Source organism: Anas platyrhynchos, chromosome W (assembly GCF_047663525.1).
Source record: "Anas platyrhynchos isolate ZD024472 breed Pekin duck chromosome W, IASCAAS_PekinDuck_T2T, whole genome shotgun sequence".
Lineage (NCBI taxonomy): Eukaryota > Metazoa > Chordata > Aves > Anseriformes > Anatidae > Anas > Anas platyrhynchos.
Window position 1 is genome coordinate 2,841,533 of NC_092620.1, and position 288,358 is coordinate 3,129,890.

General features: G+C 40.5%; 1 protein-coding gene and 1 long non-coding RNA gene across 9 annotated transcripts; one reads left to right on the forward strand and one right to left on the reverse strand.

Moving 5' to 3' along the window:
• Positions 1–29,571: 29,571 nt before the first annotated feature.
• LOC119714293 (uncharacterized) lies at positions 29,572–31,261 on the reverse strand. Its single transcript, XR_005261362.2, has 2 exons — positions 31,172–31,261; positions 29,572–31,027 (listed from the first exon to the last, which is right to left on the reverse strand). It is a non-coding gene; the product is annotated as an uncharacterized lncRNA (long non-coding RNA).
• A 37-nt stretch (positions 31,262–31,298) lies between these two features.
• On the forward strand, positions 31,299–232,172 carry LOC101793805 (nipped-B-like protein). 8 transcript variants are annotated; one of them, XM_038169444.2, is made up of 49 exons: positions 31,299–31,608; positions 31,764–31,989; positions 34,388–34,565; positions 111,087–111,230; positions 112,571–112,736; positions 113,816–113,946; positions 128,600–128,702; positions 129,616–129,767; positions 130,785–130,945; positions 141,080–141,173; positions 149,696–150,325; positions 167,003–168,490; positions 180,605–180,787; positions 182,999–183,196; positions 183,387–183,458; positions 183,547–183,636; positions 184,645–184,748; positions 186,209–186,295; positions 187,948–188,179; positions 189,584–189,735; positions 190,139–190,219; positions 191,221–191,321; positions 196,410–196,548; positions 196,753–196,835; positions 197,883–198,015; positions 199,597–199,740; positions 203,570–203,659; positions 203,906–204,120; positions 204,216–204,318; positions 206,730–206,828; positions 206,923–207,069; positions 208,797–208,931; positions 210,387–210,485; positions 211,607–211,660; positions 214,353–214,461; positions 215,067–215,203; positions 218,939–219,079; positions 219,404–219,497; positions 219,608–219,762; positions 220,022–220,112; positions 224,593–224,766; positions 225,319–225,509; positions 226,151–226,258; positions 227,187–227,387; positions 227,786–227,932; positions 228,993–229,288; positions 229,614–229,788; positions 230,103–230,288; positions 230,845–232,172. In XM_038169444.2, the coding sequence occupies exons 4-49, from the start codon at positions 111,167–111,169 to the stop codon at positions 231,208–231,210; spliced, it is 8,301 nt and encodes a 2,766-aa protein (XP_038025372.1). In that variant the 5' UTR covers positions 31,299–31,608; positions 31,764–31,989; positions 34,388–34,565; positions 111,087–111,166; the 3' UTR covers positions 231,211–232,172. The 8 variants fall into 8 exon arrangements, with proteins under 8 accessions (XP_038025372.1, XP_038025373.1, XP_038025374.1 ...); XM_038169445.2 differs by lacking the exon at positions 34,388–34,565; XM_038169446.2 differs by lacking the exon at positions 31,764–31,989.
• Positions 232,173–288,358: the final 56,186 nt, after the last annotated feature.

Sequence of the window (288,358 nt, forward strand, 5' to 3'; positions counted from 1 at the left end):
CTAATAATTATTTTCCTTTAATTAAATTATCCTTATCTAAACCTGTGAGTTGTTTCTTTCCTTTTCTTCTTCCCCTCCTCTTCTGAGGAGGGGGAGTGAAAGAGCAGTTGTGGTGGAGTTCAGCTGCCCAGCAAAGTAAAGCAGCCACAGCTTATTAGCACACTGCCTGTTGCCTTTGAAGGACTCCTGTGTTAGGCACAGCAGGTGCACAGCCCTGCTGGGAGCAGGAGGGAAGGAAAAGAGTGGTACCACATGGTAACTGTCTGATACACAGGTAAGAGCAGGAGGAGAAGAGGTGGGAGCCACTGAAATGCATCTCTACAGCCAAAGCATAAGCTTGACAGGCTTAGCTGCCTCTTCCTGGGAGAATCTTTACACAGTTGCCTATGGCAATTTTCCCTTTTGGTATCATAAGTAAGAAAGAAACAATGTGTGCAAAATATGGCCCATTGCTACTAAGTATCTATACCTATTTAAAAAAATAACACAGTAGCTATTATAGATGAACCCCACTCACACACAGTCATGATTTGCATGCAGGGACTGAATGTGTGAGTGGGAAGAGGGAGAAAGGCTGTGCAGCAGTTATCCTGAAATGTAATGAGAAAGCATAGCTCACACTGGAATTTTTGTCTGTACACCATGAAATCTCTGCTTCTGAAAGAGAGAGGCAAAGTAATTTGAAGAATGATATAAAATTTTACAGATTGAAGAACTTTAAATTTTAGAAGGAAATTCCACTTTGTTTTCTCACAGAAAGCAATATAGGTAAGGCAGGGATGCATGTTCCTAGACATTTGTGCAGAACCTTGCATATTTGGAAGGCTTAATGGCATGATAAGAAACTGTGATTTTAGTAAGGAATGTGGCAGGTTATTGTAGTTTGCTCATTATTTCTTTCTGTTTATACATTCTAGAATGGTTCATGTGGGCAAAAAGGATTCTGCTTAAAATAAAAGGGCTTAAAATATGGTCCTGTAGTAATAATCTATAGTGATTTCTTCATGAGAATGGAAATCTATCTGCAACAGGTAGATTTCTACACCTTCAAGTTCTTTACACAAATAGCGTGAGACTCTTCTCAATGTGTTTAGTTTTGCCGGCAGTGTACCCAGGTGGCCAAGAAGGCCAATGGCATCCTGGCTTAAATCAGGAACAGTGTAACAAGCAGGACCAGGGAGGTGACCATCCCCCTGTACTCTGCTCTGGTGAGACCACACCTCAAGCACTGTGTTCAGTTTTGGGCACCTCACTACAATAAGGACAACGTGGCCCTGGAACATGTCCAGAGAAGGGCTATGAAGCTGGTGAAGGGCCTGGAACACAAGTCCTATGAGGAGCATCTGAGGGACCTGGGGTTTTTGAATCTGGAGAAGAGGAGGCTCAGGGGAGACCTTACTGTTCTCTCCAACTACCTAAAAGGAAGTTGTGGTGAGCTGGGGGTCAGCCTCTTCTCACAGATAACCAGTGATAGGACTAGAGGGAATGGCCTCAAGTTGCACCAGGGGAGGTTTAGGTTGGATATTAGGAGACATTTCTTCTCAGAAAGAGTAGTCAGGCACTGGACAGTTTGCCCAGGGAGGTGGTGGAGTCACTGTCCCTGGGGGTGTTTAAGGAAAGTTTGGACGTGGTGCTTAGGAACATGTTTTCGTGGGTGACATTGGTGGTAGGGGGATGGCTGGACTAGATGACCTTGGAGGTCTTTTCCAAACTTAACCATTCTATAATTCAATGTTGTCCTGGTTTCGGCTGGGATATGGTTAATTTTCCTCTTGTAACTCATGTGGTTGTGGTGGTTTCACTCACGTGGGCAGCCGAGTTCCACCACAGCCGCTCTCTCACTCCCCCCTCCTCAAAGAGGAAGGGGGAGAAAATATGACACAAAGAGTTCGAGGTTTGAGATCAGAAAGATTTAATTAAAGGGAAAGGGAATGGAAAAAAAAATATATATATATATAAAAAGCAGAAGCACAGAGAGAAAGGAAAAAAAAAAGTTATTCTCTACTTCCCATCAATGAGCGATGTTTGGCCATGTCCTGGGAAGCAGGGCCTCAAAATGCATAGCGGTTGTTCAGGAGGAACAGCCCCCTCCCTCACAAGAGCCCCCCTTTTATTACTGAGTCTGGCATCATTATGGAATATCCCTTTGGTTGGTTTAGGTCAGATGCCCTGGCGATGTCCCCTCCCCATCACTTGCCCACCCCCAGCCTGCTGGCTCTTGGGGGCTTCAAGGGAGTCCTGATGCTATGCCAGTACTATGCAGCAACAGACACAACACTGGAATGATACCAGTACTGTTCCAGCTATGAGTGCAGAGCACAGCAAGGTGTGAGCACAGCAACACTCCGTAGCCAATAACTTAGGCTCAGGCAAGGATCTCAGTAACGTAGCAATTTATTTGCAATTGCAATAGCGGGCGTCCCACAAGCAGGAGAGCACTCAAAGAATGTTGCAGGAAGGATGGCCGAAAACATGACAGACACCAGTATGGTCAGATCAGGCTCTCCCCTTTATTACCCGAATAGCCTGACTTTTATAGCAAACTTAACAGGGGCAGATAGTGTCTCACACAAGATTATTGGCCAAAAGCACTCAGACAAACAACTGCAAGAAAACAACCCCACCTGCAAGAAAACATCCCCCTTGTGATTAGCAGTCATGTAGATCTTGTCCTTGAAGCCAGCTGCTGGCAGCAATATTTTTTAATTCCTCAATCGGGCAATATGGGAACACTGTCATGGGAACTTCTCATAGTCGATCTGGCAGCTTGGTTTGCTCAGCTGCAGCAAGTCATGGCCTCCTTGCTGTTTCAAAAATCCCTCAAGAAAAGTAGAAAGTCGCTGGAAATTGGCGAACCGGAGCTGGAAAAAAGCTCAAGCTGAGAGGAGCAGACCCGCGCACACAACTGCCCCTCGCTGGCCAAAGGTAAGCAGTTACACATTATGGGGAATCATATGTCCATAGAAACAAAGACAACAAAGACAGTCCTGGTAACCTTACAGTTTATTCCCTTTATTAACAAACAGACTATTTATGTTCGTGAAATAAACAAAGCCCAGCTCCCTCAGCCGCTCCTCGTAAGACTTGTTCTTCAGACCCCTTACCAGCTTCATCACCCTTCTCTGGACTCGCTCGAGCACCTTGATGTCCTTCTTGTAGCGAGGGGCCCAAAACTGAACACAGAGCTGAGTACAGGGGGACAATCACTTCCCTAGACCTGCTGGCCACACTGCTGCTTATACAGGCCAGGATGCTGTTGGCCTTCTTGGCCACCTGAGCACACTGCTGGCTCATATTCAGCCGACTATCCACCAATACTCCCAGGTCCTTCTCTGCCTGGCAGCTTTCCAACCACTCATCTCCCAGCCTGTAGCACTGCTTGGGGTTATTGCGCCCCAGGTGCAGGACCCGGCACTTGGCCTTGTTGAACTTCATACAGAAAAAAGCCATGTGCGACCACAATCAGAAATGTGTGGTTTGTCAGATAGTGAGGGAGCTGTGGGTTCGTCCACCGATCCTTCTGCTACACCATCGGCCCCAGCAACACTACTGCCATCGCAGGCCTTTGCTGTTACGCCCCCTGGTGACCTGAACGTGCCTTTTGACCCAGGCCCTATTGGCCTTGAAATGGAGACAGAAATGTTTCCCTTTGGTCCGGGAAGAATAGGATACTTAAGGCCCAAAGGCCGACTTGCTTAACAACTTAAATCGAGATATATTGTTCCCATGACTAGCCCTGGAATTCTCCGGTGTTTGTAATCAAGAAAAGGAATGGAAAATGGTGACTGTTATATGATCTGAGAAAAATTAATGAAGTCATGGAAGATATGGGAACACTTCAACCAGGATTACCAACTCCAACTATGCTCCCCCAGTCATGGACGTTAATAGTAATAGAATTAAATGATTGTTTGTTAAACACTTGCCCTTTAAATCTTTGCCATGTTTATGTTTCAATTGATACCTTTTCTGATTGTACATATGTATAGGCGTACTCGGGTTTAATATGTAACAGCAATGTTCTGTATATTTAGAAAGTTCGATGTTCGTGTGTGCGTGTTGGTGACTCCCCGCACACCCAGCGCTGTTTACTTGGCTTTTATAAATATTATTAAATTCAGATTGAGTTGTATCTTAATTTATAACACTCCCCCTGAAGATTTTCTTCCTCTTTCTCCAACTCTCTGCCTCACTACCTGCTACACTGTCAATACCATTAGTTTCGCTCTCTGCTTTTCCTTCTCATCTCCTCTCCTGACACACACCTTCAGGGTCTCCCACAGGAGGGCCCCCCAGTGACTGTTCACTACAACCCCCCATCTTCTGGAGCATTTTCTGTGCATCTTGCCAGGGTTTAATAACAAAACAAACTTTCAAGAGCCCTTGGGATACCAGGTCCTCAGGATTCATCCTCAAGTACTTTCTCATTCTGATCCTATAGTAATAAAAATGTTGTTGTTGAGTTACATTGTTTAAAGGTAAGTAATGTAGTATTGAGATATGCTTGCAGTGATAAGAAAGCTTATCAGGTGACCTTGTAAAATGCAGACAACCAGACTCCTTAGGACAATTAGGTGAAAATCATGGTGTCAAGTCAAATCAGATAAGTGAAAAAACATTACCACTCCAAACAGTAAAAAAGTCAGAAGAAATTTGAAATTTAACAGGCTGACAACTGAAGGCCATGCATTGTCTGTGAAGCATCAGATAGATTGTGAACCTAGATTACCCACTCAGTGGGGAAACAGGGGAGGGTCCTGTCATCAAAAAGTATATAAGCTGTGTTTTGGAAGTAGTAGGTGCGCTCTCCTGCTTGTGGGGCGCCCGCCATTGCAATCACGAATAAATTACTACTTCACTGAGATCCTCGCCTTAGCCTAAGTTATTGGCTACGGAGTGTTTCTCACAATTTCGGGGCTCGTCCGGTATCCGGTCACCTACCCGGGAGACCCACCCCTGCAGCAGCAGGAAGGCATACACCGCTGATTTCAGTGGTCCTGTGCATGGACAGTGGCGGTTCTGCGGAGAGCTGACAGAAGGCCCAAGACTGATTAAAGAGGCAGGATCCGTGAAGTACTAGGGAAAGGAAGAAGGTAGGCACTCCGGGTTTTAAGAACTGATCTGGTAACTCTGTGCACAGACCAAGTTAACAAATATTAAGTATTGCCTTGGGGGTCGGGTGAGACTCTGTGTGTTGTGATTGAGGTGTAGTTTTGTACGAAGCACAAGGCCGAGTTCCTTAACAATTTAAAGCAAGACATATTGTTCCCACGACTAGCCCTGGAATTCTCTGGTGTTTGTAATCAAGAAAAGGAATGGAAAATGGAGACTGTTATAAGTCATGGAAGATATGGGAGCACTTCAACCAGGCCAACTATGCTCCCCCAGTCATGGACACTGATAGTAATAGACTTAAAAGATTTTTTACCTTTCCTGATTGTGCATATGTATAGGCATACTCGGGTTTAGTATGTAAAAGCAATGTTCTGTATATTTAGAATGTCTGATGTTCATGTGTGCGTGTTGGTAGAGAGCAGACTACCCGTGCACCCAGCGCTGTTTACTTGCCTTTTATAAATATTCCTTTTATAAATACTACTAAATTCAGATTGAGTTGAGACTTCATTTATAACATATAGCTCTGCGAGGAGCTCCAGAGTCCCATACCTTGACCTCAATTTGGTCCCATATTTCACAAACATAAACTGTCTGATTGTTAATAAAGGGAATAAGCTGTAAGGTTATGTGGGAATAGAAATGTTGTTTTTGCAGAGTTACATTGTTTAGAAGGAGGGAATGTGGTACTGAGATATGCTTACAGTGATAAGAAAGTTTAGCAGGCGACCTTGTAAAATGCAGACAACCAGACTCCTTAGGACAATTAGGTGAAAATCACGGTGTCAAATCAAGTCAGATAAGTGAAGGACATTACCACTTCAAATGGTAAAAAAGTCAAATGAAATTTGAAATTTAACAGGCCGAAAACTGAAGGCCATGTATTGTCTGTGAAGCATCGGATAGGTTGTGAACCTGGATTACCCAGTCGATGGGGAAACAGGGGAGGGTACCTGTCATCGAGAAATGAAGTATATAAACCGTACTGTGTGACTAGTAGGTGCGCTCTCCTGTTTGTGGGACGCCCGCCATTGCAATCACGAATAAAATTGCTGCTTCACTGAGATCCTCGCCTGAGCCTAGGTTATTCGCTACAGAGTGTTTCTTACAGAATGTTACAGTGAGAACAGAAACAAAAAGCACATATTTTGCAATAAAATTGAATAAAGGTTGTTTTGTTGGATAGTATTTTGAGGATTGGCATTTGTGAGAAAAAATATGTTAAATGCCATAGAAAGAGATGCAGAGAAGACACAGAACCCCATACACAGGCCTGAACAAGCACTGGGAGCATAGCTCTAAGAAAAATGGTGCAAGATAGATTCAAGATGACTGTCAACCAAAAAGGACTTGAGACTTGATGAGTGAAATTATCCCTTGGTTTCAGAGGAAAGGAGCATACACACAATCTTTGTAAATAGAATGCATCAAAATGTATGATGCCATTTTATACTTTTTCTGACAGAGACAATCCACTAGTCAAAGCATGTAACAATACATGTCCAATTTTAAAGACAGTTGCCCTCTGAATAGATCCATAAATTATAATAACCTGGCAGCATTTAAAATATGAATTTTCCTGACAGGAAAATATATACATATGTCCCATAAAACACTTTTTATACTTTCATCCACTAGATAGTTACCTGAAGTTATTCAGTATTTTTGTACTTTATGTGGTTCCATTGCTATTTCTCTTCATTTCTATAGGTAAGTCAGACTTGTGCTTTACTTCAGACTACACTAGTGATCACTCTCTTCTGGTCAAAGTGCTTGTTTCTCTTGCATTTCCTTGGGCAACATTTATATTTTCTCTGCCATTAGACTGTGTTTTCCCTAATGTATTGGACTGTTTCCTTCTCATTTGCTCCCAAGGATAGAGGCAGCATATGAAAGCACTATTTGCCTTCTTTTCCTATTTTGACTTTTCCCATTGTCAAAAATAATCAAAATTCTGAATCTCTACTTGTTTTTTAAAGAATCCACTGATTTAAAAGAGACTCTCTCTATAAGCAATGATCTTATTGTTTTTATTTTTTACGTTGGTCATTTTTACTGCCCATAGAGGCAAAAGAAGAATATACTGTGTCTTTGAGTAGGAAGTGAATGTAAAATTCACTTTGGTGGGTATGCCATTTTAATTCTATTTTGCCCTGCAGAGTTTATACAGAAAATGTATTTATGTTTGAATAATCTTTGGATAAAAAAGTAAGTTAAATCTGTTGGCTAAGAGATTATTTGTAAAAAGCAGATTATAAAAATTTTAAAGTATAGTATAGGAATGCAATTTCATGAAAAATTGGTCATCTAAACAAATACTAATAGAAGTATAGAAGTTTGTTTTTTATCGTTGTTGTTTTCTTTTTTTAGAATCTAGATTAATAAAGGTAAATGCAGCTTTTTCTACTCCATCTGAATCTTGAATAAGAAATATCAGGTTTTATTTTGCAGTTAGTCATGTGATATTCTTTTGGTCACCTTATTTCCTAAATCTTCTCATTAATACAAGCTAAAACTTGAAAAGAGAAAAATGCTTAATATTCCTGTATTGTTGATGATTAACCCAAAAATATAACATGACCTGTGGGATAAGGAGTTTTGTATAGGTATTTTAGGGCCTGTCTCTAAGGCTTTTCTTTTATTATTGTAATAAATAGCTCAGTCTTCAAAATAGGACTATAATCAAAGTTTACAATTTATTAAAGGAATAGAGGTAAGCAAACAGCGCTGGGTGTGCCGGGAGTCTCTGCTCCACCAAGATGCACACCCGTTACATCAAGCAGCTGATTTTTATGCTCCTAGGCTAATACATATTCATTACTACTTCTAAAAAAAACTAGGGCTATTATAATTAGTTTCCAGAATCCAAACCCTCCCACTGGAGCATGCGTATCAGTCTCTGGTGGTCCCTCTGGGGGTCTCTCGTGCTGATGGTCTTCCTCCCTCTTGTCTTTCTCCTTTGTCCAACTTGGCTGTATGTCAGAGGCTTGTGCAGCATCCTCTGCAAGCTTTGTCTTTTAGTTGTTCTTCAGCTTTCCCCTTCTTCTTAATCTCCTGGCCAGATATCAGAGACTTGCATAGTGTCCCATGCAATAGTCATAATAGTTAGCAGGTATTCTGAAACCCCCCAGATATCAGAGACTTCAAGGAAAAGCCTACAAATACATTCCCCTTCAAGCTCTCTATTGACACGAGTTGCTAAAACATTCCTTTGCAAGATACAAGAACTATATACATTAACCACTCTGTTTTTCTTAGCCTTGTGCTTATACAAGGGTATGTAAGAGAGAAGGTCACATTCATCATACCATGCGGCCCTAGCATTGTTCCATATTGACACAAATCAGATGAACACATTTCACATTATCATGAATACTGTGTTACACAGAACTCTGATGACCTTCAACAGTGTTGTGAAGTTAGTATAAAACTGCAAAACTCTCTAATGTTCAAGATCTATTAATCTGATTATCTTTAGCAGTTGCTTAAATCTTTTTTTTCTTATCTTTCTCACTCCTTTAATAATCTTCCCTTCTCGAATTAAAAACATAGGCATAGAGACGTCTATGTGAGACTTCTTTATGGATGGCACACTTCATATGTAATGGATATATTGATGCCAAAATGCCTGAAATAGAAAATATAGCATGTAATTTCAGAGAAGTTATAGAGCTCTAATAATCTGGTAATAGAAATAAAACTTGCCTAAGTAGCTGTAGAATAATAGCTAATTCTTGGCTTTAGGAATGTTTTCTTCTTATCAGCTGTACTGGGTTTACATGGCAAGGTTTTGGTAGCGGGGGGCTGCAGGAGTGGCCTCTGTCAGAAAAATCCAGAAGTTGCCCCATGTTAGATAAGGGGCAGTTTCAGCCGGCTCCAAAGGCACCCGCCGCAGCCCAGAGCCAAGCCAATAAGTGATGTTGGTTGCACCTCTGTGAGAGCAGATTTAAGAAGGGGAAAAAAAATGCTGTGCAACAGTAGCTGGGAGAGTGAGGAGTGAGAAACAGCCCTGCAGGGAATGAGAAACAGCCCTTCAGACACCAAGGTTAGTGAAGAAGGAGGGGAAGAGGTGCTCCAGGTGCCGGAGCTGAAGTTCCTCTGCAGCCTGCGGAAAGGCCCATGGTAGAGCAGGCTGTCCCCCTGCAGTCCATGGTGTACCATGGTGGAACAGGTTTTGACACTGCAGCCTACGGTGGAGCAGGTGGATGTGGCATGAAGGAGGCTATGGTCATGGAGAGCCCCCGCCAGAGCAGACTCTGGGCCGGACCTGTAGCCTGTGGAAAAGAGTCCTCACAGGAGCAGGGGATCTGGTGGGAGCTAACGCCCATGGGGAACCCCACAAAAGTGGCTCCTCACTTAGATGGTAGGGTGGACCGTAAGATCTTCCATCCACCAGAGATCTGCCCTGGGGATCTCAAGTCTTGAGCAGTTTCCCATCAAGTCCTTGGTAGCATTCAAGGTCCTCGTGCACAAGGTAATGTTGAGGGATTTTTGAAACAGCAAGGAGGCCATGACTTGCTGCAGCTGAGCAAACCAAGCTACCAGGATGAATATGAGAAGTTTCCATGACAATGTTCCCACATCGCCCAATTGAGGAATTTAAAAAAATATTGTTGCCAGCAGCTGGCTTCAAGGACGGGATCTACATGACTGCTAATCACTAGGGGGGTTGTTTTCTTGCAGGTGGGGTTGTTTTCGTGCAGTTGTTTGTCTGAGTGCTTTTGACTAATAATCTTGTGTGAGACACTATCCACCCCTGTTAAGTTTGCTATAAAAGTCAGGCTATTCGGGTAATAAAGGGGAGAGCCTGATCTGACCATACTGGTGTCTGTCGTGTTTTCGGCCGTACTTCCTGCAACAAGGTAAGTTCTCCCAGATGCCGGGTAGCACTCACACCCTGCCATGAGAGGCAAGCTGTATGGTTACCTATAGCTGTAGAGAATGCAGGGGGAACCATGATATTGCTATCATGCAAGGAAGGGAACAGCAAAGAGAGAGACTTACAGGCCTCATTTCCCCAGGCAGTCTTTTCTTGGTACAATGCAATCATACATCGCATCCCTTGGGAGTTCTTGGTCCACCCCCATGGGAAGGGCACTATCTGGGCAATCGGTCATCCTGAGGCACAAGCATAGCAATCGCTATGGTTGAGACTCTGGACAGTATATTTGACCCATTCTATCCAGGCATTCACATCCCCATACCCTGTTTCAATCTCAAATGTTTGTCTAAGATCTTTTATTTCTTTAACTGTGACAACTGTCGCATTTCGAAGATGGTCTCCTGTTTTGTCCTTGAGTTTCTCCCTTTCTCTGAAGGCAATAAAGGATCGTTTCCATACAGATATTCTCAGTCTGGCTGTTGGGTCTCTCCCAGTTACATCTACTCTGAGACCCTAAGTACGGTTAGTAATGTAATCAGCCTGACTAATTGTTAGAGTTATAGGATTGCATTGTAGATGATGACAATTGGGCTGAACAGTTCCTTCAAATAAGTGTTGTTTTTTTGTTGTTTTGTTTTTAACCTCATGAAGTCAACAGTTGAGGTGGATGTATGTGACTACCCTTTATGGTTGGTCGTCCACAATACATTAGTCCATGTTGGGCAAGGGGGTCCTTCAAACATCCCATTAGTCTTAGGTTCAGGACAGAGATATTTGTTCTCTCTGCTCAATTGTCGTTGGGCATTTAAATCTCCACAAGCTAACACCTCACAAGCATCAAACGTGATGGATTGTGGTACATAACCCTCTGTCACAGTCACCCATATTTTGACGGGGTATCCCATCTTTGCTATTATCTGGTCATGCCTTTTGCAAGTTGCCAATTGACCAAGGCCTTCTCTGAGGCCTACAATCACTAGAAACAAAATTAATAGTTGATTTTTCCCTGTCATTATTTTTAACACTTAGGTTTCCAAATAATTATCAATACAAAGAATAAGATATACACTACTACTAGAACAAAAACAGCTTGGGAGCACTTCAATTCGCTATAGGCCAGTCCTTTCTCTCAATCACAAGTCACATGTATTAGTTACCTGTGAAAATAAAAGGTTAGTTTACAATTGTAAGCTTTTATCTTGCTCAGAATCTATGAGATTTTCCTTTTTGATTTTAACTTTCAACCAGTCTTCTGTAGGAACAGCTTCCCAGGTACTAGGGTCAACGGATGCCTTCACTCGAGTATAGTGAGTCCAACCTTTTTCCGCAGTTCTTCTGGATGTTTCAGTAGTTAGTAGTACTTGGAATGGTCCTTCCCATTCAGGCCAGAGTTTTGACTCTTTCCAGGTCCGAATCAGGACCCAATTTCCTGGGTGATGGTGGTGAATGGGGAATTCCAAAGGTGGGGTTTGAGCCAACAACCCGTGGGTCCTGAGAGATGACAAAGAAGAGGACAATCCCAGAATACAGTTCTTAAGAAAACTCTCTCTTGTTTTGAATTGTGGTATCTCATCCCTTCTGCCCAGATAGGGTAATCCGAACAGCATCTCATATGGTGAAATTCCTATATCCTTTCTTGGTGCTGTTTGAACCTGGAGGAGTACTAAAGTGTCCTGTTTTCAGTTAGGACAGAGTTAATTTTCCTCCTAGTAGCTGGCAGGGTGCTATGTTTTGCCTTAGGATGAGAAGAGTGCTGATAACATGCTGATGTTTTAATTGTTGCAGAGCAGTGCTTACACCAAGACAAGGACTTTTCAGCTTCTTGCTCTGTCCTGCCAATGGTCAGGCTAGTGGTGCAGCAAGAGCTGGGAGGGGACAGACCCAGGACAGCTGACCCAAACTGGCCAAAGGGGTATTCCATCCCATCTGATGTCATGCTAAACAATATACAGGGGTGGCTAGCCAGGATGGGGGGGGCGGCTGCTCAGGGTTAGGCTGGGCATCAGTCAACGGGTGGGAAACAATTGCATTGTGCATCACTTGTTTCGTACACATTATTATCGGTAGTACTATTATCATCATTATGGTTATTAGTATAACTATAACTCAGTCTCTAAGGCCTGCATTAACCCTTGCAGTACTTGTGAAGTGAAATGGCTTCCTTGATCTGAATCAATGTTTTCAACTGTCCCATCTCTAGGGACTATTTGCTCCAGTGATACCTTAGCCACTGTGTTCGCAGTGGCAGATACTGAGGGGAAAGCTTATACCCATCCAGTTAGATGGTCAATTAGGACCAACAAGTACTTAGTCTCCCTAATTTAGGTAACTCAGTAAAGTATACCTGTGTACTTTGGAAAGGTCGAATCCCTGGCTCCCATCCCCCTCTAGGTGGGTTACGGATGACCTTTTTATTTACCCTTTGACATGTGGTACATCCTCAGCGTATTTGCTTCACTAAAGTGTATACTCCTACACAGACATACTTTCTTGGCACAACATCACACATTGCTTGCACCTCCCAATGACTCTTGATGTGAAACAATTAACATTTTCCTCATTGATGTTTTATTCAGCATTTCTCTCCCACCAGGGAGTATCCATTTTCCTTCAGACTTCGTGACTCCTGATTCCTTAAAAGAAACCTTTCTCTTAAAAACATTTTAGTTCTTTTTTAGTTTTTTAACAGTTCCCTGAATACTCTCTGGATTTATTCTTCATTTTCCCTCAGAGATTAGATGCTTTAAATACTTGACTTCTCTTTCTAGATATTGTAATTTATTTTTCAATACTCCCAAGTCCTGCTTTCCCAGAAAGTTGAATAGATTGTTAGTAGCTTCCTTCACAACTGTTTTCTCCTGTCCTGAAAAGATCATCCACGTATTTGCAAGAGTAATACCTCCTCGGGAGGTTGTAATTGCTCCAAAATCTGTTCTAGAACTTGCCTAAATTAATTGGTGGACCTGTAAACCCCTGAGTAAAATTGTCCACCTGTATTGTTGCTTCAGCCTACATTTCAGGGTCTTCCAGTCAGAGGTGAGTATATCTTTGCTCTCAAGGCCTGAGAGGACTCCATTAGTAACACTGTTATTCCAGCCTAACAATTTACTAGTTGAATACCAAATTTCATCATCAAATCCTTTCCCAACAATTTAGTCCCTGCCTTGGATACATACAATAATTGCCCAGTGATCATTCTATCCCTAGTCTCAGCTTGGTATCCCCCCAAATTGGCACTGTCATCCCAGCCCCTTCTACCCCATCATTTTTAGGGTTTCATTAGTTAATTTAATCCCTGATACCTTACAGGCCAGTCATGATCTAGCTGCCCCAGTGTACTGGATTCACATGGCAAGGTTCTGGGGGGGCTGCAGTGGGTAGCCCCTGTAAGAAGAATCCAGCAGTTGCCCCATGGCAGATAAGGGAAAATTTCAGCCTATCAAACGCTGTTTAACATCATCCAGCACCTTGAAGAGAGGGAGGAAGTCTCTGAATCTGATGACCAGATAACACATGCTGTGGCTGACCCAGAGGACCAACCAACTATGGTAACAGTCGCCAGTCAAGTCAAAACAATGGAAACAGAAGTCAGCTCATTTAGTAAGGGAAGAAGGCTCTCCTAAGAAGGAGGGAGAAGGGGAAAAGGCAGGCACCTCTAAAGCAGAGCCATCACAAAAACAGCAGGAAGAAGAGATGGAAATCATAAAGGAATCAGAAACCACTCAATCCCTATCCCTTGAGTGAGTTGAGAGAAATACGAAAGGATTATAGTCGACGCCCAGGTGAACACATCCTCACCTGGCTGCTTTGATGCTGGGATTCTGGGGCCAATAGCCAACAATTAGAAGGCAATGAAGCCAAGCAGCTGGGATCCCTCTCTAGAGAAAGGGTAATTGACAAAGGAATTGGGAGAGGGACACAGGTTCTCAGCCTCCGGAGGTGAAAAAAAGGTATCTCCATAAGGAAGATATTGTATATCACATAGGCAAGTGGGCCACTATGGATAAAGGTCTCCAGCATCTGCGGGAATTAGCTGTGCTGGAGATGATTTATAGTGATTTGGACAATGCCCAGACACCTCAAGATCCCGATGAAGTCCAGTGCACAACATCCATGTGGTGTAAATTGATGCAGAGTGCACCATCATCACATGCCAGTATGCTGGCAGTAATTCAGTGGGATGAAGGGATGGGACCAACAGTGTATAATCTGTCCTGCCAGCTTCAAAAATATGAAGACAATCTCTCTGCTCTGCTACAGGCCTGTGTCTCAGTTTTGGAGAAACTGTCCGAAAGACTTGACCACCTCGTAGAATGAGCATATCCCTCCTCATCCAGATGGAGTGATATTTCAGCCACTAAGAATCAGTATTTTGCTGCTCAGGAGATAAAGTACCCATGATGCACACCACGCGGCATCTTGTGGTTTTTATCTGCGTGACCATGGGGAAGATATGAGGAAATGGGATGGTGTACCTACTTCAACCCTAGCTGCTCGGGTACGTGAACTGAAAGGAAATACAGCAGCAAGAGGGGCTCCTAACAAAAACGCTGCTCCAGTTTCTGTTGGGCAGTTCCCCAGAGGCATCAGAAGAGCTGATGTTATTCTTGACCCTGATGAAGGGACCTCTGCTTCTCATTTGCAAGAATTAAGTGGCAGACGCTCCAGCCAGGACTAGAGGGGCCCTGCCTCTGGACAGGTAGAGGAGAGGGATAACTGGATTTATTGGACTGTGTGGATTCGATGGCCTGGCACATCGGAACCACAAGAATACAAAGCTCTAGTGGACATTGGCGCACAATGTACCTTAATGCCATCAGGCTACCAAGGGACAGAACTCATCTGTATCTCTGAAGTGACAGGGTGTTGTGGTTTAACCCGGCCAGCAGCTAAACACCACACAGACGTTTGCTCACCATCCCCCCTCCCTCTCTGGGATGGGGGAGAGAAATGGGAAACCAAAGCCTGTGAGTTGAGATAAAGACAGTTTATTAAGACAAGAAAATAATAATAACAATAATAATAATAATAACCATAATGATGATAATAGTACTACTACTAATAATGTGTACGAAACAAGTGATGCACAGTGCAATTGCTCACCACCCCCTGACCAATGCCCAGTCTAACCCCAAGCAGCCAGCCCCCCCCCAGCTAGCCACCCCTATATATTGTTTAGCATGACATCAGATGGGATGGAATACCCCTTTGGCCAGTTTGGGTCAGCTGTCCTGGGTCTGTCCCCTCCCAGCTCTTGCTGCACCCCCAGCCTAGCCCATTGGCAGGACAGAGTGAGAAGCTGAAAAGTCCTTGTCTTGGTGTAAGCACTGCTCTGCAACAATTAAAACATCGGGGTGTTATCAGCACTTATCTCATCCTAAGCCAAAATACAGCACCCTGCCAGCTACTAGGAGGAAAATTAACTCTGTCCTAACTGAAACCAGAACATATATCCATCCCTTATTACATGCCCTACAGGAACTTTATCCCCTTCTACAGTATGTAACAGGTTTGATTGGGCAGGTCCAGCTTGGTTGGCAGATCCCTAGGATCTAAGGGATCCCTAACCAGGTGGCCTTTGCCAAATGTGTATCCCAATTTTTGAATGTCCCAGCACCTGGACTGTTAAAGACAGGACTGTCTTTAACAGTCCATTGTATCGTTCAACTTTCCTGGAGGCTGGTGCATGATAGGGGATGTGATACACCCACTCAATACCATGCTCTTTGGCCCAAGTGTCTATAAGGTTGTTTTGGAAATGAGTCCCATTGTCTGATTCAATTCTTTCTGGGGTGCCATGTCGCCATAGGGCTTGCTTTTCAAACCTCAGGATAGTGTTCCGGGCGGTGGCATGGGACACAGGATATGTTTCCAGCCATCCGGTGGTTGCTTCCACCATTGGAAGTATGTGGCACTTGCTGTTGCGGGTTTGAGTGAGTGTGATGTAATCAATCTGCCAGGCCTCTCCATATTTATATTTCAGCCATCATCCTCCATACCAAAGAGGCTTTGACCGTTTGGCTTGCACATGTTCCACAATCATGAATAACCTGTGCTACAGTGCCCATGGTCAGGTCCTTCCCTCGATCACGAGAGCATCTATATATTGCGTCTATACCTTGATGGCCTGAGGTGTCATGGGCCCATCGGGCTATAAATAATTCACCTTTATGCTGCCAGTCCAGGTCCACCTGAGCTACTTCAATCTTAGCAGCCTGATCCACCTGCTGGTTGTTTTGATGTTCTTCAGTAGCCCGATTCTTGGGCACATGAGCATCTACGTGGTGTACTTTCACAGCCAGGTTCTCTACCCGAGCAGCAATATCTTGCCACAATGCAGCAGCCCAGATGGGTTTGCCCCTGCGCTGCCAGTTGTTTTGCTTCCATTGCTGTAACCATCCCCACAGGGCATTTGTTACCATCCATGAATCGGTGTAGAGATAGAGAACTGGCCACTTCTCTCTTTCAGCAATATCTAAAGCCAGCTGAATGGCCTTCACTTCTGCAAACTGACTCGATTCACCTTCTCCCTCAGCAGCTTCTGCAACTCGTCGCGTAGGACTCCATACAGCAGCCTTCCATCTCTGATGCTTTCCCACAATACGACAGGACCCTTCAGTGGACAGGGCACATTGTGTCTTATTTTCTGGTAGCTTGTTATACAGCGGGGCCTCTGCAGAACGTGTCACCTCCTCCTCTGGTGATATCCCAAAGTATTTGCCTTCTGGCCAGTCCATGATCACTTCCAAGATTCCTGGGCGACTGGGGTTTCCTATTCGAGCCCGCTGAGTAATCAGTGCAACCCACTTGCTCCATGTAGCATCAGTTGTGTGATGTGTAGAGGGGACCCTTCCTTTGAACATCCAGCCCAGTACCGGCAATCGGGGTGCCAGGAGGAGCTGTGCTTCAGTACTGACCACCTTAGAAGCAGATCGAACTCCTTCATATGCTGCCAATATCTCCTTTTTGGTTGGAGTGTAGCGGGTCTCGGATCCTTCGTATCCCCGACTTCAAAACCCCAGGGGCCGACCTCGAGTTTCCCCAGGTTCTTTCTGCCAGAGGCTCCAGGTGGGGTCATTCTCCCCGGCTGTGGTGTAGAGCACATCTTTTATGTCTGGTCCTGTTCGGACTGGCCCAAGGGCTACTGCATGAACTATTTCCTGCTTGATTTGTTCAAAGGCTTGTCGTTGCTCAGGGCCCCAAATCATTCTTATGGGTTACTTGGTAGAGCGCGTTTACAATCAGACTGTAATTTGGAATGTGCATTCTCCAAAACCCCACAACACCTAGGAAAGTCTGTGTTTCCTTTTTGCTAGTTGGTGGAGACATAGCTGTTATTTTGTTGATCACATCCATTGGGATTTGACGACGTCCATCTTGCCATTTTATTCCTAAAAACTGGATCTCTCATGAAGGTCCTTTGACTTTATTTTGTTTTATGGCAAAACCGGCTTTCAGAAGGATTTGGACTATTTTCTTCCCTTTCTCGAAAACTTCCTCTGCTGTGTCACCCCACACAATAATGTCATCGATGTACTGCAGGTGTTCAGGAGCTCCCCCTTGTTCCAGTGCAGACTGGATCAGTCCATGGCAAATGGTAGTGCTATGTTTCCACCCCTGGGGCAGCCGATTCCAAGTATATTGGACTCCCCTCCAAGTGAAAGCAAACTGTGGCCTGCATTCTGCTGCTAGAGGGATGGAGAAAAATTCATTAGCGATATCAGTTGTTGCGTTCCACTTGGCTGCCTTCGATTCCAGTTCATACTGGAGTTCTAGCATATCCGGCACTGCAGCACTAGGTGGCGTGACTTCGTTCAGGCCACGATAGTCCACTGTTAATATCCACTCACCATTAGACTTTCGCACTGGCCATATGGGACTATTGAAAGGTGAATGAGTCTTGCTGATCACTCCTTGGCTCTCCAATTGACAAATTAGCTTATGGATGGGAATCAGGGAGTCTCGGTTGGTGCGACATTGCCGCCGATGAACAGTTGTGGTAGCGATTGGCACTTGCTGTTCTTCAACCCTCGGCAACCCCACAACAGAAGGGTCCTCTGAGAGACCGGGCAAGGTAGACAATTGTTTAATGCCCTCTGTCTCTAAGGCAGCTATGCCAAAAGCCCACTGGAACCCTTTTGGGTCCTTGAAATATTCTCTTCTGAGATAGTCTATGCCAAGGATGCACGGAGCATCCAGGCCAGTCACAATACGGTGCTTTTGCCACTCATTCCCAGTCAGACTCACTTCAGCTTCCAATACAGTTAACTGCTGGGATCCCCCTGTCACTCCATAAATATAGATGGGCTCTGGCCCTTTATAGCTTGATGGCATTGTGCACCAGTGTCTACTAAAGCCTTATACTTCTGTGCATCTGACGTGCCAGGCCATCGAATCCACACAGTCCAATAAACTCGATTGTCCCTTTCCTCCCCCTGGCTGGAGGCAGGGCCTTTCTAGTCCTGGTCAGAATCTTCTTAGTTTCTGTGTTTGAAGGACTGTCTGCTGGAAGTTGGAGCAGCAACTTTTCAGAGAATCCCTTTTTCCTGATTGTTTTCTTTTGCAACTCACGTACCTGTGCCTCTGGGGTCGCGGTAGATTTTCCATCCCATTTTCTCATGTCCTCTCCATGGTCTTGTAGGTAAAACCACAGGGTGGCACGGGGTGTGTACCCACCATATCGTCTTCCTTGTGTGGATGAACGCTTACCCCTAACAGCTGAGACACTGGTTTGTACAGGTGGGGAGGAAAATAAACTCTCTTTAAGTTGGTGGACCTTGTCATAAAGTTTCTCCACAGCCGAGACACAGGCCTGTAAGGAAGAGGAGAGACTTTCTACGTACTGCCAGAGTTGTTTAGCCACTTCATCCACTGTGGGTTCCTCATCCTCTTTCCAGGCCATTATTGCCAATGAGCTGGCATATGATGAAGGACACCTGACCTTTCAGAAGACCCTTCCGTTGTAGGATTGATGAAGGTTGAAGGTACTAAGCGCTACCACAACGGTGCACCGACGGCAATATCGCACCAACCAAGACTCCATGATTACCATCCATGAGTTGGTTCATCGACTGGAGAGTCAAGGAGTGATCAGCAAGACTCGCTCACCCTTTAATAGTCCTATATGGCCAGTGCAAAAGTCTAATCGTGAGTGCAGGCTAACAGTAGACTATTGTGGCCTAAACGAAGTCACACCACTGCTGAGTGCTGCAGTGCTTGACATGCTAGAACTTCAGTATGAATTCGAGTCAAAGGCAGCCAAGTGGTACGCCACAGTTGATATTGCTAATGCATTTTTCTCCATCCCTCTAGCTTTTCTCCTGAAAGCTGGTTTTGCCATTAAACAGAGTAAGGTCAAGGGGCCTGCACAGGAAATCCAGTTCTTGCGGGTAAAATGGCAGGATGGAAGTTGCCATATTCTGATGGATGTGATCAACAAAATAATGGCAATGTCTCTGCCAACTAGCAAAAAAGAAACGCAAGCTTTCCTAGACCTTGTGGGATTCTGGAGAATGCATGTTCCAGGCTACAGTCAGCTTGTGAGTCCTCTATATCAAGTGACTCGAAAGAGAAACTGTTTCGAGTGGGGCCCTGAGCAACAACAGGCCTTTGAACAACTCAAACAAGAAATAGCTCGTGCAGTAGCCCTTGGTCCTGTCTGTACTGGACCAGCTGTGCAAAACATACTTTACACTGCAGCTGGGGAGCATGGCCTCACCTGGAGCCTCTGGCAGAAAATTCCAGAAGAAACTCTGGGTCAACTGATGTTTTATGATGGGCGATAGCTCTTCGTGAGGAAAGGGTAATGATAGGTGATTCATTACGTGAAGTGCCTTTCCCAACCTGTTCTGAGCTCTTTCCTGGGTGTCTCCTCCTTTTTGTTTATCTAGCAGTGTTTTCAAGGTGCCATGTGTGCGCTCTACAATGGCTTGACCCATGGGGGAATGAGGAATGCCTGTGATGTGTTGGATAACCCAAGTTTGAAAAAAAGTTTAAAGGGAGTGACTACCATAGGTGGGGCCATTTTCGGTTTTTATTTCCTTTGGGATGCCTAGCGCTGCAAAAGCGACACAGAAGTGAGCCTGGACATGGCGACTAGTTTCACCTGCCGCAGCTGTCACCCAAATAGCATGAGAGAAAGTATCTACTGATACGTGAACATATTTCAAGCGACAAAATTATGGAATATGCGTTACATCGGTCTGCCATAACTGTAAGGACCATAGACCTCTATGGTTTACCATTAAAGACGGGGTCGAAACATGTTGTTGACAGTCAGGACGTGTTTGGACAATCAATTTGGCGTCAGTGATCGATATAGTGAATTGTTTCGCCAAGACTTTGGCGGATTGATGGAAAAAGGCATGGGATAACTGTGCTTGCTCCATCACCTTAAGCACCAGGGCAGTCAGGGTCATATTAGTTAGCTGGTCAGCATGTGCGTTACCCTCTGCAAAAATACCAGGTAACATGGTGTGGCTCCACATATGAATAATACAATACAGGTGCACTCGCTGCTCTACCAAAAATAACAGCTCTTTAAATTTTAGAAACAAGTTTTCCTTTGGGATATATCTCAAATGTGCCCTCTCAATGCACTGAGCAACACCTACAGCATACTGCAAGTCTGATACAATATCGAAAGGTACTAGTTTTTCTTTTTTCTTTTTTTTTTTCTTTTTTTTCTCTTTTTTTTTTTCTTTTTTTTTTTTTCCTTTTTTGTTTTGTTTGTTTTCTGGCTGCAAGGAGCCCATGTCCTCGATCACTGCATTGATTCATCGCAAATCATGCAGTAATCTCCATTTCCCGCTCTTCTTCTTGATGACAAACACTGGTGAATTCCATGGCTGTTTGTCGGAAAAATATGTCCTCGTTGGAGTTGTTCTTGAACAAAGTCCTGCAGACTACTGCTCGGAAAAGAATTCATTGAGCAATTCTAGTTCCCTTTGGTATTGACAATGGTGGAGACTGTGTCCAAGCCATAGCTTGGATTTTTCCATTATAATCAGCATCAATTATCCCTGGCAAAACAAACAATCTGGTCAAAGTTGTACTTGATTGTCCTAACAGCAATACACTACAGTCATTCCCAATTGGTTCTTTGATGTTCAATGGAATTTTATGAATGTGAGTACCCCACAAAGTGGCATCTGTTACTGTGGAGACATCCACTCTGGCACTCCCTCTGGTTCTTGCTGAGAGGGTATCCACGGTGGTAACCATGGCAGTGGGGCTGCAGCGCAGAACCCTGCTCCACCATGGTACTCCATGGGCTGCAGGGGGACAGCCTGCTTCACCATGGTCCTCATCACAGGCCGCAGGGGACTTCTGCTCCGGTGCCTGGAGCACCTCTCCCCCTCCTTCTTCACTGACCTTGGCACCTGCAAGGCTGTTCCTCACTCCTCTCACTCTCCCAGCAGCTGTGAAGTGCAGTGTTTTTTTTTTTTTTTTTTCTTTTTTTTTTTTTTCTCTTTCCTACATCTGTTCTCACAGAGGCTCAAACAATATTGCTTATTGGCTCGGCTCTGGTCAGTACCGGGGCCCTTACCTAACATGGGGCAGCTTCTAGATTCTTCTCACAGAAGCCACACCTATGGCCCCCTGCTACCAAAAGCTTGCCATGTAAATCCACTACATTCCACCCCTCGCCTTTCTGAAAAGCATATTTAAGAATAATCACAATATACTCTTTACAACTACCACAATCTTCACAAACTTCGCTTACACCAAAAAGAAAAAGAATTCCCCACACCAAAATAAACATAACATCATCACGACACCAACGAGGTGGACAATTTACTCACACACCACCCCTCATCCCTTCACCACACTAATATGAAACACATTCCTTCACAATTACAACTTTATTGAATTCTTCACAACTTTTATGTTCATAAAAATGTCCAGTCCATGTTTTGATCGTTACTTCTCTCAACTGTCATCCTTATCTCAAATTCCTTGAGCCCCACATTGGGCGATTAAAAAACAAGAAGTTATCACGGATTTGGGGTAGGAGGTTTAAAGAAACCAATCTTCCGGCAGTATCGGACAATAAATGGCACAGAAACTATTGTAATGCTGATTCGTACTGGAGCAAACAATTTGTGAATAGCATATGCCAACACAAATGTGCTTGTACCAGCAGCCCTTTTAGATTGCAGCGATGATTCACTGAAACCAAGTTTGAAGAGAACTGCAGTCATATCCACACCAGTTGACACAGCCAGGTAGAAGATTCCTAGAGATACTGATGAAATTCCAACGTGGAAGATAACCCCTACAGCACCACATTCTTTGAAAACTTTTTTCAGCTGCTGGGATTTATTGAGTTTCTTGTTTTCCCTGCTGAGATCTGTGGCTGCCTTTTCAGGGGATCCACCCGCATCCTTGGCCGAGCTGCCGGCGGCGGCCCGCAGCGCCAGCAGAGGGGCTGGCGAGCCGGGGGGAGGCCGGCCCGGGGGTGGGGGGTAGGGGGGATGGCGTGGGGGGCAGCAGCGGCAGCGGCGGCGGCAGGCGGAGGGCGGGGGCCCGCGGGGCGGCGGGCCCGTGTGCAGCAGCAGGCGAAACATGGCAGCGCCCGTTTCTCAAACCGGAGAAACGCAGCAGCCGGCGGCGGGTGTCCAGAAACTGACAGCGGGGCGGGCGGCGGCGATGGCGGCGCTGATGGCCGCAATGGCATCGAGTACAGAGTGGCTGCCATGGGTTGGGATATTGTCTCTGCCTCTATTCCCAAGTCTATCAGGTTTGCTTTCTCTGGTGGTATGCAGTCACCGCTTTTTATTTCACCTGCCTGCATAGCCTGAGCGGCCGCTGTCGGTTCCCTTTTTTCTGCTTGCCATGATCTCAGTGTCTTAGTTGCTAAGCGCAAATATCGTCATCACCTCAGCAGCTGTAGTATCTCCCCCCGAGGCATCGTCCCGTATAGTTGTCCCAGAATTTTCCCATGTTTTTAAGTCAAACACCGCCGAAACTGTGGACGGGGCCCCATTCTTTTGCAAAAATTTCAACAATAGTTTTATCTTAAACAGATCATATTTCACTCCCCTTTTTGTTAGCAGTTGCATTAATAGTTTTACTATAACCTCTTCTGCCACAAGGTTAGCTCCCATGATCAATGCCCAGCTGCTAATATGTCCTTCAGGTGATGTCCAGGGGCTGAAGCTGCAGTCCAGCTGCGAGCTTGACTCGTTCAGCTGGGTTCCCTTCGGACGCTCGTGCAGCGCTGCTACTCCCCATCGGGGTCACCATTTGAAGGGATGCAAGACACGGACTCCTGATGGCTCTTGAACAGTAGTCCTTTAGTGCCCTTTTTCACTACTACATATACTTTCCCTGTAGCCCCATGTGCTGTCCACGTGCCTGAATCTGTCATACAATTGGTTAGAGACCCTCAGACACGCGCCTCGAGCCAGCCAGCAATTGGTCATTGCCCCAAAGCTCATCTTTAACACAGTAGCCAATTTACTTTATCTCAACCTTGCTCAAATGTTTGTTTCTACCGCTTGTTTCCTCATTATCTCTAATTCAGGGACATGTGAAACAGCGCAAAGCCACCTGCAAATTCATTTCCCACAGTCGACCTCTGGGTTTCTGGAGCTGGGACTATTGAGGATCAGAAGCCAATTACACCCCAACTGAAAAAGAGATACTCATGGCATATGAGGGTGTTCGAGCTGCTTCAGAAGTTGTGGGCGCAGAAGCACAGATCCTCTTGGCACCATGGCTACCTGTGTTACATTGGATGTTCAAAGGGAAAATTCCAACTACACACCATGCGACTGATACTACGTGGAGTAAGTGGATAGCGTTAATTACACAGCGGTCTCGAATGGGAAAACCTAATCGCCCAGGAACTCTGGAAGAGATCATGGACTGGCCGGAAGACAGACATTTCAGAGTGCCGACGAGGTAACCCATGCTGAAGAGGCACCACCATACAATGAGTTGCCAGAAGACAGAAAGCAGTATGTGTTGTTTACTGACGGATCCTGCCGTGTGATACGGAGCCATTGGAAATGGAAAGCTGCTGTGTGGAGTCCCATACGACGAGTTGTGGAGGCCATGGAAGGGGAAGGCGAGTTGAGTCAGTATGCAGAAGTAAAAGACATACAACTAGCCCTAGAGACTGCCGAAAGAGAAAAATGGCCAGTACTGTATCTCTACACTGACTCATGGATGGTGGCAAATGAGCTGTGGGGGTGGCTGCGGCAATGGAAACAGAGCAACTGGCAGCACAGAGGTAAACCTATTTGGGCTGCTACCCTGTGGCAAGATATTGCGTTCCGTGTAGAAAACCTGGATGTAAAAGTATGTAATGTAGATGCCCACATGCCCAAGAGTCGCGTTACTGAAGAACATCAGAACAACGAAGAAGTGGATAGAGCTTCGAAAATTGAAGTGGCTCAGGTGGACCTGGACTGGGGACATAAGGGTGAGCTGCTTGTAGCTTGATGGGCCCATGAAACATCAGGACATCTGGGGAGGGATGCCACTTACAGATGGGCTTGTGATCGAGGGGTAGACCTGACCACTGAGGCCATTACACAGGTTACCCATGAGTGTGAGACCTGTGCTGCAATCAAGAAAGCCATGAAGGTAAAATCTCCCTGGAACAGGGGGAGGTGGCTAGGGTTTCAATATGGTGGGGCCTGGCAAATTGACTATATTGGACCACTCCCACAAACCCACCAAGGCAAACGATACATACTCAGCATGGTAGAAGCAACTACTGGGTGCTCAACACCTTTTGCACCTAAGCCTGGGCAAGAACCTCAGAGTAAGAAAAGTCCAGTTACACACACACACACTTCCAACATGCCTAACATAGAACTGAGTACTTCACACCACATACTAGCCATCACCTTGTAGTGTGTTTACATGGCAAGGTTCTGGTAGCAGGGGGCCATAGGGGTGACTTCTGTGAGGAGGACCTAGAAGCTGCCTCATGTTTGGTAAGGGCCTCACTGCTGACCAGAGCTGAGCCAATAAGTGATATTGTTTTGCGCCTCTACAAGAGAATATTTAAGACAAGAAAAAAAAAAAGCTGCGCCACACAGCAGCTGGGAGAGTGAGAGGAGTGAGGAACAGCCTTGCAGGCGCCAAGGTCAGTGAAGAAGGAGGGGGAGAGGTGCTCCAGGCGCCAGAGCAGAAGTCCCCTGCGGCCTGTGGTAAGGACCATGGTGACGTGAAGCAGGATGTCCCCCTGCAGCCCATGGAGTACCACGGTGGAGCAGGGTTCCACGCTGCAGCCCGTGGAGGAGACCATGGTGGAGCAGGTGGCCCTGCACCGACGGAGGCTGCCGCCTGTGGAAGACCCCTGCCGGAGCAGATTCCGGGCCGGACCTGTAGCTCGTGGAGAGGAGACCATACAGGAGCAGGTGACCTGGCAGGAGCTGCTGCCCGTAGGGGAGCCAGGTTGGAGCAGTTTTCTCCTGAGGGATGGACCCCGTGGTACGGACCCATATCTGGAGCAGTTCTGGAAGAGCTGCTGCCTGTGGGAAGCCCACGCCGGATCATTTCAGCAAGGACTGCATCCCGTGGGAGGGACCCCACAGCACAGGGGACGAGAGTGACCGAGAAGGAGCAGCGGAGAAGAAGTGCTATAGACTGGACATAAACCCCCTTTCCCCCGTTCCCCTGCGCCACTCGGGGGGGGAGGAGGTGGAAGAAGGCGGATGGGGGGGGGAAGGTGCTTTTGGTTTCTTTCATTTGTTTCTCACTTCTCTAGTTTGTTACTAATAGGTAATAAATCTTACTGTCTCCCTATGCTGAGTCTGTTTTGCCCATCACGCTAATTACTGTGCAATCTCCTCATCCTTATCTCAACCCCTGAGCCCTTTTCATCATATTTTCTCCCCGTTCCTCTTCGAGGAGGGGGAGTGAGAGAGCAGTTGTGGTGGAGCTCGGTCACCCACCCGAGTAAAACCACCACACACCTTCACCTCTTCACTTAAAATCTCAGCAAGAGAAGAAGAGCACTTGTTCGGGATACCAATGTGAGAAACGAAGTTGTCTTTTTGCAATAGAACGTGTTTTTGCAGTGGAAAATTCTACTAACCTTACATATTCAAAAGCAATTGTGCGGCATAGCAGTGGGGAGTATGTTAAGCAGATAAAGGGAAGGTCCCACTGTCCCAAACAAGGAGGATAGCTGAGAAAAACAGGATGAGTGGTACATACTCAGCATGGTAGAAGCAACTACTGGGTGGCTGGAAACATACCCCGTAAAGCATGCCACGGCCCAAAACACCATCTTGGGCCTAGAAAGGCAAGTGCTGTGGCATAATGGTACGCCAGAGAGAATCGAGTCTGACAATGGGAGTCATTTCCGAAACAATCTTGTCACCTCCTGGGCCAAGAGGCATGGTATTGAGCGGGTGTACCGCATCCCTTATCACCCACAAGCCTCTGGGAAGGTTGAGAGGTACAATGGACTACGTTACGAGCATTGGGTGCTGGGACATGGAAACAATGGGATATAAATCTACCAGAAGCCACTTGGCTTGTTAACAACAGGGGGGGTCTGACAGCCATGCTGGTCCTGCCGAAACAAAACCCCTACACACAGCGAAAGGAGCTAAAGTCCCCGTAGTGCATGTAGGAAAGTGGATGGGGAAGGCGGTGTGGGTTGCTCCTGCCTCAGGAAAAGGCAAACCCACTCGTGGGATTGTCTTCGCCCAAGGACCAGGGTATACCTGGTGGGTCATGCAAAAGAATGGGGATATCAAGTGCGTGCCTCAAGGAGATTTAACCTTGAGAGAAAACTAATCTGTAATCTAAGTTATACGTTGTAGGAAGACACTGCAGGATCAATGACAGGTCAACTTTGCAAAGAACCGGGCGAGTGCAACAAGGACTTGAGCTAAGCTGGTGCTGGCGTCCAGACATCCAACTTTGCCTGCCCTGAGTGACCACTTTGGCAGATGAAGACCAAATCGCCAACAGTTCTTATGAACATTTTCCGAGAAAGACCTACAGAATGAAAAGATATACCTACCTATCAATCTGTTAAAGAACAAGGAACAATGGTGATGAGAATACTTATATGCTAAAGCATGGGGGACCTGAGAGTGACACAAATGGTATGGAATAAGGGGTGGAGGTTGTACTGGGTTTGGCTGGGTTGTTAACTTTCCCTGCAGCAACCCATACAGTGCTGTACTCTGTACTTGTAGCTAGAACAGCAGTGGTATCACACCAGTGTTGTGTCTGCTGCTGAGCAGTGCTGGCACAGCATCAGGACTCTCTCTAACCCTCCTAGGGGGTGGGCAAAAAAAATGAGAAAGAAACATCACCAGGGCAGCTGACCTAAACCAACCAAAGGGATATTCCATACCATATGATGTCACACTCGGCAATAAAAGGTGGAAACAGGAAGAGGGGAGGGGTGGGCTCTCGTTGCAAAAACATCGGTCCTCCTCCCAAACACCGCCTACGTGCATTGAGGCCCTGCTTCAAGGACGTGGTCAAGCATCGCTCATTTGTGGGAGGTAGAGAGTAATTTCCTTCCTCTGCACTTCCACATAGCCTTTACTTGTTTTGTTTTTTTCCTGTTTTTTTTTTTTCCTTTCCCCCTCCCTTTCCCCTTTCCCTTTTTTCCCTTTAGTTAAATTGATTAATAATAATCTTTCCTTAATAATTATTCTTTTTTTTTTCCTTTAAATTATCCTTATCTCAACCCGTGAATTGTTCTTTCCTTTACTTCATCCCCTCCTCATCTAAGGAGGGGAAGGGAGAGAACGGTTGTGGCATTTAGCTGCCTAGCTTGGTAAAACCACCACAGCTATGTAACTAGTAGGTGTGCTGTCCTGCTTGTGGGATGCCCACCACTGCAATTGCGAATAAAAAAAATGCTACTTCTCTGAGATCATTGGCTGAGCCTATGTTATTGGCTACAGAGTGTTTCTCACAACACGCAAAACTGACTCCGCGTAGGGAGATTAATAAAATTTATTGTCTATCACTAGCAAGCTAGAACATTTAAAAACTAAAAGCAAACAGGATACCTCCCCCCCCCACCCTCTTCTATGCCCTCCCTGAGCAACAATGGGGAATGGCAAATCGGGGGTTGTGGTCAGTCTATAGCACTTTGTCTCTGCCGCTCTTTCACAGTCATTCTCTTCCCCTGCTCCAGCATGAGGTCCCTCCCACGGGATGCAGTCCTTCCCAAAATGATCCTGTGTGGGTTTCCCACAGGCAGCAGGTCTTCAAGAACTGCTCCCACATGGGTCCGTACCATGGGTTCCATCCGTCAGGAGCATCTGAATCTTTAATTCCTGCCTTTTAAAATTACATTAAAAATACTGAATTATTTGTTCCCTTTGAAGAACAAGAAATTAGTCGCAAAATAAATGACTGTGAAAACAGTTTAGATTTATGGGAGCTCAGTCATTTATTTAGAGCAAAAGACACATTCTCCTTTGACTTCAAAGGCATCGGGATTAGGTTCTAAAGCTTTACCCTGAAATTTGCAGTTCATTTTCATAACCAGGTGTGGATTTATCCGGGGATTTTAGATAGCTTTGCCCTCTTCCGTACTGCCAGCAGCTTTGTTTAGTTCAGTGTACACTCCTTAGTGTGCCACAGTCACGGTTGACTGCATACCTCCTCCCATACAGATTAGAACTACCTCTGCCCTATGACTAAGGCCTGGAACAGAAATAAGGTTTAAAGTCTCTTTTGATATGTTTTCTGATAATATTCCGAAATACTAATTTTTATCCATTTTTTTTGGCTATTTCACATATAATGAGATACACCCCATGCATACTAAAATATTTTTAGTAATGTGAGCTTTCATTCTGCAATCATTTTTTGTGAGTAAACCTTTGAAGACAAAAGGAATACAGGGAACCACTTGTATAAACACAATTGAAGAATTTGAACTTTCATTTTAAAAAATGGATTAAAATAATATCTAAAGGAATAATAATAATAAAAAAAACCAATAAATTAATTTCCCTTAAGGAAATAAAATTCCTCATTTGCTCAAACATGTTACAATAACATCTTCTAAATCAACTAATAAATTAGTTGCTTTCTCATGCAGGTAGTAACATCATAGTATTCAAACAAAATAGCCATTTCTACAAATTCCTTCAGTTAAACAAGATTTTAAAAGCATAAAATGGGCTAGTGACATTCTCACTGGAAAATTCTGACTAAAACGGAATAGCCAAATAGGTGTGTCTTACCACGATGATTGCACTGGCTAAACCATATTTGATATGGAAAACACCTGGCATTTAAAAAATAAAATTGCAGTATCTAAATCACCAATTAAGAAAAAAAAAATCTTTATATAAATTAATGAAATCACATAAAGATTCCAACAACATGAATCGGTAACAATATGTTAGAAGTAGATTGAAATAGTATTCCTAGGCCAACTTTGTCATGTTAGAATAACATTTTCCTTTGAATTCATAGGTGCGTAAGTCCTGTATGTCCATACATGCGTGTGGACTCTAAAGAGACAGTTTATTAAACTTTAGTTTATTATGAAAAAAAAAAAATCCCCCTTGATTTACAGAGTTGCACTGTATTAAATTAAGCACAAAGATTTATGAACATGCTTCATCTACTTCACCAATTATTCTCCTTTATTTCAAATGGATAACTTGAAATTTTAAATGTATAAACAAATATAGGATTAGGACCTTTTATATTAAGTTGCAACAAAGGTATATAATACATATTTTCAGAGCCTGGTTTACACCATCTCCATTAAATTTACATGAGCATATATACACATTAGATATAAGTATTTCCAGTACTGAATTACCATATTCTCCAGTGCCATTTTCATTTCTGTACTTTCAAACACACTTGTAAATTGAACTTTGATTCATCCAACATTACAAATTTAATAGTTAGGCTTGAGAGATGCATTTAAAATCTGCCTTAAAGACAGACCATTATACAGAAAATTATAAGACTGAAAAATTCAAGTGCATTGGTGTAAGATACCTCTTTATCCATCCAGAACTTAAAGGATCTGTTTATGTCACAGGATATTTACAGCTAGTTGTGTCCAATTGCATGGCTGAATCCTGAAGTCCACAGTCGAGCAAGGCTTCCTTTAAACATCAAAGGATTTTTGTCGAAGTATTGAGGAGCACACACTCACAGCAGAAGTGAGTATGAGAAGACAGTTAAATCATTAAATGTAAATGCTTCTTCACTATTATCCTGTGGTATGATTATTCAGTTTTGCCTGTATAGAGGATAAACAAAATCTTTCATACTAGGACATTCTCTTTCTCCAAACAGTCCTTCACAACCCAGATTTAAAATATTTCCAGTAAATCTCGTGGTGGTGGTGAGCATCAACCTCCAGCATAGGACCCTTCACCTCAAGATCTGCATTTTTCCCCGTGCTCGTCCAAAAAGGTTGTTTTTAAAAGCCACTCCAATTCGATATGTCCACCTGGAAATTCCTCACCCCATCACTTTCAGCATCGGGTGTTTCCTCACTCGCTGGGCCGGAGGGGGACTGCCACCTTTGTGGTTTTATTATAAGGCGCGTTTTTAAGTATGCCTCCTGCGAGGCGGCTTTTTGCAGTCATTTGCGGTCCTCCTTCCCACCATCCTCAAGGCAGACAAAAATAAACTCAAAACATTTTGTTTGTTTGTTTGTTTTTTCAACGGTCACTTCTTCACGAATCGCTGACTGCCTTCGTCTCAGCGCAGGTCTGAGCGTAAACTCCGATCACGTTTCGTACACCAGAAAGGAAAATAAAAGAAAGAGAAACTCAGGCGGCAGTTGCAGAGGTGGAGATAGGGAGAGACAACCGCGCAGCGGAAATTCAGTTGTGCCCGCCGCCGACAAGCGCGGCGAGACAGAGGGAGTCTCTCCAGCTGCGGCAAAGCCGGGAGGGGAACGACGTGGAGCAGCGCAGTGGCGACAGCGGAAGCGGCGCTCGCTGAGCGAGCGAGAAGGAGGCGGTAAAGGAAAGGGGGAGGCTGTTAGTGTTTGGCGCCGGTGGAGGGAGTCATTCCTGCAACTGCACTTCCGGTCGGCATTTTGTTCTGAGAGGGAGCGAGAAAGACATACACACAGGATTCGATCTTTTCCTTTTCCCTCTTCCTTCTCCTTCCTTCTCCTTCTCCCTCCTTCTCCACCCCCACTTCTTCTCCCTATCCCCCCCCGCTTCTCGCTCGGTACCGACTCACCGTGCCTAGGCTGTCCCCTCCCCCGTCTTCCTGCACTCGCACGCAGAGGAAGCGGCGGCCTCTTGGCAGCGCTGCCCTGCCCCCCCCGCCCCCCCCCCCCCCGCCCTCCCCCCCGCCCTCGCTCCCTTGCGGCTCGGACTGTGTCTCGGAACAGGTTCGGCCCAGCGCGGCCCAGCCCGCGTTGATGTTGTGAAGTAGATTTGGGGGAAGGGATTTGTCTCGGTCGCTCACCCCCCAGCTCTACATGTTCGCTGCACTGAGGAGACGGAAGAGGAACCAGCCCCCCTCCCGGCCCGGATTATTGTTGTTATATTATCTCCTCTCCTCCCGCTCCGCGGTGGCGGCCTAGTAGCGACAGCTCCTCTGAGGAGGGAGGGGGGTGGAATTCTCTCTCCCTTTCTCGGATTCTCGTTGGATTCAGACGCCGATTTGCTCAGGTAATCCCCCTCCTTGTCTCCCCTTCTCCCTGCCCTCTCCAGCAACGGGCCGGGCCTTACAGCCCAGGCGGCCCAACGCTGCAGGTAGCAGAGGGGATTAGATGTTATCCGGGGTAGAGGGGAATAAGTGGCAACCGGAGGTGTTTATTTCGTAGCTCCCCTTTCTGCTCGCTCGGGTTTAGCGGAGGAGATTGTTTTTTTCCGGGCTGCCGGGAGGCCTAGGCCCGGTAGAGAGCGCAGGCCTGCCTGCCGACGCTCGGGGATTGGAAAGATGAAGCGGCTTCTCAGTGACAGGCCTCAACCCGGAGCTGAGAAGGAGGAGGAAATAATAGTTACACGCAAACGTGCACCGATCCTGTTCCATATTTACAGCTATGGCAAGTAAGTTCCCTGGTGTAAGGTCCCAGCACAGACAGCCCTTTGAACTGAGGAAGGAGTAAGTGGAGAAATGGGGCAAGAGAGACAATGTAAATACCTAGAAACAAAAATGTCTATCTTTACCATTCTCTTCTAACAAACTCAATTCTGAACATTCAAAAGTTTGAATGCATATGGATTTATAATGTGCAAATGTTTGATCTCTAAGATAATGATTGCTTAGTGTGTTAATCACTTCATTTCATATATTTTTAGAGTAAAACTAGACCTTGTGGGGAGATTGACAAGACACAGGCACCTGCAGATCCACGAAATACAGATAGACAAGCATATGTACTAAAATCAAAATAAATACTATCTTGTTTTCTAACAAACAGAAAATGGGAAAGGGATTGTGTGTAAAGTGGTACATTTATGGCATTTCAGGGGCCAAGATGAAGATGAGATCTTACCCTAAGTACTTGAGAATCAAATTTAATTAAGTGAAAAGTGAGGAACGTTTAAGAAGTGTCATCCTTTCTTGTCAGGCCATATCACTTTGAGATCCTGAGGTTGTTATTGGCTGTTTGTGTCCACGATGTTTGAATACGTAATTAGGTGTCATTTTAACAGGTCAAATGTGTTTTGTAATTGACTGTTGATTAAGTGTCAGGTCTTTATAAATAAATGGTAGCTAATTTTTCAGTAAAGTAAATCTTGGACTTACGGTGTGTTGGAGTTGAGAGTTATTAAAAATTGAGGTAGGTTTAAAAACACCCTATGAACTAATAAAAATACTCATCCAGAAATTATGTAATTGAGGGAAATCTTAAGATACCAAGTTTCATCTTTCATACAGAAAGGAAACTTATAAATGACAAACAAGTATCAACATTTCATAGTTTGTCTTTTTAAGTAAGCTTTTGAGTTGTTCAGGCAGATCTATTATAATCACGGTTGGTTATTGCATGTAATAAAGTAACTTTCTGGGATCTTGTGTTTAGAGTTTTAAAACTGCATTATGCCTCTGAGTGCTCTGATACATGTTTAAAGGGGTGAAGTTAATATAGCTGTCGCATAGAAGGCGTGTTTTTAATGCTGTAAATCCGTGTAGTAGTCAGTAGCATGTCCATGATTTGTATTGGTCAGGGAGCAGTTTGAATTTTAAAAAGCCTGACGATCCTGTTGAGCCCCAATCCCGGCCTCCCTCCCTCCACTAATCTTCCATTCCTGTCTTTGTGCTGCTTGGTCCTGTTAGACACTGTTTGCAACAGGGCCTTAGGCCTATGTACATGTAGAAGAATCGAACCGTTTATGCTTAGATAAAGCAACTTTTTATTTTAAACCTCGTGAGTTGCTGAGGGAGCCATTAGTTGTCTCAATCTGTCCCTATTTCTGTGTGTAGCTGAGTTGTTGTTTTCTTTTGGCATGTAGTGTGCATGGGGGTCGGGTGTAATTCTGCTTTGCAGGAAAGAAAGGACAGTGCTGAAGTAATTGTAGTTCTTGGTTAGTTTTCATCATCAGGAAGCAATGTTAGCTGTAGCATTTTGTTGTTTAAAACAACTCTTATTTTAACAAAAATGAGTTTGTTAAGCTAACAGTGGTGAACTTCTCTGACTTATATTTAAATACAGTCTCCTTAAATGAAAAATGAGATATGAGCAGGAAATGAGCTACTGCAGTTATTTAGTTCCTGTCAAGTTGTTTTATGGCTTTTTTTTTTTTTAAAATCAGAAATCATACACTTTTTTGATATCAAAAATAGGCGTATTTACAGAGGGAAACTTAAGATGCTGGCTATTTGTGATTTATAATGAGGTGGGTTATTTTGAGCCATATATGGTTAATCCTGAATTAGTTACATTATCACAGTTTATGTAGTTGTAAATTTCTTTATATCGGACAAATATGTAATGGAGAAATGTAAGGTGGCTTTTTTTTTTTTTTTTTTAGATTGTATTTATAGTACATTTAAGTGTGTGCATGGGGGAAGCTCGACTTATTTCACTTTAATACCTCTCTTACCCTAGCATTAGGAGTTAAAATTGATCCACTGTCACAACAGCTAGTTGGTTAGGTTGTAGTTATTTTATTCATGTTATAGAATTACATAATTAATTATTCTTGAGGTGTTAGCTGTAACAATTATTTTAACTGAGAGAGGAAAAAAGGAAAATGTTTTCTTCTGTTTATCTTTTGTGCTTTTGACTACCTTGTATGCAAGAAACAAGTTCAAAACATACAAGTTTTTTTTCTTCTTTTCTTCTCAACTACTTAAATGTTTTACATGAAGTTATTCTAATAAAAAAACATTTCACTGAAGCTTTTGCTATCTTGTAAAGCTGATTTTTATGTTTTAAAAAATATTTTTAATAAAGAGAGAAACAGGCATACCACTAAAAATTATTTTTTACATTTAAAGTGTTTTCATTTGGATTTAAGAGAAATACAGAGAAGGATCAGAGAAGCAATATTATACTGCTAAAACAATTTGCGGATCTCTGTTCTACATAAGACTACATGTACCCCAGTGCAAGCTCATTACATGTTTGGGACTCCATGGACAATAATGTTCATATGTCTCTTCTTGCCAAATCAAGGTAATATGTAGTAATGTCTTTAGGTTAGAAAGGTTAGGTTGTTTTTTGTATGATGATAATTATAATGCTGCTTTAATCCTGAATCATGTATATATTCCTCTATAATATAAATAAACTGTATTTTGAAGGATACTAGATGAAAAAACAGTGTGAATTGATTTGAGCCAGTTTCCTATTGCAATTTTCTGTGTGTTCAGTGGTAAATGTGTGGTATTTTTTGTGTGTGTATTATATTACAAAGTGTTAAAATCATTCTTTAAATTCATTTTAATATTAACTTCATAAATATTATACAATACATGTAAAATTAGTGGATAAGTGCTAGTAACTAGAAGGAGAAATTATACTCCTATTCTGAATATCTAGACCTAAGAAATAAATTGTTTTCAAAATCAGAACTTTATGCTCTCTAGAAATTATTCCAGAGACAGAATTGGAAAAATATGAGCTGTGATAATTTTAGAGTTTAGTGTCTGGTAGGTGTGAATTGGATCATCCAGTGTTAGAATAGCTATTCACTGTCACAAGATATGTTATTAGAAATATTTAACAATTGAAAAAATGGCTGTTTTAATGATACAACTTATTTTCAGTCTTCCTTTACATATGCCTTTATTAACGTACAAGTTATGTTAGCTGTTGATTTTTAATCATCAGCAGTAAGGAGTACTCAGTTGCACAGAGAAACTTACAAGGAAATGTTTGAAGTTGGTGATATCTATATGGTATTGGTAATAACCCTGTATAATAATGATGCTTTTTAGAAATCAAAAAAGGAAGTACTTCTAAAATTACAGTATTATAAAACCTTTCAATACAATTCATCTGTACTTGTTTTTATTTTATTAGTGTTACAAACATACTTAGTAGACGATCCTGATGTGTGAAGTATTTGGAAGAGAAGTGCTTTATGTTGATGTCTATTGCACCCAAGGAGTGAGGAAATTGTGTTTGAGGAGATTGTGCAGGACCTATGATTTGTGTCTCACTTCCTGTCCTGACTGTTCACTATAGAAAATCTCACTAGCAAAAGGGAGGGGATGACATTTCTACACGCAGCTGGGCCAAAAATTCTAAAAGGAAATCAAGTCAAATTGAATGTAGTTGTTGGTACTGTACTTGGAGGTGACTACTTGGTTTACACAAATAACTTTAAAAAAAATGTATATATATGCATTGAAGAACATTTCTCATGTTAAAGTCTTTCAGTTAGAACAAATTCTAGAAGACTATTTTTTAGTGCTTTTTTAGTATTTATGTCAGTTGGTTCTAAATTTTTTCAATCAGAGATCTCAATTCTTTATATGATTAGATATTCCCATTTCAAATTATTGCTATGGTTTGATATGAAGCATTTTGTTTTTTTGCAGCAGTGTATATGTGTAGACATGCATTTTACAGGAACAGTGTTAAAAAACATTAGGCTGCAAAGTCAGGGACTCAGGTAAGGTACGAACAGACTTCAGAAAAAAACATAATCCAGTCTCCTTCTCCATGCACTGGGCATTTAGCTACATTATTGTATTCCCTCTTACCCTTATGTCCCCAATTCAGTGCCTCATATGGTGCATGGGAAATGTCAGCTGACTAGTATACTGTTATAACCTAGTATATTTTTTTTATATTTTATTTTTTATATTTTTAAAACCTAGCTTTATTTTTTTATATTATAACCTAATATATATTTGTTTTTCTTTGTCATTCAGTGTGCAGCCTGTTGCCTTATTACCTGCTGTATAGTATTCAAGTTTTTTAATGAACGCTGAAGTGTTTTTAACTACGTAGGAGTTATCATCAAAGTATATATCTGTGCTTCACAAACATTAGAGAACATTTGTTTAGTATATCTATAAAATTTTATTTTCATTTTACATATGGAGGACTGAAATTGAGTCAAAATTGTGAGTTTTAAAACTGCTTATAAATCTTGAGTGCGTAATTTGACATGCTTTATTACTGAGATTTTTAGAGTTACTTTACAACACATAATCAATTTATAACATAGTTTTCTTTGATTTATTTGAGGTTGTGAGCGTCTCACACTTCAACATATCAGGCCCATTGTTTCTCATGCTGCATCCCTAAGAAATATAGAATGAGATTTCACTGGCCTTAAGCATCTTTTCAGTTTCAAATGTCTTGATCATGCCAAGAGCTGGACAAAAATAGATTTTTAAAAAGATACTTTTTTAAAAAGATACTTTGAAAAGTATCTCCCTCTGTGACATGAAGAAACCAAAATCTCAGAAGAGATTCTCATCAGCAACTAGAGAATAACCAACAGGATTCAAGTGGCTAAATGGCTTGCATGCAATAGTGGAGGCATTCAAAATGCTACTTCCAGCAGGAGCTAGCAACCATGGAGAATGTCCTAAGCAGTGGTTATTGGCTGTTAAGGATGAAACTCTGCGTCTTAAAGTGGTAATTTTGTAGTTCATGTAAATTGGTTGAATGGAAACCTCTGTAGCCTAGTGGTCAGTCCATTTCATTACAATGTCAGTCTGTTGTAAGATTAATATTAATGTTAAATTGTATGGCTGTGATAGGAAAGCAGGACTGTTCTGAGGTATAACTATGGGTGGGTGTGTTCCTAGTCAGAACATTGCCTTTGGGTTGTAGGAAGCCCAAGTTCAGTCTGTATGAGGCAGAGTTGCTCCTGGGATTTACCCCCCCCCCCCCCCCCCCATGGCTTTTTATGTTCTAATCATCTGATCTAATTGTGTCACAGAGGCTCTGGGCATATTAGGGAACAGGCAGAAGAAGTAGTTCTAAAGTATAGAAGTTTTTTTTTTTTTTAACTATTTTTTCTTTCTTTCCTTGTGATGGAAGTTTTCTGTAGAAAATACATTTTTTTTTTTTGTTTGTTGTGTTGGTAATAACAGTTGTTTTTGACAAACTGGCAGTCTTCCAGTATATGATCTCTTGGATGAGATTTTTTTTTAATTGATTCTTTTTACTAACTGTACGTTATTAAGATTTCTAAGTAAAAGTGTAACATCCCACAGAAAGAAGCTTCTTATGTGATCTAAGTCATTGGTTTCATGACCATCATCTGTCATGTACCATGTATAAAGCAGGGATTCTGTGGGTAACAAAACAAGTATATGATAATCTAACAAATGACTTATAATGCACAGTGGACTGAATTGGAGGAGTAAGCAAACATAATTCTGATGTTTCTTAATACTTTAATGCCTGGCTTTATAGTTCTAACCTTCTCTCTTTTTATTTTTTCAATATAATGTAATTTATTAAACTCCTTGAATGTAAGCATGTGTCTGTGACAGTGCAACCCCTATCTCTGATGTCTTGAGCAAATAATCTCTCCTGTGTTGACCAGATACTCAAAAAGAGTAATGTTACAAATGCTTTGTCTTTGAAATTTTATTTTCAGGTCTTAGGTTTCAGTAGAGACTGTCACACTTCTTGCATGTTGTCTTCATTCAGATATGCTGCTTTCTCTTGAGGTGCTTATTGGATATTAATTATTGTGTGTGTTTGTGTGTGTGTGTGTAAAATTCAGAGAGCTCTCATCAGTTGCTATGTACAGCAACTACCTTAGTATCTATGGGATAAATAAGCTGGAACGTTTTTTGTAGTTTAAGAGTTGGGAAAACTTTGGTAAGATTAATAGAACTGTAGTAAGAACACAGGGAAAGTGCTTTATGTAGGTCTAAAATCAGTTTCACTTTTATTTTGTCTGAATGGATAAATAAAAATCTGTACAATTATTTGTTGAATTTCTCATTCAAAGTAAGGAGACGTGAATGCTTTTTACTACAGTGGATGTTAGGTTTGCTTGTGTTTTTATTATTAATGTTTTTAATAATGGGAACTTAATTATTTTCTACTAGCATGCTCAGCAATGATTTTCTTTCTGGCCATTTTCTTAAGAAGTCATGTTGAGGAACAACCAGAATAGCTTCTTATTAAAATTTGGCAATTATAAGCAATTGAAACATTAAGTGTTCCTAGTTAACTTCTTAAAATGTATGTTGCTCCCTGCTTAGTTTTTATAGGTGAGTGCCTTACCAGTAAGTTACTGGTGTCTGAAAAATTAGCTGGCTTTTCTGATTATAGGTGTTAAAAGTTGAAAAATGTATGCACAATAAGACTTTAAGTACAAGTTGTTCTGAGTAGTGAGATGTAGTACAGACTTAGTTTTCCAGTGGCCATTCACTGCTTATCCACAGTGTTGATCTTTTCAAATGTGGAAAAGACAACTGAAGTTGCAGGTGTTTGGAAGGTTGAACACATGGAGAATAAGACTGGTGGATTGGAACTGAATTTACACAGATACAGAGGGAATGGGAGTTTGAAAGGCAATAACCTGGGAGGAAGGTAGTTAGCTTTCCTTCCTAAGGAAGTGGTGGATGAACGGATGGGACTGGATAAAGGAACTGGTGGCGCAGATACAAGTGTCCTTAGTGAAGATGCAAAAAGAGCTGTGAAATAACTTTAGCAAGAAACCAAGACAAAAAGGCACTCTGGAATTGGGCATACAGTCAACAGTTTAGGGACAAGAATGGCGGGAAAGTATGTACTGAGAGGCCAGAGAGGGGAGGAAGAACAAACTGCTTGAGAAGCCAGAACTACAAAACAAGGATTGGCTGGGCAAAGAAGTAGTATTTCACACATGGGAATTTGTTGTTTGAATTGCTTGATTTATTTCTTTCTTTTTTTCCTTTAAACTGAGTAAATCATATATTGTAGGAAAAAAAAAGTTCAGAAACGTGGAGTAACTCTTGCAAGAGCAAACAGTAGGGAATTTTGTAGTTCAGATTCTGTGTAGTCTGCATTTGGCATCTGTGAATGCACTGTGGTAGTCTTTAAGTCTGTTGTCACTATTCATTTCCTACAACAAGATGCCTATTTGACTGACTGTGTGGAATTAAAATAGCCTCCTTAATAGAGATTTAAAACTCCCTTCCCCCCCGGTTAGATGAATGTCTTCAAGACTTCAGATATTGTTGATATTGGGGAAAGGGATAGGTTCCTGAGATTGCTTCTAGTCCTATTTTTTATGTTTGAACACCAAAGAGAAATCAAAAATATTTAATGTATAGTCCTTTGCCTCAATCAATTCACATCATTAAACCTTGCTCCAAAGACAGAATTCTTAATTTCTTCACAGGCTTTTCTGTAGTATGTATTGTAATATTGGAATGCTTTACAAATACTTCTAAAAATGTTTTTGAAGAAAGTGTCATTTTGCAAGTTAGAAACTTAGATGCAAAAGTTCTGGTAGAAATCTAGAAAGCTTTGAGTTGATGCTGTGTTGAATGTTCTGTTTTAGAGGGGTTTATAAAATTAATCTTCAACATTTTAAACGGTATGAGTTTTAACATACAGAAATGCATTTCATATACCTTTTTAAGCATTGTCTTGTAAAACAGCTGTCACAGTGTAGTAAGTAAAATTGTAATCTTGATTTTTGCATTATAATAAGGAATTGGAATGAGATCAAAAAGGGTTTTTGCTGTTGTGATACTGTTGTTGGACAAGTCAGCCCCTCAGTGTCAATCACAAGTTGGAGATGTGTGAGCATACAAAGTAGAACTCAACTCCTGTGGTGCTGAGCAAGGGATTCATATAGGTTAGTCAATAGAAAATATTGAAGAGATTTTTTACCTCCTAAAAGAGAGTTTGAATCAGTTTATTTGATATTCATATTCTCTCTTTAAGGCTCTTTCCCTGTTCTAATGAATTTTCCTTACATTGTGATGTATTTCTCCTTCAACAATAGGAGAAGGGAATGCTTGATACCCCATAAAATCTTGGAGCCAATGGAAAACTCTAGTAGATAGTGCCAAATGTATGTTTGAACCTCCTGTTACTGAGGAGGATGTTAGAATGTGAGTGTGAGAAAAATTGTAATAATTTTCTTCAGACGGGATCTTCTGTGAAGCTATTTTATTCATGATTGCAGTGGCAGGCATCCTGCCAATAGGAGCGCATTACAGTAAACAAATCATAACCTTTTATTCCCTATTACCCAACACCTTGATTACCTCCCGTTTCCTCATTGGCTGAGTACTACAGGTTCACAAGCTACTCGACACTCCTCTATACCATATATGTACAGTTTATTAAATCAACCCTTTAATTTCTCCTTTTTCCTTTTCCTCCTTTCTTATGTTTAGAGAACTTGTGATCTTTTTTTTTTTTTTTTAACTGTACTCACACTGCTCATCCTGTTTGTCTCAGCTATCCAGCTATCCTCCTTATTTTGGGACAGTGGGACCTTCCCCTTATCTGCTTAACATTCCCCACTGCTATGCCGCACAATCGCTTTTGAATATGCAAGGTTAGTGGAATTTTCCACTGCAAAAACACCTTCTATTGCAAAAAGACAACTTCGTTTCTCACAATTCCTCCCTCTTCTTTTCTTACTCCTATTGTTGTTTTTGCACCTCTTTGCATACCCCACTTTTTACTTTTTTCAAAATTAAGGCACAATATTCTTCTTTGGATGTCACAGGGGATGACAGATACACAGTGCCATTATTATAACAATACCAACAAATAGTTGTTTGAGCCAATTCCATTCAGGTAACCACAAAGTTAGTTTCTCCTGAATGTTTCTAAATCCCCAGGAAGTGTCATCTTGAGCCACTCTATGTAGGATCTTGTATCTTTTTTCCCCAAATATTTTTGAGATCAGTCAAATTCATCCAATTTGATCTACATATATATAGCAACTAGCATTAATTACAGTGCACGCTCCTCCTTCTGAGGTTAGCAATAAATCTAATACCATTCGATTCCAGAGTACTATTTTTGCAAACTTGTTAACTTCACTTATAACGCCTGGACTGCATCCAGAGTGTTGTTTTCTAGTTCATCAATTGTAGCTGGGGTATTTACAATAGCTTTTTCTAATTCATTCACCCCTTACCGTGGTAGAAACCACTTTGCAAAACAGTGGAATCCCTTGTTTCTTTTTACCAGAGGATTTTCTGGAGTTGTTTTAACTCCGTGTGTGATGTCAAGAGGGCTTTGGCTCTGTGAATCTTCAACAGTAGTTATATTTGGAATTATTGCCCCCAGGGTGCAAGCTCCCTTCCACCACAGGGATAAAACCTTCCTAGATTTATTGCCATATGGCCAGTACCGCCCCTTGCCATTTGCAGCAGGCCATCCGGTTACAGGATTCTCATGATATAACTGGTGTGCATTATAAAGGTTATCATCCCTGTAGCTACCATATTCAGTACAGTATGGATGATTCCCTACTTCTTGGATAATACCTCTACATCCAGGGTTAGTACTATTGCCCCCTGAGTTTATATCAGTGTTGTCTAAGAAGCATCTTTGATAACACGTCATATTGTAGCCAGGATTATGTGCAAGGGAGTTCAACTTCGAAATCTATTCCTTCCTGGGACTGAGTATGATCTGTCATTTTTAGAAATCTAGAGAATCCAGCCGGAGTTGCTGCTGGAAATAGCAATCAGGGACAAGGCCTTTTCAGTCTTTCTAGGCATCTCCGTGCAAATCCAACAATTATTTTGAGGTAGAACTCGAGAGATGTTCTGGATTAATTGGAAATGCTGATTTTTCCCTCCATCCTATCGCTAATCCATTGAGAATAGGTATTACTAAGATAAACTTAAAATACATCATTTCTCTCTCTATATACACCCCTAAAATAATTAAGAAATAATAATTAAGAAAGACAATATAAATCACAAACTAATAAGAATTCTTCTGGTGGGGATTAAATACACCCCCCCTTTCTTTTTCTCCCACTTCCAGGGAGTGTTATCTAGAAACACTCCAATTCTGTGTAATTCAATCCCTTGTACTCATTAAATCATTAAGAATTCTTCAAAGGAGAAGTTAAAGGTTTACAATAGATAGTTTCATCAGTTTTAACCTTAAAAGTCTTTGTTAATGCAGTCTCTCAGGTATCAGGGTTAACTGATGCTTTTACCCAGGTATGAGTCCACCCTTTCTCAGCCATTCTTCCTGTCGTCTCAGTGGTCAGGAGCACTTGGAACTGTCCGTCCCACTCGGGTTGCAGGTTCGATTCTCTCCGTGTTCACATCAAAACACAGTCTCCTGCCCGGAATGGATGGATCAGGGCTTCCAAGTGTGGGGTTTGAGCTAATGATCCACGGGTCCTGAGAGATGACAAAGAGGATGACAGCCCAAGTATATAGTTCTTAACAAAAACATCTTTTGTCTCAAATTGAGGGAATTCATTCCCTTTGTCCACGTACAGCAATCCAAATAATATTTCATATGGTGAAACTCCCACATCTTTTCTTGGTGCAGTTTGAATTCGGAGAAGTGCCAAAGGTAAGTACTTTGTTTGGGGAAGATGAGTTTCCAGAACTTAATTGCTTCTTTACTGTCTGATCCGCTCTACCTTTTCAGAAGAGGAAGGATGCCAAGGAGCGTGAAATTTCCATTTGACTCCTAGAGTCCACATTATCCCTTGCAATATTTCTGATATAAAGTGATTTCCTTGATCAGAGTCAATATTTCCAACAATTCCATACCTGGGAGTTATTTATTCTAGAATTACCTTAGTAACTACGTTCACAGTAGCAGATACTGAAGGGAAAGCTTCCACCCACCCTTGACAAATGATCTACTGAGACTAACAAGTATTTAAATCTACCTACTCTAAGGAGTTCTGTAAAATCTGTACATTTTGGAAGGGTTGAATTCCTGTTTCTTGTCCCCCTTTGGGCTGACTGCGGATAATTTTCCAATTTACCTTTTGACATACTACACAGCTCCTGCATACTTATTTAGCCAGAGTATATGTATTCCTACACATACATATTTCCATAGCACAGCGTCATACATTGCCTGGACTCTCCAGTGACCCTCTTGATGCAAAACAGTTAATATTTGCCTCATTATCACTTTATTCAGCATTTTTCTCCCATCAGGGAGTATCCATTTTCCTTCAGACTTCATGGCTCCTGATTCCTTAAAAAAATCTTTATTTTAAAACTTTTTAGTTCTTTCTTAATTTTCAACAATTCCCTGAATCCTCTCTGCATTTATTCTTTGTTTTCCTTCAGACATTAGGTACCTTAAATACCTGACTTCTCTTTCTCCATATTGTAATTTATTTTTCAATACTCTGCTTTCCCAGAAATACCCTGCTTTCCCAGAAAGTTGGATAGCTTGTTAGTAGCTTCTTTCACAACTGTTTTCTCCTGTCCTGACAATAAAAGATCATCCACATATTTGTAACAGTAACACCTCCTCAGGAGGTTGGAGTTGCTCCAAAATCTGTTCTAGAACGTGCCCAAATAAATAGGTGGCCCTGTAAACCCCTGAGGTAAAACTGTCCACCTGTATTGTTGCTTCCGCCCCCATTTCAGGGTCTTCCAGTCAGAGGTGAGTATATCTTTGCTCTCAGGGCCTGAGAGGACTCCATTAATAACACTGTTATTCCAGCCTAACAATTTACTAGTTGAATGCCAAATTTCATCATCAAATCCTTTCCCAACAAATTAGTCCCTGCCTCAGGTACATACAATAATTGCCCAGTGATCGTTCTATCCCTAGTCTCAGCTTGGTGTCCCCAAAAAGTGTCACTGTTATCCCAGCCCCTTCTACCCCCATCACATTTAGGGTTTCATTAGTTAATTTAAGCTCTGATGCTTTAAAGGCCAGTCATGACCTAGCTGCCTCATTGTACTGGGTTCACATGGCAATGTTCTGCTAGTGGGGGGCTGCAGTGGGTAGCCCCTGTAAGAAGAATCCAGCAGTTGCCCCATGTTAGATAAGGGCCAGTTTCAGCCAGCTCCAAAGGGGCCCACCGCTGCCCAGAGCCAAGCCATGAGCAATGTAATTTGTGCCTCTGTGAGAGCACATCCAAGAAAGCAAGGAAAAAACAAAACAAAAAAAAAACAGTGAGGAGTGAGAAACCTCCCTGTAGATACCAAGGTCAGTGCAGAGGAGGGGGAGGAGGCTTTCCAGGTGCTGGAGCCGAAGCCCCCCTGCGGCATGTGGAGAGGCCACTGCTGGAGCAATCTGACTCCCCTTCCCCACAGCCCATGGTGTACTTCAGCGGAGGAGATTTCTACGCTGCAGCCTGTGGAGAGGAGCCCATGCAGGAGCAGGAGATCGGGGCGGGGGGGGGGTGTCCCAGGGGGTCCCAAAGCCAGACCAACCCACTCCTGATGAATAGACCCTGTAGCACAGACCCACACATGGAGCAGCTCCCAAAGAGCCCATTTTTCACTGCCCATGGAGAAACCCACACAGGACTAGCCCAGGAAGGTCGGCACTCCGTGAGAGGCCCTGCACCAGAGCAGGGGGAAGAGCGACCGTGAAGGAGCGGTAGAAATAAAGCACCATGGACTGACTGCAGCCCCCACTGCCAGCCTACCCGCACCGCTCAGGGCAGGAAAGAGGTGGAAGACAGTGGATGGAGGAAGGTGACCCCAGCTTGTTTCCCTGTTTCTCACTGCTCCAGCCTGTCAGCAGTAGGTAATAAATTTTATTAATTTTCCTATGCTAAGTCTGTTTTGCCCGCAACAATAACTGTAGAGTGATCCCCATTGAGGTACACTTGAGGAACCCTTTTTCATTTATCAGGGAACTAGATTTCTGAGAATCCTCGACTCCCCTATTCTGAATTTATAACAGCAATCTCTCTTCCTTCTTCCACTCTGGATACTCCTATTTGAAGTGGCCAGCCTGGCCACACTTAAAACATCTTCTCAAAGCCTGTCCCTGCTGGGATTTAGGCTGTAACACGGGTAGCTTTCCTTGCCTGCCATTCCTTCATCTCTCTTCTTCTCCTTTCTGTACTGGGCCTAACTCCTCCTGAAAGCCCTTCTGTTTCCAGCCCTCTGCCTCACTACCCAGTATGCATTTGTTCGGCGCTCTACTTTTCCTTCTCATCTCCCCTCCTGGCATACACCTTCATACTACCTACACTGTTAACTCCATCCTCCCAATTTCTGGAGCTTTTTCTGCGTATCTGGCCAGGCTTTAATCACAAAATAAACTTTCAAGAGCTCTTGGGCTACAGGGTCCTCAAGATTCATCCCTGAGTACTTTCTCGTTCTGGCCAAAAGTCTCTTGTATGATTTCTGTGTTTGTGGTGGTTTTACCAAGCTAGGCAGCTAAATGCCACAACCGTTCTCTCCATTCCCCTCCTTAGATGAGGAGGGGATGAAGTAAAGGAAAGAACAATTCACAGGTTGAGATAAGGATAATTTAAAGGAAAAAAAAAAAAGAATAATTATTAAGGAAAGATTATTATTAATCAATTTAACTAAAGGGAAAAAAGGGAAAGGGGAAAGGGAGGGGGAAAGGAAAAAAAAAAAAAAACAGGAAAAAAACAAAACAAGTAAAGGCTATGTGGAAGTGCAGAGGAAGGAAATTACTCTCTACCTCCCACAAATGAGCGATGCTTGACCACGTCCTTGAAGCAGGGCCTCAACGCACGTAGCCGGTGTTTGGGAGGAGGACCGATGTTTTTGCAACGAGAGCCCACCCCTCCCCTCTTCCTGTTTCCACCTTTTATTGCTGAGTGTGACATCATATGGTATGGAATATCCCTTTGGTTGGTTTAGGTCAGCTGCCCTGGTGATGTTTCTTTCTCATTTTTTTTGCCCACCCCCTAGGAGGGTTAGAGAGAGTCCTGATGCTGTGCCAGCACTGCTCAGCAGCAGACACAACACTGGTGTGATACCACTGCTGTTCTAGCTACAAGTACAGAGTACAGCACTGTATGGGTTGCTGCAGGGAAAGTTAACAACCCAGCCAGACCCAGTACAACCTCCACCCCTTATTCCATACCATTTGTGTCACTCTCAGGTCCCCCATGCTTTAGCATATAAGTATTCTCATCACCATTGTTCCTTGTTCTTTAACAGATTGATAGGTAGGTATATCTTTTCATTCTGTAGGTCTTTCTCAAGGTTAAATCTCCTTGAGGCACGCACTTGATATCCCCATTCTTTTGCATGACCCACCAGGTATACCCTGGTCCTTGGGCGAAGACAATCCCACGAGTGGGTTTGCCTTTTCCTGAGGCAGGAGCAACCCACACCGCCTTCCCCATCCACTTTCCTACATGCACTACGGGGACTTTAGCTCCTTTCGCTGTGTGTAGGGGTTTTGTTTCGGCAGGACCAGCATGGCTGTCAGACCCCCCCTGTTGTTAACAAGCCAAGTGGCTTCTGGTAGATTTATATCCCATTGTTTCCATGTCCCAGCACCCAATGCTCGTAACGTAGTCCATTGTACCTCTCAACCTTCCCAGAGGCTTGTGGGTGATAAGGGATGCGGTACACCCGCTCAATACCATGCCTCTTGGCCCAGGAGGTGACAAGATTGTTTCGGAAATGACTCCCATTGTCAGACTCGATTCTCTCTGGCGTACCATTATGCCACAGCACTTGCCTTTCTAGGCCCAAGATGGTGTTTTGGGCCGTGGCATGCTTTACGGGGTATGTTTCCAGCCACCCAGTAGTTGCTTCTACCATGCTGAGTATGTACCACTCATCCTGTTTTTCTCAGCTATCCTCCTTGTTTGGGACAGTGGGACCTTCCCTTTATCTGCTTAACATACTCCCCACTGCTATGCCGCACAATTGCTTTTGAATATGTAAGGTTAGTAGAATTTTCCACTGCAAAAACACGTTCTATTGCAAAAAGACAACTTCGTTTCTCACATTGGTATCCCGAACAAGTGCTCTTCTTCTCTTGCTGAGATTTTAAGTGAAGAGGTGAAGGTGTGTGGTGGTTTTACTCGGGTGGGTGACCGAGCTCCACCACAACTGCTCTCTCACTCCCCCTCCTCGAAGAGGAACGGGGAGAAAATATGATGAAAAGGGCTCAGGGGTTGAGATAAGGATGAGGAGATTGCACAGTAATTAGCGTGATGGGCAAAACAGACTCAGCATAGGGAGACAGTAAGATTTATTACCTATTAGTAACAAACTAGAGAAGTGAGAAACAAATGAAAGAAACCAAAAGCACCTTCCCCCCCCCATCCGCCTTCTTCCACCTCCTCCCCCCCCGAGTGGCGCAGGGGAACGGGGGAAAGGGGGTTTATGTCCAGTCTATAGCACTTCTTCTCCGCTGCTCCTTCTCGGTCACTCTCGTCCCCTGTGCTGTGGGGTCCCTCCCACGGGATGCAGTCCTTGCTGAAATGATCCGGCGTGGGCTTCCCACAGGCAGCAGCTCTTCCAGAACTGCTCCAGATATGGGTCCGTACCACGGGGTCCATCCCTCAGGAGAAAACTGCTCCAACCTGGCTCCCCTACGGGCAGCAGCTCCTGCCAGGTCACCTGCTCCTGTATGGTCTCCTCTCCACGAGCTACAGGTCCGGCCCGGAATCTGCTCCGGCAGGGGTCTTCCACAGGCGGCAGCCTCCGTCGGTGCAGGGCCACCTGCTCCACCATGGTCTCCTCCACGGGCTGCAGCGTGGAACCCTGCTCCACCGTGGTACTCCATGGGCTGCAGGGGGACATCCTGCTTCACGTCACCATGGTCCTTACCACAGGCCGCAGGGGACTTCTGCTCTGGCGCCTGGAGCACCTCTCCCCCTCCTTCTTCACTGACCTTGGCGCCTGCAAGGCTGTTCCTCACTCCTCTCACTCTCCCAGCTGCTGTGTGGCGCAGCTTTTTTTTTTTCTTGTCTTAAATATTCTCTTGTAGAGGCGCAAAACAATATCACTTATTGGCTCAGCTCTGGTCAGCAGTGAGGCCCTTACCAAACATGAGGCAGCTTCTAGGTCCTCCTCACAGAAGTCACCCCTATGGCCCCCTGCTACCAGAACCTTGCCATGTAAACACACTACAAGGTGATGGCTAGTATGTGGTGTGAAGTACTCAGTTCTATGTTAGGCATGTTGGAAGTGTGTGTGTGTGTAACTGGACTTTTCTTACTCTGAGGTTCTTGCCCAGGCTTAGGTGCAAAAGGTGTTGAGCACCCAGTAGTTGCTTCTACCATGCTGAGTATGTATCGTTTGCCTTGGTGGGTTTGTGGGAGTGGTCCAATATAGTCAATTTGCCAGGCCCCACCATATTGAAACCCTAGCCACCTCCCCCTGTTCCAGGGAGATTTTACCTTCATGGCTTTCTTGATTGCAGCACAGGTCTCACACTCATGGGTAACCTGTGTAATGGCCTCAGTGGTCAGGTCTACCCCTCGATCACAAGCCCATCTGTAAGTGGCATCCCTCCCCAGATGTCCTGATGTTTCATGGGCCCATCAAGCTACAAGCAGCTCACCCTTATGTCCCCAGTCCAGGTCCACCTGAGCCACTTCAATTTTCGAAGCTCTATCCACTTCTTCGTTGTTCTGATGTTCTTCAGTAACGCGACTCTTGGGCATGTGGGCATCTACATTACATACTTTTACATCCAGGTTTTCTACACGGAACGCAATATCTTGCCACAGGGTAGCAGCCCAAATAGGTTTACCTCTGTGCTGCCAGTTGCTCTGTTTCCATTGCCGCAGCCACCCCCACAGCTCATTTGCCACCATCCATGAGTCAGTGTAGAGATACAGTACTGGCCATTTTTCTCTTTCGGCAGTCTCTAGGGCTAGTTGTATGTCTTTTACTTCTGCATACTGACTCAACTCGCCTTCCCCTTCCATGGCCTCCACAACTCGTCGTATGGGACTCCACACAGCAGCTTTCCATTTCCAATGGCTCCGTATCACACGGCAGGATCCGTCAGTAAACAACACATACTGCTTTCTGTCTTCTGGCAACTCATTGTATGGTGGTGCCTCTTCAGCATGGGTTACCTCGTCGGCACTCTGAAATGTCTGTCTTCCGGCCAGTCCATGATCTCTTCCAGAGTTCCTGGGCGATTAGGTTTTCCCATTCGAGACCGCTGTGTAATTAACGCTATCCACTTACTCCACGTAGTATCAGTCGCATGGTGTGTAGTTGGAATTTTCCCTTTGAACATCCAATGTAACACAGGTAGCCATGGTGCCAAGAGGATCTGTGCTTCTGCGCCCACAACTTCTGAAGCAGCTCGAACACCCTCATATGCCATGAGTATCTCTTTTTCAGTTGGGGTGTAATTGGCTTCTGATCCTCAATAGTCCCAGCTCCAGAAACCCAGAGGTCGACTGTGGGAAATGAATTTGCAGGTGGCTTTGCGCTGTTTCACATGTCCCTGAATTAGAGATAATGAGGAAACAAGCGGTAGAAACAAACATTTGAGCAAGGTTGAGATAAAGTAAATTGGCTACTGTGTTAAAGATGAGCTTTGGGGCAATGGCCAATTGCTGGCTGGCTCGAGGCGCGTGTCTGAGGGTCTCTAACCAATTGTATGACAGATTCAGGCGCGTGGACAGCACATGGGGCTACAGGGAAAGTATATGTAGTAGTGAAAAAGGGCACTGTTCCTCACTCCTCTCACTCTCCCAGCTGCTGTGTGGCGCAGCTTTTTTTTTTTCTTGTCTTAAATATTCTCTTGTAGAGGCGCAAAACAACATCACTTATTGGCTCAGCTCTGGTCAGCAGTGAGGCCCTTACCAAACATGAGGCAGCTTCTAGGTCCTCCTCACAGAAGTCACCCCTATGGCCCCCTGCTACCAGAACCTTGCCATGTAAACACACTACAAGGTGATGGCTAGTATGTGGTGTGAAGTACTCAGTTCTATGTTAGGCATGTTGGAAGTGTGTGTGTGTGTAACTGGACTTTTCTTACTCTGAGGTTCTTGCCCAGGCTTAGGTGCAAAAGGTGTTGAGCTGTTTAGCCCTGCAAAATATAGGGTGGTTCTGGAATACACTGAAGCAAAGCTGTAGGTGAACAGGTGAACTTTATTGGTGATAATTTAGGTGACTAATGGCTTAGATGGAGAGTTGTAGGAACGCACTGTGTACTCTAGGGTTGCTATTATAAAAGGAGAGCAATGTTTGTCTCAGTCAAAACTGTTGAAGGTCTCCTACCTACACCTAATTACTGATACAGATGTGAATTTGAACAAGTATATTGTGGTTTAACCTGGCAGGCAGCTAAGTACCACATAGCCATTCACCACCACCACCACTCCCTGCAGCGGGATGAGGGAGAGAATGGGGGGGAAGGGGATGGACAGACGGACTAAAAGCTCATGGCTTGAGATAAAGACAGTTTAATAGGACAGAAAAGGAAGGGAAAATAATAATAGTAATAATAAAAGAATATACAAAGCAAGTGATGCACAGTGCAATTGCTCACTACTCACTGACTGATGAGGGGCTAGTCAGCCCCCAAGCAGCAGTCCCTTGACCCTGGCCAGCCTCCCCATATTAATTATTCAGCATGATGTCATATGGTATGGAATATCCCTTTGGACAGTTTGGGTCAGCTGTCCTGGTTCTGTCCCCTCCCAGCTCCTTGTGTACCCCCAGCCTCTTCACTGGCAGGTCAGCATGAGAAGCTGAAAAATCCTTGACTTAGGATAAGCATAGCTCTGCAACAACTACAACATCAGTGTGTTATCAGCATTATTCTCATCCTAAATCCAAAACATAGCACCATTACCAGCTACTAGGAAGAAAATTAACTCTATCCCAGCTGAAATCAGGTCAAAATTTTTTGAGGACAGTAAAAATGGATGAAATAACTAATTCTATGATGTATTTATTTTGAAATCCAGTTAGAAGTTATTATAAAGCTCGTTTTAGATATATGCAGATAACTCTTTTAAGCAAGAACAGAAAAACATCATCTGTTTTATGATCATCAAACTTACATGCTTATGGTGTTTTATAATGAAAAACAGTTGGATGTACTTTAAAAATTATATACATTAAAACTTTTTTACTAAAATGACATTCATCTCAATAGAATTCAGCTTAGTTTCATGCACGTGATTGTGATGAATATATATTTTGTAAATCAAGTTGTGTACAGGCTCATTAGTGGGTTTGCATGTCTCCTTTAGGTTTACTTCTGCAAATGCTTCCCCTTCAGTGGGTTTATGCAGGTACAATTACTTGAAACCGATGCATAATCAATATATTTTCTTCCTGAAGTAATTTAGAATTCTCAGTTGGAATTTAGGTTAGTCCCTAAATCTTAGGGTATTCAAATATAGTAAAATACTTAGTCACTGAACTCAATGATTATAAATTGGCACACAGAAGCCTAACAACCACTTTTATTTTTCTGTAAATAATATATAATCATTTTATAGATTAGATTTATCCAATTAAGACTAACAGTAACTTCAGTGATTGTCATAGTTGCTTGGTATTATTCTTATTAATTTGGGTTTTGTCATGATTCTTGTTAAGCATGTTATTAATCTTTATAAGATAAAGATTTTTTTTTTTGGGGGGGGGGTTGTGATCTGGAGTGCTGATTGCTAAGATGTAGTAGTAGGCTTTCACTTGTCTTCTATTTGCAATAACTTTCTGAATTCTGAACATAGTTTAATAAATTCAACACTTGTGTAGCTTACTAGCATACTCATCAGTGGTTTATTACTGTAACGTTAACTAACTTCAGGTAACTTGAAGGAATTTTTATAATCACTTGCGTAAAAGGCTTATATATATAATTGGATAATAATCCAGATCACAGAATCACAGAATGTTAGGGATTGGAAGGGACCTTGAAAGATCATCTAGTCCAATCCCCCTGCCGGAGCAGGAACACCTAAATCATGTCACACAGGAACATGTCCAGGCAGGTTTTGAATGTCTCCAGAGAAGGAGACTCTACAACCCCCCTGGGCAGCCTGTTCCAGTGTTCTGTCACCCTCAGCGTGAAAAAGTTTTGTCTCATATTTAAGCAGAACCTCCTATGTTCCAGCTTGCACCCATTGCCCCTTGTCCTATCATTGGATGTCACTGAGAAGAGCCTGGCTCCATCTTCTTGACACTCGCCCTTTACATATTTATAAATGTTAATAAGGTCACCTCTCAGTCTCCTCTTCTCCAAGCTGAAGAGACCCATCTCCCTCCGTCTTTCCTTGTAAGGGAGGTGCTCCACTCCCTTAATCATCCTCGTGGCTCTGCACTGGACTTTCTCAAGCAGTTCCCTGTCCTTCTTGAACTGAGGGGCCCAGAACTGGACACAATATTCTAGATATGGTCTCACCAGGGCAGAGTACAAGGGGAGGAGAACCTCTCTCAACCTATTAACCACACCCCTTCTAATACACCCCAGGATGCCATTGGCCTTCTTGGCCACAAGAGCACAGGATAACGTCAAGGATAAGTTGTTCCATCACCTTACCAGGGATGGAGGTGAGGCTGAACGGTCTATTGTTACCTGGGTCCTCCTTCTTGCCCTTTTTGAAGACTGGAGTGACATTTGCTTTCCTCCAGTCCTCAGGCACCTCTCCTGATGCCCGTGACTTAGCGAAGATGATGGAGGGTGGCCTAGTAATGACTCGTGCCAGCTCCCTCAGCACCCGTCGATGCATCCCATCAGGACCCATGGACTTATTGATGTCCAGCTTGCTTAATCGGTCCTTAACCCAGCCCTCATCAACCAAGGCAAACCCCTCCTTTATTCTGACTTCCTCTGGGGCCTCAGAGGTACAAGGCTCCTCAGGAGAGCCTCCGGCATTATAGACAGAGACAAAGAAGGCATAACTCCACCTTCTCTCTATCTTCTGTCACCAGGGCACCCACCTCATTCATTAGTGGGCCTATATTACCTCTAGTGTTAGTTTTATCTGCAACGTATTTGAAGAAGCCCTTTCTGTTGTCCCTGACCCCTCTCACAAGGTTTAATTCTAAGGAGGCCTTAGCTTTCCTAGTTGCCTCCCTACATCCTCTGACAACAGTCTTATATTCCTCCCAAGTGGCCAGCCCCTTGTTCCATGATCCGTAAACTCTCCTCTTCCACTTGAGTTTGCCCAGCAGTTCCCTGTTTATCCATGCAGGTCTCCTGGCTCTCTTTCAAGCAGTCCTTGAACGCTAACCAGCTATCTTGGGCCCCTTTTCCTTCAAGTACCTTGTCCCATGGGGTTTCCCCTAGCAAATGCTTGAAAAGGCCAAAGTTGGCCCTAATGAAGTCCAGGGTTGCAATTCTGCTCAGTATTCTGTTCCTGACACATGAGATCCTGAACTCCACCCGTCTCATGGTCACTGCAACCAAGGCTGCCCTCAACCTTTACCACTTCAACCAGACCTTCCTTGTTAGTGAGGACAAGATCCAGCAGCAATCCTCTCCTAGTTGGCTCATCCACCATTTGCATCAGGAAGTTATCATCAATACACTGAAGGAACCTCCTGGACTGCGGCTGGCTGGCTGAGTAGGCCTTGCAGCAAATGTCAGGGTAGTTAAAATCCCCCACAATAACCAGGGCCTGTGATCGTGAGGCTGCTATCAGCTGCCTGTAGAAGGCCTTGGCAACTTCCTCATCCTGATCTGGTGGCCTGTAATAGACACCCACAACAGTATCCCCCATGCCAGCCTTAATTCTCACCCACAGACTCTCAACTCGTTCCTCATCTGCCCCTGGACAGTACTCAATACAGTGCAGATGCTCTCTTGTGTAAAAAGCAACTCTGCCATCTCGCCTTGCTGGCCTGTCTTTCCTGAGCAGGACATACCCATCCATGACCACATTCCAGTCGTGAACTGTCCCACCATGTCTCTGTAATTGCCACCAGATCAAAACCTCTGGATCAAACATGGATTTCTAACTCCTTCTGTTTATTCCCCATGCTGTGTGCACTGGTGTACAGACACTTCAGGGAGTGAGCTGAGCATGCTGATTTCACCCTAGGGGGGTGGGAGGTCTCCCTGTCTTCATCACTGCTAGAGCGCTGCACCAACAGTGCAAGCCCAGCTACAACCCCCTCCCCCTTCGGATCTAGTTTAAACGTTTCAAAATGAGCCCTGCTAATTCCTGTCCAAGAACCCTTTTGCCCCTCTGAGATAAACCTTTCCTGCGTTATTACTGTCAGGCCTGGTGTCTTATAAAACCAGACATTATCAAAGAACCCAAAGCCCTGCCTGTAGCACCAGTCACGTAGCCAGTCATTTATGGACTCTCCGTCTGGGTTGCCACGGTCTTTTTGGAGTGAGCTTTCTGCCTAGTGGACGCCATGGTAGGTGGGTGATCTTGCAGACTGCCAAGAGTTGGTGCAGAGGTCCTGTGCCTTGCCACACTAGCTGCACACTGCCAGCATAAACTTGTGTTGCAATTATAAATATCATGTGCGGCTAATGAGTACGGACTTGGAGAAGAGCTCATTGAGAGCAGCCCTGCAGAGAAGGACTTGGAGCTTCTGATGGATGAAAAACTCAACATGAGACAGCAGTGCACGCTTGCAGCCCAGAAGGCCAACTGTATCCTGGCTGCATCAACAGAGGAGTGGCCAGCAGGTCAAGGGAGGTGACTGTCCCCCTATACTCTGCCCTTGTGAGGCCCTACTTGGAGTCCTGCATCCAGGTCTGGGATCCCTGGCACAAGAAGGATGTGGAGCTGTTAGAACAGGTCCAGAGGAGGGCCACAAATAGGATCAAGGGGCTGGAGCACCTCTCCTACGAAGAGGGGATGAGAGAGCTGGGGATGTTCAGCCTACAGATGAGAAGGCTCCAGGGGGACCTCATTGAGGATTTTCAGTACTTGAAGGGAACTTATAAAAAAAGATGGAGTGCAACTCTACTCTATCAGGTATTGACAGGATGAAGGGGAATAGTTTTAAACTAAAAGAGGGGAGATTTAGATTAGAGGTTAGGAGAAAATTTTTTACTCAGAGGGTAGTGAGGCAGTGGAACGGGTTGCCCAGAGAGGTTGTAGATGCCCCATTCCTGGAGGTGGTCAAGATCAGGTTAGATGAGGCCCTGGGCAACCTGATCTAGTGGGTGTCGTCCCTGCCTATGGCAGGGGAGATTGGAACTAGATGATCTTTGAGGTCCCATCCAATCCAAGCCGTTCTATGATTCTATGCATACCAAAGCATTCAGGCAGTCATGTTAAATGTGTTCTGGGAAGGTTGCTAGTGGTTCTCCAAGCCCTAATTTATGATCTCCCATGGCAACTGTTAAAGAGGAAGAAAGAATTATGAATTGAGATGCATCCCTGGATCATGTTCCACCAGCTTAATTTTTTATTTTTATTTTTTTAGGAGATTAAACAGCAGTATCTCTATGTTGCCACAGGAACCGATCTTTTTCCTTGTTGCTTCTTCGTAGCTGCTTTCCTCTCAGTTTTGTTTTATCACAGAAGTTGGTGGTAGGTTCGACATTATGCTACTAGGAAACAGGACAAGAACTTGGTAATTTGAAACTATGGATAAATGGCTAGCAAAGCATAGTGTCCCTATCTGTATAGGTACCTCAGCATCTGATGTAAAAAGACAAACTGAGAAATAGCTACTCCGTATTGTTACTTGAGTATATGTGTCAGTCTTGATGATGGTTTAAAGTAGTTGAGGCCTGATCCATTTCACCTGCTTCTGGTCTCTTTAAATTACACGTGAATAAAACTAGAAGGGTATCATGCTTCATTTTTAATGCTTCTGTATTGCCAGAGTTTTCCCATAAAGATTTGTAGCTTCTGGAGATCTTCTTTGTGCTAAAGTAATTTCCAGTTTGGAAAAAAAGCAAATTGATTCTATTACTTCTACAATAGCAAAGCTACAGAGGACTGAGAATCTTCTCCAAATTTTCTCTCTTACTCTTGTGACACAATGTTAATGTCTCACACTAAAAAGATCATAGAATCATAGAATATCCCGAGTTGGAAGGGACCCACAAGGATCATCGAGCCCAACTCCTGGCTCCACACAGGTCTACCCAAAAATTCAGACCATATGACTGAGAGCATACTCCAAACGCTTCTTAAACTCCGACAGGCTTGGTGCCGTGACTACGTCCCTGTTCCCCAGATTAAGGTACCTTTCTAAAAGGAGGGTGTATATCACCTGTAACTCAGGGAAGACTGCAAAGATCATTGAGGGGAGTCTCAGTCCATCTTGCTCCTCCCAGTTTGATGTCAGTGATAGATGCCCAGAGCCTGGAGAAAAGGGTTGCACACAGGTCAGCAGGAGAGCACCCAAAGTGCAGCACAAAGGAAGTCCAGCCAGTAAGTCAGCTTCATTGGGGGCCCAAATCAAATGTCTCTATGCTAAAACACATAGCATGGGGAATAAACACGTGGAGTTAGAGATGAATGAACGTCTGCTATAACCTCATTGGCATTATGGAGATGTGGTGGGATGGCTCCCATGATTGGAGTGTTAGGATGGAAGGATACAGGCTCTTTAGGAAGGACAGGCAGGGATGGTGAGGAGGGGGCATCGCCTTCTATGTCAATGAGCAGCTGGAGTGCATGGAGCTCTGCCTGGGGATAGGTGAGGAGCTGACAGAGAGCTTATGGGTCAGGATTACAGGGAGGGCAGGGACAGGGGACATTATAGTGGGAGTATGCTACAGGCTGCCTGATCAGGAAGACCAAGCAGATGAGGCCCTCTATAGACAGATAGAATCAGTCTCACATTTGCAAGCCCTGGTTCTCATGGGGGACTTCAACCACCCTGATGTCTGATGGAGGGACAGCCCAGCAGGGCATAGGCAATCCAGGAGGTTCCTGGAATGCATTGATGATAACTTCCTTCTCCAAGTGATAGAAGAACCAATGAGGAGAGGTGCTATGCTGAACCTCATTCTCACCAACAAGGAGGTGCTGGTGGGGAATGTGAAGCACAAGGACAGCCTTGGCTGCAGTGATCATGAAATGGTGCAGACCTGAGAGCAGCAAGGAGGGAATACAGCAAGCTTGCTACCCTGGACTTTGGGAGAGCAGATTTTTGCCTCTTCAGGGATCTGCTTGGTAGAGTACCATGGGACAAAGCCCTGGAGGGAAGAGGGGCTGAAGTAAGCTGGTTAATATTCAAGGATCACCTTCTCCAAGCTTAGGAGCGATGCATCCCAACAAAGAGAAGTCAGGCAAAAATGCCTGGATGGATGAACGAGGAGCTCCTGACCAATCTCAAGCAGAAAAAGGAGGCCTACAGAGGGTGGAAGCAAGGACAGGTAGCCTGGGAGTGATACACAGAAATTGTCCAAGCAGTCAGGGATCAGGTTAGGAAAGCTAAAGCCAAGACAGAATTAAATCTGGCCAGGGACATCAAGGACAACAAGTAAGGCTTCTATAGGTATGTCAGTCATAAAAGGAAGACTACAGAATCGGTCTGTTCCCTCTCTGGAAGGGAATGGGAGACCTGGTCACCTGGAATATGGGGAAGGCTGAGGTACTCAATGACTTTTTTGCCTCGGTCTTCACTGACAAGAGCTCCAGCCGTGTAGCCCGGGCCCCAGAAGGCAAAGACAGGGACTGGGAGAATGATGAACTGCCCACTGTAGGAGAAGATCATGTTTGAGACCGTCTAAGGAACCTGAAGGTGCACAAGTCCATGGGACCTAATGAGGTGCATCTGCAGGTCTTGAGGGAACTGGTGGATGAAGTTGCTAAGCCACTATCCATCATATTTGAGAAGTCGTGGCAGTCCGGCAAAGTTCCCACTAACTGGAGGAGAAGAAACATAACCCCCATTTTTAAAAAGGGAAAAAAAGGAAGACCCCAGGGAACTACAGGCCAGTCCGTCTCACCTCTGTGCCTGGCAAGATCATGGAGCAGATCCTCCTGGAAACTATGCTAAGGCAGATGGAAAATAAGGAGGTGATTGGTGACAGCCAATATGGCTTCACTAAGGGCAGATTGTGCCTGACAAATCTGGTGGCCTTCTACGATGGGGTTACAGCATTGGTGGATAGGGGAAGAGCAACTGACATCATCTACCTGGATTTGTGCAAAGCATTTGACCCCAACGATATCCTCGTCTCTGAATTGGAGAGACATGGATTTGACGTATGGACCGCTTGGTGGGTAAGGAATTGGCTGGATGGTTGCACTCAAAGAGTTGGGATCCATGGCTCAATGTCCACAGGTGGAGACCAGTGACAAGTGGTGTTCCTCAGGGATCGGTACTGGGACCGTCGCTGATTAACATCTTTGTTAATGACATGGCCAGTGAGATTGAGTGCACCCTCAGGAAGTTTGCAGATGACACCAAGCTCTGTGGTGCGGTTGACACACCGTGGGAAGGGATGCCATCCAGAGGGACCTGGACAGGCTTGAGAGGTGTGCCTGTGTGAACCTCATGAAGTTCAGCAAGGCCAAGTGCAATGCCCTGCACCTGGGCCAGGGCAATCCCAAGCACAAATACAGGCTGGGTGGAGAATGCATTGAGAGCAGCCCTGAGGAGAAGGTCCTGGGGGTGTTGGTGGACTAGATGCTCAACATGAGCCGGCTTGACGGGGGAAGGGAGGGGAGTTAGAAGTGACAGAGAAGGGCTTGGGAATGTTGCCACTGCTGAAGATAGTAGGGAAAAAATTCCTAGTTGTCCCATAGGATCATCCAAGGGCTCCTCAGAGAAGGTAATGATCCTGATACTCTGTCCGGAATCTTATTCTTGCATCCCTCTAGGGGTAACCGCACCTGCTGCTTCCCTATAGTGCCTGTATACCAGCGCATGGAGCAAGGGAAAGAAACAGGATGAGCTTGAGATCTGTGTATGGTCACAGGGCCACAATCTCATTGTTATCAAAGAGACATGGTGGGACAGCTCACATGACTGGAACATTGTCATGGAGGGCTATGTCCTTTTTAGGAAAGACAGGCTGGGGAAGCAAGGGGGAGGAGTTGCCCTTTATGTGATGGAGTAATTAGAGTGTACCCAGCTCCACCTGGGTGAAGAGGCAGCAGAGCACTTGTGGGTGAGAATTAAGGGGTGGGCTGGTATGGGTGATACTGTAGTGGGGGTGTACTGTAGGTCACCAGAGGTGGTGGTGGTGAATTTTCTGATGCAGGTGGTAGAGGAGCCGACAAGGCAGGGGGTGCTCTTGGACCTTGTCCTTACCAACAGGGATGGGCTTGTTAGGGATGTGAAGGTTGGGGGCAGCTTGGGATGCAGCAACCATGAGGTGGTGGAGTTCAAGATGGAACTTGGTGGAAGAAGTAAGGCTAAAAGCAGGATTGCAACCCTGGACTTTCGGAGAGACAACTTCGACCTCTTTCGGGACCTACTTGGAGGTATCTCATGGGCTAGGTTGCTAGAAGGCAAGGGTGCTTGTGAGAGCTGGGCAACATTTAAACAGCACTTCTTCCAAGCTCAGGATCGCTGCATCCCTAAGAGTGGGATCCTGGCGTGCATTAAAAGGAGCATGGCCAGCAGGTCAAGGGAGGTGATCCTCCGCCTTTACTCTGCTCTGGTCAGGTCTCACCTGGAGTACTGTGTCCAGTTCTGGGCTCCCTGGTACAAAAACGACAGGGATCTCCTGGAAAGAGTCCAACGGAGGGCCACAAAGATGATACGGGGCCTGGAGCACCTTCCTTAGGAGGAAAGGCTGAGAGACCTGTGTCTGTTCAGCCTGGAGAAGAGAAGACTGAGAGGGGATCTCATCAATGTGTATAAATACCTGAGGTGTGGGAGACAGCCTCTTTTCAGTGGTTTGTGGGGACAAGACAAGGGGCAATGGCCAAAAAATGGATCACAGGAAGTTCCGCACCAACATGCAAAAGAACTTCTTCACGGTGAGAGTGACGGAGCACTGGAACAGGCTGCCTAGGGGGGTTGTGGAGTCTCCTTCTCTGGAGATATTTAAGGCCCGTCTGGACACCTACCTGGACAACCTGCTCTAGGGAACCTGCTTTGGCAGGGGGGTTGGACCTGATGATTTCTTGAGGTCCCTTCCAACCCCTACAATTCTGTGAATGTACACTTGCAGCCTAGAAAGCCAGCTGTATTCTGGGCTGCATCAGAAGCAGTGTGGCCAGCAGGTCAAGTGAGGTGGTTGTCCCCCTCTACTGTGTTCTTGTAAGACCCCACCTGGAGTGCTGCATTCAGCTCTGGGACCCCCAGCACAAGAAGGACATGGATCTATTAGTATGAATCCAGAGGAGGGCCACAAAGATTATCTGAGAGCTTGAGTACCTCTTATGAAGTGAGGCTGAGGGAGCTGGGGTTGTTCAGCCTGAAGAAGAGAAGGCTCCAGGGAGACTTCATTGTGGCCTTATAGTACCTAAAGGGGGCCTACAGGAAAGCTGGGGAGGGATTCTTTGTCAGGGAATATAGTGATAGGACAAGGAAGAATGGCTTTAAACTAAAAGAAGGGTGACTTAGATTGGAGGTTAGTTGGAAATTCTTCACTCAGGGGATGGCATGGCTGCATCTCTGGAAGTGTTCAAGGCAAGCTGAGATGGGGCCTTGGCCATCCTGATCTAGTGGAAAGCATCGTTGCCTATGGCAGAGGGGTTGGATTTAGATGATCTTTATATCCCTTCAAACCTGAACAGTTCTATGATTCTATTATAATTTTTAGCTTTCTCTTATGTGTAATGCCATACATTTATATAAAACAGTGCATCTCACCTTGCACGCATTTGTTTTCATTCATCAGTGCATCGTGGTAGGCAAATAACAAACTGCGTCTTTCTCATAACAGGATAACCTGAAATACATAACATGCATTTTTTTAGTGTCTTTTGAAATGTTTAATTTTTAAGTAATTGAAGGAGGATGATACCATTTCAGTGGTACTTTTGTTTTTTAAATGTTTTTTTTTGGTATGTGTAAAACTTCACGGCATTTCAAATGTAATCTACCTGTATTTTAAAATTCATTTCCTTCCTAGATGAAAGGGATCCTTTTTGGAAATTGTTGCAGTTGAGCAGGTTGCAAAAGCAAAGTGTTCAGTACAGAATTTTGTACATACTATTAAAATTAGAAAATTAGGAATGACTGACTCATCTAGTCTTCATTTTATTTACTGATTTATCTAATTTATCAATTACGGCTGTTCACATCTGTAGTATATGGGCCCCAGGTTACCCTTTGCCTTAGGAACAGCAGGGACAAGAGTGCTGTCTGAATTCTGTAGTGGAAAGCTTTGTTTTGAAGCCTTAGGTAAATTAAGGGCTATAATTAGTCCTATATTCTACTGTAGTGCGTTTTAGATCCTTAAGAGAAGAAGCATGTGGAAGATGTTTGTGAAGTGCCTGAAGAATAAAATACATAGATGATGAAGGATGGTTACAGGCAGGGATGGAAGGATTCAGTGTACATCGTCTTGGCTTGATCCTGTGGACTGAACTGACCTTTGTGGAGCAGTTCCTGGGCCTTTTCCATCTGCCCATATCATAGATATTTTGGCAATTCAGTTAGCGTGTTAGAACTGTGTCCCTGGCCTAAGACTTGTTTCTCTACCAGTTCAGTTCTCTCTTGGTATCAGTTCAGAATTTAGAGATGTATTTGTGGAATGCGCTTTTTTTTTTGTTTGTTTGTTTTGTTTTTAATTTAATCAGTAAACTGATATCTGCAACCCATAGAAATAAAGAAAATTCACAAATGGTAAAAGGCAACAGGTGTGTTTAATGGTTGTAGTGCAAGTAAATTTTAGCTGTTTCAGTCATTAATCAATGACCAACATTCTCACATTGGAAAGTTTGACTTGTTCATCTAAATCATTAAAATATATTTGTCATATTAATGATTAGAATCATAGAATATCCTGAGTTGGAAGGGACCCATAAAGATCATCAAGTCCAATTCCTGGCACCACACAGGTCTACCCAAAAGTTTAGACCATGTGACAAAGTGCACAGTCCAATCGCTTTTTAAATTCAGACAGGCTTGGTGAAGGGACTACTTCCCTGGGGAGCCTGTTCCAGTGTGCAAACACCCTCATTGCAACTACCTTAGAGAAGTAGTAGCATTGCATTTGTCTTCTCTGAGATTTTACCAGTCATTTCTATGAAGAAATAATTTTAAGAGCACTTTTTTTTTTTCCCTGCTATGTAGCTTTTTGCAGTGTTTTTATTTGTCAGCCTCATTGTCTCTTTGCTTTCCTAAGTGAGAGCTATAATATGTGATACAACTTGAACATACTTCCTAGAAAAGGCAACATGAATACTTCAGTAACTGAAATTGGAAACAGGTTTAACTAAAAAAAAAGCATGCTGCTCTTACACTGAGGTTTAGATTTCTGCATTTCTTTGGTTTTTGTTTTAATATCGTAGAATCATAGAATGGTTTTGGTTGGAAGGGACCTTAAAAATCATCTAGTTCCAACCCCCTCCCACTTGATCAGGTTGCTCAAAGCCCCATCCAACCTGGCCTTGAACACTTCCAGGGATGAGGCATCCACAGCTTCTCTGGGCAACCTCTTCCGGTGCCTCACCACCCTCTGAGTGAAGAATTTCCTCCTAACCTCTATTCTAAATCTCCCTTCTTTTAGTTTAAAACCGTTCCCCATTGTCCTTTCACTATCTGCCTATGTAAAAAGTCATTCTCTATCTTTATAAGACCCCTTTAAGTAATCTAAGTCTGCAATGAGGTCTCCCCGGAGCCTTCTCTTCTCCAGGCTGAATATCCCCAGCTCTCCAGCACTCTCTGTCTGTCTTCATAGGAGAGGTGCTCCAGTATCCTACCCACCCCTCCTTACTCTTCTCTCCCCTTTCCCATTCTCCCCTCAATTTTTAAATTGGCTGTTTAATCACTTACTTATATGAGGCAGTAAGTAAAGAAGCTGAATCATGATAAACCTCCAGGGGGGACAACGACAACACGTTGCAACATTCATGGGGATGGTCACCTTACAAACAAGGACATAGGCAAAGCAGAGATGTTTAATGCCTTCTTTGCTTCTGTTTTCAACACCGATGATGGGCTTTGGGACCCCGAGTGCCCTGAGCTGGAGGACTGTGATGGTGGGAATGATAAACTCCTAGCCATGGAATTTGCTGCTCCACCTGGATCCATACAAGTACATGGGTCCGGATGGGATTCATCTCAGGGTGCTGAGATAGCTGACTGGCGTCATTGCAGGACCTCTCTCAATTATTTGTCAACGGTCTTGGGAATCTGGAGAGGTCCCAGTAGACTGGAAGCTGTCAAATATTGTGCCAACTTTCAAGAAGGGCAAGAAAAAAGACCCTGGTAACTGCAGGCCTGTCAGTCTCACGTCAGTGCCTGGTAAAATTATGGAGAAGATTATCCTGGGAGTCATTGAAGTGCACCTGGGGGACAATGCAGTCATAGGTCACAGCTAACATGGGTTCACGAGGAGTAGGTCCTGTTTGACTAACTTGATTTCCTTTTATGATAAGATCACCCATCTAGTTGATCAAGGGAAGTAAGCTGATGTAATCTTTTTGAATTTCAGTAAAGCTTTCGATACAGTTTCTTTTTGGATTTGTAAAGCTTTCAATATAGTTTTTCATAGGATCCTACTGGACAAAATGTCCAGCATACAGCTAGATAAAACCATCACACGATGGGTGAACAGTTGGATGACAGGTAGGGCTCAAAGATTTATAGTAAACGGGGTTACAACAGGCTGGCGGCCAGTCACCAGTGGGGACCACAAGGCTCCATTTTAGGGCCAGTTCTTTTCAATGTTTTCATAAATGATTTAGATGTAGGACTAGAAGGTGTTTTGAGTAAGTTTGCTGATGATACTAAACTGGGAGGAGTTGTTGACTCTGTTGAGGGTGGAAAGGCCTTGCAGAGAGACCTGGACAGACTGGAGAGCTGGGCAATCACTAACCACATGAAGTTTAACAAGAGCAAGTGCTGGGTCCTGATGGGGCAACCCTGGCTATATGTACAGACTGGGGGATGACATGCTGGAGAGCAGCCCTGCAGAGAGGGATCTGGGGGTTTTGGTTGATAACAAGCTGAATATGAGCCAGCAGTGTGCCCTGGCAGCCAGGACGGCCAACCGCATCCTGGGGTGCATCAAGCACAGCATTCCTAGTCGGTCGAGGGAAGTGATTGTCCCGCTCTACTCTGCACTTGTGTGGCCTCACCTCGAGTACTGTGTGCAGTTTTGGGCACCACAGTACAAAAAGGATGTTAAACTGTTGGAGAGTGTCCAGAGGAGGTCAACGAAGATGGTGAAGGGCCTAGAGGGGAAGACGTATGAGGAGCGGCTGAGGGCACTTGGTCTGTTCAGCCTGGAGAAGAGGAGGCTGAGGGGAGACCTCATTGCGGTCTACAACCTTCTCATGAGGGAGGGGAAGGTGCTGAACTCTTTTCACTGGTGAGCAGCAATAGGACCTGAGGGAATGGAGTCAAGCTGCAACAGGGGAGGTTCAGGCTGGACTTCAGGAAGAGATTCTTCACTGAGAGGGTTGTTGCGCACTGGAACAGGCTCCCCAGGGAAGTAGTCACCGCACCAAGCCTGTCAGAGTTTAAGAAGCATTTGGACTATGCTCTCAGACACGATCTAAATTTTTGGGTAGACCTGTGTGGAGCCAGGAGTTGGGCTCGATGATCCTTGTGGGTCCCTTCCAACTTGGGATATTCTATGGTTCTATGATTTTTGTCCTGTTTTATTCTGGAGTATTGACATAAGAGGTTGGTTTGGTGAAGTATGAGTGGAACTGTCTTCCTCTGGTTCATGCGTTATGATAGATGAGCATATGAGAGATTTGTCAGTGTGTGAGGTGATCAAGATGGAAGGGCTATAGTGCCTTTCTCAGTTTGCAAAATATGAACAGACATTTTGGCTTGGGTCAGGGTTGTGGGAGAAAAAGACAGCAGAAATCAAGTTCTGAGGGGGCATGTTTCTTTATTTTTTATTTACAGTAATTTCACCCTTTGCTTTACACTATTACAGTGTTTGATCAAATTATTTAGGCATACATGCCCCCTGGCTTTCCTGGTGTGTTACTTAAATAAGTCATAGGGAATGTTTTATTTGATTGCAAGGTGTTACTGGGCTTGAAACAATTCACAAATTTTGGTATAATAGAACAGATAACTCTGCATGGTTCATTTTGTTTCAATATACCTCTTATTTCCTTGGCTTTTGGGGAAATATGGATTAGTATATATGAATTTGTTGTCTTATTTGGTTACTTGTATTTAGTTGTAGGAATAACATGAACTAGTGTGGGATCTATGTTCTTTTTTTTGGTGGTGCCCAGTGACAGGACAAGAAGCAATAGGCACAGACTGGAATAAAGGAAGTTCAATTTGAATATCAGGAAGCACTTCTTTACTGTGTGGGTGAGGGAACACTGGCACAGGTTGCCCAGAGAAGCTGTGGAGTCTCCTCCTTGGAGATCTTCAAAAGCTGTCTGGATGTGGGCCTGAGCAACTTGCTCTGGGTGACCCTGCTTGAGCAGGGGGGTTGGACCAGGTGACATCCAGAGGTCCTTTCTAACCTAAACTGTTCTGTGATTCTGTGAACTAATGTGAACTTATGTTCTGTATGCTATGTTGTATAGTTTTCAATGATACTCTAGTCCAAAACAAATTAAAAACAATGTATGGCATCTGATCAAATTTCTAGAAAAGTTATGTCAGTAAAAAAAAATATTTAGATTAACATTTGAAAACAGCATAGTGATATTTGTGGGGGAAAAAAAAACACAAAGTATGCTAGACCTTGAATTCAAAATTTGTTTCTAAACACAAATTAATGTTTTGGTTTAGAAATATTTTAATGGTATATTGCTGAAACACCTTTTTTTATTATTATTATTTTGAAATAAAGCCTGTTTAAATGGAAGAATTTTCTAAGTTATGTCTGCTTTGACAATTGACAGTTTTCAGTGAAATATTCTAGCTTTAATTTTTTTCATTCAGTTTAATGGACAACTTTGGGAGAAAGGATCAACGTAAATCTTGTCTGTTTAGCTGTTAATGGTGAGGGAAGTAGGATTTTTACTAGTGTTTCTTCTCTGTACTTTATTTACATGTCATTATATGTTGTAATGTAATCTGAGTAATATTCATAAACTTTTGGCTATTAATTGATTTCTCTTTCATGCACGTATAAGGTAGTAGCTGTAAGATCTCTTACAGATCTAGCAAAACCAGACCTTAATGTTAACAGTAATCAGATAACTCACTCATCTCTATACGTCAGGTTACCTGTACAGTATAATTTCTTAGTTTCTCAAGTTCCTAGCTTGTAAAACAAGCAGATAAAACACTGTAAAATGGTATAGAAGGTGGTATTATTATAAAAGAAAAAAAAATCTAAAACCTTGCAGCTTTTAAAGTTTCTAGCACCTTATCAGTAGAGAACACTTCTGCACCCTTTGTCTAGTCAGTTATCACACGCAGCTTGTGTCTTGTGACTTGAAATTGGATGACTGATTATTTTAAGTTAACCTCTAGAATTGCAACATGCTGGGGAATATTTGGGGAAATAGCATACAAACTGATATTTTTAAAGAATGTGTTCCTATAGTGTGTTGGACAAGCTTTGCTGTAACCATCTAATTTCAATTTAGGTTTGGATTTGCCATTTCCTAGTAGGTGTAACTGAATTCCTGTGTGAGGTTATACATTAGACAAATTATACCTTGATCTCAAACTGTCAGAGAATCATAGAATGGTTTGGGTTTGAAGGGACTTAAAAGATCACAGAATCACAGAATTTCTAGGTTGGAAGAGACCTCAAGATCATCGAGTCCAACCTCTAACCTAACACTAACAGTCCCCACTAAACCATATCCCTAAGCTCTACATCTAAACGTCTTTTGAAGACTTCCAGGGATGGTGACTCCACCACCTCCCTGGGCAGCCTGTTCCAATGCCTCACAACCCTTTCAGTAAAGAAGCTCTTCCTAACATCTAACCTAAAACTCCCCTGGCGCAACTTTAGCCCATTCCCCCTCGTCCTGTCACCAGGCACGTGGGAGAACAGGCCAACCCCCACCTCTCTACAGCCTCCTTTAAGGTATCTGTAAAGAGCGATAAGGTCGCCCCTGAGCCTCCTCTTCTCCGGGCTGAACAAGCCCAGCTCCTTCAGCCGCTCCTCGTAGGACTTGTTCTCCAGGCCCCTCACCAGCTTTGTCGCCCTTCTTTGGACCCGCTCAAGCACCTCGATGTCCTTCTTGTAGCGAGGGGCCCAAAACTGAACACAGTACTCGAGGTGCGGCCTCACCAGAGCCGAGTACAGGGGGACGATCACCTCCCTAGCCCTGCTGGTCACGCTGTTTCTGATACAAGCCAGGATGCTGTTGGCCTTCTTGGCCACCTGAGCACACTGCTGGCTCATATTCAGCTGACTGTCCACCATCACTCCCAGGTCCTTCTCCGCCTGGCAGCTCTCCAACCACTCATCTCCCAGCCTGTAGCTCTGCTTGGGGTTATTGCGCCCCAGGTGCAGGACCCGGCACTTGGCCTTGTTGAACTTCATGCAGTTGACCTCAGCCCATCGGTGCAGCCTATCCAGTCTAATCTATCATCTAATTCCAACCTCCCTGTTAGTAGTACTTGATCTAGGCTGTCTCAAAGATTCTCTTTGTTTCTACAAAGACTTATGTGTAATGCTTGCTTATAATTTTTCAGAAGCACCAGGTGCTGGAGCATGCAGACTGAAACTGATATAAGTGAGAGAAATCTTTCTTAGCTGACCTAGGCAATGAAATTGCTTTTTGGAGTGATTGAAAGCACAAATTGTTTTAATACATAAGTGTTATAAGTTTATTTTTAAACTGAAAAAATATTTTAATGAAAAACTTTTGGATGTGTGTTTTCCTTTCTGTTGTGCATTACCTAACTTATGGGATCTATTCTGTATTGAACTCTGCTACTGCAGCTGTATCTGATTGTGAATAGTATAAAAACTGACATAGCCTATGATTAAATGATTTGCTGGACTCACACAATTTTGTAAAGCAATCATAATTCTGAACCTAAATGCCATATATGCCTGGACAGGTTTGAGGTTTGTTGGTCCTAATTCTTACTGTTCATGCATAGGCAGGTGCTTTAAGGTATAAAGTTTTGCTCTATAATGTTCACAACTTACAGTTTTTAAGCATTTGGTACAGTCTTCTTTCTCACGTGCCCTGTGTTAAATGAATGTAAAAAGATAAGAATTATGCACTCTAAATTTACTGTTGTAGCTTCATTTTTGTTTGTCAGTCGTGTGCTGAGGTGCTTTTGCTATTTGGAACGTGAGCCTATTTTAAGTGGAGACTGCTCATGGTGTTTAATTATACAGTAATTTTTAGTTTAGTGATGTGGGCAGGCTGTGATCCTTCAGATTAGGAAAAGAACTCAATTTAGTTTGTTCTCTGTCACTTGTTAAAAGTGAAATCACACTTAGCTATTTAGGTGGAGTGGAAAACTTAGGAATAAATTATTTACATTGAATTGGTGATTCTTACCTCATGACTTACAGCTTTGGCATTTTTTAGACAAAGAATATGAGGAGAATTCTGTTAAGAAAAAAAGTACAAATGTTAAAAAAACAAAACAAAAAAAAAAACAACACCACACTGAAAAAAAAAAACACAACTAAAACTGCCAAACGTTGATACATTACGTTTTCCTTTATTAGTGTATTAATTCTTTGGAATTTTTCCCTGACTTTGTCCTGCCATTGTTATGTTTAAATTTGCATTTCTTTGTTTTTTGTTTTCTCTTTTACTGTCCTGATAGAGATAGTGCTGACTTTTTTCCTAAGGTTTCCCCATGAATAGAGAGGAAAGCTAAAGAAAATTGTTGGCCTGTTTGATGCATTTATCGCACTTTGTGCTAATGTAGGTATTCATGGTGTTTCTGTGGTGCTGTTAAGAAGACAGAACATAAGGAAAAGAGAGGCTGTTTTTTAAAAACAAAACAAAAAGAGTCCAGGAGTGTACCACTGGTATATCATCACTATAGTATGATGGAGGAAGCATACTTCAGACTTTGGTATGGGATGGAAGTTGCCGAGGTATTAATTGATATGCAGAAACTCACTTAAACCACTGAAAGTTATGTACTGCCTATGTAAGAGAATTGTTCTGAAATTCCTTGGTCACATGGAAATCTTTGTAGGAGTGAACTTGAAAAGGATTTTAAAGACAAGGGTAGCAGAGATAAGAAGTGAAAATATTGGCTCAGGAGAACCTTGCTTTAAGAATTATTTGCCAGTATATTGCTCTTTCGGAATGCACTTTGAATTTTTAACACTGTAACGTTTTAATGTGCAGTGTTTTTCTCTACCATTTTTTTTCTTTCCTGAACAGTAAGAAGCTGAGTTTTTTCCCCACTTTTTTCCTACTTTCTGAGATGAGTTATGTGGTACCTCTCATGGATTTGACGAAATTAAATATTACGGATTGATTCAGATGCTTGTCTAAAAGGTAGCTTTTAAAATGTATTTTCAAATTTCTGTATCTAATTTACTGTATTTACATATCCAGTTTTTGAAATTCTGTGTTCAAATGATGAAAGAGTAGGAATAGTTGCACTGTAGTATTTTTGCAGAGATTTTTTTTGCAGACTGTTACTTAAAGCAATCATAATTACAAGTTCAGTTACTACATAAAATTTTTATTTTATGTCCTCTGTTCTTGTAGATGGACGTTTCTGGTAGATAGAGGCTGTTATGTAGCATTAACTTAGTGTTCTTTCATGGTAGTGAAATTTAAGAAATACAATTTGATATTTTCTAAAGAACATATTTTATTCTCTTCACTACTAGAAAGTTGTATGCTGTTACATGATCTTATTTTGTAGGGAAGTGCTACAAGGAAAGCAGTGTTAAACATTAAAGATTATTAATAAATAAAAGTTCTGAAATTGGATCTACAAGCTGTTTAAAATTTTGGCTTTCTTAATGTCAGTAATAATAATAATAAAGTTATTTGTATCACTTGTCGATTTTAAATTGGTAGCTATCCAACAAATCTGCATAAAATAAGTTGTTTTTATTTCTTTCATTTTGTATTAAATTCTTCGTCATGTGTGTATTAAAATGATAAATATCCATTCTCCTTTACATTTATGGAAGTGACTACTATCAGTTTTCATTGGTGGCAAAGAGTAATTTATAAGGTAAAATGACTTGCCTCTTTTTCTCCTACTCTATGTATTTAGTGTTTGTTGCAAAAAAGCAAGTGGTTCAGGTTCTCATAGTGTTTTAAATACTTCCCAGCACTTGGCTTGAGCAAGAATGAGTTTTGTGGCACTTGCAAGGTGAAGGTTGAGAGATGTGTTGACTGTGCAACGTACAACAGCTGATTTTGAGGAGGAGCAGATGACTTTAAAAACCTGTGGATTTACCAACAGTGGCTTCCCTCACTTCCAAAATATTCAAGAATCATTGGTAGATACTTACCACTGCACCACTGTCATTATCATCTGTGCCACCTGTAGTTTGAATCTAGATTACCTGTTGTGTAATGTCAAATTGGAAGTGCTGCATTGCATTTGCATTTCCAACGTGAGAATGCTGTATTGTATATTTGAAATCTTTCTTTAGTTATGTTAGAATATTAAAATTGTAACAAGATGTTTTTTATTTAGTCCTCAGTAATCTGGTAAAGAGAAAAAACAAAATTGTCAGTCTGTGCTGATTACTGGTCAGTCTTATAGTTTCTTATAAATCATACAAAGTATTGCTGAATAATGCAATGCAAAATAATTTGTAAAATATTCACTTGTGTTCACAGGTAAAAGAAAATCTTATTATCTGCACTGGTAGAATAAAGCAGCAATCCAGCAATTGACAGTGTAATTTTTTGCATTCAGAAACTCTGTAGCTAACATTTGAAATTGAATTTTGGATTATTTAGTTGTTAGTTCTGCGTTAAACATTTTTTTAAATCTGTCATATGCTTCAGTTTTGCAAGGGCCAGCATTTGTTTAGCTTTCTGAGGCAGCATTCCAACAGAAACGAGTAGGAAGTGTGTAAAATAAGTGTTAAAGGATTATGCGTAGTTTTTATCTTGACTACATGATAGATACAGACTTTGCATGTAATGCTGTCCTAAGTGTTTATCTTAATTTACCTATTTAAAATATATCTGGAGGCTTTAACCATACCCAGAATAAGCCAATGTTGTGATTTTTAGGATAGACATTTATTAATACAAGATTCCTGGGGATTATCTCTTCAGAAGATGAAAGGGTTTAACATTTTTGTTAATCCTTAGATATTTGATACCTGAAAGATATAGAATGAAGCTTACTATAAGATGATCAGCATTAAACCTGAGGAGACACTTGATTTCCCTCTTATAAGATATTCTTTATAAGGAGAGGAATTTTGGTGCTTTGGTGGGAAATTGAACTTAAGTAGATAATTTAAAAAAAAAGACCTGTCATTAATTTCATAGAGGTTTTGAAAGACAAGATTTTAGTTGCATGGAAAAGCTATGATAAAAGGTTCAACAGTTCAGAAGAAATCTTACATTGAGATCCTGGCTGTTGATGATCATTACTAATTCTGTTTCACTTTTCAGAAGGGTAGTAATATTACCCCCAAACTTTTAAATGCTTTATGTCCAATCAGAATCACTGGAGAAGTTGCAATTATCTGCATTTAGAAATTGTGTATTTCTTATGTAAGAGCGGATATGGAGCGTGAGACAAAATTTTGTATTGTAATTTCTAAAATGGAATAAGCTCTGAGAGAGACTTCTTTTTGAAAGGCTTATTATTATATAGTCAATAGCACTTCAATGAGATTCTTTATATCTTTACCAATGTTTCTGTGTATTAGAAGTCTGCTTTTATTTCACAGTGGTTTGTTGTCTAATTTTTGGTGTATTAAAGCCTAAGCTCAGAGGTCTGTCTTGGAACTGGTGCTTTTCAATATCTTCATCAATGGCATAGACAAAGGGATTGAGTGAACCCTCAGCAAGTTCGCAGATGACAACAAGCTGAGTGGAACAACAGAAGGAAGGGATGCCATCCAAAGGGACCTGGACATACTGGAGAAGTGAGCCCACGTGAACCTAATGAGGTTCAGCAAGGCCAAGTGCAAGGTGCTGCACCTGGGATGGGGCAATCCTGGACAGGAGCACAGACTGGGAGAAGAACTCATTGAGAGCAGCCCTGCAGAGAAGGACTTGGGGGTTCTGGTGGACAAAAGGATTGACATGAGCCAGCAGTGCATGCTTACAGCCCAGAATGCGAACTGCATCCTGGGCTGCATCAACAGAGGAGTGGTCAGCAGGTCAAGGGAAGCGATTGTCCCCCTGTACTCTGCCCTCATGAGGCCCCACTTAGAGTACTGTGTTCAGGTCTGGGGCCCCCATAGAATCACAGAATGCATTGGGTTGGAAGGGACCTCAAAGATCATCTAGTTCCAATCCCCCCTGCCATAGGCAGGGACGACACCCACTAGATCAGGTTGCCCAGGACCTCATTTAACCTGGTCTTGAACACCTCCAGGGATGGGACATCCACAACCTCTCTGTGAAACCTGTTCCAGTGCCTCCTCACCTTAGGAGTGAAGAATTTCCTCTTAACCTCTATTCTAAATCTCCCTTCTTTTAGTTTAAAACCATTCCCCCTTGTCTTGTCATTATCTGATTGAGCAAAGAGTTGCTCTCCATCTTTTTTTATAAGTCCCCTTCAAGTACTGAAAATCCTCAATGAGGTCCCCCCGGAGCCTTCTCATCTGTAGGCTGAACATCCCCAGCTCTCTCATTCCCTCTTTGTAGGAGAGGTGCTCCAGCCCCTTGATCACCTTCATGGCCCTCGTCTGGACTCGCTCTAACAGACCCATGTCCTTGTGCACAACATCCTTCCCCAGCACAAGAAGGTGGTCAGTGTTTATCAAATGGCATTTTGTTGTGGCAAAATATTTTAGTGGATGTTTTGAAGTTTTTTTTTGTAAATGATCTTTAAAGGATTACTGTTACCTCTTTATTTCAGATTACCCATTAAATTTTGTTGAACAGTTAAGAAATTGAAGTAGTTTAACACCTAAATATCAATTCTATTTAAGCCAAAATCCCTATTTTAGATAGAGTAAGGATGTTAAAATTGAAAGTAGTGGCTTTGATTCCTTTGTTGCTTTACACATTCCTCCCTCTCTTCCATATGGCAAGCCTTTGTAGGTAGTTTTTCTGCTTGCTGTATCTTCTTTTTATATGGTTTCTTTGTCTTCAAGCTTGAATTGTTGCTTCCCTGCATATAACACTGAGGCTGGGTACCTCAGGATCATGGCCAGTAATTAATATGTACAATAATCATGATGTCATCGTTTAACAAAAAAATAGATTGTGAGATCTTTGAAGTCAGGTAGAACTTTGTGGACTTACATAAGTTGAAGGCTAAACCTTATGATGGATTATCTTCTTCTGAAAGACTTGCGTGCGTTTGAGGATACCTTAGACTATATTTAGGAGACTGATTTCTTTATTACATAATAACCACTCTAAACTTTTTGTTCACTTTGCATAAAGTCTTACTTTACAAATGATTTTTTTTGTTTTAGTCAGCAAACTTTCTGAATCAGCACTGTTAGTGTATGTGAATATTTTCACTCAGTCTTATGCTGACGTTTTGAAGAGCTGTAATGTACATTGTATTGGTACAATGAAGGAAGAATGGCTACTGGAGGATATTTTATTGTATACGTGTAGACACCTTTTTAATAGGCTTACTTGGACCTACGCAAGTGTTTTGGATGACATGGTAGCCATGTCTGGAAAGGAGTTCCTTGTTTGTTTGTTTTCTCCTGTCCTTCTTGCCCAGAAGAAGCTTCAGTTGAGTATAGTTTAGGTAATGCATGTTTTGTTGTGGCCCACACCTACAGTTTATTCTCATTCAGTTTTATCTAACATGAGGTTAGATAAATCCTATTAACTTAAGGTAAAGAAAAAAAATAAAATGAAAATTGATAGTGGATGCTCATCTTCCTCTATAGAATCATCACTATCTCCTTATACCCCTTTCTATTTCTGAAATCAGTTCCCAAAGCCCCTGAAACCCATCTTCTTGGTCAGTGAAGAGGAGGCAATTTGAGGCTCTTCACTAGTTGCTGGTTTAGAAACCATGATCTTACCTCATAACAGTATTTAAAACTGTATCTTTCCAGTATTTTCTAAGAAACAGTCATTTGGTTGCAGAGAGTTTCTTTTTTCTGGGCACTGTTCACACTTTTTTTTTTTTTTGTTACAGATTTGTTTTGACTGTTTAAAATATTACCTATTTTAAAAGTTTAGGTTCTTAATTTAAATGTGGTATCTAATCCTTTGGTTGGAAATTTAGACATGTAAACCTCCATTCAGGTGATATTGGGTCAGTTATTTAGTATGAGGAGTCACAGCACTTTCAGGTCACTAGAAAGGAACTGAGTGGTTTTTTTTGTTTGTTTGTTTTTTTTTAATTTCTAAATATAACCTCAAGATAATGCAATAGGCTTGTATTCTCCAATAGTCAGTGCACAGATACAGTGGGCCACATATTCTGGTTTAAATGCTGCTCTAGAGTTAATGTAGAGGCAAAGCCTTCCACTTCTCCATCAAAAATAATCTTGTGCTGGAAGGTGGAGAATGTCTAAAGCTTTCAATGTCTGCATGTACAGATGTTCATGATTAACAGATATTCATGTTCTAGCTATATACGTAACATTTTGTAATGCATGCCATTTAAATGCAGGTTGAAAACCTTTTATTTTTGGGGAAAAAATGCTGAATTTATTATTGCTGCCCTGTAGTGTGCACCTAACAAAGCTCCACAGCACCCTGTAGTTTTCTGGACATACCCTGGTACCTGGTGTAGCAGTTTCCCATAATCTTTTGCAGCGCATAGTCTTTCTAGACTGTTGTCATTGTTTGTGATCATTTTCCTATCCATCATGGGTTTTTGGAAAACCCTTATTATACAGTGCACAAGTAAATGTCATGTTTTCACCTTGCTCAATACGTGTACCATATAATAATTTCAGCAGGACTGGGTACGCAGTGTTTCTGGTTGTATGAACTGATGATGATTTTTTTCTTGCCAAGTGAGTGGTAAATTTCTCAAATAAGTAATACTTTGTGAAATTTTCAATCAAAAAAAGTCTTAGCACAGCACATGAATCACTGACTTAGGAGTAAGACACCAGAGAGGAGCATGTTTCAGAAAAAAAAAAAACAACTTTGGTGGAGAACAAGAAAGGCTTCAATTATTTAACCCTTCTACTTAAAGCAAGGTACTTTGAAAGGTAAATCATTTTAATTGCTTGGAGCTATGCAATATATGCTCACACTTTTATGCCTCTTGGAAGCAACTTGTAAAACACGAACAGCAAATCAGCAATATCTGATTTTAAAACATAGTTTTAAAGTACATTGATACTTTCTAGAAAGCATGGCCATACAAAGCTTGAACTCTTTAAATATTATGTACTTTAAAGAAATTGTACTGAAGCAAACAGGATTTTTTGTATGTTGTATTGTTAAGCAGGGGACGTTATAATGCCTTTCTATCATTTTAACCAGAATTTTGGAGTAAACAAACTATTTTCTTTCTCTTGTTAACCTCTTAACTGTAAGGCTAGTAATACGCATTATTAATTGAACTAAGGACTATTTTCTGTGTGGTGGGTATGCTGCATTTTCTCTACTGCAGGCATATCCTGCTATCTGTTGAGGATCATAGAATCATAGAATGGCTTGGGTTGGAAGGGACCTTAAAGATCATCTAGTTCCAACCTCTTACCATTGGCAGGGACACCTCCCCCCACCAGATCAAGTCGCCCAAAGCCCCATCCAATCTGGCCTTGAACACCTCCAGGGATGGGGCATCTACAGCTTCTCTGGGCAACCTGTTCCAGTGCCTCCCCACCTTCATAGTTGGTATTTTGGAGTTCACATTATGTGTCATTGGCCAACTGAAAAATGAAAGTCATTCATTTGCAGCTGATTTGCTCAAGAGGCATTTTCATTGCTATTTTTTTGGGGGGTGGAAGTTTCTGTTTTGGGGACAGAATATTTCAGTCTGTTTTTCCTTCACGTTTTAAAAATCTATTGCAGTACACTGTTGTACCCCCAACAGTCATTTAATCAATTTATGGTCTGGTAATTCTTAAATTTACAGTATATGAAATAACACTAAAAATTGCAAATTTTAATGCAACTATAGGAGCATTTCATTCTTAACGCCTTCACTTATGTGTAATATTTGCTTTTCTAGTTTAATAATGATTTCAAGCAATGCTATTTGTTGTTAACCCTTTTAATTAATCATCTTATCATAGAGTAAGCATATTGCAATTCCCAGCTGCATTTCACTTTCTACATAAGTGGCTACCTCTGCAAAGGCTTATCTACAAACACCCTCTATGTAAACTAATTTTCTCCTCATGGTTATAACTGTTTATTTTGGCCTTTTTCTTTCTTTCCATTGTAAAATTAGATTTTTCAAATGGAAGATAGTATTTCAGATAAAGAGACTATTAATTTGTCATATAGTTTACTAAGATGGAGTATGCACTAGAAACTTGCACATTTGTTATGAATTTATATATTTTTGATGGTTTCTTGGTGATCCTAATAGACATATAGCTTTTGCTGATGGGTAATTTCTGTCAGTGAGTTGATATGAAATATATTAATAAATGTGATCTAAACAGAAGGTGTTGAACTAGAGAATTGTGCCTTTTTTTGTCTTAAATGCAGACTGAAGCAGAAATCAGAAGAAAACTGACTACTTGTTGACTGCCTGTTTTTCTTTTAAATATTTCATAACAATGTCTCTTTCCTTAGTTTGTAGTTATTTATACTAGTTAAAGACAAACTGTGAAGTTCTGTGCTTTTCAACACTGGACTGTGAAAGAGTCTTTGTATGTTTTTAACAGTGAAGGATAGGCTATCTCCTCCTCGCTTTAGCCCCCTAATCATTAGTTGATGTCCTCCTGACTTACTATTTTTCTTTTCTATTCATCTCCAGCTGTCATTTTGCCAGTTTTCTAGTTTGGGGAAGACATTTAATATTAAATGGTGTAATTGAAGCAAGATAAGCAATTTGTGGCAGATTTTAATAATGCCTTTGAAAACACTGTTGAGTACCTGATAAGTGTCTATGCTAAGCTCTGATCATTTACTCCTCTTTTTTTTTTTTTCATTTTTTGTGCCTTAATCAACTTTTATTTGCCTCCTTCTGCTTGGTCACCAATTTCTGTTACTAAATATCTTACAGATAATTCTAGAAACAACTTGAAACTGGTTGTATGTAAATTATATATTCACAAGAACCATCTATAGTCATGCTTCTCATGTTTAGTTTATTGGATTTTAAGTAAGATTTTTAAATTTTCATGAGTTGTGAAGTTTCTGAGTTTCATATCTGCATATTTATTAGTTTTAAACTAATATTTAAACTACTTTTTCAGATACTGAAAGTAGGACTTGGTGGTATATAAAGCACAAGATAATTTAGTGCCTTTTTGAAAGAAGTGTGTAGTTTTGACCATTATGCATCCTTTGAGGAACTTGTTCTTGATTATTTGCATTTTTCAGTTTATAGTTTGATCTTCAGTACCTTCAAAACTGTTGGATCAATGCTATCAAATCCTTGTCATTTATTGTAAATAAAATGTAAAATAATTTAAATATAATTACCCTTTATATGTTCATTATCTAAAAGTTTGAGGTACTATTTTGCTTACTTCTCTTTTTGTATAGACAGATGCTATCATGTGATTCTTTTTGTGTCTGCATAAATTACACTTATTCAGCACTTTCTACCTTTGTTATACTCGAAGAACTTATGTATATTTGGCTAGTTGTTTTTCAGATCTTATAATCACCACTTTCAAATTTAGCCAAACAAATCCTGGCATTTGATATCAGCTGTATATTGGTTTCTATGTGTATAAACAGCACAATCAGTGTGTGTGTGCGTATACACACATACAAATATGTGTATATTCCTTTAATAATTTTTTCTTTTATATGAAGGTTTTATGTAATTATTCTGTAGCAGAAATCAATGGGTATTAATTTTCTTTAGCATTTTTTGCAGCCTCAGTATTAAAAACACATAATCTTTTTTCACGTTAAATTTTAAAAAATAATTGCTGTTCTTTCCATACCTGCAATATAGTTTTGTCTTGTCACAGATTTTGAATTTATGCTGTAGCTACTTTAGCTTAGTAGCTTAATCATGCTGCTTGAAGCAGCTCCTGTATTTTGGATAGTCTCCTGTATTTGACAATAAAACGTGCTAAGAAGTGGAAAGTTCTTGTCAAGACTCTAGCAATTGTGTAAAATTCAGATAGTCATCTGAATTCTCCTGTAACTGGAAATCTTTCTGACTTTTTGATATTTCTGTAGAGGATTCAGTGCTGCTTTTACCTAAAGGCTAAATGTATTTAGATGTTTTATATTCATATACTTGAAGATTTAATTTAATTGCCTTTCTGTTCTTCATTGTTGATTTCTATTATAAAGTCTCCCACAGGTCATTCTAGATACACTTTGAAATCTGTTGTATATAAATTATATACTCACAAGCACCATCTGTAATAATCTTTTTGTATTTATTTAATTCTTGGTGTTTAAAAAAAAAAAAAGGAAAAAAAAAAAAGAAAAAAGAATTAGTAGTAGATAAAGCCTTCTTTAGACAACTGGAAAAATCCTCAAGTTTACGGGCTCTAGTCCTCAGGGTGACTTTAACTCCCTGCTGAATGGGAATAGGGACCTGTTAACAAGGGACGTAGACAAGGGTGAAGTATGCAATGTCGTCTTCACCTTGGTCTTTACTGGTAAGACCAGCCTGCAGGAATCCCAAGCACTAGGAATGTCAGTGGGAAGGCCTGAAGCAATGAAGACTTACCCTTGGTGGAGAATGAACGCACTAGGGAACAAACTGGACATGCACAACTCTGTGGGACCTTATGGGATGCATCCATGAATGCTGTGGGAACTGGCCAATGTCATTGCAAGACCACTGTCAATAATCTGTGAAAGATCAAGGTGACTGGGGGAAGCACCTGAGGACTGAAAGAAAGCAAACATCATCTCTATCTTCAGGAAGGGCAAAAAAGAGGATCTGGGAAATTAAGGGCCAGTCAACCTTACCTCAATTCCTGTCCTGCGAAGATGATGCGACAACTCATCCTGCAAACTATTTGCAAATGCATGAAGGACAGAAGGTGATCAGGAGTAATCAGCATGGATTTATGGAGGGGAGATCACGCTTAATAAGCTTGATAGCCTTTTCTGATGACTGGCAGTATGGATGAGGGTCTGTTCATTTTTGATTTTAGTAAGGCTTTTGACACTGTTCCACAACATCCTCATAAACAAACCAACGAAGTACAGACTAGACAAGCAGACAGTGAGGTGGATCAAAAATGGGCTGAACTCATGGGCTTCGTCAACAAGGGCATGAATTGTAGCTGGAAGCCAGTCACTAATGGTGTACCATAGGGGTTGATAGTGGGTCCAGTACTGTTTAGCATCTTTGTTAATGACCTGGATGATGGGACAGAGTGCACTTTCAGAAAGTTTGCAGAGTGGGGAGAAGTAGTTGATATACCAGATTGGTGTGCTGCCATTCAGAGGGACCTTGATATGCTAGTGAAATGAGCAGACAGGAGCATCAGTCACTTCAACAAAGGGAAATGCCAAGTTCTGCACATGGGAATAGTTAACCCCATGCAGACTAGGGGCTAACTAGGTGTGAAGCAGGTTGACAAAAAAAAAAAAAAAAAAGGGTCCTGGCTTTGAGAAGAGTGTTGCCAGGAGGTCAAGGGAGGTGATTCTTCCTCTTTACTCATTAGTGGTGAGACACATTTGGAATGTGCAGTTCAGTTTAACACTCCCCAACACATAAAGATATGGAAGTGAGTCTATCAAACGGCCATGAGTATTGTTAAGGGACTGAAACATCTAGTGTTTGAGGAGAGGCTGAAAGAGCTGGGACAGTTCAGCCTGAGGTAGAAAACGTTCAGGGGGATGTTATCAATGTGTTGATAAGATACCTGATGGGAAGGCAGTAAAGAAGACGGAGCCAAACTCTTCTCAGTGATATCCAGCGGCAAGATAAGACAGTGGGCACAAACTGCAATAATTTTCATTTAGACATGGAAAGAAACCTTTTGACTCTAAGGGTGGTCAAACGTTGCAACAGGTTGCCTAGAGGGGATTGTGGAATCTCCATCCTTGGAGTTATTCAAAACCTGAAAGGATGCAGCACTGGGCAAGCTGCTGTAGCTAACCCTGCTCTGAGCAGGGGGATTGGCCTAGATGGCCTCCAGAGGTCCCTTCCAATCTTACCCATTCTATGATTTTTTCCATACATAATTCCCTTAAGACAGAAAAAACTTGTGCAAAACATCACAGCTGTTAAGTGCCAGCTATCTATCATAGATTTCTTTTATAGCATTACTTCCTGACTTCAGTAACTTATTGTTCATGTATATTTTATTGCCAGGAAATGCAACATTTGCTTCTTGTCCCACATACATGTATACTTCAGAAATTACAATTTATTGCCTAGATACTTTACCACCTCTTTACTTTTAATGCTTTTGCATTAGCATAAATAGGAAGCAGTATAACACGTGGCAATTTTAAAAAATGTTTTTTTCACGTGCTAATTTTATTAAAATGTCTTAAAAAATATCTTTAAAATATCTTTTTCACCCCTCTTATTTTACCTTTGAAAGCCATTACGTATTTAGTAAATTATTGGGGGCTTGGTTTTGTCAGTGTTTCTGCTTTAAAGTTGATTGTGCATATAAACCATTTTGTAATAAATAATACTCTTTCCATAACCAAATTGTTGCTGACCATCTCTTTCCATCAGAATCTTCTGAGTCAGTAGCATCTAGAACACATTTCTTCAATGGAATTTTGATTTAAAGCATCAGCTTTAAAGTTCTTCAGTGTGTTACTGGAAATTGTGATGACAACTATATCCTCTAAAGGAAGAACAGTGTTTTAAAGGCTATATCCTACCATCCTTATGTACCCAGTCTGCACTGATACCTCATTCTAAGAAATAAACATGGTAAGAAGAGACTGGATTTAGATTAGTGCTGAATTTCACTATAACAGAACTTGTATTAATTCTAAAAGGAGAAGACAGTTATAAAAGTGGTACTGATATCCCATGGAAACAGAGGAAAGTTGCAAAGTGGTTTTCATAAACAATACTGGAAAATAAGTAAATAAATCGCTATTGAACTGTTGAAAATTCTTTGGTTTTGTTATATTTCATTGCAGCTTAATATTTCATAAAAATTCTGCTTCATAAGGGGCTATGCTCTCTAATTTTTGTACTCGTATAGAATCATAGAATTGCTTGGATTGGATGGGACCTCAAAGATCATCTAGTTCCAACCCCCCCTGCCATAGGCAGGGACGACACCCACTAGATCAGGTTGCCCAGGGCCTCATCTAACCTGATCTTGACCACCTCCAGGAATGGGGCATCTACAACCTCTCTGGGCAACCCGTTCTACTGCCTCACTACCCTCTGAGTAAAAAATTTTCTCCTAACCTCTAATCTAAATCTCCCCTCTTTTAGTTTAAAACTATTCCCCTTCATCCTGTCAATACCTGATAGAGTAGAGTTGCACTCCATCTTTTTTTATAAGTTCCCTTCAAGTACTGAAAATCCTCAATGAGGTCCCCCTGGAGCCTTCTCATCTGTAGGCTGAACATCCCCAGCTCTCTCATCCCCTCTTCGTAGGAGAGGTGCTCCAGCCCCTTGATCCTATTTGTGGCCCTCCTCTGGACCTGTTCTAACAGCTCCACATCCTTCTTGTGCCAGGGATCCCAGACCTGGATGCAGGACTCCAAGTAGGGCCTCACAAGGGCAGAGTATAGGGGGACAGTCACCTCCCTTGACCTGCTGGCCACTCCTCTGTTGATGCAGCCAGGATACAGTTGGCCTTCTGGGCTGCAAGCGTGCACTGCTGTCTCATGTTGAGTTTTTCATCCATCAGAAGCTCCAAGTCCTTCTCTGCAGGGCTGCTCTCAATGAGTTCTTCTCCCAGTCTGTGCTCCTGTCCAGGATTGCCCCATCCCAGGTGCAGCACCTTGCACTTGGCCTTGCTGAACCTCATTAGGTTCACGTGGGCCCACTTCTCCAGCTTGTCCAGGTCCTTTTGGATGGCATCCCTTCCTTCTGTTGTATCTACTGCACCACTCAGCTTGTCATCTGCAAACTTGCTGAGAGTGCACTTGATCCCATTGTCTGTCGTTGATGAAGATATTAATCAGTATCGGTCCCAGGACAGACCCCTGAGGGAAACCACTTGTCACCGGCTTCTAATTGGACATAGAGCCATTGACCACCATTCTCTGGGTGTGGCCATCAAGACAACTCCTTATCCACTGAATGGTTCACCCTTCAAATCCATCTCTCTCCAGTTTGGAGATCAGGATGTCATGTGGGACCATTCCAAAGGCCTTGCAGAATTCCTGGTAGGTGACATGGCTCAGTCTTCCCTTGTCAAGTGATGCAGTCACTCCATCATAGAAGGCCACCAGATTGGTCAGGCACGATTTGCCCATGGTGAAGCCATGCTGGCTGTCCTGGATCACTTCCTTGTCCTGCATGTGCCTTGACATTTCTTCCAGGAGGATCTGTTCCATGATCTTTCCAGGCACAGAGCTGAGGCTCACCGGTCTGTAGTTCCCTGGGTCCTCCTTTCCACACTTTTTAAAAAACAGTCGTGATGTTTCCCTTTTTCCAGTCACCAGGGACTTCTCCTGACTTCCAGGACTTTTCAAATATGATGAAGAGGGGCTTGGCAACTCCATCAGCCAGTTCCCTCAGGACCCTGGAATGCATGTCATCAGGCCCCATAGACTTGTACCTTTTCAGTTTATCAGGTGGTATTGAACCTGGTCTTCACTTACAGTGGGTGGGACTTTGCTTCCCCAGCCTCCATCTACAGGTTCAGGGAAATGAATGACTTGGGAAGCCTGGCTGTCAGTGAAGACTGAGGCAAAGAAGTTATTGAGTACCTCAGCCTTCTCCATGTCTGTCGTTACCAGTTCTTCCTTCTCATCCATCAGAGGGAGTACTCTCTCCTCAGCCTTTATTTTCTGGCCAAATGTACCTATAGAATCCCTCCTTGTTATTCTTTGCATCCCTTGCCAAGCTCAGTTCCATCTTTGCCTTGGCTTTCACGGAATCACAGAATATTAGAGATTGGAAGGGACCTTGAAAGATCATATAGTCCAATCCCCCTGCTGAAGCAGGAACACCCAAATCATGTCACACCGGAACACGTTCAGGTGGGTTTTGAAAGTCTCCAGAGAAGGAGACTCCACAACTCGAGCCCTTGCCTAGAGGTTTGTTCAGTACCTTATCCTTCTCTATGTCTGTTGCTACCAGTTCTCCGTTTACATTTATCAGCAAGGGAAAACTCAATTTGCCCTTTTCTGGCCAATGTGGCTATAGAATTCCTTCTTGTTATTCTTTGCATCTTCTGCCAAGCTTAGTTCCGCCTTTGCCTTGGCTTTTTTGATTCCATCCCTGCACATCCAGACTGCATCCCTGTACTCTTCCCAGGCCACGTGTCCCTGCTTCCACTGCCTGTGCATTTCATTCTTGCACCTCAGTTTGACCAGCAGGTTCTTGCACAGCCATCCTGGTTGTGTGCCCTCCCTGCCCCCTTTTTTATACAGCAGGATGGAGAGTTCTTACACTCTAAGGAAAACATCCTTAAAGAGCTGCTAGCTCTGTTCATCTCCTTTGTCCCTAAGGACAGTGTTCCAGGGGATTTCAGTTACAAGGTCTTTAAATAACTTGAAGTTTACTCTTTGGAAGTTCAGGGTCTTGACTTTGCTTTTGCCAGGCCCATATTCCTCAAGATCACAAACTCAACCAGGGTGTGGTAACTGCAGTCCAGCCTGTCTCCAATCTTGACCTCTTTAATGAGCTCTTCCATGTTGGTGAGTACCAGGAAGATGCTTCTCCTCTGGTTGGTTTGTCTAATACCTGGGCTGGGAAGTTATCCTCAACGCACTCTAAGAATTTCCTGAATTGCTTACAGCCTCCTGTGTAGTTTTCTCAGCAGATATCCAGGTGGTTGAAGTTCCCCATCAGGATGAGAGCGTGTGAGCACGACGCTTCTTGTAGTTGAAGAATGCCTCATCCACAGGCTTCCCTTGATTGGGTGGCCTGTAGTAGACCCCAACCACAAGCTGTCCTTTATTGGTGCGGTCTTTATTGGTATGGTCCTTAAGTCTCACCCACAAGCTTTCAGCCTGTCCATGGCTGTTTCTCAGAGTCAACTCTTCACAATCAATCTCTTCCCTAATGTAGAGGGCAACACCCCATCCCTTCCTTCCTTGTCTATCCCTTCTGAAGAGCTTGTAGCCCTCTATTCCAGTGTTGCAGTTGTGTGATCCATCCCACCAGGTTTCTGTGATAGCAATCAGGTCTTAGTTGTTTAATTGCACCATGGTTTCCAATTCTTCTTTCTTGTTTCCCATGCTGTGTGCATTGGTGTAGAGGCACCTCAGCTGGGCAATCTCGTACAGCGTTTCTAGAACCCTTTCTAATTGCATTGGGGCAGTTCAGAAGTATTTCCCTGCCGTTACTTAGAGTGATAATGTTCTCAGGTATGCTTTCTCCACTCAGAGGTGCATCCCCTTCCCCCATTGCATCTAGTTTAAAGCACTCCTGATAAGCCCAGACAGCTTACCACCCAGAACACTCTTGCCCCACCTGGTCAGCTGTGCCCCATCTGGCATGCCCAGTCCCTCAAAAGTGCGTCCAAGGTCACAGAACCCCAAACCTTGGGCATGGCACCAGCCTTTCAGCGAATCATTCACTTGGCTCATTTGTCTCCTTCTTCCTTGGGTCCCAGTCACCAACTGGGAGGACAGAGGAGAACACTACTTGCGCTCCCCATCCCCCCGATCCCTTCAATATCTTTCCAAGAGACATAAAATCCTTTTTGATATTTTGGAGTTTCCTTGTCGCAGCATCATTTGATCCTACTTGAACAAGTAGGAAGGGGGGTAGTCTTTGGGACGCACCAGACTTGGTAGCCTTTTCGTAATATCATTAACTGATAAAGTTAATATGTAGGTATAAAATAATCTGTAAATATACCTGTTACATATTGTCTTCAGTTTTCAATCTTGATTTGGGGAAAACAAACAAAAAAACCCCACAAGACAATAAGCTAAGTCTCCTAAATGCTTTTCAAAGTTGAGCTATGCCCTAAGTGACTACAGAGGGAATTGTCACTTTGGAGACTGTTAGTGTGAACCTTTCCAGTTACCTCAAATTATCATCTTGAATTGGTTTCCAGCTAGAGTTTATTCTTGTATGCTATTCAGTGGAATTTAACTTTCCTTTAATATTAGGAACCCTTTTTTTCCATTATGTATTAATAAGCAGTGAGGTCTTTCTAAAAGAAGAAACTTCTAAAAACTTCTAGTTTTTAGAAACTTCTAGTTTTTAGAAGTTTTTAGAAATTTCTAGAAACTTCTAGTTACTTCTAAAAAGCTAGAAAAACATAATGGAAATTTTTATGGAAGTGATTTTTTATAGCTTTTCAAGAGTGCTTGTCTCACATAATAACCTGGACATTCAAATAGCACTTGTATAAGAAGTTTTGCATGCTTTGTGAAGGCTAGATATCAAAATTGTCTTCTGAAGTGAGAGAACTTGGGATCAGCTCAAGGAATATGGCAAGTCCCAGTTCTTTTTTCATCTAGTTTTAAAATCTGTGGTAAGGAGCGATTTTGAAGGACTTTCATTCTTCTAAGAAGTACTGAGGGGTGTGGTGTGATAAAGGCATTTCTAAGAACCAGTATCTTAAGAAGTTGTTTTTGTGTTTGTGTTTTTCTTTTTTTAAGCCCAGGATGCGCTTTTCAGCATCACTTGAGTTTTGGATGGTGAACTGTCACGTTTTGTGTGACATAACAATAATTTCCCTTACGGAGAAGGTGCTTGCTTGCAAAGTCCTCGTGGAAGACTGAACTGAACTGAGGCAAGGCAGATGGTCATTACAAGCAGCTATATACATTTCTAAAACAGTTTCAAGGGTTGTGACCATTGCTTTGAATCAAACAAGTTTCAGGTGTGTCACATGCAGTAAAAGTTACTTGGGAAGAATTGAACAGCTGACAAAAATTCATTGTTTCCTTTAGACTTGAGAAGCAAGCACTTTGCGTGGCAATTTATATGCTCTCTGTTAATAATGGTTACTTCAGCAGGTCAAAGGCATCATATTTTGTGATCTTAGAGAAGGGTTACCGGAAAAGAGGAAATCTTAGGAATGGGCAGATTTTTATCTGTATCCAACTGTGTACCTTATTGGAAATGGTTCAATCTTACTGGAACTCTTCATCTTACTATTCATAACAAAGTTCAGGGCATTCTAGTTCAGATTTTGTCCTAATTATTACAATTCCATGTTTGCAAACTGTATTGCATATTCTCAAAAGGAAGAGGAACAGGAGGAAATTTAAAATGTATAGCAGATGAAGTAGTTAGCTTTGATTATACAGTGATTGATAATGGAATGTAATGGGAATGTCATGTTATGCTTAAGCTTAAGCCTCAGTTTGTAGTACATTGTATTATTCAGGGTAGTTGTGGTTTTACTCAGCTGGGGAGCTAAACTCTTCCACAAATGCTCTCTTGCTCCCACTCCTCAAAAGAAGAGGGGGGGAAAGAAGAAAGTATAATAGAAAGAAAAAAAAAAAAGCTCATGGGTTGAGATAAGGATAATTTAATTAAAGGGAAAAGAAACGGAAAAAAAAAATCAAAACCAAGCAAAGGCCGCATGGAAGTACAGAGAGAAGAAAAAAAACTTATTTTCTTATTAGACAAAACACTGGTGTGATACCAATGCTGTTCCAGCTACAAGTGCAGAGCACAGCACTGTATGGGCTTGTGGTGGTTTTACTGTGCTAGGCAGCTAAACACCACAACTGCTGCTGCAGGGAAAGTTAATATCCCAGCCAGACCCAGTACAGGGCTGCTGCAGGGAAAGCTAAGTACATCTCAGCCAGACACGGTACAGTAGTTTATCATCAGTAAAAACTCTGCAAGTATATTAAATGAAAGTTCAACAAAATAGAAGTTTTATATTTAAACTATTGTAATGCAGATGGACAATTTAGTATAGTGCACAAGTATTTTACTACTTTTTTTTTTATATTTTTAATTTTTTCCCCTGCAATTAGAAAGGGCATGGCTTTGCTGGTTGGTGATGCATTCTTCGGGGATGAGCATACCTGTTTTTTATTTTTATTTTTTTGGTCCCAGTTGAATAACTGTAGTGGTTGTTCTAAACTGTAGCTACAGTCTGATTGGGGGCATAGAAAAGTTGGATCCATGTGTTTTCAGTTAATCTGCTTAATTTGCTTGCAGAGGTTTTTTATTATTATTATTATTATTATTATTATTATTATTATTATTATTATTATTATTATTATTATTATTATTATTATTATTTATACAAAGGTCTTCATATTTGTCAAAGTAAGAATAGGAAGTCTATGACTCATATTGAGTGCTAGCAGTTATAGTTAAATATGGAAGCTGAATCTCCTCCAGTTCCATGGCTCTGTGAATAGAATAATGATGACTGTTGCTTCCACTGATTGTATAGGAATAAATGCTTCTGTCATTATGGATACTTCTAACTTTGTTTAAAAAGACCATTCTGGATGGAGATGTTGTTACCCATTTCTTTTTTGCAAGATGCATTTAAAAAGGCTCAGTTTTTTATAAAAAAACCTATTCATTGTACATGTCAACTCTCTTCACAAAAGAAACTTTGTTTCTGACTTCAAAGTAATATATGAACAGGTTTAAAAGCCAAAGTAAAAACTGCAATGTGGAATAGCTTTGGAAAACTGGTAAACTTAAGTGTAGGCTTAATTCTTAGAAGATTTTAGTACAATTTCTGGGTTGATGATGCTCTTTTACTTTATGATGACTTTTATAGCTGTATATACTCTTGCTGTGTGGTTGTATGCATGGTAACTTGTTTTCCACATGGGTTTACTCATTCTAAAGAGGTTAGTGTGGCAAGTTTTGACAGTAACAGAGCAAAAACTTTTCCTAATGTCAAGATTAGAAATGTTAGATGCAACTTTCTTTGGAGCCTTTGTAATCTAAAAGTCTGCCAACTTTTTATTTAAAATTAAAATGAAGAAAATGTTTTCTTTTAGAGGAGGAGTTAAAAAAATAGTGTTCTGTAATTTCTGAAAATATTAAATTATGTGGCTCAGTGTCTTGTTTACACTTTTCATCTATGGAATAGGTAACCTCAGATTTTGGGAAATACTTTATTATTTGGTTTAATAAAATGTGTTTTATGTCAGTCTTACTTCAGTGCCTGGTAAAATTATGAAGAAGATTATTCTGGGAGTTACTGAAAAGCACCTAAAGGACAATGCAGTCATTGGTCAGAGCCAACGTGGGTTCACTAGGGGAAGGTCATGTCTAACAAACAATTTCCTTCTATGACAAGATCACCCAGCTAGTTGACCAAAGGAAGCCAGTCGATGTAATCTTTCTGGATTTCAGTAAAGCTTTTGGTACTGCCTCTCACAATATCCTTCCAGACAAAATGACCAGAATACAGTCAAAGCATAATAAGATAGGTGAACAGTTGGCTGATGGGTCATGCCCAAAGGGTTCTTGTAAATGGGGTTACATCAGGATGGTGACCTATCACTAGTGGGGTTTCCCAGGGCTCCATTTTAGGACCAGTCCTCTTCAATGTTTTCATAAACAATTTGGATGTAGGAGTTGAAGGTTTTTTGACTGAGTTAGTGGACGATACCAAATTGGGTGGAGCTGTTGACTCCACTGAGGGTAGTGAGACCTTGCAGAGAGATCTGGACAAATTAGAGATCTGGTCAATCACCAGCAATATGAAGCTTAACAAGAGCAAGTGTCAGATTCTGCGCCTGGGATGGGGCAACCCTGGCTATATGTTCAGACTGGGGGACAAGATGCTGGAGGTCAGCCCTGCAGAAAAGTATCTGGGGGTTTTGGTTGACAGCAAGCTGAACACGAGCCAGCGGTGTGCCTTGGCAGCCAGGAGGGCCAACCATATCCTTGGGTGCATCAAGCATGTCATTACTAGCCGGTTGAGGGAAGTGATTGTCCCACTCTACCCTGAGCTGGTGTGGCCTCACCTTGAGTACTCTGCACTTTTGGGTGCCACTGTATAAGAAAGATAAAAAACTGTTAGAGAGTGTCCAAAGGAGTTCTATGAAGATGGTGAAGGGTCTGGAGGGCAAGACGCATGAGGAGTGTCTGAAGTCACTTGGGTTGTTCAGCTTGAAGAAGACTGAGGGTAGACCTCATCGTGGTCTACAGCTTCCTCGCAAGGGAGGGGCAGGCGCTGATCTCTTCTCTCTGGTGACCAGTGATAGGACCCGAGGAAAGTGCTTGAAGCTGTGACAGGGGCAGTTCAGGCTGGATATCAGGAAAAGGTTTTTCACCAAGAGGGTGGTTGGGCACTGGAATAAACTCCCCAGGGAAATGGTCACGGCACCGAACCTGTCAGAATTCAAGAAGCATTTGGACAACAGTTTCAGACACATGGTATGATTTTTTGGGCGGTCCTTTGGGGACCCAAGAGTTGGACTCGATGATCCTTGTGGGTCCCTTCCAACTCAGATATTCTATGATTCTGTGTTGTGAAGTGGCTGAATTGTCTTTGGATTTATTTTGTTGTAGACAAAGTCAGGTTGTTTTGCCATATATAATGAAGATTACTGATAAAGAAAATAAAATATGTAGTCAGTTTGAGTACAATGACTTTTTTTTAACCTTTATTTTTACTTTTTGCTCAGTTCCTAGGCAATATGCTTTTGATGTCCTTGAGTGAGCAGAGGGTTGGACGTGATTACCTTGAGAGGGTCCCTTCCAACATCAACAGTTCTGTGATTTTTGGAGAAAAATAGTGATTTATGCAAAATTGTGGATCCACGAACATGCTAGTAGCCCTTTTATTCCTTCTTCCTCAAAGAGGTGTGGGTGGGGGGGAAGAGAGAGAAGGAAAAACAAGTATATGCAATGTCTCTGGTATATGATTTCCTGTATTTGTTGCTATGGATTATGTACCTATGTAGCGGAGAGTAGTTGCAGTGGCAACTTGATAGTAATATTTTTGTCCTGTCAAATTTAAGTAACTCGATTTCTGCTGTTCCTTGTGTTGCATACTGAAAAGGAAAGCTCTGCAGAAATATCTGCATGGCTGCAGACCAGATTTTATGGAGGAACAGGAATAATATATAAATCATGGATGCAAGGAAAATAATAAGCAGTTGGGGCAGGAGAGAGGCAGGTCAGAAAACAATAAGATGTTGTTTCCTCAGTTGCCTAAAAGCTGTGTTCATAAAAGTTTGGGGAAGTGTAACTGTCTTCCTTCTGGCTTGTCTTTGTGCTGTCCTCTGACTCAGCAGAAGTCCCATTCTATAAGACCATGGGCATACCAACTGTAGTTACTGATTGTATGTATTTAAGCTTATTCTTCATTCCAGTTTCTTCTCCTGTCTCTGTATATGTGTATGCATGTACACGTGTGCACTTGTCTGAGAAGCTAAGTTTCAGCTTTCCAGCCCTGTGACTCTGTCACACCCTTGGGTATTGTGAAAGATGGCTGGAGAAGCATAGACCTAAAAGAGCAGAACATAACCAGGCTAGAAGTAAGTAAGTTTCTTAGACTGTAAGAAACTTACTTCACACTAAGTTTCATAGACTGAAGTAAGCACTTTGGCCTTCTTTTCTCTTTGTGCATTCTGGAATTGCTATGGAAGTAGGAGGTAGCTGTTACAGAAGTGTTGTGTTCAGTGTTTTTCAAAATAGTCTGCAAATGAAATGAAAAAAATGTGTTTGTCACTGAAAACAGACAAAAGCTTCAGTTGATGCAAATTTTACTGATAAGGGACATGAAAGCAAGTAATGTATTCAGTTCAGGAGTTTTCTTATAATATGCTTGGTATCACTGTTTATCAATATATACATTTAGCACAGTTCCTCAGAGGAAAAGTTTCTCAGTTATTTTGTGTGTTATGAATTAAGGTTCCACTTTGCTCTTTTAAGTAGGAAAAAAAAACGCTATTGATCACCCACAATCAAATCTCTTTATATGACCTACAGTGTTTAACTTGGTCTCACCTTGATTTTTGACATTGTTCTCCCTCAAGATGTCCTTCTTGTAGCGAGGCTGTAGTGAGGTGGGGGTTGGCCTGTTCTCCCACGTGCCTGGTGACAGGACGAGGGGGAATGGGCTAAAGTTGCGCCAGGGGAGTTTTAGGTTAGATGTTAGGAAGAGCTTCTTTACTGAAAGGGTTGTGAGGCATTGGAACAGGCTGCCCAGGGAGGTGGTGGAGTCACCATCCCTGGAAATCTTTAAAAGACATTTAGATGTAGAGCTTAGGGATATGGTTTAGTGGGGACTGTTAGTGTTAGGTCAGAGGTTGGACTCGATGATCTTGAGGTTTCCTCCAACCTAGAAATTCTGTGAAATTCTGTGAAAGATCAACAGTGGTTCAATCTTGAAATATCATTGTGAATCTTCTATTTTATTTGTTCTACTCACTTCTATTCTATTTAAGTTTATACCAGAAGTTATGAAAGAAATTTACAATGTGAAACTTAAGATTTTTCCTTATTCTCCTTATTATTTCCTTATTTCCTTATTATTGAAAAAGGAATACAGAGAAATCGTCCAAGCAGTCAGGGATCAGGTTAGGAAAGCTAAAGCCAAGATAGAATTAAATTTGTCCAGGGACATCAAGGGCAACAAGTAAGGCTTCTTTGGATATGTCAGTCATAAAAGGAAGGCTACGGGAATTGTGGACCCACAATTCTGGGAAACCTGGTCACCTGGGATATAGAGAAGGCTGAGGTACTCAATGACTTTTTTGCCTCAGTCTTCAATAACAAGAGCTCCAGCCACATAGCCTGGGCCCCAGAAGGCAAAGGCAGGGACTGGGAGAATGATGAACTGCCCACTGTAGGAGAAGATCATGTTCGAGACCGTCTAAGGAACCTGAAGTGCTGGCCTACTTATCCCTTTTAATTGCTCTTGCTCTTACACTGTTCACTTACCTCTATATAATATCAGCTTTTGCTTGTGTGTCTGAGCAAGCAAAACTGCTGTGCTCACTAAAACCAGCATAATTACAGATGTACTTTGTTAGCTGCAATAAAAATTGCATATGGAATATGTAGTGTGGATGGGAGATAAAATGTATGAACTACTGAAGTATTTGGGGGTTTTCCCTTTGTGAATTTCTCAGCTGTGCTTAATATCATGACTGCTTCCAAGCAAAGTTAGGATTTTACAGTTTAATTCTATGTTTGCTTCTAAAGGACAAAAAGAATTCAGGAGCTCTCAGTAGGGTCTGAATCTTTGACATGAAGGGAGAGTCTCATAAAGGGGATATTTATGGTTTAAGTATAAAAAGATGCAAAAGGAGCAGTAATAAACTCCCCAAATATATGAATTCTCCATGACAGAAGTTCCATCTGCTTTATTTTGCAGAGGTGATGAACATAACTAGCCTAAGGTATTTCATGTCTAATAGCTCTTAAAGTTATTGTGCATGCAGAAATAATGTGTGTTTTTTACGAATCAACTATTTAAAACATCAGTTCTTTGGTTTAGGTTGTTGATTATGAAGTAAGACTTGATCTTGTATGGCTTCTTAAATGAGGAGGATCCAGTAGTATCTTTTTTTTGGAACCAGATGCGAGATTTCTGTTCCATTCACTTAATTTTTTAATTCCCATGTGTTAAGATAACTGATTTGCCTAATAGTAAGGCTCTTCAAACAGACTGTTTTGCCTTACTTCTCTAATGAAATAGCAGGAAATGCACTTTCCTAGGGAACAGTATTGGTTATTTACATAGCTCTGCTGGTATACTGGGTATTTTCCATGAAAATCAATATTTGTGGGATTTACATTTTCCTCTTTGGCTGCAGTAAGCTACACTTGTTGATCATTAAACACTTCATAAATATAATTTGGTTTTCTGCAATTTTTTTGGGACAGGTTTTATTGCCTGAATGAATAGACTTTTAATTGGTGCTTAAATATTTGTTTGGACTTGATATTGGCTCCTTTTAAAGAGTTCTTAGTTTGAAAGCACCTGAATTATTTAAGATGTTATTTTTAAGTGCAGAACGCTGCTATATAAGTGCTTTTTAGTTTTTATATAAATTAAAAAGAACAAATGGGAAAAGTTTCCTATGTTTAAAAGAAGGAAATGGCTGTAACAGAAAAAGTTCCTAATGCTGTTAGGGACCTATTCCTTCTTTTCAGGAAAGTGTTCTAATGAATTTTCAACATTTCCTGCTGGACATTTATGTAATATAGATCAGGGAAGCTGCATACTACCCATAGGTATTTGTTGCATATGGCTTTGGGCTTTGTCTGTTTGTTTGTGAGTGTGTTTTTTTCTTGTTTTTTCTTTCCTTTTTTTTTCCTTTTTTTTTTTTTTTGTTTTTTTTGAGGGGGTGGGGTGTTGTGTGTGTTTGTGTCAGTTCCCCTATCCTGCCAGGAGGAGTTATTACAGGTGTAAAGCACAATTATATTTTGTTAGTTTACTCTGGTAGAAACTGTGCTCTTGCATTGATGGCCATCTTTCCTTGAATTCACAGATCTCTTACACTCCGGATGCTTCTGCCACGTTTACTAGTGTTTGTTGCCATTTACTTCGGTGTCACTGCCACTAGCAGCATGTGGGCAGTACAGGCTTAAGTGTTGTTGTTATTTATTAGGGTGGTGGCAGTAGCCACAGAGGAAGAAAGCTGGTTACTACATATATATATATATATGATATATATATATATTTCTATTGTAAGTTGCTTTTGGATGCGGAACAACCTTTAATCTTTCACTTGCTTTGTCAGCATCACTTAGATTCTATCGGTTGTTCGCTTTATGAACCAAAGATGGATTTCAGTAGTATACTGAATTTCATCTGGTTTTGTGCTTCTGGGATTCCTGTATCTGTATCTTTCAAGTTTTATTTTATTTTATTTGTAGCTAATATTGTAGAAGGTGAAAGTATTCTGTATGTAATGTGAATGTCTTGGTTTTATACATGCTACTGTGTTTGTGTGGGCTTTTATCATTAATAATGAGTCTTCTGGATTCCTCCTCCGCACCGATCCCCCATTTGGTTGTAAAAATTAGGTTCATATCAGGTGGCTGTATAGCTTCTTGCATTACTATTTTAACCTTAAGACAGCTCCATCAGTGATTAATTGCTGTTCACTTCTAATGCTGACTTTGCTAAGACTTAGTTAATGCTAAGAAAATTTATAATGTGAATGTATGTGCTTTTTTTTTCTCATGTAATGTGTTAAACTACATTTTGTCAACCATATCTCCTTCCTTAGTATATTTTAAAACCATTTAGATGTGGAAACTTTTAAAAGAATTGCTGTTATTGTATTAAACTATAGCTCTGGTTTGGAAACCAGAAATGTACCCTCTTGTGGGTGTATATGTATTATTTACTCTGTTGCAGTATCTTATTTGCATGAGAACTAGAGGATATGCATTCATGCTATTTCTGCCTCTCCCCTCATTTCTGAAGTGATTTTTTTTTCTTAGGGTCTAGCTTATAGACTGATAACTAGGAAGGATTCATATATACATAGTAATTAACGAGAAAAGTAGGTTATTGCAAAATGTGGAAGTTTAAAACTACCTATGACACAAGCATTGTTAAATTTATAATAGTATACTTGATGATTTAAGAGAAAATCTCCACTGTTCATTTAAATTATAAAATAGTTAATAGATTAGTTGTAATGGTTTTGTTCTGAGTGTGCAGCTGCAGAAATTAGCTTTAATCATGGTGCTTTAGTTAAATCAATATGATGCTGCCCCAGTTTTTCAGACCTGTTCACCCGGGATATGGGGAAAGCTGAGGTACTCAATGACTTTTTTGCCTCAGTCTTCACTAACGTGAAGACATTAAAACATCTTCTCAAAGCCTGTCCCTGCTGGGATTTAGGCTGTAACACGGGTAGCTTTCCTTGCCTGCCATTCCTTCATCTCTCTTCTTCTCCTTTCTGTACTGGGCCTAACTCCTCCTGAAAGCCCTTCTGTTTCCAGCCCTCTGCCTCACTACCCAGTATGCATTTGTTCGGCGCTCTACTTTTCCTTCTCATCTCCCCTCCTGGCATACACCTTCATACTACCTACACTGTTAACTCCATCCTCCCAATTTCTGGAGCTTTTTCTGCGTATCTGGCCAGGCTTTAATCACAAAATAAACTTTCAAGAGCTCTTGGGCTACAGGGTCCTCAAGATTCATCCCTGAGTACTTTCTCGTTCTGGCCAAAAGTCTCTTGTATGATTTCTGTGTTTGTGGTGGTTTTACCAAGCTAGGCAGCTAAATGCCACAACCGTTCTCTCCCTTCCCCTCCTTAGATGAGGAGGGGATGAAGTAAAGGAAAGAACAATTCACGGGTTGAGATAAGGATAATTTAAAGGAAAAAAAAAAAAGAATAATTATTAAGGAAAGATTATTATTAATCAATTTAACTAAAGGGAAAAAAGGGAAAGGGGAAAGGGAGGGGGAAAGGAAAAAAAAAAAAAACCAGGAAAAAAACAAAACAAGTAAAGGCTATGTGGAAGTGCAGAGGAAGGAAATTACTCTCTACCTCCCACAAATGAGCGATGCTTGACCACGTCCTTGAAGCAGGGCCTCAACACACGTAGCCGGTGTTTGGGAGGAGGACCGATGTTTTTGCAACGAGAGCCCACCCCTCCCCTCTTCCTGTTTCCACCTTTTATTGCCGAGTGTGACATCATATGGTATGGAATATCCCTTTGGTTGGTTTAGGTCAGCTGCCCTGGTGATGTTTCTTTCTCATTTTTTTTGCCCACCCCCTAGGAGGGTTAGAGAGAGTCCTGATGCTGTGCCAGCACTGCTCAGCAGCAGACACAACACTGGTGTGATACCACTGCTGTTCTAGCTACAAGTACAGAGTACAGCACTGTATGGGTTGCTGCAGGGAAAGTTAACAACCCAGCCAGACCCAGTACAACCTCCACCCCTTATTCCATACCATTTGTGTCACTCTCAGGTCCCCCATGCTTTAGCATATAAGTATTCTCATCACCATTGTTCCTTGTTCTTTAACAGATTGATAGGTAGGTATATCTTTTCATTCTGTAGGTCTTTCTCGGAAAATGTTCATAAGAACTGTTGGCGATTTGGTCTTCATCTGCCAAAGTGGTCACTCAGGGCAGGCAAAGTTGGATGTCTGGACGCCAGCACCAGCTTAGCTCAAGTCCTTGTTGCACTCGCCTGGTTCTTTGCAAAGTTGACCTGTCATTGATCCTGCAGTGTCTTCCTACAACGTATAACTTAGATTACAGATTAGTTTTCTCTCAAGGTTAAAACTCCTTGAGGCACGCACTTGATATCCCCATTCTTTTGCATGACCCACCAGGTATACCCTGGTCCTTGGGCGAAGACAATCCCACGAGTGGGTTTGCCTTTTCCTGAGGCAGGAGCAACCCACACCGCCTTCCCCATCCACTTTCCTACATGCACTACGGGGACTTTAGCTCCTTTCGCTGTGTGTAGGGGTTTTGTTTCGGCAGGACCAGTATGGCTGTCAGACCCCCCCTGTTGTTAACAAGCCAAGTGGCTTCTGGTAGATTTATATCCCATTGTTTCCATGTCCCAGCACCCAATGCTCGTAACGTAGTCCATTGTACCTCTCAACCTTCCCAGAGGCTTGTGGGTGATAAGGGATGCGGTACACCCGCTCAATACCATGCCTCTTGGCCCAGGAGGTGACAAGATTGTTTCGGAAATGACTCCCATTGTCAGACTCGATTCTCTCTGGCGTACCATTATGCCACAGCACTTGCCTTTCTAGGCCCAAGATGGTGTTTTGGGCCGTGGCATGCTTTACGGGGTATGTTTCCAGCCACCCAGTAGTTGCTTCTACCATGCTGAGTATGTACCACTCATCCTGTTTTTCTCAGCTATCCTCCTTGTTTGGGACAGTGGGACCTTCCCTTTATCTGCTTAACATACTCCCCACTGCTATGCCGCACAATTGCTTTTGAATATGTAAGGTTAGTAGAATTTTCCACTGCAAAAACACGTTCTATTGCAAAAAGACAACTTCGTTTCTCACATTGGTATCCCGAACAAGTGCTCTTCTTCTCTTGCTGAGATTTTAAGTGAAGAGGTGAAGGTGTGTGGTGGTTTTACTCGGGTGGGTGACCGAGCTCCACCACAACTGCTCTCTCACTCCCCCTCCTCGAAGAGGAACGGGGAGAAAATATGATGAAAAGGGCTCAGGGGTTGAGATAAGGATGAGGAGATTGCACAGTAATTAGCGTGATGGGCAAAACAGACTCAGCATAGGGAGACAGTAAGATTTATTACCTATTAGTAACAAACTAGAGAAGTGAGAAACAAATGAAAGAAACCAAAAGCACCTTCCCCCCCCCATCCGCCTTCTTCCACCTCCTCCCCCCCCGAGTGGCGCAGGGGAACGGGGGAAAGGGGGTTTATGTCCAGTCTATAGCACTTCTTCTCCGCTGCTCCTTCTCGGTCACTCTCGTCCCCTGTGCTGTGGGGTCCCTCCCACGGGATGCAGTCCTTGCTGAAATGATCCGGCGTGGGCTTCCCACAGGCAGCAGCTCTTCCAGAACTGCTCCAGATATGGGTCCGTACCACGGGGTCCATCCCTCAGGAGAAAACTGCTCCAACCTGGCTCCCCTACGGGCAGCAGCTCCTGCCAGGTCACCTGCTCCTGTATGGTCTCCTCTCCACGAGCTACAGGTCCGGCCCGGAATCTGCTCCGGCAGGGGTCTTCCACAGGCGGCAGCCTCCGTCGGTGCAGGGCCACCTGCTCCACCATGGTCTCCTCCACGGGCTGCAGCGTGGAACCCTGCTCCACCGTGGTACTCCATGGGCTGCAGGGGGACATCCTGCTTCACGTCACCATGGTCCTTACCACAGGCCGCAGGGGACTTCTGCTCTGGCGCCTGGAGCACCTCTCCCCCTCCTTCTTCACTGACCTTGGCGCCTGCAAGGCTGTTCCTCGCTCCTCTCACTCTCCCAGCTGCTGTGTGGCGCAGCTTTTTTTTTTTCTTGTCTTAAATATTCTCTTGTAGAGGCGCAAAACAACATCACTTATTGGCTCAGCTCTGGTCAGCAGTGAGGCCCTTACCAAACATGAGGCAGCTTCTAGGTCCTCCTCACAGAAGTCACCCCTATGGCCCCCTGCTACCAGAACCTTGCCATGTAAACACACTACAAGGTGATGGCTAGTATGTGGTGTGAAGTACTCAGTTCTATGTTAGGCATGTTGGAAGTGTGTGTGTGTGTAACTGGACTTTTCTTACTCTGAGGTTCTTGCCCAGGCTTAGGTGCAAAAGGTGTTGAGCTGTTTAGCCCTGCAAAATATAGGGTGGTTCTGGAATACACTGAAGCAAAGCTGTAGGTGAACAGGTGAACTTTATTGGTGATAATTTAGGTGACTAATGGCTTAGATGGAGAGTTGTAGGAACGCACTGTGTACTCTAGGGTTGCTATTATAAAAGGAGAGCAATGTTTGTCTCAGTCAAAACTGTTGAAGGTCTCCTACCTACACCTAATTACTGATACAGATGTGAATTTGAACAAGTATATTGTGGTTTAACCTGGCAGGCAGCTAAGTACCACATAGCCATTCACCACCACCACCACTCCCTGCAGCGGGATGAGGGAGAGAATGGGGGGGGAAGGGGATGGACAGACGGACTAAAAGCTCATGGCTTGAGATAAAGACAGTTTAATAGGACAGAAAAGGAAGGGAAAATAATAATAGTAATAATAAAAGAATATACAAAGCAAGTGATGCACAGTGCAATTGCTCACTACTCACTGACTGATGAGGGGCTAGTCAGCCCCCAAGCAGCAGTCCCTTGACCCTGGCCAGCCTCCCCATATTAATTATTCAGCATGATGTCATATGGTATGGAATATCCCTTTGGCCAGTTTGGGTCAGCTGTCCTGGTTCTGTCCCCTCCCAGCTCCTTGTGTACCCCCAGCCTCTTCACTGGCAGGTCAGCATGAGAAGCTGAAAAATCCTTGACTTAGGATAAGCATAGCTCTGCAACAACTACAACATCAGTGTGTTATCAGCATTATTCTCATCCTAAATCCAAAACATAGCACCATTACCAGCTACTAGGAAGAAAATTAACTCTATCCCAGCTGAAATCAGGTCAAAATTTTTTGAGGACAGTAAAAATGGATGAAATAACTAATTCTATGATGTATTTATTTTGAAATCCAGTTAGAAGTTATTATAAAGCTCGTTTTAGATATATGCAGATAACTCTTTTAAGCAAGAACAGAAAAACATCATCTGTTTTATGATCATCAAACTTACATGCTTATGGTGTTTTATAATGAAAAACAGTTGGATGTACTTTAAAAATTATATACATTAAAACTTTTTTACTAAAATGACATTCATCTCAATAGAATTCAGCTTAGTTTCATGCACGTGATTGTGATGAATATATATTTTGTAAATCAAGTTGTGTACAGGCTCATTAGTGGGTTTGCATGTCTCCTTTAGGTTTACTTCTGCAAATGCTTCCCCTTCAGTGGGTTTATGCAGGTACAATTACTTGAAACCGATGCATAATCAATATATTTTCTTCCTGAAGTAATTTAGAATTCTCAGTTGGAATTTAGGTTAGTCCCTAAATCTTAGGGTATTCAAATATAGTAAAATACTTAGTCACTGAACTCAATGATTATAAATTGGCACACAGAAGCCTAACAACCACTTTTATTTTTCTGTAAATAATATATAATCATTTTATAGATTAGATTTATCCAATTAAGACTAACAGTAACTTCAGTGATTGTCATAGTTGCTTGGTATTATTCTTATTAATTTGGGTTTTGTCATGATTCTTGTTAAGCATGTTATTAATCTTTATAAGATAAAGATTTTTTTTTTTGGGGGGGGGGTTGTGATCTGGAGTGCTGATTGCTAAGATGTAGTAGTAGGCTTTCACTTGTCTTCTATTTGCAATAACTTTCTGAATTCTGAACATAGTTTAATAAATTCAACACTTGTGTAGCTTACTAGCATACTCATCAGTGGTTTATTACTGTAACGTTAACTAACTTCAGGTAACTTGAAGGAATTTTTATAATCACTTGCGTAAAAGGCTTATATATATAATTGGATAATAATCCAGATCACAGAATCACAGAATGTTAGGGATTGGAAGGGACCTTGAAAGATCATCTAGTCCAATCCCCCTGCCGGAGCAGGAACACCTAAATCATGTCACACAGGAACATGTCCAGGCAGGTTTTGAATGTCTCCAGAGAAGGAGACTCTACAACCCCCCTGGGCAGCCTGTTCCAGTGTTCTGTCACCCTCAGCGTGAAAAAGTTTTGTCTCATATTTAAGCAGAACCTCCTATGTTCCAGCTTGCACCCATTGCCCCTTGTCCTATCATTGGATGTCACTGAGAAGAGCCTGGCTCCATCTTCTTGACACTCGCCCTTTACATATTTATAAATGTTAATAAGGTCACCTCTCAGTCTCCTCTTCTCCAAGCTGAAGAGACCCATCTCCCTCCGTCTTTCCTTGTAAGGGAGGTGCTCCACTCCCTTAATCATCCTCGTGGCTCTGCACTGGACTTTCTCAAGCAGTTCCCTGTCCTTCTTGAACTGAGGGGCCCAGAACTGGACACAATATTCTAGATATGGTCTCACCAGGGCAGAGTACAAGGGGAGGAGAACCTCTCTCAACCTATTAACCACACCCCTTCTAATACACCCCAGGATGCCATTGGCCTTCTTGGCCACAAGAGCACAGGATAACGTCAAGGATAAGTTGTTCCATCACCTTACCAGGGATGGAGGTGAGGCTGAACGGTCTATTGTTACCTGGGTCCTCCTTCTTGCCCTTTTTGAAGACTGGAGTGACATTTGCTTTCCTCCAGTCCTCAGGCACCTCTCCTGATGCCCGTGACTTAGCGAAGATGATGGAGGGTGGCCTAGTAATGACTCGTGCCAGCTCCCTCAGCACCCGTCGATGCATCCCATCAGGACCCATGGACTTATTGATGTCCAGCTTGCTTAATCGGTCCTTAACCCAGCCCTCATCAACCAAGGCAAACCCCTCCTTTATTCTGACTTCCTCTGGGGCCTCAGAGGTACAAGGCTCCTCAGGAGAGCCTCCGGCATTATAGACAGAGACAAAGAAGGCATAACTCCACCTTCTCTCTATCTTCTGTCACCAGGGCACCCACCTCATTCATTAGTGGGCCTATATTACCTCTAGTGTTAGTTTTATCTGCAACGTATTTGAAGAAGCCCTTTCTGTTGTCCCTGACCCCTCTCACAAGGTTTAATTCTAAGGAGGCCTTAGCTTTCCTAGTTGCCTCCCTACATCCTCTGACAACAGTCTTATATTCCTCCCAAGTGGCCAGCCCCTTGTTCCATGATCCATAAACTCTCCTCTTCCACTTGAGTTTGCCCAGCAGTTCCCTGTTTATCCATGCAGGTCTCCTGGCTCTCTTTCAAGCAGTCCTTGAACGCTAACCAGCTATCTTGGGCCCCTTTTCCTTCAAGTACCTTGTCCCATGGGGTTTCCCCTAGCAAATGCTTGAAAAGGCCAAAGTTGGCCCTAATGAAGTCCAGGGTTGCAATTCTGCTCAGTATTCTGTTCCTGACACATGAGATCCTGAACTCCACCCGTCTCATGGTCACTGCAACCAAGGCTGCCCTCAACCTTTACCACTTCAACCAGACCTTCCTTGTTAGTGAGGACAAGATCCAGCAGCAATCCTCTCCTAGTTGGCTCATCCACCATTTGCATCAGGAAGTTATCATCAATACACTGAAGGAACCTCCTGGACTGCGGCTGGCTGGCTGAGTAGGCCTTGCAGCAAATGTCAGGGTAGTTAAAATCCCCCACAATAACCAGGGCCTGTGATCGTGAGGCTGCTATCAGCTGCCTGTAGAAGGCCTTGGCAACTTCCTCATCCTGATCTGGTGGCCTGTAATAGACACCCACAACAGTATCCCCCATGCCAGCCTTAATTCTCACCCACAGACTCTCAACTCGTTCCTCATCTGCCCCTGGACAGTACTCAATACAGTGCAGATGCTCTCTTGTGTAAAAAGCAACTCTGCCATCTCGCCTTGCTGGCCTGTCTTTCCTGAGCAGGACATACCCATCCATGACCACATTCCAGTCGTGAACTGTCCCACCATGTCTCTGTAATTGCCACCAGATCAAAACCTCTGGATCAAACATGGATTTCTAACTCCTTCTGTTTATTCCCCATGCTGTGTGCACTGGTGTACAGACACTTCAGGGAGTGAGCTGAGCATGCTGATTTCACCCTAGGGGGGTGGGAGGTCTCCCTGTCTTCATCACTGCTAGAGCGCTGCACCAACAGTGCAAGCCCAGCTACAACCCCCTCCCCCTTCGGATCTAGTTTAAACGTTTCAAAATGAGCCCTGCTAATTCCTGTCCAAGAACCCTTTTGCCCCTCTGAGATAAACCTTTCCTGCGTTATTACTGTCAGGCCTGGTGTCTTATAAAACCAGACATTATCAAAGAACCCAAAGCCCTGCCTGTAGCACCAGTCACGTAGCCAGTCATTTATGGACTCTCCGTCTGGGTTGCCACGGTCTTTTTGGAGTGAGCTTTCTGCCTAGTGGACGCCATGGTAGGTGGGTGATCTTGCAGACTGCCAAGAGTTGGTGCAGAGGTCCTGTGCCTTGCCACACTAGCTGCACACTGCCAGCATAAACTTGTGTTGCAATTATAAATATCATGTGCGGCTAATGAGTATGGACTTGGAGAAGAGCTCATTGAGAGCAGCCCTGCAGAGAAGGACTTGGAGCTTCTGATGGATGAAAAACTCAACATGAGACAGCAGTGCACGCTTGCAGCCCAGAAGGCCAACTGTATCCTGGCTGCATCAACAGAGGAGTGGCCAGCAGGTCAAGGGAGGTGACTGTCCCCCTATACTCTGCCCTTGTGAGGCCCTACTTGGAGTCCTGCATCCAGGTCTGGGATCCCTGGCACAAGAAGGATGTGGAGCTGTTAGAACAGGTCCAGAGGAGGGCCACAAATAGGATCAAGGGGCTGGAGCACCTCTCCTACGAAGAGGGGATGAGAGAGCTGGGGATGTTCAGCCTACAGATGAGAAGGCTCCAGGGGGACCTCATTGAGGATTTTCAGTACTTGAAGGGAACTTATAAAAAAAGATGGAGTGCAACTCTACTCTATCAGGTATTGACAGGATGAAGGGGAATAGTTTTAAACTAAAAGAGGGGAGATTTAGATTAGAGGTTAGGAGAAAATTTTTTACTCAGAGGGTAGTGAGGCAGTGGAACGGGTTGCCCAGAGAGGTTGTAGATGCCCCATTCCTGGAGGTGGTCAAGATCAGGTTAGATGAGGCCCTGGGCAACCTGATCTAGTGGGTGTCGTCCCTGCCTATGGCAGGGGAGATTGGAACTAGATGATCTTTGAGGTCCCATCCAATCCAAGCCGTTCTATGATTCTATGCATACCAAAGCATTCAGGCAGTCATGTTAAATGTGTTCTGGGAAGGTTGCTAGTGGTTCTCCAAGCCCTAATTTATGATCTCCCATGGCAACTGTTAAAGAGGAAGAAAGAATTATGAATTGAGATGCATCCCTGGATCATGTTCCACCAGCTTAATTTTTTATTTTTATTTTTTTAGGAGATTAAACAGCAGTATCTCTCTATGTTGCCACAGGAACCGATCTTTTTCCTTGTTGCTTCTTCGTAGCTGCTTTCCTCTCAGTTTTGTTTTATCACAGAAGTTGGTGGTAGGTTCGACATTATGCTACTAGGAAACAGGACAAGAACTTGGTAATTTGAAACTATGGATAAATGGCTAGCAAAGCATAGTGTCCCTATCTGTATAGGTACCTCAGCATCTGATGTAAAAAGACAAACTGAGAAATAGCTACTCCGTATTGTTACTTGAGTATATGTGTCAGTCTTGATGATGGTTTAAAGTAGTTGAGGCCTGATCCATTTCACCTGCTTCTGGTCTCTTTAAATTACACGTGAATAAAACTAGAAGGGTATCATGCTTCATTTTTAATGCTTCTGTATTGCCAGAGTTTTCCCATAAAGATTTGTAGCTTCTGGAGATCTTCTTTGTGCTAAAGTAATTTCCAGTTTGGAAAAAAAGCAAATTGATTCTATTACTTCTACAATAGCAAAGCTACAGAGGACTGAGAATCTTCTCCAAATTTTCTCTCTTACTCTTGTGACACAATGTTAATGTCTCACACTAAAAAGATCATAGAATCATAGAATATCCCGAGTTGGAAGGGACCCACAAGGATCATCGAGCCCAACTCCTGGCTCCACACAGGTCTACCCAAAAATTCAGACCATATGACTGAGAGCATACTCCAAACGCTTCTTAAACTCCGACAGGCTTGGTGCCGTGACTACGTCCCTGTTCCCCAGATTAAGGTACCTTTCTAAAAGGAGGGTGTATATCACCTGTAACTCAGGGAAGACTGCAAAGATCATTGAGGGGAGTCTCAGTCCATCTTGCTCCTCCCAGTTTGATGTCAGTGATAGATGCCCAGAGCCTGGAGAAAAGGGTTGCACACAGGTCAGCAGGAGAGCACCCAAAGTGCAGCACAAAGGAAGTCCAGCCAGTAAGTCAGCTTCATTGGGGGCCCAAATCAAATGTCTCTATGCTAAAACACATAGCATGGGGAATAAACACGTGGAGTTAGAGATGAATGAACGTCTGCTATAACCTCATTGGCATTATGGAGATGTGGTGGGATGGCTCCCATGATTGGAGTGTTAGGATGGAAGGATACAGGCTCTTTAGGAAGGACAGGCAGGGATGGTGAGGAGGGGGCATCGCCTTCTATGTCAATGAGCAGCTGGAGTGCATGGAGCTCTGCCTGGGGATAGGTGAGGAGCTGACAGAGAGCTTATGGGTCAGGATTACAGGGAGGGCAGGGACAGGGGACATTATAGTGGGAGTATGCTACAGGCTGCCTGATCAGGAAGACCAAGCAGATGAGGCCCTCTATAGACAGATAGAATCAGTCTCACATTTGCAAGCCCTGGTTCTCATGGGGGACTTCAACCACCCTGATGTCTGATGGAGGGACAGCCCAGCAGGGCATAGGCAATCCAGGAGGTTCCTGGAATGCATTGATGATAACTTCCTTCTCCAAGTGATAGAAGAACCAATGAGGAGAGGTGCTATGCTGAACCTCATTCTCACCAACAAGGAGGTGCTGGTGGGGAATGTGAAGCACAAGGACAGCCTTGGCTGCAGTGATCATGAAATGGTGCAGACCTGAGAGCAGCAAGGAGGGAATACAGCAAGCTTGCTACCCTGGACTTTGGGAGAGCAGATTTTTGCCTCTTCAGGGATCTGCTTGGTAGAGTACCATGGGACAAAGCCCTGGAGGGAAGAGGGGCTGAAGTAAGCTGGTTAATATTCAAGGATCACCTTCTCCAAGCTTAGGAGCGATGCATCCCAACAAAGAGAAGTCAGGCAAAAATGCCTGGATGGATGAACGAGGAGCTCCTGACCAATCTCAAGCAGAAAAAGGAGGCCTACAGAGGGTGGAAGCAAGGACAGGTAGCCTGGGAGTGATACACAGAAATTGTCCAAGCAGTCAGGGATCAGGTTAGGAAAGCTAAAGCCAAGACAGAATTAAATCTGGCCAGGGACATCAAGGACAACAAGTAAGGCTTCTATAGGTATGTCAGTCATAAAAGGAAGACTACAGAATCGGTCTGTTCCCTCTCTGGAAGGGAATGGGAGACCTGGTCACCTGGAATATGGGGAAGGCTGAGGTACTCAATGACTTTTTTGCCTCGGTCTTCACTGACAAGAGCTCCAGCCGTGTAGCCCGGGCCCCAGAAGGCAAAGACAGGGACTGGGAGAATGATGAACTGCCCACTGTAGGAGAAGATCATGTTTGAGACCGTCTAAGGAACCTGAAGGTGCACAAGTCCATGGGACCTAATGAGGTGCATCTGCAGGTCTTGAGGGAACTGGTGGATGAAGTTGCTAAGCCACTATCCATCATATTTGAGAAGTCGTGGCAGTCCGGCAAAGTTCCCACTAACTGGAGGAGAAGAAACATAACCCCCATTTTTAAAAAGGGAAAAAAAGGAAGACCCCAGGGAACTACAGGCCAGTCCGTCTCACCTCTGTGCCTGGCAAGATCATGGAGCAGATCCTCCTGGAAACTATGCTAAGGCAGATGGAAAATAAGGAGGTGATTGGTGACAGCCAATATGGCTTCACTAAGGGCAGATTGTGCCTGACAAATCTGGTGGCCTTCTACGATGGGGTTACAGCATTGGTGGATAGGGGAAGAGCAACTGACATCATCTACCTGGATTTGTGCAAAGCATTTGACCCCAACGATATCCTCGTCTCTGAATTGGAGAGACATGGATTTGACGTATGGACCGCTTGGTGGGTAAGGAATTGGCTGGATGGTTGCACTCAAAGAGTTGGGATCCATGGCTCAATGTCCACAGGTGGAGACCAGTGACAAGTGGTGTTCCTCAGGGATCGGTACTGGGACCGTCGCTGATTAACATCTTTGTTAATGACATGGCCAGTGAGATTGAGTGCACCCTCAGGAAGTTTGCAGATGACACCAAGCTCTGTGGTGCGGTTGACACACCGTGGGAAGGGATGCCATCCAGAGGGACCTGGACAGGCTTGAGAGGTGTGCCTGTGTGAACCTCATGAAGTTCAGCAAGGCCAAGTGCAATGCCCTGCACCTGGGCCAGGGCAATCCCAAGCACAAATACAGGCTGGGTGGAGAATGCATTGAGAGCAGCCCTGAGGAGAAGGTCCTGGGGGTGTTGGTGGACTAGATGCTCAACATGCATCTTTTTCTATTACCAGGTAACCCATCTGGTAGATGAGGGAAAGCCTGCTGATGTAGTCTACCTAGACTTCTACAAGGCCTTTGACACGGTTTCCCCCAGTATTCTCCTGGAGAAGCTGGCATCCCATGGCTTGGACAGCTACACCCTTAGCTGGGTTAAAAACTGGCTGGATAGCCAGGCCCAGAGAGTGGTGGTGAAAGGAGTGAAATCCAGCTGGCGAACGGTCACAAATGGTTTTCCTCAGGGGTTGGCATTGGGGCCCATTCTTTTTAATATCTTTATTGATGATTTTGATGAGGGAATTGAGTGCACCCTCAGTACGTTTCCAGACGACACCAAGTTGGGGGGAAGTGTCTATCTGTCGGAGGGTAGGAAGAACCTGTAAAGGGACCTGGACAGGTTGGGTCAATGGGCAGAGGCCAATGGGATGAGGTTCAACATGGCTCAGTACTGGGTCCTGCACTTTGGCCACCACAACCCCATTCAGCACTACAGGCTTGGGGCAGAGTAGCTGGAAAGCTTTGCAGAGGAAAAGGATCTGGGGGTGCTGATTGATGCTTGCCTGAACATGAGCCAGCAGTGTGCCCAGGTGGCCAAGAAGGCCAACAGCATCCTGGCTTGTATCAGGAATAGTGTAGCTAGCAGGACCAGGGAGGTGATTGTCCCCCTGTACTCTGCTCTGGTGAGACCACACCTCAAGCACTGTGTTCAGTTTTGGGCCCTCACTATAATAAGGACATCGCGGCCCTGGAACATGTCTGTCCAGAGAAGGGCTATGTAGCCGGTGAAGGGCCTGGAACACAGGTCCTATGAGGAGCGGCTGAGGGAACTGGGGTTGTTTAGTCTGGAGAAGAGGAGGCTCAGGAGAGACCTTATTGCTCTCTCCAACTACCTCAAAGGAAGTTGTGGGGAGCTGGTGTTCAGCCTCTTCTCACAGATAACCAGTGATAGGACTAGAGGGAATAGCTTCAGCTTGTGCTGGGTAGGTTTAGGTTGAAAATTAGGAGAAAATTCTTCTCAGAAAGAGTAGTCAGGCATTGGAATGGATTTCCCAGGGGGGTGGTGGAGTCACCATCCCTGGGGGTGTTTAAGTAGTGGTTGGACGTGGTGCTTAGGGACATGGTTTAGTGGGTGACATCGGGGTAGTAGGGTGATGGTTGGACCAGATGATCTTGGAGGTCTTTTCCAACCTTGATGATTCTAGGATTCTACTACTACTCTTAGTAGAAGGCTGTTTCAGAAAGTGGCTACTACAGAAAGTGATGGTGAGATTCTGTTTCATTTTCCTTCTTGTTTGCATTCATGCATTCATTTATTTTTTGTGTTAGCATTGGCCTTTAGCATTCCTTCCTTTCAGCCTTCTTTGATTGCCATATAGAAAGGAATCACATTCTGTCTTGACCTTGGTTTTGTTAGCTAAACAAACTAACCTGTTCTTCTCTCCTCGTATAAAGAATGCTCTTCCCCTGACCATCCTAGCTTGATACATTCTCAGTTCTGTACCTTGCCATTTTGGGTTTGTTATCATGTGTCTGTGGAGAAGGTTTCTGATTTGAGTGTCTGGTTTTGGAGGAATTTTTCCCATTGAATATCTATATAATTTAATTATTGCAGCAGTAATACTGGAAAAGAACTTGTGTTAATATTGACTACATCTGATGGTTATACCTTCCTCAGGCTATTAAGAATTGAAAATACTAAGATTTTTTTTTCTTGCCTCAGTGCTGCATACAGGATTTCCAATGATGCTGTCTACTGACATGGCTTTAGTCAGTTTTGATGCAGTTTCAGTTGGGATAAGTGGATTATCAGACATGGCCTTTCTATTGTATATATAATTTAAGTGTTAGTAGCTCTTTTGTGTTTACTGTTGCAGACTCATCATGGGAAAAGTTAAGTTATGGGTTTGTAGGATTCTTTTTGGTTTGTTTTTTAAAGAATTGCTTATTTAGGCAACTAAGAAACTACTAAAATCCTGTGTATATTTGAAGGGATGCAAGACAGACTCCTGATGGCTCTTGAACAGGAGACCTTTAGTGCCCTTTGTCACTACTACATATACTTTCCCCATAGACCCATGCGCTGTCCACACTCCCGAATCTGTCATACAATTTGTTAGAGACCCTCAGACACACGCCTTGAGCCAGCCAGCTCAAGGGCCACTGCCCAAAGCTCATCTTTAACACTGTAGCCAATTTACTTTATCTCAGCCTTGCTCAAGTTTTTGTTTCTACTGCTTGTTTCCTCATTATCTCTAATTCAGGGATGTGTGAAACAGCACAGAGCCACCTGCAAATTACTTTCCCACATATGTCTGTGTTTGTTTCAGGTAAAGAACCTTGACTATTATTTGAAACTGCTCTGGGTATATGAAGTCTGTTTTCTCCTGGTTAAAAAAAAAAAAAAAAAAAAAGAGAAAAACAAAACAAAACACCACAAAACACACAGTTAAGAAACACACAGGTTAAGAAAACTGTCTGCAGCAGTTTTCTTAGCTAAGTTTCTACACCTGTAATGTACTATATTTTTAATAAACAAATGTAATTTAGAGGTAAGAATGAGACCATGGCAGGTGTAGCAAAAGAAGTCCACTCACTGTCCTATTTAACCTCAGCATTGGTATTTTTTTCTTCAAATAATTCAGTTATGTGTAGATAAGGAAACTGAAAAGTTAACTTCAGTGGTTCATGAAAACTTTAAATAGGAAGACTGATAACATTCAGTTTCCTTGTCTTGCTTGGAACAGTATGTATTTATTAGCAGTGGTGTCCTATATAAGAAAGAATGAGATAAAAATTAGTAAGGAAATGACAGTGTTTTTTTGGTTCATATGTATTGTGAATGTAATTCTCAAAAATATTGATTTGTAAAGTAAGTGTAAGCAAATCACGATTTCAGCATCTTCAGCAGGCAACATAAATGCTTACGGAAGAATTCTTACTCTTTCACAAACTGTTAGCACAGGTGCCTATCTATAGTAGGCAGATGTATACAAAATCAAGTTCCTTTCCTTTATTTTGTTTGTCTTTAGACAATATCATGCTCAATTTTTGTCATTTCATTAGTATAACAATAGTGGATTGTAATGTGCGATCTTTGTAAATTTTGTTTTCTTGCAACTGCAGTTGAAATTATTGTGACAACTTTTTTTTTTAAACTATATCTTTAGTAGATATCTTTACATTTAGTGAAAACTGAATGAATGCATACTTATTAATTAGTTGAATATAAAATGTACCATTTTACAGGAAATAAACAAGCTAGTTTAGTGGGACTAAAACTTTTCTTTTTGTGGAATGGGGGATACAGTTCCTAGCAGTAGTTTTACCAGAGAGTGTTTAATATTAAATAGAGATCTTCAGATTAATTTTGAAATAGATACTTATTTTAAAATACATGAAGATTTTGTATTTGTCACATTGTTTCCTTGATTTTTACATCTGTATATTATTCCTTTTATTTTTGCTAGCCACCTCTTGTATGAAAAATACTTCCTTCTCCAAACTTGGCAGGTGAACATAGCTAATTACTTAAACTGGTTATGGATTAAGTGCTCTCCACAGCAGTATAAATCAACAGAAGTTCTGCTACCAATTTTTTAGTTTTTATTTTTTCTTTCAAAATAAGGTATAAAATTCATTAACTTGTTTTAATTGTCTTTGTACCTTTAATATCCAGACACTGACTATTGGTTTAGTACTGTATAACCCAAGAAAATTTCTTGTTTGCCTTATCTTGCATCATTTTTGATGAAGGACTCTGCTTCTTAGACCAGAAGTTTGCCTTTTGATTTCTTAATGCCATTTGATATTTAAATTCTACATTGTTCTACCTACTCTTGACAAAATGTACTTAGTATGCAGCTGAGCTAATGTCCTGCATTTCATTTATCATTTATATTACTGAATTTAAAAGTCTTTTAAATAGACAATGTTGTCATTTGTTTTTGTTCTTTATAGTGCTTGGGAGATGGGAAGTAATGATAGCTGGCACCTGAACTAAAATATCTGTGAAGGCACTACCATCCCAGAACTTCAGGATGAATGGGGATATGCCTCATGTTCCCATCACTACTCTTGCAGGCATTGCTAGTCTTACAGACCGTAAGTACTCTTCTTCTTTTGATCTTTGTTATGTTGCTTTCTACTTTTTTTTTTTTTCTTTCCTGAAGCTATTTCTAATGGTTTAGTTAAAACCTTTATCTTGGAGCTGTAATCAGCCTGGGAAGTCAGTCATCTTGTTTTCTTGGACCCATGAAAGTGATTTATCTGTATAGATAACTTTTTGGCCTCTTCTGGCTTATACTTCTCTTGTCTATATAACCCTGCCAATCATATGGTCAAGACTTCTTATTTTATATACTTCCTTCTTATGCATGTAGACCTAAGAATGCCCTCTGTAAGTATAGTATGCTCATTTATAATCTGATTGAAATATTGTTATGGATGTTTTTAATTAAGCAATTAAATGTTTTTACCAAGTGTAAAGTACATAAAGGATTTATAAAAAAGATGGAGAGCAGCTCTTTGCTCAATCAGATAATGACAAGACAAGGGGGAATGGTTTTAAACTAAAAGAAGGGAGATTTAGAATAGAGGTTAAGAGGAAATTCTTCACTCCTAAGGTGAGGAGGCACTGGAACAGGTTTCACAGAGAGGTTGTGGATGTCCCATTCCTGGAGGTGTTCAAGACCAGGTTAGATGAGGCTCTGGGCAACCTGATCTAGTGGGTGGCATCCTTGCCTATGACAGGGGGGTTGGAACTAGATGATCTTTGAGGTCCCTTCCAACCCAAGCCATTTTATGATTCTTTGATTTGTGAATAGGTATTCTGAGTGAATTAACATTGTAATTATCATACCAATCAAAAACACTAGCCTTTTATTGAGAAGATGACTTGCATAGAAATGAATACAGTACAAGAGGAACAATCTGAGAATGTAATTAGTGGCTTGAATTAATTATTTTGTTTTGTTTTTCCATCTACCCTGACCATACAAAGTGGAAACTTGAAGATCAGAGTAGAAAATTATGCTCAATGCACTTAGACTACTGCATGCAACTATAGGGGTTTTACATTCCCTTCCTTCCCATTATCAGTGCTTTCAATTCTAAGAGAAAACTGTCTTAACATTTTAAATAACTTTATGTTTTGGAATGTTTAAAAGTGTTTTTTTATCCATATAACTTGCCTTAACACATTTAAATATTTACAATAATAATATAATTAGTGGACTTGAATACATTGTTTTGTTTAAAGCAGTGTAGCCTCTGTATGTGTTTAAAAAAAAAAATCCAGAAATTTTCCCTATATTTCAAATGTAGTTGTCTTTTGTTTTTGTTTTTGTTTTTTCTTAATCATGTGAGAGTAAGAAGGCTGCCCATCTTTGTATGATTGTGTTCTGAGAAATGATTCTGAACTTCTTTCTGTCTTCTGATAACAGTTTTGAACCAGCTGCCTCTTCCATCACCTTTACCTGCTACAACAACAAAAAGCCTACTCTTCAATGGACGGATAGCTGAAGAGGTGAACTGCCTTCTGGCTTGCAGGGATGAAAATTTAGTTTCACAGCTCGTCCACAGTCTCAATCAGGTGTCAACAGATCACATGTATGTATTTTGAACTTCAGCTATATCACATCACTGTCCTTATTCCTTGAGATTAAAATGAAATGGATTGAGAGGGATGTTTGTGAGAATCTGAAAATCTGAATGTGCAGGTTGTTTGTTAGGCTTGTAGCAGATTATCAGTGTATAAGAGCCAATTATTTCAGTCAAGTAACACTTAAGCATAACTGTGGTTTTTCTGTTTTTTTTTTTTTAAATAGAGCTAATGTTTGTTCAAGTTACAAGTGCAAACATCGCGATGTTGATTGTACAACACCTATTTGTGTTCCAGTTTGTTTAATAATACCTATAGACAAACTATATATCCAGCATTATACGAAAATAAACTTTTTGGTGAGACCCATGTAAGACCCATGTCAATTCTGATTAGGTATTGAACTTTAATATTAAAGAATTGAATCAGCAAGTATCCTCTTTTTGTTTAATATATATTTTGTTTTGTTCATTTTTGTATGATGTCCTTTGAATTGTCTTATGTTGACAGCACTTTTTCCTACATATTCCAATAAATTGCTTTGATCAAATGGACGTAGCTTTTGAAAAGTCCTCAAAACAAACAATAGATGAAAGCATGCATGCATTTATAGAAAATTCAATACATTTTTGATAGTTCAGAGGGAATCCTGTGATGTCAATGACATGCCAATTTCCCATTTTATAATAAAATATGTCACCTGAATATTATACATTCATGGATATCTTATTTTTAATCCTACAATGCTTTCTTGATGCTATACAAGCGTTGTTCTTCTGTGGAGAAGATCAAAAGTGGGTATAAGGAACTTATGTAATAGCCAGAATCTGACAGCCGTGGATATATATGTGCTTAATAACAGAGAATAATTTTGAGGACTGGTAGGAAATTTTCCTTCCATTCCTTAAAGAAGAGAGGGGAAAAATAGAGGTAGGGAACAGTGCTTTGCATACTTTTTTTTTTTCTCTTTATTTTAGCAGTAAATTGTTTTATTTCTTTTTTTTTTTTTTTCTTTTTAACTTGATCATTGTTTCTTACAATTTGAAAATACATTTGTTTCTTTATTTGTTTACTTCCACAACTGCAGAGAATTGAAAGATAACCTTGGCAGTGATGATCCAGAAGGAGATATACCGGTCTTGCTGCAGGCTATCCTGGCAAGGAATCCTAATGTTTTCAGGGAGAAAAGCATGCAAAACAGATATGGGGTACAAAGTGGTAAGGATTTTCAATTATTTATTGTTTGTGTTTTACGTTATTCTGTAAGTTTAGGGGACTGATACTAACAACAAATATATATGGACTACATCTGTGATGTTTATGCCTTACCTTGTGTCTGATAGTGATACAAAGCTATGTATCTTGACATCTTCTAAGAGTGTGTATTAAAATAAACATTCCATGAATTTCTCTGAGCATTTTTGTTTAAAAAAAATGTTTAATTTCCCTACAGAAGTTTATTTTCCAGGAGGATTGATTGAATTTTATTTTAAAAAATATATAATTAAGTTCATTCACCTAGACCTAGTGAGTAAAAAGCCATATAATATTTGAAAAGAGCAACTTGCTTAGGACAGAACATGTAATGTCCCTTGAAAGAATGCAGAATTTTTCCCGAATGAAAAAGTTAAGGGCAGTGCTAAATATTTAGAAGTTAACTGATTGTGAAATTTAAGCTCTAATAACAATCTCCAGATTCTGTGTTTGGTGGCAGCCATAGCAGAATATAATTTTTCCAGCTGTGGGAAGAGTTGTAACTGTCCTGCCAGTTTGCAGTGGTACCACAAAGAACATATGCTTGAATCAGAGTTTCACACCAGTTTTGTAGAGTAAAATATTTTTTTGCCAAAAAGTGAGACATAGTTTTTGGAATTATTTGTTCCAGCAGAGGATTTTGAAAGAAAGAAGAAAAAGCTTGTTATTTTTTTTTTCTAAATTTTGATAATACTGTGATTCAAAGGGGGAAACACTTTTGTAGCTTGATTCAATAGTTTAAGAGTAACCCTTAATGAAATAAAACAATATCTTCAGTAAATGTGCTTTGACCTATGCTTGAAGGAAGGTATTGGTGCAGAATTAAAAATAATTCAACATGAAACTTAAAAGAATAATTGATGTTATTTTAATGTTATAAATGAAGTCTCAACTCAATCTGAATTTAGTAATATTTATAAAAGGCAAGTAAACAGCGCTGGGTGCACGGGGAGTCTATGCTCTACCAACACACGCACACGAACATCGAACATTCGAACTATACAGAACATTACTTTTACATACTAAACCCGAGTATGCCTATACATATGTACAATCAGAAAAGGTGACAAACAATGCTTTAAGTTCCATGACTTAACAGTCTTCATTTTCCATTCCTTTTCTTGATTACAAACAAGTCTCCATTTTCCATTCCTTTTGAACAATATGTCTCACTTTAAGTTGTCAAGCAACTCAGTCTTCAGGCCTTATGTATCCCATTCTTCCCGGATCGAAGAAAAGCATATCCATCTCCTTTTCAAGGCCAATAGGGCCTGGGTCAAAAGGCACGTCCAGGTCAGCAGGGGGCAGAACAGCAAAAGCCTTCGATGGCTGTAGCAGCAGAGGGGCCGATGGCGTAGCAGTCGGATCAGTAAACGAGCCTGCAGCTCCCTCACTGTCTGGCAAGCCACACGTTTCTGACTGTGGTCCCACATGGCTCTTTAAGGCCTCAGAGACTGTTTGCCAGTTGCCGAGCAATCCCACTGCAACCTTGTCATTTTTAGTTGCAGAGTCCCACACCTTGACCTCAGTTTGGTCCCATGTTTCAGGCTCATAAACTGTCCAATTGTTAATAAGGAGAATAAGCTGTAAGGTTACCGGGACAGTCTTTGTTTCTAAGGACGTATGATTCCCCATAATGTGCAACTGCTTACCAGCGAGGGGCAGTTGTGTGCGTGGGTCCTCTTCTCTCAGCTTGAGCTTCTTCCCAGCTCTGGTGCGCCCATTTCCAGTGACTTTCTGTATGAGCTTCTCTGAGCAGTTTGCTGAGTTTGGCCGAACCTATCTTCATGAGGCAATCAATGTGCCTGTTCCCGTCCTGGTCTCCGTTCTGCTAGCCTGTTCCTTTTCATTCCTTTCTGCTTCTTTATTGATGACATAACTTCATCACATAGCGTTGCCTTTTTTTTTTTTTTTTTATCTTGAGGGCAGGCTCCCCTCTTATACCCTTCTCTCCACAGCAGTTCTTTTCAAAACAACTTTTCATTGGTCAAACAAACTCATCCTGGAAATCATTTTCAGGCACAATGAAGGGCAAGAAAATCAGGAGTAGTCAGCATGGATTCAACAAGGGGAAGTCATGCCTGACCAACCTGATAAGCTTCTATAATGAAATCACCAGCCTGATAGATGAGGGGGAACCAGTGGATATTGTTTTCTTGGACTCCTTGAAGGCCTTTGATGCTATCCTCCATAAGATCCTTATAGAGAAGCTGTTGAAGTATGGGCTGGATGAGCAGACAGTGAGGTGGACTGGAAACCAGCAGAACAGCCAGACCCAGAGGGCAGCGGTCAGTGGTGCTGTTATCCATTGTTTTGTGCCTGTTGTGCCTTGCCAATAAGCACAGAGTCGGAATCCACATGAAGGTATTTAATTATATGACTCTGCAGAGTCAGGTGCTTAGCAATCTTTTTCAAAGCAAGCACACCTCTGGCTTGAATCACTATTATTTATGCACAGCAAATTTGTGAAACTATCTCTCTGGCTACTTTTGATTGGCAGATTGGCTGTTTTAGCTTGACTAACTTATCTCTATTGAGCATGGGCATTACAGACAAGGGGAGGGATGCGCGGAGAGGACACCAAATCCCTCATTTCCATACATTAGCATTTTGATGGGTGTGATTTCAAGAGTAGGAAGGCTCTGCAGGAGGATTTGAATAGGCTGGACCGATGGGCTGAGGTCAACTGTATGAAGTTCAACAAGGCCAGATGCTGGGTCCTGCACCTGGGGCGCAATAACCCCAAGCAGAGCTACAGGCTGAGAGATGAGTGGCTGGAAAGCTGCCTGGTGGAGAAGGACCTGGGAGTATTGGTGGATAGTCGGCTGAATATGAGCCAGCAGTGTGCTCAGGTGGCCAAGAAGGCCAAGAGCATCCTGGCCTGTATAAGCAGCAGTGTGGCCAGCAGGGCTAGGGAAGTGATTGTCCCCCTGTACTCGGCTCTGGTGAGGCCGCACCTTGAGTACTGTGTTCAGTTTTGGGCCCCTCGCTACAAGAAGGACATCGAGGTGCTTGAGCGAGTCCAGAGAAGGGCGACGAAGCTGGTGAGGGGTCTGGAGAACAAGTCCTACGAGGAGTGTCTGAGGGAGCTGGGTTTGTTCAGCCTGGAGAAAAGGAGGCTCAGGGGCAACCTTATTGCTCTCTATAGGTACCTTAAAGGAGGCTGTAGCGAGGTGGGGGTTGATCTATTCTCCCATGTGCCTGGTGACAGGACAAGGGGGAACAGGCTAAAGTTGCGCCAGGGATGTTTTAGAGGGTTGTGAGGCATTGGAACGGGCTGCCCAGGGAAGTGGTGGAGTCACCATCCCTGGAGGTCTTTAAAAGACATTTAGATGTTGAACTTAGCAATATGGTTTAGTGGAGGACTTGTTAGTGTTAGGTCAGAGGTTGAACTCGATGATCTTGAGGTCTCTTCCTACCTAGACAATTCTGTGATTCTGTGATTTTAATATGTTAATGACCCTTAACAAGCAAGAGGCTACCATAGGGCAGTCTGGAATCTTCCTACAGTTGTGTTTCTTTGTTTTTTATCTTTCATCCCTTATCTCCCTTGCTTCTGCTAGCTCAAGGCTACTAGTCTCCCTGTTTTCTTCAAGGTTTTCTTGTTTTCCTGTTTAAGACTACAGTTTCCCCCCTTGACTATGAACCTCACCTTTGGGCTTCATAGTTCTCACTTCATAGTTCTTGTCTATTTCTGCCAATTTGAGGAAGCACTCTACTGTTAGGAAGACAAGATATGGATAATATACTCTGTGAGGTTTGCTGAATAACGCATTACATGAATTTAGACAACTAGGCATGCATTGCAGAACACAGCTAGATATCGCTATCATAGCTACAGCTACTATGATAATTAAAAACTGTTGTTTTAATCATCCAAAGTCTGGCAACCATGACCAAAACCAGGAAAAATCTGGTCCACTACTAATGGTTGCATCCTGAGACACTTGGTGAAACAAATGGGATGCTTGCCAGATTTGTTTAATACTTGTTTGAATTTGCTTTTTCTCATTTACATAGGAGATTTCTCATTTACATAGGATTTACATCTTATTAGGAGACATAGATTTAATAGACTTTAGGAATTGGACTTGATGATCCGTATGGGTCCCTTTCAACTCAGGGTATTCTATGATTCTATGATTCTATGACTCAGCAGCTGCAGTTTTTCACAGCACAAACATTTCCCTGGGCTGTGAATAGCCCATCTAAGGCAAGACAGTTTTCTAAGGCAATTTGGAATACTTGTTCTATTTCTGTTTGTATTCGACCAAGAGCATCAGTAGTGTCATTTCTTATGATTTCTAGTGTTGCAGAAATGTTTACCATTGGCCTTTCAAGTTATATTGTTACCATAAAAGAAACTCTTAAGACTCAGTTTGGAGTTTTAGAAAGCAGGCATTCTTTAATTGCGGCACTGGATGCACAGGGGATCACTCCACCTAGTGTGCATGCCGAATTGTTCAAGCTACAGGGGTTATATACAATCAAAACATACTTATTAATTATATTTCCAATAAACAGTTAACATATTCATATTATTCCAGTAACTCATTCAAATATGAAAATGTTCCTGACACTAGTCTTCCTCACTGTGTTCACTGGTTGAACCCAGTTCTTGCATGTGCTCAGGCCATCTCTTTCTTACCTTATTGTTTCAATTTAGGCATGCATACTAAGCTTAGTCATTTTTGTATCTAAGGGCCTATGCATACCATGAGTACCACACCTATTCTTTTCAGACACATCCTCCAGGCCTGAGTTCATAGGATAATAGATTCATAGAATCATTAAGTTTGGAAAAGACCTCCAAGATTATCTGGTCCATCCACCCCCCTACCACCAGTATCACCCACTAAACCGTGTCCCTAAGAACCACATTCAACTTTTCCTTAAACACCCCCAGAGATGGTGACTCCACCACACCCCTAGGTAACCCCTTGCAATGCCTGAATACACTTTCTGAGAAAAAAATGTCTTATTTCTCCTAATTTCTCCTAATATCCACCTAAACCTCCCCTGGCACAACGTGAGGCCATTCCCTCTATTCCTATCACTGCTTATCTGCAAGAAGAAGCTGACCCTCAGCTCCCCACAACTTTCTTTCAGGTAGTTGTAGAGAGCAATAAGTTCTCCCCTGAGCCTCCTCTTCTCCAGACTCAACAACCCCAGGTCCCTCAGATGCTTCTCATAGGACTTGTGTTCCAGATCCTTCACCAGCTTTGTAGCCCTTCTCTGGACACACTCCAGGGTTATCTTGCCCCCTTACCCTTTCCTGGGATACAATTCTGTATGGTTTTACACATAAGGCTGACTAATTATTGAGTAAGGTAGCACCAGAGATGCAATGTTTAGTCTTTCCACATTCAGATCAGCACCTGATGTCCAGGTCAGAATAGATGTACCGGAACATCCAGTGGAATTGGTAATTGCTCCTGTACATCTCTATGTAGAGAGGACAACATGTCAAAGACAGCAAATATTGCCTTACCCAGCCTTCCCCTCTAACATGCATTTGACTACCTTCTGTCACTAATTCATTTACTTTCTGGTTTTCTGCTAGTTGGATCTCTTTAGTGGAATATTCTGGTGGATTGAGTGAAGCCTTTGTACGGGAGACTAACATGCCTTGTAGGTCTTCTGGTACTCTTCTAGCTGCTTCTTTGGCTGCTAAGTCAGCTTTCCTGTTCTCTATTATGTTGTGATCACCATTGTGGTGGGCCTTACAGTGCATTACTGCTACAGTTTTGAGCCTTGCACTGCCTGCAACAACTGTAAAAAAATTCTGGACCATGCTTGATTGGTCCTCCAGCTGTTGTCAGTAATCCTCGCTCTTTCCAGATGGCTCCATGGGTGTGCAAAACTCCAAAGGCATATTTAGAGTCTGTATAGACATTGAGTGTCTTCCCTTCTGCTAATTCCAAGGCCCTAGTCAAGGCAATTAATTTATCTTTTTTGTGCTGAGGTGCTATGTAGATGTGAGAAACACTCTGTAGCCAATAACAGTCTCAGGCGAGGATCTCGGTGAAGTAGCATTTTTATTCACAACTGCAATGGTGGGCATCCCGCAAGCAGGAGCGCGCCTACTAGTTTAAAGCACAGTTTATATACTTTATCTCTTGACAACTGGGACCCTTCCCTGTTTCCCCATTGACTGGGTAGTCCAGGTTCACAACCTATCCGATGCTTCACAGACAATACATGGCTTTCAGTTGCCAGCCTGTTATTTTTCAAGTTTCTCATGACTTTTTTTTTACTCTGTGAGGTGGTAATGTTTCTTCCCTTATCTGACTTGACTTGACACCGTGATTTTCGCCTAATTGCACTAAGGAGTCTGGTTATTGTTTGCATTTTACAAGGTTGTCTGGTAAGCTTTCTTATCATTGCAAGAATATCTCAACACCACATTCGTTCCTCCTAAACAACCTAACATCTCTTTGCAAAAAACACAAAAACACTCTTTCTTACACCTGGCCACATACATCCTAATCAATGCTTTCCTGTTGAATATCAATATCAATCTAGTACTTGTTTTCTCCCCCCCCCCCGTTATGCAAATCCAGGAAGCAGCTTATCTTTATACTGTGCATTCCCACGAAACAGCATACATAGTATACCTGGTACTTCCTGTGCTTATGTTACCAATTCTCATGCAAAAACAACATTTTTGTTTCCACAATTCCCCCCTTTCCTTCTTTTACAAGTTGTTGATTTTTGCAAAACTTTCTCTAAGGTGTAATTTGGTAGATATCTTGGAGTTCAAGATGGAATTTGGTGGAAGAAGTAAGGCAAAATGTAGGATTGCTACCCTGGACTTTTGAAGAGATGACTTCAACCTCTTCCGGGACCTACTTGGGGGTATCTCATGGCCTAGATTGCTAGAAGGCAAGGGTGCTTGTGAGAGCTGGGCAACATTTAAACAGCACTCCTTCCAAGCTCAGGATCACTGCATCCCTAAGAGTAGGAAACTCAGGATCACTGCATCCCTAAGAGTAGGAAATTGGGGAAGGGGGGCAGGAAACTTGCGTGGATGAGCAAGGAGCTCATCGATAAGATCAGAAGGAAGAGGAAGGTCTATGAAATGTGGAAAAAGGGCCTGTCCTCTTGGGAGGAGTATAGGAGTGTTGTCAGGGCCTGCAGCGATGCAACAAGGAAGGCTAAAGCCCACCTAGAGATGAAGCTGGAAAAGGAAATAAAGGATGATAAGAAGTGTTGTTTGTTTGTTTTTGTTTTTGTTTTTTTTAAAGTATGTAAACAGTAAAAGGAAGACTAGAGATAATGTGAGTCCCCTGATGAATGAGGGGGGTGTCCTGGTAACGGGGGACGCTGAGAAGGCAGAGATACCGAATGCCTTCTTTGCTTCGGTCTTTGCTTAAGGGACTCCCCCCTTGGGACTCCTGGAGGGAGGAGAAAGAGTCTGGGAAATGGAGACCTCCCTGCTGGTTGACGAGGGAGTGGTTCGGGAGTGTCTGAGTGGGGATCAACGCACACAAATCCTGGAGTTCTGTGTCCAGTTCTGGATCCCTGCTACAAAAACAGGCATCTGTTTTTGTAGCAGGTGTCCAGCAGAGGGCTACGATGATAATACGGGGCCTGGAGCATCTTCCCTATGAGGAAAGGCTGAGAGACCTGGGTCTGTTCAGCCTGGAGAAGACTGAGAGGGGATTTCATCAATGTGTATAAATACCTGAGGTGTGGGGGACAGAGGGATTTGGCCAACCTCTTTTCAGTGGTTTGTGGGGACAGGACAAGGGGCAATGGCCAAAAAATGTATCACAGGAAGTTCCACACCAACATGCAAAAGAACTTCTTCATGGTGAGGGTGACGGAGCACTGGAACAGGCTGCCCAGGGAGGTTGTGGAGTCTCCTTCTCTGGAGATATTCAAGGCCTGTCTGGACACCTACCTGGGTAACCTGCTCTAAGGAACTTGCTTTGGCAGGGGGGTTGGACCTGATGATCTCTTGAGGTCCCTTCCAACCCCTATAACTCTGTGACACTGTGATTCTGTGAAATATTGCACAAACTTACATTAACTGCTTTTTTTTTTTTTACTGTCAGTATTGGGGTGTTGAAACTAGATTGGCATTCATGGATTAGTCCATAAGACAGGAAATTGTCTATCAGAGGCTCCACCCCCCTCCTTGCTGTAAGGCTAATTGGATATTGTGGCACTTGTATAGGTATAGCTCCTGGTTTTAGCTCAGTCCAAATTGGAAGTGCATTTTTTTGTTCTCCCAGGCTGTTTTCCTGCTCATACAAAAGGAGTCACTGCATTCAACACCTCTTCAGGTTTCTGTTGCCTTTCCTCTGCCTTTGGTTCTGTCAATAAACAAATTTGGGCCTTCCATGCATTTTCAGATAGAATTTTAACTGTTATCTCGTTTGTAGAGAAGGTTACCTGTGCATGTAGTTTGCCCAGCAAATCTCTTCCCAACAAAGAGAGAGGGCATTCAGGCATATATAAAAATCAGTGCGTCGAAGCCTCCCCTCCAATCTCCCAATCCGTAGGTTGCAAAAAGGATATTAAAGTCAATTTGCCAGTTGCTCTAACAGTTGAGACTTGTGCTTTTACTTAAGGATCCTTTGCAATCTGTTACTTCTAAACAGCTGTGAAATTGACAATCCCCTGTCCCCATCTATCTTTTGCATTTTTTTCTAATGTCTAGGGCAGACTGCCCCATAAACGGCATGGCAAACAGTCTACTCTTCACCTCCTTATCGCGGTCTAAATCCATCCACTTTCTGGCCATTTGATGAAAGTGTTCAAAAAAAAAAACAGTGTGTTGGGTCTGTCTGAGCTGGAGTCACCTTTTCCCTGCAGCAGCCCACACAGTGCTGTGCTCTGCACTCGTAGCTGGAACAGCACTGATATCACTCCAGTGTTGTGTCTATTGCTGCATAGTACTGGCATAGCGTCAGGACTCCTTCCAAGACCCCAAGAGCCAGCAGGCTGGGGGTGGGCAAGTGATGGGGAGGGGACATCGCCAGGGCATCTGACCTAAACCAACCAAAGGGATACTCCATAACACCTGATGTCACACTCAGCAATAAAAAGGGGGGCTCTCATGGGGGAGGGGGCTGTTCCTCCTGAACAACCACTACGTGTTTGAGGCCCTGCTTCCCAGGACGTGGCCGAACATCGCTTGTTGATGGGAAGTAGAGAATAATTTTTTCCCTTCTCTCTGTGCTTCCGCGCAGACTTACTGTTTCTGTGGTTTCTTTTTCTCCCCATTCCCTTTCCCTTTAATTAAACCCTTCTCATCTCAAACCTCAAGTTCCCTGTGTTGTATTTTCTCCCCCTTCCTCTTTGAGGAGAGGGGGAGTGAGAGAGCGGTTGTGGTGGAGCTCAGCTGCCCACCTGAGTAAAACCACCACAAACAGGCTCTCATCTGGGCCCTGGTGGACCTCATATAATTTAGAGATTTTTTTTTGGTTTTGGTACCCCGTTTTAAATCCCATAAAGGATTAATTGCCAATATTTTTTTTTTTATTAATTGCTGACCCCTGCTAGTATTTGGGTTCTACTTAGGATCTTTCTTAATTAGTACTAATTCCTCTACCTCCTCTCTTGGGTACCTCTTCTTTGTTTCTGCCTGAGCTTTTTCTAAAACCATTCTTCTTTCCTCTGCAGTCAAAAAAGCGTTCAATAGGGCTTGCATATCCCCTCAGTTAGGGTTATGGGAAATCATAATAGTTTCTAACAACTGATGCATTGCTGCTCATTTATCCCTATAAGGTCCAACAGGGTGTCTCCAGTTTAACAAATCTGATGTTGTAAATGGAACATGAACAAAAAAGGTTTCTTCCTCTGGTCCCACTGCCTGCCTTAGTGGAGCCTAGATAACTGGCCCCATCTTCTGTTAGGTGCAAAGTGCTATTGGGCTAAAATTAGAATCATCCTGGGTCTCAGGAGAGGTCTGAGACGTCCCTGCAGAAACCTCTGCAGCCTGAGCTTCAGGAGAGATCTCTGATGTTCCAGCAGAAACCTCATAAATCCAACCCCCGGGAGAAGCCTCTGATGTCCCCACAGAAGCCTCAGAAATAGGGGAAACCTCGATTATACAGCAGTGTTGTTGAGGGTGCCAGTAACTGAACCTCTTCTTGTTCTAGACTCAGATAAATTTTAGAGGGTTTATCATTCTTTTCCTTCCCTTTCTTTTCAGCACATAGCATAATACAGTCTTCCCGTAATCCATACTCTGTCTGAGTTGTCAGGTCCCGATACAATGACATGAAAGCACTAACATGCATCACAGTGTCTCATTTTCCTTCCCCATGGCAAAATAACATCAATTGCAATATATGGTATCATAATTAAAGGATCCATTTTCTGGTCATTGTTCTCCAGTTCATACTGAGTCCGCTCCTGATTACAGTATTGCCTCATTTTACCCTTTTTCCTATATTCACCACCAAATTTAGACCATTTTTTGAGGATGCATCCAAGGGGGGAGGAAGGGGGGATTCTGGACTGACTGCTTCCTATTTTCCATTTGACAGCTGCTCACACTCGGCTTTAACTTTAACCCTAGGTTCGTGACCTGCCAATAAGCATACAGAGTTGGAATCCACATGAAGGTCTTTTAATTAAAGAATTAATTATATAACTCTCAGGTGCTCATTGAGCTTTTGCAAAGCAAGCACACCTCTGGCTTGAATCACCATTATTTATACACAGCAAACTTGGGAAACTATCTCTCTGGCTACTTTTGATCTTTTGATTGGCTATCTTAGCTTGCCTAACTTATCTCTATTGAACATAGGCATTACAGACAAGGGCGGGGGCATGGACATAACACCAAATAATACATTTCCATATATTAACATTTTGATGTGTGTGATTTGTAATGTTAATGACCCTTAATGAGAAAGAGGTTACCATAGGTCAGTCTGGAATCTTCCTGCAGATGTTTTTCTCCTTGTTTTCATCCCTTATCTCCCTTGCTTTCTGCTAGCTCAAGGCTACCAGTCTCCCTGTTTTCTTCAAGGTTTCCCTGTTTTCTTCAGCTTAAGCCTACAGTGCAAAGTCTAGTTGGAGGTCAGTAACACATGGACTACCTTACCACAGTGATCAATATTGGGTCCAGTCCTTTTGTAACATTTTCACTAAGAATCTGGACAATGGCGTAGAGCGCACCCTCAGTAAATTTGTGGAAGACACTAAACTGGGGGGAGTGGCTGACACACCAGAGGGCTGCACAGCCATCCAGTGAGACCTTGATGGGCTGGAAAGGTAGGCTGACAAGAATCTCATGAAGTTGAACTAGGAGAAGTGCAGAGTCCTGCAACTGGGGAGGAACAACCCCAGGCACCAGTACATGCTGGGGGCCACCCAGCTGGAAAGCAGCCTAGGAGTCCTGGCGGACAGCAGGCTGACCATGAGTCAGCAATGTGCCCTTGCCACTAAGAAGGCTAATGGTATTTTTGGCTTAATTAGGCAAAGTATTGATTGCCAGTGTTAAAAGTCATTCAAAGAAACTCTCTAAGACTCAATTTGGAGTTTTAGAAATCAGGCATTCTTTAATTGGGGTGCTGGACGCACAGGGGATTGCTCTACCTAGTGTGCGTGCCAAATTGTTCAAGCTACTGGGGTTATATACAATCAACACATACATATTCATTGGGTTTTCCAAGGAATAATTATAACATATTCACACTATTTCCTGTAGCTCATTAAAATATGTAAACATCCCTGATGCATGCACATTTGTTTCTACTTGTAGTCTTTTGGGGTCTTCTGGTGATCATTGATAGTCATACTAAGCTAAGTCATTTACACATCCAAGGACATGCGTACCACAATTTCCTCACCTAATCTTTTTAGACACATCCTCCAGGCCTGGTTCATCTTGCCTCCTCCCCCTTCCCGAGATACAGTTCTGTATGGTCTTACAGATAATGCTGACTAATTGGTGAGTAAAGTAGCACCAGAGATACAAAGTTTCTAAACTTCCTTCTATCTAACTAAACATAGTAAAGGTTTGGCCTATCTGTTCATAAAACATCTCAGATTTGGTTCTATTATTCTGTCAGAGAGAGAACCATATGTCCTTCTGACTTAGTATCACCTGTAGGTCAAGATAGGTAATCCTTCCCCTCTACTCAGCGTTGGTGAGGCTGCACTTGGAATACTGTGTCCAGTTCTGGGTCCACCAGTACAAGAGAGACATTGACATACTAGAAAGAGCCCAATGTAGGGCCACCAAGATGATGAAGGTACTGGAGCACCTCTCTTATGAGGAGAGGATGAGAGAGTTGGGACTGTTCAGCCTGGAGAAAAGGAGGCTCAGGGGGGAAATCTCATCAATGTTTATAAATACCTGAAGTGAGGATGCAAAGAGGACAGAGCCAGGTTCTTTTCATTGGTGCCTGATGACAGGAGAAGAGGCAGTGGACACAAACTGGAACACAAGATGTTCTGTCGGAACTTTAGGAAGCGCTTCTTTACTTTGCAGGTGATAGAGCACTGGAATAGGTTGCCTAGAGAGGTTGTGGAGTCTCCCTTCTTAGAGATGTTCAAAAGCTGCCTAGATGTGGTCCTGGGTAACCACCTCTGGGTGTCCCTGCTTGTGCAGGAGGATGAACCAGATAACGTCCAGAGGGTCCCTTCTAGCAGCAACCATTCTGTGATTATGTGTATAATACAAGAATGACGTAGTATGTGGACATGTGTTTGTTTGCTTTGGTTTCCTTTACCCTTTTTCCTTCTCAACACTTCAGTGCTGTCTTTCAGGATATATGTGTTGGAAGGTAAGCTAAAACAATGTTTTGCCAAGACTTATTGTTCATAGCATAGCTTACATTTCAGGAAGGACTTAAAATTCACTTAAAGCTATTTACCACAACTCGCACTTGTGGTTTTTTTTATTTATTAGAATTGTATGCATCTTTCCAAAGGTGTCAATTACTTAGATATTTTTTCAAGAAAAGAATACAAGAATGCAAGTGTACCTGTTCCTGTTAAAGGGATAAACATTGCAGATGTACACTTCCAATAAGAGTGTCTGTCTAACTGAAAAATCACCAGTAGGTCATCAGTCCTAGTTTAAACATGCATGATGCTATAATACAGTTTAGTCATAGATCACAGACCCTTTCTGTGATCTTGAGATGCATGTTTATGTAGTACACTCTGGCGTTTAGTAGGAATGCTAAGATGGACTTATGTGTATTGCTTTTCTCCAAGCAAAAAAAAATAAAATATATATATATATATATATATGCTAAGGTAACTTATTATAGGAATATTTATTACTTGGATGATGTTTTCTCAGAACTAAGCATTCAAAATTGAAGTAGCAGTTAAAAGAAATTCTTAAATATTAATATATGGAAATACACAAGTAGAATCGTAAATCTGTTGCTTAGTGATAGGACAACAGTGTAAAAAACATACAAGATATTTTAGTGTTAATGGCCACAGTCTAATTTCAGCTCCTTTTTAGACTAATTTTTTGTGCCTTATTTATATGCCTTCCCCATTTTCCTCATTGCTTCATTACTTCATTATTTATCTTGAAACTTTGGAGATGCTTTGTTTTTGTTGCTGTTATCTCTTTTGTGCCCCCCCCCCCCCATGCCACCTCCCTCTTCTTTCTCTGCCTCAGCCCCCAATAGAGATAGAGGAGTGACAGTTGTCTGCCACAGAATAAACTGTAGATTTTTTTTTTTTCATTTAAATTGCTTATTTAAAAAATCAATAACAATTAAAAAACACTTTTAAACCAAAACCTACCACATCTGTGGTTCAAAACGTGTTTTAAATTTAGGGAGAAGAAAACAAATATGTTTTAAAAGTATTTTAAAAGTATTATCTCTGCTTAAGCATAAAATTAAACCTCATCTATATATTTTATATAAAATTACATGGCATTTGTGTAGTTTTAATATGGTCATGTTCTGTCAGCTTTCTGTATGTTTCTGTATGTTAGGAGTTAGCTGTTTGACAAAAATTTTGTAACTAGTATCCTATGCTCTGGTTAGAGTGTCTGCAACACATGAACCAGCGTGCAGTGAGCACTCAGGGAACTTCTAGCAGAAAACCTCTGTACAGGAAATGTCCAGGGGACGACTTGCAAATGTGTGTCTGTGATTTGTACCTGTGTACAGTAGTTCCCTTGTCACATACCTCTGTGCAAGAGTATCTTGCACCACTCTGCATGAGATGATTGTTAGCTATACTTGCTCAAAAAACAGGAGATAAGTTTTCTGTGTGCTTCTGTTTTGTTGTAAAGTTCCCGAATCTTTTAATCATTGGCACAATCAGTACTGTACGCACTAGTCTGGGGTGTGAGTATATGTCCTGTTATAAGATGTTTCTATTTACTAACAGGTTTTGACTTGGGAAGTTTAAAGAAGTTAAGAGGAAGGAAGTCCTCTTGAAATTTCAAAACTTCAGGGAGTGCTTTTCCATATCATAGTGTAAAACAGACATCTTACATAGAATCAATCTTTTAAATGTTACAGACATTAACATCTTAAATAGTTATAGACATTAACATCATCTACCCACAAAGTTGATAATCTCTTTGTATGTAATCATTCCTGAAATGAGAGACTTTTTTGATTAAAAAGGAAATGCGTGTAAGCTAATGTTGCTGTCTTCTTTTTAATAGGGATGATGATGTCATCGCAGTTTAATATTTCTCAGAATTCCATGCGTGGTAGTCCTGCATCTTCCAATTATCAACAAACCACTATCTCACATAGCCCTTCCAGGTAATGCTATGTTTTAAATGGAGGTAGAGAGTGGGAAGTGAACTTTACATGCTTCCTACAGTGACAGTCAATTCTTGCTGCAAGTATGTGAGTGGAAGTAAGATCAGTGTTAAGATAAATCTTGCATTTGTCTGACAGCAGGGTGAGTTTCTGCAGCTGGAAAAAAAAAACAAAAAAACAAATATAGTGCTTATTCATTTTTTGCCAGTAAATTAGTCTTTGTACTATAAGGACTAGTCATGATTCCCGTCTCTCTCTCCCTTCCATGATTTTGGCAGATTTTCTTTCCTGCGTAAAGAATCTCCCTGCCTCCTCCCACCCCTCCAGTTGTTCTCTCTCTGTTGCAGAGGCTGACAGTGGTGGCAGGAGGATAGGAGAGAAGAGGTGTTCTGGCATGTATAGCAGTGCCAGCGTGACAGGAGGATGAGAAAAAAGGCTTGTTAAAGCATGGAGTACTGTTTTAACAGTAGACAAAAGGCCATCTATAGGAGGATAGGCCTAGTAGTTTGGCCAGCAGCTTACTCTTCAACTTTCTAGTTCTTTTTCAAGCTTTGAATGTTAGCAAATAGGGTGTACCTATAATCTAGGTCTTTATTGATATAATAAAGTACTCTGGATTAGAGGAAAGATATCTGCATGCAGTTTCAACCCAGTTACTTTATGAACACTTTCTATTCTCTTCTTTAGTTTTACTAATACAGTTCCTAAGCTGTGGCTTTTAAGTAGTAATTAAAGTTGGGAAGACATTGTTAGCTTTAAATACTGCTTTTGAAGGGGTTTCTTGATTGCTTTGGAATTTCATGTCTTTCCCAGAAGTTATAATGTTCTAGAGGTACAGTATTTCAAAAGGAATAATAAAATTGTCTAAATTTGCTTTTACAACTTCTGAAAACTTTTACAATTTTATTTTTAGCCGGTTTGTGCCACCACAGACAAGCTCCAGTAACAGATTTTTGGCACAACAGAACAGTCCAGTGCCTAGTCCATATGCACCTCAAAGCCCTGCAGGGTACATGCCATATTCACATCCTCCGAGTTACACACCACATCCTCAGTTGCAGCAAGGTAAGTCTGTGATGTTTGTTATGTTCTCTTATCTCATGTCAGCTTTGCCTTCATGTGCATGTTTCATGGCTCTTGATTTCTTCGAAGGAGTCACATGCTTTTTTTTTTTTTTGGTAAGCTTTGTTTACCTAACTGTACAGAGTAATAATATATTAAACAAACAAATAAACAAAAGTAAAACATCTTCATTTGACATTGCTCCCCTATGTACACCTATTTTACATAATTATAATGTTGTCATATATATGACAACAGAAATATCAAAACAAACCGGAACACTTTTATTTGATAGCTATGGCCATCATTTATCTCTATTGGCAAAAACATTATTTTTGCCAATGTAACTAAGTTTTGCTGCCATCTTATTTAGCCTTACCAAACTTTTGTAGTGTAGACTAGACTAATGCTAAGTTGGCTAGAATTAGACTCAAGTTATGCAGTAACTAGCAAAGATGACCTTCAGAATGAATGGATTTCTTTCTTTTTCCCTTTTCTAAATACAATCTTAAACAATGTGAACACTGTTAAAATATCTAGGTATTTTTTGTTGGTAAGTAGAATTCTCATTGGATTCTTCTAAATAATCTGTTTTAAAGTTTAGCAGTGTGCTTGAATATGTATATAGCTGTTCTGTATGCAATGTTGCATGTCTCATGAATGCCTTGAAAACTTCATATACTGAAGGGAGTGAATAAAAATTATGTAAAAGAAAATCGTTTTCTATAATCTGTAAGAAAATGATACTGACAGTAATTAGGATAGATGCGGAGATAGCTTGGCTAGCTTGTATGTGGAATTTGGATTTTTGAATCCTCTTGAAAATTATATCTTAGATATCTGATTTTATTCAAAGTATTTGTAGCAGAAGGATTCAATCAAGAAAAAAGAATTTTTGTTCAGATTCCAGACCTTTTGTATCTAACTCACTATTATCCATTATTATGATGCTTTCTGTGGAACCTTAACAGGGTTAACGAGTGTCTGTATATATCAGTATAATTATTGTTTGTATTTCAGCTTCAGTGTCCAGTCCCATTGTCACAGCTGGGATGAGGAATCTCCATGAAAATAAAATTTCAAGTCAGTTGTCTGGAAATTCAGCTAATCATCATGCTGATAATTCTAGACATAGCTCAAATGAAGACTACCTACAGATGGTGCACAGACTAAGTAGTGATGTATGTAACCTATATCAATTTATTATGTCAAATTTGTGTTTAGCTGCCTTAAAAGTCAGATACTTTACTATGTTGTTGATATATAAAACCACTGAAAATATAATTAAGTTTCAGACGTACTGTGCAACTTGAACATGTGAGGTTTTATTTTTTCTAAAAGATCTCTCTCCTTTGGAACAGTTTATAACATTGTGTTGAAATTATGAAAAGTAAAAAATCTTACTCATAACTTTATTTTAAAGAAATGATAGTGTCGCTATACTTATTTCCTCAATATATTGATGCAGACAATACTGGATTCTAAATAGGTGTATAGTTAGTTTGTCTAGTTGCAGATCCCTGCAATTCTTGATTAGACCTGACATATTTGAATAACGTATTGGGTAGTATTATGATGTTCATATAGACATTTTTTCCGTATAGACATTTTTTCTTTCTGATTTGTATGTGCTTTATGGGCTGTTTTTTTTTATTTTATTTTTTTTTAAAGAAATTTTCCCTTAGTGGCAGAAATGCTTCTTTCAAATCTTTTGTTTGTTTTTGTTTGTTTCTTTTTGTTTTTCTGTTTGTTTTTGTTTTTTTTTTCCAACCACCCTGCCATGGGCAGGGACACCTCCCACTAGACCTGGTGGCTCAAAGCCCCATCCAACCTGGCTGTAAACACCTCCAGGGATGGAGCATCCACAACTTCTCTGGGCAACCTGTTCCAATGCCTCACTACCCTGACAGAAAAGTATGTCTTCCTAATGTCTAATCTAAATCAACCCTTTTCTAGTTTAAAGCCATTCCTCCTTGTCCCATCACTATATTCCCTGACAAAGATTCCTTCCCCAGCTTTCCTGTAGGCCCCCTTTTATAAGGCCACAATGAGGTCTCCCTGGAGCCTTCTCTTCTCCAGACTGAACAACCCCAGCTCCCTCAGCCTTTCTTCATAGGAGAAGTGCTCCGGCCCTCTGATCATCTTCGTGGCCCTCCTCTGGACTCATTCTAATATGCCCACATCCTTTTTGTTCTGGGGGCCCCAGAGCTGAATGCAGCACTCCAGGTGGGGTCTCACAAGAACAGAATAGAGGAGGACAGTCACTTCCCTTGACCTGATGACCATACTTCTTTTGATGCAGCCTGGGATACAGTTGGCTTTCTGGGCTGCAAGCGCACATTGCAGGCTCATGTCGAGCTTCTCATCAACCAACATTCCCAGGTCCTTCTCCTCAGGGCTGCTCTCAATGCATTCTCCACCCAGCCTGTATTTGTGCTTGGGATTGCCCTGGCCCAGGTGCAGGGCATTGCACTTGGCCTTGCTGAACTTCATGAGGTTCACACAGGCACACCTCTCAAGCCTGTCCAGGTCCCTCTGGATGGCATCCCTTCCCACGGTGTGTCAACCGCACCACAGAGCTTGGTGTCATCTGCAAACTTCCTGAGGGTGCACTCAATCTCACTGGCCATGTCATTAACAAAGATGTTAATCAGCGACGGTCCCAGTACCGATCCCTGAGGAACACCACTTGTCACTGGTCTCCACCTGTGGACATTGAGCCATGGATCCCAACTCTTTGAGTGCAACCATCCAGCCAATTCCTTACCCACCAAGCGGTCCATACGTCAAATCCATGTCTCTCCAATTCAGAGACGAGGATATCGTTGGGGTCAAATGCTTTGCACAAATCCAGGTAGATGATGTCAGTTGCTCTTCCCCTATCCACCAATGCTGTAACCCCATCGTAGAAGGCCACCAGATTTGTCAGGCACAATCTGCCCTTAGTGAAGCCATATTGGCTGTCACCAATCACCTCCTTATTTTCCATCTGCCTTAGCATAGTTTCCAGGAGGATCTGCTCCATGATCTTGCCAGGCACAGAGGTGAGACGGACTGGCCTGTAGTTCCCTGGGGTCTTCCTTTTTTTCCCTTTTTAAAAATGGGGGTTATGTTTCTTCTCCTCCAGTTAGTGGGAACTTTGCCGGACTGCCACGACTTCTCAAATATGATGGATAGTGGCTTAGCAACTTCATCCACCAGTTCCCTCAAGACCTGCAGATGCACCTCATTAGGTCCCATGGACTTGTGCACCTTCAGGTTCCTTAGACGGTCTCAAACATGATCTTCTCCTACAGAGGGCAGCTTATCATTCTCCCATGCCCTGCCTTTTCCTTCTGGGGCTTAGGCTGTGTGGCTATATTTTCATCTTAATGAGAATCCCATCCTATGTATGAAGCTTCATGGTAGTTATTCTTTACAAGCTTGACGCAATCTCTTAACAACTCTTAACTGGAGAGAACTTAAATTTAAGTTGTTTTTTTTTGACTAGCTTTTTGAACAGTCTGGTCATGATGATGCCTACAACAGTAGGCATAACAGTAGTTACAAAACCTCATCAAAATCTCTCACGTTAATACTGTAGAACTCCAAGAGTGTCATTAATTTTGTTTTTTTGTTTTATTTTATTTTAAATTATAGAATTATGCTGATTAAAATTATTAGCTATGAAGTAGTATCTTAAACAAAAGTTTTGTAATGAAGAAATCTATCATAATACATAATCATCAGATGTTTTTTCTCAGTTTTTGTTTCAGCAATGCAAATTCTTGAAAACAGAAAGCTGTTCTTGACATTAAATATACATATATATACCCCAGCTATAGTAAAGGTACACTATCAAGAGAATCTTGGTTTTGTTAAGCCAAGGTTTTTGGAAAAGTTTAATATTAGGATTATTTATTTCAATGTTTACATTTCACAATATTAAAAAATGTTCAACACTAATTTTGTTATTCAAGCAGTGCAGCCGCGTCCTAGTTCTCGAGAACCTAGAAATGAAACTCATTCAGAACTGACAGGCTATGAAAATGTGAAACATGCATTCATTGTTCAGTTTAATTGGAGAAGCACTCAATTTAAAAAGCAGTAAGCCTCTCAGCAGCTGCCACCTGCTGAGAAGTACACAAGGTTTGTGATGTATTCAGGGTGGTGATTCCTGAAGGGGGGTTTTGGGCCTTGACACCCGCAGGCTGTGTGTGGAGAGGGACTGACTGGCAAGCAGCAGATCTCACAGGAGGGGCAGGTGAGAGTTGGGCAGTGCCAGTTGCACCTGCTGTGCCAGTTCAAACCACATGAAGCACATACCAGCAGTTGCCATGTGCTGAGAGCAGTGCAAGGCTTGCAAGGTAACTGGTAGGTATCTGAGGAGGTTTCTTCACTGGTCCACTGGTCATAATCCCTCCCTGGGGAGCTCAAACAATGGCAACCACTCAACAGAAAGCTATGTCCTCTGTGGTATTTACACCCACAGGGGCCAATGCAGTTACCCAGACAGAATTCCCAAGGGAGCATGCAGCCATCCAAGTCTCCATCTGCAGGATGTGCCCAAGGTTTCTACTGGTGTCTGAGGCAGTAGCAAGAACACCTGTGAGAGGCGTGCCCAGGCAGAACTGCTGAGCTTGGTGGCTGGGCTCCAGGAGATTGACTGGTAGATTCATACTCTGCCCTCAGTGGAACAGAAATGTCAATTAGGCATAACAGATGACAAGGGGGATCCTGTACTTTCTCTCCACCAGGCAGGAGGCATTGACTTGAGGGACAGAGGTGAATGGAAACAAGTCTCTGCTCAGGGCAGTGGGAGAAGCTCCTACTTGTCTACTTTGCCTTCCCTTCCCTTGCCCTTAACACAACAAATTATGAGGTTCTGGAATTGGAAGGAAGGGGACATGATGATGTGGATGATGATGCATCTATGCAAGAGAAGTCACTGAGCTCAGGTCATCTTATTCCCTGCATCATGACCACCTCCGTAAAGAAAATATGGTGGGTTATTGCTGTAGGTGACTACCTTCTGAGGGGACCAGAGGACCCGATCTGCCAACCAGACCCACCTTTTAGGGAAGTTTGCTGACTCCCTTGGGCTCACGTTAAGGATGTTACCAGGAAACTTCCTAGCCTGGTATGGCCATCAGATTATTATCTACTCTTGCTTTTCCATCTGGGTAGCGACAAAGTCACAATGAGAACTCAAGGGCAATCAAAAGAGACTTCAGGGCCGTGGAAGATTGGTGAAGGAATCAGGAGCGTAGGTAGTATTCTCATATATCCTTCCAGTTGTAAGAAATGATATTGAAAGAAACAGGTGGACCCAGCTTATTGATACCTGGCTCCAAGGCTGACGTCACCAGCAGAATTTTGGGTTTTGGATGGCCTATGCAATACCAGGCTTGCTGGAGCCTGACAGGATTCACTTTCTCAAAGGGGGAGAAGTATTTTTGCTCACAAGTTAGTGGGGCTGATTTGAAAGAGATTTAAACTAGGTTTAAAGGGTGAAAAGAGGTAAAATCAAGCTTACTATCAATAAGCTATGGGATGGCATGACAGTGTTTGTGGGACAATGTGCTGTCTTAATCCCAGAGCTAAGACATCATTAGCATAAGTGAGACTTGGTTGGAAGAGTCCTATGACTGGAGTGCTGTGATGAATGGTTATTCATGATAAGTGATGATGGTTATTCATGATATTGTGATGATGGTTATTCATGATATTCATCTCCATGAAGATGGCTCTTCAGGAGAGGTGGACAGGGCAGGTGAGGCAGAAGGGTAGTGCTGTATGTAAAGGAGAGGTTGGACTGTACAGTGCTTGCAGTTGGGGATGATGTGGTTGAGAGCCTCTGGGTAAACATTTAGGAGAAAAGCTAATAAAGCAGATGATGATGTGTGTCTGCTATAGATCACCCAGCCAGGATGATGATACTGAACATAGTATTCTATAAGGAATTAAGGGAAATCTCTAGATCAGTTGCCCTTGTCCTTATGGGTGACTTCAACTTCCTAGATGTTAACTGGGACTGTTGTACAGCAGACACAAACAGGTCCAGTGAATTCCTGAAGCACACCGAAGATATTTTTTTGATACAGGTACTAAGGGAGTCAACTAGGAAAGGTGCCCTCCTAGATATGTGGTTTGTAAACAGAGGCAGTCTTGTGGATGAAGTGGTGATTGGTGGCTATCATGGCCACAGCAATCATGAAATAGTTGAGTTTAAAATCTTTGGTGATATGAGAAAAACTGTCAGCAAAGCTACTACCCTTGATTTTGGGAAAGCAGACTTCAGACCATTCAAGAAACTGGTTAGTAAGGTCCTCTGGAAATCTGCTTTTGAAAGCATTGTGGTTCATCAATTCTGGTCACTTTTTACAAGCCATTTCTTAAGAGTGCAGGAGCAGTCAATTCCAATGTGTTGGAAGTCAAGCAAATGGGGCAGAAGGCCAACTTGGCTAAACAAATATCTCCTTCAGGAACTTAGGTGAAAAGTGATTTTGGATTTTGGAGATTTTGGAAGCAAGGTCAAGCTACACAGGAGGAATATAGAGATGCTGTTCACCATCATAGGGAGAAAACATGTACAGCCAAAGCTCAATTGGAGCTGAAGCTGGCCAGTACTGTGGTAGCTAACAAAACAAAAAGGCTTTTTAAAGTATGCTAACAGCAAAAGGAAGACCAGAGATAACATTGGTCCATTGGTTGGTCACCTCACAAATAGGGCTGAAGATAAAGCAGGGACATTTCATATATTCTTTTCTTCTGTCTTTAGCATCAATGACGGGTCCTGGGACAAGACCTGATGACAAGGTTACCCACCTAGTGGACAAAGGGAAAGCAGTGGATGTGGGGTGGTTTTTTTTTAATTTATTTTAGCAAAGCTTTCAATACTGTTTCTCATAATATCCTTCTGGATAAAGCATCTAGCATACAACTAGACATTATATACAGTAAAATGAGTGAACAATTGGCAGAAGGGTTGGACTCTGAGAGTTGTAGTAAATGGGGTAACATCAGGCTGGTGGCCAGTCAGTAAGTGGTGTTCCCCAGGGCTCAATTTTGGGGCCAGTTCTATTCAATGTTTTTATCAATAACCTGGACACAGGAGTTGAGTGCACACTAAGTAAGTTTGTGGATCATTGGGAGGAGTCATCCATTCCCTTGAGCATAGAGAGGCCTTGCAGAGAGATCTTGATAGATTAGAGCACTGAGCAATTGCCAACCATATGAAATTTAACAAGAGCAAATGCTGGATTCTGCACTTGGGACAATGTAATTCTGGATGTACATACGTATGTACTGGGGGACTAGTGGCTGGAGTGCAGCCCTGCAAAAAGGGATCTGGTGTTTTTGGTTGATGGTAAGCTCAATAGGAGTCAACAATGTGCCCTGATGTCCAAAAGGGCCAACCATTTCCCTGGGGTGCATTAAGCACAGTATAACTAACCAGTCAAAAGAAGTGATTGTCCCACTATGCTCAGCATTGGCGTGGCCTCACCTCAAGTACTGTGTGCAGTTTTGGGCTCCACAATATAATGATGATATAAAACTATTAGAATGCCTCCAAAGGAGGGCAACAAAGATGATGAAAGGACTAGAGAGTGTGACATATGAGGAGTGGCTGAGGATACTTGGTTTGTTCAGCTTAGAGAGAGATTGAAGGGTGACCTCACTGTTGTCTACAACTTCCTCAAGAGGGGGAGCAGAGAGGGAGGTGCTGATCTCTCCGCTGACTGGTGATAGGATGCAAGGGGATGGCTTAATAAAGCTAGGGGAAGTTCAGACTGGATATTAAGAAAAAGCTCTTTACTGAGAGGGTGATCAGGCACTGGAACAGGTTCCCCAGGGTCACGGCTCCAAACATTTTGGTGTTCAAGAAGCATTTGGACAATGCTTTTAGATATATGGTTTAACTCTTAGGTTGCCTTGTGTGGAATCAGGAGTTGGACAAGTGCAGGGTCCTGCACCTAGGGAGGAATAACTCCAAGCATCAGTACAGGCTGGGGGGTGACCTGCTGGAGAGCAGCTCTACAGAGAGAGACCTGAAAGTCCTGGTGGACAGCAGGCTGACCATGAATCAGCAGTGTGCCCTAGTGGCCAAGAAGACCAGTGGTATCCTGGGGTGCTTTTGGAAGAGTGTTGCCAGCAGGCCAAGGGTGTTGATCTTCCCCGTCTACTCAGCCCTGATGAGGCCACACCTGGAGTATTGTGTCCAGTTCTGGGGTCCCCAGTACAAGAGGGACATGGAACTACTGGAGTGAGTTCAGAGGAGGGTATACGGAGATGATTAGAGAACTGGAGCACCTTTTGTACAAGACAGAACTGTGTCTGTTTAGCCTGGAAAAGAGAAGACTGAGGGGAGATCTCATTAATGTATATAAATATCTGAGGGGAGGGTGTTGAGAGGATGGAGCCGGTCTCTTTTCAGTTGTGCCCAGCGACAGGATGAGAGGGAACGGGCACAAACTGAAGCACAGGAGCTTCCAATTGAATATGAGGGGGCACTTCTTTACTTTGAGGGTGACAGAGCACTGGAACAAGTTACCCAAAGAGGTTGTGGAGTCTCCTTCTCTGGTGATATTCAAAACCCACCTGGATGCCATCCTGTGCAATGTGCTCTAGGTGATTCTGCTCAGCAGGGGGGTCAGAGTAGATAATCTTCAGAGGTTCCTTCTAACCCCGCCCATTCTGTGATTCTGTGATCCCTTCCAACTCAGAATATTCTGTGACTCTAGTAAATGATATAAACTCACACTTTAGTGCATTTCCTTTCTGAAGCATGTTACATATATTTTATTTGTAATTATACTTTGTAAAGCTGATTTTAGTTGCTATCATGCAGAAAACAGTTTGAAGTATTCTGATGAATGAAAATTTATGTATAGATAATAAGTTTAATCATGATGTTTCCTCCTTTTCAGAAGCAGAATGACCTTTTGTGCAGATACAGCTATGAATGCGGATTATTAAATCCTAAAACTTAAAAGCTTTAATTATTCTTTAGTCTTAGTACTAGGAATTTATCGCATAAAAATTGTGAGTAGTTACAGGATATTGGGTATTTGCCATATGTGATATATACAAAATCAGTAAATATACCTTTGAAACTTACTGCGCATACACTCAGTTTAAGGACCATTCATTGGGAAAATTCAGAGCTTTCTTCAAATATAAGTTTGTGCTTATGTTTCACCACTTGATGAAGGTCTGAACTAGGAAAAAGTAAATGAGCACTTCTGACAAGTTATCAGCTACAATAAGAATGGCATGTGTACATGGAAGTTTATCTACCTAGTTAGTCTGTTTTGTTAATCTAATGAAAGACATCTTTGCCTATGTCCTTGGCAATTATGTGTAGGGGACCTCTCCTGTCTTAATGAAACATAGATGCTAGAAAAGTTGCTAAGTCGTAAGTAAACTAGTAATTCATACAGCAGGAAATTAATTCATTTTGGCTTGCAGTGACACACATGTAAGTTTAAGGTGTAGTTCTTTTTATTGCATTGAATCTGAATATTAGATTTCTTTGCGCATGAGGCTTTCTGCACATGAGGCTTTCTTTACACGAGGAAACAGCTCTTTTTGCAAGTACTGTTGCAAAAATAAGTGTAATAGCACAGCATGAGTTTTAGATTCACTTTGCTGTGGGAGCAAAAAAATCTAATGGAAGTGTTCTAAGTTGCCCATGGATGGTGAAACCTGGTTTCTTATGGATTCATATTCTTTGCCTTGTAAGCACCTTCAGTCCATAAATTTCAAACTCTTTCATTTGCTCTAAGCAGTGTGAATGAACTATGTCTTTGTAAGACATAACATATATGGTGGCTAGTCTGCTACTAGGCATGTGAAAAATATCTGTTTGGTCATTGCCAAAGGGACTGTGTAGTTGCCCCATCTCTGCAGGCTTCTGTCTTCTTCAAATACCAATTTAGCTTTCTGACTTTACTGCCTGCTGCTGATTTTTTTTTTTCATAGAAACATGTAGAAACTTACAGTTGAGCCTTATAATATTAAGTTGAAACTACTCATAAGGATAAAAGTATTTAGGGACAAACAGACAATTCAGGGTTAAAAAAAAAAGGGGGGGAGGGAGAATAAAAAGGAGTTATATAAAATAACTATGTATGTACAGATAACACAATATGAGCCACATTAGAATATTAGCTAATGAAATAACCAAGAATCAGAATTTTATTAGGAAAATAATCTTAAAATCATTTGAGGCTTCACTTGTATGACTTTATTCTTTAAAAGAATAGACTTTTTGCATTTTTTTTATAATTTATGTAAATTGTCTCTTCATAGATATAAGGGTTGTTAATTTGTTCTTTCCCAAAACATTCCCATAGATATTGCTAGCAATGAGAAATACTGTTTTATAAAAATTTAAATTTAGTAAGGTTCTTGACTGAATAAGCATACTTGTCACCAGCAGAGGCCTCCATGACAATGGTTAAAAAAGCAAAAAAAAGGTGTGTGTGTGTCTGAATAGTGGCTTTCATATTTAATTTTAAGATAGTGGTGGTGGTGGGGGGAAATCACATTTACATTCTTGATGATAAAGCATGAACATCCTTACACTGTAATTGGTATTATATTATTAATTTTTTTAGAAGTTAGGAATTAAAATAAGTTGTTCTGTGCAAAACTGAAAAGACGGTAAAATGTTTTTGCTGTGTTGGGGAATTTCTCTGAATTGCCATCACGTTGTTTCCTATCTAACTGTTAAGACAGGCAAATAAGCTAAAATCAGTCAAGTTATGATATACACAAAACTATCTCAGCTGCTGCAATGGGGGTGCTACAGATTTTGTTCAGTCCTGATGTGTGTATTCTGGAGGGTATAAATATAAAACATCGGTTTGCTTAAATGTAAAAGTGAGATAGTATTATAGAGAAGCTTTAAGGGCAGGTTAAGTGGAAAAAATTTTGAATTTGTTTTAAAAATCTACTTTTTATGCTTGGTTTCAGTTGTTTATATAGTGTTCATACTTAGCAACAATTTACTATGAGTTCTTGTAACAAAAATTTCCTAAATGTAATCTTAATGTCAACCGAAAGTGATTACTTCAAACAGAAGATATGTACATAAATTTATTTTTGTGTGCATGTTCTGGTGATAAATTCTTCTTAGGGCTGTTGTGCTCTGGAATATTGCCTATATAGCAGTCTAATTTATAAAGATTTTGATATAAATAAATGTTTTTCTAATAGTTGTTGTATGATTTTTCATCCAATCCATTTTATCAGTGTATGTATTAATTTCAGTCTTTATTTTATAAAATGCTCATGTTCACGATGTTATTTTTTTATCATTGTCACTTTAGGATGGCGATCCTTCAATAAGGAATGCTGCATCTTTTTCCTTGAGGTCACCACAGTCAGTCTGCTCTCCAGCTGGAAGTGATGGAGCTCCTAAAGGTAGTCTAGCAGTCATATATATCAATGTATTTTTCCCAATTTAAAGGAACAGACTTTAAAGAGGTATTTAGTTAGTCCTTCTGACATCTTTTTTCAAATAGTACTAGAAAGTATGTCTTTAGATTACAGTAACAAAATCATTTTGAGCCCTGATACAGAAGAAATTTCTGAAGGTCCAAAAATTGATTAATGGTACTTCAAAACATAGCTCAAATTAATGGAGGACAGAAGGATTTAAAATCCTTTCTAATATGAGGATTAAATTGTTTATAAGAATGTTTTTGGTTGCTCTGCATAATAAATGATTTCATGGCAGCATTACGAGTGTTGAACTCTTAACCAGCTCTAAGTGTTTTAACATGCAATGCTTGTCTTGATTGCAATCATCAGTTTTGAAGAACATGAAATTAACAGTAGTTCAGTGAATACAATACATGTAGCATAAACGAAGCCTGAAAACCTTAGTTGTGGAGAAAGAATAGGGCAATGTCAGTTGAATCTGCTCAAAATAATTCTTTATGCTAAAATATAGAAAGTATACTACTGTTTATAATATTATCCTTAAGAAGCAATGACTGAGCTGCATGAGACTTAGCAAGGTGGGGGTTGGGCATATTTTTACTAATACAGGTTTTCAGTGCTTATGTATTTACATGCTAATAGTAAAAAGATGCAACAGTGCTTTCCTCTCTTTTAGCCCTGGAACAAAATTGAGTCTTTCTGGATGGTCAGGTTGTGTTGAGAGGGAGAACAGGAGATGGGGGAGATTACAGAGAAGGTGAGGGTGTTAGGCTTGTTCAGCCTGGACACATCAGGTCTTAGGAGTGGGGGGAGTTTAGGATAGCCTTCCCATACCTATGTGGAGATTATCAGAAATACTGAGTCAGACTTTTCACAGTGGTGTGTAGAAAGGATGAGATACAATGGACAATTGAAATGGGAGGTTCTGACTGGATATAAGGAAAACCTTTTTCACTATCAGGATAGTCAACCACTGAAAAAGGTTGCCCAGAGAATATGTGCATTTTCCATTCCTGGAGGTTTTCAAGACCAGGCTGGATAAAGTTCTGCGTGATGGTCTGACCTTGCTTACCCTGCTTTGAGCAAGAGGCTGGACTAAAGACCTCCTGAGGTCCCTTCTTAACTGAATTATTCGATGATCCTGTAACTGCTAAAATGATCTCCGTGGTTCATCTTCTATAGACATATACTGTGTTAATGATGGAAAAAACATGGTTCAAATGCAAGTGAGAAATACTTGTATAGCATTCCATCAGCATCATTTTTTAGGAGGTCTTGTGCTAAAGGACTTGTTGCAAGACTTGTGTAAATGGCAAAGACTAAATGTGGTTGTTTTCTTTTACTCAGTGTTTTTCTTTAACTCATTACACAAAATCCATGTTTGTAGAGCATTCACAACACTGTGAATCTAAGCTACTTCTACTCAGATATATGATTACTACTCAGCCAGAAGAATATTTGAATTATTTTTTGGTTAAATTGCAGCTGTTTCAATTGATTGTCTCAGAAGCCATTTTGAAAGGATATCATTATAGATTACCTCTGAAAACAATCTGATTGTACATTTCAGATTGTAATGTTTCAGCATTAGAGGGGCTGAAAAAGTGCAAGAGGAGCTTTATGATTTATTTATCTGTATGTTAGATTTACTTTTCTCATTGATAAAGCACACAACTGAAATACTGTTAGTAATGGTGCTACCATTTTGCCTTCTTTGAGATTAATGACTGAGAGAACCATTTCTTTATGCTGCAAGAATCTTGCCAGACATTTTATTCCTTTAATCAAGCATTTTATAAGTGTATTGAAGAGGTGTAGATAATTACAATATCACTTAGAATATGTGATCCCTGATAGTGAGCTTTTGGCCTATGATTTGAAGTGAAAGTGGTTGGTTGTGCTGATAAATTTTGCAGTGATGAGCAAACAACAAATATCTATGCTGAGATTTTTCTGGCTGGTGTCATTAGCCCTTGAAAGTTTGGTTGACAAGTTGCAAACTTTGATAAAGAACATTAGCAAAATATTTAATTTTTTGTTTGGGAGGACAAAAAGAATGGTACTAGATATCGTCAGTCAATAGAAATATCTCAGGGAAGGCTATTACAATATCTAAGCTTTCTTATATAGTACAGAAATGTGAGGCAATTATCGAAGGTACAGGTACAGACTGCATTTCTGTACTTTTGACATGGAAATAGCAAGGACTTCTGGAGATTTGGAGTATGTGATTGCACAGTCTTGAATCATTTAAAACTGAACGATAGCTGACTGATTGATGGAATCTGAATGAGGAAGAAGTTTTGTTTTTAACTCAGGGAAAATATTTGAGGTGACAGAAGTTATATTTGCTTTTTTGTTTGGTTATTCACTTTTTGAATTAAACAAAGTTTCTTTGTTACAGAAATTATTGCTTCACCTCTTTTGCTTCAGTAAAGGTACCAGAGCAGCTGAAGTTTTATGCAGAAGATTTTAGGCTGGACTTCATCCTTTCTTTTTAATGTAAATTTGAGATTTTTAGCTATGTAAATAGAATAGTGGCTCTGCTTTCATGCTATCATCTATTACCACATCTGCTTTTATGATGAATTCATAGGAATGAATTTTCCTACGAAGAATTAACAAGGAGCAATTTCCTTCTTCTAGTCTCATAAATTTTTTTGTGGCATCCATTACCCAAGGTGGATTACTCATCAAAATCCTTTATCTGTTTATTCTACTTTCCTACCAGTCTTTGGGAACTTCAGGAAAAAATATTTAGTTATTTAAGACAACTTGGTGTGTATAAAGGAAAATCTTCCACAAAGTTCTTAGTCCACTGCTTTCTGGAGAGAAAGCATATATTTGCATATATATGCTCATATATTTACAGTCCTGTTTCCATACAGTTTCCTGAACTTCTGGAGAAACATCTCTAAGGAACAGCAACAATCCTTATTAAACTATGCTATTTTGCAACTTTTTTTTTTTTCTTCCCGGAAATGATTTGTATTCCCTCCAGAAATTGTTAAACTTTTTTTCTTACAGGAAATATTTCAACATTACCCTTCCAACACTTTATAAGACACTGAAAATTACAGCCATATCCAAATTGTCTTTAGAGGCAGATATTTTCCCAATTAGTGCTTTATTATTTTCTGAATAATTTGGAAATACTAGTTTTATATTCTTAGGGATTTATAAGACTTCTCCAGAGAGATTCCTCTATACTTGGTCTCTATGTATAGTGGGTTGCAAGGAGAAAAAAGAATGTTTTCAAATCTCTGTTGCATACCTCAGTGCTCCCAAAGGTATTTGTTAAAAAAAAAAATCACCTCTCCCACTCTCCTTTGAAAGAAAGGTGGAAGAAATTTATTTAAAGGTGTTTTCTGACAGGGCCAAAATAAGCATTCATTCTTGCTTCTACAAGTTTTAACTTTTTACACAAAGATGCTTCTGAATACAGCAATTCTAAGGTGGAACAGACAAAGCTGGTTTTTTTTATACAGCATTTGAAGCTGAGTAGAAAGTGGTGGGACTCTGTCCTGAAGATTTGATTCTGTTTTTAAAAACTGTTGCATGCCTCTCTCAGACACTCAACACCAAGTTTGGTATCATCATTAGATAATAATTATTAGATTAATGCAAGTACTCTCTAATTCTATTACATGAGAAGTCGTTATTGACAAATATTTTAATACTGCTATTCTTAAGACTGTGCTCTGGAAAGCTGCATTTGTTTACCAATACTCTGCTCATTCGTTTTTACCAAGAACTATTGATACTCTTTGAATACATTTTTCCAATAGGATATACTACAATCTTTCAGTATTTTTGCCTAGACCATACTTCTTCAGTTTGTTAGTGTAATTGATATGAGAAGCTATATAGAAAGCCTTGCTTAAGTCCAGGTATGACACTCAATTCTCTTTAATCCACAAGATCTACTGCTTTATAGAATGACATTATTACGATTTGATGATACTTATTCTTAACAAGCTCACTTTGGAATATTACCTCTTCATTATTTTCTCAGTCCTTAAAACAAATTGTTCTCCTACTATGTACTGAAATCATACAGTCTATGTATAATAGTCTGGACAGTAATTTGCCATCTTTTTGAACAGACTTTTCCATTTTTGAGTGTGCTGGAGGCGCAAATTCTCAAGATGATTATTACCAATTGTGTGATTGGTTTAACAATGGTTTCAGGGTGAATTTGTCAGATGACATTTTCATGAAAACATTCAATTTATGTGAAGGTGATTAATAGGATCATATTAAATAAAAAGAATTATATAGATATTTTCCATTTATACAGTATAACTGTCATCTCTTGAAGTTTTTCGGCAGTAATCTGTGAATGTTCCTCAGGTTCTGTCATAACCAGGTTCTTAGCTTTTCCAACAAACATCAGTACCAGTGCAATATGGATATTATGGTCTTCACATGTAGAACATATGCACTCATTAATGCCTCTTTTCCCAAAGACTTTTTTCAGTAAAAAGTCTGGAATGCTGTGTCCAGGTTTGACCTATAATGATTTAGTACCCACTTAAATAATGTTCACAGAGTCTTGACGATCACTTTTTATGAATTTAAAAAGACGCAGTACTTGAATGTTGGTGGTGTTTCTCTCTAGTGTGCTATGAACCAAGTATTATCCATCAGTCTTCATTTGTTCACTAGTAGTTTTTTCTGGCCTTCATGCATAGGGAATAATACTTCTTACAAAAGAGCATGTACGATTGGTGAAAGACTTTCTTTCAACATCTGCGAACCTTTACCTGTAAGGGATTTAAAGGAATATGAAGATACTATTTGGAGTGATCCTTTTGAAGTTGTTGTGAAAGTGAAAAGTTAGTAATTCTTTTAAATATGCAGGTCCTAAGTTCCTGGTAACCTTAATAGTTGTTTTTAACCGTGTAGATCACAACAAAGAAATTGACCAGTGGTGGGACTTTGGTGCATCAGCTTTGAAAGGCAAGTGGTCTTTGTTCTAAAGAGACTCAAAGATTATCAGAGAAAGTATGATGAATGGTTAAATAAGATATGAGTGCTGTGTCATAATTAGAAAGTGTGCAGACAAAAAAATATAAGATTTAGATGTCAGTGTTGTGTATAATCCAGACAAAAGCTTATTTGTTTGCTACTCAAGTTACTGATCAGTAACACAGTAATACACAATGACCAAGTGAAGTCATTTCATGGTAAACAAGAAGTGGTTTTGAAACATTTAATTCTTAAGATGGCTAAACCACTGTTAATGCAATGCACTTTATAGTTGCTTGCATTATAAAGGATATGTTAGGAAATCGGTCAAAAGTCTCAGGAAAAGAAAAGTGTTTACAAATTGCTAAAGCAGTTCATAAACTACTTCCATTCTCAGTGCCATCTAGCACTAGGGAAACTAATTAATGTAGAGAACCAATCCTGGAGTTATCATGGGTGATCAGTATGACTTTCACTGAAAGACTATGGAGGTATTGTTTATGGGTGTATTTGTTCTTTGTAGAGTTCTGATTTCTTATGTTGTTACCTGCTTCTAAGTTATATTTATCATTATCTGGATGACAATAATTATCTTCTGTTCACTAATGATATAATGACCGTCCCAAAACAATGGAGAGTCTCCTTTTATCTCACAAGTTTTATGTATTCTTGCCATACAAAAAAGTTTGGACAAGGTTCTTTTGTCGATACTATCAAACTACAGAAAATCAGATCTTTTTTTCTTCTGAATTACTGCACAGCTCTAGATTTAGACTGGAAAGCTACCTACATATTTCTCTGTTATAAAAAATGTTCTAAAACTGGGGTCATTCACAAAGATCATATCCAAAGATCATCATATGGTTTACTACACTGACAGCATTTTGTAGAACAAGCCTTCTCAACCTTGGAATCTTGTCTGCTTCAGCTAATATATCATATCTCTGTGTATTCTTTCCATAAAAAAACATTTCTTCTGTTATCAATAAGTCTTGTGAGAGCTTTGTTCTCAGATATATAATAGCTCAAAGCCTTGTCCCATAGGAAATATTCCAGACTGACTTCAACAGTAATAGGTGAAACTCTCTCTGTATAATGAGTGATATTTTGTCTCAAGTCTAAGCATCCAACAGTGTGTGGTACATGTTCAGTGTGTGATAAATGTTCAAAACTGTTAATGTCTGTGGTAGAATGAAACTGTTCCAGAACCAATTTCTTTCTTCAATTTCTTTTCACCTCAATGCCTACGCATAGTAGCTTCTAAGCCCACTTGTTGCAAGAGGCTTAACCATCTGTAGTCATCTCAGAAATATGTGAAGTTATTGCCAGAACACATACTCTTAAAATGCAGCTTATATTATTCATAGTGCTGCCTAGGAGAGGGAAAACTGTACTTTGTTTCTTCATTTAACTGGAATCTAAGTACATTCAATGGAATGCACTGAATTCTGACCTCCTCAAGTCTACCCAAAGATTAAAAAACAAAAACAAAAAACTTATCTGTTGCTGCAGTGTTATTTTTCAGCATGACAAATCCAAAGTAATACTAAAGCAGAATGATCTTGTCATATTTACTTAAAAATTTAGGGCAAGGAAGAATCAAATCTCTGTCCACTCTTTGAAGCCTAACTGTGTAGAACAATGTGTTCCATTATTGCAACTTCAGAAGTATTGATTTAAGTACTAATTCAAGAGTAAGATGTCAGTAAGTTCTTTGAAAAATTTTGAGCTGCCTCTGATATTTGTAGAAAGAAAAATGAACCCTGTATTTCCAGTGAGTGGTGCTCATTACCTTAAAGAAAATCAGTGGCTAACAATTCATGCTATTCATTAATCTTGTAAATTATTGTTTAAACGGGCAGTAATTAGGAGAAGTGTGTGTGCATGCCATATGCATGCATCACAAGAATAGGAATCTATGGTGGAAGGCAAGTGAGAGAGCTTTGTAGGGTGTAACCTGGATTTTGGTATTAGTGACTGTGTATGGTATCTAATTTGAGGAGGGGAAATAATGTAGTGAAAAGATCTAGAGAATCAGGATGAATCAAAACAGGGCTTCTCAACCTTATGGATATTATTGGCAGAATATGGAGTTGTTTCTCATGGTCAAGGAGAACTGGGTAAGAGAAACTCATTTTATACCCAGCTCTACATACTGACCCTATAGGATATCTCACAGAATGTACTAGAGATAGAAAATAAAGTATAGCAGCCTCTGCAAAGCCATCAGTGAAGGAACACCTTTCATTTGAACTGCACATTTGGTAGATGTATCCATTCTTTTTTTCATCTACAGGTCAGTGCATTGTTTAATTAATAATATTTCTTAAAATATCTGAAAGACATTTAAGCTGCAGAATAAAGCTACTTTCTTGTTTAGTGGTGTTTCTTGAATGAAGCACATGGGGACCTGTCTTCCAATGACCTAAACCAGAATGACTAATAATAATCTCAGTCACTGCCTTCTGAAGAGCAGTATTCCCTAGTAGATGAATGGGATCAGATAAATGTTTGCTTTATTTAAACAAGAGGAGGCTGGAGTATATTAGTCTTTATTATTATTATTATTATTATTTGTTATTATTTTATTTTATATGCACCAGTATTCCTTTTTAAACCAAAAAATATAGCTTAATTATAGCTTAAAATCATAGACGGGAAAGGTTGAAATGTTATCTGCTTTTCAAAGTTTTTTTTCTGGGCTAACAGTTATGGGGAGCTTGTTTAATTTGAGAAACAAAAAAAAAGTGATGAATTGGAGAAGATTTTTAATGTCCTCTTTTAAAATGTCATTTTTATGTCCTCTTTTAAAAATTTCTTTAGATATATTCAAAGTCTGGAGTGAGTGCATATAGAAGTAAAAAATCATACATTTTAAAAGGGAAAGAAAGAGGAGCTAAGGCAAGGAATATTAAAAAAAAAAAAAAAGGTGTGAAAATGAACTATCAGAATCAAAGTTAAAGAAGAAGGAAAGACCAATTTATTTTTAAAGACTTTTTCTAATTTAATCTTTCTATGGACACATAAGCTAGGGAACCCTCACTAAACAACTGTTGTGGTGTTTTTGTTTATTTGTTTGTTTGTTTTTTTGTTTGCTTTTAAATTTAACAATGTGTGGATGAAATGGCTAACAGTACACTGATCATTGTCTTCATCACTGGATCTTATGAAGTCAACTTATGTAGTCAACTTACTTTCATTGACTATTTTCTAATAGTTGATATTCTGAACCTGCAAGTACTATTTTTTTGTGTGTGTGTTTTTGTTTGGTTGGTTTTGTTCCATCTTCTCTGAAATGATCCCTTCGCCATTTGTGGTGGACTGTTAAAACTTCTAGGAAATACAATGTAACTATCTGGAATACATCTTGATCTAGGAATGATGTGTCTCCTACCAATCTTATTTAGACCTTTTGTGAACACAGATATATGTACAAATACACATTAAAATTATGTAGGTTATATTTAGTGTGTTTTTATATAAAATATGAAACAACATAACTGTTCAGTTTTTCTGAATTATTATTCTAGGATCAAGACCACCTTTAATCCTACAATCTCAGCATCCACCTTATTCATCACCTAGAGATGTTCCCCCAGACATACTATTAGATTCTCCAGAAAGAAAGCAAAAGAAACAAAAGAAAATGAAGTTAGGCAAGGATGAAAAAGACCAGACTGAAAAAGCTGCAATGTATGATATCATTAGTTCTCCTTCCAAGAACTCCACTAAGCTTACATTAAGACTCTCTCGTGTAAGATCTTCGGATATGGACCAGCAGGATGATATGCTTTCTGGTTTGGAAAACAGCAGTGTGTCAGAGGGTGATATACCTTTTAATGTGCAGTACCCAGGACAGACTTCTAAAACACCCGTTACTCCACAGGATGTTAACCACCCACTAAACACTGCTCAGTGTTTGCCGCAGCATGAACAGACAGCTTTCCTTCAGGCACAAGTGCCTGTTTTACAACAGAACACTTCAGTTGCTGCAAAACAGCCTCAAACTCCTGTGGTACAGACGCAGCAACAGGTTTCGCAACAAGGAACTATAACGTCATTTGATGAAGTAGAATTGGATGCATTGGCTGAAATTGAGCGGATAGAACGTGAATCAGCTATTGAAAGGGAGCGATTTTCAAAAGAAGTGCAAGATAAAGGTAAAAGGATTGTGTGTGTGTATACGCTATATTTATTATATAAATATATATATGCCTATAAAACCCATATATATATATATAAAAATAAAACTTCCTTTTATTGTTACATAGTTCAATTCTGTTTGCTCAGTGTAGGTTCTTCTATGATATTCATCTTAATTTCCCTCCAACAATGGACTGTAATTTCATATATGCATATTTTTAGTAGTTGGTATTCTTTATTTGGGATCTTACTGTATGGAAAGTGAAGTTCTTATGTTTCAAAATTCTTTTTAACCTACTCTTATTTGAACCATGAGACCGAATGAAGTACAATTAACATCATTTATAAAGTTTCTAAAATCCCAGTAGTATGTACTATAAGTCAAAATTTGTTATAAGTTATGGTAGTTAAATTATTCATTATCTATGTTATCTAATTTAAGAAAATAGAGGCAAACTTTTATCCTCATCTATTCATATCTCCATTTGAACCTAACGTGAAGAAGGTGTTAGATTAAAATCACATCTCTTCTTTTAAAGGCACTGTAATGATTGGATAATATATACTACTATATTGTATCCAGTGTTGTTCAGCTGCTCACCAGAGAGAGCATGTTTTCTCCATATTCAAAGATTTTTTTCTGTTCTTAAAAATGTCTGAAGAGAGAGAATGAGAATTAGAATATAATTGTTATAAATATTAAGTTTAACGCTTTAGATATTCCTTATTTGGTAACTAAATCAACTCTTGTTAAAAACGTTGTTTGTCAATCTATAGAGAAAATTGGTGTTCACCTCAAAAGAGATCTACTACCTTTAATTTTGATTTAATTAAATGGGGGATTTTGCTGCTCTGCTTATCTCTCTTGTAGTAATTTTAAATTTATTTATGGAGAGCTTGTGGCTTGTCTCCTAATACTTTGTTTCTTCAAAAGCTACTTTTATTTCTGCACTGCTAGGGTAGATTCTGCAGCATATTTTAGCTGAGAAACAGCTAGAAAAATGTGTATTTTTTATGGTGTGCAACAGCCTTCAAACATTTAGAGCAAGACTAAAACACTCTTCCTTTTTTGTTCTGACTTTCAGGAAATTATGCACTTCAGTTGTGAAGTTTGTTTACTATAATTACATAGCCATAGGTAGACTCTGATTCCTTTATTTTATGGGGTAAAGGAGTGATTTTTATATAATGCAATCTACCCCCTTCACCACTGCTTGATAACCAACTTAACAAATAAGGATTCCAACCTTACGCTTCACTTATTGCCTGCATTTTCTGCCAGGTCTCGGTTCTTACTGAGTTCCTGCAATTGCTATGGATTGGGTTCAAGAAGTTGCTGCCTTATGTTGGGATAAACAATCACCGTTTATTCATGGGTGTTAAGTTGTCCCTATGCTAGGCAGCAGCTCTTTTCTTTTTGTCTGCCAAGTTTTCAGTCATGAATACAGAAAATATTGAGTAGAAGAATTTTTACCAGTCTCATGGCAGATTACCTGAAAAGCTGTTATTATTACCAAAAAATAAGAATCATATTTGTCTAATGTTTTTTTCATTGCTTTTAAGTTTGTATTATGTCTACAAGCTGATACGCTCAGGATTTGTTTTAGTTATTGTCGTTTGATTTGGTGTGACTGCAGGAGGAAGCTTCCTCTATGGTTCCTATGGGAATATGTCTGTTAGAAATATATCTAATAACTCCTAACCTAAATACATTGTCCGCTTTTGAGAAGCTGCCTACTGCATTTATGCAAAAGCCTGGCATTTATGCACCTTAGTACATAGACTGTAACTTCAGATCACTTTATGTCCAGAAAATAGTATGACTGCAGTATGTACTCTGTCTAATTAGAGCAGGAAAGCATTGTGTTAGTTGATACTGTAGGTAGCAAGTGTCTCTCTAGAGATCATACTTAAATGCTAGCACATGCTGAAATCTGCATGAAATCATCTTCTCTGCTTTTGTAATTAAGGCATGGGAATACATACTACAGTCATGCTATGCTTTCTGTGTAGGCATTCTTTGTTGTCTTCCATAAAGTACTTTGAGTGGAATTGTACTCACTCAAGTTGTGATAGATTAGTGGTCTCTTCTGTCCTTTTTTTTAGCTGTGAAATCTCTACAGTTCAGTGCTTCATCAAAGGTACTCAGATGCTACTTTTTAAACAGTAAGGCATTAGATGGATGTGACATGTTTTTTCTGAGAAAACCACTACTGGTTTTGGAACCAGTAGTGTGGTGGAACTTTTTATTCCAGGGAAGAGGTGGAGATGATTTTCTGTGAGTTCTTGCCAAAAATTATACAACTGCTACGCTTGTCTAAGGCAATATTTAAGTCCTTTTAAAATGTTTGGGACAGGTGGGAAATGGGGATTTGGAGCCCTTTGGAAATTATAGTACTTTCTGTAATAATCCCCTAATTCTAACAAAACTGTTAGAATATTTTTAGCTTCCACCAAACAAAGTCCATCAAAGTGGGAGGCAACCTCCAGTCCAGAGGTGGAATACCAGGTTTTGCAGAAGTGCTGTCTTCTTTGAAAAGCAACATATATTTCTGGAACCTGATTTTCATGCTTTTGTTTCCAGAAAAAGTGCAAAAATCACCAATGCAAAATCTGGCAGATTTGACCTAATGTCTCTCAGAAATACATAAGGAGAGATGTTATAATATAGACCTTCTGCCTCCATACCCGAGTGCTTTTCAGAGCTCTGTTTTTGTCATTCAATCCTTTTGATCTATTTGTATCTTGGATTAAGTGGATCATATGGTCTTTTCATCATGATAGAGAGGTACAAAGTTTGGAAAAAGTTACTTTTGTCTTTGCCTTCTGTGTGGAAGGACAAGATGCCATCTCTTCTTCCTACTTTTTCCATCAAGGATGTCTGCTGATTAATTTTGCAAGTAACTTGTCTGTATCTGTTAATGAAAAAACTAATTGGAGATTTTGAAGATCAAGGCACTCAACAACAAAAGTTTCAGTGTACTACACCTATTATGTTTAATAGCTTCAGAACAAACTAATAAGTCTCTGGAACATGTCATGCCTCAGGTCTTCAGTTCCCATTGCCCCCCTCATAATGGCTTGTATGTCCTCATCAGATACAAATTGTCAATACTAGATCATGTCTTCCGTTTTGAAAAGATGTATAATATCACGTGTAGATCCAGCTATTGTTTTTCAAGACTTGGAATATCTGAGTAGAAAAAAAAAAAAGAACAGCCATGGTATGGATGATTCTGAAGGGTTAATGCAGGAAGGGATTATCTTTTTCCACAACAGTCAACAAGAAGTTAACCATCCTCTGCTTAGGTACATCAGGATATTTTGATGATCTAGTTTCTTTAGAAAGACAATGAAACTTCATACACAGTTCCTTCTCTTCTAATCACCATTAGTAGTCACGTTTCCTGTACTACTTGGTACTCTTGAATTGCTTCAGAAACGAGCAAAGGTCCATGTTCTGAACCCATTTTGTTCACTTAACTGGAGTTGTACTTAGTTCACAATCTGATGTTGACTACTCCAAGAAAGTACAGTAAAACCTGTTGAGTTTTAAAAACTTATGTCCCAGGAATTTCTGTGCTTCTCAGGAATCTTTTTTATTTGGGGGGGGGGATTGTTGAGGGAGAAATTTCATTTTGGTAACCTCAGTTCTTGTGCTTTTCAGCTGTTCAGATACAAACAGGTTATTTTTGTGCATAGTCAAGTAGTTCAAAGCTAGTCATGTAAACCTTTCCCAGAACATTACATGAAGCTCTTCTTGCTCTTCAGGATTTAGACGTGCTACAGAATTAATTTTCAGGTTCAAGGTTTCTACTTCAAAATCTGTCATGCTTTTTAAAAAAACAAACAAACAAACAAAAACCACCACCATATACTGCGAATCAAAAATAAAACCATTTAAGATATTAATGTTAAAAGGAGCTCTGAGTACTTTAAAAAGGGAGATAATCCTGAAAATTACTTGAAAAAAAAAGAAAGGAACACATCTTTTTTCCAGAGTCTCTTTTTTCAAATTGTTTTAGATTTATTATTTTTAATTTAGATTTCCTTAATTTTCATTTGCGTTATTCCATACATAGTATAGTGTGTTCATTGTTAGATTTTAGGCTGCTTCAAAAATGTTATATAATGCACAAGTCTTAAGAGATTAAGGAGTCTTACTTTTACTTGTAAATGGCACTGTTCCCTGGAGTTTGTGAGAATAGTTATGAAATCATTAATCACTAACCATTTCATTGGGGAGGCTAATATTTATTTTTTTTTTAACTTAAAAGCATTCAAAGCATTAGAAGCATTTTTTTAAATGAGACAAACCTACTCATATCTGTGGGTTTGTTACCTATTTATTTTACCTCTGAGGATCCATTTTACCCACTTCCGTGGAATCTTACTATGGATTCTTTGAATTAGGAAGAAGTGAAGCTGCAATAACTTTATTTCCAATAACTGTATCAGTTAGGGGGCATTTGGATGCCTGCTATTGGCCCTTCTTTTTTTAGTTTCTTTCAAGCCAATAGCAGCAGAGACACACATCCCAAGAGTGTGAATCTGCCGGAGCAAAACTACGGTTATAGGTAAGTAACCTTTTTCTCTTACCTTTTAAGCTCTTATCCAGCTTCTCTCCCTTTCACCCCTTTCCCCATCTCCCCCAAAGTTTCCCGAAGAGGAAATTAATAACGCTATTAATAATTTATGTCTAATTTTATGTAGCCAATGAATGAAATGACAACGTGTAAATATAACCAGTATATTACCATTGATTTCCAAAAATACATTATAGGGATTTTATTTCCTTAAAAGTAGAGATACAAGTGTAGGCATTTGTTTAGTAATCTTGCAGAAGATTAAAGTCATTAATACAAGAGGATGAGAGGAGACAATGTAAAATCTAAATCATTGTGTCTCTGTGTAGTAAGATAATGTGAGAATTACGTGTTTTGTGTATATAAATTTTCATTAGGTCTATATACTGTAGTGTTATGTAAATAGATGAAACTGGAACCTTATGTAACTTTTCCAAGAAAAAGCAGTTTTGTGACATCCAATTTTTATAGATGAGAGACTTCTATTGTTTTATGTTGATGTTTAAGAAAAGGAGGAGGAAGAAATTCCTCTTCTATCTAGAGAAATTGCAATGAAGTTTTGCAAAATTTCTATCTATCTAGGAAAAAATACTTTGTATTTACTTTATATTTATATTTAAATAATGAAGTACTGATCAAGTGAAAAACACATTTATATGTTAAAAAGAAAAAGGCGTTTTTTAATGGTGTTTACTTTCTTTTGATGCTCTTGTGTAATATGAAAGAAAATTCCCACACTTATCCCAGGATGTGTTTTACATAGGATAGAACAGAAATCTGCTCTTGTAAACAGATGTAGAAAAGAACTAAAACCCAACAGTTTGGCAAGAAGTCTATTTTGATTTTCTGTAACATAAACTAAGATTATAAAATTAAATATAATTTGCATATCGCATATGTCTTTATTCTACCTGTTAAATAGATAGGAGGATTTATATCATTACTTACCCAGTAATGACTTTATTTTGTTCTGCGATAATCAATTCTCTGTGATGGATTTAAATCTTGATAAAGTAATGATTTATATAATTAATAAAGCATATTAAGAATTTAAGCCCAGCATTTCTATAGATTATAGTCACCAAGTTCACTCTGACATCAATCTAAGGTGATACGGAATTTTTCCATTATCATACTATATAAATGTTACTGGATCTAGTCAATTGAAATAAGTTATGAAGTCAGAATGAAGTCAAAATCTGAAAGGGAGATTAAATGTGTTCACCAATAAATTTTAATTTATTAAAAAATTGGTCATTAAAGTTAATTGGTCATTAAAGTTTGCTGTTCATACAAATGATTAAAAACTAATTGGTTATGATAATCCGTGATCCATAAAATAAGCAGTTTTCCTTAAGCCTACTGTTTTACTTTCTTGTGAAATTAGGTGCTGCTTTGTGTATTTCAAAATTAATTGTACTTCAGGTTTTGCTCAGTTTTGTTTATGTTTTTTTTTTTACAACTGAGTTTGGAAAACAATAATTTTTCACAAAGTAATCATGTGGATAAAACCAAACATTTGTTAGAAAAACCTTTATCTTATAAATATATTAAAATAATATTAATTGTAAAAGCAGTATTAAATTCAGGGAAGTTAAATTACAGCTTCCAGTCTCTAAATAAGTGTAGATATTTGGTTATACTCTTCTGTAGTTCAATTCTTGTTATTTTCTAGTGTATTATTTCTTCTGTATTACTATAGTTGACAGGGAATAATGAGTTACAAGACATCCTGAAGTAGAAAAATTCCTAAGATCATATTTCATTCTCCAGCTATACTAATTACATTATTGTCATATTTAAGAAAATGAGCAAAACTTTAGAAAAATGAAGATTCTGACATCTGCTACATTCTAAGGCATATCAGAGCCTGCTTTATTCTTTTTGTGTTTTGTCCTGAATGAGTTTGCACATTCCTTCTGATAGGCTTTCTTTTTTGCACAGTAACCAGAAGCTTGATAAAGTCTCTTGACAGGTTGCTAAAAATTACCATCTGTTTCTGTTCAGATTCTCAGAAAGCCCTTCCTCTGAACTGCAGCAGCTGGAATCCCTCTGATCTTTGTTTATTTTGGAGCATTTGGAGTTGTTTTCAGTTCAGAAAGGCTTCTTATACCAGGATCATCACTGTACTTTTTGTAGTTTCTTCTGACCAAGCTTCTTTAGTAGTTTCTTATTCTTTAGTAATTTCTTCTTAGAGCAAGCTGTGAGACTAAAATTTCTGAGCTGTTTGCTCAGTCTCTTCTTCAAGGGGAGGAGCTATTGATGTGGGAATCTCTTCTACTGATTGGAAGGTTTCTCTTTGATTATTCATTTCTTTGGTTTTTGGAATATTGGGATATTGTTTTAGGGAGGAGGTGAGGTGAGAGCAAACTCTCATGGTCAGTAATGCTGAATGTTCATGAAGGAGTAGAAAGATGAAAATAGGCATTTGCCCTCACTACACTGATAGGTCATCTGTCAGTACCATTAAAGTAATTTCATATTTAAATCTTCCTTATATCCTGATTATATTGAGTGGTTTAGGTTCTTGTGGTCTGCAAAACACTTTTGTTTGGTGGGACAGGGTGTTTGGACAAATTTGAGATCTATGAAAAATTCCTAGGAAAAGCGAAACAGCTGTCAGTAAGCATATATTTGTTATTAATAGTATGGTTATGTGTTATTTGTTGAAAATTCCCAGTCTTGATTGGTAGCTTAAGTAAGAAAAACTTGTAATTGGTCTCTGGTTGACTTGTCTGTGATGTTGCTCAAAAATGGAAGGTCTGACAAGAAGTACTAACTGTTTAGGACTGGTATGTTTGATATAAATTGTTTATTTAAATAATGCAAATGAGTGTTATTTCAAATGATTGAAGACATATCCTCATGATCTCTGAAGAATGTCAGTTTTTAAAATAGAAGAGTCTACATTTTTATGCTTTAAAAACAAACAAACAAAAAGAAAGTAACTGTACTAGAGTCATCACAATGGTTCATCCAGAATTCAGTGTTGAGGATCAATCTTCTTTGTAGTTCTGGAGAGGAGTACATACACATTTAATCATCTTGGATCTGAAGTTTCCAACTGAATCCTTTACAAGGTATAAATGGAGAAACTATAATTTAACTGTTGTTTCTTCAAGATCATTCAGAAATCTCTGGATTTTAGTATCTATAAAACACTATTGATAGAGTGGAATGTTACCATTCTGCTAAAACAAAGCTCTGCAACCATGTGTTTCTTTTTTAGACTTGTTACCTTTTCATAGGTATTTTCAAAAGACACATTTCCCATTTCAGTTTGCTAGAACATTCAGTTCTTGAAGTTTTTAGGCTATCATCCTATTATATTCATTTGCTGAAAGAGTTTAATCTGGTAGTTGAGACAATCATCACATTTGCAAGAAAGCAGTAACATTGGAGTAACTTCAATATTAATGATGTTCTGGCTGCTGCTTTGGAAAGATTTCAGGTTAAATGGAAGAATGGAGACATTTCTTTAATGCAGTTCCCCTCATCCAGACTGTCCCTAACATTTGCTCATCTTCCAATATCTCAGCTTCCTTATATCTGTTTTCAGGATGGAGATTCTTCATGTGGTTGACTTGTAGTTTCAGCAAAAATGTATTTGGAGGTATCTGTGTTTTTTTCCAGCGCAATTTGGTTTTTTTTTGTTTTTTTTTTTTTTTTTTTTGCGCAAAAGTTCCTTAGTAATTAAATACTTTCTAAATCTGAAAGTACTCATTGTTTTGACACAGACTTTTCCAAAGATGAAGGCCACACCTGTCTCCAGGAATACTGTTCATAACAGGGCAGGTGAGACATAACCGCTTGGAAATCCAGCTAACATTTTTTATTTTTTATTTATTTCAAACTTGTGGTTCTTGTAATGTTTAGTTTCTTGTATCACGATGACTCCTTTAATTTGACACATCATTTCTACTATGTTTCAGAATGAGTTGGCTTATGATCTTGCTTTGAGCACCAAGTTACTGCATTTTGGTGAGCATGTTGCCATGTAAATAGAACACCTACGGTGGATTTGTCAAGTCAAAAAGATGCGTATATAGGAGAATAACCGTTATTAGACAGTACTCTGAACTGTCATAATTTTATTCAAGGAATGATTTTGGATGTATTTACATTCTTGGGGTATGGGTGGGGGAAGAGAATATTGTATTTTAAAAGAAAATCTGAAAACAGACTTGGATGCCCAATCTAACATAGAAAGCTCTTCTGTGGTTAACCACTTCCTTTTGTTAAAAAAACTATTACGAAGAGTGAAGGGACATTTTAGCGAGGGCGTTGTGTGAATCAACTGCAGCAAGGGTTCCTGGCACGGAAGTGGATGGAGCCAACCCCTAACCACCCACCCAATAACGCATCACAGAGCTGTTTAGTCAGAGCTGCAGCTACATCCCCCCAGCAGGCAGGAGCTGACATGCTGAGGGCGGAGCCAGGGTTGACAGCAGCCAACCCCCTGGCAGTATAAAAGCAGTCCCTAGGGAGAGCCACAAATGGGACATGCAAACAGGACTAGCTTGGCAGTTAGTGCAGGCAGTTCAAGTGGGGCAGGGATGAGTGCAGGGAGGATCTTCTCCTCCCTTTCTCTTCCTCTCCTCTCTTTTGGAAACTCTACCTTTTACAACTTATAATTCACCATGGTGGGCACCCGTTGCAGTGGCTGGGCTGAGGCAGCAACCCAGACTGAGGGGACATGGCCTCTCTGGGCTCATGTGGGCACCCAGGTGGATCCCCTGAGGGGGGAAGTTTCAGTCCAGACTGGATACTGTAGGGAGCTCTGAAATCTGGAGGCCCCCATGGGTCCTGAGGGAAGAGAGGGCTGTCATGGGTGCAGCTGTGCCCTGATCAAGGAACTGCTTGAGAAGATGGCTGGGCTGCAGCAACAAATTGGTAGCCTGAGGGGCTCCTGGGAGTCTCTAAGGGAGACAGATAGGAGGTGTCGACCTGCCCCTACTGAGGCACAGCAGCCCTCTCCTAAGTCCCTGCAAAGGATAGTAGCCGATCCAGCTGCTCACCTGCAGGACAGAGGACTTGACAGCCCATGAGAGGAAAGGGGCTGGTAGGGGGGACATTGTTGTGGGGGTGTACTGCAGGTCACCAGATCAGGAGGAGGAGGTTGATGAGGCCTTCTGCAAGCAGCTGGTAGTAGTCTCACACTCACAGGCTCTGGTTCTCATGGGGGACTTCAATTATCCAGATATCTGTTGGGTAAGCAACTCAGCCAGGCACGCACAGTCCAAATGGTTCCTACAATGGGTTGAAGACAATTTTCTGACGCAGGTGGTAGAGGAGCCGACGAGGCAGGGGGTGCTCCTGGACCTTGTCCTTACCAACAGGGATGGGCTTGTTAGGGATGTGAAGGTTGGGGGCAGCTTGGGATGCAGCAACCATGAGGTGGTGGAGTTCAAGATGGAACTTGGTGGAAGAAGTAAGGCTAAAAGCAGGATTGCAACCCTGGACTTTCAGAAAGCCAACTTCAACCTCTTTCGGGACCTACTTGGGAGTATCTCATGGGCTAGGTTGCTAGAAGGCAAGGGTGCTTGTGAGAGCTGGGCAACATTTAAACAGCACTTCTTCCAAGCTCAGGATCACTGCATCCCTAAGAGTAGGAAATTGGGGAAGGGGGGCAGGAAACCTGCGTGGATGAGCAAGGAGCTCATCGATAAGATCAGAAGGAAGAGGAAGGTCTATGAAATGTGGAAAAAGGGCCTGTCCTCTTGGGAGGAGTATAGGAGTGTTGTCAGGGCCTGCAGGGACGCGACAAGGAAGGCTAAAGCCCACCTAGAGATGAAGCTGGCAAAGGAGATAAAAACAACCTTTCTTATTACCTTTTTTAAAGTATGTAAACAGTAAAAGGAAGACTAGGGATAATGTGCATCCCCTGATGAATGAGGGGGGTGTCCTGGTAACGGGGGATGTTGAGAAGGACAAGATACTGAATGCCTTCTTTGCTTCGGTCTTTGCTTCGGGGACTCCCCCCCTGGGATTCCTGGACCCTGAAGGGAGGAGAAAGTCTGGGAAATGGAGACCTCTGCGCTGGTTGACGAAGGGGTGGTTCAGGAGTATATGAGTAGGAATCAACACACACAAATCCTGGAGTTCTATGTCCAGTTCTGGATCCCTGCTACAAAAAAGACAGGCATCTCCTGGAAAGTGTCCAGCGGATGGCCACAATGATAATACGGGGCCTGGAGCATCTTCCCTATGAGGAAAGGCTGAGAGACCTGGGTCTGTTCAGCCTGGAGAAGAGAAGACTGAGAGGGGATCTCATCAATGTGTATAAATACCTTAAGTGTGGGGGACAGAGGGATTTGGCCGGCCTCTTTTCAGTGGTTTGTGGGGACAGGACAACAGGACAAGGGGCAATGGCCAAAAAATGGATCACAGGAAGTTCCGCACCAACATGCAAAAGAACTTCTTCACGGTGAGGGTGACGGAGCACTGGAACAGGCTGCCCAGGGAGGTTGTGGAATCTCCTTCTCTGGAGATATTTAAGGCCCATCTGGACGCCTATCTGGACAACCTGCTCTAGGAAACCTGCTTTGGTGGGGGGGGGGGGGTTGGACCTGATGATTTCTTGAGGTCCCTTCCAACCCCTACAATTCTGTGATTCTGTGGAAAAAATCCTGATCACTCTGTATTGGTCTTAAGAGTTTGGAAGCATACCTGTTTAGAATTGTGACAGGCTTTGAAGCCAAGTCTGTGGGATTTGAAAGAAAAGCATTAGTCTGATATTTTGACAAAGTCCTAGATCCTGATAATAAAAAGAAATTCTACTGTTTGTGGAATGAAGTGGACGAAGATGGATATTGATACCTTGAAGGATATGAATTTTATTTGAATGGGTATTTTTCAAGTTCTGAAGTTGGTCTGTTCTGAGACCCCTCAGGTCCTTGAACTCATGCCTTAACAAGGTAGATTTATGTAAACTTGCATATATTTGATTGTAAAGGAGAAGACACAAAGACATCTGTTTGCAGAGGTTAATCTCTCTCCTCATTATTCTATTTATTGTTCTCATATAGTTAGATTTGTCAAAGCCCTTGAAGCCCAATGGAGTATTTCATCTTTCATATTTCATTAGCTACATGGTAACTTAAAAAGAAGCTTTGTGCTAATTCAATGATTTTTTTTTCATTATACTCAATGAAGATAGTGTTACTATGTACTCATCCTACATTTTATGCCCTATTTCAGTCTGATATTTTCCTATACTTGGGCCAGCTTTTTTATCCTAGATCCAGAAATCTCATAGGGGCAAAACAGTAATGATCAAGTCTAGTTCTGAGGATCGCCATCAGGATGCACTGGATATATGAAGAAATGAGTAATCTGTAACTCTGTCTGTAGTCACCTTGCCCTTTAGGAAAAGAGAACTTTGAAGGCATCCCTTTCTTCTCAGATAAGAACACGAATACAACAGGTTATAGTTATAACAACTTACTAAAATATCAGCATTCATTTGACAAGAGAAATGAAGAAGGTCCATCAAGAAAGCTCTATGTTTAGCGGGAATATGCCAAGTTGTGATGTGATCATCTGTTTATATGTTTTCAACTTACAAGTTGACATTTTGTATGATGAAGATGAGCAGTGTTTTGAGCCTGGTCAGTTACAGAAGTTCAAGAGTGAAAATTGGTCCTACCTGAATTGTTTTAGTTGTTTAATCTTGGGTGCCTTCAGCATGAGGGTTCTGAAAGGTTAGTTTTGGTTGATTCAGCTACAGCAGTTTAAGGCATCACAGCTCCTGGCCATTGGCCTTGCCCTGACAGTAGGGGTAGCAGAAGGAAACATATGCTTGGCTCTTAGCTGTCTTGTTCAGCCCAGTAGGTTGATGCAAACTATCTTCACTAGTTCCTTAAGCTGATGCACTGGACAATGAAATGCACTTGGGGAAATGTGAATGCATGTTCCCTTCTGCTACAGGTGATAACCTCAGTTGAAGGAATTGGGCAGGTAACTGGTAACAGAAATGTCTTAAAGGCTACTGGTAGATCCACCATCAGATCTATATGTGACTTTTTTTGGTGTAGCTGATATTTCTGGGTTAAAATGAAAAAGCTCATTGACATTTTCCTAAGAACACAAGTTTCTTAATTTGTGTTTCAAAATTTATGGAGTTTTTAATTGGTTAATAAGGCAGCAACGTACGTATGCATGTGTATTTTATTTTTTTCTTTTAAAAGGACATTCAAATTTGAAACCTATCAGTAGTCTGATAGGCTTCTACTTCCTGACTGTTCCTGAGACCTGCCATGAAATTCAGTGAGGTCAAAGCCCTCAGTCACAGAACTTTTGTCACTGCACGAAGATTTCAAAAAACAACAACAAAACAAACAAACAAAAACCCCCACACCACTTCTTAAAATTATTATTCAGTAATGCAGTAATGTAGGGAAATTAATCTATATAAGCTCTCATGAATTCAACAATTGTTGTTCTACAGAAAAAGTAAAAATCTCCATGCTAAAAAGCTGTACCTTCTGTGTGGCAAACTTATTTTGCTTTACATGTCTATCATAAAGTTGATAGTCTTTCCTATGGGTTTTTGTTGAATTATGAGAAATTCCTTATTTGTAATTGGCCATTTTGTGCATGGAGTCTATTATATCTTTCTTTACTGTCTTCTAGCCATTAAATGTTGTATATAATTTTGGAGTTCTAGGAAGTTAAAGACATACAAATAGATATAAAAATAATGAGGAAAAAAAGCCTGTTCACATCACTGGAATTGACTACATTGCTACTTTTTACTGTGTTCTGATGTTAATTTTGGAGATGATCCTTCAAAGCTTTCACTGTTCTGTAAAAGAATCTATCTACAAGTACATGAAATTAGAAACCATGTGTTATAATTCTGGTTTACAATTTGAGTTGTATTTTTTTTCCCTTGGAGTTTATTTTTTCCTTGATTGCATCCTCCTTATACTTCTGTGTCTAAAAAAGAGAGCTGGCTAATTGTTGTGGTTTAACCTGGCCGGCAGCTAGGCACCACACAGCTATTCACTCACCCTCCCCCCTCCCTCTCTGGGATGGGGGAGAGAAACGGGAAAGTGAAGGCGGGGAGTTGAGATAGAGACAGTTTATTAAGACAGGAGAAAAAAAAAAAGATAGTAGTACTATTAATAATAATATGTACAAAACAAGTGATGCACAATGCAATTGCTCACCACCCGCTGACTGATGCCCAGCCTATCCCTGAGCAGCTGGCCACCCCATCCTGGCTAGCCACTCTTATATATTGTTTAGCATGACATCAGATGGGATGGAATACCCCTTTGGCCAGTTTGGGTCAGCTGTCCTGGGTCTGTCCCCTCCCAGCTCCTGCTGCACCCCTAGCCTGCCTGCTGGCAGGACAGAGTGAGAAGCTGAAAAGTCCTTGGCTTGGTGAAGCACTGCTCTGCAACAATTAAAACATCAGTGTGTTATCGACACTCTTCTCATCCTAATACAAAACATAGCACCCTACCAGCTACTAGGAGGAAAAAACTCTGTCCAGGAGGAAAAAAACTCTGTCCTAGCTGAAACCAGGATACATCCCTGTTAGTTTGACCTCAGTGCCAGGGAAGCTCATGGAGCAGATTATCTTGAGAGTAATCGCGCGGCACTTGCAGGGCCAGCAGGCAATCAGGCCCAGTCAGCATGGGTTTATGAAAGTCAGGTCCTGCTTGACAAACCTGATCTCCTTATATGACACAGTGACACGCTGGGTGGATGAGGGAAAGGCTGTGGATGTGGTCTACTTTGACTTCAGTAAGGCCTTTGACACCATTTCCCACAACATTCTCCTCAAGAAACTGGCTGCTCTTGGCTTGGAGTGGCGTACGCTTTGGGTTAAAAACTGGCTGGGTAGCTGGGCCCAAAGAGTTGTGGTGAATGGAGTCAAATCCAGTTGGAGGTTGGTCACTAGTGGAGTCCCCCAGGCCTCAGTACAAGGGCCAGTTCTCTTTAACATCTTTATCGATGATCTGGATGAGGGCATCGAGTACACCCTCAGTAAGTTTGCAGATGACACCAAGTTAGGCGCGTGTGTCGATCTGCTCGAGGGTAGGAAGGCTCTGCAGGAGGATCTGGATAGGCTGGACCGATGGGCTGAGGCCAACTGTATGAAGTTCAACAAGGCCAAGTGCCGGGTCCTGCATCTGGGGTACAACAACCCCAAGCAGAGCTACAGGCTGGGAGATGAGTGGTTGGAAAGCTGCCTGGTGGAGAAAGACCTGGGAGTATTGGTGGATAGTCGGCTGAATATGAGCCAGCAGTGTGCTCAGGTGGCCAAGAAGGCCAAGAACATCCTGGCCTGTATAAGCAGCAGTGTGGCCAGCAGGTCTAGGGAAGTGATTGTCCCCCTGTACTCGGCTCTGGTGAGACTGCACCTCGAGTACTGTGTTCAGTTTTGGGCCCCTCGCTACAAGAAGGACATCGAGGTGCTTCAACGAGTCCAGAGAAGGGCGACGAAGCTGGTGAGGGGTCTGGAGAACAAGTCTTATGAGGAGTGTCTGAGGGAGCTGGGTTTGTTCAGCCTGGAGAAAAGGAGGCTCAGGGGCAACCTTATTGCTCTCTGTAGGTACCTTAAAGGAGGCTGTAGCGAGGTGGGGGTTGGTCTAATCTCCCATGTGCCTGGTGACAGGACGAGGGGGAACAGGCTAGAGTTGCTCCAGGGGAGTTTTAGGTTGGATGTTAGGAGGAACTTCTTTACTGAGAGGGTTGTTAGGCATTGGAATGGGCTGCCCAGGGAAGTGGTGGAGTCACCATCCCCGGAGGTCTTTAAAAGATGTTTAGATGTAGAGCTTAGCGATATGGTTTAGTGGAGGACTTGTTAGTGTTAGGTCAGAGGTTGGACTAGGTGATCTTGGAGGTCTCTTCCAACCTAGACAATTTTGTGATTCTGTAAGGCAGCACAAATCTAGACACCAAATAAGTTATTTTTCTCGTATTCTATTTGTGGTCTAGACATTTTGACAATTGATCTCCTGAATTTCTAGCCTATGTTTAGTCATTCCTTAGACTTAAAATCATATTCCCTGATTACAGAGAAGATAACTATTTATTTGTTAAACAAATTACACAACGATAGTTGACAAATTAGAATATAAGCCTTAGTGCAAGTAGGACTTTACATTTTAGAATACCATATTGGTAATATAAATAGCTTGTAGTTTAAATGGACAGAACATATTCTTTTTGATATTTCAATGTGCTTCTCATTTCTATGAATTCTACCAAATTACAAGGTGTGTGTAATTGGCTCACCTTTGATTTTTCTGTATTCTACTCTTAATTTTTTTTAGTACAAACTGAAAGGGTTATTGCAGAGTCAAGATCTTGACATTGCATAATTTTATCACTGAACTTTTTTCATCCATGAAAAGTTTTATGGTTGCAAAGGGAAATTACTCAAGATTTTAAGTGTATAGAGAGGCCCCCCACCTGATACGTATGTATTATGGTATAGACTCCAGCTGTTGGTATACTGCTCTGCTTTAAAGAGAAGAATGGCATTTTGGAGTTAGTTCAATCATTTTTGTACATTGTTCCTGTGTTCCCTGGCAGTAATATGCATGATGTCCAACTGATGCACTGAACCATATAGAGAGAACCTCTGTCTTAATTGTTGCAGATAATTGCTTATATTATATAATAAAGGAGGCTAAATCTGCAGAGGAGAATCTTTTACAGTAGTATTAATCATTTAACAAACAGTTAAGAAGGTGCACCTTCAGTGTCTTTGCAGATTTTTGCTTCAGCCTTAAATTGTTTGTTTTCTCATTATATATTGCAGCTGCTTTATTAGATGTTTCTCTTAGGAATTTTACAGGGACTTATGATTTGATTTTGACCATGTGTTTTGAAGGTGCTTTTTTTTTAAAAAAAATGATTAATTGGCACCTGTGGTAGACTAACAATGAACAATAGTCTATGAATATATTAAAAAGTATTAGCTAGAGAAGTTCCATTCTTGCTTTTAAATTGAATAAGTTTTGCTGTTTGTGCACATACATGCTGAGGGGGATTACTTTGTGGGGATGGAGGGGAACTGATATTTTTGATTGGACACTTAATCTCTTTCTATATTTATAATTTATGATTTTTTTTTCCTGTTTGCAGATAAGCCTCTGAAGAAGCGAAAACAAGAAAACAAACCACAGGAGGCTGGGGGTACTACCGGAGGAAATAGACCAACTTCTCAGGAGACAGGTTCTGCAGGAAATGGGGCAAGGCCAGCGTTGATGGTTAGTATTGATCTTCAGCAAGCAGGAAGAGTGGACTCTCAGGCAACAGTAACTCAGGATTTGGATGCCTTCAAAAAATATGAAGAAATTAAGCAGTATAATGACGGGTTTGTGTATGTTCCCCAGGAAGACACTGTTGGAGTTCTTAAACGTGAAAACCATCCTGAGATTTTTAGGAAACAGGCAGACTTTGAGGGTCAAAAGACAGATATCCAGCAAAATGAAAACAGACAAATGGAATTTGAGCAAAATGAGAACAGAAGGTTGGAAAGTACACACAATGAAAACAAACAGGTAGAAACTAAATATGAAAACAAACAAACAGAGCTGAAACAAAATGAGAACAGACAGACAGAGTCAAAACAAAATGAGAGCAGGCAAATGGAGATGAAACAAAATGAAGGAAAACAAAATAATGGCAAACAGGAAATAAGGCAGAGGCCTGAAACGCCAAAACAGAAGAGCGAAGGCAGGCCTGAAACACCAAAACATAGACATGATAATAGGAGAGACTCGAGTAAACCATTGTCAGATAAGAAAATTGAAATACCTAGGCAAAAACCAGATGTGAAATCTGATACTTCAAGGATAAAATCTGAAAGTAGATCAGATCCAGCAAAACAAAGGCCTGATGGGCGTTCGGTTTCTGATACACTGAGGCGTGACCATGATAGCTTTAAACAAAGATCTGAGGACAGGGGGGAGTCAGAGAGATACAGAGGGGATCCATCCAAGATTAGAAGGCCTGAGTATTTGAGATCTTCAAACAAAAATGAATATGATTCTAAGCATGGTATTAAACCTGATGTTTCAAAAACTGAGAAATTTGAAAGGAAACATAGACATGAGTCTGGTGAATCAAGGGAAAGGTTTTCTTCCGGGGATCAGAAATCAAGACCTGACAGCCCTCGTATTAAACAGGAAGGCAGAGGAGATTTTAGTAAATCAAGACCTGAAAAAACTGGTTTTAAATCACCCAACAGCAAGGATGAACGAAGGACAGATGGTAATAAGAGTAAACTTGATAGCAATAAAGCACATGCTGAGAATAAAGCAGAGTTTCCCAGTTACTTGTTGGGGGCAAGATCTGGTGCATTGAAACATTTTGTCATTCCAAAAATCAAGCGTGATAAAGATGGCAATGTCACTCAGGAGTCAAGGAAAACTGAATATAAAGGTGAACAGAAGGATAAAATAGAGAAGATTGGGCTAGCTGAAGATCTAAATAAAGGCGCTAAACCTGTAGTTGTCCTTCAGAAACTTTCTTTGGATGATGTGCAGAAATTTATTAAGGATAGAGAAGATAAATCAAGGGGCTCGTGTTTTAAACCTAACAAGAACAAGTCATCCAAATCTAATAAAGGTAAGACTATTTTTGTTAATTGCATTATGTATTGTACACTCCTGTTCTTTTAGTTTGCTATTCCTGTGGTTAGAAATTAAACACAAATGTTTGATAGTTTATATGCTTGCTTATGTGATTTCAGGGAATCAAAGTGAAACTCATCTCAGGGCTTGTTACTGGAAATCTTGAAGTGAAATGATGTATTTGTTTTGGTGCAAGTACCTAATGTGGGAATACATAAGTGGTTTTAAGCTGTACTTTCTGCTACATGAGTCTAATCTGGTAATTTATCTAGTTAAATATAATGGGTATATGTATGAATTAAACTGGTTTAAGTGTGCCTATATAAGGGACGGTTACTATTTTAACGAAATCAGTGTAACTGAAGAGGTGGAATATGCTACTTAGACAAGCCCTAAGATTCTTTTCTATTTTTAATTAGGACTGAAATGTGGTTTGCCAAGAGATGTTTTGACGTCATACAACAAGAACAGACTTTAAAAATACCATTTGCCTCTCTTACGCTATAAATACATCACTTTTACAGAGTCTCTACACTTCAAGCTTGTTGTGGTTTTAAACCAGCAGGCAGCTAAACACCACACTGCTATTCACTCACTCCCCCACCCTCCAGTGGAATGGGGGAGAAAAACTGAAAAGAGAAGTGCAAGAACTCATGGGCTGATATAAAGGCAGTTTAATAACAAAGGAAAAACAAGAAAGAAAAGAAGGAAAAAATAACAAATAAAATAAACAGAGCAAATGATGCACAATGAAGTTGCTCCCCACCAGTTGACCTATGCCCAGCCAACCCCCAAGCAATGGTGCCCCCCCTTCCCCCGCCAACTCCCCCCTGTTTTATTGTTCAGCATTATGCCATATGGTATGGAATATCCCTTTGGCTTGTTTGGGTCATCTGTCCTGGCTGTGTCCTCTCCCAGCTTCCTGTGCACCCCCAGCCTCCTTGCTGGCTGGGCAGTATGAGAAGCTAAAAAGTACTTGACTTAGCGTAAGCACTGTTCTGCAACAACTAAAACATCAGTGTGTTATCAGCATTATTCTCATCCTAAATCCAAAATATGGCACCATACCAGCTACTTGGTAGAAAATTAACTCTATCCCAGCTGAAACCAGGACGATATCCACCCCTTATTCCATACCATCGATGTCATGCTCAGGTCTTACACTTTCCAATATATTCTCATTAATTGCCACCATCCTTTCCATCCATTGATACACAAACACATATCATCCCCTTAGTCTGTGGGCCAAACCTTTAAAATGTCCATTTAAATGTCCATTTAAAATGTTCATTAAGTTCATTTTAGTCTATGATTTTGGTCATAATGGTCCTTCTGGACAGGAAAGATGGTGAGTGGTGTTGGAGCCATCTCTGGTCACATCACTGCTGCACTTGCCTGGTTCCATCAAGATTAATTCGTCATTAATCTGGGTGACTCTTGCGGTAATAACATTGATAAGGCATATAGCAACCATAGTTGTGATGGTATATCATGCCAATTGACATATAATGCTGTATAATTCATATCATTGGGTATTATAGAATCATAGAATCATAGAATATCCTGAGTTGGAAGGGACCCTTAAGGATCATCAAGTCCAACTCTTGACACCGCACAGGTCTACCCAAGTTCAGACCATGTGACTAAGTGCACAGTCCAATCTCTTCTTAAATTCAGTCAGGTTCGGTGCAGTGACCACTTCCCTGGGGAGCCTGTTCCAGTGTGCAACCACTCTCTCTGTGAAGAACCCCCTCCTGATGTCAAGCCTAAACTTCCCCTGCCTCAGCTTAACCCCGTTCCCGCGGGTCCTGTCGCTGGTGTTAATGGAGAAAAGGTCTCCTGCCTCTCGACACCCCCTTACGAGGAAGTTGTAGACTGCGATGAGGTCTCCCCTCAGCCTCCTCTTCTCCAGGCTGAACAGGCCCAGTGCCCTCAGCCGTTCCTCGTACGTCTTCCCCTCCAGGCCTTTCACCATCTTCGTAGCCCTCCTCTGGACACTCTCCAACAGTTTCATGTCCTTTTTATACTGTGGTGCCCAGAACTGCACACAGTACTCGAGGTGAGGCCGCACCAGCGCAGAGTAGAGCGGGACAATCACCTCCCTCGACCTACTAGCGATGCCGTGCTTGATGCACCCCAGGACACGGTTGGCCCTCCTGGCTGCCAGGGCACACTGCCGGCTCATATTCAACTTGCTGTCTACCACGACCCCCAGATCCCTCTCTTCTAGGCTGCTCTCCAGCGTCTCATCGCCCAGTCTGTACGTGCAGCCAGGGTTTCCCCGTCCCAGGTGCAGGACCCGGCACTTGCTCTTATTGAACTTCATGCGGTTGGTGATTGCCCAGCTCTCCAACCTATCCAGATCCCTCTGCAAGGCCTTTCCACCCTCATTCGAGTCCACAACTCCTCCAAGTTTGGTGTCATCAGCAAACTTGCTCAAAATACCTTCTATTCCTACATCCAGATCGTTTATAAAAATATTGAAAAGTACCGGCCCTAAAATGGAGCCTTGAGGGACCCCACTAGTGACCGCCCGCCAGCCTGACGCGGCGCCATTCACCATAACCCTTTGGGCCCTGCCCGTTAGCCGATTGTTCACCCATCGTATGATGTTTTTATTTAGCTGTATGGTGGACATTTTGTCCAGTAGGATCCTATGGGAAACCGTGTCAAAAGCCTTGCTGAAGTCCAAAAAAATCACATCAGCTGGTTTCCCTTGGTCCACCATACGGGTGATCTTATCATAAAAGGAAATCAGGTTAGTTAGGCAGGACCTACCCAACATTAAATCACCTTGAGGGTATACATCAAACTTCGACATCTTTCTGCATTACTCACCAAGTGCACCCAGGTCCTTGAGAAAAAGCAATCCCACGGATGGGTTTACCTTTGCCTGATGCAGGAATAACCCAGACTGTCTTCCCAAACATGTTTTTATGTGCACTACAGGGACATTATCCTTCTACAGTACATAACAGGTTTGAGTGGGCAGGGCTAGCTCAGTTGGTAGATCCCCTAGTGTTGACTAACCAGGTGGCCTTTGCCAAATGCGTGTCCCAATTTTTGAATGTCCCAGCACTTATTGGTTTCAGTGTAGTCTTTAACAATCCATTACATCGTTTGATTTTCCCAGAGGCTGTTGCATGATAAGGGATGTGATATACTCACTCAGTGCCATTCTCTTTGTCCCAGGTGTCTAGAAGGTTGTTTTGCAAACGAGTCCCATTGTCTGACTCAATTCTTTTTGGGGTGCCATGTCGCCATAGGACTTGCTTTTCAAGGCCCAGGATAGCGTTCCACGTGGTGGCATGGGGCACAGGATATGTTTCCAGCCATCCAGTGGTTGTTTCCACCATTGGAAGTACGTGGCGCTTGCCGTTGTGAGTTTGAGGGAGAGTGATGTAATCAATCTGCCAGGCCTCTCCATATTTATATTTCAGCCATCGTCCTCCATACCAAAGAGGCTTTGACCGTTTGACTTGCTTGATTGCAGGGCATGTTTCACAGTCATGAATAACCTGTGCTATAGCGTCCATGGTCAGGTGTACCCCTCGATCACGAGCCTATCTGTATGTTGCATCTCTGCTGTGATGGCCTGAGGTGTCATGGGCCCATCGGGCTATAAATAATTCACCTTTATGCTGCCAGTCCAGGTCCACCTGAGCTACTTCAATCTTAGCAGCCTGATCCACCTGCTGGTTGTTTTGATGTTCTTCAGTAGCCCGATTCTTGGGCACATGAGCATCTACGTGGCGTACCTACGTGGCGTACCTTTACAACAAGGTTCTCTACCTGGGCAGCAATATCTTGCCACAATGCAGAAGCCCAGATGGGTTTGCCCCTGCGCTGCCAGTTGTTTTGCTTCCATTGCTGTAACCATCCCCACAGGGCATTTGCTACCATCCATGAATCGGTGTAGAGATAGAGAACTGGCCACTTCTCTCTTTCAGCAATATCTAAAGCCAGCTGAATGGCCTTCACTTCTGCAAATTGGCTTGATTCACTTTCTCCTTCAGCAGTTTCGGCAACCTGTTGTGTAGGACTCCATAGAGCAGCCTTCCATCTCCGATGCTTTCCCACAATACGACAGAACCCTTCAGTGGACAGGGCACATTGTGTCTTATTTTCTGGTAGCTTTAGGAAACTGGGTACCTAGGTAGCTTGAATAGGAAACTGGGGTTTCCTATTCAAGCCTGCTATGTGATCAATCCATCCCACTTGCTCCATGTAGCATCAGTTGCATGATGTGTAGAGGGGACCCTCCCTTTGAATATCCATCCCAGTACCAGCAGTCGGGGTGCCAAGAGGAGCTGTGCTTCAGTACCGACCACTTCTGAAGCAGCTTGAACCCTTCATACACGGCCAATACCTCGGATCCTCTGTATCCCTGACTCCAAAACACTAGGGGTTGACCATGAGTCTGCCCTGGTTCTTTCTTCCAGAGGCTCCAGGTGGGGCCATTCTAACAAGCTGCGATGTAGAGCACGTTTTTTACATCTTGTTCTGCTCAAAAGGACCCAAGGGCTACTGCATGAAATATCCCCCATTTAATTTGTTCAAAGGCTTGTCCTTGCTCGGGGCCCGATTTGAAATTGTTCTTCTTCCAGGTCACTTGGTAGAGTGTCTTTACATTCAGACTGTAATTTGGAATGTGCATTCTCCAAAACCCCACGATACCTGAGAAAGCTTGTGTTGGTTTTTTTTTGCTAGTTGGTGGAGACATAGCTGTTATTTTGTTGATCACATCCATTGGGATTTGATGATGTCCATCTTGCCATTTTATTCCTAAAAACTGGATCCCTCGTGCAGGTCCTTTGACTTTATTTTGTTTTATGGTAAAACCAGCCTTCAGAAGGATTTGGACTGTTTTCTTCCCTTTCTCAAATACTTCTTCCATTGTATTGCCTTGCATTGGGCACTAGAAGGACCACTGTGGTTTAAGCTGTTAGGCAGCTAAGCACCACATGGATGGTTGCTCACTCACCCACCCCCAGTGGGATGGGGGAGAAAATTGAAAAGGTAAGTGCCAAGAACTCATGGATTGAGATAAGGACAGTTTAATAAGAAAGGGGGGGGGGGGGGGAGAAGGAGGAAAGAAAAAAAAAAAAAAGGAAAAAAGGCAAGAAAGAATAATAAGAACAAAAAAGAATAAACAAAACAAGTGATGCACAATGCAATTGCTCACCATCTGCCTACTGATGCTCAGACAGACCCCAAGCAAAGGTAACCCTCCTGTTCAACTCCCCCAGTTTTATTTTTCAGCATGACATCACATGGCATGGAATATCCCTTTGAGCAGTTTGGTTCAGCTGTCCTGGTTCTGTCCCCTCCCAGCTCCTTGTGCACCCCCACCCTCCTCACTGGCAGGGTGGTATGAGAAACTGAAAAGTCCTTGGCTCTGTGTGAGCACTGCTCTGCAACAATTAAAATGTGTGTTATCAGCGTTATTCTTGTCCTAAATTCAAAACAAGGCAACATACCATCCCCTATGAAGAAAATTAGCTCTATCCCAGCTGAATCCAGGACAAGGCTGTGTGATGATAAACTTACAAAAAGGTATTGTCTTTAGGAGACATTCAGACAATTGCTGTCTCTAGGGTCCAGTGTATGTGGAAAGAGGAAAGGAACTGGTAAACAACTGGCTGACTTATTTAAATTAGTAATGTTGAGAGGATAATATGAGATATAGCTTCTTGTTAGGTTTGATTGTTTTTCTCTTTTGCTGAGTTAATGCTTTTTTATATGATTGCTTTTCTTCAATAATTTCTTTTTGATTATAATTTTGGCTTTGTTTTCAAACTGAAGTAGATCATCTCATATTGTGAAATCAGTGTTACTCAGTGGTCAGTGTTCCTTTTATAAATTTTGTCATTTAAAGCATTTAAATTTCTTACATAGTTCTTACATAGTGTTTACAGAGCTGTCATGTCTGAAAATAGACAAAACAATTGGCAGGGGAGAGGATTTGAACTGTATACAGGATTATTTATGAATGCAATTACAGCTATCTCATTATTTATGAATGTGAGACTGAAGTGTTTTATTTCAAAGGTGATTTGATGAGAAATGATATAGAAATCCTCTTTCTGAATATATAATGGTTTATGTGCATGTGTACAGAGTGGTATTGGTATAGTGAATTTATTGGTTTAAATCTATTCTCTACTAACCGGACTGTTGAGTCTTAAAGACTGAATAATTCAAGATGAGTATTACTTTTAAAAAAAAAAAAATGTGAGCCTCCTTGTTAGATATTTATTTTTTATCCTGAAAATATGAGTATTTCCCTACATTTCTCTTATAAATCAAGTTTCGAATGTTCAGCCAGACAGATTTTGGAGAAGGTGTCTTTTGAACTTCATGTTTTTCATGTGTATTTTTAGTTTTATGTGTTTTGTCCAAGTTTCTGATAACTTATGATATATTATGCTAAATAGGTGAACTCCAGTGTCTGAAAAGGTTCATAATTCATCAAGTGATATTTTTATAAGCCAGAGTCTACTCATCAACAACTGACTGATACAGAAAATATCCATGTGATTTCCAGTGTCCTCACTCCAATTAAAAGAAATACTATTCACTTTTTTACTCTGTGGTATTTTTAGTTATAAACATTTTAATGGACTAGGAAATGTAATTTTCATAAGCATTCTTTATTTAGTTCATCTTATATTTCTTAATAGAATATAACATCTTTTCTAGTGTTGCCTTTAGCATTACTATTACATTTCTTCTCCCATCTCTCATATTTCATGTAGCTTAGTACATTTTGATTTTTCTTTCCTTCTCTTATCTGCTTGTATTTCTTGCCCTTTGATTTTCCTGTCATCCATCCATCTTTCAATAAAACGTCTTCTTCTGGCCTTATCACATTCAACATCATTGCTGTGATTTAGCTTAAATCCAATTTAAAATAGGGTTAGTTCAAAACACAATTCCTGCTTCTAGGAATATTTTGTGCTATTATAAAATCATTTTTGATTCTGTGCTGCTTAGCTGTGGGCAGTTATGACCTCTGCTACATCATGGGATTATTCAGTTGCTGTGTCCAGATTCTTCTTTGACCAACAAACCTGGCTGGGTCTCATTTCTCAAAGCCAGAGCTGAGGACTGGATTATAAACAAGGAGGCTGAACCTCTCATTTTATTAGCCAGAGTCTGGGAACCTTCCCTTTGTGCCAGTACTGGGGTAGATGAGGAAAAATGATTTTGAAATATGTGTTCAAGCAGGTTCTAAGGAATGATACAGGATATGCTTCCTCTTCCTCCTGCCAAATCCATTGCCGCAGAGACTCCTGTGGGCACAGTCCCTTGGGCAGTGGTGCTGAGGGGTTTGAGTCTCCATCCTCTTGAGGGGGTACACATGCAGCTGCACCCATGCATCTTGTTCCTCAAGAGTTATCCCTTCATGAATGTAGTCAAAAGGTGAGGTTAAGGGGCTTGATAGAGGGTTTATATATATTATAGCTGTATACCCTTCCACAAACTTTAAGGTAGAGTGGGAGAGGAGCAATGAAAGCCACAGAAGTAAACGGACTATTACTTGGATTATTTTTGGTCAGTATTTATCTTGGCTGTGTGTTTTTCAGCTAACGATATGGTATTGAGATAAACGTCGAACTTCTTTCTTATGAGTCTTATGTGTCTTCCCCATGCCTTAAATTCCTCTTTGAGAAAAGGATTGCCATTGCCTTGTGATTCCCCTTCCATTCTTGAAACTTGTCCAGGGCACAGAATTATTTGGAGGAGTATGAAGCCAGTGACAAGGGACTTGCATCACCAAGGACTCAGTGCACAATATAAACAACATACAGGAGCATTTTAAGGGAAAATGCAGTGGAAAGGGTATTGTTAAATTTGCACACTGAGGGATATTTCAAATTTGGAGTTTGTTTTTTTTAAATGTTTTTGAATCTTGATGGCTGGTTAGTTCATAGGAAATCACACCAAAATGTAAACTGTACATCTGTTTTCTCTAGTTTGGAAAGTAAAAATAAATGATTACTGACAAGGTAACAGTTTATTAGTGTTGGTTTTAATTTAATGGCATGAACAGCCTTTCTGATTCTGAAAAGCTGAACTATGCTAGTTTGAAGTTTTTGTATGGGTGGCACTGATTGTTGTGTCAAAATATAGTTGCTGTCCATATTGAATGGATCCAATAAAAGTCCATAATGTTATTACTTTTTTTCCCCCCTCCTTCCTCTTCAACCTCTCTTGAAGGCAGTCTGGTAATGGATGTATCTATCTGAATCAGGGAGATCTACTTGACTTGCAAATTCAAGGCAAAGTGAGCTTGGATACTTCTAAAGATTTGATTTTAGAAAACATTAGCTAAAGTTAAAGGCCGTTCTACAAACTTGAAACCAAACATCAAGTTATGAACAAAAAGCAGTGCTTTACTTTTGAATCATATCCATGCCTTTCCATTTTTTAAGCCATATGTAAAGAAGGGAAAAATTATATTCACTAAGTATTTGTAGAACTCTTTCTACTATATGTGGAAAACATACGGGGGTGGGGGTGGGGTGTAGAGGGAGGGAGTTATTCCTTTGACCACAACAGTTTTTCAGAAAGCCTAGTTTCTGGGGGCATTCTTATTACATTCTTATTAACTTGTAGACTAACTTTTTGGTAAAGTTTCTTTCTCCTTTGCTATTTAAAAAGCCACACAAACTAGAGGCAAATGCAGCTGATTGAAGTGGAAGCAGGAACAGGAGGTACCAAGGATTAGAAAATATATCAAACAAATTGAAAAAGTGTAGGTGATCATACATGTTTTTGTAGATACTTTCATGGGGTTTTATGTTATATATTCTTTTAATAATTTTTGAAAAGGATCTTGTAAACTGAAAAGGCGTGTTTTTTACAGCCTAATGTTTGTTGCTGTGTGACACGATTCTTGTGATAAACTGGATTCTCTTAAGTATTTCTTTACTACTATGAACAAATAAGTACATTTATAATAAAATATGGAGCTGTAAAAGAATGAATTTAGTAAGATGTTTCTAGTGAAGATTGGATGGTCCTTATTCAACATAACATAAATAGTAAAGTAAAATAAATATAAACTCTTGATTCTCCTGCAGTATATAATATCCTTGAATTCAAAAAAGGATGTGCAGTCCTTTTCCACGTATATCAGAATTGTTGATACACACATAGTCATGCATAACTGCATGAGTAAAACTCTTTAGATTTGGTTATTTATAATCTTCAGCACCTAAGGAAACATGTAGCAGTCTTGTTCCAGGGAACATTGTGATAGATACAAAATCTTTAAAGATGGCTTATAGAGAACTTTACAATAATTCAATTTTTTCTCTTTTCTACTATTCCCTTCTCAAATAAAGAATTCCTTACATATTTTCTAATAAACAGAATAAAGGGGAAGCTTATACTATCACCTGAAATATTTGTAACTGGAGAAAGTGCAGTTCAATCAATTAGTTGAATTTAGCATTGAAAAATGTAAAAAAAAAAAAACACAAACAAACAAACAAATTTGGGACTTCTGAGAAAGAAATGGTTATTTTTCCAAATATTTAAAGTACTTGCATTTTTTTTTTTGTCTAATTAAGCTGGTAGCAATTGACTTATTTTTGAAGACTGAATATTGTTCTACCCTAGGAACAAAATCAATAAGGAAAGCAAGAATAGATATTCCTAGGAGATAGGAGAGTAGTAGCCTGTGGTTTTTGTTTATCATTTAGGGTTTTTTGTTTGTTTTTAATGGTTTTCTTAGTTAAAATAAATCACTATTCATCTTGCATAGACATTTTTTGTGCACAGTGTAAGCAAAATAAAGAACAAATTGTTCTAGCAGTTCCTCAAAGCAATGATCACGACCTTATTCATGAAACATCATGAAACATTCAGACATAGTTTTGAAATTGAGTAGGTGCCTTCAGTCATGGAACTCTTGCCAAGCTGGATATACAATCCATTACTGATTTGTTTCCTTTTCTCATTTCCTCTCCAAGTGATCTAACTAATTATTCTGTTTTTAAATATACTTTTCATAATAGATTCGGAAAGGCTTAAATATATATTTGTAGAAAATACTCTTGTTGGTGTATGTGCATATGGCTTTTAAACATCTATATGAATCTTACTGCAGCTTTTGTTTCTTTACTTATAGCTGGTTTTTGCAGTGTCTTTGGCCAGATTTCCTGTAGGTTTTATGCTCTGTGAGTAGTCACGCTGACTTCAATGAATTTACCCATAGTGCTTAAAATTGAGCATTTGTGTTAGGAGAACCAGGTTCTGAGGCCCTTTGGTGAATGGTCTGTGCCTGTGGAAATTGTCTTAAAATACGTAAATACAAATTTCCCTCTTGTCTGGGGCTGGATGTAAGCTAACTCTCCTCAGATGCTGCATATGTATACAAAGGGACATGGACACTTAGCGTGGGGACGCCACTGCTCAAACACATTTGTGCAACCTCCAGATTAGACCTGGCTGACATCCAGTCAGCTGGTAGTATGCACAAACTATTCTGTCTGTGCTGGCATACTTCTTATCTTCAGTCAAGTGCCTAGCAAGCAAGGAATAACCACACTGTGAAATGTTTTGTAGCATTTTTGAAAACAATATTGAGAATTTAGGTACCTTTGACAGGAGGTGAATATCTAAGGATTACAGTTTAAAGCAAATGACCATGGTGTGGGGGAAGCAGGCACAACTTTCCTTGTCTATTCTAAAGATATTTCCCTACCTCATTTCAAAAATGTTCAAAGTAATCAATATTTTAAATTCAAACTTCTTTTTTTAAAATGCACTTAAGTGAGATGACTTCCTTGAACATACTTGAGAATTATAAAAAAATAATTTTGATTACTAGTTTAATTGTTTATAGGCAACTTTGGATGTAGAGAGATGTGAAACCAGAAATATATGTAATCTGTTTTTTTCTTTTTTTTTTTTTTAATGTATTGCTGGAAACTATTTTCTAATATTAAGATTATTCTAATTCCAGATAAATGTGTTTAAAAATATGGGGGAAGACTAAGACTGGATTAGGAGGTGGGATGTTACTGTAATAATTGAAATAAATTTTAGAAAGTTATGTTACTGATGTAGTGAATGCAATTAAAAAGTAAATCTAGAAAATATATATACATATCAATATACATATTTCATTGATATAGCACAATTGGCAGGTGATTTCTTATGTATCTAAATAATAGAGTATACCTTGGGGAAGGAGAGAGAACCGCTTGAGGCATTTATTTTGTTGGAAAAAGGTTAACAATTCAGTCCAATAGTCTTCAAATCTGTGCATTAAGGCTCTTTGATAAATAATAAGACATCAAATAACAATAAAATTTCACTGTAAATCTCCTTTGTGCTGACTGCATACGTGTCTAATATCAGTTTCAAAATGTGATGAGAATGGTGCAATGTTGTCTGTTTACTTCAGTGGAAAAGAAACCTGATGTGGTCCAGCTTGCTGTTTTTCTATATTAAACAAAAATCTTTCTTTCAACTTTGTTCTGTAGCAAAATCAAGCAAAAATGTGGGTTGCATTTTAAAAAAAAAAAAAAAGCTATTATTAGGAGGTAAGAAATCACCGGAGAGAGTTTGGGATGTCAATGATTTGGCTTATATTTAGGGATAAGAACCTGGAGATTCTGCCACAGATTGTCCCTACATATTGGAAAAGAGAAGATTACTGTTTTATTTACACTAAATAATATGATTGAGAATGAATTGAGCTGTAATGAGGCACGCTGAATCTTTAATTTACCTATACTTTCAGGAAAACCTGTTAAGTTCAGAGGATGAACAAAAATAAGACTAAATTTTGTGGAAGTAGAGCAGAGATGTTGTTTTACAAATGTAATTCACCAATTTGAATTTGTTTTATTTATATGCCTGACAATATATTTTGTTGAAGGAGACATTTATGCAATTTATTATGTTAATTTCCAGTTGCGGTGTGAACAATATATACAGCTTTAGAAAGTCCTGTCAAATACATCCAGGTATATCTAACCACGGAATTGTTAGCGAATATACTGTAAGCGGTTCCTGAGAAAGGGTTGAAGTGTTGGGCCCTTTTTTTATCTTCAAATTCACATTTACTGTTCTTACTCTCCGTTAATAGGTAGCATAGATCAGTCAGTGTTAAAGGAGTTGCCTCCTGAGCTCCTGGCAGAAATTGAATCCACCATGCCACTTTGTGAACGTGTGAAAATGAACAAGCGCAAACGTAGCACAGTTAATGAGAAACCAAAATATACTGAAATCAGTTCTGATGAAGATAATGACAGTGAAGAAGCTTTTGAATGTAAGTAGTATGTCATTCTGTTTCTACTACTATTATTTAAGTTGGTTGGGAATGGAGAGGATTGTCACAAATTTCAGAGACATCTTAATCTAGCTTTTAGCCACAGTGGCTATTGAAATTCTTAAATATGAAGTAATGCAAATTAAGAAAATCTTGCACAGTAATTATATGCTTTAAGGTAATCTAGGTTCATTATATACAGTCAAGAGATCTGGCCATCATTCTAAAAAATTCAGTGAAGACATCTGATTTAAAAATGAATTAGAATATTTCTTAAAGGAAACTGTAGAACTTAATTAAAATGAGACAAAATGATCAAGAGAATGGAATTTTTTACACCAAATAGATTTTATTGTTTCAAATATCAATTTCAGAATTTGCTGTCTAAAATTAAACTTTAAAAAATATGAAGGAGTGGTTGTTATAGAACATAAGTTTCTTTGAGCATCTCATTCCATTAAATGATGAGAAATTAAAATTATGTATAAAATTAATATTTTTGAAATGTTATTAAAGCTTACTTTTTTTATTCAATTGCTCTACAAAGTTTACTTAGAAGTAGATAAAATGTCTAAATGGTAATAGCTGTTCCCATGTTCATATTTTTTGCCTTGCAGAGCCAACACAACTGTAATACATTCTCTTTTATCATGCAGCATTGATAAAATGGTCAATTTAAATTTCTGCTGGAAAGTGATATTGGAAATTACTTTTCTTATAGAGACAAAGCTGGGGCCAGAATTCTTCTTACAGAATTTAAATTGCTATTGATGATCTATAAACTGTGGAGCCCTCCATTTCTTCAGTTGCAGTTAACTGTCAACCATTTCAGAACTGAAACTGTTTAGTAGCTCAGGCATCAGGAACATGACTGTACTGCCTCCAGAAGCAAGTCTGATTCAGAAGCAGTACAGCTCAAAGCCTGAGCTAAGTTACTACTTTAAAGTCTTTAACCACTTCTTTGCAGAAATTTAATATTGTTTTCAGAAGTGGAAGCCCTCTAGTGTGCAGTGCAGAGTATCACCTCAGGTTCAATTTTTTTTTTAATTTGTACTTAGCATGGGCTGTCCATTGGCTATATTCTGGTATGTATATCTTTCCTATGTTTCTCAATAAACTGGGGTTGTGGAAATTCTGTGTCAGTTCTGTTCCAGTTCTGTATAAATGCTTGGAGCCATTTTGCTCAGAAACAACCCTGCACACAGTCATACCTCCCTAAACTTCAGGAGAGTTTGGTAGAAACACATACAGATGTAAGGGCTGTTATATACCTGTTCACAAGAATAATATACTCTGCTAGTCTAGAATGTAATGTTTTGGAGACATTTTGATCTTCACATCACAGTCTATATTAGACATCTCTTTGCTAGCCCAGTTATCCTGTTACATTAAATAGTAGACACTTTCATGGATGAAGCTACGTCCTCATCCATATCCTTTTCCTATTACTTCTTAGCACCCTCTCCCCTTAAAGATGCATGAGACTATCTTTGAAAATAACAGAGAACTCTCAGTTCCCCTCCCCTGATATCTTATTTCCACTAAATCTCTGTTTCTATAGAGAACATTTATCCCAATTTCTTCAACATTGATTTCTGCTGTGCCTTTTGGTCCTGACTGAAAACTGGTTATAATAACTTTCAGTGATATATACATACTGGAATTGTGACTGCAGCTTTCTCCTTTACACTGAATTAACTGCAATATATATTTCAAGACAATTTTTTGGGTGTCTTGGCAAAACAGAATAGAATAGAAGCAGCTAGATTGCTAAGCAGAAAATAGAAGCAGCTAGATTGCTAAGTCTCATTGAAACTTCCTGTGTTAGATAGGCAAAGCAAACACTGAATTGTAACACGGATGTCTATTAATAGACCCAATTACATAACTGAAGAAATTATCTTAATGTTCTCTTATGAAAGGATGAAAATTATTTTATTTTGTTCTACTCTCCTTTGTTTAAAAGGACAAGTGCCCTTTAAACTCATGTTTTAAGTGTTTGCTGTTGTCTTTGGCAATTTCAGGCATGGTTTTCATGTAATTCAAATTGAATTGTTAAAATAATGCCATAACAGAACTTTATATAATGGTTTTAGTGTTCATTTGTTTTATGGAACATTTATATGCTAATATTTAACTTGTAAATGTATAATTTTGAGCTATTGAAAATAGAATTTTTATACTTATAATGAAAATTCATTTAATTTCTAGCTTCTCGAAAAAGACATAAAAAGGATAGAGATGAAGCTTGGGAATATGAAGAACATGACAGAAGAAGTTCTGGTGACCACAGGAGAAGTGGTCATTATCATGAAGGAAGGAGGAATTCTGGTAGTGGCCGTTACCGTAATCGTAGTCCTGATGACTCTGATATGGATGATTATTCTCCTCTTCCTAGTCTCAGTGAGGGTAACTGATCATTATCCTTTAAAAATACACTAGTATTATGAAAAAAATATGTTTTTTTAATAATTTGAACATTTTAAAATGCTTTAAAAAGCATCTTTATATGCAGTATTTAATATGAGCATAAGAAATGTAAATAATCTTTTATTTCAGTTCCAGAAAGTATTTGTTTCACTCTTTATTCTCTAATTAGTGGCTAGAAAAATGAAGAAAAAAGAAAAACAAAAGAAAAGGAAAGCTTATGAACCTAAACTAACACCTGAAGGTAACTTTAGAAGACTTATTTTCTTCAGTTTGGATTTTATGTATTTTATATAAAAATAATTATATATGCTTTTTTTTTTCCCCACCAGAAATGATGGATTCCTCAACTTTTAAAAGGTTTACTGCTTCAATGGAAAATATTTTGGAAAATCTGGAAGACATGGATTTTACAGCTTTTGGTAATATGTCAGAAATTTTTGAAATGCTTCCCCTAATTAGAAATACAAGAAACACTAAAAAATTTGCATCTCAGTATTTTCAGACTTCCTTCTTTTCGATTTAATTGCCTGTGATACATGCTAGGGAATGTTGTGTTTATATGGCTTCCACCTTAAGTAGCAGGAGCCTTTACCTTTACAATATCATTTGCTACAAGAGGAAGATGATCTTCCTTCCTTCTTCCTGCAAAATCCAAAAGGGTCATAAATCATAATGAGAGAAATAATAGTCTACTAGAGTGCATCTGCTGTGGCCTTGCCACAGTGCTTGTACACTTATGGCTGAGACACTGAATCTATGTGTACTCCTTATCCCTTTCACTGGAAAATTGGCCAGCTTAGTGTCAGTGTCCAGTGAAGCAGTTTCGGTTGACCAAGATGACTATCAATTGAAATGGATAATGGAGCATTTGTATAATTTCTTTCCTACCATCTTTGTCACAGTATTAGAACAAGGAGAGGAACCTAATAAACAAATGACTAGTTTTTAAAGTAATCATGTCTACGCCCTTGGATTTAAAAGTGAAACATATTACAAACCAATGATTTCAGTGTCTTCTAATGTCATGTGTTTTTTTTGTAAGGGCAATTGTGAGTAGAACACAGTGTATCCCAAGATATATGTGTTTTTCATCTATTATTGTGACCAATATTTGAATTTCAGAATTAGAACTACAATCATTTAAGATTTGTTTTACTGAAATGAGGATGGTACTTAATGCAAGAGCTGCAATAAATGGGTTTTGATGTTAGGCTGTTGAATGATATTTCAGAGCACATGATCAGTCATGTTGAACAAGTAGAGTCATTTTAACAACCAAAAGTCATGGCCGTCAGTCTTCATTAGATGTAAAATCAGTACTTTATCAAGTTTTCTTGTGTTTGCTTTTTCATCTTAGGTGTAAATAGTGTTTTTTTTTTGAAGTCTTATTAGAAATGTGATTTTTTTTTTTATTTCATTTTTTTAAGGCGATGATGATGAGATTCCACAGGAATTGCTACTGGGAAAACATCAGCTTAGCGAGTTGGGTAGTGAATCTGCAAAAATCAAGGCAATGGGCATTATGGACAAGGTACATTTTCATAGTCTTTGCCTCTTTTGAACATTTAATTTTGTTAAATATACAAAAAGCACACATATCTAGTGTAATAACATTCAGTGTCAGCAGTGACTGAGAGCACAATGCACAATGTACCAATATGTAACACAAATGTCTGAGCAGTAAAATCTAAAATTATTAATCTATTTTCACAAAAGCTCATCAATCTATAGTCTTTGTTCGTTACAGCTAGTGTTAAGCAACCACAGTAAAACAGACCTTACCAGCAAAGTCAAAAAATCCACCCTTTCTAATATAATCTGTCAGTGCATTGTAAATATATGATGTTCATCTAGCATCATACCGAATTGCCTATTTGTACCCTCTCTCCAGAAAACCCTTTCAAACTTAAAAGATTTAATGACCCAGGTAATAAGATTCATGTTCTGTAGACTACATGTTGTGGTTTCTTTGTCATGCTCTTCCTGACTTTGGTTCAAGGGAATTTTCTGTGCTGGTGCAAACTGTTGGTATCACACCTCTAGAAACAATGTTCTTGCTTTCCTTATCTTCCTAGAACTCTTGGCTTAGGGCAGTCTTATGTTACACTCTTAACTCTGCCTGCTCTGGACCACTTACTATGTTTATGAAGTGTCTGTGAAGCTACTTATTATACAAGTCACTCCGAAGGATATTCTTTAACCCAACATTTAGGTATTCTTCCTGGCCTTTTCTTCAGTTCTCCCTACCTTCATTTGTAGGATATTTTCAACCTGAGTATTTTGCCTTCTTGATCCTTCTTGATAGTTCTCACCCTTAACCTTTATTCCCTAAGTTTTGTACATACACGTGTACATAAAGTCAGAAATGTGTTGCTTCTAAAGGTGAGCACCACTATTATCTGTATGAGTGAAACTGGTTCTTCTGGAGTTCAGCATATTCTACAGATTATTTGATTGTAATTCTGTAGAACATCAGTAAGCGAGTTTGAGTTACTTTTTTTCAACATGCTAGTTTTTCAAAGTCAACATGATTACTAAGAATACATTTCCTCTTTATTTGCACTCAAATATCAATTAATTTTATTTCTGTTTGTCCATAAGTTTTGGATTTTCTTCTAAGTTCTATATGTTCAGCTAGAATTAGTGATTCATACTTGGTTTTGGTAAATTTCAATTTCTAGAATCGAGTGTATAACTATACATTATTTGCAGATATGCAGTTTTAAACCTATTCCTATGGATTTGGTTGAAAAATGCAGTTTCATTGCAATCTTAGAACATATTTCACTAGTTTAGTTATTATCAGCATTCTTAGTCGTGCTGTGTCAGAAACTGACAAGTCAAAATCTGATCCTTATCTCAAAAGTGCTTACGATTTAAGTTTAATGCTGGAATTACACAACATTTTCTATCCTTCATCCATAGACATCTTTTCAGCAATTTGGAAGCCTTTGTGTGTCTACAGTTGCTTGATTTGTTTTCTTGTTTTAGCTTTCAACAGATAAAACGGTAAAGGTCCTGAATATTTTGGAGAAGAATATCCAAGATGGATCAAAGATTTCTACATTACTTAACCATGTGAGTTTCAAATTAGATCATTTCATACCACTGTTCAGCATAGGATTTTCTTCACTTGAGTCCCATTTAGTGATAATTTCAAATACTGTGCATGTGTGTGAAAGGAATTTCTGATTTTATATGTATATGATTAACAGATTGTCAAATTTTAAGATTAGAAGTAAAATTCAATTGATTATATTAATTCAGTACTAAACATTTTACTGTAGTATTGTTAACAAACAGATGTATTGGGAGTAATCAAGTTGTCTCTTGACTTAATTTTAAATATTATTGTTTCATCCTTAAATATTTGTGGTAACTGGTATAACTTGCACCAGTGGAAATTTCTTTGCTAGTTTTCCATAAAACTTCCCTTACACAGTGGAAGAAAGTACAGCTTTCATGCAGAGCATATTCCTCCCCTGAGCATTAAGAACTGAGGAAGCATTTTAAATCATAGAATATCCCGAGTTGGAATGATCATCAAGTCCAACTCCTAACTCCACACAGGACTACCTAAAAAATAAGTTTTCACTATACAGTTCTGAATGACTTCAGCAATATGAAAAATAAGTGAAAAGGTGACGGTTTTCCTGCTCTGTTGCAATATGGTTGAGCCTTTTTGCCAGTGCTTTTAAAGTGATATTTTTCTTTTAGCTTTCTGTAGTAAAACACAAGTTTACTAAGCACTTATTGAAATTTTCCCATGATTGCAATTCAGAGACAAAGCTTCAATTAAAAAAAGAAGCAATCTTTAGCCAAACAAGTTTTAGATTTTTCTTAAAACCCATTAAATATAATTTAGATCATTATGGCAAAGAAACCTTCTGCTAAGGAGTAAATTTATACTATTTTTACAGTGCAGTGAAGATAACCTACCTCCATGTCAGGGTATTATTCAAAGGCAAAATGCACTTGCAGATTCTTTTTATTACCAAGATTAATGAGCAAGAAAATAGAAAGGTTTTAAAACCAATTGTTTGTATTTTTAAAGCCTCCTTTGTGCAAGATACAAATAACTTAAATTTCTTGCATGGAATAGTTTTATAGGGATCTCTTGATTTGCAGGTGTCTGTTGATTATTTTTTTTTAATATATATTTTACCATATATGTAATGCACTGCAATACTTTTTTAGATTCAAGGGAAAAAAGTTGATAAGGTTAGAAATTAGTGTTTTACCAACCCCTTATTTTTTTACAAGGAAAGCCAACAGCATACTCATAATTAGCCTCTTGTTTATTTGTTTTTATAACTTGTACAAACACAGAAATACAGGAATTATGTACCCAGTGCTAAAACTTAAATGGTCATATTTGATAAGACATAGTTTAAACCCATAGGTAATAGATGAGTCAGTCTGTGGAGAAAGTAGTCTTCTCATTAATTTCATGTGATTTATAACAGTCTTATTTTGTGAGAATTCTCTCTAGTGGTGAAAATTAGACTTGTCAAAGCAGCAAACAGCATACATACAGCACTAAGGAAAATGTTAGAGGAAAATGTTAATGTTCAGATTTTGCCTAAGGTACATCAGTCTTAAGTAGAGAATGTTGCAATCTTCGTAGTGCTTACCATTGATATATATTAAAATGTTACTGTTATATAGTACTTGGTAAGGATAAAATTTTGACTCTGTTCACACTACCCTGCTTTTCTTTCCTGTTACAGAACAATGACACTGAAGATGAGGAGAGATTATGGAGAGATCTTATTATGGAGAGAGTGACAAAATCTGCTGATGCTTGTCTTACTGCTATCAATATTATGACATCGCCAAATATGCCTAAAGCCGTATATATTGAGGATGTAATAGAAAGAGTTATTCAATACACAAAATTTCATTTGCAGAACACTCTCTATCCTCAATATGACCCTGTATATAGAGTGGATCCTCATGGTGGTTAGTATGCTCAGAGATTTTGAAAAATCTTTTCACATTATATTTATCATAGAATGGCTTGGTTTGGAAGGGGCCTTTAAGGTCATCTAATTCCAACCCCCCTGCCATGGGCAGGGATACCTTCCACTAGACCAGGATGCTCAAAGCCCCATCCAGCCTGGCCTTGAACACTTCTAGGGATGGGGCATCCACAGCTTCTCTGGGCAACCTCTTCCAGTGCCTCACCACCCTCTGAGTAAACAATTTCTTCCTTATATCTAATCTAAGTCTACCCTCTTTTAGTTTAAAACCATTACTCCTTGTCCTATCACTGCACTGCCTGATAAAGAGTCCCTCCCCAGCTTTCCTGTAGGCCCTCTTTAGGTACTGGAAGGCTGCTATAAGGTCTCCCCAGAACCTTCTCTTCTCCAGGCTGAACAACCCCAACTCTCTCAGCCTGTCTTCATAGGAGAGGTGTTCCAGCCCCTTGATCATCTTTGTGGCCCTTCTCTGGATTCGTTCTAATTCATCCATGTCCTTCTTGTGCTGGGGGCCCCAGAGCTGAACACAGTACTCCAATTGGGGTCTCAAATGAGCAGAGTAGAGGAGGAGAGTAACCTCCCTCAATCTGCTGGCCACACTTCTTTTGATGCAGCTCAAGATACGGTTGGCTTTCTGGGCTGCAAGTACACATTGCTGGCTCATGTTGAGCATCTCATCAACAAACACCCTCAGGTCCTTCTCATCAGGGCTGATCTCAATTATGTTTTCCTTTTTTTTTAATCTATTGTATGATGATACAAGTTATATGACTTCCCTGACTATTTTTATATGCAACTCTTATACTGATAGTTCTCTAATAACTCATACAACATCTGAGTTAATGTTTTCTGTTATTTTGAAGATGTTGAAATGTAGAGAAAAATAACAATTACTTAAGTGCATCCCCTAAATAACTTAGTCGTACTAATATTTAGGTTTACTGCAATAACTATAGTGCCATTTAGACCAAACTATTTAGAAACATGTCTGAAGTTTGCCTTGTGCATATAGTTATTATATGTATGAATAAGTCACTTTATAGTCATAATCTCTGTTTATATAATGATTTATTTCAATGAAAATTATTTTGCATTTAGCATTTTGTTGTCTTTTATATATATATAATCAGATGTGGGTGTCCAACTTCAAGAACTGTTTTAAAAATTTTGGATCTAGAATTCAGAACAATTATGAAAAATTAATGTCATATGAAATTCTTGCTTTCCAGCTGTTGCTACTTTTTTTTCCTGTAAACAGTTGTATTCACAATGCTGTCATTGTGTAATTGTTTGGGGGACATTTTTTGAGAAAACGATCATCTTTCTAGTATTTGATGCAACTGAAACATTGAAAAAATTAATGAAAATAATTTTGATTTTCTAGGTGGTATTTTAAGTTCAAAAGCAAAACGCGCTAAGTGTTCCACCCACAAGCAAAGAGTTATAGTGATGTTGTATAACAAAGTTTGTGACATTGTCAGCAGTTTGTCAGAGTTGCTAGAGATCCAGCTTCTTACTGATACAACTATTCTTCAGGTAAGTTTTATCAGAAGAATTTCTGTCTGAGAATGTTGTGGGGTTTTTGTTTTATTTTTTATTTTTTCCCAGAGGGACTGTAAAGTGTGATTATGTCAATGACATGAAATATAAAATCGGTACAAACTTTTTAAATGGTTAACATTAGACTGACTAGTCTGTTGTGTAGTATGTTATCTTCCTGTTCTCTTCTGCAGGAAAAGAACATTTCATGTTTAAATATTTAATGGTTTTTATTGTACACCTAAGATAAAGTTTAACCTAATTGTATTAAATTTGCAAATAATATGAAGTAATGTGTTGTTGAATACCTTATCTACTGAATGAATAATCTGCTTGTAAAATTGCATGAATATCAGTTTGCCTGTCAAATATACTTAGAATACTTTCTGCCCATTCATAGGTATCATCTATGGGAATAACACCTTTCTTTGTAGAAAATGTCAGTGAGCTACAGTTATGTGCCATCAAATTAGTGACTGCAGTAAGTAATTTTTAATTTGTGATTTCATGGTCCTGTATATCCGAAAGTTATTAGGACATTTACGTAGGCTGTATTTTTGCTGGTAGACAATTAGAGCTCAAGGTTTTGCAGTTCGGTATCATAATCTAGGAACGGTATTAAATCTGAGTTGCTCCTATTTACAGAGGAGGTTTCTTCTTCTATAGGAAGCCTACTTAAGCAAGGAACTTAATTATGGTTATGTGGTTTAAAGTATAAACACAAACCCCTTTCTCTTACCTGTTCTTTCTTGTGTAAGAAATCTTAGCGATATGATTTTCTACATTTCCTTTGTTAAGATTTGAATTTATGCAATGGAATAAGCTATACAAAAGCAGGATACTTTTATAATAGAATAAATTATTTTCCTTGGAAGAGGTAGGTATATGAAAAATCCATTAATAAAAATATTAATAATATTATATATATATATATAAACAAAATATAAAATATTAAAATACATTATTATATTTTTATTGTATATTATTATAATATTAAAATATTATTTCAGGAAAAATATATATGTGCTTGTTCAAGTGGAAGTTTTCCATCTTTGTAAGGATGATATGCTCCAGTATTTATAAAAGGAATTCTGCCTAAACAAATAGAAGCAAAGTCTACAACCATGACCCCATAAATTGAAAGAATATTTCATGTCAGGCAAATATTAAAGACTAAGATATGAAGTAACTATTTGACTTTCTTATACAGCATTGACAGAAATCTTTAAAATATATGGTATTTTTAAGAGCTATTGCACATTTATGTTGTTAGAAGATTTTAAAATCTTTATTTGATTTTTTTTATATATTTTATAAATAAATGCTTTCTTTGAAAAAACAAAGTAATACATTAAAAACAAGGTGTGCGTTAAGTGTCATGTGAAGTCTATGTTACTATATATAACTTTTAACAATAAATTTAACAAACAGTATCTAATGTAACAATAAATAACTTTTAACAATCCTGTGACTCTTAAATAGGTGTTCTCCAGGTATGAAAAACATAGACAGCTAATACTGGAAGAAATTTTCACTTCCCTTGCGAGACTACCAACTAGCAAGAGGAGTTTGAGAAACTTCAGGTAATTTCTGACATAGATTGCTAACTTGTAGATAGAAGCACTTACAGTTTTGTATGTGTGGGATTTTAGGTTTCAGCATTAACATTTCTTAAAAAATCTGCAACTTTACAAGCTGGTTGATATTTCAAAATCTCTATAGTGAGAGTAGAGTTTCCTGACAAATGTATCTTGTAATAGTCACTGTTCTTATGCCATCATATTTATATTTGGTTACAAAAATAATTGAAATATCTTGTTAGTCTTCTCACTAAGGATGTAAACGAGTATAATGTTAGTGTGCATTCAAAGGGGTTTCTGTTGCAAAATTCTTTCATTCTGTTTATATGGAGCTATTGAATTCATTGCTAAAACTTAATAGGAGAATTCTGGGTGAATTTCTTTGAGGACATACTCAGAGCACTCTTTTCAGGAATACAAATTAATATTCCTTTGAATGAGTTTCATTTAGGAACTGCGCAGTTTACTTTAACTTTGTTTAAAGTGCTTCAGCTGGACTTCAGTGCATCTTCTAAATAATAGATTCAGGTCCAATCTGGGAGAGAATCTGACCTGAACTGAAATTCAGTTAAAATTGGGGTTGGAAGCTTTAAATGATTCTAAAACATTTGTTGTTGGCATCGCTTTAGTTCCTTGCTTGCATATAGCTTTCCCCTGGAGACAGACAAATGCCAATGAAATAGGTTAGTTGATCTAGGGTGGATAAACAGGAAAATATTCAGTAAAATACATGCACTGGGACTTTTAAGTAGAATTCAGTAACCCTAACGTGTAACATGAGTGTTTATGCCTAATATTTCGTGACATTTTGATTACAATCATCTGACATCAAGCAAATAGGAATGTGGTAGGCATAGTACCATAACTGGTAGATACCCTCTTTGAATTAGGATTTTTGCCAGAAGGAAGTCACCATCTCGATCCCACAGTGACTACACTATTCATCTATAGAATTCTAGTTCTGGTCTGTTAAAGGGCATTTCCTATCTGCGGCTACTATCATGAAGGGGAAAGCTTTAAAAAAAAATTGATATGAAAAGATTTTCTGTAGATTCTTAACTACTGAGCTTCACAGATATTCTGATAGTCATCTGTGTGCTATTTCAGTCATTTCTCCTACCTAAGAATAATACTTAATATTTTCGTTAGAACCAATCTTTCACTTCATAAGAGAGAAACAAATGAATAAATCACAGAATCACAGAATTGAAGGGATTGGAAGGGACCTCGAAAGATCATTGGATCCAACCCCCCTGCCAAAGCAGGTTCCTTAGAGCAGGCTGCCCAGATAGGCATGCAGACGGGCCTTAAATATCTCCAGAGAAGGAGACTCCACAACCTCCCTGGGCAGCCTGTTCCAATGCTCCGTCACCCTCACTGTTAAGAAGTTCTTTCACATGTTGGTGCGGAACTTCCTGTGATCCATTTTTTGGCCATTGCCCCTTGTCCTGTCCCCACAAACAACTGAAAAAAGGTTGGCCAAATCCCTCTGTCTCCCACACCTCAGGTATTTATACACATTGATGCGATCCCCTCTCAGTCTTCTCTTCTCCAGGCTGAACAGACCCAGGTCTCTCAGCCTCTCCTCATAGGGAAGATGCTCCAGGCCCCATATCATCTTTGTGGCCCTCCGCTGGACTCTTTCCAGGAGATCCCTGTCTTTCTTGTACCAGGGAGCCCAGAACTGGACACACAATTCCAGGTGAGGCCTGACCAGGGCAGAGTAGAGGGGGAGGATCACCTCCCTTGACCTGCTGGCCACACTCCTTTTAATGCACGCCAGGATCCCATTGGCCCTCTTGGCCATGAGGGCACACTGCTGGCTCATGGTCAACCTGTCGTCCACCAGGACCCCCAGGTCCTTTTCGTCAGAGCTTGTCTCCAGGAGGTCATCCCCCAGCCTGTACTGATACTTTGGGTTGTTCCTTCCCAGGTGCAGGACTCTACACTTGCTCTTATTAAACCTCATTTGGTTTCTTCCTACCCATCTCTCCAGCCTGTCCAGGTCTCGCTGAATGGCAGCACAGCCTTCTGGCGTGTCAGCCACTCCTCCCAGCTTTGTGTCATCAGTGTACTTGCTGAGGGCAGACACTATTCCCTCATCAAGGTCATCGATGAAGATGTTGAACAAGACTGGACCCAGCACCAACCCCTGGGGAACACCACTAGTCACAGGCCTCCAGCCAGACTCTGCTCCTCCGATCACCACCCTCTGAGCTCAGCCAGTCAGCCAGTTCTCAACCCACCTTACTGTCCACTCCTCTATCCCACACTTTATCAGCTTTGCTATCAGGCTGTCATGGGAGACAGTATCAAAGGCCTTGCTAAAGTCAAGGTAGATGACATCCACCGCTCTCCCCTTATCTACCCAGCTGGTGATGCCATCATAGAAGGCAATGAGGTCGGTTGAGCACGACTTCCCCTTGGTGAATCCATGCTGACTACTCCTCATAACCTTCTTCTCTTCCAATTGCTTGGAGATGGCATCCAGAACAAGCTTTTCCAACACCTTTCTGGGGACAGAGGTGAGACTGACTAGCCTGTAGTTTCCCGGATCCTCCTTCTTGAAGACCGGAGTGACATTGGCTATCTTCCAGTCTTCAGGCACCTCTCCTCTTCTCCAGGACCTTTCAAAGATGATAGAGAGCGGTTTGGCAATCACCTCTGCCAACTCCCTTAGCACACGTGGATGCATCCCATCGGGACTCGTGGATTTGTGTGTGTTGAGCCCACTCAGATGCTCCCGAACCACTCTCTTGTCAGCCAGGGGGGAGCCCTCCACTTCCCAAACTCGTTCTCCTCCCTCCAGGGTCTAGGAGTCCCCGGGGGGGAGTCTCTGAAGCAAAGAAAGCTTGCAATATCCCCGCCTCCTCAGCGTCTCCCATTACCAGGACACCCCCCTCATTCAGCAAGGGACCCACATTATCCCTAGTCTTCCTTTTACTGTTTACATACTTAAAAAAACCCTCTTCTTATTATCTTTTATCTCTTTTGCAAGCCTCATCTCTAGGTGGGCTTTAGCCTTCCTTGTCGCGTCCCTGCAGGCCCTGACAACACTCCTATACTCCTCCCAAGAGGACAGGCCCTTTTTCCACATTTCATAGACCTTCCTCTTCCTTCTGATCTTATCGATGAGCTCCTTGCTCATCCACGCAGGTTTCCTGCCCCCCTTCCCCAATTTCCTACTCTTAGGGATGCAGTGATCCTGAGCTTGGAAGAAGTGCTGTTTAAATGTTGCCCAGCTCTCACAAGCACCCTTGCCTTCTAGCAACCTAGCCCATGAGATACTCCCAAGTAGGTCCCGAAAGAGGTTGAAGTTGGCTTTCTGAAAGTCCAGGGTTGCAATCCTGCTTTTAGCCTTACTTCTTCCACCAAGTTCCATCTTGAACTCCACCACCTCATGGTTGCTGCATCCCAAGCTGCCCCCAACCTTCACATCCCTAACAAGCCCATCCCTGTTGGTAAGGACAAGGTCCAGGAGCACCCCCTGCCTCGTCGGCTCCTCTACCACCTGCGTCAGAAAATTGTCTTCAACCCATTGTAGGAACCATTTGGACTGTGCGTGCCTGGCTGAGTTGCTTACCCAACAGATATCTGGATAATTGAAGTCCCCCATGAGAACCAGAGCCTGTGAGTGTGAGACTACTACCAGCTGCTTGCAGAAGGCCTCATCAACCTCCTCCTCCTGATCTGGTGACCTGCAGTACACCCCCACAACAATGTCCCCCCTACCAACCTACCACTTAATTCTCACCCACAAGCTCTCCACTTGTCCATCACCCTCCCCCAGGTGGAGCTGGGTACATTCTAATTGCTCCCTCACATAAAGGGCAACCCCACCCCCTCACTTCCCCAGCCTGTCTTTCCTAAAAAGGACATAGCCCTCCATGACAATGTTCCAGTCATGCGAGCTGTCCCACCATGTCTCTCTGTGATCGCAATGAGATTGTGGCCCCGTGACCATACACAGATCTCAAGCTCATCCTGTTTATTTCCCATGCTCTGCGCATTGGTGTACAGGCACATTAGGGAAGCAGCAGGTTCAGTTACCCCTGGAGGGATGCAAGAAGAAAATTATGGACGGGGTATCAGGATCATTACCTTCTCTGAGGAGCCCTTGGATGATCCTATGGGACAACTCGGAGGTTTTTCCCTACTATCTTCAACAGTGACAGCAGTGACAACTTCACCCAGCACCTCTCTGTCACTTTTAGCTCCCCTCCCTTCCCCATCAAACCTAGTTTAAAGCCCTGGTAATCAGTCCAGAGAGCTTGCTTCCCAACATACTTGTGCCCCACTTGCTGAGTTGAAGTCGGTCAGCAGCCCACATACCCGGCTTCTCAAAGGGCTGCCCAAGATCAAAATACCCAAACCCTTGGTCCAGACACTACCCCCCTCAGCCAGTCATTCACCTGTCCCGTTCTCCTTCTTCTTTCTGGGTCCCGGACACCCAGAGGGAGGACAGAGGAGAACACTACCTGCGCCCCTGATCCCTTCAACAACCTTCCCAGGGATGCAAAGTCCTTTTTAATATTCCTCATTTTTCTAGTTGCAGCTTCCCGGGATCCAACCTGAATGACAACAAGAGGATAGTAATTCTCTGGTTTAATGAGCTGTGGCAGAGCCTTCCTAATGTCTCTGACACGTGCCCCAGGAAGACAGCACATCTCTCTGGATAGGTTATCTGGGTGACAAATAGGAGCCTCAGTGCCCCTCAGCAAGGAGTCTCTGATCACTAAGACTCTCCCCGTTCTTTTTTTGTGGCACTGGTTGTGATGCAGTGCTCTGCCCGGCCCCGATCCCTATGCTCAGTACTTCCCCCAATCTTGACATGCTTTGCAGGGTTGCTTCCCAGGTTTGGACTACTGTCCAGACCCTCAACCTCATCCTTTTCCTGCCTGAGAAGGGAGTCGCCTACAACAATTACCGTTCTATCTTTCTTGGTGGAGGCAGTCTTGAGGTGTGAAATAAATGTCTAGAACACAGATTTCTATCTGTGGTAAAAATTTCCTAAATTTAAAAAATACTTAGGACCAAAAATAATTGTTTTGTTTTATTTTACTGTTAATGCTGTCCTTTTCATATTAACAGGTTAAATAGCAGTGACACTGATGGAGAGCCTATGTATATTCAAATGGTAACAGCACTAGTTCTGCAGCTTATTCAATGTGTTGTGCACTTACCATCAGCAGAAAAAGATTCTAATTCAGAGGAGGAATTGAACAAAAAAGTAAGGAAGATATTTTTAAAGAGACTTTTTTTTTGTGCAGGTATGACTGTGTGCTTGTGGGTATAATGTTTTATGATGGTGCTCTAGTAATCAGACAATGTAATTTTGTCTGCCATAATTATTTGATGCATGACAAATGTTGATCTGGAAATCATATTTCTGTCTATGCTAAAATGTTAGACTAATACATCTTGTTATTTTTAGGTGGATCAAGATGTGCTTATTACTAACTCATATGAAACAGCCATGAGAACAGCACAAAACTTCCTTTCTATTTTCCTTAAGAAGTAAGTACTCTTACATTCTTTAGTATATTGATGAAACCATCTCTGAATAAAGTCTGTCACAGCTGAAGACAAACCTAATTACTTCACAATGCTAAATACCAACCAATAAAGTTACTTATAACAATGTACATTATAGTTCCCTAAGAGAGCTTCCTCTCTAGACAAAACTTTTATGGCACAGAAATTCTGCAGGGAGTTCTTTATACATTTAAGAATCTGTCTGATAGTTTATGTAGGATCCTTTTATCAGGTGTCTGTTACTCATCTGAAGCACAAAAGAGGAGGCTGAATAAATATTTAAGTGGTGAAACCAGATTCATTCAGTCATCAAAATGACTAAAAAACTAAAATCACATTAATTTAACTAAAGTTAGGAATGCTAATAGCTGAACAGAAATATATATAAATATATATATACACACCTGAATAATCAAAATAAGCTTTTTTTAGAAAAAGTCCTGAGATTTTTATCGTGTTAATTTCTACTGTTAAGCTGAGAGGCTGTTTAGAGATCTAGCCATTTCTCTGCATACTTCTGGTATCGTTAAAGACATTAGGAACGTCATGTGTAAGTGAAACACTATCAGGTATGTTACGTTTGAATTTTACATTCTGATTTTAACCTTGAAGAGCATAATACTGAGATATAATTCTGAGATAAGTTGGACCAGACTTCAAGAGTCTAGACTAAATACCTCCTAAATACAGGACTACAGCTTGAGGTTCAGATTTTTTTTTACCTGCCTTGTTCATCCTCTTCATTCAGACTTTAATTCAAAACAATACATGAAAAAGCTTAGAGGGAAAAAATACTACTATCCTGGATTAGCTGCTTTCCCTGCAGTGAAAAAATAGTGATAAATGTTAGAATTATTTGTCCTTAACTGGATAAAATTATTTTTCTGCTAATATTCCAGTTTTTTTCTTTTAGAATTGCATAAAACTTTTTTTTTTCCTGATTAAACATAGGATTATTTTTGTTTACATCAGAAGAAAAGCTTAAATGGATCTTAAATTTGCTTACAGAATACATTTTCTTCTAAACAGGTGTGGTAGTAAACAAGGAGAAGAAGATTATAGGCCACTGTTTGAGAACTTCATTCAAGATCTCCTTTCCACAGTCAATAAACCAGAATGGCCAGCTGCAGAGTTGCTCCTTAGCTTATTAGGAAGGCTATTGGTAAGGGATTCTTGTTTTTAACTATGAAGACTTATTTCAGTTTCAGCTATTAGAGGAATACATTCTGATAGTTGATGCATACGTGCAGTGTTTAAGGATTTTCTTATGTGTATCACTATTATGTAATATATAAATACTAAAATTTAGGTCAGAGGATGATTGATACGCAACTTGAAAAAGGTCGTGTGTATACTCTTTCTCACAAAAGTCCACTTCTACACTTCCATGACATTTTTCACGTTAAAAAGTGACATTTTATACCATCTAGTAAGTGCAAATATTTGTTTAGATTAAAGTCAAATAACTGTAATTGCTCATGTTAAATATCTTCTCTAGACTGTTCATTTAGCACAGAACCTGAAAACAATTAATTAGATTGCTTTTATACAAATAATAGTACATTTACTTATGGAATGTGAAATGTTACAGAATGTGAACATTTTTGCTAACATATTTTTAGAGAGTTGTTTTACACAGTAATTTACACAGTAATTTAACCTGTTTCTTGGAAAAATATTTTATGGTCCTGTTGCTGATAAAGATGTAGCTTTCATTATATTTGTGTGAATAATGAGAAATACATATTATGGTGGTTAATATCTATGTTATTGCAAAGGATATATCCTGTACTAGACATCTAGTTTACTTTATGAAAGTATATATTTAAAGAAAACTAACAAGCATATTTGTAGAGAGGTTGTGTATATGTAGTGTAATAGTAAATGACATAATTTTATAGTGTGTGAATTAGAATAGGGATATATTATAATAAATATATGAATATAAATATAATTAATATATAAATACATATAAATATATAAATAAATATAAACATAAATATAAATAAATATAAATAAAACACTATAGATAAATATATAGTGTGTGAAGTTAGAATTTTTAATAAGTTTAAACAGTGTCTTGTGAGAAGAATGAAGAAAGGCTGAGAAAGCTGGGGTTGTTTAGCCTAGAGAAGAGAAGGCTCTAGGGAGACCTTATAGTGAACTTCCAGTATTTAAAGGGGACCTACAGGAAAGATTGGTGGAGACTTTTTTTCAGGGAGTGTATTGACAGGATAAGGGGTAATGGTATTAAACTACGAGGATGATCAAAGGGTTGGAACACCTCTCCTATGAAGACAGGCTGAGAGAGTTGGGGTTGTTCAGCCTGGAGAAGAGAAGGTTCTGGGGAGACCTTATAGCAGCCTTCCAGTACCTAAAGAGGGCCTACAGGAAAGCTGGGGAGGGACTCTTTATCAGGCAGTGCAGTGATAGGACAAGGAGTAATGGTTTTAAACTAAAAGAGGGTAGACTTAGATTAGATATAAGGAAGAAATTGTTTACTCAGAGGGTGGTGAGGCACTGGAAGAGGTTGCCCAGAGAAGCTGTGGATGCCCCATCCCTAGAAGTGTTCAAGGCCAGGCTGGATGGGGCTTTGAGCATCCTGGTCTAGTGGAAGGTATCCCTGCCCATGGCAGGGGGGTTGGAATTAGATGACCTTAAAGGCCCCTTCCAACCTATGATTCTATGAGTCTCAGTTGCATAAATACATAATTTTAAAAAAGATATGTCTTTCTTTTCTTAGGTTCACCAGTTCAGTAACAAATCAACAGAAATGGCTTTAAGAGTTGCATCACTTGACTATCTTGGAACTGTAGCTGCAAGACTGAGGAAAGATGCAGTCACTAGCAAAATGGATCAAGGGCCTATAGCCAGAATCCTCAAACAGGTGTGTGAGAGATCCCATGCCAGCTGTATTGAGATATATCCATTCAGATATTTGAAAATTATAAAGATTTGTTTAAAACAAAAACAAATAAAAATATTTCTCCACCAAAAAATGGCATGTGGAGAATCAGTTTTCATTGTTCAGATTTCTGAATCAAATGCATTCTATTTATAAGTATCACAGATTTTAGTTGATTGCTGTCTTTCTTGCACCATCTCCCTCATGGTCATATTAAATGGTTAATTACAGTGGTAAAACCAGTTTTACTCTGATGGTACAGAGGAAATAATAGAGCAACTGTTGAATTCTATCTTGAGGCATTAAAATTATATATGGATGTGTGCATTTGCTGTCACAAAATGGTAATGGGGCTTATGGCATTCATATACAGGCTTTAGAGAAGACTGAGGGGAGATTCATTAATATATACAAATATCAGAGGGGAGGGTGTCGAGAGGATGGAGCCGGTCTGTTTTCAGTTGTGCTCAGCGACAGGATGAGAGGAAACGGGCACAAACTGAAGCACAGGAGCTTCCGGCGCAATATGAGGGGGCACTTCTTTACTGTGAGGGTGACAGAGCACTGGAACAGGTTGTCCAGAGAGGTTGTGGAGTCTCTTTCTTTGGCAATATTCAAAACCCACCTGCATGCCATCCTGCTCAATGTGCTCTAGGTAATTCTGCTCAGCAGGGGGGTCAGAGTAGATGATCTTCAGAGGTCCCTTCCAACCTCGTCCGTTCTGTGATTTAGAGAGTTAAACTCTTCAGCCTGTAAGGTTAGGTTTTACGTGACATAGCTGGTATTGCTTTGCTTTGTTTTGTTTGTTGTTTTTTTTTCCTGAACTTGCTCATATATCTCATTAAAGAATGTACATTTGCATTTCTGCTAATGCAGATTATCAAAATGTCTCCAAATCTGCAAGGGCAGCAACAGTTATCAAAGTGTTGCATGCTTCTGAGCTTTTTACAGCACATACATGTAGTTTGATGAGAAAATCATCAGGTCTTACGTGTCCTCTTAAAAATATGGAGTTGCACATTTCTTATTGAGCGTACAGTTTTCTTTTTGAACTACTAACTACTATCAGAATGATTGGATCTGAGGTTAAGTAGTCATATCAAATTCATTTTATCCAAATTTATCTTTTAGTTACTGAAAAAAGACTCCGGATTTATTGCATGTATTTCAGGATGACTGTTACAGATTTATACTGGAGGAAAAACTTCAACTTTAAAAATTTACAGGCATTCAAATAAAGAGTCGAAGCTCATCTAGTCCTTTATGAGTCTGATAATTGCCATAAGTTTGTTCGATTAGAATATTGTACTATATATAGTATCAAATCTTTATGTTCCTGGTTTAATATAATTTTTACGTTTATGTGGATTATAATTTTCTTCCATTGGCAGTGATTCTGACAATTCTCCATCAGACTTGGTAGGGAAATATTTTAGAAGGATCCCTTTCTCTTTTTTTATCTCCGGAAGTTAAAATGGTATTGAAAGATATTCCAGAAAAACACATATGAATATGGTGACCTGAATTTTTATTTTTTTAACAGGATTGGGCAGTAACTAGGCAATTGGCATTTGCAGAAAATAAAATTGCTTTGGGCAATTGAGTGCTAAAAGCATTTTTTTCAGATATTCAGTAAGCTTAGCATCAATGATGGTAGACAGTACCATCCATACATTGTGGAAGGTATAAATTATACAGTACCATTAGTCAGAGTAGACAGTGTGTTGTTTATAAATGATTTGTAACATAAGAAAAAATAACTACTTGGAAATGTGTACATGTCAACTAAGATTCACTTTGTTGTTCAGATGGCAAGAAAATAAGAAGGTGCATTGGCAGACATATTCAGATCTAGTCATCAGGAAGAACTTAAATTATTGCTTCTGTTCAGAAATGGACTTACACTTCTACAGATTGTTCTTTCCTGATGAATTGAATACGTAGACTCTTATTAGATGTTTCCTTCAACCCTCTGATATAGTTACTATGGTATTCCCCAGTGACTGATGGATGCTTATAATTTTCTACTGTGGTTTTGACTCTTGACCCATATAATTAGATTTAGGAGAAAATCTCTTCTGTTTTGACTTTTTTAAACAGTACATATTATTTATTGAAATCTGTCATAGACTGACAAGTTGATTTGAACACTTATGCATGCCTCTCATTAATTTATCTCTTTATACTCTAATCTTCTGGACTTGTAACTGTACATTTTTCTACTTGGTGATGTTTGCAAGCAATATTATGTGCTGCATTTGTGGCATGATTGCCAATTTGTGCTGTTCATGCTGAAGTTGATGCTTATAAGTTGTGAATTTTGTTGCTGAAGAAGTTTAAGCCAGAAATTATTCTATTTTTATTATCAATATTGAATATGATTTGTTGCAGGCTTTTTTTCCCCTGTTTGTTCTGTGTTTTTTACTTGCTCAAAAATACTTAAGCAATTAGAATTCATCAAGCATCATTTTTTTCCCCCACCCCATTATCTACAAAATTTAACATTGGTCAAAGGCTGGACTTATAAATCATAATTTGCATATATATTACAAATGTGTATCAATGAACCTATATCAGTATTATGTGCATTGTAGACATACATGTTTTAAACTCCTGAATTAATTCATTTTGGGGAAAAAAAGAAAAACATTTTACTGCTGTAATATGAGCAACTACAAGGACCTGCATATTTCAGTATAATACAAAGGAAAAAAGGTGTGTTGGTTTTCTTTTTATGCTGTTTTGTAAATATTGAGAAAGTTAGTTTCTGACTAATGAACAAGTTCATTGATACTGATTTATTCTCTGTAATCCCTATTTGGGAGAAGTACATTGTCTGTTGATCAGATATAAGATTGTTGCTAGAACTATTTAAGAGATCAGGATATACCTATTTCCCGTACAATAGCCTCTTAGAAAAAATACATTCTCTTCTTAACATTCATACAGTTTAGTTATTTACAACTATGATACACTAGCATGTCCCATATTACAGTTTTGTACATAAGATACTTTTTGTGCATCTTAAAAGTGCTTGACAGAAAAATTATTATCCTCTTCTGTAGATAGGCTTTATGTAGTAGGTGACTGTTTTTTTATTTTATAAACTGTGTGTTTGTTCACAAGCCTTTTTAACTGACAGAAACTTAATTTAATTTTAGAGAACATGATTCTTTAATGCAAGAGTACAGAGGTGTTTGGGGACAACCTCTGTAAGTTCTTTCTTAGATGGATTGAGCAAACTTGCTGCACTTTCTCTGTATAGGCATTATCCCTGAAAACACATACCAAATATTTTTACAAAGGGATAAGTTATTTCTTTGTGTTTCCCATACTTTTCTACTGTTGTCTGTGTTTTCATATTTCTTTTCATTTGACTCTTGTTTTGCCTTTTATCCTTTGTCCTTTGTTCACCTGAGAAGTCACTGTTTCAGTGTTTTATTATTAGTGAGAAAACTAACAATGATTTTTAAAGATTAAACTTTGTGTCAGTCTGTGTCTCATTTAAGCCTTTTTTTTTTCTCACAGAGGATCTTAACACAAGTTCATAGAAGGAAAATTAATCAAATCAGTCAATCTGTTTTAAAACCAGTCTTATGCTGCTTTTAATCTTTTTTTTAGACTTTGGAATCACCAAGTCTAATTTGATTCAGTTTGTATGCAGTTTACAGGTAATTGCTTAAAAATTGTTAATGTTCTGCGATTATCAAAACAACTAAGTTCACTGTATTTTATATATGGATATACGGATTGTCAAATGGTAATTACCACTGAGCAATATTCTGTTTTACAACTATCTTTGTCCTGACAGGTTTCAGGAGGAGAAGATGAAATTCAACAGCTACAAAAGGCTTTGCTAGATTATCTTGATGAGAACACAGAAACCGATGCATCATTAGTGGTAAATTTCAGCTTTCTAATAGTGATTGTATATAAAAATAATTTCAATAACAAGTCTACTGAATAAAATTACTTTCAGTCATGTATATTAGTGTTTCAATTAAATTGTCACCCTAACATATACTGTTGATTGTCTTTTCCAAAATATGGTTGAGGTATTAGACTCACTCTCATTATAAATCAGTTCATCTTCCTCTTCTCTATCTGTTGTTTTTTGTTTTCTGTGCATCCTGCTGTATCTCTCCAGTTTTCTCGGAAGTTTTATATAGCTCAGTGGTTCCGTGATACAACTATGGAGACAGAGAAAGCAATTAAATCTCAGAAGGATGAGGATTCGTCTGAAGGAACTCATCATGCAAAAGATGTTGAGACCACAGGAAAAATCATGCATAGAGCAGAAAGTCGGAAAAAGTTTCTTCGTAGCATCATTAAAACTGCTCCATCTCAGTTCAGTACATTAAAGTATGTTTCACTACTGCTGATTTCTTAACCATGCATTTGATGTTTTTAACTGTTTTCTATAACATGTTCTAATTAACGCATTGGATTTGTTGCAGGATGAATTCTGATACTGTGGACTATGAAGATGCATGTTTGATTGTTCGCTACTTGGCCTCTATGAGGCCATTTGCCCAGAGCTTCGATATTTATTTGACACAGGTAAACTGTGCCAGAATCATATCACAGAATATCATAAAATCATATCATACAACATCTTGGGATGGAAAGGACCTTAAAGATCACCTAGTTCCAACCCACCCTGCCAGGGGCAGGGATGCCACCCACTAGATCAGGTTGCCTCATCCAACCTGGTCTTGAACCTTTGCAGGGATGGGGCATCCACAACTTCTCTGGGCAACCTGTTCCAGTGCCTCACCATCCTCTGAGTGAAGAATTTCCTCCTAACCTCTAATCTAAATCTCCCTTCTTTTAGTTTAAAACCATTTCCTCTTGTCATTCATTATCTGCCCAAGCAAAAAGTTGTTCTCCATCTTTTTTATAAGCTCCCTTTAAGTATTAAATCAATTGAATCGAGGGACAATCCCCTCCCTCGACCTGCTGGCCACTCCTCTTTTGATGCAGCCCAGGATGCAGTTGGCCTTCTGGGCTGCAACTGTGCGCTGCTGGCTCATGTCAAGCTTTCTGTCCACCAGAACCCCCGAGTCTTTCTCTGCAGGGCTGCTCTCAATGACTTCTTCTCCCAGTCTGTGCTCCTGTCCGGGATTGCCCCAACCCAGGCGCAGCACCTTGCACTTGGCCTTGTTGATCCTCGTTAGGTTCACATGGGCCCACTTCTCAAGCTTGTCCAGGTCTCTTTGGATGGCATCCCTTCTTTCTCTTGTGTCAGCTGTACCACTCAGCTTGGTGTCATCTGCAAACTTGCTGAGGGTTCACTCAATCCCATCATCATGATCTCAATCAGCCAGTTCTCTCAGGACCCTGGGATGCATGTCATTGGGCCCCTTTAGATTTGTACCTGTTCAGTTTCATCAGGTGGTCTCGAACCTACTCTTTGCTTACATTGGGAGGGACTTTGCTCCCCAAGCCCTCCTCTACAGGTTTAGTGTTGCCTTCAGGGGGCAGTGGCGACCTGGTTCAGGAACAGCACGGCGACCAACCCCAGGCCGCTCAGTCCATCGGCTCACAGACACCAATGTGGTGGATGGCAAATGGCGTTTATTGTCGAGTCACATGGTGTTATATACCCAAGGCCCATAGCGTCACTTCCGCTTGCTTACATCACAGACCACACGCTACTGTCCATCAAGGGAGGGGCTCCACCTTTCCGTACAGCGCGACATCTTCCGGCCGCCAGACCCTAACTACCCACAGTTTAGGGAAATGAGAGATGTGGGAAGCCTGACTGGCAGTGAAGACTGAGGCAAAGAAGCTGTTGAGTACCTCAGTCTTCTCCATGTTTGTTATTACCAGTTCTCCCTTCTCGTTAATCAGATGGGGTATACTCTCCTTGGCCTTTCTTTTCTGGCCAATGTACCTATAGAATCTCTTCCTGTTATTCTTTGCATCCCTTGCCAAGCTCAGTTCCATCCATGCCTTGGCTTTCCTGATCCCATCTGATCACATCCAGACAGCATCCCTTTACTCTTTCCAGGCCATGTGTCCCTGCTTCCACTGCCTCTGCATTTCCTTCTTGCTCCTCGGTTTGACAAAAGTCCTAGTACAGTGAAACACAATGGTTTCTGACTTCAAACACATTTGGGGTAGTGTGCAATATCTGTTCATTATTGAGCACAGGTATTTAACAGGTCATGGTAACACCACATACTTTCATATTCTGTACTGATGGCATAAGTGCTTTTTTTCTTTTTCTTCTATGCATTTCATACATCATATTGCGCATATGTTATTTTGTCTGTGTATGTATATGGCAAAATCATTACATTAGATGTACACAGTAAGAGGATAATTACAAAATGTTAAAACCTTTTCACAGTTTCTGTATGATGCATGCTTATTTGATAGTGCTAACTCATGAAATGTATCTTCATTTGATTTGAAAATATAAGCCAATTTGGTCATTTGCTTGCACAAGTGCATGTTACTCTCACTTTGGAAGCTGTTGTTTGACCAGTGTGGTTTCTTTCCTTTTTCTGGGAAAAGAGGACTAGCATGTTGGCATGGTGACATGTTTGAACTCTAGCAATGGTTTAGGTTTCATTACTTATATTAATCTGCATACAGAGCAAGTCATAGAGTTACAGTGTCCAAATCCAACTTTCCTGTTAAAAGAGCCATGGTGAAAGCTGCATCTGAATGGCAAAAGTAGAGTTTAAAACAAAGGGATGTAGAGTGAGCATATGGAGCCTGTATAAATCCTGTTTGGACTAGTCTTAGAGATCTATCAAATATCCATGCTCAAGTCATCAGTGCCATGGAACATCATTTACATGCACTTCTTCACTGTCTGAGAAGATGTATTCAATTTTTAGTAGACAGCTATTCTTATTTTAGTTAAATAGTTTGTGTGTTATTCTTGTGCATTTTTGTCTGTGTTAAACATTATTACTTTCCCAAAGCAACTGAGATTTTTTTTTTTGTTCTCTTAATAGATTCTGCGTGTACTTGGTGAAAATGCAATTGCTGTTCGAACAAAAGCCATGAAGTGTTTGTCTGAGGTTGTTGCTGTAGACCCCAGTATTCTAGCCAGGGTAAAAAAAGGAAATATCTATCATGCATACTTTTATCACGCTTAAAATAAATCCTTAGTTCTTATTTTGTATGTGTTTTATTTGTTCTTTTTAGCTGGATATGCAACGAGGTGTTCATGGACGGTTAATGGATAACTCCACTAGTGTACGAGAAGCAGCTGTGGAGCTGCTTGGCCGATTTGTGCTCTGTCGTCCTCAGCTTGCTGAGCAGTATTACGACATGCTGATTGAAAGAATATTGGTACAGTGACTTGTGATATTTATAAGTTAAATGGCACTGGGATTTTTTTTTTCAACAGAGTTTATATGTTTAATAATATGGAATTATCACTCCAAGAGTAAATTGTATTTTATTGCTTTAAGGAGCATCATCCTTGTAAGACCAACCCTGTAATACACGTCACTTGTTTTGAGTGGAGTCTTTTTTACATCAGAAAGTTGTATTGCAGTAGAACCAGGATTATGTTCCTTTTGATTCCATTGTTAAGGCACAAATTAGGTGAAACGAAAAATTATTCCATGTTTGAAGTTTGAGATACGAGTCTCTGAAGGCAGTTCAGTAGTGTGGGACAATGAAGAAAGATCTACAACACAATAATCTAAAGTTGCTAATTGTAGTCCAAAAGAAAGAGAAAACTACTTTGTTTTTCTGTGCTGTTTTAGCGTTTTAAAAGGTTTTCTGTTGTTTTTTTGTACAAAAAGTGTTTTTTTTTTGTCTGGATATTTAGATATAGTTAAATTAAAATTGTATTTTAAGATAACACTAGCTTTTAGGATCCATGTCAGGCACCTTTTTAGTCAAATACTACTCATTTGTTATGGTTACATGATAAAACATGTTCGTGAAGGGCTTTAGAGATAGGTAGCTTCATATGCTTACATGTATAAGCATGTGTCGTGGTTTAACCCAGCCAGCAGCTAAATACCACACAGCCGTTCACTCACCCTCCCCCCCTCCCTCTCTGGGATGGGGGAGAGAAATGGGAAAGTGAAGCCTGTGGGTTGAGATAGAGACAGTTTATTAAGACAGGAAAATAATAATAATAATGATAATAGCACTACTAATAATAATGTGTACAAAACAAGTGATGCACGATGCAATTGCTCACCACCCGCTGACCGATGCCCAGCCTAACCCCGAGCAGTCCAGCCCCCCCTCCCCTGGCTAGCCACTCCTGTATATTGTTCAGCATGACGTCAGATAGTATGGAATACCCCTTTGGCTAGTTTGGGTCACCTGTCCTGGGTTTGTCCCCTCCCAGCTTCTGCTGCACCCCCAGCCTGCCCGTTGGCTGGACAGAGGAAGTTGAGACGTCCTTGGCTTGGTGTAAGCACTGCTCTGAACAATTAAAACATCAGCGTGTTATCAGCACTCTTCTCATCCTAAGCCAAAACATAGCATTCTACCAGCTACTAGGAAGAAAATTAACTCTGTTCTAACTGAAACCAGGACAGCATGCATAAAATAATTCATCCTGCCATTCAGATTAAATGGGTTTTGAATAAGATGAAATGAAACTCCTCATCTATCTCCTTAGATGAAGCCTAGGAAAATGGAAAAGACTTGCTACATAGGCTTATCCATAAGCTTTATCCAAAGGCTTGAAGTATTACTGTCCAGATCTGCAAAGGGTCTTGTGTGTTCCAACAACGTAGTTAAGCATCATTACATCTAACTTGTAAGCTCTTGAAGTGGAATTACACATTAGCAACATCATGAGCTCTTAAATCAGAGGGTATAAGCGGAGGAAGCATTTTCAGCATTCTGGGTGCTCAGCCAGGCCCTTAGAACTGTTGCAGTTAAGTGGCACAAGTTATGCTGACCTTGCACTCTAGAATATTTTAACTGCCTTTTCTAAATATGTTTTGCAAGTCTGATTGGTTCATCTTCAAATATTAGTTCATATAACACAAACTAATTCATATGTTGGATTTGTTTTCAAGACTGTAATACTTTTCTTCTCACAGGATACTGGTATCAGTGTCAGAAAAAGAGTCATAAAGATACTTAGGGATATCTGCATCGAACAACCAACATTTCCCAAAATTACAGAGATGTGTGTGAAAATGATTCGGAGAGTCAATGATGAAGAAGGCATTAAGGTAGAATAAAACATTTGTCAGGATTTTAATTATAATTGTTTTAGTGTTTCTGTATTTTGACAAAAAAGAAAACAAAATCAAACATCAAACAACAAACAACACACCACTATTTCATTGCTTCATTGTAAGATTTATTATTTTTATTTACTTTTCATTTTTTGAGAGAACAAATATCTTGACTTCCTACATTGCTGACTTGTTTTTCTTTCTCTTGTTTTCTTCATTATTTTTTTGCTGGCAATCAAAAGGTTTTAAAAAATATGTATGTTTTCTAGATTTTTTTTCTGCTTGTAAGTATCGTCTCTGGGTATTCTCTTTTCTAACAAGTAAAATTGGCATATAAAAATCCTTTCTGCAAACAAAATAAGCTTTAGGTCAAAATTAAGTTCTTGACATTAGTATATGCCAGATACGTATGTTCTGCATATAAAACATTATGAAATATTTGTGTGTGCTTCTTTTGCATTAATTCTGAATGTTTAATGAATCACTTATTCCCCCTGAAATGTTACTTATGTGACCATATTCTACTCTTTGTGCAATGTGTATGCAGAATGACACCAAATTAAGATTATATAATAAATCATAAACCTGACACTGATGTTTTTGTTTGATTCAGCAAAATAATTTTAAAATATCTGGGTAATTAAGCATTCCCCGTGTAATAATTTTGTATCACACTTCCAGTGGGATATGAAATATGCAATTTTCAAGTTTCAGCATATATTTTTACCACTCGAGACACATTAATGCCAAGTGGCTTTCAGAGAAGACTGTTAATCGAGATGTAGGATCCAAGGTGCTGCTGTGCAGGGAGGATGACCTTGTTCTCTCCTTCTTTCCCTTGCCTTTCCGACAACCTCAGGCAGTGTCTACAATGTATTTTCAATGTTTCCATAGTCAAGGAGAAATTCTTATATCTGTATGCTTTATAAGTAATGCAGGATAATATAGTTCACTTTCATTCTGTTCCATATTTTCCACCATCCAAAAACATGGGAAGGGAACCTACTTCCTAAGTTTGGCTAGAGAGATTTGGGGTTCTCTCCTTGTCGCAATTGTTTTGAAAACTCCAAAGTAATCTACCACTGCTGCTAATTCTGCTATAGAAATCATAATATTGTTTTCAGTTGTTATTTTTTCAGAGTACTATGTTTTCCTGAGGAATGCAAATCAGTGCAGGAAAGTTTTAACTCAATTTTCTGTAGCATCAGTTCCCAGTGATCATTTGGTATTTTACTTGTTTAGAGGCCAGTATAACTCCTGTAATAGTATACCTGGGTCTCTCAAATAACATTCTCTACAACGATCTCACTTAGTTTTAATAATTCCTCATGAAAAGGCACATATCATCAACAAATCTATTTTATGGGTATATTAGAGATAATACCTATGTGCCAAGATAAGCTTATTTATTTATGCTAATACTTTTTTCTTTGTTTTTTTTTCCTTCAGAAATTAGTAAATGAGACATTCCAGAAGCTCTGGTTTACTCCAACTCCACACCATGACAAAGAAGCAATGACCAGAAAAATTTTAAACATCACTGATGTGGTATGTTATACAAATTTGAATGAGGTTGCATGCAAAGCTTGATTATGTTTTTAGTATCTTTGAAATATTGTCTGTAGTCTTTTAGAAAGCAAAAAATATACAAGTATCTTACTTATCAGATAGCTGTCTTTATGTATCTCCTGACACTGAATATATGATAGAATTATTCATCTGATGGAACAAGCTTTAGGAAACTTTAAATGCTCACTAATATGCTGGCAATGATAACTGGGACCATATTATATTCAAGTTGTATAAAACACTTGTTCAGTTAACAGAACAAATTTCTATTACGTATAACATTTTCCAGCAAATACTAGTAGCAGTGTATAGTTAAGCCTAGCTAAGAAATTGTCTCTTAAAAGAAAGTTTTCCTTAACAATTAATAATGTTTATTTTGAAAGATTAATAAGCTTTTTTAACAAATACAGGGTCAACTAGAGTAAACTAATATCTGCAGAATTGCATATACTTTCTAGGAGCAGTGAATTAAACAGCATGTCTCAAAAATCTGTTTCAAATAAAATGCTTATACTTCTGTAGTGAAAATGTGTTGTGCAAAATCTCTGTGCTGAGAAAGTTTTTTCATATCAATTAACAAAGGTATAAAGATCAAATAAGTACTCATTTCACTATTTTAAATTGTGTTTAAACTCTATCCTGCTTTTCAATATTTTTACTAAATTATAGTGTAGTATGCATTTTTCCAGACTGGAAAGTTAAGCAATCTTAACTCAGTTCTCCTACTAATTCTACTTTAGAGCACTTGTGAGCTGTTCTTGAGATATAATGAGAGTTAAAGATTGGTTTGTTTATATTAAAAGTTTGTATGTACACATATACGCACACACACGTGTTCATTTTTGATATGTCAGGCTTGTATTTATGCTTTAATCTGTACAAAATGTCACTCTACAAAACCTGATGAGAAGTTTTTTCAAACGCAGAAAATGGTTTCTAATCTCCAAAGATATAAAATCATTGTACTGAATGCATAAAAACAAAACAAAAAAAAAACAATATCTATGCATGTTTACTGTTCTTTAAAGATAATATGTTTATTGAAGTAATATTTCTTCAGGTTCCTTTTTTAACCAGTTTATTCTCAATACTGCTTTTAGGTTGCAGCTTGTAGAGATACAGGGTATGATTGGTTTGAACAGCTTCTTCAAAATGTAAGCAATGAATTTTGAATGTATAGCACAATTGTCACAAGAATATTAACATTTCTTTTGATGCTAAAATACATTGGAGGGGGACTACAAGAGCAATCCATTCAGTAGACAAATTCAATTAATGCCCTTTTAAACACATGACTTTGGGTTTTGTTTGTTTGTTTTTAATCTTTATTGCTGTGATTTTCTTTGTCTCTGACATTAGTTTCTGTATTTCTCTATGATCTGTTTTAAAAATACTTCACGCTTTGGTTTGTATTTTGGGCAGGTTTTTGTTTTTTGTTTGTTTTTGTTGTTTTTAATTTAATGGTGTCCTCAGTAATTAGTGACATTACCTTATCTGTGGACTTCATGTTCTTAATTCTGAAATGAACATCTGGTACAATGTAGATTTATTTTTTCAATGGCAGATAAGTATATATTCTAATAATATCTAATATATTAGTTACACAGTTTATAAAAAGAGTGAATGTTTGGAGTATTGCTTACTTCTACATATTTTACTTTCATTTTTTTCTAAGAAATGAGCTTTCTTTCTTTATATCTGTTAGCCTGTGTTAACTTTCTCCTCTGCATCTTCTATGCACCAGTTAATTTTCAAGCAAAAATAACAAAAGCAGGAATGGGGGAATTAGAGGTCTCAAAAATTTTTACTTTACCCTGGAGTGTTATGAAAATAGGTAGCCAAGTAAATTAGCATGCCCCTTAATGCCAGCAAGGCTTCACCACGGGCAAATAGTGCCTGACCAATCTGGTGGCCTTCTATGATGGAGTGACTGCATCAGTTCACAAGGGAAGACTGACCGATGTCATCTACCTGGAGTTCTGTAAGGCCTTTGACATGCTCCCACATGACATCCTGATCTCCAAATTGGAGAGAGATGGATTTGAAGGGTAGACCGTTCGGTGGATTGGCTTCAAGGTCACACCCAGAGAGTGTCAATGGCTCTATGTCCAAGTGGAGGCCGGAGACGAGTGTTGTATCTCAGGGGTCTGTCTTGGGACCAATACTGTTTAATATCTTTATCAATGGCATGGACAGTGGGATTGAGTGAACCCTCAGCAAGTTTGCAGATGACACCAAGCTGAGTGGTACAGCTGACACAAGAGAAAGAAGGGATGCCATCCAAAGAGACCTGGACAAGCTTGAGAAGTGGGCCCATGTGAACCTAACGAGGATCAACAAGGCCAAGTGCAAGGTGCTGCGCCTGGGTTGGGGCAATCCCGGACAGGAGCACAGACTGGGAGAAGAAGTCATTGAGAGCAGCCCTGCAGAGAAAGACTCGGGGGTTCTGGTGGACAGAAAGCTTGACATGAGCCAGCAGCGCACAGTTGCAGCCCAGAAGGCCAACTGCATCCTGGGCTGCATCAAAAGAGGAGTGGCCAGCAGGTCGAGGGAGGGGATTGTCCCTCGATTCAATTGATTTAATACTTAAAGGGAGCTTATAAAAAAGAGGAGGCTGAGGGGAGACCTCATCGCAGTCTACAACTTCCTCGTAAGGGGGTGTCGAGAGGCAGGAGACCTTTTCTCCATTAACACCAGCGGCAGGACCCGCGGGAATGGAGTTAAGCTGAGGCAGGGGAAGTTTAGGCTGGACATCAGGAAGGGGTTCTTCACAGAGAGAGTAGTTGCACACTGGAACAGGCTCCCCAGGGAAGTGGTCACTGCACCGAGCCTGACTGAATTTAAGAAGAGATTGGACTGTGCACTTAGTCACATGGTCTGAACTTGGGTAGACCTGTGCGGTGTCAAGAGTTGGACTTGATGATCCTTAAGGGTCCCTTCCAACTCAGGATATTCTATGATTCTATGATTCTATGAAAAAAGATGGAGAACAACTTTTTGCTTGGGCAGATAATGAATGACAAGAGGAAATGGTTTTAAACTAAAAGAAGGGAGATTTAGATTAGAGGTTAGGAGGAAATTCTTCACTCAGAGGATGGTGAGGCACTGGAACAGGTTGCCCAGAGAAGTTGTGGATGCCCCATCCCTGCAAAGGTTCAAGACCAGGTTGGATGAGGCAACCTGATCTAGTGGGTGGCATCCCTGCCCCTGGCAGGGTGGGTTGGAACTAGGTGATCTTTAAGGTCCTTTCCATCCCAAGCCATTCTGTGGTTCGTTGATTAATGCCTGCAATGAAGAAAAGGCTACAGTATGACTTCAATTCTTGTTAGATATTAAAGCATATTCAGGGACATAATTTCAGTCCCCAATTTTTTTTCGTAGAAAAGAAGGCTCAAACTGATTACAATGTTCATAAAAATGTTTCATCTTCGTTTGAGTTTTTTCTTTTGTATGATGTCAAAAACATTCTTTTTGCCTTTGCACTTTTTTCTTAAGCATTTTTAAAAGCCTTCTATTACTTACTGGTAGCAAGTATTTCTAGATTATTGTTTTCCTCATAATTTCATGAAGCACAAAGTTAGCTTTCATTCCAGTACAAAAATCAGGAGAACTGCTGTCTTCTGTTCTTTTGTTGCAGTTATTTTTTCTTTAATTCTATAGCATTTTGATTTTTTTTTAACTTCCTTTAATTATTTCTTCACAGTGTAGCTTTTACGGAGAAAATAGAGATACTTTTGTAATGCAAAATCCTTGTGTACTTGTAGTAATTATTATAAAAACAGTATGTATCCAGTGTAAATTAATGCACACTTACTACTAAATTGTTTTCTCTTTCATCTGCTATAGCTGTTGAAGTCAGAAGAGGATGCCTCATATAAACCTGTGAAGAAAGCCTGTACTCAACTTGTTGACAATTTGGTTGAGCACATCATTAAATACGAGGAATCTTTATCAGGTAATACTATTTAGAATCCAGTAGCTAAACTGCTTTGAATTTTTATAATACTTTAACAGTGGTTGTTAAAATTACTATCATGAAAAGTTACTGTTACAGAATTCCTATCACAAAACTAGTGATAGTGAATTATTGCATTTCAGTTCATTATGAACTTTTGAGCACTGCATGATAATAAAGCTTCCCTAAGTTTTCTTTAGTTAACCACAATAACAGAACTACTTTTAAAATAATTTGTTAAAACTTTTAGATCACTAAAACAAAAACAAATATGAAATACTTTATTTGCCTTAATATGTTCCACAGTTGTAATAGGAATCGTTGCCAGGGCCAATGTTCTGTATACAGAAAATATTTAAAAAATACTAATGTCTTTGAAGCATCTCTGCTTCTTATTTCACATATTTTGTGATCCTATACAAATGATAATACATTATGTTCTCATCTCTAATGCTCTTATCTAATAAGGATATACAAGAATATTCTTTACTGATCTTGAAAGATATGTCATGACAGATATTCATATGATACTTAGGCCATATGTTTTTAATTGATCAAACAATGCTTAAATCTAATATCTTTTGTGTATTTTCTAATTTTTGCAGATTCCGACAACAAAGGTGTGAATTCTGGTCGCTTGGTTGCTTGCATAACCACTTTGTACTTATTCAGCAAAATCAGGCCCCAGCTAATGGTCAAACATGCCATGACCATGCAGCCATACCTCACCACTAAATGTAGTGTAAGTAGAGAAAATAAGAATATTGGCCTTGTTTTTCCCCAAGATAATTAAGCATAGAAATAAATGGCTGTCTTGCAAGCTTAATGAAATTGAAGGTAGGAAAAGAGAAATAAAATTGTGTTTCTATTTCATGAACATCATATCTTCTAAAGATACTAGGTCCTCTAGTATGATCTCTGTAGCTTCTAAGATGCTGTTCCTCATCATCTACCTCCACGTTTTACAGCCAAATGAAATTGAAACCTTTACCGCCTCTTTCCCTTGAGGACTGAAAACCACTTTTTCACCTGTTACAAAATCATTCCTTAATTTTTTTTTGTTTTGCAGTCACATTCTTAAAAGTAGGTAAGATTTAACTTAAGAATATTAAGACTAAATGTATGGTTCCATGAGACAGTATGACTTCATGTATAGTAAATGTATCAGAAGGAAAATGTCCTGCTCTGTCCTCTTCAGCACCTCACTTCTGCCTTCCCTAGCTTCCACTTATGCAGGTCTTTTGTGCCCTGCATAAGACAGTTTACCTCTCAAAAATAGTAGAGAGCTATAATGCTAAACCATGCGCTCCAATAAAGTGCCTCCTCTGAAACATTGTGGAGCTTTTTGTTATTTTGAGTAGCACAGTTGTCTCAGTGAAGGTTGTGATAAATCCTTTATCTGGCAGAAGGAGCAAAGCAGATCATGCAGCCATGGCTAAAAGGAGAGCATGGCTGAGTGGGTGGCAGCACGCTATTGCATTAGGTCAGCTGCCCTGGGAAGGACAGGTTTGAGAGTACTTGTTACCAGGTGAGCTTGTACATATAGCCTAGCATTTTGACACAGTTTCCCATAGGATCCTACTGGATAAAATGTCCAGCATACAGCTAAACAAAAACATCTGATGGGTGAGCAATTGGCTGATGGGCAGGGCTCAAAGGGTTGTGGAAAATGGGTCTGCATCAGGCTGGTGGCCGGTCACTAGTGAGGTACCTCAAAGCTCCAGTTCTCTTCAATGTTTTTATAAACGATTTGGATGTAGGACTAGAAGGTATTTTAAGTAAGTTTGCCGACAACACCAAAATTGGAGGAGTTGTAGACTCTGCTGAGGGTGGAAAGGCCTTGCAGAGAGATCTGGACAGATTGGAGAGCTGGGTGATCACCAACCGCATGAAGTTTAACAAGAGCAAGTGCTGGGTCCTGCACCTGGGACGGGGCAACCCTGGCTATACATACAGACTGGGTAACGAGATGCTGGAGAGCAGCCCCGCAGAGAGGGATCTGGGGGTTTTGGTTGATAACAAGCTGAATATGATCCAGCAGTATGCCCTGGCAGCCAGGAGGGCCAACTGTATCCTGGGGTGCATCGAGCACGGTGTCCTGGTTTCAGCTACAATAGAGTTAATTTTCCTCCTAGTAGCTGGTAGGGTGCTATGTTTTGGATTAGGATGAAAAGAGCGGAAGACATATGAGCAGCTGAGGTCACTTGCCCTGTTCAGCCTGGAGAAGAGGAGGCTGAGCGGTGACCTCACTGCAGTCTACAGCTTCCTCATGAGGGGGAGTGGAGGGGCAGGCACCAACCTATTCTCCTTAATCACCACTGATAGGACCCGCAGGAATGAGGCAGGGAAGGTTTAGGCTAGACATCAGGAAGAGGTTCTTCACTGAGAGGGTGGTCGCACACTGGAACAGGTTCCTGAGGGAAGTAGTCACAGCACCAAGCCTGTCTGAATTTAAGAAGCGTTTGGACTGTGTGGTGCCAGGAGTTGGACTTGATGATCCTTATGGGTCCCTTCCAACTCAGGATATTCTATGATTCTATGAAAAGAGTGTTGATAACATGCTGATGTTTTAATTGTTCAGAGCAGTGCTAACACTAAGCCAAGGACTTTTCAGCTTCTCGCTCTGTCCTGCCAGGCAGGCTGGGGGTGCAGCAGGATCTTGGAGGGGACAGACCCAGGACAGCTGACCCAAACTAGCCAAAGGGGTATTCCATACCATCTGACGTCATGCTGAACAACATATAGGGGTGGCTAGCCAGGGGAGGGGGGCTGGACTGCTCGGGGTTAGGCTGGGCATCGGTCAGCGGGTGGTGAGCAATTGCATTGTGCATCACTTGTTTGTACACATTATTATTAGTAGTGCTATTATCATTATTATTATTTTTTCCTGTCTTAATAAACTGTCTCTATCTCAACCCACAGGCTTCACTTTCCCATTTCTCTCCCCCATCCCAGAGAGGGAGGGGGAGGGGGAGCGAACGGCTGTGTGGTGTTTAGCTGCCGGCCGGGTTAAACCACAACACACAGCAGTGCTAGTTGGTCGAGGGAAATGATTGTCCCACTCTACTCTGCACTGGTGCGGCCTCACCTCGAGTACCGTGTACAGTTCTGGGGCCCACAGTACAAAAAGGACGTGAAACTCTTGGAGAGTGTCCAGAGGAGGGCTGCAAAGGTGGTGAAGGGCCTAGAGGGGAAGACATATGAGCAGCGGCTGAGGTCACTTGGCCTGTTCAGCCTGGAGAAGAGGAGGCTGAGGGGAGACCTCATCACAGTGTACAGCTTCCTCGCGAGGGGGAGTGGAGGGGCAGGTGCCGACCTATTCTCCTTAATCACCAGTGATGGGACCCGCGGGAAAGGTGACTAGTTGAGGCAGGGGAAGTTTAGGCTGGACTTCAGGAAGAGGTTCTTCACCGAGAGGGCGGTCGCACGCTGGAACAGGCTCCCCAGGGTTGTAGTCAAGGCACCAAGCCTGTTGGAGTTTAAGAAGTGTCTGGACTGTGCTCTTAGTCATATGGTCTGAATTTTTGGGTAGACCTGTGTGGTGCCAGGAGTTGGACTCGATGATCCTTATTGGTCCCTTCCAACTTGGGATATTCTATGGTTCTATGATTTTCTGGATTCGGTCCTGAAGCACTCTCTAGGTACATCTCCAGCAGATTTTTAGAGCTGTTTCCTGACTAATAGTATAGGAAAGGGGTATCAGATCATTTACTTGCTGCAACATCTCTTTAGTGGGTTACATCGCTTTTGTTCTTACACAGGTTGAGATGAATTGTAGAATAAATTCACCACTGTCAACTTGAATATGTTAAATAGCTTGATTGTAGCATATGGGAATTATCCTATTGTGATCAGTGAGCCTGATTTGTCAAAAAAAAAAGTCCATTTGTATCAGGATGTATATTTAAATATAAAAATGTTTTCTGTAGATTTCTCACAATATATATAAATTCATGATTATGCAAACTAGTAATCGTTTTAATTGTAATTTCTATGTTAATGTACATTATTGTCTATTTTGTTTAAGCCACATTCAGCCATAGCACAACTTTATTTGTTGCTGATACCTGTTGCCAGGTGTTGTGTGTTCTCTAGTGTGCATCAAGAAGCATTCTGTAGATTTGTTGTAGGACTCTTTAAATATATATACACGTATATATATATGTAATAAAATTATCAGGATCAAAAGTTTTCAGGTGTGCATGCAGCCTTGATGAAAGGTGAAATTCTGCTTCTACAGATTTATTTTTTTCTGGAGGTTCCATAAAAAAACAAGAACTAGCTTTCATAATAATAAGTAATTTAATATCATACGTAAACTATATGAATAGCATTCTAAATCTTTACTAAATACCTTAGTGATATCTTACATAAGAGCTGGGATTTTGTGACTATCAGTGCATATTAATAACAGTTACAGACAGTTTATATGTAACATATACAGAAATGTTAAATGCTATAAACACTGTTGTTTCAGACCCAGAATGATTTCATGGTGATCTGCAATGTTGCAAAAATCTTAGAGCTTGTAGTGCCGCTAATGGAGCACCCAAGTGAGACCTTCCTTGCCACTATTGAGGAAGACCTCATGAAACTCATCATCAAATATGGCATGACGGTAAGATTTTAATTGCTAATATTCAGTTGTTGATTCAGGTTTATGTTGTAACATACATGGTTTTGATTTAATGGAAGTCTATCTTCATTATGAAGTTGCTTATGCTGGTCATAGGACCGATGAGCCATGAAATAAACAATGTTCTTGGTTTACTGGAGTTTGTATGTGTTGTTGCTATATTTTAATGATTATGACTTTGGGCAGGTTTTCAGAGCAGTCTGGGAGATAGACTGCTAGAGCGTTTGTTTTAGTTCTACATATCTCCACAAAAATCTCAATTTTAATTTCTAAGTATGTAATTCATTTGTTCTCTCTTGCTCCTAGGTTGTTCAGTATTGTGTGAGCTGTCTTGGCGCTATTGTGAATAAAGTCACTCAGAACTATAAATTTGTGTGGGCCTGTTTTAATAGATACTATGGTAAGTGAAGTCAAGTCACAACATGTAAGTTTCACTTTTCAGTTTTGGCTACAAGTCTTAGGGATGCACCCTGTTTATATACTGTCATTAAAACTTTTATCTTACTGTAGGTGCGCTTTCAAAATTAAAAAGTCAACACCAAGAAGATCCCAACAGTACAATACTTACTGCCAATAAACCAGCACTCCTCAGATCACTTTTCACTGTTGGAGCTCTATGTCGGCATTTTGATTTTGATCAGGAAGATTTTAAGGGCAACAGTAAGGTAAAATAACTTGTATTTACTCTCCAAGTCTTATGTGTATTGAATGTTCCACTTTTATTTGAAAACACAGTATTCCTAGTTGCTCAATGCTGTTTTTTCATAATGCATAGAAGGATGTTTTTTGGTCTGTAAATATGTGCAAAGGCTATGTAGTAAGATTGTGTTTCTCTTTTCTTTTTGATATTTATGGTTTTCATAAGAGATTAAAAGCATCTGTTTCATCCTCAAACAGTTGTTATTTTTGTTGTAATTTACTCAGGTTAACATTAAGGATAAAGTACTTGAACTGCTGATGTATTTTACAAAGCATTCAGATGAAGAAGTACAGACAAAAGCCATTATTGGCCTGGGTAAGAAATATTAATAATTTTTATTATTCTGCTATAGTAAATATCTATGCATTCTAGCAGGGATTTATGTATTTATATGGTGACAGGGAGTTTATTTAAAATAAAACTTTACTACATGTTTTATTTGAGAAATTGCTAGAGAAATGAAGTCAAAGGGATGCTAGTTGTATACTTCTGCAGTAGAGTGGATGCTTTTGACAGTGAATGCCTTTTTGATGCGTGTCCAAGTTTTAAAAAGCAGTGGATTTCAAAAGTAATGGAGATGCAAGTATTTTTTAGCTCCAAATCTTGTGGGGTTTTTTGTGTTTTTTGTGTTTGTTTGTTTTTCAGTCCTCAAGGCATGGTTAAAGAATAACTAGATAAAAGGCTGGAAAAATCTTGAGCATTCTAAGTGAAGGGCCAGATCTTCTGCAGGAATTAAGGGAATTATGGCAGTTTGTAACAACTGGGGGTTGTTCTGTGAGATTTCACTAGACATTGAGATGATAACATAGCCTAAATATCACTGTTCTTTTTAGGATTTTGACTGTATTTCAATTTTAAATCGATTCTTTATCTGAAGCCATTAGTGTGGTATCTCAGTGACTTGCAGTAATGCATGAACTGCCATTGAGTGGTTTATATCACATTTGTCTTCTGCTCAAGGACAGAATCTGTACTTGTGAGAGAACCTTTTGGGCAGAACCGTTTGGGCAGATAGGCCTTGGTTTCTGAAAGAGTTCAGTTCATGGTTATGGCTTGGTCTAAAGAAAGTTCTCTCGTGTGTGAGCTAGCTATAATTTAACTGTGAGCTATAGTTTAACTATGGACAATAATTTGCCTTCTTATGCTGCTGTTTTGGTGGCTTTTTAGATGACTAGTAAGGGCTCTGAGGATAAGAACCAAGACTTAATCTTGATTTGAAAGTCTGTGAGAATCCATTTCAGACAGCTGAGCAGAATTAATGGCTTTAGAGTTGTCTCAGTTGCAGCAGCAATGCCATGGTGTTCTGGACTAACTGGAGTTTTTCTAGGCATTGCATCAAGGTGCACAACACTTTCTGTAGTTTAGTCAAATTTAATTGTCCTGTACAGGATATTGCACATGGGACATAGGCTACCATGCTAACCATAGACATAATTACTTTACTCATGGATGTTGACAATATTGCATTAGCCAACAATGTTGCTAACTTAGAGACTGAACTCTGATCAGTTTGGGGGAAGGGGAGAAGGTAGGGGTGCCTATCAATATATTTTTTTTCAGATTTTTCTTCCTCTGCCTGTAAGCACCTCGATCTTTATTTTAATTAAACCTCAGAACACTGCTTTAAGTGATATATTGATCTCATCTACATATTGGTTCTATTTTGGGGTTAGCTGTTGTATGTGTGGACATGTGGTAGACAGGGCAAAATTTTACCTTACAGGCAATTGAGCCAAGTTGTCAAATCATTCAACATTTGTATGAAGCAATAAGGTGAAAAGAACTAGCAAGCTATTTCCACATTTATACAAAATAAAGATGTCGCGTAAAGAATGCATATTTTCCTATCAGTAATTATTTGTGTGTCCTTTCAGTAAGGACACTTAACAGGCTTAGCCTTTGCTTTGGGATGTGTCACTCCTGTTGAGGGAACCTGGCCACTATGGTTAAGGATAACAAAAAATGTTTTTATAAATATATTAACGACAAGAGGAGGGCCAAGGAGAATCTCCATCCTTTACTGGATGCAGGTGGGAACATGACTACAGAGGATAAGGAAAAGGCTGAGGTTCTTAATGCCTTCTTTACGTCTGTCTTTACTAGCCAGACCACTTATCCTTGGGGTACTCAGCCTCCTGACCTGGAAATCTTGGATGGGGAACAGAAGAACCACCTCACAATTCAGGTGGAAACAGAGACCTGCTGCTCCACCTGGAGCACAAGTCCATGGGGCCAAATGGGATTCACCCAAGGGTGCTGAGGGAGTTGGCGGATGTGATTGTTGGTCCGCTTTCCATCATCTATCAGTGGTCATGGTCATCTGGAGAGGTCCCGGATGGCTGGAGACTTGCTAATGTGATGCCCATCTATAAAGAAGGGTTGTAAGGAGGACCCAGGGACCTACAGGCCTGTCAGCCTGACTTCGGTGCCAGGAAAGGTGATGGAACAGGTCATCTTGAATGCAATCACACGGCATCTGCGGGACAACCAGGGGATCAGGTCCAGTCAGCATGGGTTCATAAAAGGCAAGTCCTGCCTGACTATCTCATCTCCTTCTATGATAGGGTGACCTGCCTGGTGGATGAGGGAAAGGCTGTTGATGTAGTCTACCAAGACTTCAGCAAGGCCTTTGACACGGTCTCCCACAGTATTCTCCTGGAGAAGCTGGCAGCCCATGGCTTGGACAGCTACACCCTTAGCTGGGTTAAAAACTGGTTGGACAGCTGGGCCCTGAGAGCAGCAGTGAACGGAGTGAAATCCAGCTGGTGACTGGTCACCAGTGGTGTTCCCCAGGGCTCGGTGTTGGGGCCCATCCTCTTTAATATCGTTATTGATGACTTGGATGAGGGAATTGAGTGCACCCTCAGCAAGTTTGCAGACAACACCAAGTTGAGGGAAAGTGTCTACCTGTCGGAGGGTAGGAAGGCCCTGCAGAGGGACCTGGACAGGTTGGGTCAATGGGCATTGGCCAATGGGATGAGGTTCAACATGGCTCAGTACTGGGTCCTGCACTTTGGCCACAACAACAACCCCATGCAGCGCTACAAGCTTGGGGCAGAGTGGCTGGAAAGCTTTGCAGAGGAAAAAGATCTGGGGGTGCTGATTGATGCTTGCCTGAACATGAGCCAGCAGTGTGCCCAGGTGGCCAAGAAGGCCAACAGCATCCTGGCTTGTATCAGGAATAGCGTAGCTAGCAGGACCAGGGAGGTGACCATCCCCCTGTACTCTGCTCTGGTGAGACCACACCTCAAGCACTGTGTTCAGTTTTGGGCCCCTCACTACAATAAAGACATCGCGGTCCTGGAACATGTCTGTCCAGAGAAGGGCTATGTAGCCGGTGAAGGGCCTGGAACACAGGTCCTATGAGGAGCGGCTGAGGGAACTGGGGTTGTTTAGTCTGGAGAAGAGGAGGCTCAGGAGAGACCTTATTGCTCTCTCCAACTACCTCAAAGGAAGTTGTGGGGAGCTGGTGTTCAGCCTCTTCTCACAGATAACCAGTGATAGGACTAGAGGGAATAGCTTCAGCTTGTGCTGGGTAGGTTTAGGTTGGAAATTAGGAGAAAATTCTTCTCAGAAAGAGTAGTCAGGTGTCGTGGTTTAACCCGGTCGGCAGCTAAACACCGTGTTCGCTCACCCTCCCCCCTCCCTCTCTGGGACGGGGGAGAGAAATGGAAAGTGAAGCCCGTGAGTTGAGATAAAGACAGTTTAATAAGACAGGAAAATAATAATAACAAAATAATAATAACAATAATAATAATAATAATAATAATAATACAATGGTGATAATAGGTAAGTAATAATAGTATGTACAAACAAGTGATGCACAATGCAATTGCTCACCACCCGCTGACCAATGCCCAGCCTCACCCAGAGCAGTCCGGCCCCCTCCCCCCGGCTAGCCACCCCTATATATTGTTCAGCATGACGTCAGATGGTATGGAATACCCCTTTGGCTAGTTTGGGTCACCTGTCCTGGGTCTGTCCCCTCCCAGCTCTTACTGCACCCCCAGCCTGCCTGTTGGCAGGACAGAGCAAAAGGCTGAGATGTCTTTGGCTTGGTATAAGCACTGCTCTGCAACAATTAAAGCATCGGGGTGTTATCAGCACTCTTCTCATCCTAAGCCAAAACACAGCATTCCACCAGCTACTAGGAAGAAAATTAATTCTGTTATAACTGAAACCAAGTCATCAGGCATTGGAATGGATTTCCCAGGGGGGTGGTGGAGTCACCATCCCTGGGGGTGTTTAAGTAGTGGTTGGACGTGGTGCTTAGGGACATGGTTTAGTGGGTGACATCGGGGTAGTAGGGTGATGGTTGGACCAGATGATCTTGGAGGTCTTTTCCAACCTTGATGATTCTAGGATTATATGATTAAGCTTAACCGTAAGTCTTTTAAGGTCTGATTATGGTTCTCTTCCCAATGTGTACTTGCAAGGCAAGTCGAGGATATAACATTTTGATTTTTGTTCCTTGATGTTTCCTTGGAGAGCTCCTAATTATTCAGATACTGACCACTACACTGCTTCCAGACCTGTATGACTCTTCTTACTGCAGCTTCCCTAGGTCAGCACCCTGTCTTTATCAAGAGTATTGCTTTCTTGGCTGATAGAACTCCTTATAAGTTTTGGATGGTGTTCATATGAAAAAGCAATACTGTTTGGATTAGAAAAAGTTATGCTGTTGTAGGAATTGGGAGGGGATAAATTTCATACCTGTATTTTGAAACAAGACTTAAAAAATAGAAATATAATTTCTAGATGATAATGTGGAATATTTCCTCTTCCCCCCCCTTAGGATTTGCATTTATACAGCACCCAAGCTTAATGTTTGAACAGGAAGTAAAGACTCTGTACAACAGCATTCTTTCAGATAAGAACTGTTCAGTAAACTTAAAAATCCAGGTGTTAAAAAACCTCCAGACCTACTTGCAAGAGGAGGATACACGTATGCAGCAGGCAGACAGAGAGTGTAAGTGTTAAATTCTTCTGTGCTAATGAGGCATTCAAAATCTAACTTTTTTCATACAGTTATGTATGTGGACTGAATCACTTAAGATTGTTATCTATCAGTAATACTGTACGCAAAGTATCCTAGGAGAATTTTCAAAAAACATTATGTGCATAGGTGTATTGAGAAGTGTAGGTTATTATTAACTTTCAAGATGTATAAATTCTGGAAGCAATCCAGAATACATAATTGCTGTAATGATGTTAGTAATGCTTTTCATCAAAATCTTCTCTAAGGTTAATTTGCAGATACAAAATAAGAAATAATAAGAAAAATTTTAAATTAAAAACTTTTTTTTTTTTTAAGGAAAAAGAGTATAATTAAGGTCATGTCTCCAGTTTTCTTGAAGAATATTTACCATCAGATTGTTCTACATTTCATGAGATCATAAACACATTCTAAGACAGATGAAATGTATATATATTGTAAAGCTTAAAGATCACTATGCATCAACTAATGGCAAAGTAAATGATTATACTGTGGTGAGTGTTATTGTTTTTGTCCTTTTTACAGGGAAAAAAGTAGCAAAACAGGAAGACCTGAAAGAAATGGGTGATATTTCCTCAGGGATGAGTAGTTCCATCATGCAACTATATCTCAAACAGGTCCTTGAGGCTTTCTTTCATACCCAGTCCAGTGTACGCCACTTTTCTCTAAACGTCATTGCACTGACATTAAACCAGGGTCTCATCCATCCTGTTCAGGTATGGTAGGCTTTTTTTTTGGGGGGGGGAATAGTATTTTGGGGGGGACGACATTGGATAGATAGTATTACTTTTCTGTTATAATTTCAGGTGTATGCCAGGCCTTTCCCTTCCTTTGTTTCTTTATACTGGAAACTGTGTTAGCTTGCCTCCACCTCAATCCCCATATCCTCCAAACACTATGAAATTCCAGAGCCAATGTTGGAACTGTCTTCAGTCATCGTCTCCATTATTCTTTGCTTACATAATATTTTTTATAATTTTTAATGCTGCACCCATCATGCATGTTCAGTCATAAGTTGTGTGCTTGTTTGTTGTTTTTTTTTTTTAATGGCATTTTTTGTACTGTAAATTGACTTTTGAGTTTGAGAGAAATAGGAATGCTACCTGAAACCTTGCACAACTTCTATCATTATTTGTAATGCTGGTCTTTCTTGTATATTGTACTATGTGCTTGCAAAAAGTAGTCAGGTGGTGAAGTTGCATAGAGTTTACTATTCTAGTTCCTGCAGTAGTCAGAATACAAGAACAACAGTGTTCTGACTGGAAGAACAATGGAAGAACAAAGACAGAGTGAGAAAGAGGTGGTACAATGACTCTGAATAATTCTTTCTTTTTTTTTTTTTTTTTTTTTTTTCAAGTGTGTGCCATACTTAATTGCTATGGGCACAGATCCAGAGCCCTCTATGAGAAACAAAGCTGACCAGCAGTTGGTGGAAATAGACAAAAAATATGCTGGGTTCATTCATGTAAGTAATTCTAAATTAAAATTTTACAGAATACTGTTTGCTGATAGCAAACACTTGAATATGCCTCAGCTGCAGAAAAATAGTATCAAGTAACAAATTAACTATAAGCAGTTGTAAAGAAGATCCTGACTCTTTCCCCGATCAGAGATTTCTGTTGTTAGAAATAGAAATAATGTAATAGGATGTAATAATTTGAAGCATCTCTTCCAGTCTAAAATTGTCTTTAATTTATAGTTCACAATGTTTTGCACAGTGAATAGTACACAAACATTTATTTGATAAGAGATAAGGACAGGTGTTTCGTAATGTTTAGCAACAACTTAACCTATATCAGTAGACTAGGGAGAAGAACACATTCAAAATAGGATTTTAGGATATTGAGGCTTTATGAATTGTAATCTGAGCTGAAGGAGCATAGCATAGGAAGTTGTTGGAAATTCTAGGATATCTGCAAAAAAATATAAAAATAAAAATCTCATTTTTTGTTGGTTATTTTGCACTAATATGGACTCAGTATTGGTTTCACTATAGCTGACATAAGCATACACATTTGGTAAAATATTCTGTTCATGTATGAACATTTCAGTATTCTTGAAAGTAGTTTAAGTTGGAATACCTTGCTGCAGTTGGTAAATAGATTAGCTGTATATGTTTCTAACATAGAATGAATGGTGAAAGCAGTTCACAAGACACTTTGATCTCTGCCACAAATTATGTTTTAATGTTTGCCAACTCAAGAGGTAGTATCACTGCAGTGCATGTTTGAAAGTTAAACTTCAGATGAGCAGCCACTTAAAAGGAAATAAGCTAAAAAAAAGTTTGTAGTTTCTGTTAACAGGCATTTGTTTAATTTTCCACTGCAAAAAAATATATGTTTCAGTTTCACTGCTTGAAAGCAATGGTTTAAATAAAAATAAATACTTTTCAGATGAAAGCAGTGGCTGGTATGAAGATGTCTTACCAGGTGCAACAGGCGATCAATACCTGCCCAAAGGATCCTGTAAGAGGTTTTAGACATGATGAATCATCCAGTGCATTGTGTTCACACCTATACTCTCTGATTCGAGGAAACCGTCAACACAGACGAGCATTTTTAATTTCTTTACTCAACCTCTTTGATGATACTGCAGTAAGCATCACATTTCTTTCACCTCAAAAGAAATTCAAATATAGCAGTACAAGCTTAAATTCTCCTTTCACAATGTATTTTTATGACATAAATATTGATAACTTTGTTTCCCTATTGTGTTTTGCTTTGCTTTGCAATATGAGGTATTTACATATATAATATTTGTTATTTTTGCATCATTCTATATCTTTCTATATACCCAGTTTGGATTGATCAAAAATAATGTATCTTCAGTTATGGCTAAATTTTACATATGTTCTTTAGTGTCAGGTGGAAGATATCTAAAATAAAATTTGTTATGTTTTTTTGCTCTAGACTGTTAGGAACATATGATAAGAGTATAAATCCAATGTATTTATAGGTACGCTTATAATTTTGTATTTATTCTTAACTTCCAGAAAACAGAGGTGAATATGCTCTTGTACATAGCAGACAATCTAGCATGTTTTCCTTATCAAACACAGGAAGAGCCACTGTTTATAATGCATCATATAGACATTACACTATCAGTTTCTGGTAGCAACCTACTACAGTCATTTAAAGAGGTATGTGTCTTTATAGTTTACTATATTATGGTGGCAACATAAGCTTCTCTATAATTTGGTCAATTTTTCAGTGAGTACAGTACCATTATTATGATATGGATGAGCAGCATTACTTTGTAATTATTAGTTAAAAAACAAACAAACAAATAACCCTTTTTGTTCTGGCATGGATCTGGAAGACACTGATTAAAAACCTTTCCTTACATTTCTGCTTACATTATTAAAAAAGAAAGAAAATTTTGAGATCTCAATATTAAATACCTATCATTTCCTAATATTTCTGAATAATAATAAATTGCATGCATCTGGAAGTACATGAACCTGGAATCATCATGAAATACTGGTTTATTGTGATTGTTTCAATAATAAAATCCAGTTTGCTGTTTAATTCTTTTTGTTCTCAAGTAGCTGATGGTAGTTGCATGTGTGTCACCTGAGAGACTTTAAATACATTGTTTACTGCAAGAAAAGTGTGCTGTATTTCATTTCATATGGTGGTATATAAGAACCCCAGTCATGGTATAATATCTGTTGTTACGGCAATACACAACCCTGTAAGAAAAAGACCTCTGTTTCTCAGACTTCGTCATTTCCTGGACAACTTTAATGATTAATGATAAAAGGTACAAGCTGTTAAGAAGCAAACCCATTCCAAGAATTTCCAATCTGATACTAATTACAAGTCAGAGTTGATGCCTGGAAAGTACACTGCTTTGTGTTCTCACCCCACCAAAGTTGATTTTTGATCTGGTAGAAAAAGACAGATTCTTCAGATTGGGCACCAGTGTCAGTGGAGTACCTCCCACTTGGGGGGAGGGGGGGGGAGTAGTCTTTGGATCAGTTCTTTTGGGGCAGGGGTCAGGGGGGAAATTTAGCATCTTTTTTCCATAAATAATTTTAATCTTTGAATATTGAGTTCTGAATTATTTGTTGTTGTTATATTGTTCAGGGAATTCTTGCTGATTTCAGCCAATGATGATTTTGGAAAGATTTTCTAAAAACAGACATGATGCTACTTTACCCTAATTTTGGAACGTGTGTTAATTTCTCTCTGTCACAGTCTATGGTGAAAGACAAAAAAAAGGAAAGAAAGTCTTCATCAGACGAGGAGGCTGAGAGTGACAGTAACAGTGGCAGTGAGAGTGAAAGTGAAGAGGAAGCTTCTAAGCCTCGGAGATTACGGAAACGAGTAGACTTTGATTCAGATTCTGATGAAGAAAATGATATAAATGCTGTGATGAAATGTTTACCAGAAAATTCAGCTCCTTTAATTGAATTTGCAAACGTCTCCCAAGGCATATTATTACTTTTGATGCTGAAACAGCATTTAAAGAACCTCTGTGGATTCTCTGATAGGTAAGGATACTTAGATAATAGCCTGATCTTGTAATTTAGTGGGTTCTTTGTAAGGATTAAGTTTGGAAGTTTTTTAAAAAAGTTATTGTAACTAATTGTTTAAGCAATAGATTTATGTAAGAGAAAAATCATAAATGTAACAAGTTGAATGTAATGAAACAGAAACTTTGTCTTAGAAAAAGCAATGATTAATTTTTTATTAGGTTGTCTATTGTAGATGAAATAATGAAAGTATGACTGCTTATATTGAAGATTTTAAAAGCTTTTCCTTGAAATTATTTTAGAATTTCCTTAAAAACTCTTCTTTCTTGTTTTCTTTAAACAGTAAAATTCAGAAATATTCTCCATCTGAATCTGCAAAAGTTTATGATAAAGCTATAAACAGGAAGACAGGAGTGCATTTCCATCCAAAACAAACTCTGGATTTTCTGCGGAGTGATATGGCTAATTCTAAGATCACTGAAGAAGTAAAGAGAAGTATAGTAAAACAGTACTTAGATGTAAGTAAAGTTGCTCAGCAGAAAATCTATAACTCTTTTAAACTGGCTAACACAGTACAAACTTGAAAGTAGATGCTAATGAATTAGACAAACATTTCAAAATGTTATGTTTCTGGTAATCTTATGTGATATTCTGATAACTCTCAGTTTCCTTTCAGGAACACATGAGCTGTTCAAGCTTGAAGTTGTCTGCCATATGTTTTACCCTGTTTCCTTATCTTTCCATTTAATTTAATTTAGTGTAGTGTCATATCAACGGTTATTTTTAAAGTTACAGTGTGGATCTTTTTTTTTTTTTTTTTTTTAATGTATAGTTTAAACTCCTTATGGAACATTTGGATCCTGATGAAGAGGAAGAAGATGGAGAGGTATCAGCTAGCACAAATGCTCGGAACAAAGCAATTACTTCACTGCTTGGAGGAGGCAGCCCTAAAAACAATGCAGCTGAGACAGAGGATGATGAAAGTGATGGGGAAGATAGAGGAGGAGGCACTTCAGGGGTGAGGCGGAGGAGGAGTCAACGTATTTCGCAGCGTATTACGTAAAATGATTTTTATGTGCTTATAAATGTCAATCTATTATATTAAATGTACACCAAGTAATGTAATCCACATGAAAGCATTTTGTAGATAGAGATTCTCTACTTAAGCATTTATACAACTTTTGTAGAAAGTTTAACAGAAAAGACAATAATAAAAAAAAATAGAAAATGAGATTTATCCAGCATAAAAAGTTATTAATTTTCCTTTGGAATGTACTGTGTGTTATCCTTTTTATTGTTGCCATTTTTTTATGTAGCTTTATTATTCATGTGTATATATAATTTTATATATCAATAAGAGATAAAGACACGGGTACAAATTAAGAGTATGTGATTTTACAAGGATATGTTAACCCCTTGGCGCTGGCGGTCGCGGTGCGTCTCATTGCCGGCAATGGAATGTGTGCTGGGAAATCCCAACTCCCGGCGTCAAGGGATTAAAAGCAATAAAAGCAATAATTTCACTAAAGTTCTTTTGTGTAACACTTGGTCTTTTTTCCCCCCCAATGTTTTAGTCATTGAGAAGGTCAAAACGAAATTCAGACTCTACAGAGTTGGCTTCACAGATGAATGAAAGTGTTGATGTCATGGATGTCATCGCTATTTGCTGTCCAAAGTACAAAGACCGACCACAAATTGCAAGAGTAGTACAGAAAACCAGCAATGGCTTCAGTGTTCAGTGGATGGCAGGCTCCTACAGTGGCTCCTGGACTGAGGCTAAGCGCCGTGATGGCCGCAAACTGGTGCCTTGGGTAGACACTATTAAAGAGTCAGACATTATTTACAAAAAAATTGCTCTAACAAGTGCTAATAAGCTGACTAATAAAGTTGTTCAGACTTTACGATCGCTGTATGCTGCCAAGGATGGAACTTCCAGCTAATGAATTTGTACATGCAGCCAAATTTGCAGGAATTGAAATAACACAAAAACTTGAAATATCAACTTTCTGGAAACAAACAGTTAAATGAAAAGTAAGAATGGGACCTGGGACACAGGGAAAAAAAAAAAAAAAGAAGGAAATGTTTGGTAAACATTTTTTGTGGGAGCTTCCTTCGCTGTTGTGCAGCAGAAACTTCTCAGTTCATTTTTACTCCCACTGTATTATAGTTTAACAAAAAAAAAAATGTTTATATCTTGAAAAAAAAAACAATTTCTGTTTAAAAAAAAAATAAACAAGTGAATGTTGGAAATTAGTCTGTTAATGTTCTTAATAAAGTGTTCTTGAAGTTTAACCTAGCAGCGGATGGCTTTCTTTAGCTTAGCCCAGTTTCCAGGGAAGCATTGTTTTTCCAGGCTGTAAAATGGCATAATCTCCTGGATATATAATTTATTCTGTTGAAGGAAAAAAAAAAGGGGGGGGGGAGGGGAGGGGGGGGGAGCATGCAGTATCTCTGACCTATTTGCAGGAGGAGTTTTTGTAAATGTAGATTTTGATGTATTAGGTCACCCTGAAATACTACAAGAAAAGGGATCCCCAGCAAATCTGGTGGAATGAATACTGCAATAAATTTTTTTACTTCTCTTTGTTACTTGTCTGTTTCCATTTGAATTTCTTATTGTAAAGATCTGTTTAAATCCATTTATATTATTTTGCAGTCTTTTATGTAATATTTACTATATTAGTGGTTTTCAATTCAAGACATAAGATATTGTTTATACAGTTTGTATAGGCTGATTTCTGAATAATTGGTATCTTTAGTTTTATCCCTTAAGGGATATAAACACAAGTTAACTCCAGGGTTTTACTGTATCCTGCAATATTTAGTGTTAACTATATAATATAGCACTGTGCCAAACACATTTTCAAGAGTACATTTTGATATAAAAAGAAACTATAGTTTATTCCTTGTATGCTTCGATTTCTTTCTAATGCTGTCCAAATGGTAATTTATGATAGTTTAAATTTTGGGAAAGCTGAATGACTATTCTGCTTGGGCTAACTGCCCACATATGCATGTCTCTGGGTTAATAAATATACAGGTTTATGTCAAAAGGAGATAGCCACCAGTATCTGAGGAGTGAATGGGTACAAATCTGGGTAATTATGTCACATTCCTTCACAATATTTTTTTTTGTTTGTATATTATATGTATACTTTTTTTTTTTTTTTTTTTACAAAAAGGGGAATTAGGGGAATATTAAACCCTGCTGTGTTTTCAGTATATTTATCTATAAAACATGTTCCTCAATAAGTAAATCTTTCTTCATGTTTATTTTCTTTCACAAATTTAATTTATGGTAGGATATTGCTTTTATGAAACTATCTGGCAGAACTCTAATATGTTATTTGATTTGTGAGTAATAGTAACAGTATTCCAAAAGATTTTAATGTACAGGAATAACATTAAACTGAAATGATTAGCAGCTCAGAATCTAGTTAGTAATTGTTCTTATGGGAAACGCCTTTTTGCTGTTTCACCACTGGAATTTTTCTGAACAGAAATATTTTCCCACATTTTTTTCTTCACTGTTGATGTTTTCTTCACTGTACGAAAGTCTACATCTTGAGCTAAGATAGGTATTGATAAATTTGGGAGAAGTAGAAGTCACGCCTGCAGCTTGGAGTGCAGAACATTTTTGTAGCAAATGATGAAATACTGTATTTCTCAGGGCCAGGAGCAGCTTTTATAGTGGGAATTTCATATATTCACTTTGAGAATAGAGGGGTTGTATGACATATGTTATTAGTAGAAAGTTGAAAATGCTTCAAGGGAAAACTCCAAATGATAAAAACAAGAATTTCATATAGATCTGCAGTCTCAAATGAAGTTGTGTCACTAGTCTGTTAGATATTTCTGATGCTATTTATATTAAAGCATCATATTTTTAATAGGTAATACAAATATTTCAGTGATCATAAACATTTTTTTCCTGGTCATGTGGCTTTCCCAATAGCAAAGAAGCTTGTTTGTTTTTAATAAATTTTAATTTATTTGGTATTTGTTAAAACAAAATCATCAGAAAAAAATATAATTAAAAAACAGAAACCTGATGTCTAAAGTTGTCTTAGTTGAGAGGAGCATATATGCTTCTTGATGGGATCTCTTGGCTATAATATAATATAGACTTATAAAAGTAATTACAGATTATTAAATAAATTGATAAAGATTCTCACTAGTTAAGAGCCCTTCTGTACTATCCATAATAAGTTTTGCCTATCACAAACATTCAGATTGCTTGCTGTGAAAGAAAAAGGTAGCAGAGTTCAGTTTGGGGAAAACAAATTCCTGTTACCTTTTCATAATACGGGCTGATGATTTTCATCAATACAAAATAACCTGAGGCTGCAGTTGTAATTAGTGCAGTACTCAGCCTCTGAGTAGCAGTTATGGGTTTACCAATATGAACCACGTTACTGGCAACAACATGTACCAAGAAAAGGGGTGTTTTACATTAAAAAAAATAAAAATAAAAAATAAAAAAACGTGCTGCAGTGCAGTAATTGATACAATAACAGAATTTTACTCCTTTGTTTTCACATAGATTTGTAGTATTTTTTCATTGTATGGCTATAGATTTTTACATGCATAACCATAATTATTGAATTTTTTATTCTTCCTGCTTTTTCCCTTTGTGTACAGGTTCTGTACGTGGAACCTTGTTGTGGTAGCTTGCATAGCAAAGAGATGTTGTCAAGTTTTTAGAATTAATGGTAACCATATTGTACTTTTGAAGAAAACATAGACATTTCCACAATCTAAATAAGAATGAGATGGTTATTTTTAATCTTTCACCACAGCATTGTAAAATTGCAGAATAATTCTTAAGTATTTTTGTTATCAGCAGCCATAAAAGATCACAATATTTTTTTTGGCAAAACTTTAATTACAAATAAGTATCTTTAAATTATTCAGTAATGCCCTTTTGTATGTTTTTGAAGTTCTCTATTGCTTATATCAACAACAAATGTGTAAAGGTAGATGTGGGCAAAATTCAGCATAAGTATTTTAGTGAAGTGTGGCCATTAAAAAGTTATTTACCATTTTAAAATCTGAGTCAAACTTCAGCGTTTCTTTTGCCCTTGTGATGTTACTAGTGAAAATATTGTTAATGTGGAATAAATAGGTTGTGCTAAACATTAGCTATAACATGAAACAGCTTGTAGCACTGAAATAATTCTTAAATGTATTTGTGGCTCATGACAAAAAGTTTGTAATGGAGCCTGACATCTGGTGCTAGTTAAGCAGCAGGATATTCTGCCCAAATGCAGGTGTTAATGTTCCAGGTTAATGAACGGATCAATTCAACTGATCTTTATAATAAGCTAATACATTTTAACTCCAAGCCCCAGACAGATATCAATGGAGTGAAATTCGAACAAACACCTAAAACTTTTGTTCACATGCCCAACGCTCTTTAGAATCATAGAATATCCCAAGTTGGAAGGGACCCATAAGGATCATTCCTCCTTCAAGAGAAACTCTCCACACATACTCAACTTCCAATTCTCCTGACTGTCTTGAGAACTTCTCCTGTCTTTTTATCGACTCTGCTGGTGACCATGGGATGGTTCGCACATTAGTGCAGATTTCATCTTCATCAGTAACAGTGGTCTCAGTTTTAACCAAAGGTCTCAAGGAAATCAACTGAGGTTCAGAATCAGCAGTCTCTTTGATCTCATCATCACTGTCAAACCAAATATCACGATCCCAGCTTTCAGGGTCTGCACTGTGCATTAATCTATGAACCTGCTTAACTGGAGCAGAAGGTTGCATTTTATGTAACAGGTGATTAACCCTTTCCAGTAATTGTTTAAGATGATTATTTGCATTCAAAAGTTTATTCACTCTGATTCCTAATGTTTTCCCCATCTCCCTTTCAAAGGCCAATGATGACTTTAACACCTCATTTTCCAATTTTAAAGCTGTATATTCCACATAAGAAATTAATTTGGGAGCAGGAGTTTCCTTAGCTTCTTGCTGAGCACAAGACAAACAGGCTCTTAATACTGCACAGATTACACCTTTACCTTTTCTCACTCCAATCTTCTGTGCAGCCTGACACTGTTTAATGCATTCTACCACTTTCTCTCAATTTTTCCAAAATTTTTGAGCCCACTCCTTTCCAACCTGGGAAAGGGCACATTTGCATTTTTGCAGCAGTTTATCCATAGCAATCCTGCCAACTATGCCAATTTCTCTGTCGCATTAAGAGGTGTAGCAAATTAGCCGATATAAGTCCAGTTGGGTTCAGGGTACTGAACTATCACAAACACGAAATCACAAATAACATGGCACACCCTCATTCTAGTTGCATTCCATGAACTACCATGGCCACACTTGAAGTGCTTGGTCGCATTCAATGAGCACTATCACGACTAGGAACAATGCAATCTAGTGTAATTTATTAAAGCAACAGGTACACAGTTTCTTTGGATTGCTGGTGATAAATTCACTGTCTGCAAAAGCACACTAGCATGCCAAAAGTACACTGGTAACACAGCCTGGTTATTAACGTGTTAAAAGGCACAAAGACTCTAGAGATTTCTATGTTTCCGCAGAGACACCTGGTATAACCAGTGTTCAAATCTTACCCAAAGGTGTCTGGGGTGGGGGGGGGGGTGGGGGGGGGGGACAGGATGACACTCAGCTCGTCAACTGATCCCAGAAGTCACAATGGTATCTTCTCTCATGTAATCCAAAGTTTAACATGCAAAGTAATTGTTAGTATAAAACATAATGCAGTGAGTATTAACAAAACAACAGGGTGAAGCATCTTGTTGAAGATTCCCCTGGCAGCTGGTGCCCATCCAAACAGTGTCACACCAACGGTGTTTTTCATCTTTCTTTACCCTTTCCATCACTCGATGTATTTCTTGTATATCACGATGGACAGTAATCAGTCTTTTGTCTATTTTCTTGTTTCATCAACTGCTTCAAATCTTCATGTAACAGTAATTTCTTCACCAGGGTAAGGTTCATTCCAATAGGAGAAAGCAGCAGATCTTGAAGTAGAGTATAATTGGCTGTAAGAAGTTGGTAAGAGATGACAGGAGCTGAGTAACTAAAATCACATCCTAGAATTTTGGTAAAGTTACAAACACAAACATTAGAGTGATTACTTGTATCTACAATTGTATTATCTATGACTATATAATCACAATGGGTTCTCATGCAAACACAGCCTTTCCCAATATATACGAGTACAATTTCAAGGGTTTAATTAGGCCACTTTCCTCCCTTTTGATGGGCCCATTCTTTATGCTCCTTAGGATAAAGTATAGTTCCATTATGATTGCCTAATGCAATTATTGGATATACATTGTATACTGTGGCATTGTTTATGGTAAGAATAAAGGCAATAATTTTAAAGTTGACTAATTGCCACCATGCTTGAAATTCCTTTTCAAATTCCGAAGCATTATTACGATTCAATTTCTGAATTTCAGTGGGTAAGGTTCCTCCTTCTCCCTCTCTAGTAATAGCTGCTGCTACAGACTGTATCCATAACTGTGCTTGGATGCAGCTCAAGGCAAGGGAAGTATTACCTTGTATTTTTCCAAGAGCATTTACAGTTAACTGATTATTATTTTCTTCAATTTGTTCCCAATGGGGTAAAATGTCTGATAGAAGCCATTGAACGTTTAGGCAATGCAGCTACACTCCACCCTGAAAGCTTCTTTGGTGCTGTACATTTTCTTTAAAATGTGAATATTAGTTTAATTTTCCCAGTCACCTTAGGCAATTATGCTACACCTGCTTAGATTAATGTGCTGTGAGCAAAGGCAAATGATATGTAATGATTCCTTGAGAAAATCCATTTGCTTCAGATTTGTGAGAAAACTTCTTTTGATTCTGAAGACTTCTGTGTGGAGATGGATTTTCAATTTCAAGGTTAGCCTTGAACATAACCTGTCTGATGCATCCCTGCAGTTCTGAACTATAATGTTTCATATCCAAGTACAAATCTGCAGTTCAGATTAATGTAATATCAAGTTCTCTGTGATTTGGATCACTCCTCATCAATTCTTTTTAGTTCCAATCCAAAAGTACTGTTTAGAAAAAAAAAAAAAAAAAAAGCACAATTGTCACAATTTATTAATTAAGCAGGGTTGATGCCTTGAACAAAGGCTTCACTGTATCTCCGTAGTGCATAAATTATGCTTTCTTGAGCCACTTTGAAACTTTAGTACGTACAAAAAGGATAAGAAAACCTTGAACTTTGTTAATAGTATGCACAAATAGGTAAGAAGCCTTAGGCCTTTCTGATCACTGTGATTAAAACCCACTAGGACCAGTTTAGGACCAGATAACTGGGAAAAAGAGATGAACCATCTGGGATGACCCACACTGCATATGCGTTAAGGTAGAGTTCAACTAGTGGACACCAAAAAAAATGATCACCGGAAGGTCTCAAAGACCCCTAAAGGCCACTGACCCATTTAACAGCACATGCTCAAAGGGACGGACACTATGCAAATGATTTCAGGGTAAAGAATCAAATATATATATTCCTTATGGGAAAACTTTTGCATATGTAACACCTGCAGTACATATAAGCTGAAGAGTTTTTGAGGTATGCACACTAGGAGGAACTATTGCCTGTGCATCCAGCGTTGCAATAAAAAGAATGTCTGCTTCCTAAAAATCCCAAATTGAGTTTTAGAGAGTTTCTTCAACTGGCTTTTATGGTAACAGGGTAAAAAAGAATGTTCGTTTAATATTTCCTGAAGAAAGATGCACATTACCTTTAACAACGCAGTGTCTGAGTTGTTGCTGAAGGCCATATTTATTTCCTAGTGGAATCCTTGCATCTTCAGGTTTAGGAAATGCTTTTACACAAATTTCTGCCACCTGCACAAAATAAAGTTTCTTTTCAAGTAGCTAACTAACTCTGTGTAACCTGAACCTGATATGTAATTGTGACTGAGCGGCATTGCGTGGGGGTCTGGGTGGTGCCAATGGGGGAAGAGGGGATGTGTTGACCAAAGGACAGCACCAGAAGAGAGCCTGCCCCAGGAGATAACAGAAATCATCCTGCCCCGCAACAAAGAACTACCAATCTGAAGCAACAAAACCAACATAATCCAATAAAAAAGTCACTCATTCTTTTCAGTTTTCAATAGTGCCCCACAACTAGAGCTCTGCAGTACCACTTAGGTTTCATGATTTTCACATCTGTCAGATCTAAAATGAAGTCTAGCACAGGAACCTTTGGATGAAGAGTTTTGATAACTAACAATTAAAAACTACAAAGAGAATGTGTTTCTGCACACATTGCAGTATAATTCAAGCTGATTAGTGTTTATTTGTGACACAGTGAAAACTCAATAACCAAAGATATTAAGCTGGTATTTTATTATGGCACTGGGTGTGTGTGGGATTGCTCCGCCTAACACACACACCCCAAGGGTTACTGGTAGTGTGCTTATATTAATGGGATATATACATATTAATTTCAGCCACTTCTTGCTGGTTCCATTATCTATGTGCATACAGTCTTTTATTCCCTTATCTTTGGGGGTCATCCTGTCCTTGTGGTTAACATACAGCTGTGTTAGCTAAGACCTGAAAAATCAACATCCTTTATCTCGTTCCCTGTCTCATTTGCACCTGTGGATTCTCTTATACTTTTTTTTTTCAGTTCTAAATTACTCTATTTTATTTCATAAAGACATACAATTTTACAGGAAATACCATCAAGTTGATGGTCTCCAGAAGATAATAGTATGTAAAACAGTATGGAAATTGAAGTAATAAAGCAAAGTCTCTGGGAATGGACTCAGTGAAGGAAGAGGTCATTTTATTCTAATCTATAGATTGTTAGGGGATCCTGTTGTTTCCCCTAGCAGAATGGATCTCCCCAGATATCCAGAAATCACTCAGCGAGTAGACTCTTATTTGATGCACTGATAATTTAATGGTACCCATATATCAGCTCAAGCTGTGTGCCTCCAAGGAGGGATCCCGCTCAAAACTTTCCCTGGGTTCTTATACCTGTACAATCTTTGATTTGGCCACTATAGTCCAATCAGTTCTCAGCACATATCCATTATGTTCCTTCAGATTGGTGGTTCTTTGTTGCAGGGAAGGATGGCTTCTGTTATCTCTCAGAGCAGGCTTTGATCTGGTGTCTTCCTTTCCGCATTGGTGCCACCCAGGCACCCCCCCCCCCCCCCCAATGCTGCTCACTATTGTTCAACCACCACTATATGCCAGGTTTAGGTGATTCGGAGCTCATACTGTGGCCTAAGACTTCACTAAATTTGACTGGAAAGACCCTGAAATGGTGCAGAAGGAACAATACAGATGGACTGGTTTACCTCAGGGGTTTACAGGGCCACCAAATTTATTTGTGCAAGTTCTAGAACAGATTTTGGAGCAATTCAAACCTCCCGAGGAGGTATTACTGTTACAAATATGTGGATGATCTTTTATTGTCAGGACAGGAGAAAGTTGTGAAGGAAGCTACTAACAAGCTATTCAACTTTCTGGGAAAGCAGGGCTTGGGAGTATTGAAAAATAGATTACAATATGGAGAAAGAGAAGTCAGGTATTTAAGGCATCTAATGTCTGAGGATACAGAATAAATACAGATTAATACAGATAAATACAGAAGAATAAATACAGATTTATTTTTATACGGATAATAAATCCAGAGAGGATTCAGGGAATTGTTGGGCTACCCCTATCCAAAACTAAGAAAGAACTAAGAAGTTTTAAGAGAAAGGTTTCTTTTAAGGAATCAGGAGCCATGAAGTCTGAAGGAAAATGGATACTCCCTGATGGGAGAGAAATGCTGAATAAAGCACCAATGAGGCAAATGTTAATTGTTTTACATCAAGACAGTCATTGGGAGGTGCAAGCAATGTGTGATGTTGTGCTAAGAAAGTTTGTCTGTGTAGGAATATACACTTTAGTGAAGCAAATATGAAGAGGATGTACCATATGTCAAAGGGTAAATAAAAAGGTCATCTGTAACCCACCTAGAGGGGGATGGGAGCCAGGGATTCGATCTTTCCGAAGTATACAGGTAGACTTTACTGAGTTACCTAGAGACTTAAGTACTTGCTTGCCCTAGTTGACCATCTGACTGGATGGGTGTAAGCTTTCCCCTTGGTATCTGCCACTGCGAACACGGTGGCTAAGGTATCACTGGAGCAAATAGTCCCTAGACATGGGATAGTTGAAAACATTGATGCAGATCAAGGAAGTCATTTCACTTCACAAGTACTGCAAGGGTTAATGCAGAATTTAGAGATTGAGTGGGATTTTCACACCCCCTGGCACCCCTCCTCTTCTGGGAAGGTGGAGCAAACGAGCCAGACATTAAAGAAGCAATTAACTAAATTAGTGTTAGAAACCCAACTTCCCTGAGTAAAATGCTTACCTTTAGCACTCCTCCAGGTTCAAACAGCACCAAGAAAGGATATAGGAATTTCACCATATGAGATGCTGGCAGAAGGGATGAGATACCACAATTCAAAACAAGAGAGAGTTTTCTTAAGAACTGTATTCTGGGGTTGTCCTCTTCTTTGTCATCTCTCAGGACCCGTGGGTTGTTGGCTCAAACCCCACCTTTGGAATTCCCCATTCACCACCATCACCCAGGAAATTGGGTCCTGATTCGGATCTGGAAAGAGTCAAAACTCTGGCCTGAATGGGAAGGACCATTCCAAGTACTACTAACTACTGAAACATCCAGAAGAACTGCGGAAAAAGGTTGGACTCACTATACTTGAGTGAAGGCATCCGTCGACCCTAGTACCTGGGAAGTTGTTCCTACAGAAGACTTCTTGAAAGTTAAAATTGCGAGAAACATCTCAATTTTCTTTAGACAGGATCTTCTGTGAAGCTATTTTATTCATGATTGCAATGGCGGGCGTCCTGTCAATCAGGAGCGCATTTTATTAAACAAATCATAACCTTTTATTCCCTATTACCCGACACCTGATCACTTCCCCTGTTTCCTCATTGGCTGAGTACTACAGGTTCACAAGCTACTCGACGCTCCTCTATACCATATATGTACAATTTTTCTTTTTTTCTACCCTTTAATTTCTCCTTTCTTATGTTTTGAGATCTTGTGATCTTTGTTTTACTGTTCTCACACTGCTCATCCTGTTTTTCTCAAGCTGCTACCTTATTTTGGAACAGTGAGGCCTTCTACTGTCCACTTATTTACCTAGCATTTCTCCTTATTATGACTACACAGCTACCTTGGAATACAGAAAAATAATTCTCTACTGCAAAAATAAAACTTTGTTTCTCGCAAAATCAAAAAGAAAAACCTCATAATAGACTCCGAGCAGGATAAAAGCTTACAATTGTAAACGAACCTTTTTTTTTTTTCACAAGTAACTAATAAATGTGACTTGTGATTGAGAGAAAGGACTGGCCTATAGCGAATTGAAGTGCTCCCAAGCTGTTTTTGTTCTAGTAGTAGTATATATCTTATTCTTTGTATTGATAATTATTTGGAAACCTAAGTGTTAAAAATAATGACAGGGAAAAATCAACTATTAATTTTGTTTCTAGTGATTGTAGGCCTCAGAGAAGGCCTTGGTCAATTGGCAACTTGGAAAAGGCAAAACCAGATAATAGCAAAGACGGGATACCCCGTCACAATATGGATGACTGTGACAGAGGGTTATGTACCACAAGCTGTCATGTTTGATGCTTGTGAGGTGTTAGCTTGTAGAGATTTAAATGCCCAACGACAATCAAGCAGAGAGAACAAATATCTCTGTCCTGAACCTAAGACTAATGGGATGTTTGAAGGACCCCCTTGCCCAATATGGACTAATGTATTGTGGACGACCAACCATAAAGGGTGGTTGCATACGCCCACCTCAACTGTTCACTTCACGAGGTTAATGAAACCAATTAGCATATTTAAAGGAACCGTTCAGCCCAATTACAGAATCACAGAATTTCTAGGTTGGAAGAGACCTCAAGATCATCGAGTCCAACCTCTAACCTAACACTAACAGTCCCCACTAAACCATATCCCTAAGCTCTACATCTAAACGTCTTTTAAAGACTTCCAGGGATGGTGGCTCCACCACCTCCCTGGGCAGCCTGTTCCAGTGCCTAACAATCCTTTCGGTAAAGAAGTTCTTCCTAACATCTAACTCCCCTGGCGCAACTTAAGCCCATTCCCCCTCGTCCTGTCACCAGTCACGTGGGAGAACAGGCCAACCCCCACCTCACTACAGCCTCCTTTGAGGTACCTGTAGAGAGCAATAAGGTCACCCCTGAGCCTCCTCTTTTCCAGGCTAAACAAGCCCAGCTCCTTCAGCCGCTCCTCGTAGGACTTGTTCTCATCTTTTTTGTCATCATCTACAATGCAATCCTATAACTCTAACAATTAGTCAGGCTGATTACATTACTAACCGTACTTAGGGTCTCGGAGCAGATATAACTGAGAGAGATACCCAACAGCCAGATTGAGAATAGCTGTATGGAAACGATCCTCTATTGCTACCAAAGATAGGGAGAAACTCGAGGAGAAAACAGGAGGTCCTCTTCGAAATGCAGCAGTTGTCACAGTTAAAGAAATAAAAGATCTTAGACAAACATTTGAGATTCAAACAGGGTATGGGGATGTGAATGCCTGTATAGAATGGGTCAAATATACTGTCCAGAGTCTCAACCATAGCGATTGCTATGCTTGTGCCTCGGGATGACCGATTGCCCAGATAGTGCCCTTCCCATGGGGGTGGACTGAAGACTCCCAAGGGATGCAGTGTATGATTGCATTGTACCAAGAAAAGACTGCCTGGGGAAATGAGGCCTGTAAATCTCTCTCTTTAGTGTTCCTTGCGTGATAGCAATATCAGGGTTCCTCCTGTATTCTCTACAGCTATAGGTAACCATACAGCTTGCCTCTCATGGCAGGGTGTGAGTGCTACCCAGCATCTGGGAGACTCTGCCTTGTGCTACCAAGGACTTGACGGGAAACAGCTCAGGACTTGAGATCCCCAGGGCAGATCTCTGGTGGTACTGTGGGGGGAAGATCTTACAGTCCACCCTACCATCTAATTGGGGAGGCACTTGTGCACTTGTTCAATTAGCTATACCCTTCACCCTGGCATTTGAAAGAGAAGCATCACAAATACCCAGAAGAAGTAAAAGACGCTTAGGGGTATCATTCAATGACAGAGTATACATAGATTCTATTGGGGTGCCTAGAGGAGATCCAAATGAACATAAAGACAGGAATCAAATTGCTGCAGGGTTTGAGTCACTGTTCTGGTGGGTAACAATCAATAAGAATGTGGATTGGATTAATTATATTTATTATAATCATCAGAGATTCATAAATTATACAAGGATGCAATAAGAGGAATCGCTGAACAACTAGATGCCACCAGCAAAATGGCTTGGGAAAACAGAATAGCATTAGATATGATGTTCGCGGAGAAAGGAGGTGTGTGTGTGATACTGGGCAACCATTGTTGCACTTTTATCCCTAACAATACTGCCACGGATGGCACAGTAACTAGAGCATTGCAAGGTCTTACTGCCCTTGCCAATGAATTGGCAGAAAACTCAGGAGCAGACACTTCCATCACAGGATGGTTGGAATCTTGGTTTGGTAAATGGAAAGGGTTGGTAATGTCAATATTTACATCCTTCTTTGTAGTAGCAGGAGTTTTGACAGCCATTGGTTGTTGCATTATCCCCTGTGTAAGGGGACTTGTCCAGCAGTTAATTGAAACTGCACTATTGAAACAAATGACCATGGATCCACCACCCAACTCAGATAAAATGATGATGTTAGAGGAAATGGAAAGCAAAGAAAGTGAAGAAGAGGAAGATATCTACCAAATTACACCTTAGAGAAAAGTTTTGCAAAAGTCAGCCGTTTATAAAGAAGAAAAGGGGGGAATTGTGGGAATAGAAATGTTGTTTTCTATTCCAATAGAAATGTTGTTTTTGCAGAGTACATTGTTTAGAGGAAAGGAATGTGGTATTGAGATATGCTTACACTGATAAGAAAGCTTAGCAGGCAACCTTGGCTACAGAGTTATTGGCTAAAGAGTGTTTCACTACAGAGTGTTTCTCACAGGTATGACCCCCCAGGAAAGGATAGCTAAAGCATGCTATATTCTTAATTTTTTAAATTGATGGACAGAGGAAGGTCCTCCAATTCTCAAACATTTTAATCATAATATCTTAAAGTCAGTTAAAGAAAGGGCACAAGTCATGGTAAAAAAAAAATAAAATAAATTAAGTACCAGTCATTGGGAAGGGCCCTACTCTCTAATAATTTGGGGCCGAGGTTGTGCTTGTGTTTCAACAGGAGCTGGTCCTAGATGGGTGTCAGCATGATGGGTCCGTCCGTCCTTCTCATCATCTGCCTTAACATGATCACAGCACTCTCCTCCGCGGTTTGGACACCAACTCAAACAAAAACACAGTGTATGGGAGGGTCCCGCTGGAATGCAGGACCCGCAAACAAGGACTCCAGCAGCTGGAGGGGCAGTCAGAGCCCCCTGGCTGGGCAGCACTCAGTGCCTGCTTCTCCCAGGGATTTGGTTACAAAGTTTGTTAAAGATAGGATTAGTATGCCTGGTAGTTTTTCCTCTGTGTTTTAATTTGTGTTAATTGTGATTTCTTTGTTAATAAAGAAGGGGGAGATGTGGGAGTGTGTCCATGGGGGTCGACAAGCCCCATGGTTGGTGATAAAGTCAGACTTAATGATGAGGCCATCAGGAATGGAAAGAGTTTAGAGGGAACAAAGAAGGGTGATTCGGGAGGCGCCTTGTCTCCAGTTGCTTGTTCTCCAGACGTTATGACATGGAAGTTGCTGGGTGTTTGCTGTTGCTGGGCAAAGTAGCTGACCAATGAATAGTTAGTGGAAAAGCACTGCTGTAGAGTGAATGGTATAAGAAGGGAGCCTGTCCTCAATAAGGGGAGTTGAAGTTATTGTCATCAATAAAGAAGTAGCAGTTACTGATCCTGAAAGAACCCTGGTTTCGGTGTGGTCATTTTACCACAGTCACATACACCCTTCTGTAGCAAGTCAACCTTCTTTAAATGGCTGTATAACAATGATCTAAGCCTGAGTATAGAGACAAAATATATCAATATATTCTGAGCTTGATTCTGTGCAAGCAAAATGTATATGAGTAGAACAAGCTCTTATAAGCCCTCTGTTTTGTGCACTGAGATGACCACTTTACCTGAAGTGTGCATCATGTTCTCTGTTACATATTCAACCCTAGAATGATCTGGAGCATGCTTCCAGTTAGCAGCTGTGACTCACAATTAAAATTAACTTGTTTCTTTCAAATGGAGAAAGAAATGAGTTTGTACTTTACCAAGTAAGTATAGAAAGGAGACAGATCTATGAAATAGATACCTTATATGTTTACATTCTGGTTTTCTGAAAGAACTGAACGTGGGAGTATAAAATTATCATAACAAATGCACGTCCTGGTTTTGGCTGGGATATAATTAATTTTTTTCATGGTAGCTGGTGTTACCATAAAAGTATCCAGTAAGTCAGAGATGGCCTGGATGCTTGAGAGCAGTGGCTGCTACAGTATTGTTAATACAAGAGGCCTGGAAGCTCACCATGGGACAGAAACTGTTTATGGTCTGCGCATGGTAACTACAGTATTGGATCAGAAGGGAGGACATTGGCTCTCCCCTAGTAGAATGTTAAAATATGTGACCCTCAAGACTACAGATGTGATCAACCCTGCCATGTTTCGCTCAACTCAACATGAAGAAAGTAAACCTGAGCATGATTGCTTACAAACAATTGGGGAGGTCTATTCAAGTAGACCCGACCTGAAGGATACCCCTTTGCAAGACCCAGATTGGGAATTGTATATGGATGGTAGCAGTTTTATGAAGGAAGGAAAAAGAATATCTGGGTATGCAGCCATTACTGTTGAGACGGTAGTGGAAGCTGAAACATTACCTTCCAGCGCATCAGCCCAGAAGGTTGAATTAATTTCCCTCACTCGAGCTTTGCAATTAAGCAAAGGCAAATGCATAAACATTTGGACTGATTCAAAATATGCCTTCAGAGTAGTCCATGCGCATGGAGCCATTTTGGAAAAGAAAGAGGACTACTGTCTGCAGAAGGGATGGAGATAAAGAATAAGGAAGAAGTTTTGAGTTTACTTGAGAGTATACAAGCCCTCGTTGCTGTAGCTATTATGCATCGTAAAGCTCACCAATTGAGACGAACCACACAAGAAAGAGGAAATAAGCTGGATGATGTAGCTGCGAAACAGGCTGCAGAAAAAGGCATAGAAAAGGAAGTAGTAGCTATGGGACCAGAGAGAAGAGTTTCTCTCCAGAAAAGCCCTATTTATGATAAGTAAGATTTAAGATTAATTGGAACTTTAAAAGTGGAAAAATGGGAGAATGGTCTAGTAGTGGTACCCTATTCCCTTATGAATAGTCTAGTGAAAGAAGAACATCATGATGTGCACTGGGGAACAGAAAATTTTCTAAAGCATTTACAGAAGTCAGTAATTAGCAGGAATATGGTAGAGGCTATTAGGTCAGTCACAGGTGTGAAACACGTTGTAGGAATAATCCAAAAACACAGAATAAAATTCAATTTGGAAAAGCTACCGAGGGGTAGGTGCCTGGAAAGTATTGGCTTTACTGAACTGCCAAGAAAAGGTGTGGCTAAAGTATTTGTTAGTCCTCATGGACACATATACAGGTTGGCCTGAGGCTTTTCCATGTTGTACCAATACGGCAAGAAAAGTAGTAAAAGCTTTGTTAAAATAAATAATTCTGAGATTTGGAATACCTTTGGGAATGTCATCAGAGAGAGGCCCACATTTTATAGCCAAGGTTGTTACTGAGATAAGCAGACTATTAGGTATTAGTTAGGATCTGTATACTCCCTACAGGCCTACAGTAGAAAGAATGATTCATACTCTCAAGACTCAGTTAGGCAAGCTGTGTCAAGAAACCTCAATGAAGTGGACACAAGTTTTACCTTTAGCCTTGTTGAGAATTAGAGTCAAACCCCGAGGTAGGCAACACTTCAGTCCGTACGAGCTGATGTGCGGATGACCATGCCAAACACCTGGATTGCCAGGAGAAATGTGAGTGCAAATGATACAAGAAATTACCTAGTTGTTCTTGGGAAAGTTTTGCAAGAACTGAATAAATATGTAGCTTTGAATAAATCTTTGGGTCTTGATTCCCCAGCGCATCCATTCCAGCCTGGAGATTGGGTATATGTCAAATCCTGGACTTCTGAACCACTATAAGAAAAGTGGAAGGGACAGTTTCAAGTCTTGTGGACCACGTGTTATAAATGAAGATACAACTCAATCTGAATTTAGTAATATTTATAAAAGCCTAGTAAACAGCACTGGATGTGCGGGGAGTCTACGCTCTACCAACACGCACACCCAACCATCAAACTTTCTAAATATATAGAGAACATTGCTTTTACATACTCATAAGAAACCCGAGTACGCCTATACATATGTATGACCTATCCCTGCTTCGTATTACAATTAGTATTTTCACAAACTCCTCCTTTTGGCGCCTGCACAGTGTCTCTTGGTGGTGGTCGTTGGGGTCGTGGGGATGAAGGCTCATGGTTCCCCCCATCACCCCATAACCGCTAGCAACCTTTTGTTCCTGGATCTCGTCCAGACTGCAGGGGCAGCTTTGACCTCCTCCCTCTTCTTCTGCATATGCTCTGCCCTCCACAAGGTTCCCGAAAGCAACAAAACTTGATCGACACCAATCCATGCGAGGACGTCTTTTCCTGCGTTTCGTTAACCCTTGAAACCACACTAATAATATGTTATCATATAACTTTAAACAACAAATTTTAACAGTTTCAACCAGCAAACCCCACAGCAACTTCCATGTCTTAACGTCTGGAGAACAAGCAACTGGAGACAAGGCGTCTCCTGAATCACCCTTCTTTGTTCCCTCTAAACTCTTTCCATTCCTGATGGCCTCATCGTTAAGAGTCTGACTTTATCACCAACCATGGGGCTTGTCGACCCCCATGGCCACACTCCCACATCTCCCCCTTCTTTATTAACATCATCTTGTGATATATGGAATAATAATTTGTGTTAAGAAGATGGTTGGTGATAACATCAGGCCCTTGCCGATAGTGGTTGTAGAGTCCAACAAGATTTTGAACATAAGAGGCAAGTAAAGACTACACTATCTGGCCTAACTCCGTCCACTACATTTGATATATTGCAATATGGAATTAGAAATGTACCCATTGTCACCATAGCACCTTATGATGACCCTTGGAACCATGCATTATCATGGTATAGCGCAATCATTGGAACACCTCAAAACAAAAAGGATCTAAATCTCTCTACTTTAGTTTTACATGGGAGTAAAATATTTTCAAAAGATGAATGGAGTTGGAACGATTCTCTAAGAATGGCTGAACTTCAAGCCACGTCTGTCCAGACAATACAAATCAGTTGCCGAATAACTAATGGATCTACTTACAATAGGCCAACTGAAATTAAGACAGTTTATGCTGATTCTACCAGAACAAAAAATTATAGTACTGATTGTAGCAAAATAACTGAACCAAATTTTGATTGCTGGTACAATTTTACTTTCACCAAACCTATAATTGTGTACTGTCTTTGGGGTTACAGAGGCACAGAATTGCTATTTGAATTTATGATTAATGCAGAAACATCTTCGTCGGCTGCAAAGGATAAGAAGCCTCTGCCCTCACAGACATTTGAAAATGAACCAACTCGGCCTCCCATTGGTCTAACTCCTTCCATCTTCAACACAGGTCCTTACATAATTAAAAATGTGGGACAACAACAAATTCTCTTTAACCCTAGCTGGTCCCTAAAAAGGGTAGAGCTAGCGCTGCACATTCTCTGAAACAATCTCGGCGCATGCCATGGGATGCAACTGGATTATTGGGAACAGGATGAGGTATATTAAATAGCATTGATGTTGAGGTCCTAATGAGTAGAATAACTGCTACTACAGATGACCCAAGGAAATTGGAATGGCCAATAAAATCATCCTTATTGCCCTTAGGAGCAAATCAATGGCTTCTATCAGAAGAAAATGATCATCAATTAATTGTAAATGCCCTTGGAAAAACTCAGGGCAATACCTCCCTTGCCTTGAGCTGCATCCAAGTGCAGTTATGGATACAACCTGTAGCAGCAGCTATTATTAGAGAGGGAGAAGGAGGAACTTTGCCCAATGAAATTCGAAAATTGATTTGGGATAATGCTTCAGAATTTGAAAAGGAGTTTCAAGCATGGTGGCAGTTAGTCAACTTTACCTACTATGCAGAAAGTGATAAAATTGTTGCCTTTATACTTACCATAAGTAATGCCACCGTATACAATGTATATCCAACCATTGCATTAGGACTCAATCAAAATGGAACTATACTTTATCCTAAGGAGCATAAAGTATGGGCCCATCAAAAGGGAGGAAAGTGGCAAAAAAATTATGTAAATGCATGCATTGTGCGTGAACAAAAAGGCTTCATCTGTGAGAGTAACACGCTCAAAGCCCAAGACATTTGTCTTGACACTGAACAAAATATTTGCCACTTTGAGATACATCCTAATGAAACTCTTGAAACTGTACTTGTATATATTGGGAAAGGCTGTGTTTGAATGAGAACCCATTGTAATTCTATAGTCATAGATAATACAATTGTAGATAACAATTTTGAATTGTAAACATCATTACCTAAAAGAGGAGAATTGAAGAATTAGATAGATAGGTGTAAGTTTGAAATGAAAAGCCACTTAGGTAGCTTTGTTAAAATGATAAGGACACCTAAAGTGTAACCATATGAGTAGAGGAAATCAGTTTTTCTGCATGCATATAGATAGGATATCATAATTAGAAGATTGTGGATTATTTTCCACAGTTATACACTTCTTCACCTCCAGCATATTTTTTTTTGAACGGTGAGTTACATTGTAAAATAACTGTGTTGGCACATTAATGAATTTCTGACTTCTCACAGAGGTCATAATTGCTGACCTGGGCCTTGTTTTTCCTTTGTACTTTGGAATTTGAGCAGTGGAAATAATTCTCAAACTTCTGTTCACTGTTGCTGTGTTCACCAGACCTTTTGCAAAGCGAATAAGAGTCAGGTTTCTTCAGATGGGGAGAACTGCAGTCGTAGGTGAATATTGTAATAGTAAATCATCAGCGAATAACAGAGTGAGAAGTTTCTCTGAAGCTTAAAATAAAGTTTTTAATTTTGTTCTCTCATCTTTTTTATTTTTTTTGGTCAATGTAGGAATCAACAGGACAGCACTCAGGGAGATAAAGTTGTTACAGTAGCTAAGCCATACAAATATTATTGGTGTAAGTAAAATGAATGCTACTTCTAGAATTGGTCCCCAAATACTGTTGGTACAGTTTCAAACAAATTTGGAATTATTTGTGTCATGGAGATGCTACTTAATTTTATTGTAGCTGTTTGTCACCTAAAATGAGCAGTCAAACAGTTCTTACGGCAAAACGCTTATTTCAATAACAAAGCCTTTTATATATTGAACTCCTATTACCGTTTCCATGAAACACCTCCTGGCTTCCGTGGAAATCAAAGGTGGGAAGACTTGTGGAAACTTAAATCACCTGACTTTCTATCTCTGTGATAGATATGCATACAAATGCAATACTGAATTTATCTGAATTTGCTAGCTTCAGGTGAAAGCAGTGACGGCCAAAAGCAAGCTTAGTAAGCAATGGTACAGTGGGGCTCACGGGGCTTACTAGGTTTTAGTGCTGATATTTAAAACTTCTGTTGGCAGGAGTAATGCCTGTATCTTTTCAGTTTTGTTTAGACGAACTAATTTTGAAGTATCTTCAGCTCCAGCTAAATGTCTATAGCTAAAAGTCAATGTAGATTATCTGAAGCTTTGCCATAAGTATTAGAGCAGGTATTAATTTTCCGGATACTTTATTTGACATTTCAGACTGGAGATATAGTAATCTTCTGGACTGTGAAGTTACTTTCAAAGCAGTTGCTCTAGCTATCAAGAACAGAGAATATGTAGAGAAGGACAACTAAAATCCCAAGGGGGTGAAGCACCTCTCTTATGGAAAAAATTGGGGGTTCCTCATGGCTGCTGGGAGGTGTACAAAACAGGTAGTAGGTAAAGTGCATGCAGAATGGATACGGGGGAAAAAACAATACTAGAAATAGATGCGTTTATATTATGTTTTGGGGGTTGGGAGGGAGAACTCTAAGTTACACAGCACATAGTGAATCTCTCAAATTTGTTGCCACAGGTGTTGTCAAAGCAGATAGCATCAGCAGTTCTAAAAGGAATTTGACAAATCTGTGATCATTCCTGAACTCATTCAAGAAGAGGGTAGGAGTTTAGTAGAACAGCAAAGCGTGGGGGGAGGTGTGCGTTAGGGTATCTGTTGTAGTTAACATGGTGAAGTTAACTCTATTTTTTAAAAATTTCTAACTTCAGAAAGGAGAAGCAATTGTGTAAAATCTTACCACACTTAACGGGGTTTTCTTTGGCAACTGAGTAAGAAGTTCTGTATTGCAGGTTGAAGAACTGAAGCAATGCAATTTCTTAAGGGTTATGATAAAGAAAAAATCAGAGCTGAGACAAAACTGAGGTGTCTGAGCTATACTGCTCTCTGATTATTGGGTCTTTGCAATAGTTGCTCTGTGCTTGTCTGCCCCAGCTCCAACAGCAACCTGAAAATCCACAGGCAGACTAAAACAGTGTAGAATTTTAGAAAATGGGAAGTAGGAGAGTATAATTCATCGTAATATATTTTGTTTTTACAGCTTCTAGATGCATTTGGCCACAAATCCAATATTAGCTTGATGTTTGATTTTATGGAAACAGATCTAGAGGTAAGATTATTTCAGTATCTTCAAATGCATTTGGAAAAAAGTACTTAACAGCTTTATATTTACCGATTTCTAGGAAGATGACATTTCATTGCGTAACTTAAGATTATGCCTCTAAAAAGCTTGAACAGTTGAACAGTTCTTGTCTGTTCTCAAAATGCCTCTACTTCTAAATACTTTTTGTCAGAATAATCTTCAAGAAACAAATTGTTTACTATGTTAGTTTTCTGGGTCTTCAGTCAGAGCATGAAGCCTCTGGTCACAGGCCAGGCTTTCAGAATGCAATTGTCAAGCACAATAGCACAAAACATGTAAAGTAAGCAAAGTATACCAAGTGATGATTTGATGCTAAAAATCACACACTTTTGCACCCTTCTTTTTAAACATAACAGTGCTGTGTACTTGTGAGTGAATCTCGCAGGTGTTTCATTCTCCAAGATCTTAGATTAGTTTGTCTTTGTGTTATTTATTTTGATGCAGATTGCTCATTTTGGAGGACTGTTGTAGGTAGCAGTCATGTCAGATCTATGGCTTTGTCCATAGTCTGGATGGAAGTTAATGTATTTAAGCTAACCCATTACACATGTGCCATTAAACACTGGGGCTAGCATCTAAAACATTAAAACATTGGCGGGCTTGCTGAAACCCAGAGGAATGTGAGACAAGTTTTTCTTTTGCTAATAGAAGTTACAGTAACAAGTACACTTTGTAGAGGATTCATTCTGTTTACTTAGTAACTATGTAGTATTTAGAAATGAAGAAGATACACTGTATAACAAGGAATGAAATGCTCAGTAATACATAGTGCTGTGGTATGTGGAGCAGTTATTTGCATTGTGCTATCACTCAGAGGCCAACATTTGGGTCTGCAGCCCGCTGTGTCTGGATGTGCGGGGAGTCTACGCTCTACCAACATGCACACACAACCATCGAACTTTCTAAATATACAGAACATTACCTTTACACATTCATAAGAAACCCAAGTACACCTATACATATGTACAATCAGAAAAGGTATCAATTGAAACATAAACATGGCAAAGTTTTCCTAATTCTGGCAAGTGTTTAACAAACAATCCTTTAAGTCTATTACTATTAATGTCCATGACTCCATGACTGGGGGAGCATAGTTGGAGTTGGTAATCCTGGTTGAAGTGCTCCCATATCTTCCATGACTTCATTAATTTTTCTCAGACCATATAACAGTCTCCATTTTCCATTCCTTTTCTTGATTACAAACACCGGAGAATTCCAGGGCTAGTCATGGGAACAATATGTCTTGCTTTAAGTTCTTAAACAACTCAGCCTTTGGGCCTTATGTATCGTAATCTTCCCGTATCAAAGGGAAACATATGTCTCCTTTTCAAGGCCAATAGGGCCTGGGTCAAAAGGCACGTCCACGTCACCAGGGGGCGTAACAGCAAAAGCCTTCGATGGCTGTAGCAGTCGGATCAGTAAACGAGCCCACAGCTCCCTCACTATCTGGCAAATCACACGTTTCATTTGTTACATTTAATGCCTTTGCAATATTCTTTGCAAGACTTATAAACAAGTTTTTAGCAATGGTTGGAATCCCATATTTCCTCCTATTTTTCCTCCTATTTCAATTTCACAGTTCCGCAGGGTGTATAATTGTCACTAGCAGCATCACATACATCAAATTCAATTGATAAGGGCATACTAAGATTTGTGGTGATGCGACTTTTCCCAATTAACCCTCCTTCTTCGTTATTAGTTCTTACCTCTATCCACCATTGATAGGGGACCTCTTTTGGATCATAACAGATTATCTTATTGCTTTCATTACATCAAGCAGACTCTGGCTTCCATAGCATGGGTTTAACAGGCATAGTTACTAGTGTTCGTTCCTGAATTCTTCCTCTCAGGGTGTTAACAATACATTCACTACAATTCTGAGACCAATGGCATGTAATTAGGAGAGGTCCGGTAAAGGCCATGTTACCCGGCGGTTATTACCCTAAGGGGTTGCAGCCCTTGGTAAACCTTCTTGAGCCGCGGTACTGGTCCCTTTTCCGGTCTTGCCCTCTCCCTGATGCTTCTGAGGAAATGGTCCAGGCTTACACACCCGATGGTTCTCCTATTTGCGTTCAACTTTTCCACGAGTTAGTGGGGGCTCGCTTCAAAGCAGATAACCAATCCTCTAGGTAAATTTTCCCACCTATTATTTTAAATTTTCAGCACCAGGGTAATTCGAGATATTTTGGGTATAACATATTACGCTTCGTTGGGTTAAAAACTGGCTGGATAGCCGGGCCCAAAGAGTTGTGGTGAATGGAGTCAAATCCAGTTTGAGGCCAGTCACTAGTGGCATCCCCCAGGGCTCAGTACTGGGGCCTGTCCTCTTTAATATCTTTATCGATGATCTGGATTAGGGGATCGAGTGCACCCTCAGTAAGTTCGCAGATGACACCAAGTTAGGTGCGTGTGTCGATCTCCTTGAGGGTAGGAAGGCTCTGCAGGAGGATCTGGATAGCCTGGACCGATGGGCTGAGGTCAACTGCATGAAGTTCAACAAGGCCAAGTGCCGGATCCTGCACCTGGGGCGCAATAACCCCAAGCAGAGCTACAGGCTGGGAGATGAGTGGTTGGAGAGCTGCCTGGCGGAGAAGGACCTGAGAGTATTGGTGGATAGTCGGCTGAATATGAGCCAGCAGTGTGCTCAGGTGGCCAAGAAGGCCAACAGCATCCTGGCCTGTATAAGCAGCAGTGTGGCCAGCAGGTCTAGGGAAGTGATTGTCCCCCTGTACTCGGCTCTGGTGAGGCCGCACCTCGAGTACTGTGTTCAGTTTTGGGCCCCTCGCTACAAGAAGGACATCAAGGTGCTCGAGTGAGTCCAGAGAAGGAACACCGGGAAACGCATTGGGGAATAGACGCTTTGTATAACTATCTAATTGGAAAAAATATTGCCAGGATCTTATATGCGTTCAACCTTGTGGAGGGCAGAGCATGTGCAGAAGAAGAGGGAGGAGGTCAAAGCTGCCCCTGCAGTCTGGACGAGATCCAGGAACAAAAGGTTGCTAGCGGTTATGGGGTGATGGGGGGAACCATGAGCCTTCATCCCCACGACCCCAACGACCACCACCAAGAGACACTGTGCAGGCGCCAAAAGGAGGAGTTTGTGAAAATACTAATTGTAATACGAAGCAGGGATAGGTCATACATATGTATAGGCGTACTCGGGTTTCTTATGAGTATGTAAAAGCAATGTTCTCTATATATTTAGAAAGTTTGATGGTTGGGTGTGCGTGTTGGTAGAGCGTAGACTCCCCGCACATCCAGTGCTGTTTACTAGGCTTTTATAAATATTACTAAATTCAGATTGAGTTGTATCTTCATTTATAACAGAAAGCATTACCCTATAATTGGTTGGGAATTTGTACGTTGAGAATGGTAGTACCTAATATAACAGTATAGAGGATTTTGGATCAGAAATTTTGGCTCAGAACATTTATAAGGAGATAAAGAGGAATAATCCACTGATAGAGAGACCGACCAGTTTTCACTCATTTCCCCAGTGGTTCCTCCCATGGTTAGGTGTTAGTGATTAGAGAAGGCTATTGTAAACATTTCTGTGATAATAGAAAAACTGGAAATCAGACCACAGATGCTATAATGGCCTTGCAACGAGAGATAAAGCAGCTAGCAGAAATTTCATTACAGGACGGAATGGCTATGGATATGCTTTTAGCCTCACAAGGGTGTGTGCACAGTCCTTAATACAATCTATTGTGTGCACGTGAATCAGAAAGGGAGAATTATGACAGACTTGAACGAAATTTGGAAACAGACGTGAGGTTCTACTGGATGACACATCATTTGGAATTTTTGAAATGTGGACTCACAGAATCACAGGAGGGATGAGGTGGGAAGGGACCCCTGGAGATCATATACTCCAACCCCCCTGTTGAGCAGAATCACCTAGAGCATGTTGCGCAGGATGGCATCCAGGTGGGTTCTGAATATCGCCAGAGAAAGAGACTCCACAACCTCTCTTGTTGCAGGAAGGACAGCCAAAAACATGACAGACACCAGTATGGTCAGATCATGCTCTCTCTCTATTACCCGAATAGCCTGACTTTTATAGCAAATTTAATAGGGGCGGATAGTGTCTCACACAAGATTATTGGTCGAAAGCACTCACACAAACAACTGCAAGAAAATAACCCCACCTTCAAGAAAACAACCCCCTTGTGGTTAGCAGTCACGTAGATCTTGTCCTTGAAGCCAGCTGCTGGCAACAATATTTTTAATTCCTCAATCGGGCGATATGGGAACATTGTCATGGGAACTTCTCGTAGTTGTCCTGGTAGCTTGGTTTGCTCAGCTGCAGCAAGTCATGGCCTCCTTGCTGTTTCAAAAATCCCTCAACACTCTCTGGGCAACTTTTTCCAGTGCTCTGCCATCCTCACAGTAAAGAAGTGCCCCATTATATTCAACCGGAATCTCCTGTGCTTCAGTTTGTGCCCATTGCCTCTTGTCCTGTTGCTGGGCACAACTGAAAAGAGACAGGCTCCATCCTCTCAACACCCTCCCCTCAGATATTTATATACATTAATGAGATCTCCCCTCAGTCTTCTCTTTTCCAGTCTAAACAGACACAGTTCTGTCAGCCTGTCCTTGTACAAAAGGTGCTCCAGTCCTCTAATCATCTTCGTAGACCTCATCTGGACTTGCTCCAGTAGTTCCATGTCCCTCTTGTACTGGGGACCCCAGAACTGGACACAATACTCCAGGTGTGGCCTCACCAGGGGAAGATCAACACCCTTGGCCTGCTGGCACCACTCTTCTGAATGCACCCCAGGATACCACTGATCTTCTTGGCCACAAGGGCACACTGCTGACTCATGGTCAGCCTACTGTCCACCAGGACTCCCAGGTCCCTCTCTGCAGAGCTGCTCTCCAGCAGGTCACCCCCCAGCCTGTACTGGTGCTTGGGGTTATTCCTCTCCAGGTGCAGGACCCTGCACTTGCCCTTGTTGAACTTCATGAGGTTCCTCTCGGCCTAACCCTCCAGCCTGTCGAGGTCCCTCTGAATGGCAGCACAGCCCTCTGGGGTATCAGCCACTCCTCCAAGCTTTGTGTTGTAAACAAACTTGCTGAGGGTACACTCCATTCCATTGTCCAGGTCACTGATGAATAAGCTGAACAGGACTGGACCAAGTACTGACCCCTGGGGGACACTGCTAGCTACGGGCCTCCAACTAGACTCCGCACCACTACTCACAACCCTCTGAGCTCTGCCATCCAGCCAATTATCAATCCACCTCACTGTCCACTCATCTAGGCCACAATTCCTGAGCTTGTCTACGTGTGGTGGTTTTACCATGCTAGGCAGTTGAACTCCACCACAACCCACTCCCTCTCCTTAGAAGAAGAGGGGAAGAAGTAAAGGAAAGAACAACTCACGGGTTGAGATAAGGATAATTTAATTAAAGAGAAAAAATAATAATTAAGGAAAGATTATTATTAATTAAACAATTTAACCAAAGGGAAAAAAGGGAAAGGGGAAAAGGGAGGGGGGAAGGGAAAAAACAAAACAAGTAAAGGCTATGTGGAAGTGCAGTGGAAAGAAATTACTCTCTACTTCACAGAATCACAGAATTTCTAGGTTGGAAGAGACCTCAAGATCATCGAGTCCAACCTCTGACCTAACGCTAACAGTCCCCACTAAACCATATCCCTAAGCTCTACATCTAAACGTCTTTTAAAGACCTCCAGGGATGGTGACTCCACCACTTCCCTGGGCAGCCCGTTCCAATGTCTAACAACCCTTTCGGTAAAGAAGTTCTTCCTAACATCCAACCTAAAACTCCCCTGACGCAACTTAAGCCCATTCCCCCTCGTCCTGTCACCAGTTATTTGCATTGTGCTATCACTCAGAGGCCAACATTTGGGTCTGCAGCCCGCTGTGTCTGGGAATGTGCTGCACATTTGAAATTCTTTGTATAGTTCTAGCTATTTCGTAAATCTCAAGCAACTTAAAGCTTAGGAAAGGCTGCTTTTGAACTGCAAAGTAATATTAATAAGCAATTTGAGGGGAGTAATGTAGAAAGTATTAGAACTCTATGTGAATGTCATGTTTAAACTCTTAAAGAAAAGAGAACATTGAATGTTGAGTAGGTTTGTTAAAATACATTATAGGGGCTATAGTACCTTGTCTTCCTGAGAAGGGAAAAGGAAAACAGTGCATTTACAGAAGTTAGATGCTTAAGTTGCACAGAGGAAGAAGCAACAAGTAGGAATATAATTTGTTCAAGTTGATTAGCATGTTTAACATTTTTATTTGCACAGCTTTGACTTGTAAGATAGGGTACCAACCTGGAATGGAGCTAAAACAATAAACTTAAGTTTCTCCCTAATTTTCTTATTTGCTGGTAAAGCTCGTATAGGCAGTCTGGGCTCCCTGTTTAAATATCTGGTCTCTAAATCAGAAGAGACAATTTTTTTTCTGGAGAAAGGATGAGAGCAGTAGTGCATACACGGCAGCCAATTCAAACTTTGTCTTAAAGGATAGAAATACTGTTTTGCAAAAGAACTGGAGAAAGATAACTTTGCATGATAAACTTTACTATCAATTTAACACTTTACAGGCAATTTATGAAGGATAGTAGTATTGTGTTGACTCAGGCTCGCATCAAAGCATACATGCTGATGACACTTCAAGGATTAGAATATTTACATCAGCACTGGATTCTACACAGGGTAAGATTGCGCTAAACTGACAACCTTTATGCCTGTAACAGAAGTCACATTTGATAGAGGTTGAGTCTAAGAACGTAGATGGTTTTGAAATTCATAGGTTTTTAGTACAGACTAAGACTTCCTGCTAGCCGTTATGGAGTGGCAGTAGCAACACCAGAAATGCTAAGAGTTAGGCGTGGCTATCAGGTAGACGCATATATAAAAGTATCTCAAGTAATTTGTGACTTTAATTAGAACTGTGAACTTGGTCTGGCTGGGATGAAGTTAATATTCTTTGTAGCAACCTGTTTTATTTTGGATTTGTGGCCAAGATGGTGTTGATAACATGCTGGTGTTTCTGCTCTTGGTAAGCAGCGCTTGCACATTGTCGAGGCTTTCTCTGTTTCTGCCATTCTGCCCCTAGTCCAGCAAATTGGCTGGGGCTAGGCCAGAAACTGGGAGCAGACACAGCAGAGACAGCTGGCCTGAGGGGTGTTCTATATATTATAACATCGTGCTCAGCAATAAAAACTCAGGCAGGGGAATAAGGAGGTTATTGGCTACAAGGTGGCCGCTGCTTAGGGACTGCCTGGGCATTGGCCTGCTTGTGGGAGGAGATGAGTGATTTCCTTTGTGTCCCTTGCTTTCTGTCCCACCACTACCTTTTCCTGCACCTGTAAAACTTCCTTTATATCGATCCATGAGTTTGCTTGCTTTTGCTCTTCCTTTTCTCTCTCCTGTCCCACTAAGGGTATTGGTGGTCATAGGTGGGTAGCTTTTGGGATGGAGGTGTGTTTTGGTATTATAATATTATAATGAGCAAAAGTACACTAGGGTACAGCATTTGTCAAAACATGGCAGGTTCTTGGCTCAAGGTAGCAAAAAGTGCAGCTTATTGGTTTGAGCATGCACAAGAACAATCGAGTCCCCACCTAGCTGTGGTGTCTCTACTCCACCCTCCATACTGTTCCTTAGAGTCAGCACACTAGGTTCCCCCAGAGCAATAGCATCTAAGGTTGGAAGCATAGGAAATGCTCAGGTAATGCAGCTACACCCTACCCTGAAAGCCTCTTCAGTGCTGTACATCTTCTTTAAAACGTGAATATTAGTTTAGGCAATTGCACCACATAATCCACCCTGTGACTACAGTCACTCAAGCTTCATGACATCTGGAATATGTCAGGGATATCACATACATTCTCCAGACAATGTTTCTCAAGTGTATGTACATTGTGTAGGGATGCTAAACATTTCATCATAATCTAGAGTTGAACATACAAACTAATTGTCAGTATAAAGCATAATACAGTGAGTATTAACAGAACAACAACAGGGTAAAGCATCTTGAAGATTCCTGCAGCAGCTGGTGACCATCCAAAGTGTCCCACCAATGGTGTTTTTCACCTCTTCGCTCTTTCCATCACTCACTGTATTTCTTGGACATCATGATGGACAGTAATCAGAGTCTTTTGTCTATTTTCTCAAACTTGTTTCATCAGCCGCTTCAAATCTTCACATAACAGCAACTTCTTTACCAAGGTGAGGTTAATTCCAACAGGAGTAAGCAGCAAACCATGAAGCAGAATACAATTGGATGCAATCAGTTGGTAAGAGGTAACAGGAGCTGAGTAACTGAAATCACATCCTAGAACTTCGGTAGAAAGTTACAAACACAAACATTAGAGTGATTACTTGTATCTACAATTGTATTATCTATGACTACAGAATCACAATGGGTTCTCATGCAAACACAGCCTTGGTAGATGTTATACACACAGTATGCAGGTATTTCTATTCAGACCCTGATTCCTGGGTCTTCCTTCAAATAACTAATGTAACTAGCCAAACATCCCTATTTGAATATTACAGTATTTAATCTCCAGAGCATAAAAGGATTATTAGTTTTGCAGGAATATTAGTTTTACTGCACTGTTGGCAAATTAATAATAAAGACCTAGCCAATTTTTCAGACAACTGTAGAAATCAATGAATCTGGTACAGTTCAATACAGTAATGGTGTTGTGGGTTGGCCCCAGCCAGAAGCCAGGCAGCCCACACACCTATGACCACCAATACCCTTAGTGGGACAGGAGAGAGAAAAGGAAGAGCAAAAGCAAGCAAACTCATGGATCGATATAAAGGAAGTTTTACAGGTGCAGGAAAAGGTAGTGGTGGGACAGAAAGCAAGGGACACAAAGGAAATCACTCATCTCCTCCCACAAGCAGGCCAATGCCCAGGCAGTCCCTAAGCAGCGGCCACCTTGTAGCCAATAACCTCCTTATTCCCCTGCCTGAGTTTTTATTGCTGAGCACGATGTTATAATATATAGAACACCCCTCAGGCCAGCTGTCTCTGCTGTGTCTGCTCCCAGTTTCTGGCCTAGCCCCAGCCAATTTGCTGGACTAGGGGCAGAATGGCAGAAACAGAGAAAGCCTCGACAATGTGCAAGCGCTGCTTACCAAGAGCAGAAACACCAGCATGTTATCAACACCATCTTGGCCACAAATCCAAAATAAAACAGGTTGCTACAAAGAATATTAACTTCATCCCAGCCAGACCAAGTTCACAGTTCTAATTAAAGTCACAAATTACTTGAGATACTTTTATATATGCGTCTACCTGATAGCCACGCCTAACTCTTAGCATTTCTGGTGTTGCTACTGCCACTCCATAACGGCTAGCAGGAAGTCTTAGTCTGTACTAAAAACCTATGAATTTCAAAACCATCTACGTTCTTAGACTCAACCTCTATCAAATGTGACTTCTGTTACAGGCATAAAGGTTGTCAGTTTAGCGCAATCTTACCCTGTGTAGAATCCAGTGCTGATGTAAATATTCTAATCCTTGAAGTGTCATCAGCATGTATGCTTTGATGCGAGCCTGAGTCAACACAATACTACTATCCTTCATAAATTGCCTGTAAAGTGTTAAATTGATAGTAAAGTTTATCATGCAAAGTTATCTTTCTCCAGTTCTTTTGCAAAACAGTATTTCTATCCTTTAAGACAAAGTTTGAATTGGCTGCCGTGTATGCACTACTGCTCTCATCCTTTCTCCAGAAAAAAAATTGTCTCTTCTGATTTAGAGACCAGATATTTAAACAGGGAGCCCAGACTGCCTATACGAGCTTTACCAGCAAATAAGAAAATTAGGGAGAAACTTAAGTTTATTGTTTTAGCTCCATTCCAGGTTGGTACCCTATCTTACAAGTCAAAGCTGTGCAAATAAAAATGTTAAACATGCTAATCAACTTGAACAAATTATATTCCTACTTGTTGCTTCTTCCTCTGTGCAACTTAAGCATCTAACTTCTGTAAATGCACTGTTTTCCTTTTCCCTTCTCAGGAAGACAAGGTACTATAGCCCCTATAATGTATTTTAACAAACCTACTCAACATTCAATGTTCTCTTTTCTTTAAGAGTTTAAACATGACATTCACATAGAGTTCTAATACTTTCTACATTACTCCCCTCAAATTGCTTATTAATATTACTTTGCAGTTCAAAAGCAGCCTTTCCTAAGCTTTAAGTTGCTTGAGATTTACGAAATAGCTAGAACTATACAAAGAATTTCAAATGTGCAGCACATTCCCAGACACAGCGGGCTGCAGACCCAAATGTTGGCCTCTGAGTGATAGCACAATGCAAATAACTGGTGACAGGACGAGGGGGAATGGGCTTAAGTTGCGTCAGGGGAGTTTTAGGTTGGATGTTAGGAAGAACTTCTTTACCGAAAGGGTTGTTAGACATTGGAACGGGCTGCCCAGGGAAGTGGTGGAGTCACCATCCCTGGAGGTCTTTAAAAGACGTTTAGATGTAGAGCTTAGGGATATGGTTTAGTGGGGACTGTTAGCGTTAGGTCAGAGGTTGGACTCGATGATCTTGAGGTCTCTTCCAACCTAGAAATTCTGTGATTCTGTGAAGTAGAGAGTAATTTCTTTCCACTGCACTTCCACATAGCCTTTACTTGTTTTGTTTTTTCCCTTCCCCCCTCCCTTTTCCCCTTTCCCTTTTTTCCCTTTGGTTAAATTGTTTAATTAATAATAATCTTTCCTTAATTATTATTTTTTCTCTTTAATTAAATTATCCTTATCTCAACCCGTGAGTTGTTCTTTCCTTTACTTCTTCCCCTCTTCTTCTAAGGAGAGGGAGTGGGTTGTGGTGGAGTTCAACTGCCTAGCATGGTAAAACCACCACACGTAGACAAGCTCAGGAATTGTGGCCTAGATGAGTGGACAGTGAGGTGGATTGATAATTGGCTGGATGGCAGAGCTCAGAGGGTTGTGAGTAGTGGTGCGGAGTCTAGTTGGAGGCCCGTAGCTAGCAGTGTCCCCCAGGGGTCAGTACTTGGTCCAGTCCTGTTCAGCTTATTCATCAGTGACCTGGACAATGGAATGGAGTGTACCCTCAGCAAGTTTGTTTACAACACAAAGCTTGGAGGAGTGGCTGATACCCCAGAGGGCTGTGCTGCCATTCAGAGGGACCTCGACAGGCTGGAGGGTTAGGCCGAGAGGAACCTCATGAAGTTCAACAAGGGCAAGTGCAGGGTCCTGCACCTGGAGAGGAATAACCCCAAGCACCAGTACAGGCTGGGGGGTGACCTGCTGGAGAGCAGCTCTGCAGAGAGGGACCTGGGAGTCCTGGTGGACAGTAGGCTGACCATGAGTCAGCAGTGTGCCCTTGTGGCCAAGAAGATCAGTGGTATCCTGGGGTGCATTCAGAAGAGTGGTGCCAGCAGGCCAAGGGTGTTGATCTTCCCCTGGTGAGGCCACACCTGGAGTATTGTGTCCAGTTCTGGGGTCCCCAGTACAAGAGGGACATGGAACTACTGGAGCAAGTCCAGATGAGGTCTACGAAGATGATTAGAGGACTGGAGCACCTTTTGTACAAGGACAGGCTGACAGAACTGTGTCTGTTTAGACTGGAAAAGAGAAGACTGAGGGGAGATCTCATTAATGTATATAAATATCTGAGGGGAGGGTGTTGAGAGGATGGAGCCTGTCTCTTTTCAGTTGTGCCCAGCAACAGGACAAGAGGCAATGGGCACAAACTGAAGCACAGGAGATTCCGGTTGAATATAATGGGGCACTTCTTTACTGTGAGGATGGCAGAGCACTGGAAAAAGTTGCCCAGAGAGTGTTGAGGGATTTTTGAAACAGCAAGGAGGCCATGACTTGCTGCAGCTGAGCAAACCAAGCTACCAGGACAACTACGAGAAGTTCCCATGACAATGTTCCCATATCGCCCGATTGAGGAATTAAAAATATTGTTGCCAGCAGCTGGCTTCAAGGACAAGATCTACGTGACTGCTAACCACAAGGGGGTTGTTTTCTTGAAGGTGGGGTTATTTTCTTGCAGTTGTTTGTGTGAGTGCTTTCGACCAATAATCTTGTGTGAGACACTATCCGCCCCTATTAAATTTGCTATAAAAGTCAGGCTATTCGGGTAATAGAGAGAGAGCATGATCTGACCATACTGGTGTCTGTCATGTTTTTGGCTGTCCTTCCTGCAACAAGAGAGGTTGTGGAGTCTCTTTCTCTGGCGATATTCAGAACCCACCTGGATGCCATCCTGCGCAACATGCTCTAGGTGATTCTGCTCAACAGGGGGGTTGGAGTATATGATCTCCAGGGGTCCCTTCCCACCTCATCCCTCCTGTGATTCTGTGAGTCCACATTTCAAAAATTCCAAATGATGTGTCATCCAGTAGAACCTCACGTCTGTTTCCAAATTTCGTTCAAGTCTGTCATAATTCTCCCTTTCTGATTCACGTGCACACAATAGATTGTATTAAGGACTGTGCACACACCCTTGTGAGGCTAAAAGCATATCCATAGCCATTCCGTCCTGTAATGAAATTTCTGCTAGCTGCTTTATCTCTCGTTGCAAGGCCATTATAGCATCTGTGGTCTGATTTCCAGTTTTTCTATTATCACAGAAATGTTTACAATAGCCTTCTCTAATCACTAACACCTAACCATGGGAGGAACCACTGGGGAAATGAGTGAAAACTGGTCGGTCTCTCTATCAGTGGATTATTCCTCTTTATCTCCTTATAAATGTTCTGAGCCAAAATTTCTGATCCAAAATCCTCTATACTGTTATATTAGGTACTACCATTCTCAACGTACAAATTCCCAACCAATTATAGGGTAATGCTTTCTGTTATAAATGAAGATACAACTCAATCTGAATTTAGTAATATTTATAAAAGCCTAGTAAACAGCACTGGATGTGCGGGGAGTCTACGCTCTACCAACACGCACACCCAACCATCAAACTTTCTAAATATATAGAGAACATTGCTTTTACATACTCATAAGAAACCCGAGTACGCCTATACATATGTATGACCTATCCCTGCTTCGTATTACAATTAGTATTTTCACAAACTCCTCCTTTTGGCGCCTGCACAGTGTCTCTTGGTGGTGGTCGTTGGGGTCGTGGGGATGAAGGCTCATGGTTCCCCCCATCACCCCATAACCGCTAGCAACCTTTTGTTCCTGGATCTCGTCCAGACTGCAGGGGCAGCTTTGACCTCCTCCCTCTTCTTCTGCACATGCTCTGCCCTCCACAAGGTTGAACGCATATAAGATCCTGGCAATATTTTTTCCAATTAGATAGTTATACAAAGCGTCTATTCCCCAATGCGTTTCCCGGTGTTCCTTCTCTGGACTCACTCGAGCACCTTGATGTCCTTCTTGTAGCGAGGGGCCCAAAACTGAACACAGTACTCGAGGTGCGGCCTCACCAGAGCCGAGTACAGGGGGACAATCACTTCCCTAGACCTGCTGGCCACACTGCTGCTTATACAGGCCAGGATGCTGTTGGCCTTCTTGGCCACCTGAGCACACTGCTGGCTCATATTCAGCCGACTATCCACCAATACTCTCAGGTCCTTCTCCGCCAGGCAGCTCTCCAACCACTCATCTCCCAGCCTGTAGCTCTGCTTGGGGTTATTGCGCCCCAGGTGCAGGATCCGGCACTTGGCCTTGTTGAACTTCATGCAGTTGACCTCAGCCCATCGGTCCAGGCTATCCAGATCCTCCTGCAGAGCCTTCCTACCCTCAAGGAGATCGACACACGCACCTAACTTGGTGTCATCTGCGAACTTACTGAGGGTGCACTCGATCCCCTAATCCAGATCATCGATAAAGATATTAAAGAGGACAGGCCCCAGTACTGAGCCCTGGGGGATGCCACTAGTGACTGGCCTCAAACTGGATTTGACTCCATTCACCACAACTCTTTGGGCCCGGCTATCCAGCCAGTTTTTAACCCAACGAAGCGTAATATGTTATACCCAAAATATCTCGAATTACCCTGGTGCTGAAAATTTAAAATAATAGGTGGGAAAATTTACCTAGAGGATTGGTTATCTGCTTTGAAGCGAGCCCCCACTAACTCGTGGAAAAGTTGAACGCAAATAGGAGAACCATCGGGTGTGTAAGCCTGGACCATTTCCTCAGAAGCATCAGGGAGAGGGCAAGACCGGAAAAGGGACCAGTACCGCGGCTCAAGAAGGTTTACCAAGGGCTGCAACCCCTTAGGGTAATAACCGCCGGGTAACATGGCCTTTACCGGACCTCTCCTAATTACATGCCATTGGTCTCAGAATTGTAGTGAATGTATTGTTAACACCCTGAGAGGAAGAATTCAGGAACGAACACTAGTAACTATGCCTGTTAAACCCATGCTATGGAAGCCAGAGTCTGCTTGATGTAATGAAAGCAATAAGATAATCTGTTATGATCCAAAAGAGGTCCCCTATCAATGGTGGATAGAGGTAAGAACTAATAACGAAGAAGGAGGGTTAATTGGGAAAAGTCGCATCACCACAAATCTTAGTATGCCCTTATCAATTGAATTTGATGTATGTGATGCTGCTAGTGACAATTATACACCCTGCGGAACTGTGAAATTGAAATAGGAGGAAAAATAGGAGGAAATATGGGATTCCAACCATTGCTAAAAACTTGTTTATAAGTCTTGCAAAGAATATTGCAAAGGCATTAAATGTAACAAATGAAACGTGTGATTTGCCAGATAGTGAGGGAGCTGTGGGCTCGTTTACTGATCCGACTGCTACAGCCATCGAAGGCTTTTGCTGTTACGCCCCCTGGTGACGTGGACGTGCCTTTTGACCCAGGCCCTATTGGCCTTGAAAAGGAGACATATGTTTCCCTTTGATACGGGAAGATTACGATACATAAGGCCCAAAGGCTGAGTTGTTTAAGAACTTAAAGCAAGACATATTGTTCCCATGACTAGCCCTGGAATTCTCCGGTGTTTGTAATCAAGAAAAGGAATGGAAAATGGAGACTGTTATATGGTCTGAGAAAAATTAATGAAGTCATGGAAGATATGGGAGCACTTCAACCAGGATTACCAACTCCAACTATGCTCCCCCAGTCATGGAGTCATGGACATTAATAGTAATAGACTTAAAGGATTGTTTGTTAAACACTTGCCAGAATTAGGAAAACTTTGCCATGTTTATGTTTCAATTGATACCTTTTCTGATTGTACATATGTATAGGTGTACTTGGGTTTCTTATGAATGTGTAAAGGTAATGTTCTGTATATTTAGAAAGTTCGATGGTTGTGTGTGCATGTTGGTAGAGCGTAGACTCCCCGCACATCCAGACACAGCGGGCTGCAGACCCAAATGTTGGCCTCTGAGTGATAGCACAATGCAAATAACTGCTCCACATACCACAGCACTATGTATTACTGAGCATTTCATTCCTTGTTATACAGTGTATCTTCTTCATTTCTAAATACTACATAGTTACTAAGTAAACAGAATGAATCCTCTACAAAGTGTACTTGTTACTGTAACTTCTATTAGCAAAAGAAAAACTTGTCTCACATTCCTCTGGGTTTCAGCAAGCCCGCCAATGTTTTAATGTTTTAGATGCTAGCCCCAGTGTTTAATGGCACATGTGTAATGGGTTAGCTTAAATACATTAACTTCCATCCAGACTATGGACAAAGCCATAGATCTGACATGACTGCTACCTACAACAGTCCTCCAAAATGAGCAATCTGCATCAAAATAAATAACACAAAGACAAACTAATCTAAGATCTTGGAGAATGAAACACCTGCGAGATTCACTCACAAGTACACAGCACTGTTATGTTTAAAAAGAAGGGTGCAAAAGTGTGTGATTTTTAGCATCAAATCATCACTTGGTATACTTTGCTTACTTTACATGTTTTGTGCTATTGTGCTTGACAATTGCATTCTGAAAGCCTGGCCTGTGACCAGAGGCTTCATGCTCTGACTGAAGACCCAGAAAACTAACATAGTAAACAATTTGTTTCTTGAAGATTATTCTGACAAAAAGTATTTAGAAGTAGAGGCATTTTGAGAACAGACAAGAACTGTTCAACTGTTCAAGCTTTTTAGAGGCATAATCTTAAGTTACGCAATGAAATGTCATCTTCCTAGAAATCGGTAAATATAAAGCTGTTAAGTACTTTTTTCCAAATGCATTTGAAGATACTGAAATAATCTTACCTCTAGATCTGTTTCCATAAAATCAAACATCAAGCTAATATTGGATTTGTGGCCAAATGCATCTAGAAGCTGTAAAAACAAAATATATTACGATGAATTATACTCTCCTACTTCCCATTTTCTAAAATTCTACACTGTTTTAGTCTGCCTGTGGATTTTCAGGTTGCTGTTGGAGCTGGGGCAGACAAGCACAGAGCAACTATTGCAAAGACCCAATAATCAGAGAGCAGTATAGCTCAGACACCTCAGTTTTGTCTCAGCTCTGATTTTTTCTTTATCATAACCCTTAAGAAATTGCATTGCTTCAGTTCTTCAACCTGCAATACAGAACTTCTTACTCAGTTGCCAAAGAAAACCCCGTTAAGTGTGGTAAGATTTTACACAATTGCTTCTCCTTTCTGAAGTTAGAAATTTTTAAAAAATAGAGTTAACTTCACCATGTTAACTACAACAGATACCCTAACGCACACCTCCCCCCACGCTTTGCTGTTCTACTAAACTCCTACCCTCTTCTTGAATGAGTTCAGGAATGATCACAGATTTGTCAAATTCCTTTTAGAACTGCTGATGCTATCTGCTTTGACAACACCTGTGGCAACAAATTTGAGAGATTCACTATGTGCTGTGTAACTTAGAGTTCTCCCTCCCAACCCCCAAAACATAATATAAACGCATCTATTTCTAGTATTGTTTTTTCCCCCGTATCCATTCTGCATGCACTTTACCTACTACCTGTTTTGTACACCTCCCAGCAGCCATGAGGAACCCCCAATTTTTTCCATAAGAGAGGTGCTTCACCCCCTTGGGATTTTAGTTGTCCTTCTCTACATATTCTCTGTTCTTGATAGCTAGAGCAACTGCTTTGAAAGTAACTTCACAGTCCAGAAGATTACTATATCTCCAGTCTGAAATGTCAAATAAAGTATCCGGAAAATTAATACCTGCTCTAATACTTATGGCAAAGCTTCAGATAATCTACATTGACTTTTAGCTATAGACATTTAGCTGGAGCTGAAGATACTTCAAAATTAGTTCGTCTAAACAAAACTGAAAAGATACAGGCATTACTCCTGCCAACAGAAGTTTTAAATATCAGCACTAAAACCTAGTAAGCCCCGTGAGCCCCACTGTACCATTGCTTACTAAGCTTGCTTTTGGCCGTCACTGCTTTCACCTGAAGCTAGCAAATTCAGATAAATTCAGTATTGCATTTGTATGCATATCTATCACAGAGATAGAAAGTCAGGTGATTTAAGTTTCCACAAGTCTTCCCACCTTTGATTTCCACGGAAGCCAGGAGGTGTTTCATGGAAACGGTAATAGGAGTTCAATATATAAAAGGCTTTGTTATTGAAATAAGCGTTTTGCCGTAAGAACTGTTTGACTGCTCATTTTAGGTGACAAACAGCTACAATAAAATTAAGTAGCATCTCCATGACACAAATAATTCCAAATTTGTTTGAAACTGTACCAACAGTATTTGGGGACCAATTCTAGAAGTAGCATTCATTTTACTTACACCAATAATATTTGTATGGCTTAGCTACTGTAACAACTTTATCTCCCTGAGTGCTGTCCTGTTGATTCCTACATTGACCAAAAAAAATAAAAAAGATGAGAGAACAAAATTAAAAACTTTATTTTAAGCTTCAGAGAAACTTCTCACTCTGTTATTCGCTGATGATTTACTATTACAATATTCACCTACGGCTGCAGTTCTCCCCATCTGAAGAAACCTGACTCTTATTCGCTTTGCAAAAGGTCTGGTGAACACAGCAACAGTGAACAGAAGTTTGAGAATTATTTCCACTGCTCAAATTCCAAAGTACAAAGGAAAAACAAGGCCCAGGTCAGCAATTATGACCTCTGTGAGAAGTCAGAAATTCATTAATGTGCCAACACAGTTATTTTACAATGTAACTCACCGTTCAAAAAAAAATATGCTGGAGGTGAAGAAGTGTATAACTGTGGAAAATAATCCACAATCTTCTAATTATGATATCCTATCTATATGCATGCAGAAAAACTGATTTCCTCTACTCATATGGTTACACTTTAGGTGTCCTTATCATTTTAACAAAGCTACCTAAGTGGCTTTTCATTTCAAACTTACACCTATCTATCTAATTCTTCAATTCTCCTCTTTTAGGTAATGATGTTTACAATTCAAAATTGTTATCTACAATTGTATTATCTATGACTATAGAATTACAATGGGTTCTCATTCAAACACAGCCTTTCCCAATATATACAAGTACAGTTTCAAGAGTTTCATTAGGATGTATCTCAAAGTGGCAAATATTTTGTTCAGTGTCAAGACAAATGTCTTGGGCTTTGAGCGTGTTACTCTCACAGATGAAGCCTTTTTGTTCACGCACAATGCATGCATTTACATAATTTTTTTGCCACTTTCCTCCCTTTTGATGGGCCCATACTTTATGCTCCTTAGGATAAAGTATAGTTCCATTTTGATTGAGTCCTAATGCAATGGTTGGATATACATTGTATACGGTGGCATTACTTATGGTAAGTATAAAGGCAACAATTTTATCACTTTCTGCATAGTAGGTAAAGTTGACTAACTGCCACCATGCTTGAAACTCCTTTTCAAATTCTGAAGCATTATCCCAAATCAATTTTCGAATTTCATTGGGCAAAGTTCCTCCTTCTCCCTCTCTAATAATAGCTGCTGCTACAGGTTGTATCCATAACTGCACTTGGATGCAGCTCAAGGCAAGGGAGGTATTGCCCTGAGTTTTTCCAAGGGCATTTACAATTAATTGATGATCATTTTCTTCTGATAGAAGCCATTGATTTGCTCCTAAGGGCAATAAGGATGATTTTATTGGCCATTCCAATTTCCTTGGGTCATCTGTAGTAGCAGTTATTCTACTCATTAGGACCTCAACATCAATGCTATTTAATATACCTCATCCTGTTCCCAATAATCCAGTTGCATCCCATGGCATGCGCCGAGATTGTTTCAGAGAATGTGCAGCGCTAGCTCTACCCTTTTTAGGGACCAGCTAGGGTTAAAGAGAATTTGTTGTTGTCCCACATTTTTAATTATGTAAGGACCTGTGTTGAAGATGGAAGGAGTTAGACCAATGGGAGGCCGAGTTGGTTCATTTTCAAATGTCTGTGAGGGCAGAGGCTTCTTATCCTTTGCAGCCGACGAAGATGTTTCTGCATTAATCATAAATTCAAATAGCAATTCTGTGCCTCTGTAACCCCAAAGACAGTACACAATTATAGGTTTGGTGAAAGTAAAATTGTACCAGCAATCAAAATTTGGTTCAGTTATTTTGCTACAATCAGTACTATAATTTTTTGTTCTGGTAGAATCAGCATAAACTGTCTTAATTTCAGTTGGCCTATTGTAAGTAGATCCATTAGTTATTCGGCAACTGATTTGTATTGTCTGGACAGACGTGGCTTGAAGTTCAGCCATTCTTAGAGAATCGTTCCAACTCCATTCATCTTTTGAAAATATTTTACTCCCATGTAAAACTAAAGTAGAGAGATTTAGATCCTTTTTGTTTTGAGGTGTTCCAATGATTGCGCTATACCATGATAATGCATGGTTCCAAGGGTCATCATAAGGTGCTATGGTGACAATGGGTACATTTCTAATTCCATATTGCAATATATCAAATGTAGTGGACGGAGTTAGGCCAGATAGTGTAGTCTTTACTTGCCTCTTATGTTCAAAATCTTGTTGGACTCTACAACCACTATCGGCAAGGGCCTGATGTTATCACCAACCATCTTCTTAACACAAATTATTATTCCATATATCACAAGATGATGTTAATAAAGAAGGGGGAGATGTGGGAGTGTGGCCATGGGGGTCGACAAGCCCCATGGTTGGTGATAAAGTCAGACTCTTAACGATGAGGCCATCAGGAATGGAAAGAGTTTAGAGGGAACAAAGAAGGGTGATTCAGGAGACGCCTTGTCTCCAGTTGCTTGTTCTCCAGACGTTAAGACATGGAAGTTGCTGTGGGGTTTGCTGGTTGAAACTGTTAAAATTTGTTGTTTAAAGTTATATGATAACATATTATTAGTGTGGTTTCAAGGGTTAACGAAACGCAGGAAAAGACGTCCTCGCATGGATTGGTGTCGATCAAGTTTTGTTGCTTTCGGGAACCTTGTGGAGGGCAGAGCATATGCAGAAGAAGAGGGAGGAGGTCAAAGCTGCCCCTGCAGTCTGGACGAGATCCAGGAACAAAAGGTTGCTAGCGGTTATGGGGTGATGGGGGGAACCATGAGCCTTCATCCCCACGACCCCAACGACCACCACCAAGAGACACTGTGCAGGCGCCAAAAGGAGGAGTTTGTGAAAATACTAATTGTAATACGAAGCAGGGATAGGTCATACATATGTATAGGCGTACTCGGGTTTCTTATGAGTATGTAAAAGCAATGTTCTCTATATATTTAGAAAGTTTGATGGTTGGGTGTGCGTGTTGGTAGAGCGTAGACTCCCCGCACATCCAGTGCTGTTTACTAGGCTTTTATAAATATTACTAAATTCAGATTGAGTTGTATCTTCATTTATAACACGTGGTCCACAAGACTTGAAACTGTCCCTTCCACTTTTCTTATAGTGGTTCAGAAGTCCAGGATTTGACATATACCCAATCTCCAGGCTGGAATGGATGCGCTGGGGAATCAAGACCCAAAGATTTATTCAAAGCTACATATTTATTCAGTTCTTGCAAAACTTTCCCAAGAACAACTAGGTAATTTCTTGTATCATTTGCACTCACATTTCTCCTGGCAATCCAGGTGTTTGGCATGGTCATCCGCACATCAGCTCGTACGGACTGAAGTGTTGCCTACCTCGGGGTTTGACTCTAATTCTCAACAAGGCTAAAGGTAAAACTTGTGTCCACTTCATTGAGGTTTCTTGACACAGCTTGCCTAACTGAGTCTTGAGAGTATGAATCATTCTTTCTACTGTAGGCCTGTAGGGAGTATACAGATCCTAACTAATACCTAATAGTCTGCTTATCTCAGTAACAACCTTGGCTATAAAATGTGGGCCTCTCTCTGATGACATTCCCAAAGGTATTCCAAATCTCAGAATTATTTATTTTAACAAAGCTTTTACTACTTTTCTTGCCGTATTGGTACAACATGGAAAAGCCTCAGGCCAACCTGTATATGTGTCCATGAGGACTAACAAATACTTTAGCCACACCTTTTCTTGGCAGTTCAGTAAAGCCAATACTTTCCAGGCACCTACCCCTCGGTAGCTTTTCCAAATTGAATTTTATTCTGTGTTTTTGGATTATTCCTACAACGTGTTTCACACCTGTGACTGACCTAATAGCCTCTACCATATTCCTGCTAATTACTGACTTCTGTAAATGCTTTAGAAAATTTTCTGTTCCCCAGTGCACATCATGATGTTCTTCTTTCACTAGACTATTCATAAGGGAATAGGGTACCACTACTAGACCATTCTCCCATTTTTCCACTTTTAAAGTTCCAATTAATCTTAAATCTTACTTATCATAAATAGGGCTTTTCTGGAGAGAAACTCTTCTCTCTGGTCCCATAGCTACTACTTCCTTTTCTATGCCTTTTTCTGCAGCCTGTTTCGCAGCTACATCATCCAGCTTATTTCCTCTTTCTTGTGTGGTTCGTCTCAATTGGTGAGCTTTACGATGCATAATAGCTACAGCAACGAGGGCTTGTATACTCTCAAGTAAACTCAAAACTTCTTCCTTATTCTTTATCTCCATCCCTTCTGCAGACAGTAGTCCTCTTTCTTTTCCAAAATGGCTCCATGCGCATGGACTACTCTGAAGGCATATTTTGAATCAGTCCAAATGTTTATGCATTTGCCTTTGCTTAATTGCAAAGCTCGAGTGAGGGAAATTAATTCAACCTTCTGGGCTGATGCGCTGGAAGGTAATGTTTCAGCTTCCACTACCGTCTCAACAGTAATGGCTGCATACCCAGATATTCTTTTTCCTTCCTTCATAAAACTGCTACCATCCATATACAATTCCCAATCTGGGTCTTGCAAAGGGGTATCCTTCAGGTCGGGTCTACTTGAATAGACCTCCCCAATTGTTTGTAAGCAATCATGCTCAGGTTTACTTTCTTCATGTTGAGTTGAGCGAAACATGGCAGGGTTGATCACATCTGTAGTCTTGAGGGTCACATATTTTAACATTCTACTAGGGGAGAGCCAATGTCCTCCCTTCTGATCCAATACTGTAGTTACCATGCGCAGACCATAAACAGTTTCTGTCCCATGGTGAGCTTCCAGGCCTCTTGTATTAACAATACTGTAGCAGCCACTGCTCTCAAGCATCCAGGCCATCTCTGACTTACTGGATACTTTTATGGTAACACCAGCTACCATGAAAAAAATTAATTATATCCCAGCCAAAACCAGGACGTGCATTTGTTATGATAATTTTATACTCCCACGTTCAGTTCTTTCAGAAAACCAGAATGTAAACATATAAGGTATCTATTTCATAGATCTGTCTCCTTTCTATACTTACTTGGTAAAGTACAAACTCATTTCTTTCTCCATTTGAAAGAAACAAGTTAATTTTAATTGTGAGTCACAGCTGCTAACTGGAAGCATGCTCCAGATCATTCTAGGGTTGAATATGTAACAGAGAACATGATGCACACTTCAGGTAAAGTGGTCATCTCAGTGCACAAAACAGAGGGCTTATAAGAGCTTGTTCTACTCATATACATTTTGCTTGCACAGAATCAAGCTCAGAATATATTGATATATTTTGTCTCTATACTCAGGCTTAGATCATTGTTATACAGCCATTTAAAGAAGGTTGACTTGCTACAGAAGGGTGTATGTGACTGTGGTAAAATGACCACACCGAAACCAGGGTTCTTTCAGGATCAGTAACTGCTACTTCTTTATTGATGACAATAACTTCAACTCCCCTTATTGAGGACAGGCTCCCTTCTTATACCATTCACTCTACAGCAGTGCTTTTCCACTAACTATTCATTGGTCAGCTACTTTGCCCAGCAACAGCAAACACCCAGCAACTTCCATGTCATAACGTCTGGAGAACAAGCAACTGGAGACAAGGCGCCTCCCGAATCACCCTTCTTTGTTCCCTCTAAACTCTTTCCATTCCTGATGGCCTCATCATTAAGTCTGACTTTATCACCAACCATGGGGCTTGTCGACCCCCATGGACACACTCCCACATCTCCCCCTTCTTTATTAACAAAGAAATCACAATTAACACAAATTAAAACACAGAGGAAAAACTACCAGGCATACTAATCCTATCTTTAACAAACTTTGTAACCAAATCCCTGGGAGAAGCAGGCACTGAGTGCTGCCCAGCCAGGGGGCTCTGACTGCCCCTCCAGCTGCTGGAGTCCTTGTTTGCGGGTCCTGCATTCCAGCGGGACCCTCCCATACACTGTGTTTTTGTTTGAGTTGGTGTCCAAACCGCGGAGGAGAGTGCTGTGATCATGTTAAGGCAGATGATGAGAAGGACGGACGGACCCATCATGCTGACACCCATCTAGGACCAGCTCCTGTTGAAACACAAGCACAACCTCGGCCCCAAATTATTAGAGAGTAGGGCCCTTCCCAATGACTGGTACTTAATTTATTTTATTTTTTTTTTACCATGACTTGTGCCCTTTCTTTAACTGACTTTAAGATATTATGATTAAAATGTTTGAGAATTGGAGGACCTTCCTCTGTCCATCAATTTAAAAAATTAAGAATATAGCATGCTTTAGCTATCCTTTCCTGGGGGGTCATACCTGTGAGAAACACTCTGTAGTGAAACACTCTTTAGCCAATAACTCTGTAGCCAAGGTTGCCTGCTAAGCTTTCTTATCAGTGTAAGCATATCTCAATACCACATTCCTTTCCTCTAAACAATGTACTCTGCAAAAACAACATTTCTATTGGAATAGAAAACAACATTTCTATTCCCACAATTCCCCCCTTTTCTTCTTTATAAACGGCTGACTTTTGCAAAACTTTTCTCTAAGGTGTAATTTGGTAGATATCTTCCTCTTCTTCACTTTCTTTGCTTTCCATTTCCTCTAACATCATCATTTTATCTGAGTTGGGTGGTGGATCCATGGTCATTTGTTTCAATAGTGCAGTTTCAATTAACTGCTGGACAAGTCCCCTTACACAGGGGATAATGCAACAACCAATGGCTGTCAAAACTCCTGCTACTACAAAGAAGGATGTAAATATTGACATTACCAACCCTTTCCATTTACCAAACCAAGATTCCAACCATCCTGTGATGGAAGTGTCTGCTCCTGAGTTTTCTGCCAATTCATTGGCAAGGGCAGTAAGACCTTGCAATGCTCTAGTTACTGTGCCATCCGTGGCAGTATTGTTAGGGATAAAAGTGCAACAATGGTTGCCCAGTATCACACACACACCTCCTTTCTCCGCGAACATCATATCTAATGCTATTCTGTTTTCCCAAGCCATTTTGCTGGTGGCATCTAGTTGTTCAGCGATTCCTCTTATTGCATCCTTGTATAATTTATGAATCTCTGATGATTATAATAAATATAATTAATCCAATCCACATTCTTATTGATTGTTACCCACCAGAACAGTGACTCAAACCCTGCAGCAATTTGATTCCTGTCTTTATGTTCATTTGGATCTCCTCTAGGCACCCCAATAGAATCTATGTATACTCTGTCATTGAATGATACCCCTAAGCGTCTTTTACTTCTTCTGGGTATTTGTGATGCTTCTCTTTCAAATGCCAGGGTGAAGGGTATAGCTAATTGAACAAGTGCACAAGTGCCTCCCCAATTAGATGGTAGGGTGGACTGTAAGATCTTCCCCCCACAGTACCACCAGAGATCTGCCCTGGGGATCTCAAGTCCTGAGCTGTTTCCCGTCAAGTCCTTGGTAGCACAAGGCAGAGTCTCCCAGATGCTGGGTAGCACTCACACCCTGCCATGAGAGGCAAGCTGTATGGTTACCTATAGCTGTAGAGAATACAGGAGGAACCCTGATATTGCTATCACGCAAGGAACACTAAAGAGAGAGATTTACAGGCCTCATTTCCCCAGGCAGTCTTTTCTTGGTACAATGCAATCATACACTGCATCCCTTGGGAGTCTTCAGTCCACCCCCATGGGAAGGGCACTATCTGGGCAATCGGTCATCCCGAGGCACAAGCATAGCAATCGCTATGGTTGAGACTCTGGACAGTATATTTGACCCATTCTATACAGGCATTCACATCCCCATACCCTGTTTGAATCTCAAATGTTTGTCTAAGATCTTTTATTTCTTTAACTGTGACAACTGCTGCATTTCGAAGAGGACCTCCTGTTTTCTCCTCGAGTTTCTCCCTATCTTTGGTAGCAATAGAGGATCGTTTCCATACAGCTATTCTCAATCTGGCTGTTGGGTATCTCTCTCAGTTATATCTGCTCCGAGACCCTAAGTACGGTTAGTAATGTAATCAGCCTGACTAATTGTTAGAGTTATAGGATTGCATTGTAGATGATGACAAAAAAGATGAGAACAAGTCCTACGAGGAGCGGCTGAAGGAGCTGGGCTTGTTTAGCCTGGAAAAGAGGAGGCTCAGGGGTGACCTTATTGCTCTCTACAGGTACCTCAAAGGAGGCTGTAGTGAGGTGGGGGTTGGCCTGTTCTCCCACGTGACTGGTGACAGGACGAGGGGGAATGGGCTTAAGTTGCGCCAGGGGAGTTAGATGTTAGGAAGAACTTCTTTACCGAAAGGATTGTTAGGCACTGGAACAGGCTGCCCAGGGAGGTGGTGGAGCCACCATCCCTGGAAGTCTTTAAAAGACGTTTAGATGTAGAGCTTAGGGATATGGTTTAGTGGGGACTGTTAGTGTTAGGTTAGAGGTTGGACTCGATGATCTTGAGGTCTCTTCCAACCTAGAAATTCTGTGATTCTGTAATTGGGCTGAACGGTTCCTTTAAATATGCTAATTGGTTTCATTAACCTCGTGAAGTGAACAGTTGAGGTGGGCGTATGCAACCACCCTTTATGGTTGGTCGTCCACAATACATTAGTCCATATTGGGCAAGGGGGTCCTTCAAACATCCCATTAGTCTTAGGTTCAGGACAGAGATATTTGTTCTCTCTGCTTGATTGTCGTTGGGCATTTAAATCTCTACAAGCTAACACCTCACAAGCATCAAACATGACAGCTTGTGGTACATAACCCTCTGTCACAGTCATCCATATTGTGACGGGGTATCCCGTCTTTGCTATTATCTGGTTTTGCCTTTTCCAAGTTGCCAATTGACCAAGGCCTTCTCTGAGGCCTACAATCACTAGAAACAAAATTAATAGTTGATTTTTCCCTGTCATTATTTTTAACACTTAGGTTTCCAAATAATTATCAATACAAAGAATAAGATATATACTACTACTAGAACAAAAACAGCTTGGGAGCACTTCAATTCGCTATAGGCCAGTCCTTTCTCTCAATCACAAGTCACATTTATTAGTTACTTGTGAAAAAAAAAAAAGGTTCGTTTACAATTGTAAGCTTTTATCCTGCTCGGAGTCTATTATGAGGTTTTTCTTTTTGATTTTGCGAGAAACAAAGTTTTATTTTTGCAGTAGAGAATTATTTTTCTGTATTCCAAGGTAGCTGTGTAGTCATAATAAGGAGAAATGCTAGGTAAATAAGTGGACAGTAGAAGGCCTCACTGTTCCAAAATAAGGTAGCAGCTTGAGAAAAACAGGATGAGCAGTGTGAGAACAGTAAAACAAAGATCACAAGATCTCAAAACATAAGAAAGGAGAAATTAAAGGGTAGAAAAAAAGAAAAATTGTACATATATGGTATAGAGGAGCGTCGAGTAGCTTGTGAACCTGTAGTACTCAGCCAATGAGGAAACAGGGGAAGTGATCAGGTGTCGGGTAATAGGGAATAAAAGGTTATGATTTGTTTAATAAAATGCGCTCCTGATTGACAGGACGCCCGCCATTGCAATCATGAATAAAATAGCTTCACAGAAGATCCTGTCTAAAGAAAATTGAGATGTTTCTCGCAATTTTAACTTTCAAGAAGTCTTCTGTAGGAACAACTTCCCAGGTACTAGGGTCGACGGATGCCTTCACTCAAGTATAGTGAGTCCAACCTTTTTCCGCAGTTCTTCTGGATGTTTCAGTAGTTAGTAGTACTTGGAATGGTCCTTCCCATTCAGGCCAGAGTTTTGACTCTTTCCAGATCCGAATCAGGACCCAATTTCCTGGGTGATGGTGGTGAATGGGGAATTCCAAAGGTGGGGTTTGAGCCAACAACCCACGGGTCCTGAGAGATGACAAAGAAGAGGACAACCCCAGAATACAGTTCTTAAGAAAACTCTCTCTTGTTTTGAATTGTGGTATCTCATCCCTTCTGCCAGCATCTCATATGGTGAAATTCCTATATCCTTTCTTGGTGCTGTTTGAACCTGGAGGAGTGCTAAAGGTAAGCATTTTACTCAGGGAAGTTGGGTTTCTAACACTAATTTAGTTAATTGCTTCTTTAATGTCTGGCTCGTTTGCTCCACCTTCCCAGAAGAGGAGGGGTGCCAGGGGGTGTGAAAATCCCACTCAATCTCTAAATTCTGCATTAACCCTTGCAGTACTTGTGAAGTGAAATGACTTCCTTGATCTGCATCAATGTTTTCAACTATCCCATGTCTAGGGACTATTTGCTCCAGTGATACCTTAGCCACCGTGTTCGCAGTGGCAGATACCAAGGGGAAAGCTTACACCCATCCAGTCAGATGGTCAACTAGGACAAGCAAGTACTTAAGTCTCTAGGTAACTCAGTAAAGTCTACCTGTATACTTCGGAAAGATCGAATCCCTGGCTCCCATCCCCCTCTAGGTGGGTTACAGATGACCTTTTTATTTACCCTTTGACATATGGTACATCCTCTTCATATTTGCTTCACTAAAGTGTATATTCCTACACAGACAAACTTTCTTAGCACAACATCACACATTGCTTGCACCTCCCAATGACTGTCTTGATGTAAAACAATTAACATTTGCCTCATTGGTGCTTTATTCAGCATTTCTCTCCCATCAGGGAGTATCCATTTTCCTTCAGACTTCATGGCTCCTGATTCCTTAAAAGAAACCTTTCTCTTAAAACTTCTTAGTTCTTTCTTAGTTTTGGATAGGGGTAGCCCAACAATTCCCTGAATCCTCTCTGGATTTATTATCCGTATAAAAATAAATCTGTATTTATTCTTCTGTATTTATCTGTATTAATCTGTATTTATTCTGTATCCTCAGACATTAGATGCCTTAAATACCTGACTTCTCTTTCTCCATATTGTAATCTATTTTTCAATACTCCCAAGCCCTGCTTTCCCAGAAAGTTGAATAGCTTGTTAGTAGCTTCCTTCACAACTTTCTCCTGTCCTGACAATAAAAGATCATCCACATATTTGTAACAGTAATACCTCCTCGGGAGGTTTGAATTGCTCCAAAATCTGTTCTAGAACTTGCACAAATAAATTTGGTGGCCCTGTAAACCCCTGAGGTAAACCAGTCCATCTGTATTGTTCCTTCTGCACCATTTCAGGGTCTTTCCAGTCAAATTTAGTGAAGTCTTAGGCCACAGTATGAGCTCCGAATCACCTAAACCTGGCATATAGTGGTGGTTGAACAATAGTGAGCAGCATTGGGGGGGGGGGGGGGGGTGCCTGGGTGGCACCAATGCGGAAAGGAAGACACCAGATCAAAGCCTGCTCTGAGAGATAACAGAAGCCATCCTTCCCTGCAACAAAGAACCACCAATCTGAAGGAACATAATGGATATGTGCTGAGAACTGATTGGACTATAGTGGCCAAATCAAAGATTGTACAGGTATAAGAACCCAGGGAAAGTTTTGAGCGGGATCCCTCCTTGGAGGCACACAGCTTGAGCTGATATATGGGTACCATTAAATTATCAGTGCATCAAATAAGAGTCTACTCGCTGAGTGATTTCTGGATATCTGGGGAGATCCATTCTGCTAGGGGAAACAACAGGATCCCCTAACAATCTATAGATTAGAATAAAATGACCTCTTCCTTCACTGAGTCCATTCCCAGAGACTTTGCTTTATTACTTCAATTTCCATACTGTTTTACATACTATTATCTTCTGGAGACCATCAACTTGATGGTATTTCCTGTAAAATTGTATGTCTTTATGAAATAAAATAGAGTAATTTAGAACTGAAAAAAAAAAGTATAAGAGAATCCACAGGTGCAAATGAGACAGGGAACGAGATAAAGGATGTTGATTTTTCAGGTCTTAGCTAACACAGCTGTATGTTAACCACAAGGACAGGATGACCCCCAAAGATAAGGGAATAAAAGACTGTATGCACATAGATAATGGAACCAGCAAGAAGTGGCTGAAATTAATATGTATATATCCCATTAATATAAGCACACTACCAGTAACCCTTGGGGTGTGTGTGTTAGGCGGAGCAATCCCACACACACCCAGTGCCATAATAAAATACCAGCTTAATATCTTTGGTTATTGAGTTTTCACTGTGTCACAAATAAACACTAATCAGCTTGAATTATACTGCAATGTGTGCAGAAACACATTCTCTTTGTAGTTTTTAATTGTTAGTTATCAAAACTCTTCATCCAAAGGTTCCTGTGCTAGACTTCATTTTAGATCTGACAGATGTGAAAATCATGAAACCTAAGTGGTACTGCAGAGCTCTAGTTGTGGGGCACTATTGAAAACTGAAAAGAATGAGTGACTTTTTTATTGGATTATGTTGGTTTTGTTGCTTCAGATTGGTAGTTCTTTGTTGCGGGGCAGGATGATTTCTGTTATCTCCTGGGGCAGGCTCTCTTCTGGTGCTGTCCTTTGGTCAACACATCCCCTCTTCCCCCATTGGCACCACCCAGACCCCCACGCAATGCCGCTCAGTCACAATTACATATCAGGTTCAGGTTACACAGAGTTAGTTAGCTACTTGAAAAGAAACTTTATTTTGTGCAGGTGGCAGAAATTTGTGTAAAAGCATTTCCTAAACCTGAAGATGCAAGGATTCCACTAGGAAATAAATATGGCCTTCAGCAACAACTCAGACACTGCGTTGTTAAAGGTAATGTGCATCTTTCTTCAGGAAATATTAAACGAACATTCTTTTTTACCCTGTTACCATAAAAGCCAGTTGAAGAAACTCTCTAAAACTCAATTTGGGATTTTTAGGAAGCAGACATTCTTTTTATTGCAACGCTGGATGCACAGGCAATAGTTCCTCCTAGTGTGCATACCTCAAAAACTCTTCAGCTTATATGTACTGCAGGTGTTACATATGCAAAAGTTTTCCCATAAGGAATATATATATTTGATTCTTTACCCTGAAATCATTTGCATAGTGTCCGTCCCTTTGAGCATGTGCTGTTAAATGGGTCAGTGGCCTTTAGGGGTCTTTGAGACCTTCCGGTGATCATTTTTTTTGGTGTCCACTAGTTGAACTCTACCTTAACGCATATGCAGTGTGGGTCATCCCAGATGGTTCATCTCTTTTTCCCAGTTATCTGGTCCTAAACTGGTCCTAGTGGGTTTTAATCACAGTGATCAGAAAGGCCTAAGGCTTCTTACCTATTTGTGCATACTATTAACAAAGTTCAAGGTTTTCTTATCCTTTTTGTACGTACTAAAGTTTCAAAGTGGCTCAAGAAAGCATAATTTATGCACTACGGAGATACAGTGAAGCCTTTGTTCAAGGCATCAACCCTGCTTAATTAATAAATTGTGACAATTGTGCTTTTTTTTTTTTTTTTTTTCTAAACAGTACTTTTGGATTGGAACTAAAAAGAATTGATGAGGAGTGATCCAAATCACAGAGAACTTGATATTACATTAATCTGAACTGCAGATTTGTACTTGGATATGAAACATTATAGTTCAGAACTGCAGGGATGCATCAGACAGGTTATGTTCAAGGCTAACCTTGAAATTGAAAATCCATCTCCACACAGAAGTCTTCAGAATCAAAAGAAGTTTTCTCACAAATCTGAAGCAAATGGATTTTCTCAAGGAATCATTACATATCATTTGCCTTTGCTCACAGCACATTAATCTAAGCAGGTGTAGCATAATTGCCTAAGGTGACTGGGAAAATTAAACTAATATTCACATTTTAAAGAAAATGTACAGCACCAAAGAAGCTTTCAGGGTGGAGTGTAGCTGCACTGCCTAAACGTTCAATGGCTTCTATCAGACATTTTACCCCATTGGGAACAAATTGAAGAAAATAATAATCAGTTAACTGTAAATGCTCTTGGAAAAATACAAGGTAATACTTCCCTTGCCTTGAGCTGCATCCAAGCACAGTTATGGATACAGTCTGTAGCAGCAGCTATTACTAGAGAGGGAGAAGGAGGAACCTTACCCACTGAAATTCAGAAATTGAATCGTAATAATGCTTCGGAATTTGAAAAGGAATTTCAAGCATGGTGGCAATTAGTCAACTTTAAAATTATTGCCTTTATTCTTACCATAAACAATGCCACAGTATACAATGTATATCCAATAATTGCATTAGGCAATCATAATGGAACTATACTTTATCCTAAGGAGCATAAAGAATGGGCCCATCAAAAGGGAGGAAAGTGGCCTAATTAAACCCTTGAAATTGTACTCGTATATATTGGGAAAGGCTGTGTTTGCATGAGAACCCATTGTGATTATATAGTCATAGATAATACAATTGTAGATACAAGTAATCACTCTAATGTTTGTGTTTGTAACTTTACCAAAATTCTAGGATGTGATTTTAGTTACTCAGCTCCTGTCATCTCTTACCAACTTCTTACAGCCAATTATACTCTACTTCAAGATCTGCTGCTTTCTCCTATTGGAATGAACCTTACCCTGGTGAAGAAATTACTGTTACATGAAGATTTGAAGCAGTTGATGAAACAAGAAAATAGACAAAAGACTGATTACTGTCCATCGTGATATACAAGAAATACATCGAGTGATGGAAAGGGTAAAGAAAGATGAAAAACACCGTTGGTGTGACACTGTTTGGATGGGCACCAGCTGCCAGGGGAATCTTCAACAAGATGCTTCACCCTGTTGTTTTGTTAATACTCACTGCATTATGTTTTATACTAACAATTACTTTGCATGTTAAACTTTGGATTACATGAGAGAAGATACCATTGTGACTTCTGGGATCAGTTGACGAGCTGAGTGTCATCCTGTCCCCCCCCCCCACCCCCCCCCCCACCCCAGACACCTTTGGGTAAGATTTGAACACTGGTTATACCAGGTGTCTCTGCGGAAACATAGAAATCTCTAGAGTCTTTGTGCCTTTTAACACGTTAATAACCAGGCTGTGTTACCAGTGTACTTTTGGCGTGCTAGTGTGCTTTTGCAGACAGTGAATTTATCACCAGCAATCCAAAGAAACTGTGTACCTGTTGCTTTAATAAATTACACTAGATTGCATTGTTCCTAGTCGTGATAGTGCTCATTGAATGCGACCAAGCACTTCAAGTGTGGCCATGGTAGTTCATGGAATGCAACTAGAATGAGGGTGTGCCATGTTATTTGTGATTTCGTGTTTGTGATAGTTCAGTACTATCATAAGGAAATCCTAAGGTGCTATGGTGACAATTGGTACATTTCTAATTCCATATTGCAATATATCAAATGTAGTGGACGGAGTTAGGCCAAATAGGGTAGTCGCATCAGGTTCAATCACATCTATTTTGAATCTGGATAGTAGACCTGTACACTGTGATCGCGACAGGCCTGAACCTGTACAGTGCTGTTGCCATATACAAGTTACAATAGTGGGTTCCACCGGGGTAAAATTATACCAACAATCCCACTCTTCTGTAGTACAGGACTTTGTTGTTATTTGGTTTCCAGATATTGTCATTAATGTGGCTTTCTCATTAATTGAACCATTGGTCATTCTACACCCTACCTGGATTTCTTCTCCTGTCCTTCCTTTTAGGAGTGGACGCCATCTGTTATCCCAGCCCCACTCATGTCTTGAAAACACCTCGGCTCCATGCATAACCACGGTAGCTAAGTTTAATTTTTCCTTTAAGGCCTGTGTTCCCAAAATTCCAGTGTATTTGATGTAGGCTTAGGACCATGGCCATCCTGGGTCTCCTTGGCTATAAACCAGAAGGGATTGCATCAAGGTCAGGGTAAAGCACAGTATCATTAATCCAAACTGTTGATTTGTCATCTTCCAGCTGTCCATACACAGTTCACTCAGGGTTCCTGTGAACACAAAAGCAAAGAAAACATGCTCAGTTATATTCAAGCAGCAGGGTTAGAAAGAGGGTGAAATCCAACAGGTGCTGATCCAGTGTACTTTTCCTGAACAATCTTTAGCTTCCCACGCATAGGGATTTTTGAGAGTAGTTAGTACCATTGTTACTGTTCCAATCTGAGGCATTTTTACCAGCACAGGTTGTCCAGCAGAAAATCCTATAGGACGCTTTTCTACTTTAGTGTGAACAACATTGGGAATAGGCAGTCACCATCTGCTCACACAATTTAACTGATATAGGACATCCTCGGGCTATACCTTCCCGGTATAAATCAGCCCGTCTGGTGTGGCCACGCTTAACATGTAACCATTCGAGTAAACGTTCCCATTCTTGGTTATCATTGGTGACATCAATTTGTCACAACCATGTGAGGCTGTCTACCTCCTGACTGAATTGAGCAGCTACACAGTGTTTGACTGATCATGTCCTTTTACCCATCCTAGATGTAGCGTTCGTTGTTTTCCTATCTCTAACAGTTGTTTCCAACTTTCAGTTTGCCAGACTGGAACTCTATTCACCTGCCAATCACTAACTGCCCAGTTGCCTATCCACTCGGTGGCTTCTTTAAAAACAGCATCTGTGTCAGTATAGATATGGGTAGCACCACATAATAAAACTGCTCTAAGTTCCCCTACCTGTGCACTGCCTTCACCTGTTTCAATCAGTTTTTCTCCTGTTGCTACTTCCTATGCCACAGCTTTGTATTTCCACTTATTGTTCTCCCTATGGGAAGAGGCATCTGTAAATCACACTCCTGTAAGGTCACTGTCTTCCTATAGAGTAGATGATTCCTGAATTGGGGATGGTTTGGTCGGTGGAGACTGGAGAAAGAGGGTACTTTAGTAGTCCTTTAGTAGTTTGGATATTTTAGTATCACCCTCTGTGACTGGCATAATTTCATTAATACCTTCTAGATAGGCATACCATTTAAGAACTGTGGGTTTCTGGGAAATACCAGCAGGTGGTATTGTTCCTTTATGAACTGCATACAGGATGCAGAAAGGTCCCCAGACGATCACGTTCTGCTTTCTCCTTAATTCCGTCTGTTTTACTTCTTGTACCAGAGACAATAAACCCTTCTCAAGATCCAAATATCTCCTTCCAGTGTCACTGAAAGAGTGGGAGGTTAACTCTAGTGGTTTTTGTCCCTTTCCCCCTTCACATCTAGTTTAAAGCCCTGTCAATCAAATCCTTTTTCCCCTCATATAAAGGTGCTCCCCATGGGGAGTCAGTAGGCAAGGTGTCAAGTAGACCTTCCCATGAGCTAGTCTTGGCCCAGTCCCACAGCTACGACATCATCGGCATAAGCAAAACCTGGTGGGATGAGTTCTGTGGCTGGTGTGCTGCAATAAATGGTTACAGGCTCTTCAGGAGGGACAGGCAAGGTAGGCTAGGTAGTGGGGTGGTGATATATGTGAAGCATGGGCTGGACTGCGTGGAACTTCAAGTTGGGGATGGCAAAGTTGAGAGCCTCTGGGTAAGGATTAAGGGCCGAACGAATAAAGGGGATGTCGTTGTGGGAATCTATTACAGACCATTCGGCCAGGACAACAACGCCAATGAATTATTCTTTGCAGAACTAAAAGGTGCCTCGAGATCAACTCCCCTTGTCCTTATGGGAGATTTCAACTTGACAGACGTCCAATGGGATCACCACACGGCTGACACGAGCAAGTCCAGGAGGTTCATAAAGCACCTAGATGATAACTTCTTGATGCAGATGCTAAGGGAGTCAACTAGAAAAGGTGCCCTCCTAGATCTGTTGCTGGAAAACAGAGAGGGTCTTGTGGGAGACATGGCAATTGGCGGCCATCGCGGTCATAGTGACCATGAAGTGGTTGAGTTTAGAATTTATGGCGACAGCAGGAAAACTGCCACCAAAACTTCAGCCCTGGATATGGGGAAAGCAGACTTCAGGCTGCTCAGGGAACTGGTTAGCAAGGTCCCCTGGGAAGCTGCTTTTGAAGGCATTGGCGTCCATCAGTGCTGGTGAGTCTTTAAGCACTGCCTCCTAAAAGCACAAGATCAGGCAATTCCAAAATATTGGAAGGCAGGCAGGCGGGGCAGAAGGCCGGCCTGGCTGACCAGGGATCTTCTTCTGGAGCTTAGGCGAAAAAAGAAAGTGTACGGCTGCTGGAAGGAGGGTCAGGCGATGAGGAAGGAATACAGGGATGCTGTTCGTGTTTGTAGGGAGAAAATTTGTGTGGCCAAAGCCCAACTAGAGTTGAAGCTGGCCATGTCTGTGAGAGACAATAAAAAAGTTTTTTTTAGATATGTGAACAGAAAAAGGAGAAACAAAGAAAACATAGGTCCGCTACTTGATGGGGAAGGTCTCCTCACAGACAATGACGTAGGCAAGGCAGAGACATTTAATGCCTTCTTCACCTCTGTCAACAATGCTGATGATGGGCTTCGGGACCCTGGGTGCCCTGAGTGGGAGGACCATAACGGTGAGAAAGACAAACTCCCAACCGACCCTGAACGTGTGCGGGATTTGCCGCTCCACCTGGATCCATACAAGTCCATGGGTCTGGATGGGATCCATCCCAGGGTGCTTAAAGAACTGGCTGATGTCATCACGGGACCTCTCTCAATTATTTTTCAATGATCTTGGGAATCTGGAGAGGTCCCAGAAGACTAGAAGCTGGCAAATGTTGTGCCAATTTTCAAGAAGGGCAAGAAAGAAGACCC

Bases quoted from the DNA above. Each gene is read 5' to 3' on its own strand.
- LOC101793805 (XM_038169444.2), top strand. From the start codon at position 111,167: ATGAATGGGGATATGCCTCATGTTCCCATCACTACTCTTGCAGGCATT. The intron at 211,661-214,352 runs GTAAGCAATGAA...CATCTGCTATAG, and splicing joins TTGAACAGCTTCTTCAAAAT to CTGTTGAAGTCAGAAGAGGA. The intron at 227,933-228,992 runs GTATGTGTCTTT...TCTCTGTCACAG, and splicing joins TACTACAGTCATTTAAAGAG to TCTATGGTGAAAGACAAAAA.